Below are 223,977 nucleotides of genomic sequence, written 5' to 3'. Positions count from 1 at the left end.
TAGCACAGTTTATCAAAGGGTACACAGTCTGCTCTAGATCAGCTTTGTTTGTAATAACCACATATTTGCCTTCCGTAGACGAGAAACTGGTAGAAGCTAACCAGCACAGAGGATGGGACAGATTAAAACCTTGTGACATTTGTTCTTCTGTAATAAGTTTTCTTAAAAAATGCACAACACCCCCTCTCTCTATCACATCTATATCCTCCTATCGCTGGTATCATCAGATGTGTCTGTTGAAAAGCCTTTTTGTTCCGTCTAGCTGCACAGTTGCAAAAGTTTCTAGGCTTTGAAGCTAAAAGACCATCTGGTCATACACAGGCACACCCTGAAACCAGAGTGTGTCCTCCATTTACTTTCAAAAATGGCCAGCATGTTGCCTCATTAGTTTGCTTATTAAATCTTTTTGCTTATCTTGGTATAAAGCTTTAACATGCCAAAGCTATAACTTACAATTTCTTCTTTGAATGTCATGAACTGTGTTTGGCCCAAAGCAACAGCGTGTCAATTATTTATTTTGGGGAAAGTCAGCCGTGGAGTACAAATGATGGTCAAATTCCACAGAAAATGTTGCCTGTAAACAAACCTGACTATCAAGATTCCTGCTTGACGCTCAAGTATAACTGGGTTGCCACAGTATTTGAGCAGGGAAACTGTGAACATGCTGGGCACTGATTGGTCAGTATCTGTGACTGACACGCAAGTGGGTGTACGGGAAGCAGCTGTGGCGTACTGTGGGTGGGACTGAAATACAGGGCTTGTTGGCGGAGAGGTTGTACAAAAAAAAAAAAAAAGATACACTACCTCCACTCCTTGTCACAGCTGGCCTAGTATTCTGTTACAGGTAAGAAAAATAACAATTCATTTTAAATAATTTGTTTAAGAAATAAGTGGCTAACGCTAATCAGCTCGGACTTGGCCTCCTCCTTCATATGTTACTGTCACGAATTCCTAGATTCTCAAAAGCTATGCTGTAGACTTTAAGTTTCATTGGAGAATCTCTATTAAACCTATTAAAATGAAGTTACATTATCTGTTTGTTCCGTGATGTGGCCTGTTAATGTCTTTGCCATTTCTGTTTTTGCTCACATTAGATACAAGCAAGCCATGGATTCAGAGTACTCTGACTCTTATGTAAGTAAACATTTCAAGAATTACACCTCTGCCCCGTCTTCACTCTTCACTAAGATTTATTACTCTGCTCACTAAGACTCCACATTTGCAAATAGCCTTATCTGCAGTCATGTTCAGTCTGGCTATCTACATACCTTTTATTGCTGTCTATAAACAAGTGCTCTGAAGGTTGCTGCGCAATGTCACATTTAGATTTTAAATATCAAGAAAGCCGAGTAATACAATTCAACCAATTTGTTTCATTATTGAAAATTACTTGTATTAATAGTTTGTGTTGAACCATCCCCCTCCACACACACACACATGCGAGCACCTCCTCCTAGAAGTCAGAAGTATGACATACTTAGCATTCTTTAAATTCAAGCATGTCTGATCTGTATTGTTCTACATCTCCATACCTTTGTGGTATGCTCAGTATGAGGTTAGTTTCCTTGTTACACATTTCACTTGATTCTTGCCACTCAGTTGTTTTATATATTTTATAGAGAGTGGATGCCACAATTATTGTCCCTTTTTATTAAATAGGATATGTACTGGGGTACCCTTGGAACAGTACGACCCTACTCCAATTTCCACCCTGACAGAGATGTGACGGAGATCGTGACAGCACTGGAAAACAAAGGCATTCATTGGCATATGTTGAAAATAAATTCCCACGATTTCTTTCCACCCTTTTCCTGGTAATTTATTGAATATCGTGTATCTTGCTCAGACACAGTGACGCTACTGAGAATACTAACCAATAGGAACAACGCCCAGAGGCAAGTAATTGCTCAGGTCTTTCAGGAGCTAACACATAAGGTGAGAAAATAGAAACAGTAACAACCTTTTCAAAGAGTTTCAAAATTAAAACTTTAATGGTTTTGTGGAAACCATGAAGTGTAAAGTTGTCTCCTACAATAAAATATATTAAGCAATGAAACTGAAGTTTCAGTTTGAGGTTTAGTAGTTACAAAAGTTTAGCCTTGCTCATCTGTAACTTTGAAGTGTTTGCTGATCAAATAATAAAAAAACGGTGACATTAAAGGTGTAAACACACCTTTGTTTAGCAACTTCAGAACTACTGTCACATGCCCAACTGTAGTGTGTCTTACAGGGAAAGAGTACACCATAGTGTGATAGTCAGGCAGGTTTTGTGTGAATCCACTTCCAATCCCAAGTGTACTCTGGGTTTTTTTTCCATTAGTCAGAGGTTTTTTCTAGATATTTACTGTTTCTTTACTAAAATAACTTAACAAGAATTACAAAAAGAAAACCAGGAGTGAAACTCTGAGTCAAGTCAAAATAAGACTTAATTCAGTGTTATTTTATTTATGCATGTGGTGAATTAGGATATAATAACTGCTCTGAAGAAAGCTTTATCTGGAGACCTGGAGCTTCTTTTGGTGGAACTGTTGATGACCCCCGTGGAATATGAAGCTTACCGTCTCCAGGAGGCCATGGCGGTGAGTGGTTGCTTTCATCTTTAGGATTTTGGAATAGATGTTAAAACTGTTGTATATCAAGAAATGTGCATGGTATGTGTGTGCAGGGTTTGGGCACAGATGAAGAAACACTTGCGGAAATTCTGAGCACAAGATCTGGAAAGCAGCTGCAAAACATCAGTGCTGCATACAAAGAAAGTAAGTCAAAGATCTTTTATGATACTTTTTTTTTTAAATGACCAAAAAGATTGTTTATTTAACATTAGATATTTAAATCCTAATCCGTCTTTTTCTTTTTGCTCTTCCTGTTTTAGTGTATAAGAAGGATCTGGAAAAGGAAATCGAATCGGAAACCAGTAATGACTTTGAGAAGCTTCTTAAAGCTTTGCTAAATGTAAATATTTATGTCATTGATCATCACCTTTGATTGAATTATAACCAAAGAATTTGATCTACAATGAATGAAATCCTACGCTTAACTTTAGCCTGTGTATAACTTTCACTGGGAACACAAACAGTACAGCACATATTTGAAATTAAGTCCAGCTTTTGAAATTATAGTTCCTCTTGTTTTTTTCTTTCACCCCCTCTCATAACAGAAAGGATGTGTCGCTGGTGTGGTTCAGACAGACATTGAGGTATTATTTACATTTATGTACAAACATAACTAAAAGGCACTGGAGTAAAAAGTGCTGTTTTAATACATTAAACCAAATACATCTACTGACTACTTGATTCTGAAATAGTTGAAACAAAACTGTACATTTTTACTCCTTTAACCCTTAATGTGTTTCATCGTTATTATGTCTGATCATTTAGACTCTCTCTGCATCCCTAAAAGGGAAGAAAGCTGAGGCAGGACAATGGATTGACATATTGACTTCTAGAGATGTAGAACATCTTGACAACGGTGGCTGTCCCTTTTTTAAAAATTCATTAATCTTTCTGTGTTAAAAAGTGTTTTGATTTAGTTTTTAAATCCCAATATCTTCATCCCCCCCGACCTTGTGCATGATTGACAGTGTTGATGGGACTGGAGCTGGAGCTCGGGCAGACGGTGGATCAGATCGTAGAGAAAAGGTTTTCAGGAGACTTTCGCTTGGGTCTGAAAGTTTTGGGTAAACACAGTTTGACATACTGTTTGAACATTTATTGTGCACTTCTTACCATTATTAGGTGGAGACCCAATATTGTCCTAATATTTGTCTTATCACAGTACAGTGCATTCAAAACCGTGATGCCTACCTTGCCACGAGACTTAAGACCATGAAGGTGAGAGGATTTTGTGGTAATTTATCTATGATAGAAGTTCATAGGACAAAATACAGATATTTTGGGAGAAGATTTCAAAACTACTCAAAGAGGGATTCGGCCAAAATTCAAATACCAGAAAGCACTCATGGAAGAACTACGTAATATGTAACAGTTGGCTGGAGGACATATGGGGGTTATATCACACAGAACAAATGACATACTGTCTGATAGGTTTATCAAATGATTGAGTCCAGCTATGGTGATCCTAACATAGTGCACTTACACTATACTTACAAATCATCCATTATTTTGTAATTTGTATTCTTTCCTTATATTTAATATATTGAATCGGTTTGTTTTTAATTACATATATATATATATATATATATATATATATATATATATATATATATATATCCATCTATTTAATTTGCATATTTACTTTAGCAGTTTAATATTTATTTAGGTGTCCAATACAAGATTTGATTATAGATATGATTGAAATTGAAATAAAACACAACTTTAAAAAAATCCAGACTTTATTGAATCTTTCATATTTAGACTTTATCTTAATATGAAAATATTTGCCAGCAATTCTTTTCAACTAACTTCAGCCATACTTCTTCTTAACCTCACAATGAAAAAAACTGAAAAAAAGAGGCTAACACAGAATCAAAGAAACTGAAGAACTACGAGAGGTTATTACCAACTTACCAACTTGTGTCTGGTTGTTAAATCTCTTCAGAGTTCCTATTAGCAGTAGAAATAAAAGAGAAAAGGGGAAGGTATGTAGTTCCTAGGTATTGTCTGGGTCCAAATAGCTACTGACGAGGTCCTCACCTGTTGCGAGGTGTGACGATTTTTCTTTATAGATGTGCTCATAATCAGTGTGTGGGGAGTAACGAAATACATGTACCGCCGTTACATATTTAAAATACAAAATACAAAATGACTAACTGTATTCCATTACAGTTACCGTTTAAAAGGGTGGTATTGAGAATACTGTTACTTTGTTGAAATAAAGGGATTACACTGAGGTCTTTTCCTATTTCATATGTTAGGCTATTCCCTCACTATTTTTGGTAATTCCACGCCGGTGGAAACCCAAACAAAACACGCATTAAAAGGCTCTAATGCCCGTGTCTCAGTCTCGCGGCCCATGTCACCTCTACTTGCGGACCACAAAATGACGTGAAGAAATATTTTTTAAAATTATTATTCAAAAACGTATTTAATATAAAGGCAATAGGCAGAGTGTTACAGGCATAGCCCTAAAGAATGTAGCCTTATGGGCAATGTAGCCCAGTTGTAAGTAAGCTATTAAGACTCGACTGTACACTATGTTCGTGTTTTTCTCCGAAGTTCTGTTGAAGCAGCCTTTCAACGCCTCTCTCTGTCTCTCGCTAGCAAAGTTGACCCAGGCAACAAAGTAAAGCTAGTTTTCGGCTACGAGCCCAACACTGAACCCGACGTATTAGCCAGAGGTCCCTTTACTATGGTTTGAGCCGCGGACCTGTTTTATATACGCTTGGAATAGTTTTCTATACGAGATTGCTGCAAATAGTGCAGCCATACCTAATGTCCACCCTACTGTTACTCATTTTAAGTTTAAAAATCTAGTTGGTATTGGTATGGCAAGTAGCCTTCAGTAATAGTAATACATCACACAGAAATAGTACATTCATGTAGTTGTAAAAAGCATGATAATATATTAAGTAATCCAAAGTATTCTGAATACGTTACACTTATTGAGTATTGGAATACGTTACAAAATACATTTTGGGGCATGTAATCTGTAATCTGTAGTGGAATACATTTTAAAAGTAACCTTCCAACACTGCTCATAATAGAAAAATCAGTTGATATGATGGTCAGTATTAGGAAAGGAAAGTTTCTATTATGAATGCCATATCCTGTGATCACTATTGAATATATTTGAACTTAATATAACCAAATATTTGCAAACGCAGTCTGCCCACAGTCATATTTGCATAAATTATTTCACCCTACTGGTACTTTTAGTACTTTACTATGCCTGAGCACTGGCTTGGTATATAGGAAGTCCTTGTCCACAAATGCACTTTTGTGACTCTGCAAAATGTGGCCGTCGTTCACAGATATTAAACAAATTCAAAGATAATGTCAGAGAGTGAAAACACTGTAACTTCTGTCACTGCTAGGAAATACCCAAACCAACATGGGATCCCTAAAATCGACCGCAGCCATTTTAATATGTAGGATTTTATTTATTTCTTTACTGTTTTTTTATATGTATATATTTTTTAATAATTTTGGGGCTATTTCTATTATTTTCGGTTGCTTAAGAAACTCATAATCACTGTAATTTTATAAAGTTTATTAGAAGAGGCAGAGACCATGTTTATTTGTAGTGTAGTGGTTTAATTTTGATGAGTGCACATGAAAAAACAAACTTCCTCTGTACAGACGGGTCAAAATGACAGAATATACATCTGGAGAGACTGTTGACGCACTGGTTACCAATATTCATTTCACTCTTACAGAAAGAAATACTGCAGCGGATTATGGTGTCTCACAGTGAGGAAGATCTACTCTGTATCCGAGCTGCTTTCATTAAATTAACAGGCACTTCCCTCTACACTGCACTGCAGGTTTGTCACACAGATAAAATTGTACTAAATATAAATATTTATTATATAGTAAATATATCGATATATTGATATATCTATTTCAAATATTTGCATAAATATTTGTATTTTCTTGCTATTTCCTGTTTTTCCAACAGAACCACTTTAAAGGAGACTATCTAAAGGCACTGCTTGCTATATGTCGATCTGAAGATTAAATAAAGCCTACAAGTTTTAGCTGCACCTGCTACTCACTGATTTAGTAACTTCCTTCCCATTGCTAGTACAAAAATAAGCTCTGTTTTATGCTAATCTTCATATTGCATTGAATCACTTACTTTAGGTATACACATTTTAAATATTACTTATTGACTTGTACTTATAGGTGCAATCAAATGTAAGGAGAACAGGTTTTTGTTCATTTTAATTACATATATATATATATATATATATATATAAAACATGATCAAAATGTGGTTTGTGTAATAAAGCCTTTTATCACTTTCATTTGCTTTGAATTGTGTTACCTATTATATTTTTTCTTTCTTAAATCACAATCACTTTGTTTTGTTTTTTGTTGCACCATGAGTTTAGCTCTATTCTACTGCATGGTTCTGTTCCCCTGTATATTTAAGAAATACATTGTGAAATTCTATACAGAGCACATAAGATTAGGATAAGTCTACATATATTTTGTGTACAAAACAAAAAGGGGTCAGGATTTACCTTAGATGTTGTCCTTTGTTTCCGTGATTAGAGTGCATCTACAATTAATGTATGCAAGCTTCACAGACAATTAAACACAAGGCATGTAGAGCAAGAGTGGAAAAACAAGACAAAGCACAGAAGCTTTCACCTCCGATCCTCCATTTGCAGTGGTGGTAGTCACTGTTGTTGTGATGCTTTGGGTTAGAGTTGTAATGTTGTCCTGTGTGGCATCTGTAGTGGCGTTGGCTGGGATAGTAGCTGTACTGTTGGTGTTTGGAGTGCCAGTGGTATTGGCAGTGGCAGCCTGTGTGGTAGCTGTAGTGGTGGTGGTGGCAGCCTGTTTGGTAGTTGTAGCAGTAGTGGTGGTGGCAGCCTGTTTGGTAGTTGTAGCAGTAGTGGTGGTGGTGGCAGCCTGTGTGGTAGTTGTAGTGGTGGTGGTGGCAGCCTGTTTGGTAGTTGTAGCAGTAGTGGTGGCGGTGGCAGCCTGTGTGGTAGCTGTAGTGGTGGTGGTGGCAGGCTGTGTGGTAGCTGTAGTGGTGGTGGTGGCAGCCTGTTTGGTAGTTGTAGCAGTAGTGGTGGTGGCAGCCTGTGTGGTAGCTGTAGTTGTGTTGTCCAGGGTGGCAGCTGTAGTTGTGTTGTCCGGGGTGGCAGCTGTAGTTGTGTTGTCCGGGGTGGCAGCTGTAGTTGTGTTGTCCAGGGTGGGAGCTGTAGTGGTGGTGGTGGCACCCTGTTTGGTAGTTGTAGCAGTAGTGGTGGTGGCAGCCTGTGTGGTAGCTGTAGTGGTGGTGGTGGCAGCCTGTGTGGTAGCTGTAGTGGTGGTGGTGGCAGGCTGTGTGGTAGCTGTAGTGGTGGTGGTGGCAGCCTGTGTGGTAGCTGTAGTGGTGGTGGTGGCAGGCTGTGTGGTAGCTGTAGTGGTGGTGGTGGCAGCCTGTGTGGTAGCTGTAGTTGTGTTGTGCGGGGTGGCAGCTGTAGTTGTGTTGTGCGGGGTGGCAGCTGTAGTTGTGTTGTCCAGGGTGGCAGCTGTAGTGGTGGTGGTGGCACCCTGTTTGGTAGTTGTAGCAGTAGTGGCGGTGGCAGCCTGTGTGGTAGCTGTAGTGGTGGTGGTGGCAGCCTGTGTGGTAGCTGTAGTTGTGTTGTCCAGGGTGGCAGCTGTAGTTGTGTTGTCCAGGGTGGCAGCTGTAGTGGTGGTGGTGGCAGCCTGTTTGGTAGTTGTAGAAGTAGTGGCGGTGGCAGCCTGTGTGGTAGCTGTAGTGGTGGCGGTGGCAGCCTGTGTGGTAGCTGTAGTGGTGGCAGCCTGTGTGGTAGCTGTAGTGGTGGCAGCCTGTGTGGTAGCTGTAGTTGTGTTGTCCAGGGTGGCAGCTGTAGTTGTGTTGTCCAGGGTGGCAGCTGTAGTGGTGGTGGTGGCAGCCTGTTTGGTAGTTGTAGAAGTAGTGGCGGTGGCAGCCTGTGTGGTAGCTGTAGTGGTGGTGGTGGCAGCCTGTGTGGTAGTTGTAGAAGTAGTGGCGGTGGCAGCCTGTGTGGTAGCTGTAGTGGTGGCGGTGGCAGCCTGTGTGGTAGCTGTAGTGGTGGCGGTGGCAGCCTGTGTGGTAGCTGTAGTGGTGGCAGCCTGTGTGGTAGCTGTAGTTGTGTTGTCCGGGGTGGCAGCTGTAGTTGTGTTGTCCTGGGTGGCAGCTGTAGTTGTGTTGTCCGGGGTGGCAGCTGTAGTTGTGTTGTCCGGGGTGGCAGCTGTAGTTGTGTTGTCCAGGGTGGCAGCTGTAGTTGTGTTGTCCAGGGTGGCAGTAGTGATTCTTGGAGTCTCAGAAGGAATAAAATAGAACATCATTTCAACAAATGTAATGACTAAAAGCACAACAGCAAAATTTCTGTGCCTATGCTGTCATCATAACCCATTATTTAGTCTGTTAATCGTATTCTATGGTATTTGGATGACCTAAACTCTCCATGACCTATTATTTCTTTCCAGTAAGGCATTAATACATCAGATCAGAAATTAACGGTTTCTTTCTCCGAATGAAGTTAATCATTCCTCCAAAGTGTCTGCTACAGTTACCACAAACAGAAATTTCTTGAGTATTTACTAGTGGCAGGAAAGGATGACCAATATTAATCTATAATGATTAAACAAATGTAATTCTATTTTAAAAACTTCTTCACCTTTAGATATCCTCCTAACAATGTTTGGCAAGAACTTTTACATAAAAACTCCTCTAAATGCTTTAATCCTTTTAGACATGTCAGCTCACTACACTCATGTTTGTGAAATATTTTGTATTCACACATTTTCTGCAATGTTTCACCTAAATTATTGACTTTGACTTTTATTGACTTTTTATCATTATAAAACTCAATAAAACATTTTTTAAAAAACTTTAAAAATAGGTAATTACCTGTGCCAGCAAAACCAGTGTAAAAAAACCCAGACACAATAAATCCATAATGGAAAGAACCAAGGAGGCAGAGACGCACCAGAGATGTTACAGAAATTGTTCTGTTGCACAAAAATCAGAGTATAATGTACTTTTGTGCTAAGTTTTGTTGAAACTTCTCCTTGTAACCTGTTCCTGAGTTCAGGGACACTGAGCTTTTATACAATAATATCACGTTTCAGGAGGGGTAGGTGTGACGTAGTGTGTGACCTGGATAACCAGCATCCAGGAAGTTGTCAGAGTGTTACTGAATGTTTGAAAGTGCATGTATGCATGCTTGTGTTTGTTCAAGGTATTTTCCCTAGTGCAATTTTAATAGAATTTGGATTAGTTATAAGCATAAGCAATCACAAGTGCCCAGAACGGATACTTTATTCGCTGTGCTGAAAACATTAGGAGGAAAAAAGAAATCCTTCAGCATCAAAATGATCAAACAGACAAGTGTCACAAATTTTCTAACCCTTGTCAATTATTTTCAGTGTATGGAAAGTATGAGTTCTTGTTACCCCTTTCAGCTAACCTTTACCTTGAATGCTTAAATTTCACAATAACACATAAACTTTTTAACACAACTATTATAAAACACATTGACTGAGCCGCTTCAGTCAATGTGTTTTACTTATGCTTTCATTTGTAACCTATATTTTACTACCTTCCCTGTACTATTGTTGCTCGTTGTTAAGCATTGTCCAGTGTTGCTCTGTTTATCGTCAGTCACTGAATCTTACTTCCTCCTGTTAGATGACCTAGAACCCCAATGAGTAACAAAAACACAAAAACATTTGCCCTTAAGCAAAGTTAGTGTAGGATAAAGATAACTTTCAGTCATTTAAGAATAGTAAGGCATATGCGGTTTCTCACTTGAGACAATAACAAACCTTTGACCCTGAAAAGGGGTTTGAAAACAACGAAAAGGTATTTCTTAGTTTTAAGCTGCTATTACTGATGGCACTGATAGAGTCTTCATTGACTGACCAACGCGTTTTGGCTTGTGGCCTTCATCAGGGTCCATCAAGGCCACAAGCCAAACGCGTTGGTTAAACGCATTAAAGTTGTTCCCCTTTCATTTTAAGTTTTGCTGGAGTCCCTGCGTTGTGAGTTTATCATCCTCTCCATGCACCTTGGAAGTAGGTGAAGTTGTGCCAGAAATTTGATTGACATTTACGCTTGTAAGACTCTATCTACAAATGATTATTATTTTAAAGTCAAGATTAACACCTGTTTCACTCACTGGCTTTTTTACAGCCTTAACAGCCTAACAAATAACCATCTTTGTAATGAAGTTACTTGGGCAGAAGAGGGCAATAGAGACTACTAAGTTGCAGATTTAAATTTAACTTCAAACATATCACAACTGTATGTGCATCACAGTTCATGCTATTTCATAAGATTAGTTAAAAATGTGGTTAGCACTGTTGCCTCACAGCACCAAGGTCCTAATTTTAATTCCACCATCAGGCTGGGGTCTTTCCATGTGGAGTTTGCATGTTCTCCCTGTGTTTGCGTGGGACAAAGACATGAAGTTAGTGGGGAAAACCCTAACTGGAAACCCTAAACTGCCCGTAGGTGTGAATGTGAGTGCGAATGGTTGTCTGTGTCTGTTTGTTATCCCTGTGACAGACTGGCGACCTGTTCGGGGTGTACCCTGCCTCTTGCCTTAAAACAGCTGGGATAGGCTCCAGTGCTCCCGCAACCCTGAAAAGGATAAACGGAAGAGAATGGATGAATGGATAGTTAAAAAATGTGAAAAGAAATCCCAATATCAATCTATTTGAGTGTTATTCTATCGTTTTACTCTTTAGTAACTTCTTTTGCTTATCAGATATCTACTGAAGTGTCTTTCGCTTTTTATTTGATTTCTTTTGTTTGCATGTTTTTTTCCTGCTTTCGTGGACCTGATATCACATTGCATTGTCATTGCACAAAAGCATTAACGCCACTTTTGTGATTTATTCGCAACATCCTTGCCAATACAGCTGTCGACTCGTCAAGATATAATTTATTTTTCAGAAAAACAGAGTTAAAGGATAATGCACCTTCAAAATATGTAATCACTTAGCTGTTGCTGAGACTACTCCTAAAAAATTTAAGAAGCTTGAACCTTTCTCTGTATTTTTGGGGGGCTTTACCTTACAGTAAAAAAGCACCTTTGTTGTGGTTGGTTGTGTTTTGGTTCTATATAAGTATTTTAGTTTGCTTCCACATAAATGTCCAATCGTGACCACACTGTTGTGCAACTAGAGCTTGTATTGAATGTAAGCAACGTGAACCTCTGCAACTTTTCTTCAAGTCTTTTTTTTGCATCATACATACAGCATCCTGTCTGACTACTTTTTTTTTTTTTTTTAGATCAACCGTGCCAAAAATTGACGGAGTCTTCATTAATCCCATGTACACCTATCTGGAACAACCCTGACATATTACAAAACAATAATATGATAAACTTTCCAGATTGGAGTTGTAAAGGAATCAAATACTTAGAACATATATTAGAAAGAACAGAATTTATTCGATTTGACAGACTAGTTACACAATATGGGATCAACAAGAAAAGATTTTTAGAATATCAACAAATTAAATCCATAGTAAAATAGAAATTTAAACCCGGTCAAGTTGAACTACAAACACCATCAAGTGTGGTACAATTTCTTACTTTTAAAACCCCAAAATTACTTTCCAAAATATACAGAATGCTTTCTAAAACAGATGAATCAATATCACTTCCTATTGCAAAATGGGAAGCGGATTTATCAGTTAACTTAGACCAAAACTTCTGGTCTCAGATATGCATAAAAACTTTTCATTTAATTAGAAATCCCAGTTTTCAATTCATTCAATACAAAATACTACACAGAGTGCACTATACAGGTCATCGGATGTTCAAGATGGGCTTTACGTCTTACGTCTTCCAACAACTGCTCACACTGTCAAGCCAACTAACCGGACAATTATATCCACGCTCTTTGGTTCTGTCCACCAGTTCAGACGTTTTGGCACGAGATATGTGAAGACTTATCGAAGTGTCTGAAATGTAACATTCCAACTTCCCCCTTAGTGTGCTTGTTGGGCAGCTTGGATTATGTCACTACAGAAAGGAATATAGCCCATATGGTTTTCACTGCCCTTTGCATAGCCAAGAAAACAGTACTGGGGGTGCTCCATCTCGGGGCTAGGGTCCTGGTTGGTGTGTCGCCGGGGTTGTGGGCGGGTGGGTGTATGGGGGCTCAGCCCTGGCGCGGGGTGCCGCCAGTGCATTAAGCCACCTGGGGGGCTCTTCAACTGGTGGGGGAAGCTGTTACATCTTGCAGGAGGTCTCCCCCGAGTCATTCTAACTACCAGAAATCTCGAAGCACAGGCCGAGGGGGCGGTGTGGCAGAAATTTTTCACACCAGCCTATTAATTAACGAAAGACCAAGTGACGCTGAAAAACTAGTTCATGCACTTATTACTTCCAGGCTGGACTACTGTAATTCATTATTATCAGGATTTCCAAAAAACTTGCTGAAAAGTCTTCAGCTAATCCAAAATGCTGCAGCAAGTGTACTGACAGGGACTAGAAAGAGAGAGCATATTTCTCCTGTTTTGGCTTCCCTTCATTGGCTTCCTGTTAAATCCAGAATTGAATTCAAAATCCTGCTCCTCACATACAAGGTCTTAAATAATCAGGCCCCATCTTATCTTAATGACCTTGTAGTACCATATCACCCTATTAGAGCACTTCGCTCTCGCACTGCAGGCCTACTTGTTGTTCCTAGAGTATTTAAAGTAGAATGGGAGGGAGAGCCTTCAGTTTTCAGGCCCCTCTTCTGTGGAACCAGCTTCCAGTTTGGATTCGGGAGACAGACACTATCTCTACTTTCAAGATTAGGCTTAAAACCTTCCTTTTTGCTAAAGCATATAGTTAGGGCTGGACCAGGTGACCCTGAATCCTCCCTGCAGTTATGCTGCAATAGACGTAGGCTGCCGGGGATTCCCATGATGCATTGAGTTTTTCCTTTCCAGTCACCTTTCTCACTCACTATGTGTTAATAGACCTCTCTGCATTGAATCATACCTGTTATTAACCTCTGTCTCTCTTCCACAGCATGTCTTTTATCCTGTCTTCCGTCTCTCACCTCAACCGGTCGCAGCAGATGGCCGCCCCTCCCTGAGCCTGGTTCTGCCGGAGGTTTCTTCCTGTTAAAAGGGAGTTTTTCCTTCCCACTGTTGCCAAAGTGCTTGCTCATAGGGGGTCATATGATTGTTGGGTTTTTCTCTGTATCTATGAAGCGCCTTGAGGCGACTTTTGTTGTGATTTGGCGCTATATAAATAAAATTGAATTGAACTGAATCCTCTCTCCAGGAACTCACTCTGCAGGTGGGGGAGATATAGGGGAGGCGGAGGAAGAACTCAGCCTGGGTGTCTATTGTCTTGTGTAGTCTGGAAGATGAGTGGATGACGGGGTGGGTGCAGTTTTCTCTGTGGTGGGGTTGGGTGGGCTGTCCCGGGCTCTGTGGGGCCAGGCGGCGCTGCTGAACTGGACCCGGTCTGGATGGGCCTGGGCCCCCTTGCCCTGGTGGGTTGCAGAGTATGGGGGTGCCTACTGGGGTCAGTGGGGGAGCTGGCCCCAGGGAGGGGACACTTGCCCTTCCTTTCCTTCCCTCCCCATCTCCAGCTGCCTCCCTCTTCCCGCTCCACCACAATCACCCACACAGGCAAGGCCCTGGGGTGCAGGTGTGCCACCAGGGTGCAGGGGAGGCATCCCCCCCTTTGTCCCCTTCTGGCTGCCTGTGCCTCAATTTCATCCCACAACTTAGACATTCACATTACTCACACTCTCATAGCACATACATATAGGACCTTGGGGGTGGGCACGCTACACGGCATCCAGAAGACCATCAGGGTGTACAACCTCACCCCTGGCGCCGTTGCTCACCTCTCAATTTTAAATACACGTATACATTGAGGGCTATCAGGATGGGCTATGCACTTACCTGCTGCTCTCTGGCAGGTAGCTCCATGCCCTCCTGGGTTTTAAATGCACCTTAGAACACACATGCATCAACACTACATATGAGCAGGCGGAGGGAGGTTTGGAGTCTTCACACACCCCCGTTCTCTGTTGCCTGTTGGGACGTGGGGGCTGGGAGGAGGAGTTGGCCGTCCAATTGGGGTCTGGAATGTGGGGCCTCCCTGCTGCTGCGGAGTCGGGGCGGTCTTCTTCTCTCCACCCCAGGGAAGAGGGTAACACTACCTGGGTCTGGGTGCAGGTTCCCCCTCCAGGGGCAAGGGTACCTAGACCTGGGGGTATAGAGTACGCTTGGGGAGTGTGATTGTGTGTACAGTGTCTATTTATGTCTGTCTCCACGTTGGGTGAGTGCTGACTAATTGCATATGAGAGCATGAGGGTGGGAATGGATGTTTGTATCTGTGTGTGCCTGTTTGTCTGTGTCTATATGTCAGGTCGGGTATCAGACGCCACCTCTCTAGGGTCATCTCAGGCCCTCCAAGGTATGGAGGCCTATCTCCCCCACACCACTCCCCCTGCCAGTGGCAGACGCCCTCAGACATCAGTGCATTGGTGGTTCTTTGTGTCCGGGGATGGGCGTCCAGGTACGCACCGGCTCACTCCTGGTGGCTGCTTGTCGGGGACTGGAGCCTGGGGCTCGCTCGGGCCCCGTCGAGGGTGAGGTGCCCTCGGCCTGGAGCTCGGTCACTCTGGCACAGCTGGCTGCTGGCGGAGCTCACGGGTACGTCACTTCAAACTACACCCTTTTTGGCTCCTACCTCAAAGCACACTGTGCGCTGTCAATCCAACGTGCAGCACAATAATATTCAATATTTAGTATTTACTGTTATATTCACATAGATCATTGCGATGATGTTGTTTATTATATTGCTCTGTTTTTTTTGCTTGTTTTCTCTTTTTTTCTTTCTCAACAGTCCTGTTGATGCAGTGGTTGTCCTCACGTCCTAAAGAGCAAAGCAACAAAATTTATGACACTCTGTTGTGCTGGATTTTACAGAGTATGATATTGTATGCTTTACATGTAATAACGTTACGTTCAGGCCGAGATTTTAAAGCAATGCATTAACACTGAAAAATACAGAAGCAGGATAGTTTTTCCATCAAAAACAATCTTGGTTCACTGGTAAGATTTCCTCAAGTATTTTTTTTTTAATTGAATGATTTATACATTTATTTTTATTTTTATTTTTATATTTATTGTAGTGTGTGTTTGATCACATTACTTTCAATTCAAAGAAATATGAAAAACAAAGATTTCCATTCTTTTTTTTTTTTTTTTACTTTTATCTTTTTTGATTATTTCTTACAGCTGATAATGTATTTCATCTACAAGTAAATACAATAAACTCTGATTTGCTGTGTGATAAATAACATTGTAGTCTAGTTCTGTCTCTGAGACTCCAGATTGCCCACTGCACTATGGCTTAAAAAGCAAAAGATCCAAACAGCAGAGCCACAGAGGTGGCAATGCGACTCTATCCACTCTTTGCATTCAATTCATTTTCATTTATAAAGTGGCAAATCACAACAACAGTTGCCTTAAGGTGCTTTGTAGTCACCTTCCTCGGCGATACCCCTGTGATTGTGGTTGTCGTGCTGGTGGAAGCCCGGGTGCCGCTGGCAGAGCCACTGTTGCTGTTAGTCTCACTGTCAGCTGTGGCGGTATTAGTAGCCGGGGATAAATTGTAGGTAGGATTGGGTTCTTTTGATGCAGAGATTAGCAGCGCATGCTAAAGAGCAAACCAACAGAATTTATAAGATAAGATAAGATAAGATAAGATAAAACTTTATTAATCCCTCGGGTGGGTTCCTCTGGGAAATTCGGTTCCAAATAAGCACAGCACCGACAGAAGTTATAGAGTTACAGAATATTATATATATATATATATATATATATACACACACATATATAAATACAAAGACATATATAGATAAAAATATACAAAGGGGATAAATAGAATAAATAGGAATAAAATAAAAATAAAAATACAAGTGGATTGCACATTTCAAGTATGGAGTCTATTGCACCGTTGACTATTAACAAAAAGTATTGCACAAAGGTAATTGCACAGTGAGGTGAAGAGGCACTACAGCTTAGTTGTTCCCCCCTCCTTTGTCCTCCTGTTTCCCCTCCCTCTCCCCTCCAGAGAGGAGTTAAACAGTCTGATGGCGTGTGGGACAAAGGAGTTTTTAAGTCTGTTGGTTCTTGTCTTGGGGAGAAGCAACCTGTCACTGAACAGGCTCTTCTGGTTGTTTATGGCCGTGTGCAGAGGATGCCCAGCATTGTCCATAATGTCCAGCAGTTTCTTTAGTGTCCTTTTCTCTGCCACTGTCACCAGAGTGTCCAGCTTCATGCCGACCACAGAGCCAGCCTTCCTGATCAGTTTTTCCAGCCTGGATGAGTCCTTCTTTGCTGTGCTGCTCCCCCAGCACACCACAGCATAGAAAAGTACTCCAGCAACCACCGACTGGTAAAACATCCTCAGGAGCTTCCTGCAGATGTTAAAAGACCTCAGCCTCCTGAGGAAGTACAGTCGGCTTTGGGCTTTTTTATACAGGTGCTCTGTGTTGCATGACCAGTCCAGTTTGTTGTCCACCCACAGCCCGAGGTACTTGTACTTGTTGACCACCTCCACCTCCTCCCCCTCTATCTGAACCGGCAGTGGACCTGCTCTGGACCTCCCAAAGTCCACAACCAGTTCCTTAGTCTTTGAGGTGTTGAGTTGCAGGTGGTTTGTGTGACTCCATGCGACAAAGTTCCTCACCAGACTTCTGTACTCCTCTTCCTGATCATCCCAGATACACCCCATGATGGCTGTGTCGTCTGCAAACTTCTGAATGTGGCATAATTCAGAGTTGTAGCAGAAGTCAGAGGTGTACAGGGTGAAGAGAAGTGGGGACAGCACAGTTCCCTGTGGTGCTCCTGTGCTGCTGACCACAGTGTCAGACGTGATGTCCTTCAGCCTGACGTACTGTGGCCTGTCGGTGAGGTAGTCGGAGATCCAAGCGACCAGGCAGGGGTCCACCTCCATCCTGTTCAGTTTTTCCTGAAGCAGACAGGGCCGGATGGTATTAAAGGCACTGGAAAAGTCAAGAAACAGGATCCTGACCGTGCCTTTTCCCCCATCCAGGTGTGAGTGGGCTCTATGCAGGAGGTACAGGATGGCATCCTCCACTCCGACACCCGCCTTGTAGGCGAACTGTAGTGGGTCCTGGGCATGTTGTACCTGTGGTCGGAGGAGGTTGAGGAAGAGCCGCTCTAGAGTCTTCATAAGATGTGACGTCAGTGCCACCGGTCGGAAGTCATTCAGCTCATTGGGCCGGTTCCTTTTGGGGACCGGGACGATGCAGGATGTCTTCCAGAGGGCGGGCACTCTCCCCAGTCGCAGACTGAGATTGAAGACTCGTTGTAGCGGCTCCCCAAGTTCAGCAGCACACGCCTTTAGCATCCTCGGACACACCTTGTCTGGACCTGCTGCCTTTCTGGGGCGAAGCTTCCTCAGTTGTCTCCTGACCTGATCCACTGTGACACTGGGAGATGATTGGAAGGAGGGGGGGGGGGAGATGTCTTGCTGTTGAGAGAGGGATTGGAGGAGGGGGGTGTCATCATAGTGTCAGGAAGGGGGGGGAGCGAGGGAGGAAGGAGAGTGGGGAGAGGGCTCTGTAGTAAAGGTGAGGGTGAGGGTGGGGGTTCAGTTATGACACTGAATAAATTAATAAATTAATAAAACTGACACTACAAATGATATTGTATACTTTATATGTAATAATTGCCCATTAAGGCAGTGATTTCAATGCAATGCATTAACAGTGAAAAATATGAATCAGAATAGTTTTTCCATCAAAAATCATCTTGGCTCACTGGTTAGAATTCCCTGAATATTAATTTATTTATTTATTTAAGTGTGTTTGATCAACAAAGATTGCTGTTTGTTTCTTGTTTATTTTTTGTTACATTTAATCTTTTTTACTTTTAATTTCAAGTCTTACCTTGGAAAAGGGAAATCCCAGCAGAGTCAGGAAAGGCAGCGCCAGGAAAAAGTACTTCATATTGCTTGAAATATAATTTCCTCTTGAAAGCTAACAGCTTAAAATATCTTGTTAAAATGTCATTTGTTTTCCGTACTCAAGTCTTTGTTTTGTACAATATGTGCTCTCTTCCAAAGCTGGCCTTTTTATATTGCATTCACCTTGTTCACCTGTCAGCCTCCACCCAAGTGATGGACCACAAATGCAAAACTTTACACTGTGCCAAATGAAACCTAACCTATGGATGTGATACCTTCTCTCTAATGTCTTTCTTTTGTCTCAGGCTGCTGACTCGATGCTATTTTTATTCTTTTGTAGAAATCCAACCGTAAACTTACTCAACAGTTTCAAATAACATGTTATTTTACCTCATCCTTTTTAAAGTACCAACAGTACATCAACAGCTCCACAACTACATTTACTTTAAACTTTCAAAGTTCAAACAGCACGCTGATTTGTCAGGCTTACAGTTAGGCCCATAAATATTTGGACAGAGACAACTTCTTTTTCTAATTTCGTTCTGTACATTACCACAATGCATTTTAAATGAAACGACTCAGATGGAGGTAAAGTGCAGACTTTCAGCTTCAATTCAGTGGGTTCAACAAAAAGACTGCATAAAAATGTGAAGAACTAAAACATCTTTAACACAATCCTTTCATTTCACTAAATATTCACATTTCAGGAAAATAAAATGTTCATTTCTAATACTTCGCTGCTAATAACCGGCTGAAGTCTTGAACTCATGGACTTCACCAGATGCTGGGTTTCCTCCTTTTTAGGCCTTGACTGCAGGAGCTTTCAGTTGCTGTTTGTTTGTGGGCCTTTCAGTTCAAAGTTTAGTCTTCCACAAGTGGCATGCATGCTCAGTTGGGTTAAGATCAGGTGACTGACTTGGTCATTCAGGAATATTCCAATTTTTTGCTTTAATAATCTCCTGAGCTGCTTTGGCTGTATGTTTTGGGTCATTGTCCATCTACCAAATCAATTTGACTGCATTCAGCTGGATTTGAGCATGTCTCTTTTTTTAAATCTAGCCTTTATCTTCTTGAGGCTTATGAGTAGCTTGCACCTTGCAGTGAACTCTCTTTGTTTATTTTCATGCAGTCTTCTCTTTATGGCAGACTTTGATATCGATACACCTACCTCCTGGAGAGTGTTGTTCACTTGGTTGGTTGTTGTGAAGGTGTCAGGATCCTGGGTGTCCTCACCCAGCTTTTTTAGTTCTTTGTGATTTTTGTATTTTGTCGAGTACTCGTGTGATTTATTCTATGGTTTCTAGTTTTGATCCCTTGCCCCTCATGTTTCTCTGTGCCCCTCTTTTCTGTGTAAAGTCCATGTTTCTTGGTCTGTGTCTTCGCATGTTTTGAGTTTCTTGTGTTTTCTGTCACTCTGTATTGTGAATTATGTTCTCATGGTTGGTCTTTTGTTACTCCCTCGAGTCTAGTTTCTTGTGTTCCAGGATTTCCCTCTGCGTATTATTTATCATCTCTAGTCTTTTGGTTCTTTGCCTTATGGTTATGTCTCTGTGTTTCTTAGTTGCTTTGTCTCTACCATGTCAAGTTCATGTCTCAATGTTATACTTCCTGTTTTACTTTGAAGGTCTGTGTCTGATGTGAGTGTATCCTACTTTGCTTCCTTGTCTCTTCAGTTCTGATTTCCCCCAGCTGTGCTCTCCTTCTATGTCTCATTCCCTCGTTATTCCCCAGTGTATTTAAGCCCTGTGTTTCTCTGTGTCAGTGTTGCGTCGTCCCTCTAGCTGTGTGTTTCCTCGTGTGCCTTGTAGTTTATAGTTTCCCCAGTGTGGTTTAGTTTTGTATGCTTTTCCCCTGCAAGTGAATAAAGCTGAGTATTTGAGTTCATCCCTCGAGTCTGAGTGCCTGCATTTTGGGTCCAACTCCTGCCTGCCACACAGCACTTCCTGACAGAAGGGGTTTCTCATCACCACTAAAGTGATTCTGTGATTATCCACCCGTTTTTTTCCGTGGACGTTCAGGTCTTTAGACTTTGTCACCCCTAATATTCACCAGTGCTTTCGGTTCGGTACACACATATGTATCGAACAATACAAAATGTTCTATTTATTTTATCAACTTTTCTTCTGACGATGCTGTCTATGTTGAGCGCTCAGTGGATCTGCGTTCGACTACTCTGCCTAGGCTGCACTGTCGAGTGCAGATCCACTGAGCGCAGCGCAAGCTAGCAAGACAGAAACTAAGCTTGTTGCAACATGGCAACTGCCTCTATGCTACCTGAAATTGAACCGCGTTTGGAACTATTTTGGTTTTCATGTGACGTATGACCCTGATGGTAAGCGCGTCATGGACAAAAGTAAAACAGTATGTCGGATGTGCCACGCAATGCTCAATTGGTGGGAACTAGTGCGTTAGCGCAGTTAGCTTGTTAAGGTGTTGACGCCGTCCAGCCCCACGCACGGGGCGATCCGCGGTAACTCGTTAACGGAGATTTGCCGCGTTGTGGCGTTAATGTCATTTTAACGAGATTAACGCTGACAGCACTAGTGGGAACACAACGAATATGATTGCACATTTACGCTGTCATCATCCTAGTGCAAAGACAAGTGGAAGCAGACAAAAACAACAAGCACGCATGCTACAAACTTTACCCGAGTCATTTAGACAGCCGTTAGCACATGATTCTCCTTATGGGGACCTGATATGTTTAATATGCTGCTGAGAATATAGCCCAGAAGAAGCGTATAGTATAGCTTTTATTTTGGAAAGAGCCATTTCTCTGTAATAAACTCTCTTTTCCAAAGTGATTTCTAAATCAGATAGATTTATTTATTTTTTTTATTTTGTTGTTTCAGCAACATTAAATTTAAAAACTGTACTTTTGAGTTAAAATATATATTTATAATTTTAATAAATGACAAATTAAAAAGGCATGAACATTTTTTTTGTATAGAAAAAATATCGAACCGTGACACCAAAGTATCGAACTGAACCGAACCGTGAATTTTGTGTATCGTTGCACCCCTAATATATATGTATATATATATGTATATGTATATATGTATATATATATATGTATATATGTGTATATATGTATATATATATGTATATATGTATATATATATATGTGTGTGTGTATATGTATATATATGTGTATATGTATATATATATGTATATATATATATATGTATATGTATGTGTGTATATATATATATATATATATATATATATATGTATATGTATATGTATATATATGTATATACAGGGAGTGCAGAATTATTAGGCAAATGAGTATTTTGTCCACAACATCCTCTTCATGCATGTTGTCTTACCCCAAGCTTTATAGGCTCAAAAGCCTACTACCAATTAAGCATATTAGGTGATGTGCATCTCTGTAATGAGAAGGGGTGTGGTCTAATGACATCAACACCCTATATCAGGTGTGCATAATTATTAGGCAACGTCCTTTCCTTTGGCAAAATGGGTCAAAAGAAGGACTTGACAGGCTCAGAAAAGTCAAAAATAGTGAGATATCTTGCAGAGGGATGCAGCAGTCTCAAAATTGCAAAGCTTCTGAAGCGTGATCATCGAACAATCAAGCATTTCATTCAAAATAGTCAACAGGGTCGCAAGAAGCGTGTGGAAAAACCAAGGCGCAAAATAACTGCCCATGAACTGAGAAAAGTCAAGCGTGCAGCTGCCAAGATGCCACTTGCCACCAGTTTGGCCATATTTCAGAGCAGCAACATCACTGGAGTGCCCAAAAGCACAAGGTGTGCAATACTCAGAGACATGGCCAAGGTAAGAAAGGCTGAAAGACGACCACCACTGAACAAGACACACAAGCTGAAACGTCAAGACTGGGCCAAGAAATATCTCAAGACTGATTTTTCTAAGGTTTTATGGACTGATGAAATGAGAGTGAGTCTTGATGGGCCAGATGGATGGGCCCGTGGCTGGATTGGTAAAGGGCAGAGAGCTCCAGTCCGACTCAGACGCCAGCAAGGTGGAGGTGGAGTACTGGTTTGGGCTGGTATCATCAAAGATGAGCTTGTGGGGCCTTTTCCGGTTGAGGATGGAGTCAAGCTCAACTCCCAGTCCTACTGCCAGTTTCTGGAAGACACCTTCTTCAAGCAGTGGTACAGGAAGAAGTCTGCATCCTTCAAGAAAAACATGATTTTCATGCAGGACAATGCTCCATCACACGCGTCCAAGTACTCCACAGCGTGGCTGGCAAGAAAGGGTATAAAAGAAGAAAAACTAATGACATGGCCTCCTTGTTCACCTGATCTGAACCCCATTGAGAACCTGTGGTCCATCATCAAATGTGAGATTTACAAGGAGGGAAAACAGTACACCTCTCTGAACAGTGTCTGGGAGGCTGTGGTTGCTGCTGCACGCAATGTTGATGGTGAACAGATCAAAACACTGACAGAATCCATGGATGGCAGGCTTTTGAGTGTCCTTGCAAAGAAAGGTGGCTATATTGGTCGCTGATTTGTTTTTGTTTTGTTTTTGAATGTCAGAAATGTATATTTGTGAATGTGGAGATGTTATATTGGTTTCACTGGTAAAAATAAATAATTGAAATGGGTATATATTTGTTTTTTGTTAAGTTGCCTAATAATTATGCACAGTAATAGTCACCTGCACACACAGATATCCCCCTAAAATAGCTAAAACTAAAAACAAACTAAAAACTACTTCCAAAAACATTCAGCTTTGATATTAATGAGTTTTTTGGGTTCATTGAGAACATGGTTGTTGTTCAATAATAAAATTATTCCTCAAAAATACAACTTGCCTAATAATTCTGCACTCCCTGTATGTATATATATATATATATATGTGTGTGTGTGTGTGTGTGTGTGTGTGTGTATACATATATATGTGTGTGTGTATACATATATATATATATATATATATATATATATATATATATATATATATATATATATAACTGTAAATGGTATTATTATTTTTAATTTGCAAATACTCCACCAGAACATTTTGTGTCTTGGTCTTGTTAGATTTTGGTTTGTTTTTGCTAGATGTTGATCTGTATAGTTTCTAGTTGAAGTAGTTAAATTTTTCCCCAAATAATATAATAATATATGTATAATAAGATGCATAAATACATGTTGGCATGAGAGAAACAAAACACTAAAGATGGTACTGTACAAACGGCATGAATTCAAATGTGATGTTGCCTAGCTTTTTTAGTGTTAAACCAACATGCAAATGGAGCTGTGGGTGCACCACTGCCGTTTCCTTCAGCTAAAACAAACCCGAGGTTGGCTGAAGTGTTCAGTACAATTAACTCTTCAGCCTCCGCAAAATATCACCATTTTACTTTATTTGACAAAAAACATTGGTTTCCTTTATTCCCTTTTAGTATTTATGAATTAAACATAGCATTAACATTTGAAGCACAGTGTCATACATAACTTATGGATATTTGTGTAAAGGCAGAGAAAGACTCAGTGCAAACAGAGCACATCACAGCCTTAAAGAAGCAGCCAATTAATACGAGGCTGTAATAATAATGTAATATGTTTCCACAGCATTTAAGGATTTAAATGCAGATTCTATACTTTCATACATTCATTCCAAAGCACAGCAGATCAGAATAGTGACAGCAAACACCAGCAGCTGACTGCAGAACCCAAACAAAGGAGCAGATCCTCCTTTTGTCGTTGTAGATGAGATTGTGGTAATATTATTGCTGGTAGTCCCCGTGGATTTCTGTGAGGTGGATGCTGTGGTTCCAGGGTTTTGAGTAGCCCCAGAGGACACTGAGGACCCCTGTGATGAAGTGACATTATCTGTAGAGTGGGAGGTGGTGTCAGATGGTATTCTTGTGGTTTTAGGAGTTTGGGCATGGGTGGTGTTTGTCGTGTAAGAAGCAGTGGAGTTCCATTGAGGTGTGGTCGGTGCAGGCTGAGTGCTATTACTCGTAGTGCTGTTATTGGTCACTGCTGGAGTTGTGACATCTGAGGCGCCTTGGCCCTGTAAGAGAAAATAAAAGTTCACGGTGTAAAAGATATATCTAAATATTCATGTAGACTGTTGCAGAGCCATATGCTCATATCTATCCAGCAACAGTGTTTTAGCTATTTTAAATAAATTGGGGTCATTAGGGACTAGTAAAGCGCGATACAAATACAGGCCATTTACCATTTATTTGTAATACTTATCACTACTCTAAATTCAATTTCCATGTTCTTCTGTCTGCATTTCCACTCTGTGTCAAACTTCGTGGAATGAATAAAGCTTACAGATGTGTCTCTGTTTCAGTGGAAAATCCTCTGTAGGCACAAGCATGCGAAAGTTCGGTACACATTGCTTCAACAGTACGCGAAGCATGAAAGCATTAACTGCACTTTGCATACCGCTGTGATAGGCAGGGCTGCAGGGCCTGATTGTCATGTACTCTGATGGCCTAAACCTGAGTCCTGTTTCTTTGTTCTGCCCACTTGTAGTTCAGACCTATGCTTTATGTAACATCTGATAAGTCATACTTAGTTTACTTAAATTTGAATGCTGACACAGAAGAAGAACGTATTATTGAGAACAAAATAAAGTAAGTAAAGTATGGATATATTCAGTTTCACAGAATCCTAGAAATGAAGGAGCTGTAAATATAGTTCTTGTTCACTGATGCACTGATTCACACTAATTTCAATGATAATTTTAAATCACAATCTAAGAAAATGTCACTGTTTACACTTACAGTGCCCATGTGCTGAGAATGATGAGGTGATTCAATTCTACATCCTCAACCATGTACAAAATGAAATACAGTCAAAAGGTTTTGGTTTTGTATGCTTTTGTTTTCTTCTCTTTCCCTGCATTTGCATTGACTTTTGATTGAATTTACCTCTGATTTGAATCCAACTACACTTAAGCTAGAAAAACAAATGATTGTGTTGCTTGCCATTAGTAAAAGCATGGTGACCTGAACTGGCTTCTTTTTTCTTTTTTAAATAAATGCAACTTTGGTAAATTAAGTGAAAATGCCTCTTACCTCTATGCCCAAAAACACAAAGGTCAAACAGACACATAGGAGAACTGTCCTGGTTATCTTCATCTTGGTCTTCTTGGTAAATTCTCTTTGTACTTTATGGCTGCTCACACCTTTCTGGCTCACCTTTTATACCTGACAACTCCCAGTAGTACTGATGCTGATAACAGAAGAAAAAAAAAAACGTGCCCTGTTATATACTCTGGTGCACTTTCATAATGCCCTATATGACAGGAAATGAAATGTGTTTCATGTGTAAAAAAGAGTAACAGTGTGAGGGAAAACTGCTTCCACTGCACTTTGTTAAAAGTAGATCATATGCTTCTCCTAAAGCTAAGGTTAATATTTGTTTTTGGGTTTTTTTTATAACACGGTGACTGCTTCCTGATACAACTCTGAACCTGCTGAAATTATGCTGGAGGATGCGGAAACACATTGTTCTGACCCCCACTTTCTCAGTAGTGTCATATTACAGGAGATATTATGTTACCATGTGTCCATGTATTTTGTGAAAGGTTATGCTAATAGGTTGGGTGTTTTGGGTACAGTTTTGGCTATACTCACTGTGTAAAATATTTTTTTTCATGAAAGAATAAACCTGTATCACAAAATTTGTTGGGCTTAGAGTAGTTATGGTACAAAAAGGTCTGTTTTTTATGTAGCAGTTGTATTTGTTTTATATTACTAAGGATGGATCACATGAGGACTTGTGTGAAGTTAGAAGGAAAAGGACATCTTGAGACTTGCTAGAGACTGCTATTTGCCACTTCTTAAAATAACAGCTGGTTTTATTGAATTTGACCTTGCATGTTTGGAAGTATTCTAACTAACAACACAGTTCTCGGTTCTCATCTCTTTTTATTCATATTAAATTTCTAGATTTACAACCTTGGTCTTACATTTTTATGAAATCTGTCTCCTCTTTATATTTAACTTTCAGGCAAGGTCAGATAAGGCAGGAATAAACCCGAGGGTAAGTCAACAGAGAAAAACTGTGACGCAACAAGGTCATTCAAGGGAAAATGAAAGTGGAAAGCTAACCAGCCCTCTGTAGTTATTTTGATAACACAAGAATTCTACTTTACAAACCTTCACATTTTGTATTGATTTTTTTTAAAATGGTAAATTACTCACATTTGATTTCACATTGTCTTGTTGAACTCTTGGAATAACTGATGCAAACAGAAAGGAATGTGAACCTGTGATATTTAATTTCTGATATAAGGTTTTACAAATATTTGAGGAACCCTATCAACTTCCAAAAAAATCTAATGTGACCGAACAATTGTGAAAGAAAGAGAAGTACTGTTGCTTTTCTGTTGTACTTGTTTTTGGACTCATTTTCCATTGCAAAAACAAAATTCAGCTATGGTCTAAAGTTTACATACTTTCTTCACTGGCATATATGACATGGTGATTTTAATTATTTCTTTGAATAGTTATTTTTCAAGGGTGGAATCATTGCAACAGAATACAGTTTTAATTACTTAAAAAAAAAAACAAGAATTAGATGCACAAGGTTGAATGCTGAGAGGAAAGGGTGCCATAATCGTTTGCATCCTGTCACATATTAACATGTATCAGGTTCTTCTCACAGGTAGATACGTGACTCTACCTGCAGAAATATGTTGTTGTTTTTTTTAAATAGCCAGGTCATAATTTCTGGAAAAACAGACACTGGTGCTGAGGATTTCAAGTCTATTTTAATTCTATTTCTATTTTAATGTCTCGACACATGGCTATACACACCAAAACAAGCCAAACAGATGGCACTATAGTCCAAGTGGAAAAATCTGTCATTTGCATTTGAGGTGTATTGTCCCTTTAAATTTTAAGACTGATAGTCCACAACTGCAACCCATTGCGCAAATATTTAATATGTGAGTATGTAACAGGTGCATACTGGGTGTTTTATAGTTGATTAACGAAAGCATATGTATCCTGTAATGTGGGGGAAGTCAAATACAAACCTAAAACTACAAAACATTTTAAATAACAACACACATAACTTCATTTCTCTCCTACCACCGTATTATTACAACAATAGAGAGGAAGCAAACTTGTTCCGGTAACAAATAATTGTGGTAGGTATGAGATCACAAGTAGCCTTTTGTAGCACGTTATCAGCTGGTTTATCACAGCACTGCATATTTCCTGGTACAGGAAAATTCCGATAACCAAATGTCCCAGGACACAATATAGCACAACCATCGCAAGTGACACTCTTACATGTTTCCATGTAGAATAGAGTGGGATTTTATTAATGTAGTACACATTTTCCTTATGAATTTTAGCACCAAATACTTCTTATAGAATAGTTCATCGGCACAGTGGCTACAGATACAACGTAGCATCGGAGGTTTGCAATGGACCAGTCAAAGTGCAGAGCTCAACCCAACTGAATTGCTGTTACAGGACCTTAAGAGAGCGGTGTATATATGAATGTCTGCAAATACCAATCGACTGAGGCAATACGGTAGAGAAAAATAGGTCAAAATTCCTTCACAACAATGTGAGAAACTAATAAGGTCATACAGAAAACAATTATTTCACTCCTGCTAAAGGTGGTTCTAGAAGCTATTGGCTCATGGGGTGTAATTCGCTTTTCAGAGAACTACATTGTCATTTGAAACCTTTTTTCCCACAGGATCAGATGTTTGAGCAATAAAAGACAAATCTGTAAATAAATTCTGCTTACTAAATTTCATACTGTCTACAAACTAAACAACACTGAACAATGAAGGCTGCAGAGAGATATATAGAGTTAGTTAAATGTTAAAATCACAACGTTCATATCAACTGTGCAGTATTTACATGCTAATGTTTCTTTTAGCATGTTAGCATGCTAGTATTTGCTTTCAGAGGGCACTGCTACTAAAATTAGGATCTTAAGATATTGAGAAAAAAAGGGAGCAATTTTTCCATGAGCTGTATGACTGAAGATACACAGATAAAAGTTAATGTTCTATTTCCACATTTTAAGAAACATGGTCCAAAATATAATCTGTTGTGAATATGAACATGTAAAATGTCTTAATCCGAATGACTGAAAACACTATAGACCTAAACAGCTAATGTAGCTTTAAAAAACTACTTCGCGTAAACTGGATTGTGTAAATTATAGGAAATTTCATTTCCTATCCTTTCAATTGTTCAAGGGGTTAAAATGATACTCAGGCAGACATGAGTGACTCAGAGGCAAATAATCTTTGTTCATAAGGCTCTGCCAATCAAAACTTTGATTGCTTTAGTGATTGCAGAAGTGTTAAAACTCTGAGGTTATTGGGGAAAAAGGTTATTTTTACAAGCTTGAATTGTGCTCTTGACTGGAAAATATGACACGTAATTCCTCATAAACAAGCACCACCCATCTTTGAGGAGCACGATTAAACGGTGCCAAGATGAAGAACTACTTTAAGACCAAGAATGTCCAAGGGTGCTGATTGTCAAGGACTACTTGGCCTTACAAAGATCTTTTACAAAGATTGTCTGATTAAGCCGTGATAACATGGGTTAAGCGCCTTGAGGCAACTGTTGTTGTGTTTTGGCGCTATATAAATAACACTAAACTGAATTAAATGAGTTATCAAGTTGTGCACAGACTTCCCAACTCAACTATATCTGATATTCTTAAAGCAAAAGAGCCACAGACTAAACGTGTGTATAATAATATGTCTATATTATTCAAAGATTCAGTCTTTTATTTAAATGACTCAGCTGAAGCCATCACTTTGAACAATGCATGTAATAAATTCCAAAACTGATGCTAAAAAAGAAGTATTTAAACAAGTGGTCTTGCTTTTTGAGCCCACTGTGCGTTAAAATGCATTTAACATTCATTGTTATCAGTACCTTGCGTGTACCTTATCTCTACCTTGCGTGTTTAAGATCTCCATGCAAATTGCATTTCCTTAAGAACAAACATAAAGTTCAAGTTGAAACGGTACATTAAACACAGATGGAAATGGTGACGTGACGTCAAAACAAAGAGAAACATACAGGCAAAATAAATTTGCAAAGTAGAAGGAATCGTTTTTTCTGTATTTGCGTTGTTAATTGGATCTATTATCAGTCAATTTTAGTAAAAAATACAAATACATAAACTACGTCTTTTTTTAATCTGAGCTCCTTTTCCGTTTAATTCTCTCAAATGTTGCTCCCTATATCAGGCCATTTTACTCATGTTTGTTCAGAGGGAATAAAGTCTAAACCAAGTCCTTGAAGGAAACTGTACTTCCTTGAATTTGCTGTTGTTGTGCTAGGTTGACTGCGACCTTTGATCCTATATAAACCATGGATAAAGTCATGCAACCAGACTCATCAAATAAAGAAAGTAGGTCCACATGTGACTGACAAATCCAGTCCTTTCCTCAGTTTTATTGGTCTGACTTGACAGCAAAGCAAACAAGTGTAATTCATTTCACCTTGAGTCAAACAAAATAGGTCTACTGCTTAAAAGTCTGACTTCCATCCATCCATCCATCAGCATAAGCAGAGAAGCCCAAACCTCCATCTTCCTAGCCACCTCCTCCAGCTTGTCCGGGGGAACACCAAGGCGTTCCCAGGACAGCCGAGAGATATAATCTCTCCAGCATGTTTTGGGTCTGCCCCGGGGCCTCCTCCCAGTGGGAGATGCCTGGAATACCTCACCCCGTTGGAGCCCAGGAGGCATCCTTATCAGATGCCCGGAACACCTCAACTGACTCCTTTCGATGTGAAGGAACTTCTCACCCTATCTCTAGGGGAGAGGCCAGCCACCCTTCGGAGGAACTACCCACAGCTCATGACCATAGGTGAGGGTATGGATGCAGATTGACCGGTAAATTGAGAGCTGGGTCCTGGGTGAAGGACCAGACCTACAAGAGGCGCTGTAGGGGTTGGGCGCATTGTGTGCCGGGCGGCGGCCAGAGCGGGTGCCGTGGAAGACCGATCCCCGGCCACCAAGACTTATCTATTTCCTTAAGTTATAAAATCCTTGTAGATATAACTATTCAAAAATAAATAAATACTTGAAACCATCACTGACACACCTTAAGTGTGAGTGAAAATTTGTAAACCACCAATTTGATTTACTGACTTCAGTTTCCATTATATTAAAAAAAGACTATTTTGATTAAGACATTGATTGATTGTTTTTTTTTTACTGTAAATATACTTTAAAAAACAAACAAACATTGCCAACAGAAGAAAAAAAACTAATAGGTAAAAAATTATTGACTATCTGTATATACCACATAATTTACATGCTTGAAAAGAAGTAGGATGAAGTTTAAACTTCTTTACTCAAACACACTGACTCTTTGCAGCTATAAAACAGTAATATACTTAGGACATTTAAATCAATATGACCACACACGTTCAATAAGGCTTTGCATATACCCTATCATAAATAGATGATCATTTTATAGCTGTCTTTCTAATACATAACTAGATGGCTATCATATAATATTGAAATTACATTATTGCTGTTTTTGAATGAGCAATTGTATTTACTGCATACTTAAATTTTCCCTTTTACATACATCCAGTGTAAGGTCTTGTTACATTTTACATGCAAAATATGCGTGTAATGTGTGCTTTAGAATTAAATTGAATTAATTTTAATATCATGCTTAAGTAATGTCAATCCAACACTAACATTTTCTATGATGAAATTAGTGGCATTTGATGAAAAGTGATGACTTTTAATGTGTTTTTCGCTCTATTGTTTTTACAGTTTTATATTTAATAGTGCGAATGAAAAACAAATGTATATTTTTACACTATAGTATATATAGCATATAGCTAAAATTGTTTTGTTCTTTTACAGCTGACGTTTACAGTACCTTCAGGTATATCCGCGTCTACTGTCGCCATCTAGCGGTGGGAAAATTCATCCCATTTTTTTGCCCGGAAGTGACGCATTAACGTGCTGCGGTTTCTGAAAGAAATCAATGGAAGGGTGCCAGTGATCATGCTTTATTTAAAATAATAAATAACTAGGCCCTTTTTCGCAAAGGCTGCATCATCTGGGAGATATCTGTACAGCATTCAGCCAAAAGACGGTTTGAACTTGGGTAAGTAGCTTTTTGCACAGCCCGTGGCTAACTAGTTAGCTTAATTTGCTTGAGCTAGCATGTTTAGCCAGTAAGTTAAGTTTCCCTCCCTCGTCTCCATTGAGAGTACATTTTTAAGGAGTTTCCTGCTTTCTTAAATATGATCTCGAAACGTCTGTAGTTTCTCTAATAAGCTTAAATTTGAGCATATATCCTTGCTGTGTTGAGAAAACGTATATTTACGCTAATAGAACATCACCTTTGTCTTGTACCATCGTACCCCGCAGATTTGTGTGGATATGGCAGCTTCTTTACCTCAGAAGCCAGGGATGGCAGGGATGCCCTCACAGCAGCAGCAGCAGCAGCCTCCTCATCTGCCCCCCGGTGCTGCCCCAGGTGCAGGTCAGCAGCCCATGCCTCCTCAGGGAGCCCTTAGGGAGATCTCCCCGGTGTTTCTCTGCAGGATCGGACAGGAGACTGTACAAGATATTGTCACACGCACTATGGAGATCTTCCAGATTACACGAGCCACACAGGTAAGGGACACGAGGCTCATGCTTGGCAGCAGGAACTGTTTTCTTGTTGTTAGTGTCTGGGACTTGATATCAAAATAACGATATTGTCGCATATCTATATGCAATATGAGTATAACACACTTACCTATATTATTGCCCACTCACATATTCAGCTTTGTGTATGGGTGTATCATTAGCAGAGTAATTTTTCTTACTGTTAGTTTCTCATTCATCTTCTCAGTTCAGCTGCTCTTGTGAGGGGTCACTACAGCCTCCATCTCTGTCTCTGACATCCTCTTCTGTCACACTAACCATCTTCATGTCCCCTTCACTACATTCACGAATCTTCTCCGTTTTTTCCTCATTTCCTCTTGCCTAGCAGCTCCATTTTCAGCAATCTTTGTCGAGTATATCCATTATTCCTATCTGCACATGTTCCAGCCATCTTAGTCTTCCCTCTCTAGCACTCAATCTGAGCCATCCGTCTGATTACATTCCTAATGAAACTCTTAATCTTAACCTTGCAGTCTCGCGTCTCTTTCAGGTTACACCTTCTGGTTAAATGTAGTCCGCCTGTATGCATCTTCCTCATTTCTTATATGTCACCCTGTGTTCTTCCGTCTTCTTGAAATATGATACGTCCTTATCAAATCTATTTCCATCACCCATATGTCTATTGCCTGCTCCTATCGCCAGTCTCTTACACTCTGACTGTGCTTACGGTCTTATCCAAATTACACTAGTTTTTTTCTTCTAACTGACATCCAACGTGTAGTGAACAAATTCAACATCACCTATTTGATTTCCAGCTTCAATCCTGTATGACACACTCTTCACTTCCACATTTGAGTATATCTATAATTTCTCAGGCATGGCTTTCTTCCCACCTGGTCTCATTCCCTCTGTCATACCAGCCAGCTGTCTCCTTTTTGTCCCAGCTCTCACCTCTGCACTCCTGCCTGTTAAGTTCTCATATTGACTTAAAGTCCAAAACTACAACTGTAACTATAGTTTTTAATATTTATTTAATCTGAACGACTTTTGAAAACTCAATCAAGCGCAGCTTCAGGTTCCTCATACCATTTATAAATAACATTCGTTTTGTTTTTTAAATTAAGGATTAGGTTTATTTAAGTTTATTTATTGTCTAGTAGAAGAGAAAAAAACAATGTCTTAGATTTAAAAAGAAAAAAGAAAGAAAAACAACAACTGCTCCAACTAACTAGCTATTTGGCAACAGTTAAAATAAAAAGTGGGTCATTGGAGTGTGAACACAAGGCTCTGTGAATGCCAATTTGGTGACCTCACTGACACTATCAGGGCACCAATTTGACCTCCTCCTGGTGGACTTAATGTACACTATGTAAAACTATTATAAGATCAAGCTTTTGGCCATAATCTCCAGAGCTGTCCGTGCCCTCGTCCGTGTAGTCCGCCTGGGCATCAGCCAATTAAAATCCACCCTTCTCAGACAACAGCGCCTCTCACATTTGGGTGCTTACAGTACTGGTGAGCCCTTCCTTGGAACCTTTGTACATTTGGCATTTTAACAGAAAATTCAAATGACTGCAGGTTTATTGACTGATTAGTTCAATAATTACCTGCTGAGTCACCAGTCTGCATTTTTAGATGGGCAGCACGGACGGTTACTCATACTTTACTGCTACCAAAAATTGCAGTTATTGTTATGTTAGCATTATTTCTTTAGCTTAAGTGCAGCAAATTGCACCACCAGCTCTGGTGTATGTGTGGCTGTTAACTGAGTGGGTGGTATTTATGTGGCTAAAGTGGTTCCACTGTTCCCTATCAGTCTCAATTTGGCCCGTCTTCTTTTCTGGCATATCTGCTCGGCTTGCCTGTCAGCATCCCTCGTACCCATCCTTCCATCTCCATTTGATCCGTGTTACCAAATGCGCCTCTGTGTTTTTCAGTGTAGTGCTGACTTCTAAAGCTTGTTCTTGCCTATTAAGGCGACCCCCTTTTTTTTTTTTTTTTTTTTTTTTTTTTAAACCTTTGCAGCTCAGAGAAGAGGAACACTATGGTTTTGTGTTGCCATTGCTATTACTTGGTTTTGAAAAATGATTGTCTACATGTCCAATGTACATGCAGTCATTTACATTGCCTGACACTGTCAGCATTTTTATTTGCAGAAAACAGGAAACCAGTATTACACTGCTGTATTTAGAAATAGAAGTGTAATTATTCCAAATGAATTCATGTTATCTATTGTGTGTTTTTGATTCAGCTTCCTAATGGGGTGACTCAGAGCCAGGCAACGTATCAGGACCGCTTTGGGAAGCTCCAGGAACACCTTCGGCAGCTCACTCTGCTCTTCAAAAAACTCCGACTGCTGTATGAACGCTGTGTGGAAATGACCTCTGACCTGAAGGAGGGACCAGCTGAGGTTAGAGAAGACCTTTGCTGAAAATAGGGACTATCTACTTTTTGTGTCTGAATAGTGCAATAACAAACCCACCCCCCCCTTCCCAAAAAAACGTTTTTTTTCAATTACTACTATATAACTACTGTAGAACTATGTTCTTTCTTTATGTCTGATTTGATAATGAAAAAAATGCAATTTTAATCCTGATTTACCTCGGCTGTGTCTTCAGCTTGTGCCGTACGCTGGAGAGGAGCTGGTTTCTGTCAGAGTGGAGCCCTGCAGTCCTGCTGTCATCCAGGAAAGAAACGAGGTCCTAGAGGTGGGTTTCTGTAATGTTCTTGTCGCCTCGGGAAACCATCAGCAGTGACGGGGCCTTTTTTGGGGGGGGGGGGGGGGGGGTTAAGTTAAAATAAAATAAATAAAAAAGCAGTACACACAGAATTTCAAGTCCAGGATTTAGAGACTTGTTGAAAATGTACGTGTTGGTGCCAGCAAAGTCAGTGTTACCTTTTGTTTTTAAATGGTGCATTATCCCAGTTTAAACATTTGATACGTTTTTTTCTGCACTATTGTGAATTGTTATGGGTTTGTGAGATTTGCAAATAATTCTGTAATAATTAATAATAATTGGTCTTGAAATTGATAACTTCCCACTGCTAAAAAGGACATCTTTTAGTGCCTTGTTTTCTCTGACCAACAGCCAGGAAATCTATTACCGTCACTTTATGACACAAAACAGGAAATCCTAAACATCATTAGCTACTAAGAAAGAAAAAGGGTTGGCAACAAACGTTATGCCAGTAAGCTAGTTCATTAATTGACTTATTGCTGCAGCTTTTCTTGAAATGGATTCAACATATGAATAAATTAATTTCTCATATATTGTTTGGTGTTCCACAGTTTATTATATATTTTAATAATTGGGGACAGTGTTACTCAGCTATGCTGAAATGAGCAGAATAAAGTCCCTTTCAAATTCCTCTAGGTGGCAGTGCTGACACAGGCTAACGTAGCGTCTGGATTTTAACTGAAAAAACTCTGCATTATTTACTCATTCTGAATTAGGGTGTTGTTTTTTGTTAGAGCTAATATTTCAGTTGGGTTGCAAAAATACCTTCAGGGAGCCAGTGGCAAAACACTGGAAAATTCTGCCTGAGGCTGAGAGGACTGTTGGCTTTAGCATCAGCACCAGTAGAAAAGTATTTTTCCTCCAGGTGTGAGGCAGTGTGAGCATCACTTGTTAATATGTGATTAGCTATTTCCTTCCCGGATTGCTTATATGTATAAGGATGTAACAGGCAATGATTAAAGTCCACGTGTTCTGCAGAGGTTAACTAATGGCCAAATGTCTTGTTGTTATACAGAAAGTGCGTCAGAAGAACCAGGAGATGAAGGTTCTGATGGACCAGATGAGGAACCTTCTGTGGGACGTCAATGCTATGCTGACACTTAGGAAATGATGGCTCTGAATGAGACTTGCGCACTTGTTTCTTAGCTCTGCACTCCTCTGCGGGTGAACGAACTTTAAGACGGCAAAGACCAGGTGAAATAAGGGAACTTCTGTAGGATTTATGGGACCTTCCGCCTACTCTGAGCTGGCACTTCATCACTGAAACTCATAATTTACTTGCACCTTTTCATCTAAGAGCCCGTGTTGTCTGTTGTATTGGAGCCGATAAGGGGGAAATCATAAACAAGGCAGGAATAAGGTATCGAGTCAAAGCCAAAAACAGGATAAGCTGACACACATTCTAACAGTCATCCTCTTCTTTTGTATGAGGCAGCTGATAACCCAATTTTCATTTGGAAAGTGCTCTGCAACTGTTTTGTAACTACTTAAATAAGTTATAGACTTTTGTTCAAACTGATGAAATAATAAGTTGGAACCTGGATCGCCTCAGGTAACAAAAAGCACAGAAGAGAAAGAAGCCTAAACTGCCTATTCATGGTGTTCTGACTCCAGGTGCTGACTTGACACCAGACAGACTTGAATTCATTGCAGGTAATTCTTCCACAAAGCACAGAAGCTGATCTGATATGTTTGTTTACAATAGGAACAATTGCCCATATTTGTGCTCTGTCAGTTGTAAAACACTGTGGGTTCAGAATTCCAATTGGCCCTTTGGCAGCTATGTATCTCAGGTGCTTTGTACATAAGTGTGTGCATGTGCTTAATGAGATTAGCTTCCTGAGTGCTACACATCACACCTGTTTGCCCTGAGGGTGTTGAGACTTGCTTACCTGTGAATTTATTTTTGTAAACTGTACTACAAATGGTTGGTGTACTGGGTATTTGTTTTTTAATAAACTTCTTTTTTTGAAACAAAATGTCTGAATATATATTTTAAAGTCCTGCTTCTAAATCCAGGACGGGCCCACTCAGACTGAAGTATTAGCTCCATAGTGTCAGTCTCAACCCTGAGGGTGGATGTAGGAATGCATGATCTCCCTCACAATTGAGATGATATATAAGTACATCAAAGTACATCCACCTACTTGTAATGATGCACACTCTGACCTTGACCTTCTGTATTCATCTTTCTTTACACAGCAGCAGCTCCTTTGTGTAGTTTGCCTACATTACAACAAAGAGCCTAAGTCCTGCCAGTCATGTCGGATGCTATCGAACCACACTTTCGATTCCCGTGATTGTGCTTAGTATAATACTCTTTAGTAATTTATTTTTTAAGGAAACTCATCCTGTCCCAAATGGGTTTTCTATATTTAATTTTGCTTTTCCTTTGTAGTGGAATTGTACCTGCCACAATACACATTTTCAGTGTATCCATCAGACAGCAAATTTTGCTTGACCCCCTTTGGCCTTCAAAACTGCCCTTATTCTTCATGGCATAGATTTAATAATGGGCTGGAAACATTCCTCAGATTTTGGCCCATTCATGGTCTGAATCCCCCGTTCCACCTCATCACAAAGATGCTCTGGTGACTGTAGAGGCTATTTGAGTACAGTGAGGTCACTGTCATGTAAAAGAAGCCTTTTTGAGATTATTTGAGCTTTGTGGATGGACATGGACAGCAGCAATATCCAGATGGACTGCCATGTTTAATTGATGCTCAGTTGGAGTTTGCCAAGAAAATATCTCCAACAACATTGCACTAACACCAGCAGCATCGGCCTGAACTGTTGATACAAGGCAGGATGGATCATGCTTTTTTTCAGTCTGGTAAGCTCATGTGAACTATAATAATAATAATAATAATGGATTGCATTTATATATCGCTTTTCGAGACCCTCATAAACTTAGTTCTTAGTTGACAAGAGTAGCGCCACGTGTTGTCTTCGGCTGCTGTAGCCAATCTGATTCAAGGTTTGATGTGTTGTGCATTCAGAGAAGCTCTTCTCGATATCTTGGTTGTAGAGAGCGGCTGAGTTGGCTTTCTAGCAGCTCAAAGCAGTCTGTACATTCTCCTCTGACCTCTGACATCAACAGGGTATTTTCACACACTGACCTGCCGCTCTCCGTTCTTCTAAAGATGGTTGTATGGGAAAATCCCAGTAAACCTTCAGTTTCTGGAGTTCTCAGACCAACCCGTCTGGCACCAACAACCATCCCACGTTCAGAGTTAACTCACCTTTCTTCCCCACTCTGATTTTCAGGTTGCCTCAAACACATTTACTTGCCTAAGTTCACTGAGTTTTACTAGGTTTGGCATCACCATCCAGCAATTAGAGTCTGTCTTTTGCTCTGCATGACAAACATTTATCTGCATATCTTCAAAACAAACGCCAACTTGGACTACAAATGATAAATCCACTGGAACAAAGATTTTGGCTGTTTTCCTACAGATTTCGCTTATTCATTTAAAGGTAGTATTCATAATGATTAGTTGATTTCTATTTTTTGTGTGTTTTTCAAGAAACTGCTTGACAGTGTGATCTTCAGCAGTGTAACCAGAACTACATGATTCTTTTTATACGTTTGTAGCATAACTGGATGAAAGACAGACATGCCACAGCAGCCTCCCTGATTGCTTATCTTTGTTGCTTGTACCTTAAATTGCAAGATGAACTTTGCCTCTGCTGGAAACGTGGCCACACACTATGTGTTTGGCAATTATGGGACAAAATATGTGAACATTCTGCAGCACGAGTCCAGAGTTTGCATTTATAAATCACTTTATTGGTCTTACAGTTAGCATTTTAATGTGAAATGATCTGTTTCCTTGGCAACAGTAACATGGAGACAGATGTTGCCAGCTGGAGTGCATGGTACCGATACCAGTCCCTTGGGTGCTCCTGGCATGAGATAGTCATTCTCTCCTTGTTGCCACTGCAGTAGCACTGACATTTGAAGTGTTCACAAATGTTCCTTTTTTGATTATTTTAATCGTCCTTTCTCAGCGAAAGGGCCAATCGCAAGGACTATTTTAAGGCCCCAAATTTCTCAAGACTCATGGAGGTTGGAGAAGCATTTGAAGTACTTTTTATAGACTCCTTTCTCTTAAGATCTTTATATAGTTCAGATCTCCTTGGGTCTTTCTTGATGATTGTCCATGTCACCAATGGACCTCGGTGCCTTTTTGTCCACTTCCCATGCTTGAAAGACATGTCTTGAACTTTCTGTTACTTAGTAGCCATAGTTGTCTGTCCAAAATGGCTCAAAACATAACTTCAACGCTCTCTAGTCTTTTTGTCCAGAAATGTTAGGCCCTCTCCAGGTCTTTGTACTTCTTGCGTAGGACGGACACTTGATCTTTGAAGAGAACGGGGTCCAGGCGAAACTGAGAATGCACCAGGGGCATGTAGCCAAACCAGTTGGCAAAGGTGTTGACGCACTCTTGCCTCTGGTTGAAGTGTTCAGGGTTGGCCCAAGGGACGCTCTTCGTACCCTGGGAGTAGAACAGGCACATGCTATTTAGCATCCAATCTTGTTCTAACAACCAAGTCAAGAGACTCCAGAGACTATTACTTTAAAGACAATTCGGTACCTACCTGTGGACTGGGGAGCTCCTTGTACTGCTTCCTTTGAGCCACTTTGATCGGCGGCTGGTGAGTCACAGCAGAGACCAGGAAGTTCATAAGGATGTCCTCACAGTTGGAGGTGCGATCCACCAGAGTCCGCAGAGACTGAGGCAGGTAGTGAGTGAACAGGTAGTGGTAGTACCTGTGGGGAAGTTGAGAGTGTCACATAAACATACAATATTCATTGTATTCTTAAAGCCAGCAGGCAATGGTGCTTTATATAAAAGAGATATGTTTAAAAAAAAAAACCCATCTGACAAAGATATGCTGCCACTTCTTCCGCCAATGTGCTCTACCTGTCTCGCTTTCAGTAGCTCTAATGATAGTTTTAGCCTCTCATACCTACACTCATCATACTGTAAATTTCTTTAGACAAGGGCCTCATCTAACCTAAAATAAAAATGTAACATAACATGATTAACTGGAGGTCAAGCGACCATCTGTTAGCAGGCTCAGTGACCTCTACAGAGTAGATGGTGTGATGTATGCTGATAATATGTATCTAGGACAAGTTGATTTCTCCGCCGAGTGAGATTTAAGCTTTAAGGTGCGCAGCCGACTAAACTCCACTGATACAATGCATATGTTCTTCAATATCAGTTTTAGGTGTATAGCGCTTTCAATTTACTTATCATTATATTTTCAGACTAAGCAACTGTCACTCTATTTTTTAAAGAAGGTTTAATTGTGCTTCACAACCAAAATTGGCCACATTTATCTCTATGTAAGTTGCTGCCGTTGAGTCTCGGAGCGCCGTCAGATCAGTTTACTAATATGATGACTAAATTATCCATTCCCCCACTGAGCGAGTCGTGTTTTATAGGCTCACTATTCATTGGTATTTTTCTGTTTAAGCAGTAAAAAGGGTTATTAAAGTTGGCGCTGATGTGTCTATAGGCTTTAGAGATTCAAATTAGCACGACAAAAACGTGTTTTTATTAAGTCTGCTGACAATAATGACCACATTGTCTCAAAATGTCACAAGGTTTCAACACCTTTTAAAGTACCCTGTCTGTGGTGTAATTACATTCTCATTGTATAAGAACTCCCATCCCTCTCCCATAGCACATAATCGACTTCGTGCTTTTCGAATTAATCAAACTGCTTGAAGTAATCTCTGAGTAATTCACTCTTGCCTTCTTTTTTCCCCTCCCGCTCACACAAATACATAATTATTCTTGATGCCTTTTCTTTCTGTTTGATTGTCCCTTATTGCTCATCATGTTGATATTTGTGCCATTATGTTCGGAGCTGCTGGAGTTCAAGTTCTCCCTTGCTCTCAGTTTTTAATCTTTGAAGCAGTCTGTTTTGAGAATTTAATGTCTGTTCTGTATTAGTTTGTCAAATGTTGCAGTTATTATAGACGAATATATCAAACACATTAAAAAGTCTCAGTACACCCTGGGAAATTGAACAAACTCTTAAATTTAGCCATTTGTAGGAGCTCCTGTTTTCCTGTAGCTGCTTATGGAGCTTACACAACAGTAAGAACTTCTTTTTTAACCATTGCCTCCTACAAAGCTGACTCAGTTTGTTAACATTTCTGGGATGTATGGACTGAACAGCCCTCTTCAGGTCTTGCCATAACCTCTCAGTTGAGAACTCAGCAATTCCATAACAATGATCTTCTACTTTTTCAACCATTCTTTTGCTGACTATACTATGAGCTTGCATTGTAAGGTCATGGACTCCTGCCCTGACAGTCTCATTTACAAAAAAAAATATTGATACATTCTTAAATTCATTGTTTGAATTCAGCAATTGCACGACACTCAATCCCAGAGGGAGCAAAACAGCCCCAAACCATGCTCCCATGAGATTTTGTTGTTTTCCTTCCTTTAAACATATGTTGTTGTCAAAATGCTTTAAGTTTTGTCTCATCTACTCACACAACCTTCAGGTTTGGTAAACTTGGGATCTGCTGTATTATTTTGTTCTCGAAAAGCATCGTGTCCTTAAATTAAGGCCATTCTATTGAATATCTATTTTCATATAGTGGAAATATGAACAAAGATTTCATTATGTTGCAAAGATTTCTATGATTGTTTTGCTGTTACCCTTGAGTTTTTCTCCGACCTCTAAGGATTGCATCCTGGTGTGATCTTTTCAAAGACAACTGCAGTGCTAAGAGAATCGATGAACAGCATTATGGGTTGTTATAAAAGATGCTGCAGTGGAGCTAATACTAAAGGGAACAGGAAAAGAAGCACCGAAGCGCCTTCTCTTATCATTTAGGTAATTTGATTAGCTCTAACTATGGCTGCCACCTAATTGTTTCTAAGTCATTTAACTCAGTTAGGAACCTTTGTAGGCAAACCTCCCTTGCAACATTGATATGCCTTATTTATAGAGGACACACCAACCCACACAGCCAATCTCATCTCCTTAATTGAAGCACTTGACTCCAAGTAGGAGAAACTGTCGGCACAAAGTTTCACATACTTTTCCCAGCATGGATTGGAAAGATTACTCACATCTGTATACATGAAAGTGACATGTCTATAAAGGCGACTGAAGATCAGACCTATTAATGTAGAACTTACAACTCCAATAAAACGTTTTCCTGCTGTTATGTAATAGCAAATTCAAATTATTTTTTCTACCACCGGATATGTGAGACAAACCAAGATTTTGCTGGGTGTTTCAACTAAAGTGTCTTTTTTCTTCCTTTGAACCTTTAATTAAAAGACTAGTAACCACAAAGAAAGTTTTCAGTTATAAAAAATATGAAACAAATTATTATTCATTATTTTTTTCCTCCTGTGTTCATGCACCTGTGGTAGAAGGCGGCTCCAGTTAGGACAATAGAGTAGTCGTTGGTCCATTTGGAGGTGTAGCCCCAAGCCCGCTTCAGGGGATCCCAGAAGTGGCTTCTGGGAGGATAGCCTACAATCCGCTCAGGGAAGCTCCGCCACACCAAGAAGGCAAAGTTCACCTGCAAGTACAGAAAAGAAAGACTCTTTTAATTTTTTTGTTTAGAAATATTAATTTATTCATGTACAGTATGTGGGCGCTTCTGCTGTATGTATTGTGTGTTGTACATGTCCACGCACCTCACTTGTCAGTAGGACCGTATCCTCATCCAGACTCAGCACTGCTTCCGTCTCTATGGCAACATGAGGTAGAAACCGACTGGTGGTCTGCGAGAAAAACAAATTCACTAGTTTTAGCTCTGGTGCTGTAGCCCGTGGGATGGCTGGCTTGTGCTCTGAGAGATTATGAAATACAGTAAATCATGTTGAGTGACTGAGATGGGTGAATCACTATAGGTTTTGCCTTGGGAGGAAGAAAAACGTCTGAAAAGACACACATGGAAGAAGGGTTGAGAAAGTAAATGCTGCACGGATCGGTGGACACGTCAGATAAACACGGATGGTAAGAAAGACCAAAAAAAGAGACATCAAGGCGAAAAATAGATTAGCAGATATAGACAGCAAGTGAGAGACGCATAAACAGACTGAGCAAGCGACAGTTTGTCATTCTGTCACTCAGACGTCACAGCAGGCTACAGCTTGAGTTGTGAGTGGCACTGGCCCTCACCTTCCTCCTGCCATCTGTCACAGTGAGGGGGACAGGCATAGGAGGCCATTTGCTCCGACTGGGTGGCGGTTTCTCGCTGTTCCACAGAATAATGATCTAAAACAGAAGAGAAGTGGAGCTCATATAAAATGTCGACATATTAGATTGATTAGAAAAGTAGCTGTCATCAATCAGTCAGGGATTTCAGAGGTATGATCCCTCACTATAATATGATAGTTTGCTCAAAGATAAATTTTCATAGTCTACAGTATCAAGTATCCAGACCACTTTAATTTTTGCACTCTTATTCACTTCATATTGGTGAAGTTTAATTTTTGGTGCTCTATGGGGTTTAAGTTTGGCCTTTAACTCAAGAACTACTAGAAACTTGTTCTAAAACCAAGTATGTATGCTTTGGTTTATTGTAATGCTGAGCAGGATTCCTGAGGGGTTTAATACAAATGAAAGTCAACACAGCCAGGCTTTCCCGGCTGATTTGACAAAACCTAAAACTCATTTGGAGATAACCAGTATCACAACAGTAGTTAAAAAACTTTCTCTTATTAAGTCGGGCTTTCTAGTTCAGGCTCTGTGCAACGTTCATATAAAAAGGTCATATAACTCTTCTTCAACACAAAATGATCCCTATTAGTGCCACGTACACGACTAAATATCTACATAAAAATTGTAACAGTAAAATGCAATACTGTTGCAAAAACAGCAAGAGATTAAGGCTGCAAAAAACTGTTATTCTGGTACGTTAGCGCACACACAGAGCTAAAAAAATAAGCATTTTAATTCAAGTTAATTATTTTAATCGCTGAGTGCGCTCTCAATGCTTGATTTTAAGGTAAGATATGGTTTAACAATGTGTATGTCAAAATAAAAAGTATTCCCGCAGCAGAGAATCTGCATTACACTTAAAATATGGTGCTTTGAACATAACCTGCTCATGACTGCATTGTGTTCAGCATCAGTGATTTATCCAAGTAAAAAGAGAAACTTCTTTGAGAAATATAAAACGCCGACTTAGCTTGACGTAGCTTGCTAAACCACTAATCTTACTTTGTAGTTCACCCCTTTGGTCTCAAGTTGCGTGTGCTCTTCAGCTGGTTTTCTTCAAGGACATCTCTGTTTTACTCAGAGCAGCTTCTCTTGGAACTTTTAGCTTAAAGACCTGATTGATGATGTGCTCCTGGGGATGGCTGCCCTTTTTTTGGCAGATCATCTAATTCCTGCAGAGAACATCTACTGACTTGTTAGAGTGACTGTTGGGTTGCAGGTCACTTTTGCGACCATGGCATTTCTTGCTTGGTTGCACAGTATGTCCAGATGCACAACTCTATGAAGTGTGGAGACTCATCTTTTTTTCCCCAGCTGCTCAATTTTATAACCTGGTGAGATCTATACTTCACTATAATTTTGCCCTGACATCACTGAATCTTATATATGCACAAACTAAATTATGCACAATCCATTCACTTTACGACAGAAGTCATTAAAGAGGAATTTGAAGAACAGTGGAGAGCACTGCAGCAGGGATAGACATCTTTTCAAATGAGAGATTTGCAATAAAGGTATGATAGGCCCCGTGATAAACAGTTAAGAAAATAAATACCTGAAAGGCACTGTAGTACGTTCTCAACATTTCTTAAAATGTGTTTGCTTTGCCTTCAGGGGTTACTGAGTGTAGCTTAATAGAAACATTCACAATTATGCATTTCAAGTTAAACTTACGATTATAATATGTGCTACTTTCTGAAGCAACTGTGCACACAGTCAAACTTTTGCTTAATATTATGACAAAGTTACATAGAGAATATCTCAGTATGTACCTGTGAGCAGTACTTTGACTTAGAAACCACCTGAAGTAGCTTCATGATTGGTTGAGACTGGGAGACCAATGGAGAGACAGCATGGATGACAGCAGTGAACTCCTGTCCTGGAGTGACTCCTGAGCAAAGTCATGAAACAAAGATGTGCACATGATGAAATGTCTTATCTGTCTGAAAATGCGCAAGGTGCTGCTAATCTAAGCCTAATAATACTAATATTTCTCTGTACTGAACATCATCAAAATAATTTCAAGCCACCATGAAGAATCTGAACATTTAAAACACTGTGCTGTAGAGAGCAATGCTGCAGTTTAATGCTGCCGTAATTTATAAAATAATGTATTTAAACCGGATAAAAGAACAAATATTTGGCAGGAATGCAAAATTAAAATCAATACAGACAAGAACTTAAGCAAATATTTGAGAACAATTTGTGTAATGTTGAGTGTGGCGTCTTAATCATTCATCTCCTTTCCAACATCCTTAGCATGCAATCAAGATTCGCAAGCTGTGCTGATTTGTTTAAATAAACTCTGCACTTACCTAATCCAAGGTAGTAGAAAGGGAAATGTGCAAGATGAGTGGAGTACTCTGGCAGGACCAGCAGACCTCCTGGGAGGTAGTTCCACATGTACTTGTTCCTCGATATGTGAGAAAATACTCGGTCCTTAATGATCTAAGAAAGGAAAAAAATTGGATGAGGTTCGATGTGGGTTGCAATGTGAGAAATACATGTTGGCTTTATGCAGTAAAGTGGTTGTTGTACTCATCTAGTATAAGCCTGCATCACACTCATTTTTCCCCTTCTAAGCCAGTGCATGAGAATTTTAGAGCTTAATATAAACTGCACTGCAGTTCAAGTCCTGACACACTTGTCTCTGCATATTTCAGCAGTCTGTAATGACAGGATCTGTGTACTTCCCAATGTACACCAATAGGAGGTGTCCATGCAGCAGCAACACTGGCACCTGAAGTCCTCTGCCTCACTGACCTCAAGCTGACTGCACAGCTGTCTCTCGTGCGGAGGTCCCCTCTACATGCATTGTATATAACCAGCTTATCACTAACCTCCAGATCCTTTCTCTTATTATCCCTTGCACAAATTCCACACACCAAATTAACTAGGAGCTCCCAGACTCCAGTTCGTGAACATCTGATTATAAAGTCTACCACTCGTTCTGTGATTTCTTCAGATTTCAGCAGCATTAAATCTGTTGTTTACTCACACTGACTTTATCAGAGTGTTCAAAAACTTCTTATATAAGGAGGTTTGGCATTTCTTTTTATGCATCATCTAACTGCTGGGCCAACCTTCAAATGACATTCTCTGAGCCAGAGTAGCTATCGTTGCAATGCATTTCTTTGCAGCTTGTTCAAAGACAAAAAAGTGAAGAAAAATCCAAGCTCTTTGTAATTCCAGTTTAAGTTTTTTCTTCTACACCTGATGTGCAGCATATCAAAAGTCATAATAGTCACCAGTAAAGCAGAAACTGGCAGGTTGAGACTGATATTTAAGTAATGATATATAATTTCTATACATTAGGGGATTTCTCTAAGACGGATCAGATGTGCTCTGCTTTGAAATGTTTCACAGACCTAATTCAACACAAAACTGAGATAGTGAAAGAGTGGAAATATAGACCATGGGCCAACCCTGTAATCATAATGATACAAGGGTGTTTGATTCAAATATGACAACTCTGCTGCAAACCAGTCTTCTGAAAGAGGACTGATGATACAGGACGCAGGCAGGAAAAAGGCACAGGAGTAGTAACTCTGCCTGTGTTTATAGCACCGGCTGTTTTCACTTGAAACGTTCGAGTTCTGCACATTTCTGAATAGATCTGTATAGCAGCAGAGAAAAACTAGGTTTGCAGTATTACCCACACCCATATTTGTGGGACATGGATCTTGTGTTGACACTAGGGGGTCAAAGCTTAATGTGATACAAGCAAAGCGGATTTGTAAATTCCACTCCCACTTCAGTCAAAGAGCATTTGAGTACAGAGCAGGGCATCCTTTACCGTGAATATCCTTGTAACTGTAAAGTCTGTAAAATTCGCCGCTTGCTTCTCCTGTGCAGTTTCAAAATATCAAAATGGCAAAGGCCAAAAATGTTCAGACTGAAGCTTCAGAACGGGACTTTGCTAACCAATAACTGATGTCACCGTGGCTACAGTTATGTGAAAAATAAAGTTTTTACAAGAGTTTATGCAATCCAGTGAAAGGCTAGGTATACCCCATGATTCAATGACTTTTAGTAATTCTTTTCAGACTTTATTAGTCTCTCACATGATTGTAGAGGAATCTTGGCTGACTCTTCTTCACAAAGTTCCTTCAGTTCATCAAGGTTTGTTGGCTTTTTTTTTCCCAGCACAGCCCTCTTAAGGTCCCAACACAGCATTTCAGTTAGGTTGAGTTCTGGACTTTGCATCATTGCAATAACTTAATTCTTTACTTTTTCAGTCATTCTGTTTTATATTTGCTGCTATGTTTGGGATCATGGCCCTCTTGCACAACCCAATTGCATAGTTCTTTTAATAAACAGAGGAGTTCATGGTCAATTCAGTAAGTATACAAGGGCCTGATGTCTTGTGGGTGCAAAATAAACCCAAATCATCAGACCTCCACCTCCATGCTTGACAGTTGGTATGAGGCGTTTGTGCAGATAATCTGTTCACCAAACCTCTCTGTTTTATAATCCTCAGACTAAAGTGCCAAAGTAACTGGATGTGTAGTAACCTGTCTCATCAGATAGTTCAGTAAGTATTCAAAACTTCACTGAAGTACTAGAGCCAAACTGAAAAAATCTTGCCCTGAACTTACATATTACCTGTTAAGAGAGCTATGTTAGCATGTTAGATTGGAAATGTCTGAAAATGCTAGAACAAGCAAGTGGTTTTTAAGTGTCCTACATGCTATACCCAGGCAGCACTCCATCCTCTGTTTCAAATAGTGAGTTTGGGCTTTGCCTTTGAATGTCTGACCCTGGATTTTACCAACAACATCTGGATGGATTTTTTGTGGACCTTATTATCAAGAGTTTGTCCATTCTTGGCCTGACCTCCAGTGTGGTGAGAACTATCTTGTCCACCGAGGAAAAGTAAGCTTCCCACAACATCTGTGTCCTTTGTCGTAGAGCCAGCACTCTCTCGTTCCCTACTGCTCTCACTGTAGATGGCACCTAAAGACAAAAGAGAAAAAATAACATGGTAAAATTTTTTAAAAAAGCAATTTAAGAAAGAGAAAAAACAAATACGATTAAGATTTTTTCCTTTGATGGTTGTCAATTTAAGGCGTACCTTTTAAAATAGTCTAGAAAAGGATAAAAAGAGGGGTTGTTTAATTTGGCCCTCTAAAACATTTAACACATATCTGATTTAGGGGCTGTCATTCAGATAATTAGACCCTGATTAGTGAGGATACATTGGGGGTTTCAATGAACCACCAAAATTCATTCATTCATTTTAACTCAAAGTGGAAGAAATGCGTGTTAAACGGTGGGGCGCCACAAAAATCTCCTCTTTTTTTGAAAAATTCTCCTTCTTATTAATTTCAGTGCATGTTAAAGACGGCTTCACTAATGCAGTTCTCACTTCATCTACTGTGTCTGCCTGCACTCAGCCTTGCATTAGTTGCGCTCAGATCATAGACGATGTGAACATCGGTGTGTAATATACGCCCGTTTCCAAGTGAGGCTTTTGCAGGTGTGCAGAAATTCAGCTGATGAGGTCAGCTCATTCAACCAATTCTACCCTAATTTGAAAATGTCTCCCTCGCCCTGAGCTCCAGGGAGCTCGTGCCTGCTCATTAGCTGAATGCCAATTCATGTCCTCTATTGGTCAGGATCAAAGCGGATCAATGCAGAGGAGACATGATGTAATTTGTGTGTGAGGGAGAGAGATAAAGGTTGTAGCAGGGAGAGAACTGGCTTTTCTCACTGGCTGTTTATTTGTACATCCGTGTAACAAGGCGACACGGCGAGAGAGCGAGTGCTTTTGAAATAAAGCTGGATTAAGGCCTTTTGGGGTGTTTAATCTCAAAGGAGCTCGAAGCTGTAACCACCACGTTTGATACAGGTAATGCCTACCTGGATGTTCTGGATGTTGTCCAAGGTCCATGTTTGCATTTAAACTAAGCGAATCCTCTGCACAGATAGAGATAATACTGGCTATCAGTCTTTGTAAGCCTTACAAAGTAGGGTTTAGTGCTTGTGTTTTTCTTAAAAACTGTTTATTCTGTTAAAAATCGAATAAATGAACATCTGATTTAAAAACCAAAAGGTTGCGATACGCCCTAGATCCCTTAAGCTTGCTTCTTTGTTGAATATCACATCCCTTCACATGTTTCCTCGCTACTGTTGCTGCCAAATAGTGGCATAATTCCAAAAGAAGGTGGTAAAATTTCTCAACTTCGCCTAATCCAACATGACTCCTAAACCAAGGATACATATCTCTGGATATGTCTTTAATTATAGTCATATCTGCTAGAACTGAAGACGCCTTATTTGATGACAGAGTATAACTTAAGGGCTAGTGAGCCACCCATGAACTAACACAATTGTATGTTTTCTTCTTTAAATTATGAAAAAACGCAAGTATGTATTTTATGCAGATGTTATGCTAAGACCCAAAGCATCCCGAATGAACATCTGGCCGTCAACACAATGTCTGTTTGCATCTGTTAAGGTGTTCACCTGTGTGTGGACACTTGTAAATGCTTATGTCCGTTACCTGAAGTAGTAATCTTTCGTCTCCCTCAATGACCGCTTGGTTCCACTGTATGACATCAGAAAACGGCAGCTCCCAGCCGTTACTCAGCAGTACTGGGATACACGCCGCCTGGACACACACATGCAAACAGAAACAAGAATTTAAAGAATCTTAAAGGAAACAGTGAAAATAAGAAACCAACTTGTGTAACGTAGGACAAAATATAAGATTTGAGAAGCTGCAGATGAAATGGGTTCCTTCTAGTTTCTTATAGCCAGATCGCCCCTGATGGCACTAAACCCAGGATGTAGTGAGACTGCAAAATTTGGCTTTGTGGGAGAGAACATTTGCACGTGTGAGGCCGAAGCTGTAATCACGCTGCGTTACATACATAGATCTGGCTGTGCACGACTAATTCTTGAGAATACATAGAGCCACCCAAGAACCAAGCAGGCCTGCTTTGCCAGAGCCTTCCTTTTTTAAACGCGTAGGTTGCAGTGTCATAGGTTGTTGTTGTTTCCCAAAGAAAAGCGGATTTTGAAACTGGTAACGTGCAGAGAATGCCATGTGAAATTCACAGTCAAAAACAGGCTTATATCCACAGTTGACATCCAGTGAGTCAAAATAGGTTCCTTCTGATTCAGCCCTCCTTAGCTGCTGGCTTGGGCTCCCCTTTGGCAATAAATGCTATAGCTTGATATACAGCTGCATGAATACAATGTAGTCTGGAGGAGTGTAGCCCCAGCTGCTTGGCACTGTGATATCCCAAACTGGGCAGATAATATGATCAATGCTTCTGTGTGTGTGTGTGAGACCCTCACAGAGTGGCTGGAATGAGTAGTAACTTCATCTCTACTTTCCCTGGATACTCCGGAGGTTTGTTAAACACTGTCATTCATATAGATGCAAACACAGATGTGGCTGACAGGGCTGACTCACTCCACGCTAATTAGGTACAATCACTGAGGGGGACATGTGTGGGGAAAGAGGAACACTGAGGGAAAGAGAGCAGAGAAACTAAGAAGCAGTTGATGCGTTACAGCATAATGCTTCATTGAAGTGGATTTTTGATGCTGTCTTATTTCTTCATTTACTGACAGGTTTTTGATGTTGTTCTCCTTTTTTTTTGCTACCCTTGCACACCCTTTGGTCTTCCCCTCTCTGTAAATCTATCAGATTTTCTCCTTGTTTACTTGTTTTTTTCAATTTCTGTTTGCAGCACTTTCATCTCATCCTGCTCAGTTTTTCTTTCTACTCGCTGTGGTCTAGACTGTTGGTAGATCTGGGTTTGTTTCCACCTTTTTTAAAAAAAAATAATTAAACCACCAGAGAGAACAGCATCGGCAGCTGATATTGTAGAAATCAACCACTCTCTCCGGCCCATCGAGACTTCCACGCTCCAGCATTCCATCGGAGAATCAACCTGCTGAAGGACACTCGAGCAGGACCTGCACGTGCATGCGTATGTGGGAATTAGCACCTGGTTAAAACAAGGTCAAATGAAGATCCTCGAGTGATAATCCAAGGCCTTTAATTTTAATTTTGCAGCAGCTCACCGGAGCCTTCTCCCTGAGAGATAAATCACTGTGAGGGTGAGCTTCAAACGTTTTAAAGCCCCCTCTGCCTGGAGGTAGAGGAAAATGAAGGCCTCTGTGCTGTGTAGTTGTTTTTGGTTTGTTTGCATTGGGAGACGAACAAGGGGAGGCTCTGAGCGATGGTGTATGTGGAGGAGTGTGCAAATGTGCGTCTGTGTGTGTATACTGGAAAGCTGGCAGCAAGTTTCCTACCACAGTGGTAAATGCCAGTTCTTCTGTGGGCTTGGCTAGCACCAAAAAAAAATACAAAAAAATGAAAAATGAAAAATAAAGAGTACACAAGTGAAAAATCTTAAAAAGCGCCTTGAAAGGAAGAGAGAGAGAGAGAGAGGCCGATAGGGAGGAAAAAACAAGAAAAAAAAAGGGAAAGAGGAGAAAGGGACCATGACAGCTACCTGCTGCCAAGCCGAGTGGGTTGTGTGTGGATTTGTCCATTCAGCAGACATCAGCGGCGGTGGGGCAGGCTGCCACTCCCATAGATGCTTCCGGACTATTCACGCACAGTTAGAAACACACACTCACACACACCACGTAGCCCCAGAGAGCAGTGCAGCCAGGGAACACTGTAGCAGCCAGAGAGTTCAGTGTTCGGCAAAGCTAAAAACAGCCACTGCTGCTTCCTGCACTGGTGTGAGACCATCAACTTGGGTGGCAGAGTGAGAACTACAGCACACTGTTAAAGCGTTTTAAACTATTCTCTCACTCCACTGCCTGTGGTTTCTTTATTGTTTGTGTGCTTGCACATTTCACTGATGGACTTAAATGAAGGATCCTAGAGTTTGTATAAGTGCTCGCTCGCGTCTGTGTGTGTTAATGGATCCATTTTAGGCTAAAAGGCCTTTCAAATAGCAAATAAAGACTTTATGGCTCAATCTGCATTCAACATAGCACAAAGGTCTGGGGCAAAACACTTGCAGATGTGACCATTAAGGTGTCAATAACCAAAAACACAACACAAACCGCAGCTTTGGAACATAAACATTCTGCATTCTTTGCACTTCCCTGTTGATTGAACGGTAGTATGTGAGATGGAGCTTGTTCGGCATGAACGGTTTCACTGCGGTTTAGTTATTCTAACAGCGTTGTGGGAAAATCAGCAGATAATGCTTTGATAGTTATTGTGTTAGTATATTACATGTGGGATTTTATCTAATTGTTTATGCAGGATTTAGTAAAGTCTTGAAAAGAACAACAGCGTTTTGTAAAGAGAAAACTTCTGAATCATCTTTTTATTAGTATGTTTGAAAATAATTACGATTGGTAAGCACACAGAGTCATGTGAAAAAGAAGGTTTTCAGGACTCTGTGCAGTCCAGTGGAAAACCCCATGATTCAGTAGAAGTAACCTTCTAGAACAAGTAGCAATAACTCGAATTGTTTTCTGTAGAACTTTCTCTCACATTGTTGTGAAGGAATTTTTGCCCATTCTTCTTTATAGAATTGCTTCACTTGATTGACCTTTGTGCTAACTCATTTATCCGCAGCTCTCTTTAAGTCCTGCCACTGCATTTCAATCAGGTTGTGGTCTGGACTGTGACTGCGCCATTGCAGCACCTCGACTTTTTTATTTTTTTCAGCCATTCAGGTGCGGATTTACTGCTGTGCTTGGGATCATTGCAATGTTGCATGACCCAATTTTAGCCTTGCTTTAGCTGTCAGATAGTCAGAGTTTATGGTCAACCCAATGACTGCAAGATGCTCAGGTTCTGTGCCTGCAACACGAGCCCAAATCATTGCACTTTTACCAATTTGCACACTTTTGCTATGAGGTGTATGTGCCGTGTTTGGTTTTTATTAAATGTGGTGCTGTGTGTCATGTCCAAACATCTCCACTTTGGTCGTGTCTGTCCAAAGAGCAGTGTTTGTTCAGATACAACTCTGCAAGTGTCAGCTTCCATGTTGTTTTTAGAGACAAGAGGTTTTCTCCTGGCAACCTTTGCAAACAAGCCATTCTTGTTCAGTGGTCTTCTAATTGGACTGTCGTGAGCTTTTAAATTTAACATGCTAACTGAGCCCTGGGGAGTGTGAGATTTGTAGTTTGTAGTTTATCCGAACATTGCATGGAGTAACCTTGTTGTGAATTTGCTAGGGCGTTCACTCCTGGGAAGACTGGCAGCTGTCCCGAATGTTTTCCACTTGTGAACAGTCTTTCGTGCAGTAAAATGATGGACTTCAAATTATTTAGAAACGTCCTTAGAACCCTTCCCAGATTGATGGGTAGCAACAAATGCTGCTCTGAGGTCACTGTTGATGTCTTTCCTCCTTGGCATTGTGTTAACGCACACTTAAATGTTCCAGACCGGCAAACCAAAACCTCTGCTTTTATAGAGGTGCTCACATTTGATCCTTTTATCAGCTGCATTTTATTAGTATTCCCTGGACCCTTTAACCTCTTAATACGTATAAAAGCAGTAGGGGTGGACTTTTTCACAGGACTGTAGAGACTCCTGTGAAACCTCTCATTATCACACTGTACGCCTTTTGCATAAAACATAATAATGTAAGCTTGTTTGAAACCAAGTTTAAATTGGCAACATTAACCATTCATAATCAAATAAGTAAAAATCTGGCATGATAATAAGATCATCTAATTTGCTTCATTCAGCTCCTGTTGGTATCTTAAGCAAAGAGCCCACCAACTGTTAGATCCTGACTCAAATAACACTAAAGCTCATCGGTACATGAAAGTGTGTAATGTGCATGAGCAAGAACACAAATATATCTAAACTCCAGAGAAATCAATAAAACTGTTGAATCTTTAAGCCCTTATTTCGCATAGTAAAATGTTTTTTTTAGATGACTGGGTCTGAGAAATGTAGGTGTAAATTGTGAAAAATGACCTATGAGACTTTAAGGTGAATAACGGTCATAGCCAGCATTGTGCACAACAATATATATTTACCTGCAGTGACTCCAGGAAGCGGAAGGAGCCCAAGCGCCGACCTCGAGGCACCAAACAGAACGTGGAGTTGTGGAGGAGCTCCTGGTAATCAAACCTAGCAAAGAGGAATTATAACACATTGTTAGTCATTATCAACATGCATATATGCAGAGGCAGCATTCATTCCTTATTAGCAACTGACCTTTTAATCCACAGGAATTATTAAAAGCAGGCATAGCGAGTCATTTGTCATGATTCTGGCTACCTAACCAAGCTATGCAAAGTTTTGTAAGACAGCAGAAAGGTGGAAAAAGAAGAAACGTTATTGTGGCTGGAACCAGTTAAAGGAGAAACTAAAATCTAGAATTAGTCTCAATATTAATATGCTAACTGGTATATTAAAATTAATATTGATACAAGCAGAATAGTTTTGTAAAAGCAGTGATGATTAAAAGCGGTCACAGTGTGAAGGCCTAATCTACTAAAATGATAGCGAACAAATCGAATAAATAGTCTGCCAATGTGGCAGCACATGCTCCCTCTAATACATCAAATTTAACATCTGTCACACATTAAATAAACCAGGAATTTTGTGGCTTTTCATTTCTGATATTTAGTCATAATGGCTCAGATTATGTGCCGTCATAAATCTTCCCTCTGCAGACACGTTGGCACCAGTACAGATAGCTACTGCATGTTGGAAAAGTATCTATCACTGAGCTCATAAGTAAATATGCCCTAATCTCTCTTCTCTGTTGTAGACAAGATGACTTGAACTCATGCCAAGTAAGAAATTTTGAGTGCACCCCTCCCACTGGCTGAGGTCCACTGCCTCACACTCGTATTTCATACTTCTACGATGCACAAGATGCCAAATGGAAACCCCTGAAACAATACTCTCCTTCATACCCTGAGTGGAACGGCAACGGTCGAGTGGCGTAACGGTTTCATGGTAAAGAACTGCGGGGAAGAGTAAACAGATGAGGAAACAAACGGCCTCTTAAGCGAAAGTTCAACTTTCCCCCTTCTTTCTTCCTCCTCCACATCTCATCACTCCACCTCCCTGTTTAAGTCACCCCGCTCTTTTTCCTCAGCCCTCCCATGTCTCGGCATCCAGCGCTCGGCTTGTTTATTTGCAGCAGGAACATCACTGCAAAATATGCCTCCTATTAATCTTCTCGCACCCTCATTCATCTAACCCTTCATGAGTGACAAGATCCAGTCTTCCTTTGCTCCCCAGATGACAAAATTGGGCTTCCATTGCTCATGTTGGCAACGGTTAACACTGGCACAGGCAGTTCTGGAGTTCAAGATCTGAAAGGATGTCACTGTTATAGCTCAGCGTTGGCTGCGTATCCAATATAAATGTGTCAAAACACACCGAACAGACACACGCAGACCTACACAAACACTGGCATCAGTTTACTGAAAGACAGGCCTGTCTGGCGTTAGCTCCAGCTCCGCTCTGATATTCCTCCACCTGTTGATGGAGCTGACAGAGAGATATCTCCACTGTTTTATGCACATGCATACACGCGTGGGTGTGTGATGAGGATCTGTTTGCATGTACAACAGCACCAACTCCAGTAATGTACATTTGAAATTAATCTTCCAGCAAAAATAACCGTCATGACTGTTAAAGAGATTTGCACAATGTATTTCTGAGGATTTGCTGTCCAAATCTTGTTCCAAGCTTGAGATTTGGGTAAAGATATGCGTTTAGTTATGCATGAGCAAATGAATTTGTAGATTGCATCTGTGAAAACGTACAGCTCCTCAGTGTATTCGTGTGTCTGAGCAAAGGGAATAAATAAATGTGTAAGTGAGAGTGTGTGCCGCATTCAAAAGTAAATGTTTTTTCTTCTGGAGTCAACACACTGACGTTTTTGGGCTTGCTGGTCTGAGAATACACAGATATTCTCCTAAACTGTGTATATGAGTGTGCACGTGCCGTACATTTTTACGAATGCCTTTGCATCCATCGTATCTAATGCGAAACAGCGGGACCCCGTTGCATTTTTTAAATGTAGTGAGACCGAGCTGGTTAGCCTGACCCACTTCTGTCTCCGGGTTCTGTTGCTTCTGGGTCCCTGCATATGTTTTAATGTGTGTTTGATAATGCATAACTGCGACTCAACTTGTCTGCATGCAACATGGTCTGTCTGCAAATCTCGCAGTCTGTTGTTCTTTAATGAGGGAATGCATCGATGCAGGGAACAAGTAAATCATTTAAAAGCACTTTGTTTTCAACGACAAACAACCAAGCCAGCTGCCTCTCCTCCAATCGCTCTCATTTTCTTTTCATCTGCCCCTTTGTTTCTGCGCCTTTCCTTTGACCACGCATGTGTTTATTGATCTCCTCCGTCATACAGAGTCCACACGCAGATGTGCAAAGTGAGCAGTGTAGGTGTGTTTGTGCAATATACACAGGTGTAGATTAAGTAATAAATGCACATAAGTTAACAGGAAAATGAAGTATTTTATAATTCTGAAAGGAAAAAAAAATTCCTTACTGATTCTTATATGGGATATCACAAAAACACAAAACCTAATCCCACATAAACAAAAGCGTACCGTTTGAATTTCATTCAATATGTGTGAATCAAATGTTGCTTATGATATTGCTTGAATTTAAAAGAATAATAGTGCTGTCCCTTTCTTTGCATCACCCTGTGTCCCTCCGGTTTAGGTTAAAAATGCTTTCATTCTTTGCATATTTCTTCAGTACAAGTCCGTTTGTTACATTTTTGTTTGGAAATCTAGATTTTTCTCTAAAATGATTTAAATCTGGGCACTATCTGCTTCCAAGCAGTCACAATGTGCAGCAACGCACTAGCTGTCCTCGTGCCACAGTTAGAATGCCCCCCTGCAAGTCCTATTCTCTAAGTGCTTCAACCACCATCTGGAACATGTGCTCGATCACTTCCACGGTGTCAAAACGATGACCCTTCACCTCATATTTTGTACTGAGGAAAAGGAAGAAGCCGCAGGGAGTCAAATCTGGTGAGCAGGGTGCTTTGACACACTGTGAGCAGGCAGACACTGACATAGCGACACGCACCACAGTTCAAGTTGTTTGCACTGAATGTTCTCCCTCACACCCGTCAGAACTTTGCAATGCAACTTGGTGCTGACAGTCTAACCCTTGGAAATGAATTCATAGCGCACAACCCTCTGAATGCTGAAGAAAAGTGCAAGCTGTGAGTTTGTCACGTACCTAAGGCCTCCATCACGTTAGTTAAAATCTAACTCAAAATGTAGCCACGTAGCGGTCCTTCACATTCATTTTCATACACACAGATTAGTATCCCTACTTTACATTAGCAACGTATGACAAATTTCCACAACCGCACATCAGCCTGCCTACACTAAACAGCAGCCGAGCGGCAAAATTTGTTGGTTTGTAAGTCGAGGAAGCGTCATTTTAAATGAGAACATAACCATGTGTATGAGTGAATAACTGAGTCAGTGTTTCTGTGAGTGGAGTAGGTAAACCATGTGAAATAACAATGACTCACTTTGTATTAATGTATGAGTGTGTGCCTGCATAGAGGTAATTCTATATTGTGCCAAAAAAGGAGTGCACCGCACTGGATCCCCTGCGTGATAATGTGGGAAAGTATGCATGGTGCATGTAATGTGCACACAACGATCTGCATTTTCAGTATAGTGGGGTGAAGAATTGAGGGTTTGAGGTTAAAGTTATGACCTATTACATATTATTTGTAAATGATAAACTTCTGCACATCGCATGCTCGGGTCTCCTCCTCCATCTCGCAGTCCCTTCCCCCCGTTTGACTACCACGGGGTTTAGAGCCGTTAGCTGCTCTTCTCATCACCTCTGGAACTCCATCCCAGATATTCATAACACTGACTCTTTCCCCACTTTCATATCCTGTCTCAAAATTCACCTCTTTAAACATGATCATCTTCCACATGAATCCTCTGTTTTTTTAATGATTTTATATAGTGTAAACTTGTTCCACTGGCTTCGATATTCTCTTACTTATGTTACTGCCGGCTAACTGCACCAAATCAAAATATGATTACATGCCTGTGTTGCATGTGCTACTTGTTTCAGCTGACCTGAGATGGATGGAACAAGTATTGATTTGGGCAATGGTGCTTATTAAATGACTTAAACTATCACTTTTCATTTATTTCAGAACCACGGTAGTTATTTTGGTACACATGTGAAACTTGTACTTAACATTTTGACACTAGGTGCTGTCTGAATACATTTCCATCTCATTTGTATGCCCCTGATTGCATATTGAGTGTTTGTGGTTTTGTGATGAAGGGTTCTGATTATGTGTACATAATCTGTAGAAGTCAGCACTGCTCTGTGTTTGCATTTGTGTGTGCTTTTGCGTATATGTGTATAAACACACACACACACACACTGCAGCCTCCCAACTTTTTTTTCTAATCTCCATGCCTCCCAAGAGAAGAGCTATAGTTAAATATTAAACATCCAATATGGGGGCAATCTACGTAGATGGATAAGAGAAGTTGATTTGTAGTCAAGACACACACTCGCGCTCTCTTTTTCCTCTCTTACAAAAACACACACAGATTTATGCCTGATATCTTCATATTTCTATCTTTTTTTAATATGTATTTTTGTTTCATACAGTCACAGTATCTCTCGCTCTCTCGCTCACTAATGTGCACACACAAAGTGCACAGTGCACAGCAGTTTTTCTCTTTTAAGTCAAGTCATTGGGCTCAGTATGATACCCATATCATCAAAGCTGTGTTTACTAAGATGGCACCACTCTGACTTTCTGACTGTGTGTGCACGCCTGTTTTTTTGGGGTGTCTAATAAGCAAATCTGCTTCTCTTCTGCCCTGTCATCTCCCGATTCCTTTTCTCTCCCTTGCTCAAACATCAGCTTCACCCTCCCTGACATTCTCTTCCTTTCACACACACACACACACACACATATATATATATATATACATATATATATATATATATATATATATATATATATATATATATATATATATATATATATACACACACATATTCGGTTTTCCTTTCTGTCTCTTTCACCCACACATTCTCTCTCTCATTCTATACTAAACACTGACTAATGAATATTGACTACGTGTAAATGGAGAGGTGAGGGATGGAGGGAAAGAGGAAGGGTAGGTGGGGTGGATGCTCCTTGAGTGACAGGAGCTTCTGGTCAGTTGATTTCCACTCTGCTTCCTGTAAAGGTCAGGTGTCGATGGAGCGTGAACGTGCTCCAGTATTTGTGTGTTTGCATGCGTGAGCACGAGCGCGAGGCTCACAAAGGTTATGGATTAGCTGCCACGGCGCTAACAGGCCACCGTCTGTGCTTTTCACTCTCATGTACACCTCAGCGAGCACAGTATGACCTGCATGACAGAGTTGGACTGTCTCTGTAATTTCAGCACACGTCTTACAAATTACGGCCAAAACTGTAGGCCCAAGCAACCCTCATTTACATGTTTCATTTAGTTTTTTGTAAAATGTTGCAAAGGACCAATTGATCAAGACATCAAGACAAATGAGAGCTAGGAGTAATGGGAGTTTCTGTTGCTGAAAAATCCAGTGGAATAATATCCAATAATTATGGCTTCTCCCAAAATATTCAGCATATCCAGACCTCTGCTGCCTGCCTGCTTAGTCATTCAGAAATATGTATGTAGCCAGCTGCTTCAGCCTCTGGGACTGAAGAGGAAGGGAGGGTCGGATGCAAGTAAGCCTCAAAACTACAGCTCTGTCTGCAGGCAATAGGTCAGGCATTCGACACTATAGCTTACAATAAACCTGCCATCAGATGGAAGCAGGGGCAGACATATTACCTTTGTATTTTATTGTACAATAGGCATTATTTGGACAGTAAAACACTGGGAGTCAAAACTGAAATAAGACAAAGAGACAAGTGAGAAATGTGAACAGCATATTGTAAAGATTAGAGGGTGAAAAAGCCAAAAGATGAGGAAACAGTAAACAGAGAGGGCGCAAAGACAGGAAGCTAAACAGAGTTCAGGTTTCAGTGTGCGGAGGAATGAGGTCTTCTAGTATCCTCTTACAATAAACAGAAACCAAAGGAGGGAGACAGAGACAAGTGTTCATGTTCTTTGTGTGGAAGATGTCTCTGTGATGTCTTACAGTAGCAAAAGTGCCCAAAATCTTATCATTTTTTCAACGCTTTTCCCTCCTCCTCCTCATATCTTCTGTCTTTATCTTTTTTTTTTTTTTTACGTTCCGCTAATCTCTGTGTCAAGGAAAAACAAAAAGAAAAAAACACAAAACCGGGCTGATGTGTGTGTGTGTGTGTGTGTGTGTGTGTGTGACAAATCAACAAGAGACAGGGACAGAGAAGGTGTATCCCGATATTAAGTCCTCTCTTGCATCTGGTGCGGTAAGGAACCATCTTTCACGGACACACAGACTCACTGCCTGGCAACGGCAGATGGACAGATAAGCTTCAGTCCTTCAGCCACGCCTTCTTCTTACTATTCCCTCTGCTTCCTTGTACAAAAATATTCAGATTTGATTGTATTTTCAGTATTTCTCTGCAACTCAGTTCAGCAAAGAGTTAAATGTGGGGGGATCAGTGCAATTTGGGATTAAAATAACGTAGCATGAATTTAAAAAATACTGAGAAGTCAGTCATAGTGCAGATCATCTGCTGAATGACACTGATATTAAGAATGAAACATGGACTTGAAAGCCCAAGATGCACAAGTGGTAACAAAAGTAACTACAGGAAGACGTCTCAACACAGTGGTATTGAAACGGTGTCAGATTTTGAATCCTATCAATCCCACTGGAACACTTTTGTCTAGTGTTGAGTGAATCCTCCATGTGAACTGATATCTGCATCTCACTGACAAGCTACATATCAAAAGTGCCACAATTTACAAGAAAGCTCTCACCTTTTCTTTACCACACTTCAAAACGTGAAAAAATGGATATTAATAAAAAAAATCACTTGAACTTGATTTGATTAAAAACTGGCTTTTAAAAATTAATGTGGGCAAGATTTTGCTCATCAGTTTTGGCACGTGTTTTTATTGGTTATGACACTTTTGTGAGCTCACACAGTTGCCACAGTTGGAATTCTAAAAAACGAATTTGACCTTTTTTTTCCTGCCAAAATTCAGACTGAATAATTTAACTGCAACTATTCACATGAAATATCTCCTCACTCCCAAAAGCCCCGTTTTTTTCATGAGATGAAGTGCATTTAGTTTTTAAACTTAAATTCATTTCTTGCTACAAGCTGCAAAAACAACACTGGCGTATTATTTTGACATCCAGTAGAAACTCTGAACCTCCTAATGTCTCCTTTTTTGTCTGTGAGATCTAAAAACAGACAAATCACGGACCCAGATGTCAAATAATCCGATTGGTGACACAAGAAAAGCAATATCTGTATGCAGGCTGAACCATATTGGCATTTTTGTCAAAAGTCTGTTATTGTGACAGCGCTGCTGCAATCCCCAAATTTCTCTCCCTTTTGGTCTATCCCCCTCTCCCATAGTTCCTTGGCCTCCCTTGCCAATACACAGACACACCTCAGAGTGCTTTAAGTATTAGTCATCCACCAGGGCTCTGACATGCAGGCTAACTGCCAGCTTTCTCGAGATGCTCGCAGAAAAAGACAAGGCAGTTCCTTTTACTGTATCAAAAGCCACCATTCCTCTGTGTCTCTTTGCTATCTAGCTGCAGACTCACTAATGGATTTTCTGCCATGCAGCTTTGTCTTCCTCAGTTACCGAGAGTCATTAGGGCCGACCTCTGAAAAGGGACAAGGGGCGATTTCTTTGGATGAAACTGGTCACCGTTTCCTCTGGGGTAACAATGAAACTCTTCAGCTAGTATAATGAACTGTTTATAATTTCCCTTTACAACCACATTAAGCTTAAAGTTCCTCATTCTAATGTGCAACAGAGAGAAAACACACATTATTCATTAAAAAAAAGCATGTAATTCACATACTGCATGTGGTCTTTAACAAAAATAGGATTACAACAAGTCAGAAACCCTCACCTGTATGTCAACATCCTTCACAGCATAAACAAAACTAGGATCACCTGCTACCAGGGGGGTAAGTTATTATACACTCCTATCATCGCTCACAATTTGCTAATGCACAACCTGTGATGATTAGCTGTGAGTTTGACTCTTAAATAGCTATACAGTGCATAACAAACTTGTTATATCATTTTTCGTAAAAACAAGAAAACAGAAATACTTTCGAAATATTTGCGAAAACTTAACTCAACCGGAAATGACTGAATTCAAGGTTTTTTTTATCCAGATTTGAGCCGGCACGCTGGATTTTTCTGAGATGTCGGAAAGTAATCAAGCATTAACACTGAAAATGTGACTACTAATTATGTCATAGCATCAAAAAATAATTTTTTATTAAAGAGCTGCCCAAACTAGTGAATTAAAATATACAAAAACATTGGAAATTTATTTTTGGTAATAACCAGTGATGTTAATTCAGTGCAGCTCTGGCATAAACCTTACACTGGGTGGTGCTGGTCTAGTAAATCTTTCCTTTTTTTTGCATGGAAGCATTGAACTCTACTTTCACAATAATATTTATTATTGAAGAAATATTAAGAAAACGTAAAAATGTGCTGTGCATCATTCTGTTTTATGTATTCGAGCTTGTACCCAATATGTAATACACCCAGTGTGATAAATTTCCAGTTTCTGCAAGACCGTTCTCATGCTATAATAAGATATTTTCATGTTAGGGTGGCATATTTCTCTCATTACTGGATACTGGATAATTACAGCTTCTCCAGTTACCGCCGCTTTTATTTAATTAAAATTGGGACCGCAGTTTTTATTCTTCTGTGTAGGCCACCTCATTCTTTTTTTTTTTAATTATTTTTTATCTTCTTTGCTTTTTTATGTTGCTTGATTTTTCTTTTGCCTTTTATATAAAGCACGCGAATGTTTGCTGAATGATGCTACAGAAATAAACTTGGATTACCTTGGTGATTAACCTGCTTAATGAGAAATTGTCCTTACGTCACATCTTTCATTATTACACACACACAAAAAAAAATCCAATTAAAGCTATTTTTCTTTGTTACCCAGTAATGTGTTATTATCTGTATGTAGTAAAAGCTTGCAGAAAAAAAAATATGCACATTCCTAAAATGTATTCACCGATACAAGTGTTTGCACCGTGTTCGCCTACTTGCATACTTTTGTCTGCTTCGTTTAAACCCTCACACCGCTGTATTCCCATCATTCTCTAGTTTTTATCCCTGTTTACATTATAAAGGTCCTGAACTCTGCTAGATGAGCCACATATCCAGTCCAGCCCTTTCTGTTGTTGGTTCTGGACTCGGTACTTTGCTGCACAGTCGTCCATCATGTACACAAATATACTGACCACCAGGAACCCTGTCATTACACACGATCCCTTCTCTGGTGAGCATGTGCACTAGCTTCTTTTAATATCACTCTTTTCTCCTCATTGCCTCTTTGTCTTTATCGTTTCCTTGTCCTCTGTCTCTCATTAATTACACAAAGACGGGAGGACTAAGCTTTCTAATCTGATGGGCACGACCCCAGCTCTAGCTGATCCCTTCCTTAATGCTTTTACTTATACCTCAATACAGAGCTTACACACACACACAAACACATCTACAGGCATAGCTGACACACCAACAGTCACAAACAGATCCACAGGAAAAAGGGATTTGCATATTTAATCATGTATTATATCAAATAAAAGGCAGACAGAGTGGATCTGTCATTATATGATTCATAATGTGTGTTTAACTTTCAAGGCTTGTAAAAGTCGTTCCAAGGATTTTATAAATGTTGCAGAGAACTATGTAACCGTTCTCTTGAAAAGTGGACAAACCGATGAGAACGAAGAGCCAAAATGGAAAGGGATTTTTATTTTTACCTCCTGCATCCATTTAATAACAGAATTGTGGTTTTATGCAGATTACAGCTACATTAAATACTGCATTTAAAGTAGTTCCAGCAAGGCTTATCAACGTGCTTTTCGCTAAATCTGTTTAATGTACCCTTAATTTTTACAAAACCCATGTTTTCCATGTTTAGCTTAAATGATTAAATAAAAAGAGCAGCATAAAATATTCCAGTTTTTAAGCAAAAAGCCCCTGAAAATATGAGAAAAGACAGCAGCTTAAAATTCGGATTTATTTGTACAAGCTCGGCATACATACACAGAGGGAAAGACCAACTGCAACTGGTGGTATTTTGCTCTGCATTGGCTTTTAAAATTGTTTCTACTTTCTATACCCAAAGGTATTCTGACATGTTAGGGCCAGCATTTAATATTCCATCTCTGTATTTCAGAGGTGCACAAAATAAAATGTCCTGTGAGGCTACAGTGTTTCTCTGGGCATTAACTTGGGGGTCAGTTACATGAGGAAGAGCGAGGGTGTGACAAACTTCATCATGTGGGGTTTCTGGTTAAATATAGAAATGGGAGCACAGCTGTCTGTCCATTAGGCTAAAAGCACAGCAGGACAGGAACACGACCATAAAGACATTGGCCTGCTTTTTCTCTGAATGATGAGAGGATGAGTAAAAAAAAAAGAAAAAAAAAAGACAGAAAAAAAGGATTCACATATCTGCGAGACTAACTGGTGACACTGAAAAAAGGGCGGAAGGACGAACAAAAAAAGGAAACTCAGGACAACTGACACAGTTTGGGTTGATTTGAAGACTTGCAGGTGTCTGTATTAAACTAAAACAATAGAAGTCTAATTGATCAAAGGTAAACAGGTAGAAGGTAGGGAAGTAGTACTATTTTTTTCTTTATCAAGTGTTTGGGCAAGCCAGTGAATGCTCCTCTGATGTCTGCCAAAAACATGTTGTGCAGCTACTTGAGCTGCAAGAAAGTCTTTTATATTACTGATAAGGCTAAATTATTGTTGAAGTGAGGAGAATTTGGACCAGTTAATTATGTCATCACTTAAGGTCAAAAGTGCAATATCATCTAAATCTCACACCGTGTTTTTATAGAGCATCAAACATAGACTAGTTTGACATTTTAAGGAATACATTATTTGCTTTCTGGCAGCTGCTATGATATGACTGCTGTGGTAGACTTATACCAGATTTACCTGAACTGGACCTTATTTTTACATAGCTGTCGCTGTCTTCGACTTTACAGGATCCCTTTATCCGTGCATCATCGTTACACATTTTATCACCCATTTCAAGTGAGAAGTTGGAAATCTTGAGTTACCACTCAGATTTTCCAGTTGGAATATCCCCTCTAGTTGGAGTTCCCCCTCGGAAAGTTGCAGAAGTCACACCAATGCTGACTTTGCAATCCAAGATGGTGGCATCAAGCAAAAACAGTAGTGAAGCTGTAGAGCCTGTCATCTGTATGACCAATGTTACGTATTCAAGACTCGCTAAATAAGTCACACGCAGACAACTGACTTTATTGACAGGATGTTAGGCTGGTTCCCAAATAGCTTACTAATATTACTGCAAGGTTTGACAGTAGTTAGGAGATATTAGCTTAAGCATTTATATACATCTTACACATTGCAAACATTTCAGTCTATAAAAATTAGTTGATTTTGCAATTACATTGACACTTGCATCACAAAAAACTGTAATATGTATTTCAGGGTAACAGTCGAAAGTAAATCTATACCCAACATATCTGCACTAGTTTCTGTCTTCTGTGTGTAGTTTTTCCTGTGATTGTGGGTTTCCTTGCTGTTTATCAGCTTATAGGAATAAACAAGAATGCTTGTAGGCTATGCTGCTCCTGTGAATTCTGGACGAATGACAGTATTACAGTACCATATGGTAAAAACAGTACTGCAATACTGTAATAGTAAATTTTAGTATTGAAAGGTATCGGCATTAGTAGCAAGTTCTTTGATTCTTGATGTTTAATGGCAGTAAACAGATGCCAGGTGCATTACCACAAGCTTCTAGTGCTGGTAAGGAATATATACATTATCTATCCATCCATTCATCCATTTCCTTCCTATCCAGTCTAGGCTCATGGGGGGCTCCCTGATGGCAGCTGGTACCTAATGGAGCAAGAAGCTGGGTACAGCCTGGACAGGTCACCACTCAATTTAGAATCACCAATTAACCTAACTCCACCCGGAGACAGCTCATGCAGACACAAGGAGAACATGCAAACTCCATGCACACTATTCAGTTTATTTTGTATTTAACAGCTAATGTATACACTTTTATAGACTTTTGTTCTAGTATTAAATAAGATAAGATGCAACACACCCGCTGAAACTAGTAGATAAGCAGATTTTGTTACCTTTTATCCAGTTTGTATTGCTTTTTACCCCGTGCATATTGAGCCTTAAAGCTAAGATATGCTGAAATGCTAATGGATTGCTGGTAAAGGCGCTTAAATGAAAGTGGTATTGATGTAACTACTAACAAAAAAAAGCAAGTGAGCATATTTCCCAAGAAACCTTTGTCCCTGGGTATATTAATAGGATACTCCAGTCACTCAAAAAGCATTTTGTCTGTTCTTGAACTCATAGAGGAGCAAGAAATAGACATAGAAATTCTTCACAGAGGAAAGAAAGAAAAATCTACCATGACAGTAGAAATATTCGGGTCTATTTCGAATAAGAAGAAGAATTTTGCAGATGCAAGTTTTAGCTCACTGGAGAAAGAAAGGTGACACAAATTTAAAAAGTAAACAGGTTGCTTCATCATTTAAAAGAAAGGTTACATACATATAACTGCACTCAGCACATACAGCTATAATATTTTTGCACCAAGGAAGTGCTTTACTCTGCTTGTGAAGAGGAATACTAGACGAGCAAGATGAAACTAAGAGAAAACAACGGCCGACAGGAACAGAAAATAAAACGCAGCCTGAACACTTTTCAAGGTAGGGAAAAAAGAAAGAGAAAAAGTCAGTGTCTCTATGCCTGTCCGCCTCCCCCAGCGTGCAGTAGGTGTCTGCTGCAAGTCTAGCGTGACTGATCTGAAATCAGGTTTTCAGCCTATAAATATAGAGCAGAGCAAGGCGAGGACACTTCCACTTCTGCTGTTTTTCTCACCATGCAAGTGCGTAGGCCACAACCCCACTTTCATGTTCCATTATGGCTGGATACTTTACGCCGCGTGCCCATCCCAGAGTGAGCAAAGGAGGACGGTGACAGTGGGTCTCGGAAAACACTAAAAAATTAGAGTTTTTTTTTCCATTACTTTGCTTCATAAGTAATGATGTTGGGAGAGATGGATACAGGGGGGAAGGAAGAGAGATAGGCGTAAGCTGGAAGCAGCAGCAGCCAACACTCGTCAAGACGGTCTTTTGGGTGAGACGAGATAGGAATTATTTATAGTGAATTTACACATCAATGACAGTTTTCTCCCCCTTATGATTCCTCTGCATCATGCTGGAAATAAAATGTGTTAGGAACTTATATGGATGGCTGGAAATTGTACATTTGTCAGCGTGTACATGTGTATGTACGAAGGAGAGGCAGATAAAATGTGTGCACGTGTTACCCTCTGCCTTTAATTGTGTACTGTAACCACAGGGAAGAGCCAACAAATGCTTTGTTTGTCTCCTGCTTGCCTGCGAATAGCCAAATTTTGGAGCTTGTGATGAGACAAGCCAACTGGCACCTCGCTGCGTTGTCACACAAAAACCATCAACTGCACCACTGTCATTGCTGGACCGCCTATGGACTTTTCAACTCGACAAACAACAGACATTACATCAGGGAGAGCAAAGCTGCTTTTGAGAGCACAGTGTCAAACACACTGTCATTAAAGCTATTTTAGCTCTCAGCAAATACTCCTGCATATAGACAAGCAGCTGTACTAATAGCGGTGGTTGAAACGCCCATACACAGGTGGGGACACAATGGGTATGGCTGTCATGTAGCAGCTCCTTTTGAAGTTAAACAGGGAAAGTTTGAACTTGCAGAGACTATAGGACCATTAGTGTATATACATAAAACCCTCCTTTCATGCACTCACAAAGGCCTAAATAGCTTTTCTGTTAGCATAAAGGCCATGGCATGTATATTCTCCCTGCTGAAGTACAAACATATTGTGGAAACTCAACCGCAAGAGTTTCCAAATTCAGTTTAAACACTAGTCCCACTTGCTTTATTTTCTATATACATGAACATTATATCACAAGAGATTAACTGCCACCCTGCAAAAATAGAGAATGAATCCCATTTTGCACTTCAAATGGCACTGACCTTATGCTTTACGACAAAACATAAAACAGTGGACGGCTGCATGTTTTATGGAGCCATCTCTAAATAGAGCCTCTATTCATAAAGTCTGCCCATTTATCGTAAACCTTCACGGTCAAATAAGTGGGATTGACTCTTCCAACTGGCTTGGCTAAACTTATGATTGAATGTCTGTGACCGGTGGGTGTTCTGCAAAGAAGTTTTTTGCACTGGTTTGGAAAGTTGTGATTAATGACTGTTTCAGAGGAATAATATGTAACGGTTTCATATTTGGCTCCAAAGCCATTTTGATGGTACACTTACTCGTGATAAGGTGAATGGCATTGCTTTCTTTCTTTTGATGTAATCTAACGTGCGTGCACGGGTGTGATACCACAAGATACATAGATAGATACAAGGCTCTGCTGGTGCAATGAGCACGGAGTCAAGAGAGAGTGGTGTAAACAGAAAGGGGAAGCCAGCTGGGCTGTTACCAGAGCTAAAGGTTAGCATAACCACAGTCGGGTGACTATTCCTTTACCTTTTCCAGCAAACTTTCACACACATAAGTAAGTAGTAAATCAGACTCTGTGTGACAGTCGATTTCCAGGTGGGCCGAAACTTCTGGACACAGAAAACCAGTGGAAATCGACGCGTCAGAAATACATTTTCATAGACTACTCTCTGATTAGCATCAACCATCCAACTGAAAAGAGAAACCTTACATGTCACTGGATCAAATATGCATTTGATTCCCAAGCAAAACATAACTTAGTACATGGTGGAGAAACCCTTGTTTGGAAGCACAGCAGTAAGAAGTTCCTTGTAGTTGGTTTGCACCAAGTTTGCACATGTCTCAGGATGCGAAAGGCAAGGTAGGAAGGAGAGTGGTGCTAAGTGAAATGACTTTTGGGAAGCAAGTGTAACTCAGAGGATGCACACCTAACACTAAATTGCCTGATATGAATTTTAAAATTGCAGGGGTGCATAGAGATGATGGATTTGTGTTTGTTAATCGAATGTTATTTTTTACAGAATCCTGTCATTACCACATGTGGCCACAGAGGCCACTGTTACCACTGTTGAGCAGATTCTACATTCACTGCATTGTGAAAATTAGATTGGAATCTACTTTTTTCATATTTCCATTCAGTGGAGTGTTACATATTTCAGATGATTTGAAGATTGCAGCATAACAAAAATACAGAGGAACAGCTCAGGTCGAGTGGTTTGGGGACAAAGTTAGAGAGGCAAGGCTGAGATGACTCGGATATGTGCAGAGAAGGGATAGCGGATATTGGAAGATATGCAGAGGTTTTGTGTGACAGAGGAGGAAGGAAGGTAGCGTGAGATGCAGGCGGATGATATGCTGTGATCAGCATCTGAAAGAAAAAGGTTTTTGGTCTCGTAGTTTAACTATTTTCAGATCACTATTCTTCTTCTCACTAACTTTGTTTCATGTTCAGGGGTATTTCCAGTTGGTTGGAGGACTTGCAAATCTTAAACTGCACTGCTATTACATATAGAACACAGTATACAAAGATTTAGCATGAATGAAAACATCACTTGTAATTTTATTCCTCCATGATTTGCAAAACACCAAAGTGAAACATGAGCTGTAATTGCACGATATTAACCCAGATAGACTTTTTTTCTGATGAGAGGGGGATTGTTATGCATTGTTGAGTGGGACTACTTAAGATCGTTGAGGAAAATTCTCTGCTGAGACTCCCTAGTGTGAACATAATCTGCTTCTGTGATATTTCACCCTCTATTAATAGTCACACGGTTTAGGGGTTTTTGCATATTTCATTCAGATGTGTTCTGCACCCAATGCCATCGCAAAACTGTGAGTCATGATCAAGCACGGTTTAACACTGATCTGTCCATGTAGACTGTTATTATTAAGCAATCTGTTAGACTCGAGCACAAGCATGACGTCTGGATACGTAAGAGGAAAATAACAACAAAATCTGCAGGTGTTCCTGGATGGTGAAAATTTAAATGACATTCCTCAGATAAAATGGGAAAAATATATATTTTTAAGGAAATAAAGCTAACATCTAAAAATGTTCTGCTTGACGGTTTTCACCTATGGAACATATTCGGTAGACACACACGGGGCTTATATTTTCGAGAGGGTTTAAAGGATATCGGAGCTTGCTGTGACCCTTTCACCGGTGAAGGATATTGAATGGACAAAAGACAGTCTGAAGTGGGCTTGCTACAGACGTGTGCAGACAAGTGGAGCGGAGAAGAGAGAGGACCAACAACATTGAAACAGACAGTGTGGGATAGGCAGAGAACAGATGTGTTCCTTTTGTAGGGGCCATAAACGTGAGCCATTCAACTTTGAAGATGGCTGAAGGGCACCGAGCGCTGTAAATAAAAGTGTGAAGACGGAGGATACGATGAAAAATGGCTGCACTGCAACAGGAGGACAGAAAATGCAAAAGACAAAACGCGCTGTGATGCAGGAAGAGGGTAGAAGTGCAAGAATTAAAGCGAGCAGGGTGGAAAGAAGGAGAAGGAGCAGTGGGCAGACTAACTGCTCTCTTTTCAACAGCAAATGTGTGCACGGTGAAATCCATCACTGGAGGTACGGATGGCAGCTCATCTACTCTGCAGCCTTTGTTTTATGGCGTTGACACCACCACCGCTGCTGTGTTTTCATCAGTCAGGGCCCTGACACCAGCCCAAGGAGTCGCACATAAACAAGCATACGCGTGGGCAAGGATTTCAGCGCATCTGCATATTTATGTACGTCTGTGTTTGTGTGCGAGCTCACACTTGTTAGTCCCTACCTGGTTGTAATGAGTGATGCAGTGTTTCCCGAGATCTAAAGATTAGTGAGCTAGACGCTACGGCAGATGAACAAAAAAAAGAAAGAAAGAAAGAAGCCGCAGCACCGTCGGCCCCTGATTAAATCCTTAAAATACTCAAGTAATCTATATAAGAACCTCAGTGTGAGGCCGCCATGGATTTTTTCATTTCTAGTGTGGGGGATTATAGTTTTTCTTTGTGGCACAGGCCTTGCAGCTCCGAGGAGTTTGCATTTCAAGCACTAATTCTTCATGCTCTAAGGACAGCAGCAATATTTCCTAAAGAAACTCCCTGGGGTGTTTATTTAGGCCACAGATACAATAGGTAGTACCATGTTCAGAATTTACAGAATTGCAGAGGTACACCTTTAAAGAAAATGCCTTTCATTTTCTCCTGTAGCTGTGTGTAACAAAACGGGTAATTACTCCTGGTGCATGAAAATAACTTTTCATGTATTTTTTTTAATCTAGAGAGCAGATTAATTACTTGCATTTCAGAAACACAAGTCTTTAATCAAGCAGAAACGATGCATTCTATTTCGGCTTTTAAATCCAATGGGCTTCATTCAATATATTATACCACACACTTGTGTATGAGCTAACATGTGTCATTAGGGCTGCCACAACGATTATTTTGATACTCGACTAGTCACCGATTATTTTTGCGATTAGTCGACTAATCAGATCATGCATCCATTGGATGTAAAACATACAGCTTATTGCACCAGCATGCATCTGTGTAAAAACTTTAACTTTAATCTCAGCCAAACCAATTTACTCAGGAACAAATAAAATACTGAAAAAAGCGAAACAATAACATTTTTAAGTTATATTACATGTTTAAGTTATCGAAGTGACTTATATTACATGTTTAACCTGAGTAGCGAAAGACGGCGGTGGGTTTGAAGACGTTTTGCTGGGAGTCCGGTGTTCTCACCGGCTCTAGTGAGCCTTGCCCCCGGCGAGCTATCGAGCTGGTGGGTAACAGATGTCTCAGAAAACGTCGGAGCGCTTTTCAAAATAAGTGGTGTCTTGATAAACTGAGCAGATATTTGAGGTTTACACAGCTACATTCTCGCCTGAAAATATGATAAACGTTTATTTTGTGACCCAGAAAGAATAATAAGAGTAATATTAAAACTAACTAGCTGCTGCCATTGTTGGAAATTGAGCTGGGCCACGCTATGAATTCTGGGACAGCTTCTTCTTCTTCGGGGTTTAACGGCAGCTGGCATCCTTGTACATGCAGTGCTGCCATCTTCTGTTTCAGTCCGTTATTATACTCTTAAATCCTACTACTTATTCCTGCGTCTTTTGGGATCAAGCTTCAAACGACACGTCGACTATTAAATTAGTCGTCGACGAATTTGATAGTCGACGTAATCGTGACTAGTCGACTAATCGTGGCAGCCCTATATGTCATATGGCCAAAGTAATAAGAATGTTGATTCCAACAGTTATATTGTAAGGTAAAGTCCTGACAACAACACAGAGAAAACCCAATCAGACGACCCCCTATGAGCAAAACTTGGTAACAGTGGGAAGGAAAAACTCCCTCTTACTCCCTTTTACTTTTGTCATTCAACCCCAAACTGTTGTAATGATGCAGGGGACAGCATCTGTCCCAGAGTCCTTGCTTTTCTTGATGATGATTGTGGTTCTGCAGAATGGATCTGGTGCCAGACTGTCTCTGTAATGGTACGTGTTTGTGCGCTCGTTATGTTCAAGAATTGTGAGGGTTCATGACATCATAAGATTTTCAACTTTATTATCACAGAGCTAACCTACTGAGAGCTAAGTGTAGATTGAAATGTCATTGTTAAAATTAGTTTTGATTATGTTGAATGGTGACCTTTATCTGAAATAGAGCATCCCTGTTCTGTTTGAGCTGCGCTCTGAGAAGAAACTAAACAAAAAATTCTAATATATATATATATATATATATATATATATATAACATATATATAACTCTTATATGCCCTGTTGTTTTTATCCCCATTGTACAGATCATTTCAATGTACTCCTTGGGTCTTTCTGGCTCTGACCATAATCTCCATTGCTGATATTTTTCCAACATAGAGCATAGCACAAATGGAAAAAGGCTAAAACATTTGTGCATGCAGTGTCACGAGTCCTTCCATTACTGCATGCTGACTGATTGCATGTGTTTTCCAAACAAGACACCAGGCATGAGGTGATTACATGTGGTGCAGTGGTTAAAGGAAGACAACAGCTTGGTGTTCTGAAGGCTTTTCAGTTACTCAGATTACTACATTGAACCTGCGCATTTGTATGTGTGAGTCGCTCGTAGAGTACAGAAGCCATCTGGCAAAGATTAGGGAAGCGATATGAAAAAAAATAAGAAACTATTTATTGTTGCATTACTTTTTTCTGCCTTTCTTATCCTGATTTATGTTTCATGACTTCTGATTTGTCCTGTGATTCCCATTCAGGGCACTTCAGTGATTGCCATGAATCACTGATGTACAACGATCCTGCAAATCTGAAAAGTTATGGCTTATCTTATTGTGTATTTGTATATAAAATTTAGGCCTCATTGGACCAGTAAATCTAACGTTTCTCTATGTGATTGTTTCTCTGTGTGGAGCATATGAGATCCTGTATAACATTATAAGATCAGTATATAAGTTCCTGTAACACAGACTGCTCAATAAAAGGACAAAACACAAGGGCTTATATCAATAGAAACAGTCATATTTTAAGTATGTTGGTTTGTGTGTGCATGTGTGTTTGGCTGTGTGTGTGCTGCAGGGCAACAGTGATCAGTGTGTGCATGTGTCTGCCAGCATTCGTCCCTACTTGATCAGTTTTACTGCTTCCAGGCAGAAACACCATCAACTACAGACTCTTACGAGGTCGCCCGCTTCTCTGCATCACAACAAAACAAACAAGCACACATAAACACACTCACACACAAACAGCTCGACCAGGCACACAATACACACGCACACACACATTACAAAATAAACTGCAAAGCATGTGACCCCAATTGATCTAGACACACAGTGACCTCAGGATTTACAATGACCCAAACACATCACAACCTACTCCCCCCCCCCAAACACACACACACACACTTCTGTGGGAGACGTATGGAATGTCTGGAATTTGCTTAGCAGTAGATAATTTAGTGGAATTCCTATCACATCTTTCTGTGTGTGTGAGTTTGTGTGAGTCAGCCGCATTGTTATTGTTGTTGGGTATGTGGCTGTATTTGTTTATTTCGATCCATATTAAATGCACAATAGGTCAGTATGGATAGTTGCCTTTACTTTAGGATTTACACAACTATTTGGATGCTATTAGAAACAATTATGAATACATATACTACTGTGTTTGGTTAAAGGTTAATGGACATGCAGTTCTTAAAGCTGGACACAAAATACAATTAGCCAAACTTAGCATTAAGCAACCAGGCTAGCCATTTCCTCTATTTTCCAGTCTTTATGCTAACAAACCCGATCATCTCTTGGCTTCTGTATCACACTGAATGGACAAAGTTGAGAGCGTTATTGATCTTCTCATCTAATGCTTGAAAACCTATAAGTGAATTTCCCAGAATCAAATGATTCCTTCAATGCCAAGTTTCCTCCACTGATATAATGTTCTCTCCCCTTTATAGCCTGTCTCTATGGTCAAAAAAGCAGAGCATGAACCAGACTTCAGATAACAGGCATGACGACAGACTTTAAAAGCTATTGGCTTCCTGAGTCACTAAGCCTAGAGCTGCGGCCCGACACGGGTCGCAAGATAAATCTGTAGGATCATAGAAAAAGAGAAAAAAAAAGCTTTTTCAATACAAATTCATATTTAATCGTATAATAATTGTCTAATCTTTACTTTGTTCTTGTTCATTATAATTAAGGCCAATAAAAGTGGCATTCATACAGTTCCCCATCTGTCTAAAAATATAGCACATTTATTTGATTGTATATGTTCTTTCTAGTCACATTACTTTGAAGGTAGTGTCACCCTTGGCTGTAGGGTTCAGCTACTGCTTCCTGTGTTACTACACTGCCTTTTTATAGAGAACAATTTCTCCACTAAAAATAGCTACGATGAACTATGTTAACAGGAGCAATGTGAGTAATGCAAGTTTTCTCAACCGCCTGCATCACTGGTACAACAAGGAATGACAAAGGTTACAGCTTGTAGCAGCCCCGCGGTGGCCTTTGAAGTTCACTATAAGGTTGTTGTCTCTTCAAGGACGGCGAAAGGTCAGCTCCCCCAGACAGCAGGCTGGTGATAATGCAACCATAGGTTTTCTTTTCTAACAAAAGACTTTTGAGAATAGCGACAACATTGGTTCCTGTTCCATTTACTACACTCAGAAGTGATTTGTATCCTTCACAATTTAGTACAGTTAGTTTACCTTTTCATAAAACTTTAAGTTGATAAATCTGAATTGTTCCATTTCGACATGAGATTTGATATAAGACATGGCATAGGCTAACTGGTCATTCTAAATTAGTTGTGAGCTATTTTCTCTGAGACATACTGAGATATACTGGTTCTCACAAGTTACCAGCTGATTATCAGATTAATTACTTGCATTTCAGAAACACAAGTCTTTAATCAAGCAGAAATGATGCATTCTATTTCAGCTTTTAAATCCAATGGTCTTCATTCAATATATTATACCACAAACTTGTGTATGAGCTAACATGTGTCATATGTCATATGGCCAAAGTAATAAGAATGTTGATTCTTATTACTTTGGGACAGACAAACCTAGTTCTATCATTATAAAAATGTATCTACATTCATTTATCTTACTTTTCTTCTTCATATATGTCTTTGATTTTTGTAGGCTAGCCCCCAACTAGACTCCAACCTGTTCAATAACAGATTGTTATTGTGTGGCCCAGCCTCAGAAGGAGCAGACTGCAAAACATTCTGGTTGTTACAGGGAACATTTTTTGCACCATTTTCCACTCTCAAGCTAACCTTGAAGTTTTATCTCTTCGGCATTTTAAGCCTGGGCTGATAGTGATATTTATGTGTAAACAGGACACTGCTTCTGGATCAAAGTAATTTGTTACATGTTTTTTTTCTTTTTAACTAAAACTCCTTCCTGCCAATGAGGTTTGACATGATAGATGATAGAAAAGCAACGAAGCTATAAAACAGATGGTATTTTTCAGTGGAATTCTAACACAAATGGTGGATTTTTACTTTTTTTTCTTGTGATAGCACTGTAATTTGGGCTGCTAAACAGCATGTCATCTTTATCATCTACACTCAAAGCCTCTTTTGATACAGAACACCAGCGCTCTTCAGCTGCAAGCTCAGCAAGGGTCAGCCAGTCTTAGATAAATATTGTGGCACTTAGAATTAACTATATACTCTACTGTCAATGTGAAGTCTGAGTTGATACCTAAATAAACGTACATTACAAATGCAATGACTACTAAAATTCATGGTTTGTTTCTTTCGCTGATTTTATACAACAACAATTATAATTGTGATTCAAACACAATCTCTCTTGTGTTCTATGGAGGAGCACAACCATGTCAAAAATCCTTTAATTATTGATGCCCTTTTCATGCTGTCATTTAATTTGTGGTATAAAATACAAAGGATCATGCTGATAACTTTTATACAAACAGCAGTTCGAATGCAGAGCTTGCAGTAGTGGAACTGAAACTTAACCTGGAGGTCTAAATATCCCTTTCCCCCCTGGCGAACACACGCATTGATGGAAAGCAGGCCAGTGGTTTTGAAAGCGCAACGGTTTAACAAGCACTGACACTACAGGGGTCCGACTCAGTCTCGCTCACAAACGCGCACATTCATGCAAACGGTCTCTGGCTTCCTTATTGGCCGTCCCATCCTCAGCTTGTGCAGCTCTCGGAGCAGTGAGATGGGAGACAGTGGGTGCTGTGTGGGGGGACTGGCCTCGCTCCAGAAACTCTCCAGAACATTCCATTGAGAGACCGCCGGCTGGTAGGCTGGATGGTTGCTGGTAAACAAGCTAAACAACAAGCAACAACGCAGGCTCTACATAATTCCTACAGAGATAAAAAAATCCATTGTGAAAAGGGGATTAACCCATGTCATACTGTTCCTGTGATCTCTGACAATTCTGCCTCAATTTGCAAATAAAAGAAAAGGTCTGCTTTCAAAGGCTTGATTATGCTATCAGTGGAGAGCTGCTCTGCTGATTCTATTACGGTATTTGGGATAATTTTACAGGGATAACTGCTCATTTTACGGTTCTGAACCATCGGTTTTGTAATGAATGTTATGCTTGTTTTAATGTTATAACTCGCCTATCTCAGGGTGGATATTCACTTCAGTGGCACGGTACTTGAAAATGCAGCACTCGTCCTTCAGCTGTATTCCTGTCATAAAAAGCTGTAAAGCGCTGCCACCAACAAAATAAATTAGCAAACGCAAACACCAGCTGTTGACCAGACAGCATATGATTAGTTTCCAGTTGGCTTCTTTTTTAATGGTAAGTTTTTGTAAGCAGTTATTGCATATCTGTTTGATAGCTTGATGATGTAGCAGCAGGGGTTAAATGAGGATTTGCAATACATTGAGCTCTGACTGCAGGGTTCACACTAGTTTGCAGCCGAGACGGTAGTGGCAGTTTTTGCAGGCAGCATTAAGAAATCTAATGAGCACAACAGCATAGACAACAAATTCATTTACTTTGAAAAAAAGAACTTACCTTGAGTCATTAAAGGTCTGTGTGGTCAGCAGATTCTCTCATAAAACAAAACCGGCTGACCCTAAGAGGGAAAGGCTCTCGCATTCATTTCTAGTTAGCCAAGCTCCACATGATTGACAGCAGCTAACTTATTGAATCTTCCCACTAATTGCTGCTGTTTCACACACATCAGACATGGCATTTTGTGCTGTAGTAGCACAGAGTGGGCGGAGAGAGCCAACAGTCATTTCAATTTAGAAAACTATGGGGCTGAGTCACAGTTTAGGAGAGTATAAATCGCTTTCAACAACAGAAAACTGAATGTAGCTGCTATATATGTGGAACACATCATAGAAATATACAGCTGAACATTATTGCTAAGAATCATGTGTTGATATAGCATGAAAGAAAATGAAAATTGAATAAGTTGAAAACAAATATGAAGCTATAGCCTTGCAGAAAATGCTAATTTGGCTCTGTGCAAAGATAAAAGTAACCTCTGTCTGAGCTTTTTACAAAATCAAATGCCTGCCTGCGCCAATCACAGCTGTTCCCTGCAGCTTTAAGTTTCCTGGATGTAATCCGGATGACCAACACCACGTTAAAAGATAAACAACAAAATTCAAAAGTGAAGAGCCTCAAAGCAGATCATCATCCGTTACTTCAAATCCAGTGTAAGTGATGTTAACCAACAACAAATTATACGCAAAGAGTCTTGTAAACTTGCACTTGTACTGCAAAGCAACCCAACTAACTTATTCAACTGCCTGAAAACACAACACAAACTGCTCTACAATGAATGCATCAAGGCCAAGAAAGACAGCGCACTGGCTCTTAGAGCGAATCATTCAACATCAAACATCCATAAAAGCAAGCCCGTGCAGCCTGTGCAGTTCACAAACTCTCATTGAAATCCCTAAGCAATCGCATTCGGCCAAAGATATATGCCCACTAAACATGGTGAGTAATGAAAGCTTCAGGAAAACTTGAATGGACAAAAGATATGTTATTCCCTCGCGCAATTATTTTCCAAAGTGGCAAAACCTGCACTGTACACAAAACGCTGGGGAACAAGAGAAGGATCTCACTGATGTCAAGTACTTGCTACAAGTTGAACTCACATCCATCAATCAGGTACAATGAATGGAGTGAAAGACTATATTTTGCTTTTAGGGAAGTAGTAGGAGGTGCACTTAGGTCAGGTCAATAAACGCCATATCTGTCAGCAATAGAAGGTTTAAGTAGCAGGAAAGCAGCACAGTGTACAGGTGAAAGCAGGGCCCTGAGTTTTTAATTTCCTGTCAGGTTTTTTCCAAAGAAATGCGCTGAATAAATAAAGAGGACCAGTTTTATTTCGCTCCAAATATTTGTACATAGCAACAGTGTAACACAACATGGATGTGAAAGCGATGTTATGTTTACAAGACTGTGCAATAAACACATTGACTTACTGAAAATCATTGAATAAGTGCGATAATGAATCTCAATATGGATCAAAATAATCATGATAGTCATTTTAGCCGTAGCTGATGGTCACACACAATTGACATTATTTGGTAATATCCATTCACACCACATATTCATAGAAATCTGATAGAGATTTAAGCTTTTACGCTACACCAACAATCCATCACTGAAGTTGCTTAGCGAACACTTAGTTTGGATTATTTGGTTTTAATATAGATTATGACTAAATGATGGCACTTACATTTGGTTGTTTACGGGGTTGGTTTTTTTTTTTATTTTTACTGATTTCTATATGTTGCATTAATTGTTTGCACTCGGTTTTCTTGAGTTACCTGCCTGCTGGTTCAACACACCTGAGGTCAGACCTGGTTTATAGGCAGAGGTCAGCTAGATGGACTGAAGCACATGCTTTGACCACATGGGTGAGAACAGGTTTTCTTAATTGTAGATATTGACCCTGTGGTTTCCCTCTTTGCAAATGGTTTACTCTGCTAGGATATACAGTATGTTGAGCTAAACGGCTCTTGGTTATTAAGCAATTTTTAGTAGCGGTCTGTCTATTTGATCTCGTTCATGGGCCCACTTATTTTAAAAATTGAAAATGCATTTCCTTTGACTGCTTGGTCCCTTACACCATAATTGTGCACGTGTACTTTATACACCTGGATAACTGGACGTTTATTTAGAATAAAAATTGAAAGATGACATTTTTTAATTAGTGAGCTTCCCAGGTGTCAGCGGGTTGTTTTAGACTGAGTCAGAGCAGCTGCTTCCATCTGTTTCTGGTAACTGTTCTGTTCACTACTTTACACATTTAACTCTTAGAAGGAAAGTATAAAAGCATCCAAATTCTGAAGTATTTTTCAGTGTTAAAAATGACTCTTACATTCTCATTTACCTTTAAAAATAAGAAATACTGCTGCAATTTCTATATAATCAAAAATAATGTGACTTGTAATATCTTTGTAAATATCTTAGTGAGTGACTATATCAGAGCAGTTGTTATTTTTTGGTTGGGTTTTTTTTTTGAGAAACAGTGACACGAGTTGCATATTGATTGTAGCACTGCTAGACAGCCACCACAGCAAAACACATCTCCAGCAGAAAACACAGATAGATTAAGCATCGACTAGAAGTTAGAGGTGATTGAATCGCGCTTTTATCGATTTCCCAACCCCTGCGGAAAAGCTGTGTGATGCATGCAAATAACCAAATGAGTCTTTGGATGTGAGTGTTTGACCAACTGTACGATCTAAAATACTCCGTGGATATGTTATGATTACGCATTTATATCTGTTTGCATCTTTAGATCTGTACTTTATGTGCGACTTTAAAAGCACAAACATATTGTCTATGTGTGGTTTCCATGTATGTTCATGTGTATGCAAGTGATTTTGTCTACTTCTGTGTGTCTCTAGATAAATGCATTGGTATTCTAGTGTCTATCTATTATGTGATTCTGTGTCCGTCTGTGTGTACTTCAGTTGTTTTCTTGTGTGTGTATGCCAATGAGTGTCTATGTCTCATCAGGATGAGCAGATGTCTTTGTATTCCCCAAAGTGGGTGTTGTGCTGCAGGTTTAGGTTCTTTAAGAATTCATAATGGACCCATGATTAATGAGTAAAAACACAAGTAACAAGAGGAGGTCCTACGGAATGATTGAACCCCACTGAGTCTGCTATTGTTAATATGTGCGCGTCTTAGTAAGTAATGCTGAGGATATAATCCGACTCTGCATGATATCTCTATCAAACAGACCTTCTACACAGACATGCACAACAATTAAGACATCTACTTCTCATTATCGCCATCGCTCCTCAAGCATCTGTCCGTGCCTGATCCTCGACAGTTTAGCTGTGAACCTAAAGTTGTATTCAGTGCAGTGTCGGTATCTGCACATGTGGACTGAACACAATCAACTATTATCGCAACATGAATTCTGCTTGTGCAATTTTGGCCACCACATCTTTTGCTTATGATGGCAGTGAGCAAGTTTATTGTTACGATCTTTAACAGATGTCAGGCGGGACAAAAAGACCCAAGCAGACAGATGATAACACAGGTTGTAAAACTAATTTACAGTTTAGTCAAATGATCTAAGCATTCTGCAAATGTCTAGAATGAGTCTTCATTGTTGGGTTTATGCTTGTGCTGCATGTTAACAGATAACAGCTTTGAACTGTCAGAAAATATTCTAAAAATAAAGTGCAATTCAATCTCATCTTGAGCGTTAGACTGGAAGTCACATCTTACTTTACAAAGTGAAACTCAGGTGTTATCACGTCAATCAAGTAACCAAACCATTGATTAATTTGCCTTAAAAAATAACCAGTTAAACAGGCCTGAATCACAGGGTAAAACCTGAAGAAAGCAGCATTATAACATATGTAATCTATTAGTTTGTGAACTTCTCCATCAGGTCAATCAGGTTACACATGTGCATATTAGACGCCTAAAGGTTCTCATCTACATCAGATATCATGATGTCATTGTGCTGGCTAACAAACACATAGACATCACCATCTGCCTCCATCTCACCCCATCATCAGGTTTGTTGTCCAATATATCCATTGTCCCTCATCTGCTCACATCCAAACCATCTCAGCCTTGTCTCTCTAACTGTGTTTCTAAACCGCTCATCCACCCTGGATGCTCCTTGCAACTTCACTTCTTCTCATTCACACACATATATTTAGTCTTGGTTCTATTGACTTTCATTCCTCTTCTCTCCAGAGCAGGGGTAGGGAACTCCAGGCCTCGAGAACCGATGTCCTGCAGGTTTTAGATATCACCCTGGGTCAACACACCTGAATCAAATGTTTAGTTCATTACCAGGTCTCTGGAGACAAGACATGTTGAGGAAGTAATTTAGCCACATCTAAAACCTGCAGGACACCGGCTCTCGATGCCTAAAGTTCCCCACCCCTGCTCCAGAGCTCCAGAGCATACTTCTACCTCTTCAGGCTCTCTTCCACCTGCTCTGTACTCTCACCACAGAACAAAGTGTTGTCTGCAAACATCATAGTCGATGGAGACTCCTGAATTAGCAACTGTAAGTGGGTAAGCCAGGCCTAACAAACCTAACCTGCATTACTATGCATACACAAATGATGCTGCTCCTTTTTTCCATGTCTATAGCGATGACAAGTGTTTACCAGCAGGAGCACATTAAACATAACACGCTAAGAAATGCAGCAACCCAGTAGAAAAGAAACGGAAGCTAAAAAGAAAAACATATCCATTTGATTTAGTGGGTGTTAGCCAGACCTTGAAGTACCACTTAGAACAAGGTAAGACTTCTATAGTCCTTAAAACACATCATCAGGTTCAAGTTTTATGAGCAGTTTAAGCTAGTTAGCAGCAAAAATCTACCAGTGACCATTTGAGCAATTCAGTCCCTGATGTCAGGTTCAAATGAGATGACTCAAAGTGCAAGCACAGAAAGCTTGACAGGAATAGTAACAGTAACTAAATGAGGCCTTGCCAGTAGCTGATCGCATGCTGATAGCAGATATAGTACAGGAGTATCCTGTGTAGTAAAGCCAAGAAAAAGTGATTCATAGGTGATTCTTCACCTTCACTTTTAGACATTCCCCAAAAATAACAACCCCACAACTCTCTCACCCACTGAGAGGATCACACACTCATGACAGCCCTCTAGCTCCTTTCCTCCTCAGTTCTCCGCCTCCCACCTTCTGCTCCAATGCCAGGCCGATATTTCATTCTCCTTTTAAATATTTCACTTTCATTTTAAATAATTCGCTCTCATTTTTAGCATTGGCGAAAGCCACAATGCGCAGCCGAGCCCACACGCGTGCACTACACAAGCACACACAAAATGAGGCGTAAAGTTAATTAGACATGGAGCTGAGAAAGAGCGTCTTCCTGCTGTGACACAATAATCTACACTGCACCTCTAGGGAAGAGAGGGCTTGGAAGTATATGTGTGTGTGTGTGCTTGTGCATTAATATACGCACAAACACACCCCCACATAAGCTTACATACATCTAAACAAACACATAAATGCATGCAAGAGGAGCAAAATATAAATCAGAATGCACTCTGATAGAGAAACACACATACAGAACTAACACAGCATCTCAGATTCAATTCACTGCTGTGAAACTACCTAAATTACAGCAACACGCAGAGTTCAATCATTATCAGGCATCATAAACTTCTCTCAGATGCTACATAAACAGTTCAGTGAAGATATTTCATTGACTACCTCCCCTGACATTCTCTGCCCCTTTCTCGCCAGCCTTTAATGTCTTTCTTTCTTTGCATCAAGGTAAAGTCAGACTGCTGTATTTTCTTTCAGTCCCTGCCTGGTAATGGTAAGGCATGGACAAACAGTTCCTCAGAAGAGTTACCCTGTGATGCCCTGTTGTTTACCCTGCCACATGCATCTGCAGCTCACCCATGCTTTGAATTCACAAAAGCCTTTTTAGGTCCGCACACCCGCCAAACTCTTTGAGTGCGTGTGTGTCTCTATACTCTCACAGTATGAGTTTGACAGGAAAAAAACGAGTTTGAAATAATGCATGATGTAATATTGCTATATGATGTAATAACATTTTACATCGTTATGTAATAACAACCGCATTCTGTCAAACTCTGATGAAATTTTTAATGAAACAGCCTGAATGCAACATGTAGTACACGGCTGCATATTGCTTTTCAATGGTAAAAATGTGCTTGTTATGTAATATTCATTCAAAATTAATAAATAAAATTGTTCTTGGTGTTATAAAAACACAAGTTCATATCATCAGGTTTCATGTAGTGTATGATGCAGGATGCTGGGTGTTTCCACTGGGGTGGGTTGCCAAGGTTCTTTAACTGATCTGTGATGATGACGATATAGCAGTTGTGTACAGCACCCATCCCTGCAGCAAGGTTGAATTGTTGGACTGCTTTAATAGAATTGTCAGCGGGTAGCTGCTGAAAATGTCCAGACCATCGCACTTGCCACAGAGAGGCAGGAGGTTACTGTATTCTTATTTTGAGATCCGCTGTGAAATGCACTCAGCTGTTCTGAGCACTTGAGAGGCGAATCCATCCAATCGGACTCAGAGGGTCTTGTTTAGTGGACACATCTACGACTTGAACAGGAAAACGCAGAGAACTGAGGGACTATAGATGCAGAGCTTGTTTTATCTGGAGACTGAAGGACGTTTCCACAGTAGCTTCTGCAGAGCCTGCGTGCAGCTTGGGCTAGTTGGTTAGCAACTTCTGGTTTAAGATCTCCAGTTTCTGAGAGCAGCAAACCCATGTGCATGTGTCCAAAATGTATATGTGAAGGATGGAAGCCGTCTTCAACTTTGCGTCAGCTTCAACTTGGAATATCAGCAGCGCCTCTCTCAGCTGGTCGATTGTCGTGCAGCGCATCGTTAAACACGCTCTACCGCAATTCAAAATGACCCACTAAACCCCTCCACCCACCCATTTACACTTAGAAACATATTATTGGAGACACAATGTTATGGTTCCCATAACAATCTTTTTAGCAAACCTCTTTGCGATCCGCAAGACGTATCAATTCTGAAAACAGTCCTCACAGTGCCCTGACTCTATTATTCCATCCTGAACTATTTATTTATTCATGATCTACTTCTTAAGACCATTGTTCTGCCAAGACTGAAAAGGCTGGCTCTGGTTGCTTGGCCTAGGTCATTTCATGGGTTTCTGCAGACAAGTCCCAACATTTCACAAGATTCTGGCAAAAAGGCAACATAAATCATTTGAAGGAAAAGCTTAGGATCACTTGCAAACATGAGCTTTTAGACAGAAAGAAAGTAGGAAAAGGAAGAAAAATAATATTCACCAATCACAATCAACAGTTTTTGCTGATAGATTTGTGTAACCTTTTAACCCCACTGTCTTCCATTTGACTCCTTCTCTCCCAAATCCGTGCTTCTAAAACTGCATGTTTTCCCTTGTTAATCCTTTTTATCTTTATTCCTGTAATGTTCTTTTGCATTCAAATAGTCAGGGTCACTGAGAACAAAGATTATAATGAAACACTTGTGCTGTCCTTGTGTGAGGAGAATAACTGAAGGAAAATAACAGAACAGAACAAAACAAGGGAGGGGCTCAGGAGGGAGATGTCCAAATGTTTGTTTATGCCTAATTGGGACACAGATGGGCCAGTGGCCATGTCAGATAACATTCAGTATGAAGATGAGGGAGAGGTACGTGAGGGTATGAAACAACAGATGTCATAGAGGTACTGCAGAGATGAGGAACATGAAGGGGTAGGGGTTAAAAAGATACAAGAGGAGGAAGTAAAAGAGTGTGAGAGAATATCAAGACTAAAACTGAGGGAAAAGGGAATGAAAGATGCAGAGTGATGAATTAAAGTAGTAGTGGGACCTCAGGGGAAGTGGATATCCAGTAATTAAACAACAAGACTTGTGTGCAATGTGTGGCCGCACTACAGAAGTTCTCATGCCGCTCCCCACTGAGCAACATTCAAAACAACACATTGCATCTAATTAGAGAAACATATTAGACATAGCATTCCTACTGAACCTGCCTTGTAGGCTCATAAAAAAGCTGAAGTAATGCACAAGCATACATAAAAGGGCATATCCGACAAATATGCTAATACATTTCATCACATTGCCCAGAGCTAGAGGGGCTGATATGAATGCAAAGATCAAAGTTGGTGATGAAATGGACAAAAAAAGTTTTTTTAAAAGGAGGCAATCGCACGAAATGAGCCTACTCGTACCCGTCTGTTGCAGATAAACAGCAGGCCAACACTCACAGCTTTGCTGTGTACAGTAAATAAAAAGTGGTGGGAAAGATTCACGTTCAAGGTGACCTCAGAGCTTTCTGACTTGTGATGAGCGTCAGTCTGCGGCATTAACTGAAAGCAGCAGTAGTTTAAACACTGTAGCATCAGTTGTTTTAATCTCCACTCGGGCTAAATTGCAAAGAGGCATTAAAGCAGAAATCTGGGGAGCATAATTTAGTGTCATCAGCAGGCAGCTGGATATGGATGAGCCAGGCAAAAAGTTTCAAATTACTATTAATTTGTACATTTTAATTCACCTTATTTTGTTTAAACCAAAACAATGAAATGAAGGGATTTGGTGAAGCAGAGTGCAACAAAAATATACCAAAAAAAGTGTGAAAAAACATCCAAAATATGTCGTGGGCTGAAGTTGTAATTAGTGGGTAATCATTCAGGATGATCCTAATTCATTAGCCGTTTAAACGCGAGAAAAACAAGTCGACTACTATCAACAAATTTTAAAAAGACAGAAAACATTTATAACAATCTAATGGACGGAGTTAAACATTAGCCAAACAAATATTTTGTGTATTCCAGGAGCTTATATGGAATTGTCAGTCACATTCCTTGTTAATCAAATCGTCTTTTACATATCTCTGTCATCCAGTTCGGTCTCACACTGCCAACATAGATTATATCCCCTATTAAAAAACAAACAACAAAACTGCACCAGTAAGCAAATGTCATCTGTTTACTTATCATCAAGCTCGTCTACAACTTCCCTTCACAGAGAGAGAGAGCAGCAACCATCTGTAAGGCTTCAAGGTCCCTTTCAGCCAGCAACTGCTGTTGTACATAATTAAAAAAGGGAACAACAGGTTTAACCGACTAGCAATTTTGTTGCCGACTAGCAAGGGCAGCAAAATTTACACGTCCAGTCAACTAGATGTGGACGTGTACAAATCCCAAGCAATCGAATTATGGGTGTTGATGCTGTTGGACGATGATGGTGACTGGTGTCGGGTAGTGGACAAAAATGTTAAAGTTGAAAATCAGACAAAAAGAATGAATGCACATTTATTGTGTTGACATGCTGACAGCAAACAGAGGAGTGCAACTGAATGGACCACCATTCTTCTCATCTGACAGCACTTTCAGACAGAGCAGCGCCTTCATTCATCTTTAAGTTAATAAAATATCCAAAAAAACAGAACAGGTGCGCTTGCTTTCTGTAAGAATGCTGACAGCGATACAGAAAGGAAAGCCGGCTGTTTGATAGGGTGGATGTGAGTCAGGTGGTAGAGAGAGTAGATTGTCCACCAATCAGAAGGTCTCTGACTCTCCATGCCTTGGACAAGATACTTAACCCAGAGTTGCCCCCAATGCATCAGAGTGAGTGTGTGTGTGTGTGTGTGTGTGTGTGTGTGTGTGTGTGTGTGTGTGTGTGTGTGTGTGTGTGTGTGTGTGTGTGTGTGTGTGTGTTAGAAAGCACTTAGCTATAGATAACAGTGCTGGGTGAATGTGTGTGATGGGATGAATGAGATTTGTAGTAGAAAGCACTTTGAGTGCTCAACTGAGTGGAAAGGTTTATATAAGTACCCCACCGGTTACCAAAGCGAGAAAAAGTTCAGAAACTCGAACTGTGGGACAATGAATATCTATATACCTGCTTATGTATCCTGTGGGAAACAGTAAAGACTGACTGGGCAATGACTCCATTAAAGAGTACAGAGACACAACCACAAACATCAATATTCCTCCTCTCCCTCCTTCATTCAATCAGAGGGAAATTCATTATCTTTTTCCCCAGCTGTCCATCAACCACTCCCACCAGACTCAGGCGACTTGTCTTGTTTTTTTTTATTTCATTTTTTTTAACACATTAGCAAAAAACTTGCAGTGCCTTGTCACTCTCTCAACCCCAGCTTTCAATTTCCTGTGGGTGGCTGACGTCTGCTGGCTGTCAAAGCAGCATGATGCTGGATATTTGATGTCACTGTTATCTGTTTTAAGCGGGGTGGGCTAGGTTGTGGTTTTTCTACTGGGGACCCTAAAGCTCTTGGGAAGAAGTACAGAGAAGAGCGGGAGATTGAAGTCACTCCAGCTCCCGCCTCAGAAGCTGACAGCTGAGAGATTAGTGGTTAATTAAGTCAGACTAGTTGACTGGCATGCAGGGAACAGCCCTCGAGCCAATCAGTTTCGTTTGGTTGGAGAACAAGAGGAGAACTACCTCAGCCTCTAGGGAGAGCTCAGTAGAAGAAATCAGACTGCAGCCAAAAGCAGCGAGAATACTTCCTGACTCCATGGCTTCTCATCCCTCCCGCACATCTGGAAAGGCTAGATAAGGAGCATGTAATGAAAACAATATGGTGATTGACACCTAGCTTGCTGTGTGCATATTTAAAGCTTTGCAAATTTCCAATTTCAGGTGCAGAAAGATGCGAAGAAGAAAAAAGTGGATCAGAGGGGAGGAAGATACAGTATGTGACACTTGAGAACGAAAGCAACAAGAAGAGAAAAACACAAGGGAAAAGAAATTTGCATGGTGCATTTTCAAAATGTCAGGAACATAAACACCATTCTCTGACCTCAGCACCGGGGGCGAACACACACACACCACCACCACCATGCATAAACACCACAGCAATTGCCTTTGATAGCTCCATCAAAGAGAACTTTCTGATTTTCAAAGACATGGAAATAGCTCTTGAGTTACATCAAACATGAAAATCACATCAAAAGGAAGGGCGAGCTGAATTTTCACCTGGAGTAGGTCATCGTAATCTAATTTATTTCAAATTTGGACTACTTATGTTATCCTCAGTTACCGTCACATTTTGTTTTTAGTTCAAATTCTTATTGAAGTTGGTTTATGTGCTTTCTCACCATGAATAGATGAGAAGACGCATGGAAGACAGGAAATACGAGTCTCCCAAGCAACCAGGAAGCTGAACACAAAGCCCGGAAACTGCAGGCACAAGTATTTCCAGGATATATATATTCGATAGTGAACTTTGGATATTATTTTTGTTTTTCTGACCCAGCAAGATTTTTTTTCTTACTTGATAATCTGATGGAAATAAAGCCAAGATCATTTTCCCCGAGCTCATTTTCGGGTTAGAAGGGCCCCGAAATTGTTGTTTCGCTTTTGTTTTGCATCATCCAACAGCAGGGCTTTTTGTTTTGTTTTGTTTCTTGCAGCATAAAGTTTCGACAGCTCTTCCTGAGTCTACCCTTTCAGCTTTCATATCCAGTAGCAAACAGCATGCAGACAAATCTAAAGGCGAGCGGTGTCACTGTTCAACAGCCTCTCCACTGAACCATCAACATTTACCTCTTAATGACCAATTGCCCTTTAAACTAATGTGTTGGTTTATTATTATCATACTTGTTTGTGTTGTTGTTGTTTTTATGAAATATGATTTACACTCTTTCAGCAGCAGTGGAAAAATAAATTATGCATGTTCGGGCAATGATTTATTATACTCAAATGCACAAATAATAGCCCCCATGCCTTTCATTGAATAATTCTGGCAGAAAACATATCATTTCCATTTGGTTTACTTGCACCACGGTACTCCTGCATATCTTTTTTAAAAGCAAATATCAATGCAAGCCAAACAGACTCTACCCAAAGAATGAGGAACATCCTTTATATTTTAGTTTTATATTTGTGTCTTTATAACTGTCTAAAAACCAGCCCAGGTGTAAGTTCCATTTTCAGTACTGTGTCCTTGGTGAAGTTACCACAAACACAATGGGTTTAGTTTAATTGTAGCCGCTGTGCTTTGGCAGCTGACCCACCTGGCAGGTGGATGATGAATGAGAGGAGGAATGAGCACTCTTATATCGCAGTGAGGGAACCAGAGACAGGAGACATCTGAGAGGATGAGGCAGCATTGTGGCCTTAGGAGTTTAGTGTGTGTGTGCTTGTGTGCGAGCGATAGATAGAGAGAGAACACACAAATTTAAGAATAAATACAAACTAGAAAACCAATATTTGACTGCAAAATAAAGGCATTTCTCCCCTGGGTATTTGTTATAGCCCCTCTTTTATTTATATAGTATATTATTTAGTGTCTTCCTCTCACCCCTAGGTTTTGTGGAGTTGGCCGTTTTTCAGTTGTGTCAAACTAAGCTGGCAATAACAGGCTTCACATTCGATTTTTTTGTACATATATATGATTTGCTGCAACAATCACAGCTTTGCAGCAGCTGGGGGACTCTAATCAGGAGGTACCTACGACTTAATGAGCAGCTTCATGATTGAACCCAGACCTCATTTCATATTTATACACTTATATGAATCCTTAGATGAAAGCGCCTGCGGATGAGGAGGGAATAAAGCCGAATTTTGGAGTCATTGTTAAATTTAATTTGTCTGTAGTTTATCATTTCCGAAAGTTAAACCGCTGCAGAAGTTTTCTCTGCAAACTTTTCACAGTCCGTGCGCACACACTGCTGAAAGCACTGCTCATCAACCATCGCTTTTGCCATCTCAGTTCGCTTGGCACTTGTAGTCTGGCGCTGTCATCATTAGTACCACTTGCCACAGAGATGAGTCTGCCTCACTGTTAGCTGGCAGCCGCCCTGCAGCATCAGAAGGCTGAAGGGTTAAACAAGTCTGGCCGGGACACTAGTTAGAACTTAGATAGGCAGAGAAAGCTCAGAGAGAAAAGGAAACATTAGGGATGAACTAGTGCAATCAGCCCAAGGCAGAGCAGAGTCTGAGCAGGGTTCAGTGAATTAGCACTATCTCTTCCCAGCATAGATCAATGGAGCATTACTGTAAGAAATAAGGGGCGACGGAAAGAGGGAGGGACAGTTGAACAGAGGCAATGGGGGGCGGAAGACAGTGAGAAAGAGACAGTAACGAACCAAAAATTGGTCTCTGCCCTGAGCATGCTTTCTCTCTCTATGTATCCCTCTTTCTTTTCTCCTTTCGAATCAAACAGGAAGATCACAGATTCAGGATGGCAGGTTTCCAGCCAATAATCAATGAGAAAAACTATCTGAATACAAATGAAGGCCTGATTATGGGTTTAATGAATTAGGAGGTTACGAGGCTAATAGCACTATTGTACACTCACAGTTAAGCAGCCCACACACGTAAAATCAAATGTAATTTTCCATAATCTCAGGCTAATTTCCATTGAAATTCAGACATTTTTTTTGTCTTGGACAAGAAGCCTCTGGGTGGTTTTTTTTTACTGCTTTTGGCCTGCCACTATAATTCCCTGCAAGAAGAAATGGCCTTCAGACACACTGGACACATTATATTCATGTGCCCATATTCATGTCTTTTTTTCTGTTTTCGGTTTATTTTATGCATACAGCCAGCAAAATATAAACAACTTTTTTTTTTTTTACCATTTCTGAATAAAAAGCCCTTTACTGACTATCCGACATTAAAATTGCCCAAGCTAGATTAACCACTCGGAGGATTTAACTCGGCCTTGTTAAAGCTCCTACTTTTATCATTTCATTGCACCTGGGTTTGAATTTTTATATAAATGTGCAAATGACATTACACTCTCTGCTCACTGTCAGTTACCTTAGAGCTACGGGGGAAATGAAACTCGGGAAGCAATACCTCAAAAAAACGTCACCATACGACTTCATAACCCGAGGTGTAGTGACAAATTGAAGTAAAACTCTGAATAAATAAGTCTAGCGTGCTTTGATTAAAAATCAAGATATCAAGAGAACGAGATAATCTACAAGAGAAGCAGTCCAGATTTACACGGCGTGAGGGTGGAAACGTTTGGATGAACATGTTAGACGCTGTTCATTGTCAAAATGCTGATGACTGCTTAAGACAACTCTTATCTCCAGGTGAGCTTCAGAGATGTATTGACAATGTTCTGCAGCCTTGTGATTAAGACCAAAATCTTAAAATTACTACTACTACTACTACTACTAATACACTAAATGTATATAACCAGTAGGTGTTTTGATCGGTGTAATTTACTCAGTAGGGTCTCTTAAGGCAGGGGTGTCCGACTCCAGGCCTCAAGGGCTGGTGTCCTGCAGGTTTTAAATATCACCCTGGGTCAACACAACTGAATCAAATGATTCAAGACATGTTGAGGAGGTAATTTAGCAATTTGAATCAGCCGTGTTGGACCCGTGTCTTAAGGTATGTCTGTTGAATGTATTCTTGCAGCCACATTGGAGAGTTTTCCAACATAGAAATATTCTCTGAGCCATTCAGAGGTAGACTTCCTGGTGTTTTTCAGATCATGGTCCTGTTGCATAACCCGAGTGTGCTTCGGCTTCAGCTTCAGCTTCAGGGTATGAATTGATGGCCAGACATTCTCCAATCAGGATTTTTTGGTAGAGAACAGAAACCATGGCTCCATCAATTACTGCATGTCATCCAGGTCTTGAAGCAGCAAAGCAGCCCCAAACCATCACAATACCCCCACCATGTTTGGCTGTTGGGATGTTGTTCTGTGTTAGTTTTATGCCAGATGTAATGGGACTCAAACCTTTAACAAAGTTCAACTTTTCTTTCGTCAGTACACGGAAGACATTTTTCCAAAACTCTTGGGATCATCGAGGTTTTTGTTTGGCACACGTGAGAAGAGCCTTTGTGTTTATTTTGGTCAGCAATGGTTTAAACCTGGGAACTCGCCTATGGATCTCTCATGTGTTAACAGTGACGTCAACTGAGCCAAGTGAGACCTGGAGTTCTTTAGATGTTGTTCCAGGTTTTTTTTGTAACATCCTATATGAGTTGATGCACTCTTGGTGTAATTTTGATAGACCACTGTTCCGAATATTCTCCATTTGTGATAAAGGCCCTCACCTTGGTTGGAATCCGAAAGACTTAGAAACCTTTGTAACCTTTTCCAGACTGATAGATGTCAGTGAGACAGGTTCTCTATTCTTCTACTCTTCTTAATTCAACAGGAAGTAATCAGGCGCGATGTAGATATTGACACTGAATTCAGTTTTCTAAAAAATAATGTTGTTTATCACATTTAGTTCATGGTTTAACACTGTAAAATAACATTTTTATTTACTTGGGTAATCTTTGTGTAATATTAAAGTTTGTTTGATGATGTGAAACATCTTCAAAAAGTAAATGAGGAAGGGGCAAATACTTTTTCACAGCACTGTACTTAATTCCCTTGATGTTTTAGAAAACCTCAAGCTGAACATATCACTTAATTATGAACCCAAAAAACGTTTGTTAAGTGCAGATTAGTGCAGAAATCAATACTGTCACCTGCAACTATGTCACTTTCACCACCTGTTCTGCAGCTTCTTCTGACCTCGTAGTGAAGAGAATTTTGCTGCTGGGATCGATAAAGCCACACATGTTTAATCATCATTGCATTAACCTATGATGGCATTCTGGCAGTGAGGGCACTCTCATGGGAAACTGCATTTTATGGGACACTAACATTATTACTCCTTCTGGCTCATTTGCTGCAGTCGCCCTGTAGAAAACTGATAGCTGCAACGCTCAGAAAGCACACACTCATTATCTAATCCATTTTCTCTTTTTCTCTCTCTGAGTCTGTCGCTTTCACTTAGTGGCTTACACACACACACACACACACACACACACACACACACACACACACAGAAAACTCCTAATGCATTTACACATGCACTAAACCACTGGACTTTTTTCTGTATGAGACACACAAACGAAAAATAACCACTCATACACACTCCACCTTCACAAAGAAAAAGTCCATGCCCCAAGGAGTATTGCATTCCAGGGAGAGTGCTTCCATAGATCAGAGGGTGTTTATTGGCACCACAGAATCCCTTGAGTTCATCAGGCTCCAGAAGAAGAGAAGGAAGTGCAGAGACTGAATATAGATTCACTCTCCCACTGTCTGCTGAGCATGCCCATCCACTCCATCAGGCCAGACCCTATTAGAGGCCATGATGGAGTGTGACAGAGTGTGTAAGTGCTTCATGTGCATAGTAAGTGGGCAGAGGTAAGGTTGTGTAATGCATTGGGGATGTACCAAACACTCTTACTGCAAACACTTAAGTGTATCTAAATTGTCTGACAGCTTTAAGCCATCTAGGGAAGGGTGGATCAGCATAACGGCTGGTTGCTTTCTTTTTGTTGTTGTTTTTTGGCCCATTCACTACTTATTTCAGAGTATTTCAGCCTGTACATAGATTAATAGTGTCCAGAAAATGGTTGATCCCCTGAGGTAATAAGTGCAACCAGCAGGTTAACACTGTGAGCAATATAAAAGAAATTTAAAAAGGGGGGCATACGAGCTACAAAGAGGACACAAGAGTAATCTTTTTGAAGTGAATATAACCAGAGCAGTGCTCACACACTGAACCTGATCAAGTTACATACTCATATAGAGAGATAGCAAGACAGCTGGACGAGCAGCGGGATGACAGACAGCAGTGCAGCAAAATAAATTCTGCAGTAAAAACGCCAGAAATAGAGATAAAAACTGTTTTCCTAAAAGATACGAAACAGAAATAGACAGTAGAAAGCAAGATGACAAAGAAGGGAAAGAGAGATGTGTTATTATAGGATGAAGACTTATCCTATAATAAGCGAGGTCGCTAGATGGAGAAAGAAGCAGGGCGCTCCGGTTACTGGCAGCCAGTGGACAGAGAGACAGAGACAGTGATCACCAGGGGACAGCTGGAAACACAGAACCAGGGCCAGGAGAGCAGGGCACTGCCAGATGGGCACACGGCGAGTAACATGAGCAGCGGCCTGTGTGACCACTCGTGCTTGTGCTGAAAGAACGATCGAGTAGAAAAAAAGAAGCCACAGCAAAGACAGGAAAGAGCGGACGAGTGTGTGAGGACACGCAAGGTGCACGTATGTGTGTAATCTGCTGCTTGGCACTGGGTGAAAGGTCGGGAAAGACACCGAATGCCACTACTAGACAGCTAGAGGTCATTATAGTAGATGCCAACAGCAAGCTAATAATAGTAATGGTACACACATGCACAGCAGTGAATAAATAGATCAGGACAAAACTGAATGACCCCAAGACAATTAGAGAGGAGAGCATGAAAAAAAGTTAGGAGAATACACATGTAAAGCTCAAATCATCAAATGCATCATAAAAACATGAGTACACTCCGGAAAAAGCTGTAGCAACTCTAGTATTCTTTAAATTTAAAAAAAATAAATTATCAATGAAATGTGCACAACTAAGGATTACCTGTGTCTCACACCGGCATGAACATACTAGGCTCAAAAACCTATTGCACGACACTAGTATTACCTGGGAACCATAGTTTTTTTAATTCATTTTTTGTAATAACTACAAATGGTGTCTCTGATGCCATGCACATTTTTTATAAGTTTGTAATATATGAAGTACAAATTCTACTGTGTTTTGTGTGTAAATGTGAGGAAGCAACATAGAGACCCACTCATACGAGTAGCCGACTCAAATCTCAGATACAGTAATACATTTTTCTATCTTTCATCACGCTCAAAAGTTATTATGTGGCAGGTGAGCTAGGTTTATAACGCAGACCAAAGATATCAGACAGTTAAAGCAAATCACAGACTCTGCTGATCCCGTGTGGATGAGGCTGTCTCATAATACTACTCCTTTGGGAATACAACTTAAGATGGCGAACACGGTAAACATGTTTCACAATAAACATTAGCGTGTTCGTTTTGAGTGTTCGTGTTCGTTTTGAGTTAATCTCTACAAGCAGCTATCTGCTAAAGATTATTTAGAGTCTGCAGGGTACAAGAGTTTTGGGTCCTGAAAGATTTATGATTTCTGTTTGCAGTTCACTCACAGTGTGTAGAGGGCAAAAAGGGAGGAGGCCCCCCTGGGGCAGGACATGTGTCTGAGCCATTTTCATTATGCAATGAGTGACAGATGGAAGAGAAATTTTTGACCAGTGCACCATCAGTTTAAGAGGTCAAAAGAAAACCCCATCCTGGGTCTCTCTCTTCTTTGAGCTTGGGTCAAAGAACCACTGTGGTTCTTGGAGCTGCTAGCATGGCATTGACTGAAGTCTCCTTTACTATGCAATACTTTAAATGATATTAAATGTCGCTATATTGTGACTACGCAGTCCCCCCCCCCCCCAACCTGCCTTCGTGCACCTGCTTGCTGAGAAATGAAGATGCACACAGATGGCTTTATCATTAAGTTCATGGGACAGTGCACTGGCTGGCTTTGGGCTTAATATACTTAATGGTGTATATAATGTAAAGGAAATGAGGACTGAAATGAGCGTCAGATTGGAATGAGTCAGGGCCTGCTGTAGTGTGAAGGGGGCTCGGTGTGCTGAGGTTTTAATCTAGAGAGGAGTCTTTTGGGCCAAGCAGGCGGAGGCAACATAAAGCCCATTTTTCACACGGCAGGCAAACCTGACAGTGTTTGTATATTCGGTGCTGTGCCATTTGGAGGAAAGCTGTTTTGTAGCGTGCTGTAGGTGAGTGTTCAGTGTAGTAGGCCATCTGACAAGAAGAGCAGCAGGCCATACATCACAGACTCGGAAGTGAAACTGTGGCTTGTAGAGTTTGTGTCTATGTTGCAGTTTCTGTGAGACTGCACCGCAAAAGACATTTCTGGAGCGACTAAGGGGAAGCTTCTCCCTTTACTTGTTTTCCCATTCATCAGAGGTGATGAGGAGGGAGACGAGTGAAAGGTTCAGAACCCACCCCAGCATGGCTATCATTAAATAAGAGCTCAACAGCATAACTCATGAGAAATTCATGATCATCTACACATTCTTCATCTGCTAGGTAGCAGAATAAAAGCCGTTATCTGGGGCACACATACTGCATTGTCTGCTGTTGGGCTTGGCAACAGTAGCACGCAGATACTGATGCACACACTTCCCATCCAGTAAAGAGCGCATTGCATTGCAAAAGAAGCAAATAAAAAGGTGACTTTTTTTAAAAGCATATCTTCTTTCTACCCTATCTTCATAAAAATAACAAAAATAAAATGGGAAAAAGATCTTTTGTCACTTGTTATGTCCACTTTGTGCAATAAATGCAGGCTTTTCTCCTCTGGTTATAGAGGAGTTGGTTAAACAGGACAAGAGCAGAAGTATTGTAGGTTTGATTTCAAAGCCTCTCTGATATTGTAACAGTTTAAGGGAGAGACTGTGTTCCACTGATGTTCTGGCTGCCCTTTACAAACTGCTATTTATTGATCAAAAAGTACCCAGTGTACTCTGTTAATACAAGTACCTGAGGTAACAGTACGCTATACACTCCTCAGATAAGGGCAAGCGAGACAGGTCACGATCCAATAAAGTCCCTGAACTCTCTGTTATCTACTTCTAATGAAAGTTCAAACACCAAAATGATGAAGTGAAGCGGAACTGAGGGAGCCAGTTCGGAAGGAACACAAACAGAAGAGAAACACAAGCATATCACTTTATACAGGGAGTGCAGAATTATTAGGCAAATGAGTATTTTGTCCACATCATCCTCTTCATGCATGTTGTCTTACTCCAAGCTGCATAGGCTCGAAAGCCTACTACCAATTAAGCATATTAGGTGATGTGCATCGCTGTAATGAGAAGGGGTGTGGTCTAATGACATCAACACCCTATATCAGGTGTGCATAATTATTAGGCAACGTCCTTTCCTTTGGCAAAATGGGTCAAAAGAAGGACTTGACAGGCTCAGAAAAGTCAAAAATAGTGAGATATCTTGCAGAGGGATGCAGCAGTCTCAAAATTGCAAAGCTTCTGAAGCGTGATCATCGAACAATCAAGCGTTTCATTCAAAATAGTCAACAGGGTCGCAAGAAGCGTGTGGAAAAACCGAGGCGCAAAATAACTGCCCATGAACTGAGAAAAGTCAAGCGTGCAGCCGCCAAGATGCCACTTGCCACCAGTTTGGCCATATTTCAGAGCTGCAACATCACTGGAGTGCCCAAAAGCACAAGGTGTGCAATACTCAGAGACATGGCCAAGGTAAGAAAGGCTGAAAGACGACCACCACTGAACAAGACACACAAGCTGAAACGTCAAGACTGGGCCAAGAAATATCTCAAGACTGGTTTTTCTAAGGTTTTATGGACTGATGAAATGAGAGTGAGTCTTGATGGGCCAGATGGATGGGCCCGTGGCTGGATTGGTAAAGGGCAGAGAGCTCCAGTCCGACTCAGACGCCAGCAAGGTGGAGGTGGAGTACTGGTTTGGGCTGGTATCATCAAAGATGAGCTTGTGGGGCCTTTTCGGGTTGAGGATGGAGTCAAGCTCAACTCCCAGTCCTACTGCCAGTTTCTGGAAGACACCTTCTTCAAGCAGCGGTACAGGAAGAAGTCTGCATCCTTCAAGAAAAACATGATTTTCATGCAGGACAATGCTCCATCACACGCATCCAAGTACTCCACAGCGTGGCTGGCAAGAAAGGGTATAAAAGAAGAAAAACTAATGACATGGCCTCCTTGTTGACCTGATCTGAACCCCATTGAGAACCTGTGGTCCATCATCAAATGTGAGATTTACAGGGAGGGAAAACAGTACACCTCTCTGAACAGTGTCTGGGAGGCTGTGGTTGCTGCTGCACGCAATGTTGGTGGTGAACAGATCAAAACACTGACAGAATCCATGGATGGCAGGCTTTTGAGTGTCCTTGCAAAGAAAGGTGGCTATATTGGTCGCTGATTTGTTTTTGTTTTGTTTTTGAATGTCAGAAATGTATATTTGTGAATGTGGAGATGTTATATTGGTTTCACTGGTAAAAATAAATAATTGAAATGGGTATATATTTGTTTTTGGTTAAGTTGCCTAATAATTATGCACAGTAATAGTCGCCTGCACACACAGATATCCCCCTAAAATAGCTAAAACTAAAAACAAACTAAAAACTACTTCCAAAAACATTCAGCTTTGATATTAATGAGTTTTTTTGGTTCATTGAGAACATGGTTGTTGTTCAATAATAAAATTATTCCTCAAAAATACAACTTGCCTAATAATTCTGCACTCCCTGTAGAAGAAAAAGAAAGTTGAAAATGACTCAGTTTTAAGCAGGATTTGCAGCACAGGTCAGACAAGCTGTGCCACCCATGTATGCCTTTTCAAAGAGCAGAACTGGCAATTAAAGAGCACATCTTGTACTGAGAGGCTACAGCAAGCGGAGAGCAAGGCTTCTTCTGAGAGAACTGTCTGAATATTTGTTTCTGGAAGAAAGGGCTTTATTGTCTGCACTGCCCACACACAGTGTTGACTTGCATGCAGCACAGGTAGCACAAAAACTAATTGGAAAAAACTTTTTTCAATCTAACAAGCGACGGCTAGTTAAGTTTCCCTTATTCTTATGATAAGTATGGCCTCTATTCTATCCAGCCTTTGTTGTGATACTCCTGCAAACACTGTGGCCAATTCTTGTGTAAAATAAAGGATCAGTATTCGAATAAGCATAGCATATCAAAATCAGTCACTTCAGCACCACCCTTGTGTACTTGCTTTGTTTTGGTTTGTTTTTTTACACCTGCTGGTGCTGTGGAATGGGTGTAATTTCCTATTCATAGTTTTCACTTTATACCACGTCATTATTGGACCTTGAGGGCAAAGCAAGACTTTCCTGCGTTGCCAAAATGCCGCGCAGTTGTTTAATTAGTTGCACTAACAACAAACTCAGCTTTTCTTCACTGCTAGCAAAAATGTAGAGAATAGCATCGCATGCAAACGCAACACCCCAAAAAAAATAAAAATAAATAAAAATATTACTGCTTTGCTACCACTGTCCAAAATAGTATAAAACATGGATGTAGCTTCCAGGATGTAAAATAAATAAATAAATAAATAATGAATCAACCCAATCCAGAAATGTGTTAAACCTGCATTCTGTTCGAAGGCTACATGGTGATAGCTGTGTTTGAACCTCTGTAAACACTTTCCTGTCGAGTTTTGGGTCAAGATAAGATAAGAAATTCTATATTTTGTAAACCTCGGTCAAAAAATCTTTCAAAATGAAGCATTTTCTCCGATTATTAAAACCACATGCTCATTGGCTGACAAGTGGTTACCCAATATTTGTGCAGTTTCACAGTCAGACCTGCCCCCACTCATCGCATTCAATTTTTTGCAACCAAGATGGCCTCCATGGAAACGCTTGCCTCAAGGCTTCAAAACCAGACAAACCAATGGGTGATGTCCCAGTAGCCACCTCCATGTTTTCTACTGTCTATGCTACTGTCCCAGAACGTAGTCCACAGTGAGCAAATGATATAGTTAAATTACAATGTCCATCTGACATAGAAACACTAAATTACACCCCATGTAATGAACAAGCTGTAAGCTCTCAGTTAAGTTACACATTGTGGGACTGATTGCTTTCCCCTCTAGAAGACATGGTTTTCAAAGTGACACCTCTGTCTCAGTAGAGTATGGATATATAGAGTCAAACAATTCAAATTATATCAATAATTTAAGCTAAAACAATAATCTTGAAAGCTGACCTTGTAATTATGATTAAGTAGCTTGCAAAAAACTAGGTGTATGACAGTCAGTAGGCTGCAGCTCTTATTTTAATGTGAAAGATATTAGTGTCAGAACATTATTATGGCTCCGAGAAATGTGGCAAGAATATATATATATATATATATATATATATATATATATATATATATATATATATATTAATTAGGCAGTGCTACAAACACTCAAATAAAAGAATGGTGCGTAAGTGAAATATCAAGTAATTACACTGAAGGTTATCAAATAGTTTGCATAAAAACATATTAGAGGGTGCTTGGGTAGCCCTCCATCCAAATCCCTTTTTAACCCCAATACCACCACTGCGTTATTAAAAAATTTGATACACAGATCATGTTAATGTTGATAGTGCCGCATATATTAGCGAGTCCTTTGAACCCTCCAGTGGTCGGGATTATCACTGTGTATCAGTCATTCATTTGAAGACCAGCCAATCGGAGCCCTTCATTCTACATCAAAGAGGGCAAAAAAGAAGCGGTTATTAAAAAGCTTTTTCATCTTATTGCAAACTTACACTACACAATATTTTCTGACCTAATTTTATGGCAGATATCTCAGGCAATTTGGGCGTCCTCTGAGAAAGTGCTTGGGAAAAAAAAAATCTTCAAAATGTGTTTGGGACAGCCTAATTGCAGCGAAATCTGGTCTGAGTGCTGCGTGTCTTTTTAGTAATTATATGCCTGCTGGCTTCTTTTCACATTAATGGTTTTAACTTTGAAACCTGAACAATTTCAGCATTCTTTGTTTCTGTTGAGGTCAGGTGGTTTAAACGAGTCAGCCATACAGAAATGTGCCTTCCCTTAAAATTTTTCCCTTGACGCCTCACAATTTTGATGACCAAAAGAAAGAAAGACTGAGATGTATCAGCAATCACATACCTCCCTTCTCTTGATAATGACTAAGCTACAAATGCTCACAGATTGTGCTGCTTGGGGTCAAAGGTCAAATAGATGCTATTAAGAAAGAGTAAACATGTGAAAATCGGGCCTCTGAGCTGGAGGCTGGCTCCTTAACTGCATAAGGAATGAGAAATGTCTCCCTCCACATTTCTCTCCTTCTCTTTCTCTCTCCCAACTGCATTGTCATTGTCAAAGCTTTTACGCTCCAGTTGGCCTGGACAAAGCGAGCACAGTCGCTCCAGGCTTTTTCTGCTATGATCGCCACAGTGTTAGCCGGGGTTGATAAAGGGCTCGATTAGGGCACTGAATGGGCACCCATTAAGAGGACATCCACACCAGTGAGAGAGCCCCTGGGCCAAACGGTCTTTCTTGAGAAACCTGATATGCACCTGACAGAGTGGAACCACCCACTCGCACTTACTGGAGTTGTATAGCTTTGCTACGACTGAAGAACGAAGAGCTGAGAGCGGAAAAGCTGAATGAGTTTACTCACTGGCAGAGGTTGACAGGAAAGAACATTTTCAAGGCCAAAGCAAGCTCAAATCTTTATACACTAAATCTGCTATTAAAAGAAACGACCAATCACATTATAGACCTCGACACCACAATTCATGTCAAAGCTTTTTTTCTAGTTTTTGTGGAACCTAAAGTGATGTTTAAAAGGTTTTAAAAAAAAGTGTTTCTGCATACAATTTGACTCCCAACATAAACTGCACAATAAATTCAGATGTAATTTGCCATCGGGCAAACATTTCATCCCCAAGCTATAATCAGTTCCCCAAAGAAGAATCTTATTAAATATGACTTTTGTTAGCCTTCTGCTCTGAATTATTTCTACTGAAAAATTAGACTCACTACTCAAGTCATAACTAAAGTTATAACTTTAAGCCAAATCTCCCGTATTATCAGTGCGAAACAGAGCCATCGTTGAGACGGGCTCTGGATAAGCCCCCTCCTTATACAGTGTGTATTAAAGATCCTGAGCTCCTTTGGAATAAACTGAGATGAACTCTGTCAAGATTTGTTTAGACATAGTTTGTAACCGCGTGACCTCAGAAAAAATACTACTGCTTCCAAACTCCTGAAGGCTATCAGAAGAAAATGGAATTATTTTTAAACCGTCGCTGTTTTCACACGTGTGAACGCAGCGAGGTCAAACCGCAGACAGAGGATTTTACAGGTAAGCTGATCCAGTTCGAAGCACCTGGATAATATTTGCTACAAAATATGACAATGTGACTACACTTTATGATTTATGATCAGGTGCCTCTACTGACAGGTGAAATGTTTTAGTTTAAAATTAGATACAGAGGAGCTGGAGTGTTACAAAACTATTAATGTTATCTAAGCTTTTGTTGTATCTCACATGTCTTGGACCTTATTCTAACAATGTTACCATAAAAGACTACTCTCCACTACAACACCACTAGAATTTGCTTGACTGATGGTAAATAAAACGTTTATCAGTGCTTTATGGGCACTGACATACTTTATGAGTATTGGAGAAATGTATGCTGCTTTGGTGTAAAGCTCTCCAGTTTATAAACCATGCATATTCTGCCGATGTTACAAAGTTAGATGAGAAGGAGAAATCCTCTCCTGTGCCTGTCCATTAAGTGCAGCATGTTATCTTGCAAAGAACAAGGATTCAAACAGGGGGAAGTTAGTCTCCTTTGTGCAACAATAAAAAAAACTCTGATAATCATCTTCCTTATGCACACTAACAGTTATGTTACATTTTAAGTCAGTAGGTTTGAAAACTGGAAAAAGGAAACCTAAATGATTTATATACCACTGATAAACCATTCACGAGGGACCTTAGCTGAAATACAAAAATCAATCCATGATGGATGTAGGAGACTGAAAAAGGTGCACAGACAGATATGCAGACAGTGGTCAAAACTTTGTAACTGTGGATTGAATAAAGACATTTCCCTTTGTTACTTTTTGCAGGGTGAAAAAAGGGTTTATCAAAACGTGCATGGAGTTCGGGAGAGCATGGTGTCAAAACTGGAATGCATAGATTAGCAAGTCAGAAGCAAAAGCGGGTACTGTTCGTCCGGGCTTGTATGCAGCATGTGATTAGCACAATTGCATGCAGGACAATTGTATGCAACACTAAACACACAGCTGTGCTGTCAAAAAAGTTTGCCTTCATGGAGAAGCTGGGTCTTTTCATAAATTATGCATACCGGAGCTCAGAAAGATGGAAGGAGGCCTGCAGTCAACTGCAGGACTGTATACAGTACAGTCTGAAAAAATGAGAAAAGGAAGGAAATATAATGAGGGAAAAAAGTGAAGGGGTCGTGTAGAGGATACATGCAAAAAAAGGTGTGAGTTAGGGGGAGAAAGAATGATTACAGTAAGCTGTAAAATCCTTACATGTGTATGTGCTGTCTGTGTGAAAATAGATTTGCTGATGTTTTTAATGTGGGGATTCAACTTACGACCTCTTAAATGTTAAGTAAAGCCTGTGTGGTGCAGATGTGTCTACCTTTTTTTTTTTTTTTTTTTTCTTGCTGTTGGAGTTTTCCAGACCTGATGCAGCACAAAGCTGCTGAGACCTGAGCTGACTCATGTAGGGCTGTGGCTCCAGCGTCGATGGTTTTGCTTGGGTGACAGTGCAAACAACAAGCTTTAGCTACAATGAATGCCCTCTGACAGGACGGATAAATTACAAGCTATTCTAAACAACTGAAGAAGCAGGTTTAGTAAAAATTAAAATGGAAATAATAGCGTTTAGGAAGTGGGAGGTTTGAAGCTTTGAGTACAGCGGTTGAGAAAACAATGGCTGCATAAAGACTGGAATGCAAACATTTAAAGGCAAATGATAAGCAGGTTGCAACTGGCTTATCCTTTATCAGAAATACAAAATGTAATTCAATTCTATGTGGAATAAAAGTTGTTTATCAGTCCAGATGAGCAGCGATTGGAAACTTTCAAAGACCACTGCCAAAAAAAATCTTTTTCCAAGTAAGAAATACAGCCAAAGACATCATTTCCACTAGATAAAGTGAACTTGGATTGATTTGTGACCTTACAAATGTGCCTCCCTCCCTTACAATTTTGGCTAGAACCAATAATAACCATCTAAATACTAAGAATTGAGAGTCAAATGAAGCTTACAAATTACTCCTTGGCCAAGTGTTATCGGTGCACAATAATTCCTGGAAGTGAGATCACAAAATATGTTACAGAAAAAAAAAAGAAAACTGTGTGCTGCCTGACGAAATTGAAAGAAATTCACTTTTTTTTTTAACCTAAAAGACACCAAGGTAAAGGAAAAAATTCAAAAGGTGTTATCATCCTCATTCTTAAAACCAGTATTGAGGCTAGACCAGCCTCCTTCATACTTCTTTTAGTTCCACTTTGGTCTCCACCAACTGCAATTATGCAATTCTGTCTGTTAAGCTGCCAGGTTATGTTAACTAGATAATTAATCAGAGCTTTTGGGGCTTTTTATAATGATGAGATGAGACAACACTCCTTTCAGACACAATGAGCTTGAATTGAAACCTTAAACTAATCAAACCAAGAAAATAACATTAATAAAGACATTAAAACTTGGTGGAGCTTAGAGGAACTACATAGTTTCATTAGTTCGGTCTCAGTCACCAGGGCTAGAGACTGGTTGGTGACCCTATGGCAACCTCTGATAGCTAAAGAAAAACCAGCATTTTGCTAACTTTGCTAACAGATGCTAACTTGTCTGGAAGCACATTTTTAAAATCAGTACCGATATTTGGTGATATTTGCCGATAGTTTTCCTTTCTTTTAGACAGATGAAACATAAACAAATATGTTGGTGTTTATGAGCCCTTACTAAGACACTATGACAATGGTATTAAAGAATTATGTGTTTTATTTGTGTTTTATTGCTCGTTTATGCATCTCGTTTTAGATTTCCAAACATATGTTGACAAGTTGCAGAGTGCTCGCCGATGGACAAAGTATGCAATGTCTACACTCATAACATGGTTGAAGGGTGTTTCGCCTGTCTTAATCTATCGGCCATGTTAATTATTCACTTATTCCCCAGTATTGACATATTGGGATAGATTGTTCTGACTTTATTCTTCAGGTCAGTCATTAGTGACCCCTTTCCACATTTCACAGCCATCTGATCCACTGTGAAAGTATTGATTATAATGGATTTAAAGAAAACTTAAAACCAGTAAGTTTGTGGGTGAGCCAGCAGGTTAATCTTAAGCCCTGGATACAACCTTTGAGGCACTGTCTAATTTAATATATATATGACAAGACTTGTTGAAAGCACTGAGGGGAGAGGACCGATGTGTGGGATTAGAAAGACATGAGCTTGAGAGGAGGAAAAGAACGGAGGATGGAGTGTAGAAGTGCCAGAGAATCAAGGCTGCGTCTCATTTCCAAGTATTTTAAACAGAGACAGCAGATATGGGCCACACAAACCACACACGCACACACAAACCACAGCATCTCCAGAGGTACAATTTCACAGGCCCTAATTACAGTGGGCTGCAGCATTTCTTATTCAGTTTGCCAAAATCTTAAACTGCACTTTCTCATATTGCATTTACAGATCCAGGCACACACATACATAATTATGCATGTTCCCACCCACATATTAATTTAGATTGCGCTTGTGCGGAAGTAGTAACTACGCTGCTATATTTTTTTCAATGTTTACCAGCAGCTAACAACAGCACTACCTTCCTTTCCAGCCTTGATTCACTTTTCATCAACTGCACCGAAACCATTCGTAGTTTAGGAATTCTTACCCATTTGCAAGCACATGACAGCTGAACAGATTGCACCTATCCGTTTCGAATCACACAGGCTTGGGAGCATTGCTGCAGCTTTTCCTTCTAACTTTAGGGTAGAAAATTCCTTCGGTTCTGTTTTGCCCGATTAGTATGCTACATTCATTCTGAACTCTCACCCAGGTTCTAAAGTCTGATTACTCGCTCTATGCCTTCAACAACCTCAGCCTCCTTCAAGGGAGGTCATCAATAATCACCATCGGTTTCCAACTCAAGAACTTCTATAAACCAACCGCAGTTAAAACTAACAGTGATGCACAGCATTTAAGCGACTGAAATCTCATCCTCCTCCTGTGTTATCCATCTTTGGTTAAGCCACCACTTCACAAACACACTTCTTAGCTGGAAGTTTAGAACTCAGTGTTTTTGGTGGCACCTTTTGTACGTTTCTCTCCCTTTTTTTCTCCCCTCTCTCTCGATTTTTCGCACTCTTGCTCATTTACATTCACTGTACAATGCACGTTTCCCAACCCTTTCTTAGAGAATTCTATAAAGCGAGGGAAACTAGGCCATTAGGCTGCAGCGCTGCTTCTCCCTTGCTTCAACTATCACCGCTATTCCAATTCCCTCTTCCTCTGCTCCGTCTTTCTCTCCCACTTTGCCACCCTCCCTCCTGCCCTGTTTGATACTCGCTTTTTCCTCAACTTGCCTGCGGTATCACCCAGTCTCTCTCCCCCCCTCCAACTTTTTTTTTTTTTATAATCTTTATCACATGGCATTTTTCTTTTCTTCCTTTCTATCTTGCTACTCTTATGCCTGTGTCCTATCTCCAACTTGTCTCTTTTCTATTTCATTCTGTATTCCCTCCCTATAATCCATAATCCATGTATGCTCTCTCTCTCTCTCACACACACACACACACACACACTCAAAGTTCCACACCAGTAAAATCGGACCAAAAAATATTTCCAGGCACCTTCTGTTCCTATTCAGATTGCCTTTTCCCTATGGCACATTTTAATGGGATTCTTTGGGTCCAATTTACCAATTGTTCTGCACTTTTAACGAGTGACTTTGTGTTAATAGAATCGGCGGCGACAAAGGTATTTAACAAACCCTTAATGAAAAAAAAGTACTTTGAGGACTTCCATGGAGATACCAATTTTCCCTTAAGCCAGAAGTGCAACACTTATACACAATTCAAAAAAACGCAATATAACCTAACATTTTGGAGCAAACCGTCTTTAAATCTAAGCTGGACACATAGCTTTTATTAATAATGCTTTTGAACCGGCTGCTGTCTGGAACGGTGGCTGAAGAAAAGGTTGTTGCTATAAAGTACAAAAGTATGTAGCATGAATGTATCGAAAGCCTTGTGTGTTTTATTTATTTTTTATTGTAAAGCAGTTTAATTTTAAATGTGCTATATAAATAAAATTTACTGACTTACTTACATTTTAGGAGACAGAGTAAAACAGGTAAAACTTCTATTGGTGTTACACACAGTGGATATGGCGAGATATACTGAGGATAAACTTCAGACATTTGTATGAAAAGGTATAATTTCAACTTCTGATGCTGAAAAAACATCCTTGACAATAATGTTGATTTTTTTTTTTCTTCTTTCTTTTTTGTTTTAAAGTGTAAACAGAAATGAAATTATTAACCTTTTAAACCTCAGCAAACAAAACTAAATCTATCCTCTAGAGATGGCAACAAGATATTTTTTATATTTTTTTACTAAATCTATGGGCCGAGCCGAGGGTCAAAATAATTTTGAGTTGGTGATATTATGTTCAAGACAAATTTCACAGACTGTCTGTAGGCTTAATCCTCTTGGTGTAAACTACTGTGAGTCAGTGAGGAACACAGTTACCTTAACACAAATTAAGCTACTTGTGTTAAGGGGTTAATTAAAAAAAGATGTAATGTATGCATGAACGTGTTTACGTGTATAAATATTGCTTTCCAATTTGGAAACTGAGCCTATGAGCTGTGCAAGTGTATCACAGTTTAGGACCTTCAAAGTGTAGGACCTTTGATATTCGCAGCTTTTATATTATTACCTCAGTTGCGATGTTATTACCATTTACGCCTGCTGTGCACCAAATTGCTAACATTCAGACTCTTCAGTAAAAATATGTATTCTATAGACTCATAGTCTAAAAAGTTTATTTTTTTCTTTATATCCACCAGCTATGACTTCATACTGAAGGCTGTTTAGCAATTAAAGGCAAGAGATACATTAGTGAACGCAATCTCATCACCCATATAGCATTTCTTCCTTATAAAACTTCATATATCTTTACTGTTAAAACAAAACGAGGAGCCAGTGTTTACCCAGAAGGAAACCTTTTTGCATTCCTATCATTTTCTAATTAAAAAAAAGGGGGAGGGGGGCAGATTTTTATTGGGGCAGAAAAATTATGTCATGACGCTCGACTGTTCGCTCCATCTGAGTCCCCCTCCCCTTTTCCTAGTTCCTCCTCTTTCCCCTCCTCCTCCCTTTCCCCCCCCCCCATGGGTTGCTTATGTCACTGATTGTCCAGGTCTCTCAAGGCTAATCTGCTGGTGTACCAGATGCAGGCGATCATTAACCTGGTGCTACCTTCTAAGAGCCTCATTAACCAAGACACGGTCTCAAACGCGAACACAAGCTCATGCACGCCGTGTATAGCAGTGACAGTCACAAACAAAGAAGCATGCTTTCTCAGTGACACAGCCTATTAGGAGCAGAGCAGTCGTTTTTCACTTGCATTTTTGATCAAAAATAAAGAAGCAAACTATGTAACTGCAGACAGATGGAGTAACGAGGATGTGTTGCTACGCCATCTAAATCTTGCTCCTGCAGTTTTTCTCTCCTTCTCCTGTTTCTTTGACACGTCTTAATTCAACGGCCACCACGGTTCTCATGTTCTCCCTGCAGAAATCCCCCTTTTTCTTTCCCCCAGAGGGAAATTCAAAGGATGCAACAAGAGAGATGATCCAGCACCTTCCCCCTGCTCCCATCCCCTCTCATCTCTAATTCACCACAGAGAGAGAATTCATACAAAAGGAGAAAAGGTTTCTTTTTAAATCAGCTTTTTTAAAACTTTTTTTGTACAAATGACGGCTGTCTCCATTTGCCTCCCCCATTCGCACCCTTGCACCCTCAGAGCCGTTGCTCTACCACAGATTTACATTGGAACTGCCTCTCATCCCCCACTATCCTCCCTACCTCCTCATAACCCTCCCACCTCCCCACCCGGTGTTTAAGTAGTGGTCTGAGTGGAATAAATGAATTCATTCATAAGTCTTACAGAGCTCCATCCCTATGCCACCGAGTCCAATGTAAACAAGCCTACGATATAGTCTATAGCATGTTCCTGGATCAGATCAACCAACGGACTATGGAATTTGACGCAAATTATATTATATTGTATAGTGTGCCACCACAACTTTCCATATTCATTATATTAGTATACTGACATGTTAATAGGCCCTCCAAAATTTGCTTTGCAGTTTTATTCTGTTATCCCCAATACAGCCATGCTTTGACAGTCTGGTGTGACTCAAACTTCTACCTCTAATTCTTTTCCTGCTCTTTGCAGGAATCCATCATCTCCTTTCTCCAAATGTTCTGCACCATCAGAATACCATGGTATGTCTCTATGAACGGACAGGCACTGACTTTATAATCAGAAGCTCTGTCAGCACTTCAGCTGCAGAGACTTTTATTGCAAAGTGTAAGTTCAGCAAGTGGGAAGCGAAAAAGAGACACCCGTGTTGTTCATCTCTATGTAAATGCTACTGCAACGAATAATAAAAGATAATACAAATTGCACAAAAAAGTAGACTATAGTCATAGAATTACATTACTGAACATATATTTGATTGCTCCATACAAAATGATTACATTTACTCCTGCTTAATGAAAAAAGCTATTAAAAGTTGATTAAAAAAAACAAATTAAGAAGCATGGAAACAGCCACTGGGGTCTACAGCTACTCCACATTTAATACATCCATAACAATTACCAGGGTGTAACGTTTTCTTTACAGTAAACAGAAAAAAGAAGTGTTGATGCTGGATTTCAGGCTTTTTGTGCTTTAATTATTCTTCCTGTAAACCATAACCTGAATGTCTGGTTGATGTTGACCTTCACCTGTGTGTCAGCTGTAAGGCAACCGTTGGCAGATAAACCTGTTTTGAGTCATTTGGTTTGGGATAGATCTTGATTTTTTGGGTTTTTTTTTTTATAACTGAATCAAAAGCTGAACACCCAGCAAAAATGAAAAAAAAAAGGTTTGCATGTGACTGAGGTGTGAACAGCTTATGCTGATGTTTCACAGTGCACAACTGTAAGAAACGCACGATGAAAGGTAGTGATCAGCTCGGAGGCACATGGTTCTAATTGACTGGAAAAATGAGCAAAAGGGGGGGGGCACAGGGAGGAAAAGACATGTTTACCAAGCTGCTGCTGCGAAATGTACAAAGCCGATGGGTGTGTCTCCAAAAGCTTTTCATTATTAAATCGACAATGGGCGAAAAACCACTGGGTGAAGAGCTTCAAACAGCACACAGGACCTCAGTGGAAATATATAATTTGTTAGTTGTGACATTGTTCAACCTGTTTTCACATGTCACATCCCGACATTAATATTGTTTTAGCAATAAAGCCCTTTAGATGTTGCTGTAAGCTCATTTCTCAATGCGTTTTATCCTCCCCACCTCTTTGTCTTGACTTAAGTAACAGTGACAAGCATTCTCGGTGCAACACGAGCAAGAACATCTTGCCGTGAAAAACATGGACGGTCTGAACAAAAGAAAAATAGCACCCTTAAACCCAACAGCAGTTTATTATTAACAGATTTCGGAAAGCCATTCTTTGCGCTGACCTTTGCTTTGGTTCGTTTCACACAGCAGTTCCAGTTGTAATTCATTAGCTGCAGCTATGCTTTTTCCTGGACTTGTATTATTAAACACAAAACACAAAGTGGAAGTAACTGCATGTGCACTTTGGCTGAATTCCCTAATTTGCCCATCTATCACACTGCAATATATTTGAAACCCTAAATAGTAAGGTGCTCAAGGTCAGTTACTACAAGTTAGACACATTACAATCACCCTTTAATAGGACTAATATAATTTAAGAATAAAAAAGATCGCTGGAAGTTGTGACCTGAATCTAAATTTCCAGAGACGTGAGTTAGTGTCTAAAATCTTTGATCTAGGATGCAACTGCCAAATATCATAAGCTCAGGCAGTCAAAAAGTGTGCAGCAATAAAAGAGAGACAAAAATAACCAGTGGGACACGAAAGCTACCCCTGACACTGCTTGTAGAAAATCAGCTACATCTAAAAGACCAATAAAACAGCATGTAAAGTTCAAACGGGAAGGCAAGCAGAACAACCCCATTGTGTATTTCTTAATAAAAAATATAAACCTTTCCACCATTTCTTATGAATCCTTATATAATGCCACATTGACTCATACATTCACTGTGGCCCATCTTACCTCTCGTATTCCAGGTTGTCGTGGTCGCAGCGGGCGTCTTTGTGCTTCTCCCAGTCCTTCCCGTGGCGGCATGTTGTCAACGACACAATGTCCTTGCCATTGTGAATGTGATGAAGCGCATTTCTTGTGTCTGAGCCGATGCCCGTTAGATAGCGCTTCCCTTTGAACATCAGCAGGTACTTCCTTCGTGGTGGAACTGTGTTCCTCACCAGCCAGCCCCGCTCTCCACCCTTCTGCGGGTGATCCTTTGAGAAGAGAGGGATGGAGACATCAAAGCCCGGCCTGAAATGTTCTGTGTTGAGGCTGGCTTTGGCTAAGATGGCCTGGCCAATGTTGAAGCCCAGGTCCTCTGTGTAGTTAGGCCACGTGCCTGAGTACAGGTTGAAAATCAGATGGTTCCGCCCGTCATTCCACAATGGGTAACCACGGATACGTTCATCCACATTGGGCACAAACTGTCCTGATAGCTGGTCCCTGTCTAAGGTGTCTATACCAAGCACGAACAGACATGCCTCACGGGGGTCTGAGGTGTAGTACCGTGACTCGGCTATAGATGTTAGGATCTTCCTGTAGCTTTCTGACACGCGGTCGTTTTTCTCCGATGGATATATGTACACTCTGAACCCTTCCCTTCCTCTACGGCGACACCGAGAGAAGTCAAAACAGGTCTCCATGCGACAGCGGCTGTCTTTATAAATGGCGGACCATGCCTGGCGCCGCTGGCGGGGTGACTCTGCCATCCCAGGGTCTGTCTGAAGTTCATCCAAGTGGGCATAGCGGGGCAAAAAGGCTCTGTCGGTCCAGTTGGGCCAGGGGCGCATCACATCACCCCGGTGGCGTGTCAGCAGGCGGAGTAGACGCAGCTGGACTCCTCCACCCCAGTAAAAGAGGACCAGCCAGCAGCACGCACACAAGCCCAGCAGAACATACTTCTTACGCGCCTGCATGAGGGCCTGTGACAGTCTCCTTTTTCCCTGCTCTGTCTCGCTTTCGTCCTCTGTTTTTACTTTCCTTGTCCCCTCAGCTCTGTAGCCTCACAGGGGTTTGGGACTAACTTGCAACTTCTAACAAGGAGCTTCTAATGGAGGACAATGTGTTAACAAGGACATCGCTGCCTCTGAATGTGGCCCAGTCCACTTTGCCATTTAGAAAGGACACAGTCTAAGTTACTGACTCCCCTCTTTCAGTCTCTTTCTGGCTTTCCCATTTGCTTTCAACTGTTTCAGATGTGTGTATTAGCCCGCCTCTGCTGTAGCACGCGCTGCTGCTTTGTACATTTCTTCCGCTGTCCAGCCCGGCCGAGAGTGATGAAGGGTGATTTCTCCACTCTCGCAGACCAAGCTTGCTGCCTCATAGTGCCTGGCACAACTGCTGTCTGCAGGGGCCCTCCTGGGGAGAAGTAAACAAACAAGAATACACATCAGTACACAGAGCAGCATCACAGTTCTGCAACCAGCACTGAGAAACACACTGGGTTATAGTTGTTTAACTGCTGTCTCAGCAGATGCCGTAACTAACACTTTTCATAGCCCAGTGGGCATAGCTTTTCATTTCGGTTAGTCATATGTAATCTGCAACCCCCCCATCACATTTAATACACACAAACACACATATAATCAAATAGCACTCAAGTACCACAGCTGGGTAATGTTTCACAGGCAGCGGAGGGTTTTAAGCTGTCAAAATCCTTCTTCGACTGGAGCTCATAAGGAGAAAATTGGGAAAAGTTAACTCAGCGCACTTTCAAAAAGGCATCCAACCGAGATCAGCCACACATCAAAATCATCTTTTCGTCAAGTCTACCTTCATCCCTCTCCGGCTCCCACACTCCTATAAAAAGGGATGGCTATTTACAGGCTCATTTGTACTATGATGTGCGCTCACTTCTGGAATAGTCTTTCTGTGATAGCATGAGAAACTGGGAGCAGCTGACTGGGCTTGATGCTATCGAGCTCTTCAAGCTCCAGTTGAACTGAAGCAGATACAGTTGAGGTGCAGTGAAGGAGAAAATAAGACAGCGTTTAGCATCTAAAACTGAGATGTGGAAACACAGCAGGAAAACATAACCGCTTTATGGCTCTGAGACGTCCATTCACTGCGGACGGACTGAGCGAAGGCTTTTTGTAAATTTGGAACGGTATTTTTTTTTGCCAAACATCCCCTCATAACTCCTCCAAACTTGTACAGTACCTACAGTGTGTGTCTGTGTGGAGAACACACCTCACAGTGAAGGTCAGTGTTCTTTCTGCCAGCTGCCACACAAAGGCAGCTTTCAGGCCTCACCTGGCCACCCTCTCTCTACCTCTCATTCACATTCCTCCTTTCTGCCTCTTCTCCAGCTAAGGAGAAGCTAGCCTGCCTTCTCCTCTTGCAGCAAAAACAAGCAGCACAATGACGGTGTGGGTAAACAATGCAGGTTTTCATTCCTCAAACTGAAATACAGCGGGAATGGAGTTTTGCATGTGAATTGCTGCGCATAGTTAAAATTCTAATTAGTATGTATGTTACTGGGAGAAAAGTGTGAAAGAAATCAAACATTTTGGCAGTAATTGTTCCTTTAGTTCCAGCTTTTACTAAATATCTCAAGGCTTCAATAAATTCAAGGCTTCTGCAGTTTATTCAACGATAAACTGAAATTTGCGCTCTGCTGTGAGAGAAATATGTGACTGCGCGACAGATCACACAGACCTCTGTGTTAAGAAGAGCTTTGAATGTCACAACTAAAGTTATTTTTTATATTGTTTTTGCTGAATGAGTAGTTCAGATGACAGAAAATTAATCAACTGATAGCTCGAGTCTTTCATCAAGCAAAAATGTTCAGCATTTGCTCGTTTTCACTTTGCGAAAGCGAGCACTCGATGTTACTGCTTGTGTATTTTTTGCTAATGTAATAGCTTTTGGGCAAACAAAAGCATCAATTTGAAATGTCACTGCAATTTTCATCATTGACATCTTTTGTTCCCAATTATTACGAAACAATCAAGGTTAAAGCCCTCATTGCAGTCAAATAAACATGCACTAGATTCCGGTGTCACTTTCTATTAAAAATCCCCCAAATGTTCAGATTTAGAGAGGAAGAGAATGTAATAGTAAAAGTCTAAATTTAAGCTTCATTTCTTTATAATTTGCAAGGAAACAGTCAGTATTTGGTATGACCACCTTTATTCTCCTACAATTTCTTTAAGTAGTCTTTAGGAATAGTACTACGGGCTCCTTGAAGGACATTCAAAGCATTTATTTAAATGCAAGCAGCAGAAATATTCATGTCTGGGCTCTGGACAGCAGCATTATTATTACTAACTGGGCAGCGTATTTGGGATCACTGTATTGCTGAAAACAATGTTGCTTTCCAGATGGTAGCGAATGGTGGGTTAAAATTTAATGGTATTTTTCTGTGTTCATAATAACATCAATTTTGACAAGATGCCCAACCCATGACATCGCCTCCACCGTGTTTTACAGATGGTTGCACCTCCATCCTGAAACCCTTTCGGACGAGGTGTCGGTGAAATGGATCAACCAGATGTCACGTGTCAGGTATTTGGTGGATTTTTTCTTATTTCTTAAGGACAATGCTTTCAGTTTTTCATCTGCTGTAAATATTTTGTTGTTGTTTCTGGTTTTTAGCGGTGCGGCTCCTTCTATTGTCCTACACTTGTCCAAAAAAAAAAAAAAAAGAAATAGGGAGTGACTCAAGACTTTTGCACAGTGCAGTATATTAATAATGTTAACTAAGATTGTTTATATGGTTAGTTGCCCAATCAGTACACTAAGCTGTGGTTCTCTTTGCTACAACATGGTGTGGAATGCTAAACAGCGCAATACTAAAAACATCTAAGCAGTGGTCTGAGAAAACATTTTCAGTTTAGTGCCACCATAAAATACGACTTTATTGTTGTGCTTGTCAAAATTAAACAGCAGAGGCAACAAATTCTTGAAAGTCTGACTTTGATTAAAGTAACTTTAAATGCTTGAAAGCGTCTATGCAGGTTAACTGTTACATCTGTGCACATAAGACTTGCGTATAGGACTTGTGTGTGTGCACCACTGCCATGAGTGTGAGCCACAGCGCCCCAGATAATTCGGGTCAGCTAATCTGCCTGTGGAGATGTTAGTGGGTGGTTTATGTCACCTCGCGTGTTTCTACTTTGGCCACAACTGAAATGCAAGCAGTCCAAGCTAAGGAGAAACAGACACTTGGGATCCCATTACATGCTCCTCATCAATAATTCACTGGCTTCTTTAGTTAAGGCATTGATTTTCCTTTCTTTATTTTTTCCACGCTTTATGTCCCCTGCCACCAACGAGCACAATTAGGCCTCAGTTTTATTCAGGATACACTTTGGTGAGAAATGAGCTCTGTCCTTGTGATTTGTGGTTGCAGGGATAATTGATAGTGATGGCAGGAAGGTGTAATAGAAAAGTGATGGAAGGTATCGTTATAATGATGGTAATGATGATGGGCATGAAAAATTGATTCCGTTGCCTTATCTAATCTAATGCCAAGCCACTTCGCATAAGGACGCCATTGCTTTTGCCCAACCTCTGCAGGAGTCTTACAAAAATAACAGTCCCATAAGGATATTGATTTTAGTGCACCAAGTCTCTCTGCATTCGTGCTGGATGAACAAAATAAATTTCACAATAAGACACCAAGACACCATCTCGAATTTGAATTGATTTCAAAATTACAATACAAGGAGAAATATCAGGCGAATATCTGAGACGGTCAGGTTTCAGGTATCAGACTGGTGGAGGATAATAAGCGAATTGAACAGTCAAAGAATTCATTGTTACAAGATATCCAAGTATGTGGAAGTCTCTTGAGTTCTGCTGTGCACTTTTGTATCCAAGGACAAACTGTACAATGTCAAAGAGCGGATATTAACAATAAGCAATAATGATGAATGCATGCATGCCTGGGCCTGACCAGCTCTCATAGCAGCTTTCTACTGCAAATAAGCTGGAGGATGCAGACTTAAAGCTGCACACATAAACACAAGTAAGTGGCTTTAAGTGGTGACAGTCCCTCTGTCATGGATTGGTGATGGATCATTGTGGTTGGGTGACTAGCACTGGAAAAAAAAAAGCCACAGGCTGAATAGAGGGACCTTAACGTGGAAAGATAGGGTTCAAGGAAAGCTGAAAGCAGAATTCAGAGCTCTACAATTCAACCCTTGGTGATTTATTTTCCATCTACACCTCCTTACCTCAGTTTATTCATCAAGTCTGTTTTTCTTTTTTACTTTCCCTGTCCTCTCTTTTTCCCACTTTACCCAAATTCACTGGAGGGTTTCACTTAAACAATACATGTTTTTTGCTCCATTTTAAATGTGCAATTATTCATTCTCTAAAGAGGGATGACGACAGGCATGAAAAACTCGGAATCACAGAAACGAGGAATACACTCAGTAAGGCCAACGGTTCTTTGATCATCCGCTTGCCTTAAGTGCAAAGACATTTCTAGGCAGGTTCATTACAATGTCCTGAGCAAACAATGAAATTGTGTTACAGTGAGGTGAAAAAAACAGGACTGGAACAATGAAATATGAAGGTTATGGTTCATGTACGAAGAACAAGGCAAACCAGTTTGATACCAAGTAATTTCGCCTTACTTTGCCTTTCTAAACACGCTTCTAGCATACTCTGACTGAATCTAACACTCACTGACAGCTTTCTTGGGTACATCTGTTATTAACACAAATATCTAATCAGCCAGTCACATGGCACCAACTCAATGCATTTAGGCAGATATGATCAAAACGACCTGCTGAAGTTCAAACTGAGCATCAGAATAGAGACTTTGAACATGGGATGGTTTTTGGAGTCAGATGGGTAGGTGCGAGTATTTCAGAAACAGCTGATCTACTGGGATTTTCCCCACACAACCATCTCCACAGTTTACAAAGAATTGTCCAAAAAATCCAGAGAAAATATCCAGTGAGCAACAGCTCTCATGGTGAAAATGCCTTGTTGATGCCAGACAAGATTGGCCAAACTGCTAGTGTGGCCATCCTCTGATGGCTGTTTCCAGCAGGATAACACACCAATGTCACAAAACTCAAATTATCTCAAACTGTTTCAACATTGAAGAAGAGTTCACTGTACTCAAATGGCCTCCACAGTCACTTGATTGCAATCTAGTAGAGTACCATTGGAATATGATGGATCAGGACAGTGGCATCATAAATGTTCAGCTAACAAATCTGCAACTGTTTGATGTCAAGGTTTCTGGAACCTTGTTGAATTTATGCTACAGAGAATCAGGGGCCAGTAATAGCAATGGTGCATTTAATCAAGTGTCTCGTGTTTGTACAATCCAACCCCCAATTTTGATACCAGTTAAAGTTTATTATTTTCCATTAATAGTCATTCTGTTTTATTACCCTGTACATAATTATCACATTGTAAGTGAGGGAGTCCACCACTCCTAACCCTGCCCTGAACATTCCTTTATAAGCACCAAAGATTTACGGCACAATGCACCCATGACACTCCCATGTAGGATTACTCCATATATTTTCATCCCATTAATATTAGCTTCACTGTTTACTGCTGTTTCATTTTACACTGTAAAAACAAAACATAATAATCACAAAGGTTAGAAAAGACCATTTCAGGTAATCAAAGTGCGAGATGAGAAAATGAGAGAAGTGTCAGTTTTTTGGCAGTTTTTAAATTGAATTAATGGAATTAGAAATAGCAGCCACTGTGAAGTACTCCTAAGGATTAAAGCTTCAAACGATTTAACAATCTATTGACGGTAATTTAATTTGGAAGCAAACCTGCCTGATAAATGCAATAATATTTGGAGGACGTGGAAATATTTAGTCGAAATCTGCAAATGAATAGTAGATAATAACAGAGGAAGGAGAAAACAACAAGATGGAGAGCTCAGCTCTGAGATCGATATTCCACGGGCGATGGCTGGACCCAGTCCCTATTCTTCCTGCCCTCAATCTCTCTCCCTGATGGCCTTATGGGTGTCCCTAAACTGCCTCTACCTGCTGCAGTTTTTCAGAGAACAACACGATTAAGTCATTCAGGAAATGGAATTGAAATTTGTCATCCCATGTCTCCTATGAATTGTGTTTGCACAGCAGCTTATTCAACTGTGGTTATACAGGCTTTGATAGAAAATGAAAACTGACTTGTTCTGAAATGGATGTTGCCGATGATGGCCTTCTGCTAGAAATTCAGCATTTGTCAATTTGCGTTTCTCTCCCACCAGAAGGGATATTTTTTATAAAAGAGGTTTCTGTCATTCTGTGACAGATTGGCTTTTTCCTTATTTGTTCAATTTGATGTTTTCTGGCCACATCACCAGTGCTGAGCACAACTGACATTGTAAATGCTCGAAATGAAATCCACTACCATTACAGTCATTCTCTGTATGGCAGAGTCATTGCCACTGTCAAAGAAGCAAAAGCAGCATTATTATGTCTGAAATGATTTGGGCAGACATAGTGCAGCTTGAAAATTGACACTAGATGGGCAAAATTCTGGGTAAAATGAGATCTCCATCCCTTCCCAGATGATACAGTTAGACAGTCCACCTGAATGATGAAAGCCCACCACAGCCTGAGACGCCTCCTGGGGGATTGCTCTTCACAAATACAAGTGATTTCAGCGAGTTTTTGTGGTTGTATGTAAGCATATGTCAAAACTATACTTAAATGCACATCTGGCGCGCATGTTGTTGCTGGCCTGCTGCTGGCGATATATTAGTTCAGCAAAATAAAGTGTTCTGAAGAAAACACAAATCTTGTGGTGAGGTGAAAGGCTCAGTCGAGCTAAAATTAAACGCTGGACCCTGTTATTACAGGCCCGAGAGATGTGACAGCGTGACCGAGGACTAGAGGATCGTTGCACTGCGTTGTTTGTGTTATTACAGTGGTTACCGCCTGTTTTTCGTGTGTGATCCTTGAAATGAAACCAGTTTCTACTTGTGATCCCTTAATACTTGCATATTTCACAGACTACGGAGGCCAATTCAAGGAATGAGTCATATTAGCTTCTTAGGGTGCTTTGCATGTAGACTGTATAGGGTTATAAAGCCCCCTAGGCTGGAAACCGCTGAGTTAAGTTGACAGTGTCAGCAGAAGCAGGTTAGAGCTTTTTCTGAGGATGACCGTTTTTAAATGTAACACGCAGCAGTAGAGTAAGTGTGTATCTATACAATGTTTGTTTTGGTCAGGATGCTTTCACTTCATATAAAAAAAGAGTTTTTAGAGGACTCTATACAGTTATGTGAAAAACTAAGTACACCCTTAACATCAAGTATTGCTTTCATAGTATTGAAGAAGGTGAGTAGCAGCCTGATAATGCTGATCATTACCTATATTAAATGATCAGTCAGTGTGAGAACATCTATATAAGCAGTAGTTTGGGCATTTTGCTGGTCTACAGCATTCAAATGTGTATTAACAAAATGGCACAATCTTCCCAGCAGAGGTTATCCCAGGATATTCACTTCAAGGTCAGACTGTGGAATGCTCAGAGCAACATCTCACACTCTAAAGGCCCCAGTTAGAAGTTCCTGACAGTACAATTAGAAAGAGAGTGAACAAGTGTGGCTTGTGGGGAAGGGTACTCTCTATAAAGAACAGGGGAGCACAGTTTAAGGTTCCTCAAGTAGAGATGGAGGCTACAATGTTACAAGCTTGACTGCTCATTACAGCTTTTGTTAGTTGTTCAAGTTTCGCTCTGGCTGTTGGGTTGGGGTCACTTGGCCTTAACGTGACTCTGGGTACCTCACTAACTTTGTAGTAGCATGCTGTCTGTGCTCATTTGTAAAGACCTGAAGTTGAGTCAGGAGTATAATGCGGATGAATCTGTTTATCTGTTTACCATTGTGCTCTCGTCCTTTTGTGCAATAAAAGTAAACACAATGCCTTCTCAGTTGCACTTTTATCAGGAAATGTGTATAGAAGGGCTATGGAGCATTGGTGAAAATGGCTTTTGTGTATGTTTCTTTGTACTTTATGTTCTTGGTGTTTTTCTGTGGCATAATAAATCGGAGTACCTGGAAAACAAAAGCATTTCTATAGCTTTTTCAAAACGTAAAACCTGATTAGGAGTCACTGAGTATGAGGGGTTTGCCTGTCTGTAGTCACATCACTGAGTCTGTGAAGGGCTTCCTCCTTTGACAGACCTGCATTAAAGGCTTGGGATGTGATCCATGTTCCATTTTCTGTCCTTACGTACTAGTTGCCCTTTGAAATTGAGGTGCTCTTTACACTCCCACACACTGTATGCATATATAAGCAGATACACACACACACTTTGGTCTTTGCTGAACAAATGGCTTTTTACTTTATAAAAAGATCATCTCTCTTGCTGTCTCCACACAGCTACTGAAGTCTTTTTCCATTAGCTCGACCACCTCAGAACCATAATGGCCATAAACTTAATCAAGCACCGGTTCTTTTATGAGGCCATTTTCATAATATGGATAACAGCACATTCGTCTCCAGCTTAATAAAACCGCATTGCTCCGCCTTGGCCAAGGTACTCCGACACGGTTAATAAGATGTTTACCTCAAGCTGAACGCCCTGCAACGGAACCAGCCTCCAAACCCGGCGTAATTACAAGCCCGGTTGATTAATTATGTCTCAACAATATGCTGCACTCCAACGCCACAAGGGCTAATTAACAAAATGAACAAGATGGGCAGGAACACTTATTAGGAAGTTCAAGCTCACTCTCTGAATTTGGCAATGCTGTTTACAGTCCTAAAAAACAGGGACAGAATATGTGCGGATATCGCACAGGCGGAGACTAACAATAGCACATCAGTCCAAGCATGTAGAGTAAAAGAGCCTTCGGAGGACACTGATACAGCACAGTGGCTGGCTGTGCACCTGACAACGCACACAGCAGAAACAGCATGCAGCCAAATCCATCTGCCTTATTAACCGGTCCTGCTAACAGTGCATCCTACCGGCGGCGCATCTTATCTCTGCAGCTTCGGCCTAGAGGCAGTCTCACAGAACTCTAATCAGATGGGAATAAACAATCTGACCTTGACAACACCTGATTAGATATACGATCTGACCCTAGAATAAGAAAGAAGAACAACATTCCAGGCAGAGTTCAATTAGCCCTGCGTCTCCGACATGTGAGATTTGAAGAAGAATTTCTTAATCTTGTGTTTAAAATACTTTTTTTTAAACAGTCTTTTTGTTCAACTGACTGCAGCTTTCACAAGAGTAACAAAAACCATTCTTTAAGACATTACACACACTTACACAAGGAGAATGACCAACAATAGAATACTACAACAGACAGTCCAAAGGTTGCACAATGCAAACTCCAAACTCAGCTCACTTAAGGAACATGTGACTGGAAATTCCTGCTGTCCGTGGAATATGCATTCCGTCTAGCTTGACATGACAAGATTTGTGTCTTATTCACGAGGGAAGGTATTACAGAACCATCATGAATGAGAAATCCCATTAAGATGAGGAGGTTGCCATTAAATGTCATTTCATAAATCAAATGAAATTCATGTACAGCTTATTGTCAAGATACAGGCTCCCCTGAGAGCCTTTTGGGGTGGAACCTCAGTGATAATGACAGCATTTTGTTTGGAAGCACCATCATTTTTTATCAAAAATAAATAAATAAAGAACAAAATAACTAGAGACTTGTAATTAAATGCTACAATGAACTCTGCCAGCCTTGTTTGTTTCTTTGGGATTCATTAATACGTGGAGCACTTAGTGGGATGTGAAAGCAGGCAATCTTTCCAGTCTTTCCTGAGCTATTAGCTAATGCGAGATGGGCATTAGCTAAGACAACTGGGCATCAGAACAAAACAATGCCATTTAGACTGCATCAGAAGATGTGCAGGAAGAAGTCATAATACAGTCAGTGATATGCACACTCCACTGGTGCACACATGCCTTGTATAATCAGTGTACCTGTGGTCTGTTCACAATCTCCATCAAATTAGAAAAGATGTCTGGAAAGACTTCATACTGGAGTAAAAAGATTCTTGTTTTGATATTACTGCCAACGATTTTGCAAGCGGAAACAGTAGGACAGCTGAACTACATTACTTAGCTTAATATTCTTGGATGGTGGCGGAGCAACCCGCAGCCCATCTGTCCAGGGGGAGAAGCCTGTGCTGACTTCCCTCCATATCCCAGAGATGTAGATAGAATTACAAAACACAGCTATATACGATCCTATTGTATCAAATTACACCGGAGTCAATAAAGGCATCTGTCATAGTGTGACACAGCAAGGTGTGCAAATCTCACTGTCAAAACATGCCACAGAAAATCACTGAGATATGTGCTCTGTGCCCCCCGAACCAGAACCAGAATCATACCTACAGTTGCGCTTTGAACTGTTGATCGTGTTGTCTTGCGGCTCTGTCGTAGCCCCTTTTTTCGGATGACACGAGCTCTGGAGGCTCAAGACACCAACTTCTCCTCTGGAGCCTTGCAAATCCGGAGCCTTACAATATGATTAAATTCCCACCTTCTGGCATAGCGCACACTGTACGCACAGTCCAGGCGCTTCCAAAAATAAAAAACATAATATTCACAATGCCAAAGCGGAATGTCCCGCCGCCCCCCCGTGTCCTCCGAATTTCCCAAATCCCTCACAGCGTGTTCTCCTTTATTATTATCCAGCATGCACCTCTCTCCGTCAGAGCACCATGGACAGCCTCCCCATCACGCACTGCTACTCCGACAGCAACCTGGTTTTACATGCTGCCAAATACAGGCAGCTTGGTAGTCTCGTGTAATCCAGGGGTGGACTGAAGTGCCCCTGTTGCTCTCAGAATGACTTTAAGCATCAGTGACCTTATCGCATGCAAGAGTCGGTCTAACAAGTCTTTGAGATTTACTGTTCAGTAGGATGGTGAGGGCTGCTACGAGCACTTGAGATTCCCGTGTCAGTGAGCAGCGAGTAACAAAGGTGCGCTGAGCGCTATGCAAACAATACATCAGTGGCTAATAGCAGTCAGCTGCCGCTTTCGAGCAGATAAACGCACTTTACCGGCTATTATCCCGGCTATCAGTGCAAGTGCCGTGATCATAAGCGGGTGGAAAGCGAATCTGAAAGCGTTTTGCTTGAATTTTTAAAGAGCGTGAGCTTGCAGCGGTGATTTACGCCTTCAGGACAGAGGGCAAGATGAAAGAAAAAATATGAAATACATATTGCTACAGAAATTATTTCTTAGATCTCAACAGATCCACCTGCTTTAATCTTACTGCTCAAATGCATTCTCAGTAATCACAGCCTCTAAACATAGCAGCAATTACCCAGTTCAATCCCCACAGCGCCCCGACTTCTCCCCAACAGAGAGCTCGCCCTTACCGGGTAGCGAACCACGCTCTTCTCCTCCCAACTGGTGATTTTCCGTTTCACACCACGGCCAGGCATTTGCCAATCAAATCAGCGTGCAACCAAAGCTTTCCCCGTTGGGATATGAATGATGAATATGCGTGATAAATTGTCCATTTTTCCATATCCACAACAGTTCACGCTCGACCCGCCCCCGGGCGGCGGTGATTGGTTCAGAAGCTCCTCGCCGTCTTCGTCGCCCCGTAAAGAAAAACACACACATCTGGACGCGAACCTGCACAGCTGGAGCGCTTCGGAAACCCCGAATTACGCACAGGAATTGAACCGACACAGAGGAACGTCACATTTTCTCGTGGTTCACTATGAGTGTTGAATGTAGTACGTTGTTTATTTTGGCTAAAGGTAGCAATCTTGGTGGGAAGAATTGTTTCCAGTACACCAGCGTAAACAGAGCATAAGCAGGTAACAGCTCTTTATAAGGGAGACCAGTATAGAAGAATAATCTTGCTTCAGCAGCTCTATCAGCTGTTTAAAAATAGCTTTTCGTTGATGGTCAAGTTGAGAATAGGCTACAACACATTATTACTCTACATTAAATTAGAGTGCAGCAAGATGCCTCTTTTTTATTTTTGGCAACAAAGACTTATATCCATATAACTTGCAGATTCTACAGATTTATAATATACGTTTTTTCCTCTTGCAAACACCAATAATATCTGAATTCTGCTATGGACTGCCGCTGTGTTCTAGTAGGCTATGTTTGTGTGAAGTAATGTCGTTAAATGTTACATGGTTAAATTTCTACATCTTTGCATGTTTGACGAGCAACAACATTTTATTTTTCACGAGGGAAGTGTGTGTATTATTTTTTTTTTTTTATGAAGTAGAAACTACGGAAAAAAGACCTATGCCAGAGCGCCTCAGTGTAAAGCCGGGATTTCTTAAACACTTGCGCCGCTGTGCGTCCGGAAAACACCTTTCCCTTCCGTCCTTCCTATGAATTCTTATTGTCTTGCTGACAACATCGTATCACTGGAGCCGTACCAACCCAAGCGTGAAGAGAGGCAGGCTGGGCAAGCGAGACTAATCGCTGTGCAACAGTCCAGAGGCTTTCTGAGGATTAGTGACAGCTGCCACAGTTTGAATCGTGACTGCAGCAAGCGTTTACAGAAAAGAGAAAGAAACAGAGGGGTCCATGATGGAAATAGTGCATTATTTATATCGCAAAGGAACACATGGGCAATTTGAAAAGCAAATTCTGGTATGCATATCGCAACTCAAGATAGAGTTTATATAGCAAAAAAAAAAACCCTGCGTACCCAGAGACATCTGCATAAAAGGTACCATCAAATTAGCCAAGAGTTCTAATCACACACACACAACATTCACATTATCTTTTTTTGTTGTATTCCTTTGCTTAATCTTGAGCAATGATTTAAGAACTCGAGATACTGTTACTCAGAATGCTGAGTAACATTTTTCTGACGTAACGTGAATGCATCATCAGGCTCCTCCCAAACCAGAAATAAAACCCGCTTGATCTTTATTTTCAAAACCTCGTTTCATTCTCCCAGGCAAAGCATTCCTTCTCGCACTTTTTACACTGAGAGACAGCCGACCGAGAGCTCAACGGAACGCCTCGCCTTGCAGGCAGAACTCGGGGTAAGAATTCAGGTTCGCCTCGCTGCGTTTATTGATCGGAGAGCTTGCCCGGTCAGCTGTGTTGCTGAACAAATATTAGCAGTCTTCATTCAGGAGAGACACGCTTTGAGTTTACGGGAAAACATGTGCGGTTCTAATGTCTTTTCACGAGTACTGTGGTTGTTTTTATGCCGCGCTATTGCAAGGTAAGCGAGGATCTGACATTGTTATGAAACTATTACATAATTATTCATTTCCGCTTAAGAATGACGCTTTAACGACGCTGTTATTCAAACCATTTGTTTGGTTACAGTTTCCCCTTTACGCCATAGTTTAGTTTATAACGGGACAACAAGCTCGTGCAGATCCACGATTAATGCAGATGATTTTCTACCAGAAGATTCAAATGACCCATCGGTTGGGTTTTGTAACCCTGCAGGTGACAGCTCATGGACCACACGTGCTTACATTTTGCGGTTGCTGTAGGTGTCTTTATGTGCAAGACCATAATCTTGTGCGGATTATGCATTCTCTTCCTGTCTCCAGCGACATGAAGTTGTTTTTTTTCACAAACAATTCTTTTTCTCATGTCTAGTTGCTCTCCTTTAACCGCTGATCGTCAGGCAAACATAACCAGCATGCTGGGACAGCAGGCAGATCGGGTCATGGCCCTCGGTGAATGGGAGGAACGCTGGCAACAGAACAAAATCGGCTTCCATCAGCCTGAAGTGCACAAGTAATGACCCCACTTTTTTATGTAGTTCAGTGGAGTGAGGGTGCAAAAGTAGCCCAAATGCATGTAAGACTTGTGAAGATTACATCAACTATAAAGGTGCATCACCACCTAAAGCTGTGTCCTGTTAAAAGCTTTAGAAAGTGAGCTTAGATGATCTATTTTTAAGACAAGTACCATCAATACGGCTGATCCAGACATCACCAGACATTACCTCAACATGAGATTGCAGCAGGAATGTGTATTTTGCTGTTAATACTGTTTTTTTAACAGGATGCTGAAGAAAAACATTGATAAAGTTCTCAATGGACGAACAGGAGTTCGCTTCTTCTTCCCTCTGTGTGGGAAAGCAGTAGATATGAAGTGGTATGAAAACATCTTACTAAATAAAATTAAGTTGATCAATATTAGTGTCAGTTGTCATCTTTGCTAACCTTTTGTTTTTTCGTGATTCTCAGGCTAGCAGACATGGGCCATTCAGTGGTTGGAGTGGAGATTTCTGAAAAGGCTATTCGTCAGTTTTTTGAGGAGAACAACATGACATACAATGAGGAGCCTGTGCCTGCTATACCTGGAGCAAAGGTTTACAAGGTTGGTGAACTTCATGTGTGCAAACACGACCACTAAATGATCTAAGCTGAGGTAGTCAGTGTTATTGCTTCTCAGCAATTCAGTGTCTTTACGCTGAATATAGTTTTTTATGGTGATGCCTGACTTTATTATGTGCATGTGAGCAGCTGTCAAAGGAGCTTGCAAAGAAAAGCGTCTGGACTTCTTTAAGTTTACTTGAAGACGTTTCACCTCTCATCCGAGAAGCTTCTTCAGTTCTCATGAACTGAAGAAGCTTCTCGGACGAAAGAAAAAGTCCAGACGCTTTTCTTTGCAAGCTCCTTTGACTACGATGACCTGGATGACTGAGAACCTTCACAGACATGTGAGCAGCTCTTTCTTCTGAAAACCGTTTTGATCTCAGTGAGATTTTGGGCAGAATGGCTGCAAGCTACAAGAAAGTTATATTGCTTACTTTAAAACAGACACAAGTTGTTCATCCGTGCTGTCTTTTGTTTTTAGAACTCAGAGAAAAACATCTCCCTGTATCAGTGTAACCTGTACAACTTCTCCAAGTGAGTAAACTACATATTGTTTTATGCTTTTTAAAATAAAATAATTAAAATTACTGCTAATTGAGTTCCTTTCTAACTTCACAGTTCCATCGAGGGTCAGTTTGGAGCAATTTGGGACAGGGGCTCTCTCGTGGCCGTCAACCCAGGAGACAGAGAAAAGTAAGATGAGATCAAGACCCTCATTTTAAACCCTTAGAATGACATTTATTTCAAACTAAATAAACTCCAAAACATTATGTTTTACACAGTTTGATACTGTATTATATAATGTATCCATACACGATGTCCCATGCCAATGCTATTCTTTTATTTTGTAGGTATACAGCTCTCATTATTTCTTTGATGGCGAATGACTGCAGATATCTCCTGGACACTTTACTGTACAATCCTGATTTATATCAAGGTATTCTATATATCATTTCTATAGTGTGTGTGTGTGTGTGTGTGTGTGTGTGTGTGTGTGTGTGTGTGTGTGTGTGTGTGTGTAAGTGAGAGAGAGAGAGAGAGAATAAACATAAAATACCATATTTTAAAATCTGTTTATCTCTTAGGGCCTCCCTTTTTCGTGCCTGATGAGCAAGTGCATAGTCTGTTTGGTGAGTACTATGAAAAATAATTATGGCTGAGCATTTTATATATTAACCAAAATACAAGTGATAACTGACAGATTTGTGTATAACTCTAAGAAATATGGGGTCTTGAAGGATAATTAGAAACGTTTTTAATTGTGTATTATTTTGTTTTACTTTCTTTAAATTCAGGGAGCAGCTGTGATATAGAGTTGCTGCAGTCAGAGGATGCTCTCACGGACAAACAACGAAATTGGGGACTAGATAAATTTATTGAAAATGTGCACCTCATCATGCCAAAGAGCAACTAAAGGCTCAGAGTTTAGAGAAAGAAGAAGAAAATCCCGGGAAGGAAAAATAAAGTGGAAAGTGAAAGTGCCTGAAATTCAAGAGAATTTATAATTCTCCTTTTTATTTGTTGTTGTTATGGATCAAATAACATGATAATACAAAAACACGATCATAAGACAAGATGTCTGCACTGTTAAAAAAAACATCTTAAAAAAACGGTAACATTCTGGCAGCTGGGGCGCCAAAATACTACCGTAAAATGACAGAAAATAACTTTCTCATGAAAATACAGTTATTTTCAGTAATGAAAATAGAGTTTGTTGCGCTAATTTTACATGGGATTCTGCCTTTTCCAAGTGCTTTAAGACATTAAATTAGGAACATTTTAACGTGATCAAACAATGAAATTACCTATAAACAAGGTCAATGAATGTGGCAATATGAATCATAATACGTAAATGTACAGAAATATACAGTTAACAGTTGGTTTAAATAATAATGGATTGCATGCCCTGGGACAGATTGACAGAGGCGAGGCTGCCATATCACACCATCGGCCCCTCTGGCCATCACCAGTAAGCGGTAGGTGAAGAGTCTTGACCACGGACACAATACCGAGAGTGTCCGAGCCAGGGCAACCTTCTGACCACAAGGCGAACTGCCAACTCTTGAGCCACGATCGCCCTAAATAGCAATGATAATAATACTTATGTGATGTAACACAAGCTTATAAGAATCATGTCATATACTTTTCCATAGCATTACATTTGGATTTAACAGATCATTCTCTCACATAACAGACAATTATTTGTGAAATTATGATACATTTCTGAATGTATTTTTACAATCTAAATATGCATATGTACAAAAATATATATTTAAAAAAAACAAGTAAATTGTGTTTTACTATATTTACAGTGATGTTATGTTATTTTACCTTTGACATGTAAAATCACAGTCTACTTATGTAAATTTAATGATATTCTACAAAACTGTAAAATATACAGTAAGATACTTTGACATTACTATTTTTTGGAATAGTGTGGTGTTTTAAATGGGTTTCGTGGCTGTTTAATTTTATTTATGACTTTTGCACTAAAAAAAAACAAAAACAAAACATAGAATTCAGAAAATATTAAATCTATGATAAACAATCCACTGATTTTAGAATATGTCGAAAGGCTAAACTGTGGCTAAACCTTTTATTCAGTCGTGGCTTTAAGCATTAAGCATCCAAGTTCTCTAACACATTTCAAACAGAACTCCAGAATTCATAGAAGCGTATGTATTATTAAAGATAGAATTAGTAAGATGAACAAGATAAGATTAATAAGATTGTATACCCTCATATACTGGTCATGTATTTGCACGTACACCTTCACAGATGCTATACACTCGAGTGTAAGCACAGAAATACACCAGCACAAGCCTGCTTAGAGGCAACCGCCCTCATCCCCGCTTTCCTGCACTGGTTTATGATTGTTGGTGTTGTTTGTTATTGTGCTGTTTACTTGTAGTTAATATGTATATGCATAAATACACTCACCTTGCACATTAGCAGTACCAGGTTGGACCCCCTTTTTGCATTCAGAAGTGCCTCAATTGTTCATAGCATAGATTCAATAAAGTGCTGGAAACATTCCTTAAAGACTTTGGCCCATATTGACATGACAGCATCACACAGTTACAGCAGATTTGTCAGCCACTGTCATCTCACAGAATCTCACTGTCATGCTCATGAAAATAATTTGAGATGATTGGAGCTCTGTGGCATTAAGGTGTCCACCTGGAAGCAGCCATCAGAAGATGGGTACATGGTCATCATTATGGTTTTGACATGGTCATCAACAATACGCAGGTAGCTGTGGCATTTAAACACTGCTCGGTTGATGCTAAGAGGCCCAGAGTATCAGAATTGTTATTAGTATTTCTTAATGCCTCCAGCCAAGCAAAGAATTTCATAAAGGCCCCAACTCCTTGTACGTGCAAAATAACCCCGAGTAAAAAAAAAAAAAGAGAAAAAAAAGCACATATTCAGAACTCTATCCCAAATATTTTTATTAAAACACCTCGACAAGGTATTTTGGTTTTGTGCAGCCACTCCTTCTCAGATCAAAGTAAAGAGTTTTTCTTCATTTTTTTGAGCTGCTTTTACAACAGGTTTTCTCAATAGACTGAAAAACAGAAACCCTAAAAGAAAACTGCCTTGTTTTACGCACATCAAGAAGGAGTCAGACAACCGTCGGTTCATCCCAGTCAATTATCTCCGAGAGCTCGGGATGCTTCCTCCGTAGGATACCATAAAAGTATGAGAAAAGGAAAAAAAAAACCCAGAGAATTTATTATTTTGGTAAGAGTGAGTGAGAGAGAGCGAATAATCAAACGTTTCTACAAAACGTTATACCACTCTGGGTCAGGAGGGGTGATATAGCACGGATGACTACGCCGGATGGAAGCATAACCGGAAGCGTTGCAGGGACTTTCCCTTTGACCTTCATCCTGCTCCATGATCAGCCGTTAAATCTTTCCTCAATATTGCTGTAATGTAACAACAAAGTTAGTTTTTTGAGATCAGACAGGTCCCAAAACATTCCTTACACACCCCCGCAGTCACTGAATTAGCATCTGTGGCACAAATAAGCTTCAGGGACCTACTTGTTTTTTAGAACCGACCTTTGACACTTGGATGTTGGCTTAATTTTTACCCAAAGAGAAATTTGACCCTAATAAAAAAAACACGATACTGTGGTGAATACTTACCTCAACTTTGATGGGTTTTTTCACAGCTATTTATTTAGAAAAAAAGTAAACACGTTACAAGGACACAATGCACATTGCAGAGTACATGAATGGGAAGTAGGAATTCCTCCTCTCTATACTTACACTCCTCCCTAACAAATGTCAAGTCATCATCTCCATATTGTTTTTCCCACTTTTCGAGTTTCATTGAAGTGTGCCCAAGTGCACAAGATGTAAAACAATGTATTAGTTTTTTAAGCCATTCACCAAGTCCCCGTCAAGATGCCATTCATTTAAGAGACTAATAATTTTTTCAATTTAAATTGTGCTAACTTCAACGCAGCAACATTAAAAATAAAACATATTAGAACTCTTTTTTGTCGGACACAAGAACAACTCGAGCATATTTTTCGGGAGCTGAACTAGGGCTTACAAGTTTGCTAGGCCCCTGGGGACCAGTGCGAGGTTGTGCGGCAGATCCTGGCGTGGAGGGTCCAGACACTCCCACAGCGCAGACTTTACTATCCACACAGAGCGTTTCTGGTGTGGCTTATGCAAAAGAGACAATACAGCTCCCGGTAAGCATGTCTGTTGTAGCCTGCCCTTTATAAATATCTCTTTGATTATTCAAACAGTGTTTAAAATGTGACTCGTTTGTTATCCAAAAACACTTCATCTATGTTACTGATTTAAAATATACATATATATATTTCAAGTTTTTAGCTCAAACAGACTCTTGAGCAAATCCACATAACCAGTGTGCACCCTAATGTACATCTTTGAACTGTATGTTAATCAGTACATGAAGCGTACCTCTGAAAAGAGTCCATCATTTGTGAATTTACTGATTTGTTTTTTAACTGCATTTTTCACAAACTGCGGATGATGAAATCCTCTGTATTGTAGAAAATCTTTAAACTATCGCTGTTCCTACTTACTGAGTTCCCGAGCTACTTCTTTACTATGTGAATAAACAATTTGAACAAGAAAGGATTTAAAGACACATTGAAGCAAAGGCAAAAAAAAATTTGTAATGAAATTTATGTGACCGTTCTTCTGAAATCCGACAGAGTGAAAATCCAAGAACTGCTGCAATCCTCTGCATTAATGATCTTTCTGTTTCTCTCCTTCCTTGTTTTTTTCTAAATAAATAGCTGTGAAAAAACCCATCAAAGTTGAGGTAAGTATTCACCACAGTATCGTGTTTTTTTTTTATTAGGGTCAAATTTCTCTTTGGGTAAAAATTAAGCCAACATCCAAGTGTCAAAGGTCGGTTCTAAAAAACAAGTAGGTCCCTGAAGCTTATTTGTGCCACAGATGCTAATTCAGTGACTGTGGGGGTGTGTAAGGAATGTTTTGGGACCTGTCTGATCTCAAAAAACTAACTTTGTTGTTACATTACAGCAATATCGAGGAAAGATTTAACGGCTGATCGTGGAGCAGGATGAAGGTCAAAGGGAAAGTCCCTGCCACGCTTCCGGTTATGCTTCCATCCGGCGTAGTCATCCGTGCTATATCGCCCCTCCTGACCCGGAGTGGTATAACGTTTTGTAGAAAAGTTTGATCGATTCGCTCTCTCTCTCTCTCTCTCTCTTACTCTTACCAAAATAATAAATTCTCTAGGGTTTTTTTCCCCCTCATACGTTTATGGTATCCTACGGAGGAAGCATCCCGAGCTCTCGGAGGTAATTGACCGGGATGAACCGACGGTTGTCTGACTCCTTCTTGATGTGCGTAAAACAAGGCCGTTTTCTTTTAGGATTTCTGTTTTTCAGTCTATTGAGAAAACCTGTTGTAAAAGTAGCTCAAAAAATGAAGAAAAACTCTTTACTTTGATCTGAGAAGGAGTGGCTGCACAAAACCAAAATACCTCATCGAGGTGTTTTAATAAAAATATTTGGGATAGAGTTCTGAATATGTGCTTTTTTTTTTTTTTTACTCGGGGTTATTTTGCACGTACAAGGAGTTGGGGCCTTTATGAAATTCTTTGCTTGGCTGGAGGCATTAAGAAATACTAATAACGATTAGAGGGGTTGTTGACTCCTCCTTGATGTGCGTAAAACAAGGCCGTTTTCTTTTAGAGTTTCTGTCTGTCGAGAGTTTTCTGCTAATGAGAAAACCTGTCGGAAAAGTGACTCTAAAAAAACAGAAAAGTCTTTCCCGCACAATACCTCATCCGAGGGTCTTTTAATAAAATTATTTGGCGCCGATTTCTGAGTACGGGCGCGGTGCTTTTTTCCACTAAGGGTTATTTATCAGGGTTCGTACGGCTGCTTGAAATCCTTAAATGCTTGAATTTTAATGTTGTCTTTTCAAGGTTTGAAAAGTGCTTGAATTTCAGATGTTGTGATTAAAAGTGCTTGAAAGTGTAACTGTATTTCATTCACCACAAATAACTATCTGATTGAATAGTTTTCTTATCAGATATAAAAATAAAATGAGTCGCAAAATGTAAAAGCAAAATTTCCCCGCCTGGGCTGCCTTGCGCCTCTGTTTCAACGTGTGACCCCGCCCCTCCTTTGGACAGTCGGGGATGAGTGCGCTAACATACCTGTAGGTTGCTGATTTAATGAGTGTTTAATGGAAAAAGACAGTTGCATGATAGGTGAGTCCTAGTAAATAATTTTCCAGTACGTGTATGTTACACATGCTATTTTTTTTTTCAATTATGATTATTTTGCTAGCTATCAAACTCGCTGGAGCAATGGTTGAAATGCACTGAGTGTGATGCAGTATGGCAGCGCTATTATGGAATATGTTGTGAACTTAGCTAACATTACTTAGCAGTAATATGAGTTACTTTGCTCAAGTAAAAGCTTTAAATATTAGCCTGATACATAACTAGCCAACTTAAGGCTTTCTGATTAACCGTCTGGGGTCGACGGACCCAGAGTCTCCATTTCAACTTGGGCCGAACGTGCGGACTTCAAACTATATACCAGTTTTTAAATTGTGTTGATAGGCCACGTAAAACCGGTGGGTTTTTTTCTGAATACAACAGTGGCGTGTACTCCGGGAAGAAACGGTAAAAACTGCGTTTTCTAAGGAGAGCGCTAGCAAACACGCTTTGCTTGTGAGTGAAAAAAGAGAAAGAAAAACACTCCTTCTCTATTGGTGGAAAAATGTACCATGTCGACCAATCAAAAAATGATACGGCAACATGTGACATTTGTTTTTTTGGGAAGAGGCGGAAGTTTTAGGAGTGAGAGAGAGCGAGTGAGCGAAAGAGAGAGAGAGAGAGTTTTGATACGTGAGAGATTTGTGACGTTTACCGTGTTTGGAGTCTCAAGTTAGTGTGTTGTCTAGTGTAGTTAGTGTGTAGTGTAGTCGTTGTTTTGTGTGTCAGTTCTGAATGTCACAGTTGCTGCAAAAAAGCCACCAAAGGCAGATTGCAGTGTAAACACTGAGTGACACACCTGCTGTCAGACCTGCAGGATTTATCCCTGTGCTGTTCTCATCTGTGTTATAGAGCAGCGGTCCCCAACCTTTTTTGCGCCACGACCGGTTTATGCCCGACAATATTTTCATGGACCGGCCTTTAAGGTGTCGCGGATAAATACAACAAAATAAAACTAGTACCGGTACCGAAAAAAAGAAAATTTATTCATAACACACGTGAAAAGACCAAGGAAAACCAAGTAAACGATAAAAACGATAACAAAATAACGCTGAAAACCAATAAAACCCTGAAAACTATACATTTCACACCTGAGCCTCAACTCTCGCGGCCCGGTACCAAACGACTCATGGACCGGTACCGGTCCGAGGCCCGGGGGTTGGGGACCGCTGTTATAGAGGACACAAACTATTTTTTGGAGTTGCATAAATAATTTGTGTGCCTTCTTATTTGACGCAGAGCACCTGATTTTCCTGTAAATAGTTTTAAATGGTTATATAAAAAACGTCTGAGCCTTGGCTGCATTTTTAGGTAAATAGTACCATATTACTTTGTTTGCAAAACTTGTGCATAATTTTTTTAAAAATGTACAATTTCTATTTGCATTTCAAGTTATGAAAATGATTCGTTAAACATGCTTGTGGTTTTTACAGTCAAAAATATCACTTTCTACTCGTATTTTAAATTTTGTCTGAATTTAGATAAATTGTGCTGATACAGTTTGTCAAAATAAGAAAATAACAGATTGGCAAGATAAACTGTTTTTAAAGGTGAAATATAGAGGCCAAATCAAAAGTAGTCAAAAACGACCAATTATACCCTGGACCCCAGAGGGTTAAAGGCTAAAAGCAAAGTTGTCACCAAGTACTGTTTATATTTGTGTGTATTGCTGCAGCTTTTTAAAGTATTAGCTTGGTGCCTTGGTCCCTCAATGGTAATATGAGGGACTGATGCATATGGTCACAAAGAATAGCCACTTGTTTCTGTGCTACCAAAGTTCCCCGGCTTTCATTCAAAATGTGTTTATGGTCAGCACCTACACATTAAACTACTTTAACATTCTAAATGTCTTCAAGCTCACACTGAGACAGTACACACATTTATGCGTATTTGTATATGAATATTTCATACTTTAAGCAATTTTGATAGGAAATTGCTTAATTTTAGAAATGTTTTTGCTCTTTTTTGCTCTATAAAATAGTTGTTTTCTTTTAGAATCATTCATCTTAGCAGTAGGATTTACATGAAAAGAGAAACAAATTAAGTTTGAGTGAAAATGTACATTTTTTGCACTCTCTGGTCAACTGACTCAGTGAATCAAATGACTCAAAAAACTCGATTCACTTTGGTGAGTGACTCATTAAAACTCGATTCAATAAAAAGAATCAAATTTACCATCACTATCCCTCTGTGTGTTTAAGCCCTGTGTTTTCCTTTGTCTGTGTCGTGATCTCCGTTATCCCATGCTTTGTGTTTTGCCTGTCAGCCTGTTTGGTTTTTGTAGTTTTGAGTTTTTTGGTTATGTTGTTCACATTTGCCTCCATAGGTCTGGACTTTGGGTCCTGCTATCCTGCCTGCACACAGCCTATACATGACAGAAAGTAAGTGAATACAGGAGATCTCTGGGGTGCAGTACTAATGTCATCTGCCAAAGAGTCATTCCCTGGTCAGCCATAAGCCATGATTTAAGTATAAATCATTGACTTTTAAATGAATGACGACAGATGGGATGTACTACTGTGAGAGGGGTGCAGTGATTAGCGGAATTTAGGTGGGAAATACATTTTTCTGGGGGACACTTCTTTGGGTGATTGGTGGAGAGGTTAAAATAAATTTCTAGTTGAAGTATTCTTGCCATGTCACACACATTAGACACATATTTAAATTACTTTTGTTTTCTAATAGGACGATAGATAAAATGAAGTCTTCACTTATGCACTTGAGACCGACAGAAGCCAGTTTTGACTGTTTGTCAGTGTTCCTTGCACTCTCTGTGGGCCTTGATCTGATGCACCTGTGGTACCAGAAAGCTGGTTTTCTTGCCTGCCTTTAACTAGTAGGGGATAACAGAGAGCAATAACAGAGAAAGAAAACACTGGAGTGAATACACTAAATATCTATGCGTGGAGAGAGGAGTGGAAACCCATGATGTTGCACAACTTGAACCGACTTGAGGGACAGGCAGTCGCAGAAGAATCAGCTAGAACAGAGAAGGTTAAAAGTTGCATGGAGATAAATAATCTGTGCTCTCTACTGAGTAATGTAGGAAAGTAATCTTGTATCAGTGGTTCAGGCTGCTGCTGGTGGTGTACTGGTGTGGGGGACAAAAGATTCTGATACTCTGGGCCTCTTAGCATCAACCGAGCAGTGTTTAAATGCCACAGCTACCTGCGTATTGTTGATGACCATGTCAAAACCATAATGACGACCATGTACCCATCTTCTGATGGCTGCTTCCAGGTGGACACCTTAATGCCACAGAGCTCCAATCATCTCAAATTATTTTCATGAGCATGACAGTGAGATTCTGTGAGATGACAGTGGCTGACAAATCTGCAGTAACTGTAACTGTTTTATTTAATCTAATAATCTAATAACTTTGATCTCAGCCAAACCGATTTACTCCGGAACAAATAAAACACCGAAAAAAGGCAAACAATTACATTTTTATGGTATCCGAGTGACTTATATATCATGTTTAACCTGAGTAGCGAAAGAGCGGGGGTCTGAAAACGATGAAGCCAGGAGTCCGTTGCTCTCGCCGGCTGGAGTGACCATTGAACCCCCCGGCTAGCTATCGAGCGGGTGGGTAACAGACGTCTCCGAAAACGTCGGCACACTTTTGCAAATATACGATGTCTTGATAAACCAAGCAGATTTACACAGCTACTTTCTCGCCTGAAAATGTTTTAAAAGTTTATTTTGCGACCCAGGAAGATTAATAAGACTAATTTTAAAACTTAGTAGCGGCCGCCATTGTTGGCAGCTGAAATTTGGCTGGGCCGCGCTATGAATTCTGGGGTATGGTGGGCCACGAAGGACACACCCGACCCATCCTTCAAATTCAGGGAAATGAAGGACACATTTGTCGGCCGCATTTGAAGGAGTCGACGAATTGGGACAGCCTTCGTCACCTGGCTGTGACGTAATCGGCCTTCAAATGCGGCCTCAGGAGGATGCAGCCGACGTTTTGGGACACAGCTGCTGATTCCGCACAGGAGGGAGGGGGTTAGTGAGTCCTGAGTGATTCGTTCGCTCTATGATTCAGCACAGGAGGGAGGGGGTGAGCAAGGGGGTGAGTCTATATATGAAATAGGTATAACGTGTGCACGAAATGCTAATTTGTGGGCACGAATTGGGTATAACGTGGCAACGAATTACGCATTTGTGGCAACGAAATAGATAACGTGCGCACATCATATTGATACAATTCCTGGACAGCTGCGTAGAGACATAAGCATAAGAGTAGGCTAAACCTATACACCATGGACAGAAACAGTATGATTGAGTTTTGTTTTAGGCTGAGAATGAGCTACAAATGCATTTTGAAAAGCCTGGCAATGCAAGGAACCATTATTACGGAGAGACATTTAAACAGGATATTGAGAGCCCAGTTGCATTACAGACGTAAGTACGACATGGACGCCGGGATAGATTTTATTGTCAACCAACTGCATAGTATTTATAGTATTTCGTGGGCACAATTAAGTATTTCATGCCCACGAAGTAGTATTTTGTGGCCACAATTTATTTATTTTTTGGACCATGTCATCAGAGGGGCTCTGTAGGAAAATGTGTTATGGTCTGATGAAATCGAGGTTAAACTTTGTGGACATGATTCCAAAAGGCAGATTTGGTACAAAAATAACACTTTACATCACCAAAAAAAACCCCAAACAAACACCATGCCCATGGTGAAGCATGGTGGTTTTCAGTATAATGCTTAGGGGTTGCTTTTCTTTAGCTGGAAGTGAGGCTTTAGTCAAGGTAAAGTGAGTAATGAACAGTTCCAAATCCCGGTCACTTTTGTCCCCAAAGGTGCCTGCTAGAACGTTGAAGATGAAGAGGAATTTCACAACATTAACTCCAAGCATGCATCCAAATCAACAAAAGAATTGCTTCACTGGAAGGAAATTAAACTTTTGCAATTTCCCAGGCAGAGCCCAGACCTCACAATCTGACAATTGGAACACATTTGCAAGGAAGAGTCACAAGGTTTCTCCTCACATTAGTCAAGTCAAGTCAAGTCAACTTGACTTGACTAATGTGAGGAGAAACCTTGTGCTTTGCTTTGCATTTGGTGTGAAAGTTCTATTAGGGAGGTTTCAAGTTATTTTTTGAATCTATTCATCTCTTAGGTCCTCCTCTTTTTTGTACCTGATGAGCAGTTACACAGTCTGTTTGGTGAGTACTATGAAAATAATTATGGCTGAGCATTTTTGCACACAATCATGCAACCACTGCCTAGAAATGAACCAAAATACAAAATAGATATGTGCAGAATTTGTTAAATTTGTGGGTCTTTTTTCCAGAAGTTTCCTGATGGAAGCTGCTGTGACAGAGTCGCTGCAGTCAGTGGATGCCATGACAGACCTACAGCGACAGTGGTGGCTGGATAAATTTACTCAAAATGCGTACCTAATCACTCCGAGCAGCTAAAGACTAGGATCCCAGTTTAAAGAGCTTAAGAAAGCCGATCCTGGTGAAGGAAATCCTAGGGAGAAAAGTAAAGTGCTAAATGAGTTTTTTTCAGTTCCTGAAAGCTTTTAAAAATAATACTTTTAAAATAGAACAAAATGTTTATAATACCACAGTTATTATACACTTTAAATAAGTTAATAAATTACTTATAAAACATTTACAAAATGTGTGAGGGTTTTTTTACGAGTTTGATAGCTGTTTTTGTTGTATTTTTTTATTAATTGCATTATTTTAGGACATACTAAAAATAAAACCATATATAGAATTTAGGGGCCTTTAATGTTATGACAACCAATCAAGTGGTTTTAGAATACAGTGATACAGATCTGGTGTATTGCCACAAGTCAAAAGCTTAAATCCCAAGAGTCCTGTTGGATTTATAAGTAGTGCTAATTACGACCAGTCCACATCTACAGCATCTGACGCTTTCGAATTTAATTGTGAGCCAATGGCCAGTTTTCAGGAGTCAACAATATAAATGATACTGGACTCTTTCCTGGCTCTGTCCATGTGCATTAATCTAATAACCTGGTGCAACTGTGATTCATCCTTTTCAATATAACTGATTTGAAAAGAAAAGGTGAGTGAAGAAGAAACTCTCAGTGCATTTTGAGAGGTCCCCAGCAGCTTAAGTCTACTGCAGTGAAACGAACGGAGGGTTCAAGCTCACCTGATCCAGCTCCTCGAATGTTAAAAGTACAGAGGGTGAGTGTCTCCCAAATCCAAACTGGGAGCTAGTTCCACAGAGGAGGGGCCTTCTTCTATGGAACCATAAAAAAAGAAGAAAGACATTTGCTTTTTGTTATGCACTGTATGATTAATACTTCCAGACTTGTAAGCAAAGGTGTTCTTGGAAATAATGTCCCCATCTGATAAGAAAATATTTACCCTCAAACCGCAGCTGGTTTTTGGCCACACAGTGTCACTGTTTTGGTGTTATTTGCCTCACTGGTTTGTTTTATGAATCATTGGTACACCACAACATAAAGAAGGATGTGAATGTGGGACTAACAAAGGGTAACTTACATTGTGAAACTTTTCCATATTTTTTTGGGTGAATAAATTGCTTCTAGCCATGATATCAATATATTTCCAAGTTTATTTACATCACTAAAAAAGAAAAATCTGATTATTTACCTTAAAAAGCTTCTCATTTTATGCAAGTCATTTGGCAAGTTTCAGACATCACAGTTTGGCTTCTCACATGACAAAAGAGAAATTCTTTGTCTCAAGAAGTTGGACCAGTTATCAAAGGCATGTGAGCTAGAAGCTTTGACTATCTTTTCTTGCAGTGGATTTGCACAATAGAAGATGCAGATTACTGCATCTGCAGTAATCTAACCTAATCTGCTTGTGTGTGATCACTCACCCTTAGACAACTAGGTCTGGTTTTGTAACATCATGTGTTCTCAGCCCTGCCTCCAGATATGAATGTTAAAGTTTCTCGCTAAAGTTCTCATTATATCATTGGTCTTAGTTCAAACTGCCTTTTGTAAGCAAAGAGGGGTCATAGGAATGACTGTAGCCATGTTGGTATGCTTTGCCCCACCTGGAGCCTCATTTATCAGACGGACTACTGATGAATTTTGATAGCATACACGAGAAGTAGACAACTTTGCATGAACTTTCCTAACAAAGTGATAGGAATTATCAGCTAAAGATATGAGAAAATGCTTGCCAGTCATGTCATATCATAAAGAAATAACCACAAGTAATAACCGCTGCTGTTCATGCATTGCTGAAAGGCATTAAACACTTTCTCAGACCTGAAATGACCTTTTTTATTCATATACACATACATAAAATTGTTTTTTGGGTTTTTACCCCCTCTCAGTACAATGTTTTTTCTCAGTAAACCCTTATTTAACCTGATACTATAATATATGAGGTGAAATAGCAAAACACATGCAATCAGAATATGCATAAGCAAAATTTACTTAATGCTAAATTCTGTAAATCAACCAGAAACAAAACATTAGGAGAAATTTTAATCTTAAATTCAAGTAGCTGTGATACATACATCAGTGGATGACCCAACAAAAAGCAAGACTGGGGTTGGACTTCTTGGACACTCCAAAGAGTGATTCAAGCTTATGAGATTCGAGTGCTCAGGAAAGCAGATACTGGGTAAACACACAAGCGCTTAGCCAGAAAAAAGAATTAAAATAGAAAATGGATATTCCAGAATGATTACAAAACACTCCACAGATCCTTCTCGCTCTTTTTTTTTTAACTTTTTGCACTATATACTATAGTACACACATTAATGCTTGACTTTTGAAAGATGTCAAAAAATGTACAGACTCTTAAGACCCCTATCTAAACACAACAGCAACTTGTATGTTCATTTTAAATATGTTTTGACCCCTTTTTTCATTGGGGGATTTAACGGGGGTGATGCGGTTTATTTTGGGGGCCAAATAACGTTGTAGTAACATAAATCCTAAGAGCGTCATCGGGAAGAAAAGGTGATGTGTAAAACACTATGAACACCATTAGCACAAGGATATAATCTACTGATGGCCTTATGGGGTTATGTTGTACGATTAAAATGCTTCTGCAGCGTATTAATCCAAGTTTGTTTGTTTTTGTGCTTTTACCGCACTCCGGTCAGCTAATTCAAATCCTCATCTGATGGCTCTGACTGCCTCTGACCAGCTTTTTCGCCATTGGCTGTTGCCTGGATACCGTGGCTAACATTAGCAAACAACAAACAGGAAGAAGCATAACGGAGTGAAAGCTTTCTGGGAAATTTGTGTTATAAAAATGACAAAATATTTAAAGGATACCAAAAATGTAAGTTACGACAAATAAATGGAAGAATTCTTAAACTTTTGGACATTTTTTGTAACGAAAAAGTGGGGGGGGGGGGGGGGAATTAAATTTTATTTTTCTGCCAGTAAATATTATCGCGCGGTGTCTGGGCTGCTCCCTTTTCGTCGTTAACCTTGAAATGCCAGACTCGAAACTCGCCGTGTGTACTTTTCAGGTGAATATTCCCCCTTTAGGCCGCTGTGTTTGGAATGATAAATCTAAAAAGCTGGAGTTTATCAGGTGAGGAAAGCAAGGCAATAAGCCACTAGTATACATCACCTGCGAGCAGGAGAAACTGTTAAATATCACAATGGTAAGCTTTTCTCTTCGTTTCTAGTTCTTACCCAAGAGAAGAGAGTGTTTTGACGGCGAGTCAAACCAATAACAACATTAAAGAGCTTCAGGAGCGAGCAGAGTGGTATGTGTGGGTCAAACAGTACCTTAAACTTGAAAATAAAAAGACTCTTCATTTATTTATTTATTTTTTAAGTAATTCGTGATGTTTAGGGAACTAACCTGCAAATGTTCATCTCTGCTGTGTCCTCAGGTTGGCTGACATATTTACAGTGAACCACAGAGGGCGCCAAAGGATTAGGAGCAGACTGAGCCCTGCTCATTTCAATGCGTACAGGTCCTCAGTGCTGAAGAGACAAGGGGACCGGGTCACCATTGAGGATGTTAAACGCAAGTCCCACTACGATGCTGAACTAACAACACTTATATTATGTGATTTGAGGGTCATTCTACAATTGGAGGACAGTTAAGGGTTCAAAACTTACATTAAAAAAAACTTTTACAAATATTTTTGTGTTATGTATTTAAGAAAAACAAATAATAAACCGTTTGTGAAGCTAAGGAATCAGAGCTACCCTTTTTCTGAGATATTTTAGTTGCTGTGTGCTAATGCTTGACACAACCCTTAAGCTGCAGGAAAAAAATCCATCAGAGAAATTGCTACAATATTAGAAGTGGCAAAATTTACAGTTTGGTATATCCTGAGAAAGAACAAAAGCACTGGTGAACTGGTGCAACGCAAAAAGAGCTGGACGTCCACAGAAGACAACAGTGGTGGATGATCACAGAATTATTTCCATGGTGATGAGAAACCCCTTCACAACAGCCAACCAAGTGAACAACACTCTGTAGGAGGTAGGCGTATTAATATCCAAGTTTACCATAAAGAGAAGACGAAAGTAGATACAGAGGGTTCACTGCAAAGTGCAAACCACTCATAAGCCTCAAGAATAGAAAGGCTAGATTGCACTTTGCTAAAAACCATTTAACCTCTTAAGCCCCAACGCCCCCTGATACGGGGGAAAAAGGCAGGAGATCAGGTAGGCTTGGGGCTTAAGAGGTTAAAACCACCAGCAAAGTTCTGGAAAAACATTCTTTGGACAGATGAAACCAAGATCAACCTCTACCAGAATGATGGCAAGAAAAAAGTATGGAGCAGGCGTGAAACAGCTCATGATCTAAAGCAGGGGTGTCAAACTCCAGGCCTCGAGGGCCGGTGTCCTGCAGGTTTTAGATCTCACCCTGGGTCAACACACCTGAATCAGGTGATCAGTTCATTACCAGGCCTCTGGAGAACTTCAGGACATGTTGAGGAGGTAATTTAGCCATTTAAATCAGCTGTGTTGGATCAAGGAAACATCTAAAACCTGCAGGACACCGGCCCTCGAGGCCTGGAGTTCGACACCTGTGATCTAAAGTCTATCACATTATCTGTAAAACATGGCGAAGGCAGTGTGATGGCTTGGGCGTGCATGGCTACCCGTGGCACCGGGACACTAGTGTTTGTTGATGATGTGACACAGGACAGAAGCAGCTGAATGAATTTTGAGGTGTTTAGAGACATTGTCTGCTCAAATCCAAATAAATTGAGAAATTGATAGGGTGGCATTTCATAATACAGATGGACAATGGCCCAAAACATACAACCAAAGCAACCCAGGAGTTTATTAAAGCAAAGAAGTGGAATATTCTTGAATAGCCAGTTCAGTCACCTGATCTTAACCCGACTGAGCATGCATTTCACTTGTTGAAGACTAATCTTTGAACTGAAAGGCCCACAATCAAACAGCAACTGAAAGCTGCTGCAGTAAAGGCCCAAAAATGAGGAAATCCAGCATCTGGTGATGTCCATGAGTTCGGATTTTCAACCAAGTATTAGAAATGAACATTTTATTTTGAGTTATTTCATTTGTCAAATTACTTTTGAGACCCTGAAATGAAGAGATTGTGTTAAAATGCTTTAGTTTCTCTAGTTTCTCACATTTCCATGCAATCTAAAAGTCACTTCAACTGAATCTGAGTTGTTTCATTTAACCAGAATTAGAAAAAAAAAATTGTCTCTGTCCAAATATTTATTGGCCTAACTGTATGTGCACATTTTTCTACCCATTGCTTTTAAACTCAGACCAGTCTTCACATAAAATGTCAAACAATGATTCATTTAGTTAGATGTTGATATTTTTACATCTACTGACATTAGATGGCTGTCTGTGATTACACTTTCTGTGTTGTAGAGGTGGCTGTCGGTTTGCTACAGGAGAATTATTTGCTTCCCATTCCTCTCCGCTTTCTGGAGTTATTGAAGTAATGAATACATAATATGACCTCATCCATTCATAACTTTTTTTCTAGGTATCATATAAAAAAGATCTCATACTTCTGTGCCCTTGTCCTGATGCAGGAGTGACGAGCTCGATGAAGTCCTCATTACACTTCTTCTTTACCTGTCTTGCTTTTTCATACATAAGTCCCTGAAGAATAAATTTGTGAATACAGCAGTGTAAGTAGAGTACAAGCTGGTAAATTCTACCTTTGTTTGAATCCTGTTGTATTTTACTTACATGCACCTGTGTTTAATTCCATTTTGTGTCTCTTACCACTCTCTTTTTTTCCTCTTCGGCCCCTTAATGCCCTTAATGGTGATAGCCTGTCAGAGCACCAGATGATGGTGGAGGCTTGGGCCAAAAAGGAGATGCTGGTAGAGAATGTCCTCTTTTTCTCTGTAATATTTTCACTCCGATGTTGTGTACTTATTATGTATACAGATGTATTACTTATGATACTTGAACAAAAATACTTACTGAGTAGCAATAGTGAGACTTTCTTAAAGAGGTCTAAGGAAGCCACTGAATATTATTTAGCTGAGATTATATTTACATCACTAAGTGCAGCATTTAAAAATGTTTTTATTTTTTGCTGTTCCATTTTTCTTGTCGTTTGTTATCAGCAGTGTGGCTGATCAAGATTCCTGAAGCCTCAGTAATGAAAAAGAAATTGTAGCTTCTTTTAATTCTAAGGGCTTAGATGTCAGATTATATACTTTTTTTTAAAGTTAGCTGGTCCTTTGCAGACCTTAAAATTATGTAAATTCAATCTCAGGTTTATAACAACATGTGTCATATTACACAGTGTCATTATTTATTTTACATAAACTAAACCCAAAATGCAGAAGCAATGTGTAAAAAATGAAGTACAACATTAGTGCTTCCAAAGGAATTAAGAGGGTAAGTAGCAGTCAAGTGCTGCTAATCGCTTGATTACTTGATCATCAGCAAGTGTGACCACCTTGTTACAAGCCCACATTTTGGCAGTTTGCTAATCTGTAGTAACACAATGCCAGTGATGAAAGACATCAGTCATGATCTTAGAGGAAAAGAGTTAAGCCATTTCCAAACTATTTAAAGTCCATCATTCTACAATGAGAAAGATTATTCACAAGGAGATAACATCCAAGACAGCTGCCAATCTTTCCATTTTTGGATGTTTCAGAAAATTCACCTCAAGCGCAGACTGTGCAATTCTCAGAGAAACTGTCAGAAACCCAAGAGCTACATATTAGACCAGGGGTGGGCAACTCCAGGGCTCGAGGGCTGTTGTCCTGCAGGTTTTAGATGTTACCCTGGGTCAACACAGGTCAATCACATGATTAGTTCGTTACCAAGCCTCAGGAGAACTTCAGGACATGTTGAGGAAGTCATTTAGCCATTTGAATTTTCCATTTTACATATATTGTGCTTGGAAGACACAGGAGTAAAGAGTCTTTAAACATGCATGTTAGCATTACAACCACAATACAGAAAAAGTGAGACACTTTATAAAACATAAATAAAATCAGAATGTAATGAATTTTACACACTGTCTCGCTTTTTGGAATTGGGTTTGGGAGGAAGGAGTTGAAAAATATGAACTCTGTTTTACTTTGCTCAGAGAGCCCATATCCACATGCTTTCTTCCTTTAATTGGATTCAGGTAATAGGTATATTTTAAAGAATGCTAACACCTTGATGCTAGATATTTTTTTTTATGTATTCTTTCTGAAGATTTTAAAGGTTTGTTTGGATTTCTTTTCCAGTTTTTATGCTTATATTTTATCACAGATTGGCATGGTGTTGAATACTGTTCTTTAAAAGGGTTTAATCAGCAAAATGTTACCTGCTGTTTAAGTACAGCAAATAATAGTTTTTTAAATGTGGCCAGACAGCTCACAAATCCTAAACCAAAAAGTTAGGCTCTATGCTGAAATCATTATGTCATTCATAGTCAGTCAATACCAGTGTGTTGTTAATACAAATATCCTGTGTTTATTTCTAGGAGGCAGATATCGTCAAATAGAACAGAGTGGCTTCTTCATGCGGTAAGGTGCAATCATGACAATGTGCTGCACATGTTTCTCACATTCAAAGCTTACGGATCACCCAGATTGATATATTTTTAATGAGTGTTAGGAACTGTTCCCTATGTCAGTTGTCTAACTTGTTGAAATCTGATGAATTTGGCTGGATGTTCTTGAAAGATTCAAAACTGTATTGTCACACCTGTAGACAAAAATGGGTCCTTCAGCTGGTCAGGGTCGAGGCCAGTTCACCATCTGTGAATGCAGGCAGCGGGAAGCAGAGCAGAACCACACTGAGTGGTGTTTTAGCTGGTGTCCTTAATGAATTAGTTAGTGGTAGGGGATGTTGATTCAACACAGGTGCTTTGCTTTGACAGGTCCTCACTGGTATTTAGCCAGGTGGCTTGACAAGGAGAGCAATGCCACGCTAACAGCAGCAGCCTATTGACTGCTCAGTGTGTGACCTTTTGAACAGAAATAGCTATTGTGACCTTTTCAAAAACACAGATGACTAAGGTGCCACCTGGGGCTTTGCTCTGCGAGTAGGGATACTAAATATTTGTTCTGTGAATACATGGACAAAATGTACGAATGTCCGCTTGATAAAGAACTGATTCGGTCTCCCTTTTTCTAGTGCTTGTACAGCTTCTTCTGCTACGTGGCCTGGGTGACGTTTGGCAGGAGGGACCTGAAGGACATCCAAGAGGAGGTTGGACGTCTTTTGTACTCTGACTCGTTCAACATGGCAGTGAAGAATATGACTGACGGCGACTCGGGAGCTACCAGTAATGGTTCAGTGGAGACAGGAGCAGCTCACTCCAAGATGAGACATAATAGTCTACTAAAACAAATGTATATAAATGTGAAGTAAAGGGTGTTTTGAGGTGTTACTACAGACCCCTTTGCATATTTTTATTTAACAGGTATTTAAAATGCCTTTGAGTAGACAAAAGTGTGGTAAAGTTATGCTCCTGATCACAGTCCTACTACTGTGACGTTACCATTCCATATTTATTGTTTTCACCCACATGCCAGTCAGAAAAGGTTATAAAGCAGCACATGCAATGGCCTTGGTGTATAATTACAGCATTGCTGAGGTTTTCCCATTGAGTGCCAGCATTTTTACATGCAATTATTTAAATATTTACAACTGGTGAAAAGAAATCATGACTAGAGGGTAAGGCGGAAAGAAATTGTAGGTAAAAGGAGATCTTTATTCTGCTTTAGCTTGTTCCTAAATTCACTCTTTTAAAGTTTATTCCAGTGGATGCTTAGAAACACACCAAACATCCAGGTTACCATTTCTGTTCATCTACATTGCAGAAAAGAAATTGGTGTATTCACTCAGACCACCTGAGTGAACAGGGATGAATTAGAAATGGAAGGATGGTCAAAAATTCCCAGACACACTCCTAAACCTTGTGGAAAGCATTCCCAGAGATTTGAAGCTGTTATAGCTGCAAAGGGTCGACCTCATATTAAACCCTATGAGTTAAGAATGAGACGTCACTCAAGTTCATATGTGTGTGAAGCAGATGAGAGAATACTTTTGGCAATATAGTGCATCCCATGAAATCAGTTTCCAGATTTGCTATTTGGAAATTAGTGCCTAAACAATTATTGATTTTTAGTTTAACCATTAGTATGTGTAACCAGTCTTAACCTGGATCACCACATTACACTGCAAACAAGCTAATAGCTCGGACAATAAATTTGAGTTTGATGGATGCCATGTCTGACGTCTAACTGAAAAATGATTGATGTAGACAGATTCACAGCTTTGTCCAATAGGAGGAGACCATCTGACAGCCTGCTTTGTGTAGCTCAGTTCTGTTGGACATGAGATGGGTAGTTTTGTAAGCTGTCAGAGGCCTGGAGCTCTTTCCTGCTGTCAGGTTGAAAGCAAACAATCAAAAGCCAGGCTTGAAGCTTGCTCTCCTCCTGAGGGTGGATGTACACAATTTGAAATGCCTTCATCACCCACAGAAAATGCTCTAAAACATCTGTTAGGCTATGTATTTGTTGTATTTTTTTTTTCTTTAGTATGAGCATCTGAATCTGGAAAGTCTTACTACCATAACAGCATATCTGATTAACCACGTCAGGATATGTATTTAAGTTTCCACCATAAAGATCATAGGTATATATGTATGACAAATTAGTACGAAATGTGTCCTTTTCCATAATTTGCACAGCTGTTGTGTAAATTATGTTGCTTGGATGAGCTTTCATATAGACAAATATTCATTATGGCTTTAGTGTTGTAAAATATGTAAATGGCTCCAAAGTTTGCCTTTCTGCTGTAAGCTGTGTAATTAAAATGTATTTGAGAGAAATGTGTCCACACTGCTGTATGACACACACAATCCTTCTCCTTAAATATACCCTTTTTACACTTGCATATTTCCCTTGGGGGTTTAAATATAGAATGTTTATTTATTCATTTATTTAAAATGCTCACCTGTTCTGTGATTTGGCTTTTTATCAGCACATCCCAAAGGCACCCACTGCTCAGCAGCATAGTAAAACAGCGATCCCCTCTGATGGTGTCTCTGCTGCCCTCGCCCAAAGAACAGTCACCCCATCTGTTCCTGGGCAGCCGAGCCAGGAATCAGATCCCGCTGAAGGCCGAGTACTGTGACACCAAAGCCCTTATGGAGCAGCTCGACCAGCAGCTGGCCTCTGTCAGGTGATGTAGAACTTCATGTCCTTTGTGTTTTACTATGATGAGGGGCAAGATGGGTTGGTTTGACTACAGGCGTATCACAAACAATGGTCAAGGCTGTGTGACAGAACATGAATGTAGCTTATGGCAAGCTTGTTAAAAGTCACCCAGAAGACAAAGAGACGAGTGCTTCTGTCGGTGTTTCTTAAGTTTAAGCTCTGTTTTGATCCAGCTTATCTGATACCTACTTCTCCTCCTTACCTATTAGCAGGAGCTTACCTACTGCAAAAAAACTGCCTTTGGTTGTATAAATAGTAGGGAGATGATGACTGTGTTCTGCATTTTGAGTCTGATCTGGTTAAATTAAGTGTACTTAGTTAAAAATTAAGTACACTCCATGATTCAGTAACTTTAACAGTAACAACAAGCAATAACTTATCATTTTAATTTTACCAGTCTCTCACATCATTGTTGAGGAATTCTGGCCCATTCTTCTTCTTTCTTGTTTATGCACTGCTCTCTAATGGCCCTGGCACAGCAGGTTCAGGTCTTGACTTTTAATAGGCCATTGCAACACCTTCATTATTGTCTTTTTCAGCCGTCTTGTTGTAGATTATTGCTTGAGATTATTGTCCTGTTGCATGACCCAGTTTCAGTCAGACAGCTGTCGGCCTCACATTTGACTCCAGAATACTTTGGCATACAGAGGGGTTCACGGTTGACTCAATGACTGGATGGTGTCCAGGTCCTGGCCACCCTCCAGGATGGGTGCAAAACAAGTCCAGATCAACAACCAACTTGTTTGTTTGTTTTTTGTCATTTCTCTGAGCATTACAGTCTGACCTTGGCGTAAAGTTGCTGGGATGTAGTGAGTAATCTTTCTCACTGTATAATGATGGACTCCAGATTGTTTGGATAATGAGCTTAGAAAAACAGTGGTTTATCTAAGATTATTGCTGATGCCTTCCTCTTAAGGATTGTCTTAAACTAACAAAACGTCTGCTTTTACAGAGAGTCGCACTTGATCAGTTAATCAAGTCTATAAGATTAGCACCACCTGGCTGCTTCTGACCCTCATAATTCTAATGTAAGCAGTGAGGATGTTCTTAGTTTTTCATAGGGCTGCATACAGTCCTGTGAAGACTTTCTTTTTTCGACTGTAACTGACTGACTGAAATGCAGGATGAAAATATTTTTAAAAAATGTGAAAAGGAAACCTGTAATCTTTAGGGCCATCTAATTAAGCTTTGAATTTGATCTAAAAATGTGGAATAATTCATAGGTTTTAATTATACAAATGATGTTCCTTTTTTGTTATAAGTTATAGATAATATTTCCTCCAAGATATCACTATTTCTTTATTTTTAAAAAAATCTTTCCTTCATTTAATCAGGTTTGGGATTCTTGGGAAGCCTTTGGATCAATTCAGCCACAGTACGCTGATACCCTATGGGCAACAGAAACCTTTCATGAGGATAAGGACAAGGAAGTAGACAGTGATGTTAATAACAGTGCAGATCATTCTGGAATCTGTGCTCAAGGTACCGAGTTATCCTTCGTAGGACACAAGTGGCGGCCTTTTCAGACATGGAAGCGCCATCCACATAAAGATTAAAAACTGCACATACATCATACATGCTATTTGTTGGGATATGCCTCTGAATGTAAATCTGTTTAGTTCGTCCAGCTGGTGGTGCTGTTGAATAAAATATAATGAAATCCATAACACTTTTGAAGGTCTCCTTTCTATAGAATATGAAATATATTCAGTTCACATAGAAAAATAAAGCAAGTCGACCTCAGCGTGTTCATAATTCAAACTGGGTGATATGTAAAATTATGCATGCTTCACACCAAGATTTTTTATTTATTTTAGGTCTTTGAAGGCTTTCCTTCAGTTGACTTTGTCATTATGGGTCCTTGTGCTGTTGGAAACAAGACTCACAATCATGTGAACTAGTGCCACACACACACATACTCACGCACCACCCTAGCCAGGCTTGGAAGCAGAAGGGGCTTTGCCTTTGCCCTAATTGGCTGTGTAATCTGGGACACCAGGAGTAGACTTAAGCCCTGTGAGGATAGGAAAGAGAGCCTGGGAAGCATTAGGACGGGGGATGGGTCGCAGGATATAGTTTTAATTTCAAAAAAGTGTATTTGATTTTTGCCCAAGTGCCTTTGACACAATTCAGTTTTCTTGCTTGTTTTTATTCAGGTCACAGAGGATGAATGATCTAAAGACAGGCACAGGGAAAACTGTAAAGGTCACATGCTACTCTTGTTCTTCTTTGGCTACCGTCTTTCCCCCCTGATGATTAATATCACTTTCCCTCTCTGTCTCCTCCCTTGTTCCTTTTGCCTTCCTCCTCCTCTAGATCGGTGTGGCTAATAACAGGCAAACTGACAGATACTTGACAGAGTGAAACCTGTCTTGTCTGTTAATGCTTCTCGCTCACTGGCCTGGATTAATAATCAGAGGTGTTAAACTGGCTCGGGAGTACTGACAACAACTTAAGTTAAACTAAAAAGGCTGTTCATCAAAATGTAATCTGAGGAATATTTTTACTTACTTTGTGTGTAAAATTTGCTGTTTAATGACAGTCAAACTATTTGGAGATAAAACAAGTAAAGGTTTTTCATTAACATTTCTGATATAAAGAATTAAATCCCAGTATGCTTTTCTCTTTAGGTTTTAATAAAGCCTAATTTAGTTCATGTAAACCATCACATGACCATTCCTAGAATTTAATTGTGCCCCTGAAACCTAAAGCCAATTTTCCAAAACACAAGGAAAAAAAGAATAATTAATCTACTGACTGTACAATCTCAATTCAGCACAGGGTAGTGAAATTAATTTTAATTCCATGCAAACAGCTGGAAATAGTTTGGTTTTAAATTACACTTCCTTCCACAAAATATTCTGGTGAATTATTTATGTTAGTGAGCAATTTGGAGTATATGGTGTTTATGTTACTGCAAAAGTACAAAACCATCTTCTTTCAGTAATGTTGTTTACCTTGATTTTCCTTCAGCAACTTCTCCCAAACCCTCAAAAAAGGAGGGGTGATTGCTCGCAACTTTCTTTCATGCACCAACAAGCAGAGTGCCACTCGTGTCAGGTGGAAAGTGGAACAGAGAGTTGAAGCTCTCCATCTCAAAGGCTTCTCTCTATGCTCCGGCTCTGATTTTTACCACCCTTTGTACAAAAGTGTCTGCCACTGATTGAAATGTAATTAAAACATACCACATTTGTCTAATAGCTAATTTGTCTAAAGGCTTCCTTGGAATTTAGTTTTGTCCCCATGCTTTCTGAGTCAAATGGCATTTTATTTCAGTATTTTATTTTGTTTTAATACGGTTCGATGAGGGAGGAAAAAGCACCTGTGAATCTGAAGATGTCAGGATGTGTGTGTGTTGCCTCAGAGGCTTGAGCTGATGATTTGCAAACATGAAGAATTCACTAGAAATAACACAACCAGTGATGGTGCAATACTCTACCAAGAGCTACCTAACACTTAAAGACTTACCAGAACCAGGAACCACTCGACATACTTAATAAATCTGCGAACAAAGAAGAAAAAAAGGTGCAATGAAGGTGAAAGCAAACGTAGTTTTTCTGAATCAGAAGTCAAATGTTCAGCCTTGGTTTTCATCACAAACTGCAGAATTGCAGATTTAAGCCTCTAGAGAAAGTTGTCAACTTATACCAACAGGGGGAGACTTTGCCCATAGCATTATTTCCAACCATATTGTGAGCGTGTTTCTAACGGGGTGCTTTGCGCTTTATTCACATAAAGCCTGTTTACTGATACAAAAATACAGCTGCAGAGGCTAATCAAACGAAATGATGCACGACAAACTCGAGGCTTGATTGTAAATTGGCGCAGTTGCTGAATTAAACTGTGTAATCCTCATTACGGTGCAATTAAGGATTGTTATGCAGACAAGGAGATAAATGGCTCATTTAGCCGAGCCTTTTATCCTCGTGCAGAATTGTTATCCGACCTCCCGGGTTGAAATAATAGACAATAGTAAACTAATTAAAATAAAGACTTACTGTACACCAATAAAACTACACGAGCGATTTGTTGTGAGTGTCGTTACTGGCTTGCTTTTGGTCGCTCGTTCGCAAGTTCTCTCTGCGTCTCGCGGTGACTCGGTCGAAAGGAGCGCACGCACTCACCGGAGCGCCGGTAGCGACGTGCTCGCGCTTCTACACTTTGCCCCTTTCTTATTTTGAGCGAGCGCTCGCGCGGAGGGAGAGCGAGAGTGAGCGAGGTGTCTCGTGCAGATTCCACTGACACACACCGGAGCGCGGAGGACCTCGCTGTTAAACCGTGCGCATTTGTACGGTTACATACATTTAGTCAGATTTTACACAGCAGAAAAAAGAGAGAAAGAAAAAAAAAGAAGTGCCCGGGGTGAGGGGAGGAGGAATAATCAAAACGCAACACGTATCCGGTGGGATCCCACTCCTGAGAGAGAGAGAGAGAGAGAAGCGGCAGGAGTTGGGTGCAAGGAAAACGAGAGGGAGAAAGAAGAGTGGGGAAACATTTGACATTTCGTTTGCCACAACGCGTTTTTAACTCTCAAAGAGGAATTATGAGGAACGTTTGGATAATTTTGACCCTCGGGCTGGTTGTTTTCCTCGCCGGGGAAACGGTAAGTTTTTTGGGGGGTTTTTGGAAAGCAAACTTAAACTACTGAGCATTGAGTTGGACTGTGAAGGGGGGCGAGGAAGGCGACTTGGGTCCACGTAGAGACAACTCGCTGCTGTTTGTAGCTGTTAGAGAAATCCCGTCAAAGCATTTTTTTTTCAAGCAAAAAAAAAGTCTTTAATTTCACGGCAAATAACGAGAAGGGTTGTCTAGAATGATAAATCGTTGCCAGCTAATCTATCCAGCTACAATAAAGGTACCGCTGCCCCTGTGCTCAAGTATTCACTTCTTTTAGATTTAAACCTGCCTTCGTTCTTATTTACCCAGAGGTGCTCGGCTTTAGTCTTCCATACTTTAAATGCCGTTATACGAGCAAAGTTAGGCTGGAACGAGGGGTCACTAAACTGGCTACGAGGTGCTCTGTGCAGCTGTATTGCAGTGATTTCACGAGAATCTCTTAATCCCCATGGAGACAACTGTGCAGATTCATGCCCACATTAGTAGTTGCAAATGTCATCATGACTGGAGAATTCTGTTACACCCCCCCCCCCCCCCTTCATTTTGATGACAAGAATCATCTTAATGATGCTTAAAAAAAATCTCTGAAGTTCCCCTTATCTCTTCCCAGTTTCAGGCTTGAGTAAGTCTCCTAACTGAGTGGGCATCGCCCTGTAAATTGGCTGGGTTGTTGGAATGACAGATTTTGGCACTTTTATGTGCAGCCTCTGTCATTATTGTCCCCTCCTGTTGTTTCTCTGTGGGTTGTGACTTGTCGCCTGGCACAGTGCCTCCTCCACTGTTAGAACCACTTGTCCAATTAGCTGATTCAGTCACTGTTGTTTTAATGACTCATTGTTTTACATGATGTCACCCCCAGAGTACTTTTTTCACATTTTTTTTATTTTAATGTTTTCTCTGTGTCTGCAAGAAACCGTTTGAATCCTCACCGTGCTTTGACTAAAGGATGCCAAGTTTTGTAAAGGTCCTCAAAATTTCAGTACAAGAGACAATCTTGAAAATGCGCCAATCAGAAGTTTCTATTATAGACCTATAATGAAATTTTTGCTACATTTTAGATTCATATGAATAAAATATAATATGTGGCAAAACTTGTCACATAGTTGCATGCTTTTAAATCTTCATCAACTATTCATACACACAGGCACATGCAGACTTTAACCTGATCATTACTGGCCTTCCTTTATCAGTGTCCCCTAAAGGCCTTGATGGAAATTGACACGTGACATTGATTCTCAGTATTGGCACCGATGTTGACAAGTGGTTGATAACCTGCTTCAGGCACATCTGTCTGTGTGTTAATTACCCCACTACATCACAGAGGTATGTTGTAACACTTAGAGGCTTTTGAAATTTTAATGATAAAACTAACTGCTCCTGGCTTCAGAGAAGGAATTATATCACCACAGAGCAAGAGACAGGACTCTTTGTTACCCTGCAGTTCTAGGCGCCACTAGTGCCTCTTTTACTTATCGTGTTTTGGTTTGCTTTCCTGCTCACCAGCTTGCTTGCTGAGTAATTCTTTTACAGCAATCTCACATGTGAGGTCCTTGCACATGCTAATGAAAAGACGGGTTTTGCCAAACCGTGCTTGCATGCGGTCGTCATATCTCTCAAAGATGATGTACTGAGTGTGGACCTGCGGCGGTCTGATTGTTTCCCCTCTCATTTTTCAAGGTCTGGAATCTTTGAGTTGTCATGTCGATCGGTTGGTCAATACGCTCTCATCCGAACAAATTGGTCAGACAATCCCTGGGGTTACTTTGATAAGGAGAAAAGCTCTACATCAATAGCCTTCCAGGATTAACCCATTATCTTTAGAGCAGGCTACCTGTGGAAACAGGGTGTTTGTACCCTTTAACATGACCTAAACATTTACTTCAAGTCAGTCAAAGTGTAAGCGGCATGATCGTAACAGAGCTGATTAGTGGTGAGTTTGCATGTTAACTTGTTTGCTTTCAGGTGTTCTGTGTTACATGCTCGAGTAACCTTTGAGTGTGAGCATGCCAGAATTGGCGTATTTCAATAAGTTTGGTCTAAAAATAGTCTCGTAACAGCGGCGCATCCTGCAACAGCTTCAGGGCACTTCCATATGCCAGTAGGTGGATGTAAACCCTCTGTCTCTCTTTTAGATTTAGCTCATCTAGAGTTAACATGCAATTGTTTTTTTTGTTTGGGTTTTTTTGGTTCCCTTACAACTAGAGAAAGCTCAATTTCAGTCAGCCAGGATTGTCTTTATCGGCTGACGACCACTACAACCTTACCCTTTGTCACGCCTCTGCTTCCAAGTACTTCTGTGAACAAGGAGGATGAGTTTGAGTGAAGCTAGGCTATATATCCTCAGCCCACCCTGCTGTGTTTTGGTGCACACCACTCACCAGATGTTGTGGTCTGTAATTTGTGTCATGTTTTGGTGGGAAGCGGGGGTGTTGTTCACCTCCCTTTACATCTGTGATTTACGGGTGGTGGGGTGGGGGGGCTTCTGAGTACTGTCTCGTTCTCAGAAGGAATGACTTCAGAGGAGGGCTGGATATTGTGTGAGCCTCTCTTCCAAGGACAGTCGAGGAAAAACTGGAGTGTGATGGGAAAGAAAATTGAAGGATTAAGGAGACAGAGCTACAGTGAATGGTCCGGTTCAAATTCACAGTATTTTGTAGCCATTGAATGGAAGATTTGACAGTTTTTATTTTTTTCCTGGACATTTGTTGTAGACTTGCCCCATTCATGAAGATGATCTGGGGTGAAGGCTGTCTCGTCTCAAAAGGGCAAGTGAGGCTGGATCCTATCCTCAAACAGACAAAAAGACACACCAAGCCTGAGCCTTAAGAATATTTCAAGGTTGAGAAGGGCAATGCAACAAATACAAAACTAAAGATGAAGCCTTTGATGGCTTTTTCAAGGAGGGGAGAAGGTGCTGGCTATGTACTGAAAAGGATATGTCATCTAGGTCCCGCAGCTGTATTCAAGATTCATTAAATGACTAAAATGACTGTTTTGTATCTGCTGCTTTGGTGGTTATTAAAGCAAAAACACAAATGTTAACTGACCTTCCTCTCAACTTAAGCTTTTTTTTTCCCAGACAACCTCAAACTACCAGAAAGATACAAATACACTCACACACATTATTCTTTCCTCGACCAAGAGCAAATAACTGACACTGTTATTACCTTGTGATTAGATCGATATGAAGGTTATGTTAATCTTGAAAACACATTTCTTTCATATTTCATTCTCATCACTCTTAATGTTTTCTTTTTTTTTTTTTTTTAATCGATCGTTCTCTCCAATGCAACTGAACTGAATGTGTTGCTTTTCTTTTTTTTTTTTTTTTTTTTACACAGCACAAGGCTTTCAGGGCCTGAATGAGGTGTGTACACTCAAAATTTCTCTCCATTCACCATTGTTAACAGCAACAAGCTTTTTTTTTTTAAGCACTTCATTTCCAGTAGTCTTCATGATGAATAAGTAAAATGCCTGTCTGCAACGCATGGGCAAAATATTTCTCTTATTCAATCGCTACTCAATCCAGAAGAGAATACTATTAAAGGAGAGGACCAGCAGGGAAATATATGCGAGAACAGAAATGTCCAAATAAGGAGGGCATTAAAAGGTAGATAAAGCCAGTATTGAGAATAAAAATGAACACGTACAAGCAGGAGCCAGATGCTGTGCTGCTGCTGCAGCTTATCCTGCTGTATATTTAATGATGCTCTTTTATTTTGCATCAGTGTAGAATTCCTCAGTGTTAAATAATAACCAGCTCACAGGGAACTGCTTGCGTTTTGCCTGGCAGGTTTTTTTTAAAAAGCGGGGTGGGGGGCATGGACTTCTTATTTTTCTCATTAATCTGCCATTGACACACATGGGAGCGCAGAGTTTCTGAGCGCTGCAGAACATCCTACGTCCTCGCTAGTGTCTGACCCTTCAGGGGGCGCATTCACTCAGTCCCTGTCTGCCAAGCATTATGCAATCGCTAATGGACTCCACAGGAGGCAGGGGCTGCAAGACCACTGAAAGCACAACACCACCCCCACCCCCCACCACCCTTTTCCCTGAATCCATCTGTGTCCATGCATGAACTGTTGTTTTGTCACCATGCTGGCGCACAAGCACGAGTAGATAAACACACATGGTCTCTTGCCTCCCCCTTGTTGTTTCTTTGGGTCCCTCTTCCGCATTGCTCCCGTCTTGCCACATCTCTGCCTGCGCGGTCAAGATGCTGTATGTCATTACTGTGTCTCAGAGTGGGCTGAGAACACTGTCAGCATATTCCCTCTCAGGCAGATGGAGAGAAATGAAGGAAAATAATATATATTCTTTTTTTTGTCATCGAAGATGGACTCATTTTTTCCCCCCTTCTTTCCCTTTCCTTAAGGTGTGAGAGCTTGTATTGAATTTGCTAACATCTGCAGAACGTATGTGTTTGAAGGAAGCTGCCTCCCTCCCTTCTCTCTCCTCCCCTCCTCTCCCTTGTTGATGAGTTGGAAGAGGCCTTTGCTTTGGCAGCGCCTTGTGCATACTAGTAGAGACTCACAAATAGTCAAACTGTGTTTAATGGGCATGTTTGTATGACCCTGTTTTTGCCTTTTTACATCCCTGTCTGTGTGCGTGTGTGTGTGTGTGTGCACGTGTGTGTATGCAAGTTTATAACCACATGTTTAAAATACACAGTCATCCCAGCCACCAGAGCATGGGGAAAACACATTAAGGTGACATGGCTACTGCAGAAATCAGTGACAGTAGTGCTAGTTTGTGTTGGGACACAGCCTATCTGGAGCCACAGCACTGAACAAAACCTTTTGCACGCACATGTCGCGATCTTTTTTTGAAAATATTTAGACACAGCAAATCAGGAACATAACCCCCCTCTCCTCACCACCACCCGTGTTCCCACCCTTTTTCTTCCCATTTTTCTTCGGTTTAATTAGCTTAGCAAATGGAAACTTCCTTGGCAGGACCGTGGTTGAGGGGATTGTGGCTCTGACGAAGAGAAATGGGGGGGAAAACCCTGTCAGGACGTCTGTTTTCTTCCTTTCTTTTTTTTAACTGCCTGTTGCTTTACAGTTTAAGTCAGTAGAAGGAAAAACAAAGAGAGATCAAAGAAAAGGAGTAGGGGAAGAGTTTAACCCCATCTTTCTCTGTCGTTTTCCGCCAAGATAGCCAGCCATGTGAGGTGTGAAAAGTGTCTTGTGCGGTGCTTGAACCATGTGGTGCAACAGTGTGCTTCTAATTTGATAGGTTTTGTTTGGTGAATGCACGGCTTGTTTTAGGAATTTGCCCCTACTGTTTATTTTGCCTACTTCCATAAAATACAATTTCTGCTTGTAATTTTTTCTTTTGCTATAAGGAGATGATTTTAAATTGCGCATATATATATATATATATATATATATATATATATATATATATATATATATATATATATATATATATATATATATGTGTGTCTACTAAGCCTCCAGCCAATCACATGCCAACTGGTCCAGAAATAGTATTGGCAACTGGTTAGGGAATATGTGTCTTTTCCTTCCCACTGTTGCCAAAGTGCTTGCTCATAGGGGGTCATATGATTGTTGGGTTTTTCTCTGTATCTATTATTGTACGATCTACTGTGCTATATAAAGCGACTGTTATTGCGATTTGGCGCTATATAAACAGAATAGCATTGAATTGAATACATACTTTTATAGGTTGCAAGAAGAAGTAGTTTTGTACCAAAAGTGATTGTTTTGATAGTAAGCAGATTGCCCCAGTTACCCATAGTTTGCATGGATGATGCCATCTTATCTGCAGAAACTCATCATGTACTGTCTGAGCTGTAGTGCTGCATGAAAAATTGTGACATAAACTGGGAAATGAAAATTTGGTGAGTAGTTTGCAAAGTCAGGGTCTTCCATGTTAACTGCAATTGACTGCAGGAAATTACTAGTGAGCAAGACAATTGTAAGTAGGTTTTTGTTGCAGTACCATATGCTTTTTGCAACCAGTTTCATATTAGCAACTGTCACTGACCTCCAGCAACCACTTGCCAACTGGTTAGGTTAGGGGTTAGTCTTTCCCCTACAGCTGGTGGTTGCCAGATGGTCGCAGACGGGTGTCTGTGTTTGTGTAATTGAGGCCTTAGGTGATATTTTGAGATTGCAATGATATTCAGGCGGTTGTTAAACATAAGTATCTGTTGAAATCAAGAGTGTTCATAGAGGACAAAGCATAGAAAAATGAACAGGATTTATACATTATGCTGTTCCTGTTACTATAATTTGGGAATTCTGACATTAGACGGCCTACCCTTTGACTTTAACTAAAATAAAGGCTTTGCCTTTTAAGTTGTATTAAATATCATTAGTTTAGATTGTGGTCAGTTCAGGTTTTGGTGGCTGGCTTGTTAAATGATGAAATGAAATCAAATGCAGCTTGTGACGCTGTCTTGCCTCACTTTGTTCTGGTATATGGACAAATGTGTTCCATGTGTACACTATCCAAATATGGTGGATATATGAAGCCATGACGTCAGCTAGATTTTTTCCATCTAACTCCGAAGATTGCTATGGAAAACAGCACGGCACATTTAACACATCTGTGCTCACTCATATTTACGAGCGCGCTTTATCGTTTCAAAAAGACTCCAAATTGATATCTGCACTGGCATTTTTCCAAACAGAAACATTTCTGCTTTAATGTCTGGTGTTTCCATTATTTCCCTCCTCTTGAGTCAAAAGAGCTCTGAATGAGCTAAAGCATGTAAATTATGCTTTCTATGCAGGGTGTATTACCCACCACAAATTAAACTCCATGCAATCACTTAATTTAGAGCTGTTTTCATGAGAAAACGGTGAGATTCCAAAGAGTATTTGGGGAAGTTGATGAGCTGGGGAAGGGAATTCATTAGTGAACTCCCCACACAGCACACAACACTTCCTTCCTTTAAATGCAGGCCAGTGTGTTATCCAAGCTCAATTTAGTGAAAACCAGTGACTTTAAAGGCTCCAATTAAGTGCTCATGAATATTCATAATTGAGATGAGTTTGCCATTATAACGTGTCAACAAAAAAAAAGGAAATCTTCCTTCTTGTCTCTGTGTGGGTAGTCTAAGTAAACTGCTGAATGCTTCCAGCTTTCAATAATTTCCTTATGAGCACATAACCTGTAATTTAATGTTAGGGCTTTTTTCCATAGGGCTATGGCTTAAAAATGTCTCCAGTATTCCATATTTTTGGCAACAGAAAAACATTTTAGTTTTCAGTAGTGGTTTTCAAATAATTCCAGCTTAATTTCAAAGGCAATGGTTACTGATGATTTTGCTGAAGTTTCATTATTTTGATTTGAAGGAATTCTGATGTCAACACTCCAGATCTGTATCCTGAGTTGCTCTTGGAACCGTGGCAGACATCCCATGAAAGTCTAAACTCTGACCACATTAGCCATCCAGTTGAGACAGTGACTCATATTGTAAGACTGCATGAGCTGACAGTGGTTCAAAAGAGGGAAAATATGTAAAGGGACATTGCTATCCACTAATAAAATATATAAATAGTAGTTTTTAGACATAGTCACACACAAACACATATACAGTGTACACTTACTAGTCACTTTATTAGGAACACCATACTTAATTTTGTTCTTAATTTCTTTTGGTTTTTTGGGTTTTTTTGTTAGTGTACTGCAATAAAAAGCAGTATCTCTTAGGGTAGTAGTTACTGAGAAGTATATTTACACCAATTCAGAAGCAAAATGTTTTAGGAGAATTAGGGTAAATTTAAAAGTCAGGGGAGTTCTGCAATGAATTCTAAACTCACTGTCCTACTTCTCATGCAAAATCCTGCAGTAAAACAGTTAAATATTTAGCTTCTCTGACAATGCTTGAGTTTCAGAAGCATAATATGAATAGCAGCTAGATAAATATACCAAGCAAGATTGCTTTTTCCTTTCTGCAACCCTCGGACTACAAATGGCCGTAACAGGATGGTAGCTGATTTTAAAATGTGTTGTCAGAATTGCAGAAATGGGAAAGAAAGAATAGATATGGTTTTATCACATGTGAGTGTAAATGAGAAGTGGTGTATGAAGAGACAGTCACAAAACTTTGATGGTGTGACCCATGAACATGGAGGGAAATGGTAATTGAAGTGGAGGAGCCACTTAAGCTTTTAATGCGTTTGTAGCTTCCCTTACAAAAGCATCTCTGTCTGATGTATAAGCATGTGTGGGAACTCATTGTCGTTGTGACTGGTGTGATTCCAGTCCCGCAAGATGGTCTCTAGTTTTTCAACAGAAGTGGAAAATGAATAACTTATAGCAGGCATGACTTAATGAGGCAAAACATGTGCAAACTATTACAGTTGCGTAGAAGAAATTGACTTGCCTGCACAGTTGGCATCTTCATCAACATCTTGCCTGCTGTTTTGAACTCCACATTGGAATTTTCCACATTGTTTTGCCTTTTGATACTGTCAGTGTTATTTAAATAAAAGTAAGATTTGCCCACACAATAACTGTGCAGCCCGAGCCTTATCACGCCACAGACCATCTCTCTGCCATGTTTGTTAACATGATCAAAGGGAACTAATGTGGCAAATCTACCAGGCGAGTTAATCTTTTCTAATTCATTCTGTTAACAGCCATCTGTGTTCTCGGCACTAACTGTAAACCCTATCAGCAGCGTTCAGCTCCCCGGCAGTCAGTCCTACATTATGCTGAGGGATTGGGTTCATTATTCAGGCCAGAGAGGTTTCAGACCTGGGAAGCCATGTCATATGGAAACCATTTTTGATTTTGAAATGCAAGTATCACTGACTGCCGGCGTGTGTGGGGTTTTTTGTTAGGTTTTTTTTTGCGGGGTGACCCTTTTGATGGGTGGAAATTTTCAGGAAGAGGTATCTAGATAAACAGAGCCTGGCAGTCAGAATGTGTCATGTCGGCAGTTGGGTACACAGCTGACTCTTTGACCCGTTTACTGGAAATCTAGTTGTGCACTGTTGACTACGTTTAGATCGGAGACATTGCCATACTTTTGAAAAACACAAGTGAATGCTCCGCAAATTAATATTAATCTCAAAACAAATTATGTCTGTTTGTTTTTTGTCTTGTTTTCAGTGTCCTCATTCTGTCTTCTTCTTTCACCCATCCTCTTTGCCTATTTGGCTTTCTATTTTCAAACGCCACCCCCCAAAAAACTAAAACCGTTTTTGACAGTGACACCAGCCAAGGTCACAGCTTCACTTGTAATCCATATGATTTTCATGCTAAGGTTAAACCCATTTTCATGGTGTAATGAAGGCCGGCAGGGTGCAAAGCTTGATTACTTTGATGATGATAATTTGTTTAATCAAGTGATTGGGTGGCTGAGTGGAATGGCTGCATGACCGCTACCCTCCACTCTCAGCAGGAAATGCCGGAGCCTCCCAGTTTTACTGTGCTTTCACTGTAGGGGGTTTCAGATTCACCACAATAAATGAAATAGTGGATCTGAGGAGACAGTTTTTTACTGGCAAACCATGCAGCTCCAAAACTCATAACTCTTTGGCTAGCTTGTACGATTTTGGACCAGTACTTATGCTATCGAGAAAATTAGCTTGTTAGTCAAGAAGATGATTACAGAGGCTGTGAAAATAAGTACAGTATAATGTCAGCTTTGGCTCCATAGGGATTTTTCTCGGGTTTAAGAATCTCTCAGCTTGAGCTCGGCAAGCCTGTGTTACAAGCTACGGGAGTGGAGAGGAAGGTTTAACAAAACATCTCTGTTGAATTGCACCGTGAGAAGAACACTCTGATTATCTAGGCTCAGCATCAGTAGGGTTGACTTTAAACTTTCTAAGTTGAGGCAAAATCTGTGTCTTATTAGTATTACTAGAATAATACCTTACCTCAAAACAGTTTCATTGTTAGTGAGATGAAAAGTCTCTTTTATACTTGTGGCCAATGCTTAATAAGGAATAATTATCACCTCTATCATATAAAAAGAGCAAATGACAAGTTGCTGTAATTTTATGTGACTAATCGTGGCTGCATCAGCTCTTTCCTTCATCTTTTATAGCATTAACTATGGAGCATCATGCTTTTTTTGATGAACTCGAGTGGTCTTGCCACATGTGTATATGGCAGACGGAGCTGCCTCCACATTTACTGCATCAGCTCTGAAGAAGCTATTGAAGATAGCCGTTTGAAGATGATTAGCAGCTTCTGCTTTTGTTTAGTGTGGTTGCACTTCATGTGTGACTCGGTAACCACAAAACGCCTTATGACTTTTTTCTTTTTTAGAGCTACAGTGCTAAAACTGTGCAACACATCTGTTGCCTTGTGGTGGGTTTTTTTGATAATGGAAGCTTTTTAGTGTGCCACCACAATCTCTCCCAGCTTTCGTGGCATATCTTTGTTTTTATTTGATCAATCTTTAAAGTTTCTCATGCCGTACGATTTATTCGAGCTTGTGGCTTCATCTTATTGCATTGTTTTTCCTGACTCCCCTAAGACTTGGGAGAAAAGCTGTCTTTAAACTCATCTTTTGACTTTTCTTAACCACATAATGATTCTTTTGAGACCCTAGTAGCCAGCCATCAATAAGGAAGTTGAACCTGGAGCACAGGGTGGAGAGCCAGTTGGCCAGTCATCTCGGGACCTTCCAGGATCATTTCCCAAACCGTAGTTTTAAGAAACCACTCATTCTTGAAGAATTACAGCACGGAGAATGAATTTGGGGGGAAAAGCACAAGAGCAAAGGTTTGGCAGACACATTGAAAGCCATTTTTAGCTACAGGAATTTTGGTTGTGATTTCTGTCCTGCATCCAAAAGAAGGAGAACAAAAATCTCTGTCTTCTGTTATTTGGCTTTGTAATTGTGTGTTCTTTCAGACAAAAGTGTGTTTCCCATCTTGATAAATTGGCACTCTTTCAAAGTCTCAGCTTATTCTTTCACATACTCATTAAATATTGAAAATGCAGCTTAGCTGCGGTGGCGGCAGAACTGGGCCTATTTTGGGTGCCAGAATTCAATTATTTACATAGGACAGGAACATGAATAAGAATTTCATTTCCAATGACAAGCAAGGCCAGAAACTTTAAAAAAAAGTCACAAAAATATACCAAAGAAAAACAGACTATCTGGTTTTGTTGCAGCATTTGATATAGACAGCCTATCCGTGAATAGGAACTTATTTTTATTCAACGTAATATAAAAATCGCGCAGTCCTCACCTAAAAGACTTTCCAGTGAGAGGCTAATCAAAACTGAAGTGTAACCTACCTCGCAGGATGCAGAATGACTCGAGTCACTCTTTCATATTTCTAAGCTCTCTCTTTGTTGTTTGGCTGATAAGAGAAAAATGCATCGCACATACAGCAGCTGGCCAACATATGTAAAACATGGAAGCATTTTTCCTTTTGTTGTGGATCAGTTTGTTTCAACTTGCACAGGAACTGAGCGGATGGTGCTGTGCTGTCTCTGTCAAACTTCACTCGAATGCACACTATACTATATGTACATTATAAATGACTTCCTCTTTGAGAGATTAGCATGATTTTGTTTTTTTCGTAACACAGCATATGCCATAATATTTAACTGTAGGCTTACCTCTTCCTGTAAAGCTTTAAGCAACTAGCATTTGTTTGTTATCTATTTACAGCATTTTGAATGAATGGATTAGTCCAGAAAAGTTAAAAAAAAAAAAAAAAAAAAAGGGAAATTTTGAGGACTTCTTATTTTTTCTATCATAATGTAGTATGAGATGTATAGAGGAAAGAAAACATGAAATCTAAATCCTGAGGAAGTTGGAACCACTTAAAGTTTAAGGTTTTTGCTTATTAGTGAGTCCAATAAACCAATTTTTCAAAGCGATAGGTTAATTAAACATTTCGAAGAACTAATTAAATATAAACTAATTGTTTGAGCTTTACATGAGAGTTGTTTGGCTTTACTCTGACTTGAGAGCAAATTAAACTGGTGTTAACGCCAGTTTAACACCAGTTTAATTTGTGAGTGTGGTTGTGCTTGCATGCCAAGTGCAAGTGTTCAACACAGTTAAAAGGTCCCTAATCTTTAGCCTGTGCTTCTTGAACCTTGGGTGACTTTCTAACACTGCTTATCCATACAGGTAACTGTGTGATGGTGGTGAAGTAAACAGTGTTTTTTACCAACACGGGACACCTGAGTATAGATATATGTAGCAATACATGTACCACCTAATTAAGTCACCTATAGTATTGCTAAACAATTGTACCGAGGTTTGCTAAAAATATTGAATATGGCATATTTGGAAATATTTAAAGGTTTTATAGTGATGGAAAGTAGAAAAAGAAGATTGTGGTATCGGACCATAAGCTGAGCCTGGAAAGCTGTTCAGCTCACCCACCCATAATTAGACAGTGTCATTAATGTGCAATTACATGAGTCATGCGTAGTTCACGCTGGAGCTCGTCTCTGTTGTGCTGGAGCCCACTTTGTGCCACCTTCTTTTTTTGGTTCCATCTGTGATTGCCATCTTGCCCGTCTTTGTTGAGAGATGTCCTGCCAAGAAAACACTTTTCAGATGTCTTCTTCTGTTGACCTACTTTCAGGATGTCTTTTAATGAAGGCTTAAATGCGCTATTATATCCCCCGCAACTCTTGACTTCAGAACTCTTATCAGAGCCTACATTTCTTCAAACTGACATGGCTCAGAATCCCTTCCAGTACATTAATTGAAACCTGTGTCTTCAGATCTGGATGTGTCGTCTTCTTTTTTTTTTTTTTTTTTTTTTTTTATCAAGTGAATTAAAGGGAAGAATTTTGTGGCCATTATTTATCATTTATTCTAGCCCGTGCCAACACATTACAACCCAACTTGCCTTTAGTGTTACCGTATCGCTCGACTAGAAGAAAGCTCAACACGTCTTTGACAAATAACATATGGAGAAAACACACAAACTGTAAAAATGAATTCAAGAAACCATAAAGGTTTTGATAATATGTGTTGCTAATTTGCTGAATCACACTTTTCTTTTATCCGGAACATAAGAGGAGGATTTCCGTTTCTGAACAGACAGTTTTCCAAAGCTTACATTAACCTGCTTGAGTACATTTGCATCATCATATGACCTGGTGACCCAGACTTGATTAGGACCAAAAGATAAAACCCTTTTGGCATTATGTGTGTGTTTGTGTATGTAGGTTAAATCCTGAGTATCCTGAAAACATAAAATGCAATTTAATCGATGATGACTCACGTCCAGACAAACTGGCCGAATGACTGCACTGTAGGCGATGGCACTTTGAACTCTGAGATATGGGAGCTGCCTGGTTGCATGCACCGAGCATCAGTCATCACGCCGTACCTGCTGTTTCTCAGGGTCTGAAAAGTTTACACCTGAGTTTTATTATTTTTGCGGAAGCTGGCAGAGATCTGACAGGCATCGAGCTGCCAGATGTTTGTTGCTTTTTTAGCGAGGGCAAGATGGAGAGCAGGCAGACACAAGAGAAAATGAGTTAGGAAGCAACAGAGAAATGTCTTGTTAAAACTTTAGAGAAGTGATTCTGTGCAACATTGGGAACCAGACTTCAGTCGAGATTCACCATAGTAGTGGAACAAAATAGCTTATTTCTCATGAAATGTATACTTTAGCAAAGATTTAAAGTGTTAAGTGAAAGTTTACAATTATATACAATTTTTCTTTTTCACACCTTTAATAACATTTTCTTAATTAACCTTTCCACTAGCGTTGCAGTGAAATTTTCATACATTTCGCTCTATTTTTTTCTTAATACCCATCTACAACTTGACCGACAGACTCAAAACTTGTGTTCCTGCATACCAACAGTAACAATGTGTGCACACACCATTACACATCCAAACACACTCACTGCTGCTCAGGATTAGCCCTGTATAATGGGATCAGAGATCACCACCTGCCACTCCTCTCCCATCATTTCATCCTGCCTCTGCTCGTCCACTGTTTATCCATCACTTTAATCGTTACTGCCCCCTTTCTCTTTCACATTTGCTTTCTGATGGTTTTAATGTGGTGACATCTTTCATTAACCTTCCTAACCATCTGTGCTTCCCACCAGTCTTTAAATAGCTGCCACATTATTCCTGCTAGAAGTGATAGTATGAAGGATTTATCGTTATCAATTCTTATTTACCTCTACGCAATTTTCCAATCTATTCTCTTCGCACCCATGCACCCATGCCTCTCCTTTATCACTCCAATCATTTGATCAGGGGTTTCCTCCCCCTTGCCCTGTAGTCCTGTGGCTTGCTGACTCCCTTGAGTCCAAATCCTCTTAAGGAAAAGGCTTGGATGGGAATTCAATTGCTGCACCACAAGGATTGAACCAGATCAGCCAACAAAGCGACAAAACCGTTCTCCTTTCTCTTCCCCTTCCTTGCATGCCTCTGCCTCATCTCTCGCTCTTTTTTTTTTCTTCCTCTGGCTATAATCTTAGGTGATAAAGGCCTATTTGTCAGTGCTGACAGCAGTTACAGGATTGTCTTTCTGGCAGAAGGAATGTGGAGGCTCATTTTTTCCGCTGCCTGCAAAAATAGCCATACGTATTAAAAGGAATGGGAAATATGTTATTTTATTCTAAACTTTGGTTGTCTGAACTGTCAGTCTGGTTTAGTTTGTGTGGTCTGGAAGAAATGGGTCAAACTTTGACCCCCGTAGTTCTCGAGACAGTTTTCACATTGTGGTGTTAATGATCTGGCAGTGAAGAGCTCAGGATTCAAACTGGTTATGTTACCGCAAAGACACAACTTAAAAAAACAAAAAACTAACTGAAATAGTAGTGAACTTATGCATTTGCATGCACGCAGTTTCTTTTGCATGTACTCTTATGTTAGACCAGAAGGTGCAGCCACATCGTGGGGGCTAAATATACGACAACTCCAAAGACACACCAGCCTTTAAAAGGGTGTGTTAATGGAAACCATGCCATTCTGTTGAAAAAGTGACAGAGAAAAGCAGACCGTGTGAGGTGTGACAGATGTGTTCACTGACATGAAGCCCTATAGGACTGTGTTGATGGCTTTGACCGCTAACAGCAGAAACCTCTCACAGTCGATCTATTCCCCAAAAAGAGACTTTTTTTTTCCCTGCAGGTTTTGAACTGGAATTTTTTATTTATTTTTTTAATATCCAGTTTTCTAAAAATGATTGATTAAATAGCCTCTCTTGCAAGGAACAAACTGCTTGAATGTGCAATGCCATTACTGAGCTGAAAGTGAATCGATTCTGCAACTTGATTGGAGTAAGACAAGTTGATTAGCTTAGCTGCAAGTCTGCAGCACATGGTCAGTGATTAATTACACTGACCCCCTCTCAAGCCTGGAAGCATGTACATGCCATTGTTTTAAAGATTAAGGACATTGAGTTTAAAACCCTTAGCAGTCCGCCTTTATGTTAGGCATAATGTGAATGCCAGAGGTATAGCAGCTAATAGGAGAGTGAAGATAAGATGTTAAAGTGCAAAAATTATATATATATTTTTTTCCCCATCAGATTGAGCTCTTTTCAGCATGTAATTCACACAACAAGCATTTGGCAATACTTGAACAACTGCCCAGCTCAAGAACAAAGAGTCCATGTACAAAGAATGCTAAAGCATCATGGAACAAGTGCACACACATACACAAAGCCTAATTATAGTGATAGGGTTCAAACAAAACGCATTCCAGTAGTCTGTGAGTCAGTGGTGCAGAACACAGAGCTCTGGCTGCCCCAGTGTGCCTCTCAGGTGATTATGATTCTTGTTGTGTATGTATTCTGTTTAGAGAGTATCACACACTTGACTACTATTTGACTCATCCAGCAGAAGCAGCACCTGTGTTAGCGCTGGAATGGCTGATATTGTAGGCTTGCTGCAGCTTGAAAGACCGCATTCATCCCTTTCCAGTGAGCTGACTGACAGACCGACTACCTGCTGGAAGAAATGTGTGTATGTACAGTACACGTGTTGGTTGAAAGAAAGATTGAAGGCCATGCATGTGCACACTGCATGAAGAGGTCGTTGAACGGGTCAAAGCAACTCTGATTATGGCATGGACTTTGAATGTGCTGAATCCATATATGACAAAATGAAATAGCTGCCTGGCTCAGTTTCAACATTTATTTCCTTTTACATTTTGCACCTGTGTAGAAGGTTTGGATAGTTGCATTTTAATCATATAAACTCGTGTTTTCTCATCTGTATATGCTCATTTGATTTCATAATACTTCACCTTTCATCAGGGAAGAATTGGTATGAAAGCGTAGCAGGGTTTTTCCACCTCAATTCACTAAGCTGTACTGAATTTATTTAGATGCTACACTGCCAGGTCAAGACGTTGCGTCTAGTTTAAGTTGGCTAAGTTTGTTTAATCTAGTCTGTCTGTGGATGTCTGCACAACCAAATGTATTTAATTATTTAACAGTGTAATGTTCCTAAAGAAGAGAGCCGAGGGTTAAATGCATTGCAGTCGGACACAATGAAAGAAAAGAAATAAGCGATTACTTTCAGGGTATATTAAGATCCTTAAAAAAAAATCTGACTTAGCTTCCAAAGCTAGAGACATTCAGTACAGCTGCAGCTCATACAGGAGTTCATTTTCATTGAAACTGGATGAATAGTTTAGTGGCCAGCTGAAAATTACTCACCTACCCCAATTTAAGCAACTTGTGCTAAAATTCAGCGGTATTTATGTATTTTTGGTTGAGTCTATTTTATGAAAACTAGACTCAACCAACAATTGTGTTGTTTGAGTTTTCAGTGTACTGTGTTCATCCAAAATTAGAAAAATGTATGTATTTTGGCTGTAGACCAACTTGTCTAACAATGGATATGCGACACTTCAAAAGTATATATATGCCTGTGTGTTCTTGTGTATATCAAAGGCATTGTACTGACGGTGTGTTTTTTCCTGTGGCACAGGTGTGTGTGTGTGTGTGTGTGTGTGTGTGTGTGTGTGTGTGTGTGTGTGTGTGTGTCTGCGTGTATGTACATGCACAGCCGAGATTTATAGCAAACAGCCTGATATATCTCAGCTTGGGAACCTTGAGAAGCTTTTGAAGTTCTTATTGTTGTTGGCAAATGCAACTCCATTTACCTATGACTATAAGTAAAATATAATTCGATTCATCTGTCACTTTGTGTGATACTCACTCACTTTAAATGTTGTGGTAGTCAGCCCACTTTGAGAATTAACTTTAACTGTTTAATGAAACAAAATAAAGTTCAGCTTGTTGAGCTTGAGATCAGTGTCTCCAGTTTAGTCAACAAGTCGTAAATCTGGTGAGATCATAAAAGGATCGTTCTGGCAGCATGTTACACCAGCAATAATTAATTTTTCTTGCGTAGACTGCTGATCATTTGTCAGAATGGAGATGGAGTGGTACGATATCAAATAGCAGAAGTGCAAAATTGTGCATCAGTGAAACATTGCTGACGGCAAAGAGGTGGGGTTTCTACAGAATTTTCTTCATAGCTATAGCTACACTTTTATTTATCCACCCGATCATTTAGTACAGGGGTGATAACGAAATCAGCAATGATGCTTAAAAAACATCTTAGTCTCTAATACTACTCTCAATATGAAAAGGGATGCTGCAATCAGCTACTTTTAGTATTGATTTAAATGTCTGTTATCTTCATTTGTGTAATTGTGTAGTCAGTGAATATCACACTGCTTGAGTTTCAGCGAAAGATTGCAGTTATTGTGTATAATTTAAGCAACTTGTGTAAATCTAGCTGTGATAATGCACACTTGAAGGCATGCAAACATGGACCTCTATCAGAAGCGATATGTTAACATCACCTTCTGTATATATTTCTGTTATCAGGATTGTAAAACATCACTAAGATGAAGCAGAACGGTGTGTTAAAGCGTTGAGATATTTACTCATGCTTACCCTGCATGGGGGCAAAAAAAATCTTTTAATTTGGTGTAATTTGTCTAGATGAGGAAGTCTGTTGGCTATCTTGTTTTTTGTTCTCCACCATAAAGTCTAAATTTCCTCTCAGTAATAGATCATCACTGAGGTGTCTCACCATGTTCTGTGGAAAAACAACGATTGTTTCTGATGGCTGGAAGGGCCTGACTAATTCAGTTGTATGTGTGTGATGTTTTGTACTTTTACAGTAGGACTCGATTGAATGAGAAACCTAACGTTAAAAAAAACTTTTTTTTCCCTCTGGATAGATGCTTTTATTTAGATATGATCTAGAGGCTGAGGCATTTATAGCTTTTAGTGGATGTTAATATTTAACTGTTGATTTTTATTCCCTCTCGCTTTTACAACTGTAAGGGACATTGATTGATAGCAGTGTTAAGTATTTTGACATACACAGTGAGAGCCTGCCTCTGTGTGTATGTGCTGCATGTATTTATGTATTAACCAAATTACCCACCTATTATTTCTAGCTACCCACCCTGACGCAGCAGGCTAGGACCGGTCTTGACCTGCCTGCTCCAAGGTGTATAAATCCCTGCTCTGGGAAGCGTTTGAAGGGGAAATTCCCCACCAATTTCAAAATATTAATTTCAGGCCATGTTCATAGAAATTTATGTTTACAACAGTGCAGTGAGCTGTCTTTAATTGTCATGTTTTCCTAATCAAAATTCCAGTATCCAGCCATATTTAATTTGGAGTGATAGAAACCAGACAGTAAGCAGCAAGTTCTCACATTTGAGAGATTGATGCACTTTTTTTTCTTCTGAAATGATTAGTCAGTTGATGAAACATTTCATGTCAAGCAGCTAATCAAGTAATGAACTACTTGTTCATGCACTAATAAGAATTTGGTGTGTTCTCGCTGATGAAGGAAGCTAATACAATTCATTATTCTGACAGTGTATGCAACGCATCACATGAAGCACATGAAGTCCAAAAATAATTGTGAAAATATTTTCCATCCGTCCAGCCTGTCCTCTGAACAGGCTAATCCAAAGACATGTGATAAAGAGAGACCTGTTTTCAGTCCTGCTTTCCTTTACAGATGGTGTTGGCACAGTCTGTAAGTATTCCTCTTTCCCAGCTTTCCCACCGTGTTGTCTCTTGGCTGCTGACAGCATCCGAACACAGAACTGCTTCAGTTCAGGACCGTGTGGTACTCAACCACAGCACGTATGCCTGCATCAAGAGAGCAGGAAATCTTTTGACATAGAGAGGTAGTTAAAAACTGCGTGTGCTTAAGTAGGGGTGAATGTACGCACACGTTCCTGCCCACTGAGGTGAGCATTACATACCACAGCTGAAAGATGGGAGCTCTTACAGGAAATGAGGAGGGGGGGGGGAGAGTTATGCATGTTCTATATTGTACTTCCTCTAATATGCACTGCAGCTCCAGGGAGAACACACGCCAAGTTAGCAACATAACTATTAATTTCCTGCTCATGCATAGACAAAAGGCTTATGTCTCATATAGTGTGCACCTGTGCCCTAAAAGTTAAGCTAAGTGAGAATTAATGCGGTGCAGGTGAAAGACTGCACCGATACAGGGCCCTGGTGCCGGATAAGTTTCATGTTGTTTTGGGAGCGAGTGAATAGAAGAGAGTTACTGAGACCTTTCAGAGACAATAGGGTTTTGTCATAATGCTTATGCTTCTCCCCAGGATATACTGCAGGCTTAGGTTATTTTGAGAAAGGTTGACCCAAAAGCCAAAGGTGTCCATTAAGTAAATGTAGAAAGTACTTCATTAAAATGATTCCTCTCGCTTAGTGGATCTGTGTGTTTCTGTTAATGACTGATGCTATTGCTTTTACCTGGGGATTTTTTTTTCTTCTTCTTCAGTCCTACAGTCTGCTCTGAGGGACAGTTTTGGTCCTTTAAAGTCCTTGGATTACAGCTGAAAAAGGCAACTGACTACCACAAAATAAAGGAAGAGAACTAAAAAATATCATGGTATTAAAGGCAAAACAGCCATTGTGGGCGCATCTCGATCAATTAGAAGATTAGTTATGTGACGTAAGGATGCTTTAAAACTTAACAGAGGAAGCTAATCTGCCCCATTTAGTTTATAAGTGAGTAGTTTTGGAATATGAACAGCTTAAAAACCAAAGACTGACCAAGTAATCGTCTTCCCTTTCAGTAGACGGTTGAAGTGTTGGTAAAACTTTATTTTCTACTCTTGTTAAACACGTCGAGTCTCTCTTACAGCAGTTCACCGTTGTGTACACATGGCTCAGCTCCATTTTAAGAGCCTTTAAGTGGCTTGAGCCTCTGATATGTGGTGTTCATGTTATGGGCTGTGCAATCACTTCCAGCTAAATGGAGAAACTCCGGATTGTTCACATGGTGCTGCTTAGTGGTTTTTGGGTTACTATCTTTCAGATAGAGAATATGAAACCTGTTTTGTATAATGCACTTAAAATACCCTCGCTTACTCCATTTGCTCTTCTCTTCGCTGCTGAATGCAAGATTTTTTCTGAAGCTTCATATTTCTCTCAAGTCTGAAGGGAGCAGGGCTGTTCTGCCGAAGCAAATCTTACAGTTTCACCGTTTCTCTGCACAAGAGATGATTAGAAGGTAAAACTCATTTTCCAGTGTGTAGAGTTTCATAGTTGACAAAGAATCTAGACTTTCCCGTGCATATCAGAGGCCATTTACCGGTGCTGAGAATTTTCCCCAATTCCCACCCGGTGGCCATATAAGCACGGGAGTTATAGTAGAGAAGGAGTGATTCAGTCAAGGGAGAGCAGCAGTGCTCACTCGGCCTGGGAATCTGCATAGCTCCTTCTTGTCCAAAAGGCAGTGAAGAAGAAAAAAAAAAGCCAGTTACGGTCCATGAGCGTGGATACCACAGCACTGAGGTATTTCTAAATAGAGCCATGTTGAAGCCACATGAGCTCCACATTGTTCCCCTCATTATAAGAAAGAAAGCGCAGAGGGGCAAATTTCACAGTGAGAAGGTTTACATTAACTTTACATTAAATGTGATCAGCGCTCCAAGAGAAACCAGTTGACAGGATCAGACAGCCTTTAATTACAGTGCTGAAATATTTAGCGGTCTGAGATGAAGTAACTCGGCTGTAATGTGTGCACAGCACGTGAGAGAATCAATATTCTTACACTGATGCAGCCACAGAGACCCATAATTGCAACACTTCAGTGAGCAGTCACTTTTTAAAATACGCTGATTTCTTACTTTTTACAATTTTAGAGGATTGGACTGTGTTTCATATTAGTGGTGGGGGTTCTTTCATCTTTTTTTTTTCGGGGGGGGGGGAGACTATGAAATTGACTTTCTTCCTGTTGGGAAGCAATACTGGGTAGGAAATCAGACTCACTCCAAACAGAGGTGCATGTGGCTTTGGTTCAAAAGCAGCATGTTATTGTAGGTAGGAGCCCACGTGTGCAGTTTGCATGGTACGAGCTAGAGTAATAAACTCTGGCAGCTGTGTTTGAAAGTAGCAATTAAATCCCTGCTGCCAGAAGGTGTTCATTGTTAGTGGGAGTTGTCGGAATGAACTTTGACTCGCTTTTGTTTGTTCTCGAAGAAACATGGCAGCCCTTCAAGGCTTCAGTTAGGCAAGATGGTGGCTCTAGCTAAAATAAATGGCATGCAAAAGGCAACAGGCATACAACTGACATGATGCTAATGAGTAGCTGGTGTCATCAGTTTAGCATGTTAAGAGGCCTCAAACGAAAGTGAAAAAAGTAATTTTTGAGCTGATGATGATGCTTTCTGGGGACATGATCACTGATGTTTTTCACCTACAAATTCTAATGATATTCCAGTCAATAGATTTTAAGTTTTACGCTAAAATACCTACAGTGTCTGTTGCCATCATCACTAGGTTTCATTTTCTTGGTAACAGTAATGTCTGTATATAACTCTACAGTAAGGTATAAGCTCTTTCACTGGACTTTCACATACACGTCACTAGCATGTCCATAAAAATCACCTAATTCAACATTTCACATCCTGTTTGTCAACAAAAATCCCTCCAAAAGCAGGCAGTTTTAATCTGAGATACCCTGTCTGTAGGCAGAAAATGTTCTCACTGTGCAGCGAAGAGTTACAGTAGCTGATCTGTCGTATTTCAGAAATCAGTGTGTTTGCTGAGCAGCAGAGGCTGAGGAAGTCAGGCGACACCTGCATGGAGCAGCAGCACTCGCAGAAGGGACTGCCTCGCTCGATTGTTCCGCAGTTCAGAGCCATTTCCTTAATCTTTTATAGGGACATAAAGTTGTAGAAGGCTGCGCTCATCCTTTTTAATGGTAGTATGCAAGAAAGGGTACAGTATGAAGAGTGGAAGGGCAGCTCATATTTTTTGCACCAAAGTAAAAACCCTTTGAGCCTCTCATCCTGAACATCACAGAATAGCTTTTGAAGATATTCAGGCCCACTTAGTAAGGATACCTCTTGAGTTCTTACACACAGGTCTGTACTCACTTGAAAAAATAAGCAAGTAAAAAATCTTTTCAAACATTACAAACTTGTATTGTGATGAATGATTATTTCATGCATTGCAAATGTGTGATTCATTAATGAGATGTCAAATGTTTTTGAGTCTCTGGTGCAAAGAAATGAGCAAGTCTTTGGGCAAAGAAGTCTGTGTTAGTAACAGTTATTCTTTGGTGTTTGTCGTTATGCTATGATTTGGTCAGCAGTAGAATAAAATAAAATAAAAATCTTTTAATTGCATTTAGCAGTGGGTTTTAGTTGTTGGAAGGCCATGATCTTTCCCACAGTGCATCATAGAGCGAACATCCCTGGTAGCTTGACTTGGAAACCATTCTCGCTCCAGCCACCCGTCTTATGGGGGCGGGGGGAAGGCGGGGCTTGAGCCCCATGGAATGTACTGTATGCCTTTCTGTGTCAGACAATTGTTTGTTTTGGAATGGGAGACGATGTGAATCTGAGCCCAGTGCACCCACATGCTGTCCTTGTCCTCAGGTTGTTGAGGGTGGGGGCCTTTCACCTACAAGGGCAATGTGATCTCATCCTTCAGGGGCAGTGAGACATTTAAATGCAGGGGAGGGAGGGAGGGGGTTGGGTACAGCAGCAAGTATTTTTTCCGAGATGTCAAATTCATCAAATTTATTTTCTGCTTACCAAAGAAAATCTCTTAATATTCTACGCACATTGGAAGGAATAATTTTGAGCAATTTAAAGGTCAATATGGCAATGTAGGCGGCATTTTGATGTCTCTCATACCTCATACAACTGTAATCTTCAGTTACTAGATCAAAGGTGGATGCTTATGTCATTACGTGATGAGGCAACTCATAGAGAAGTTGATGCGAAAACTCCATAAATGTCAACTCCAGACTGTTGCTCTCTTTCTTATTTCCTCTCTGTCGGCCTCACTCCCACCCACACATGCTCATAGCGACTGTAACCCACCGCAACTCAGCTGGAATAGCTCCAGACCTTTAGGGCTCAGAGAGAGTTTGATTTGTGTTGACTTCCTGCAGGAACTCCCCCTCTCCTCAGCCCACAGCTCAAAGACTATCAATTAGTTCCTTATTATGATCCCTGGGAGGGCAATAAAAGTTAGAGTGGGTTCAAAAGAGCACAAAGGCAGGCAGGCAGACAGACACATGCCCCCCCCCCCCCCCCCCACGCATATGCGTACACACACACACACACACACTTAACCTTTTTTGACCAGTCAGTGTTAGAGTTACAGTTGGACATCCTCACTGGCAGTCCTGTGGGTGGCTGTTACTGCCTCTTCTTCCTATTTACATTTTCCAAACAATGCTCACCGCCCACATACATGACTCACAGAGACCCGTTTTCTGTCCATCTTTGCTGTCAGCTTGTTAAACCTTCAGCAGGTGTTTGTAGGACCAGTGTGATGTTTGGATGTGTTGCACTATTGGGGGAACATATATCATTTGCTTTGAGTATTTGAAACAGTAGCTCAAGGTAACTGGTGGTAGAGGCGAGAGGTGTATTTGAGGTTAAAAAAGAATAAATAAGCATAATAATTTATTGCTAGTTATCACACTAAAGCTGCATTTTGTGTGTTGTTTTTTTCTGATTTCCTCTACACTAAAAGTTCTGCCAGCGTGTAATAATTTATCTCACTGCTTCAAGGTATTATAAAATGTCCCTCACTGTAGTTAGATAAATTATCATAGCAACGGGCAGCCTGGTTACTAATCGTAACTAGGCTGCCTTTTGCTATAAATTGGTGGTTACTTTAATGATTAGAGAGGTCACAGCAGCTATTTTAGAAACACATATGCACATAGGTAGTGATTTAAGCAGTACAGCAAATAATTATTTTTCCATTTAAGGAAGAAAAAGGAAAAAAACAAAAACTAATCTAGACCAGAAAAATATGCTCGGCTTTAGTAAAGGGTTCAGATTTCTGCTAACACTATGACACAAAACATGATCTAACAGCTGTGGCAAAGTTCAGGACTCAATCTGAGACCGGCTGCTGTGTAAAAATTGATTTTACTGTATGACTGAGTCTGTGTGCGACAGCCCACCTGCCCGAGGTAGAACAGTACAGATTGTTCTTTACTCTTGTAAGTATTGTTACGCTAACTGTTGTTACCTCTATAAACAGGCTCAGCTTTCTTATTTCCAGGATGCACATCCTATAGGAAACCCTATAGGGTTGCAAGTATTTAATAAACTCAGAGGAAATACTCCTGCAGTTAGCTGAAAACGGCAAACACAATTTCAGCCTCTGCTGACGGAAATTCACAAAGCAGATATAAATCATGCCTCATAAAAGATTGTCCTGAAGGAAAAGTTGATGTTATTGCTTGCCCCCCCCCCCCCCCCCCCCCCCCTTGCCTTCAGAACTGCCTTCATTCTTCGTGGCAATGATTCAACAAGGTGCTGGACACATTCCAGAGATTTTATTCCTTATTGACGTGATGGCACTGTGCAGTCGCTGCATATTTGTCAGCGCTATTGGAATGAGATCTGATGACTGTGGAGTCCATTTCAGTACAGCGAATGAACAGTTGTGTTCAAGAAACCAGTTTGAGATCATTTGTGCTTAATGACATGGTGCATTATCCTACTGGAAGAACTGCCAAGAAATTGTCCCCCCCACCATCATACCCCCTCCACCAATAGCCTGAACCACTGATACAAGGCAGGTTGGTGTTTTGCTGCTGTAGCTCATCTGCTCCAAGGTTTTGATGTGTTGTGCATTCAGATCTTCTGCATAGCTTGGTTGCAATGAGTGGCTACTTAACTTCCTGTTTCCTTCCTATCAGCTTGAAGCAGTCTGGCCATTTTCCTCTGACCTCTGATGTCAAAAACATCAAAACTGCTTTTCTTTGTGTAAACCCTAGAGATGTTTAAGTGAGGAAAACAACACTTAGATCACATTTCTTTCTCATTTTGATGCTCTGTTTTGAACTCTATCAGGTCATCTTGCATTAAGTTGGTGCATGATTGGCTGCTTAGATATTTGTGTTAACAACCAGGGTGTGCCTAATCAAATGGCTAGTTGAGTTTTGCTGTGAATCGTGCTGCTTTTTAATTGTAGCAAAATCTTGCGTCTGTTTCTGAAAGGACTGACGATTATTATTTGTGAAGGATTAATTAAGTGTGATTCAGATATCATGACCTTACTAAACAGAAGTGAGATGGTAACCAACTGTTGGATTTTTAATTACAGAATTTTTAGATGCTAGTTTCCTTTATTGCGTTATTCTAGTAATTCTCGCTATAATACTTTGCTCTATGCAGATAAAATCATCCCTTTCTGCAACAGTCTTTTGATTGCAGGTGATTTATTTGTTATTGTGAAACTAACTACTTAACTGCCCTCAATTAAAGTGGATTTATCCTTAATTTTAAGGATTTAAACTGATGCAACAGGTTCCAGGACTATTACTTGGACTTCTTGACATTGGAAATAATGCCTCCACTAAGTGATTCTTTGCCTCTCCCTCTTCTTCTGCCTAAGGGTGTAGGAGGACCGTCTCATGTGCTCGTCTCATCTTGCATTCCCTCCTTATTTCTGCTGTTTTTGTCCTGTCTGCTGTGATGAAGTCCAGGATATGAAGGAGGCAGTGGGAGAAAAAGAGAGTGGGGTTGGTTTGTGGACAGGAGGGTGAAACAGGGCAGAGCACGGGTGCTGCTCAGCAGACTGTCTTGCTATATTGACCTCCTCTATTGAACTACAGCAGGCCAAGTAGAACAGATAAAGTAAAGTCCAGCAGGCCAATCTGCCATCTTTACTTTGTTAATTAGGGATTAACACACTATTTATTTCACTGTCTTTCTTACACACACCTGCCCTTTGCGTATTATTGACTTCCAGGACAGAACCAAGCCGACAGCGCGCTCCATAGAGTAAAGCTAATACAGGATACACATGAAGAATGTTGATGTTACGAAACTTAAGATATATTTCAGTAATCAATAAATTAGGACTTAAGGCTACATAGAACAATAGTTTTCATGAGTGCAGCCTATACATCCTTAAAGTTACTGGTAGATGTTGTTTTTCCTATTTTAAACCCTTTTTTTTTCTTTAAATCACATATTTTTTTCATCCCCTGCTTTCACTACAGAATAAATAAGAATGGCATTAATCTTCTCATGTAGCTGTCCACAAGAAAGCAAAGAAGTGTGTTTTAACATTTCAGTCTAGCATGTCTAAGTGCTTCAAAGCCTAAACCCTTGCTGTGGAAAGCAACATCTTGAATGCTCACATCTTTTCTTTCCTTTTTCCTCTTTTTTTAACATTTCTGTGACATGTGCATTACCTCACAAACACCCTATGAACTAAAGAATGGTAATACAACTTATAAATATGTATCTATATTATTTATTATAAGTTATTCTCAGGCAAAGATGATTAATCTTATTACGTCTCAGCTCTGTGGCACAAGACAGCACATGGCAGGTTTCTAATTTGCAGCTATTTTGCTAGAAAGATGTCAAAAAGTGAAGCATCTCCATGCAGTCTAGATGACAACTAAGTACCGTAATGTCTTCCAACTGCATGCTAACAAAGTACGGCATTAAGATTGCCAGTCTCAGATAATTATCAAGTTATTGTCGGTGCATTTCCCCACATCCTCCAACTCTGAAACACAGCAAACCTTTAAGAGCCACTTAACATTTAAATTTGTCCAATAATAAATCATTAATATGATGTAGCCCGCTTCACCAGTGTAAATTTGCTCCCTGAAACAATGTCTAATAAAAGAAAGGAAATGTATTAAGCTGAAGGAATATCTGAAAGTGGCTAGTGTAAGTGCATATACTCTAGACATTCTGATTAAATATTGAGAAGGTACTCCTGTAAAGCACAAAGATGTGAAGCACAACGACAGTGCTTGAAAAGCAGAGTTTTTTTCCCTCTCTTTGGTAGTTCTTTTGCACGCACCTTGCAGTTCTGTGGTGTACTTAAAAAATTGTTAAGAACCAGAGAAAGCGTCAGACCAGCGAGGAAAGATCTGAGACGCTGTCTGTCTGCTGGCCCCTGTGCACTTGTTTTCCACATTTTCTTCTCTCTGAAGTTGGTGTTATGATTTGTGTGTCTGTGTATTCGTCTCGCGCCTTCAAGATGTGAGGGCTGGATGTGTGTGTGTGTTCCTGTGTTGGCACATGCGTGTGTCCCATGGGCTCTTTCATGGACACGCATATGCTTGTGTGAGTGTCTGCATTCCTTTGAGGAACAATATTTCCCCTGGCCTGAATTGAAGTTGAGCTAATATTTGTTGTGTTTGGGGAGAGAGCAGTGTGTCAACAGTAGAAAGTGAGGACCCAGGCACAGATGAGATGGCTCCATTTCACCCGCATGTATCCTCTAATTCTTACTGTCCCGTCTCTTATAGAAAAAGAGAGGTGCAAATATTACATGTACATATAGACCCAATGTCTTAAAAACCCTGCTAGACATGGACTTAGCAATTTTTGACAAGCTTTTAGCAGGGCATCCTGAGGCTACAGACTTCTCTTCAGCAGTGGCTTATTGCCCCCTTGCCTCCCTCTCTCTTTTCTCATCCTCTCCTTCATTTGTCCACCGCTACCCTCTCTTTTATCATCACTCTCCTCTGTCATTGCCCTCCTTCTCTGTCATCTGTTTTGCACAATCCTAGTCTTAAGATCTTCATGCAGTCGTTGGATGTATAGGTTAACCAGACAGAGTGACAGGAAAATGCAGACGGATAGACCTCCTGCTGGCCTATTAGTTCATTATCAGGCAGAGGTGCCAGATACGGCAGCTCTTAACAACTAATAGAGCATACATTGCAAGCCACTACCTCATTACAGCAGCTCGCCCTCCTTTTTGCTTGCCTTCATTTGCTCTGTTTTTGTCGATCCCTTTATCTCTTTGCCTTTCACTGTCTGTGAGCTTGGTCAGACTGTGTGGGATCTGCTTGTTAAGGTGTCCAAATGAGATTGTGTGTGTGTGTGTGTGTGTGTGTGTCTGTGTCTACAGACAGTGCCCTTGTGTGTCCCCGTTTATGGGAAGGCACAAGACTCTAGTTATTCACCGTGATGATTAAAAGGTTTGGATAGTTCTATCAAGGCCGTGACAGAGCCGATTTTCTCTCAAATGAATAAGACAAAAAGCCAGCAGCTCTATGGTTTGGTATTGAACCTACATTTGGTTGGTGTAAAGGGTCAAGTATTTTATAACTCTTGATGAACAGCAACCTCTGAAGTCACAACTGTTTACTTTAGTGGCAGTGCCAACCTTCACAGGGTACTGGTTATACTACACCATGCAACTAGGAATGTATAACTGAATACTTCTTTCTTAGAAGGCCAACTTTTTATTTGTAACGGAAAGATTATGGTTCTCAGAAAAGTAAATATTCTCGTTGTAAAGTTCAAAAGATTAGTAATGTTGGTGTGGGCATGGTCTGGATTAAAGTACAAGGCATCGCCTCCACTAACACCAATTTGACTTGCTGCTGCAGTGAGACTCAGACAGACCTTTTGCACTATACTATCACACGACGTTGCATGGCCGTACATCAAAAATTGAACCAGGCTCATATCAGGACATAGGTTCATTGCAGAGAATGAATATGCTATTGCATATGGAGCTAATGTCATTGTTAATAGAGCAGAGTAAGGATGACTGCTGGAGCCTGGGTATACTTTGATTACAGATAAATTGCTATGCAAAAGCCTTCAAGAGCCACCCTTTATTCCTTTATATTTTGCTTGGAAAATGGGAAATAGATGCAGTGATTTATTGAAACATTTTATTGACACAAAAAAGAGTTTGTGCAATTCCAACAAGCTTAAATGTGAGTATTTTGTCCAAACACATTTATTCTTCAACACAATCTAACCGAGTTCTCCAGGTTTCTTGAAGGACATTGAGAGCTCTTCTTTGGATGTTGGCTGCCTTCAGTTCCATTCTCTGTCAAGCATACCGTGCTCAAAAATGACCCCTTTTTTAGCTAATAGTGCTTTGGGAAAAACCTTATTGTACAAAAAAAAGAATTATGCCCATCAAACTGTGTTACCCTTATTTGTAGATTCAGCTAAAGAAATGAGAACAGTGTGTTTATGCGATTTGTTGGTTTGTTGGTTCTTTGCCAAGTTGTCTGCTATGTGTAGACTTAACACTGGTCCATTCCATAAACAAAAAAAAGTGGTTTATAAAAATACGTAAATAAACATTCTGAAAAAGGAGTGAAAAAGCAGCAAATGTCCAAAGAAAATCTCTGCAAGACCTCCAGAAAGCCTGGAGACCTGTTGCTCAGGACCACTTTGAAAAATGACAAGAACTTCAGGCTCCTTGGAAGCAAAATATAAAGAAACGAGGGTCGCTCAAGACTTTTGCACGCTACTGTACCCAAAGAAGGCAGGTATTCAGTACTTCTAACACCAAGCAGAGTAAATAGCACCCTGTGAAAAGAGTATACTGATATTGCTTTGGATTATAGACTGAATTACTGCCGGTCTAATTTTTTGTTTTCACTGAAATTTTACATTAGTCTTCGGATTTCTTATTTCTTATTCTTACTTATTTCCAATTTTTCTGATTTTAATGGGTACTTTTTGAGCAAAAGGACAGTATATTGGTTTCTGGGTTTATAAGAAGTAATCTTTAAATTGATCTTTTGCTGTGTAATAGATGGCTTTATGAAATTGTTGCTAAAAGTTGCTAAGTTGGATAGTTCCTATTAGATCCTTATCACTACCCCTTCCTGCACTCAATCCTTTTTACAGCACTATGGGACTTTTTAGGTAACTGTTGCTTAGACTAGAGCAGCAACACAACAGTGAAGCAATGTAATAAAAAAAAAAAGTGGGCTTCTGCAAATCTGTTTGGTAGCTAGTTTTTGCTGTGTGTCCTGCTTTAGCTGGTAGCAGATTGATGTCTGGGTCAGCGTAAAGCCTGTGATAAGGGCTAAAAGCAGAAAACAAACTGTAAATGTCACTGGATTGATAAAGAGAAAGAGAGCAACGTTTATCAGGCCTGTTGTGTCTGTGCACACACTTTTCTGTGTTAGTGATAAAGTCAGCTTTATCAAGTTTATATTGTGTAGACTCAAAAGAACGCATGCTTTTTAGTTTCTTTGTCTCCCTGAGTGTCAGATAGAGTCGCTGAAGTTTATCGAGGTCAGACCTTTTCGTCCTCTCCGATCTGCACTGATTTTGTGTTGCAGTGAAGCTTGCACAGTTGATCCACTCTAATCCAAAAGCTTTGTTCACACAGTTTTGTACCTACATGTCTGAAATATAAAAGGGAAAAAAAGTCTCTACATGTCTGAAAATCTCGAGAGATTTTCCTGTCTGCTTTCGAGAGATGTGTCATTACAGTTTGATGTAGCCTTGTTGCAACCACCGTAAGCTCATAAATATAATGCACTTGAACTAATTTTGCTTGCAAACTGTTTTAATGTTTTCTCTAGAATAGCTACTATTCTTCACAAAAAGCTGAAATCCTTCACAAAAAATTATTTTACCGTGTATACAGTATACTATCACAAAATATATAACAACAATTATACCCCAAGATTAAAAAAAAAAAACCCTATAATTAGCTACTAAAATGTATATCACTTTTTGTTTTATTCATTCAAGTGTTTAACAATGTGATATGCTCAATTGCTCACTCTAATATGTGTCTTATGTGTATTTAATTAATATTTATGAATGCATGCATACATTTGTAAAACATGTATACTTATGCATGTGTGTGTGGCCTCAATCTCGTTAGTGGTCTTTGTCACTATTTAATCTGTGGCCTACCTCCTTTCGGTCTATTGTGCCTATATCTCCAGTGCATAAAGGCCTATAGACCCGTGGGGGAGGGGGCTGTTTGGAGGAGAAGAAAGGTTAAGATAAAGTTGCTTTGAACAAATTCGCTCTTTGATCAGGTGGTTCACTAGTGAAAGGCCTTTTTTCCACAAGTCAGTTGTGAGAGGAGAGATGGATAAACGTATTGTTCTGTTTCATCTCCCTTCTGTCTTCCTTTATCCTCTTTCACACTGCTGTGTAGCCCCTGCCTCTTTTGTTATGGAGAGTGACTGTGTGGAGTTGTGAAAGAAAGGCCAAACACATATGTGCACACAATGACTTAAAAGCAATGCAGACAACGCTCGTGTTAGAATACTTAGTGTAATTGGAAATGCCGAGAAACATCAGGAATGCAACTGAAAGGAAAACTTTTGCTGTCTCCTCTGCTTCCTTTAATTCATAGAAGTAAGAGCGTTTAATAAGCCAAAATGTCATGCTTGAATGTTTGTTGCTTTTAAAGTGTTTTATGTCACTACAAGATAAATACTTTGCATTTTTGACTTCTGAGCAGCCAAAACAAGCAACTCAAACAAGCTGTGTTCAAACACGGAACATGTAAAACTGGTATAAATGAGAGGTTTTGGCCAATTTTCCTAAAAAGAAATAAAATAACAGACTTCGAGACGAGCCAATTGATTTCCTGCAGTCTAACCTGTTTTTTTCCCCCTTTTTATAATCATGAAAATATCTTTAGGGCAGACGTGGAGCTGTAGCAACCAGCTAAATGGTACAAAACACACAGATGCACAGCAACTATGTATAGGGGGGTCTTTTGAAAGCAGGGCTATTGTTATAAGAAGGGGCAGGACAGCTAAACACAGACTGGCGAATAGGACTTTAATACATGTTGCCATGGACACATTTATAGCTAGTCCAGTCACACACACTCAATACAACATGTACATAGCAGCGTCTAACGTACTCACTTACTGATATTTTTCCCAATGTCCACCTGGTGCTGGAAAATCTCTTTTCTTATCTTATTTCCTGTTAGAATTTCAACTTACACAGCACGTCAGGAGGTGCTTTCTAAACACACATTCACTGTCAGACAGTGTTCTTTTTAGCCAATCACTCCATTAAGCCAGAACACAAACATTCCCACTACACTGGGCTGTTGTCTAGGCGATGATGCTGAGAGAGAAGCTACATGTTCTGACTGGTTAGTCATCTGTGCTTCATTGAAGTCAAAAAAAAGAACAGGTGTCATCTACTCCAGCAGTTTAGTTCTAGTGATGCCGATGCCAGTCTGTACAGTTATGATTGATCTGTATCAGCATTTATAATGAGCAGATTGGTAACAAGTAAATTAATAACTACATATAAGATTTGTATAACTACAGATGTTGGGGAAATCTTTTTGTTTCGTATGTCGGAAAGAAATAAAACAAAAATAAAAAGGTATCAGTCTTAAAAATTGTATACTGGCCTGGCTCTAATTTTGTGAGAATGTTATCACGTTAAAGGTAGTATAAATCTTGGCTGCTTAAGCTTAAACAAAGGGTGATATGTTAATGTGTTTTATGCATATGCTGTGTTTAATATGTTGAGAATTCCTAATTCGCAGTGAAGACTGCAACCTATTATTTTAGTCTTTGTATTTCCTTCTTCAGAAATTTCACTGATAGCAGTTTTGAGTACAAAGGAGGTGTTTATTTCTGGCATTTAAAATAGTAAACAGCTAAAGTGTGCTAAAAGCAGAGTTAATAATGGTTTAAATGGTACAAAAATAAAAAAGCTGGACACTAGATTTTGATTTAAGCTCGTGATTATGTGAAACTCCTGCATGTCAGCAGTAAATCGGATGTATAAAAAAGTCGCATGAGTCTTCAACTCCTTGTTATCTTGTTATTTTACAGATAGCACAAGCACCCAAGATTTCCTCACAGGCTGATGACTTATACCTGGATGACACAGGCTCAGGAGGTTACTACCCTGAAGATGATGATGACTTTAACTCAGGGTCTGGCTCAGGTAAGACATTTTCGCACATGCTGACGGAGTTGGGTGAAGACGCTCACTTACAGTCTTAGCAAGTAATCTCTCAGAGGCATGATGACATCCATTCTCCCGTCCACTGCTTGTAACTTTTATGAGCTCTGAGTTGTTTTGTTAGTTTTTTTTTATTAACCAGCAGACTTGAGCTGTGTCATAATTTCTTCCCCCATCTTCTCTTTCCTTAATCACCTTCCTTTCTCACCTTTGTCTATTCTTTGTTCGCTGCCCCTCTCTCACTCGATTTTAAATTAAGATTGCCTTGTCACTGAGACTGCTGTGGGCAAGTGTGCAAATTTTATGTGTCTTTTTTATTAGTTCTTTGCTCTGCTCGCCTTAAGCACCTTTATAACACTCATTCCTTGGTCAAAAGTAACTCTATTTTCGAAGAGAGTTGTATAAATCCACAGAGAAAAGGTCAGAGTAGGTAAAAGGAGCGCAGACTGTGATCAATAACCCATTCAATACTGTACAGAGTGTATATCCTATTATTCTGCTCTGCCACTCTATATTCTATTGGAGATTAAAACTGCAAATACATTAAAATGAATTCCACCAGTGTGAAATTAAGCAAGACAAAGTGTGTAATTCCAGACATACTGATATAATGTAAATCCATATTTTACCTCTTTGCACCCACATATCATAATCTTTACATTTTATTCTGTATTATAACATTCAGTGAAACTAACTTCCTATTAAGGATGCAGCAGGAATTACACTGACCAGATATGCGTGTTTCTTCTAGGTGGTGGTGAAGAAGCGATAGAGGAATCAGTGACTGTCACTATGGTTTATATCGAGCCCAGTGTAGGACAACCTACCCAGGATTCCACAAAAGATTTCACCCCAAGAATGGACACAGACCCGGTTAGAGAAAAATCCGGGAAGAGCATACCAAGGAAACCATTCACAACAAAGGTAAGATGTCACTTACGTCTGTGCCATAGAACTTTTATAGCACCAGACAAGAGTTTAGACGATGATGTTGCAGTTTGCCTCAAAGTGGGTGGGATTGGCAGCTGTGGTATAGGTGGAAAGGTGGGCCGTATACCAATCAGAGGCTCAGTGGATCGCTTCCCAGCTCCAACGGTCCATGTTTTGAAGTATCCTTGGGCAACTGAATCCCGAGTTGCCCCCAATGCAACCATTAGAGTGTGAGCATGTGTGTGAGTGTTAGATAGAAGTGCTTAGGTGTAGATAAGAGCATTCTATGAAAGTGTGTATGGTGGGGTGAATGAGACTTTGAGTGTTCAAAGTTGAGTGGAAAGGTGTTATATAAGTGTCATTTACTACTCCCATTGTTTTAACTCACTTTGCTAAGCTAAATGCCGTTTGGGTGTTTAATTATAGCTTCAAGACATGCTCCTCAAGTACTTGCAAGGAAGCAGAAAAGATTATAGCCCTAAAAATGAGCTATTCCTTTAAGGAGACATTAAATGATTAAATGTCTTAAGTGTTTGTATCTGTTGGGATACATAGAAACACCACCAGGGATGCTGCTTGTGGAAAATTCTTGCTATGAGCTCAATTTATTTTTTTCTAAGCAGCTATATTTTATAATGCCACTTTGTGACTCAGTCATTTGTAATCATGGTGGCTCATCTGTAACTGTCGTGACTCAACAGAGAGTAACACAGTACCTCAGTATGTCTTTAGCTGACCCAGTATGCCATGAAATCCTCTATAATACCAGAAGCTGCGAGGTTGCTTTCAGGATAAAGATCAAGTGCTCATGTCAATTCTCACTGTTTTTGCCCCATTGCAAATTATGGAGGATTACATCTCTCTTGGACATAAGCACATATTCTGGAAGCATCCTAGATTTCATTTCTGTGTTGCACTCTTACTGTAACATGCTGGATACTACATCTGTTTGGGATTAGTCGTCAAGGTCTCAACCCCCTAAGCCTACCTGGACATGTTCCATTTTTTCCCTCTTGCCACTGTCCGTGCCTCTTAGGCCAAACGCGCTGGCTCACTTCCATTTTGGCACCTTGCACACTTCTTACTGTTGTTTGAAAAAGTACATGGGCCCAAATAGTTTGCCTAGTTTTCTAGATGTTTAAAAAAAACCTTGGGGTCACTGGCTCAGTTTTTGTTGCCTACTTTTCCAGGGGATTCCACTAATCTCTTTGGAATATCTGGATTTGTTACATTTTCATCTTTATTCAGCATTTTTAGATTTCACTGGCCAGATTACATTTTAGCCCCGCCTCAATTTTTGAGTAGACAGCCGTACTAAAAATTAGTTTTTCCTCTAAAAGGTAACTATTTGGGAAAATGCACACATTAGTTAGATGACCTCTCATGTGTCTGAGCTAATACTAAAGCAACAGCTAGTTAGTGAAGCTTAATGTACAACATAGACTGATTACAATAACATGTGCTTACCTCTGAAATCTTACATTTTCTTAGAAGCTTTGCCAACACTGTAAGGTTTCAAGGAATCAGAAATTGTACACACAAACCCTTAACTATCAGTTTTTCTCTTAAGCAAGATAAAATAATTTGCTTGGTCCTCCAGCTGTTTCCATTCTTTATGTGAAGCTAAGCTAAATGGGTGCTGGCTATAATTTCATAATAAAAAATATTGGACATGTTTGAGCTTTTTATCAGTCTTTTCATTTATCAAAAGTTCAAAGCAGGAAACAAAAAAGTTCCAAAAATATTAAACACATTCTTTACATCTGGGAATGAAACCTCAAATGGATTTGGCCATCATGCCAAGAAAAACGTATGTACCCACATCCTCTGAAAGCAAAAAAGGAATATAGGAGGATGGAATGTGAAAGTTAGCAGTAAATAAGCTTGCCCTTAATTTTTCAGCTTCTTTTTTTTTTAAAAAACAACTTTCTTTTGGCTCTTCCCCCACCTTCTCTTCGCCCAGGCACCAGTGCCAGATACAGAGGACACGCAGAGGACTAGCACGACTAGCACCCCCGGCTCACCTCCAAATCCCGTTGAGGTCCACACTGAAAACCTCTTCCAGAGGACGGAGGTGTTGGCAGGTATGTGTCGTAGTATGCCAGAGCAGACACCAAACCAAATATACAGTGCTGTGCAAAAGTCTTGAGTCTTTCTTTTTATTTTGCTTCCAAGGAGACAGACTTTTCTGGTTTTTTGAGGTGGTGGGGGGAGTTTCTCAAGTGGTCTTGAGAAATAGTTCTTAAGTTTTTCTGATGGTCTTTCAAAGCTTGTATTTGAACATTGGCTGCTTTGTGAGTCACTTTAAGCCCAGTGCTTGTATGTGACCATTTTCAGAGGAATGTTTTTTGTTGTTAAGCCACTTAACACTGACCTATGAGTCCTTCAAGTATAGAAAGGGCACCTAACTTGAGGGATGAAGCAGTGTTGTTTCTACACAACAGACAACTTTGTAAAGAATCACTTTTAAATTGTATCTTGAGGCAGAGCATCGTTTGTTCCTATTTTGTTACTTTTGACATGCATAAAATAGTATTTTTGCGCAATCAAAGTGATTCCCAAAGAGCTTTTATGTTAGTTGAAAACCATACCTGCATAGAAAGACACAATGGGACACTATTAGTCGTGGATTGGCCTCCACAGAGTTCAACCTTAACATTATTGAAGTAGTATGGGATCATGATGACAAAGAATGGAACAAAGGGCAGCTAACATCCAAGGAAGAGCTTTGAATGTCCTACAAGAAGCCTGGAGAACTATTCCTGAGGACTGCTCAAAGAAATTACATGCAACGCTTACCTAAGAGAGTTCAGGCTGTGTCAAAGAGTAAAAGTTGCTGGAACAAATACTGATTTTTGTTTATTCAAGCTCATTAGAATTGTAAAAACTTGACTTAAATTTCGGAGAGTAGGATTATATAGTATTCATATTTGTTTCAGTGTTTTTGATGTGCCAATTTGTTAAGTCTAGGAAAACAAGATACCTATTTTCCCAAAGTGTTTGTTCAAAAGTTCCTCAACATCATTATGTTCTTTGATGTGTTTAAGTAGTCATTTATCTTTCCATCCCCTCAGCCTTCCTTCATAATATGTTACGTGAGCATATTTTCAACAAACAATCTCTGAAATCTCAGTAATATTATCCCTGAAGTCTCTCACCTGAACCAGAATAGCTGCTTCATAAATGTTCCTCTGTGGGACCTTGCAGAGTTCAGACCATCGTGGATGTTTCAAGTGTGTGTTACTCGGTTTGAATACATAAAAGAGGATGGAAAGGAATATTTCTGACTCAAAACCGCCGTGCTCTCTGATGCTGTATCTATCTCCATGTGTGTCTGAGGGAAACCTTGATTGGCACCTACTTTGCTGCGATATCCATCTGGTGTTGGCAAAATGCAGAAACAACATCAACAAGGACAAATCAGGACAGCCTCAAAGACTTTTCCTTTCATTTCCCTCCCACTGATCAACTCACTTCATCTTTTGGCATATTGCTCTTGGATTGTGATAGGAAAAAATATTATTGCATGCAGTCTTTGGATAAAGTCTGAGAAAATTGAAATATACCTGGTCCTCTCCCCACTTCCCACCCCTGCAAAAACCCACCATCTTTCTCTCTCTTCTCCACCTCTTCTCTTCCTCTGGATTATAATCATTACTTTTCGTTCCCTTTGTGACTTCTATAAAAAAATAATTGCCCATAATGTAATTTTCACAATTCTCTCTGTATTGCATTACTGCTTCTTGGAGCTCAGCAGTTGGGTGTGTAGCAGGGTCTTTACCCCCGAGAGAGCAGGGCTAGTCAACAAGTGGAAACCTAAGGTGCAGCAGAGGGCAGATTGTAGCACCAGGAGAGACCCTAAATAGATTTAGGAGCTATAAAGGAATAATGCAGGCATAATTGAAAGGGAGGGATTTCAGGGTGGGTGGATTTCATTCAGAGTCCCCTTATGGTAGTCTGCTATTACCCCACTGGTGCACTGCACAGTGTGTCCTCCACAGAAAGTCTAACTTCTAGTATCTCTAAACTACATTCCACTATCCTGAATGGATATCTCTGAGACATCATCTTCCAGATCAGCATGTATTAAATGTATAATACAGGATGGCTGCTGAAAATGTGAATTCATCAGATGGTGGAAAAATTTGTTTCAAGCTTAAAAAATGAAAAGCAGTCACAAAAAACATGATGTAGTATAACAGCAAAACATCCTGTACCTAGTTCAAAACCAGAAAACACCAATGACAAAGGAGTCTGACAAAACAGGTCAAAGCCCGACCAGCACATTTTGTCTTTATCAGTCACAGTCATGGTGGCGACTCAGAGGAAGGCTTCCTTATGCTACATACATCAATAAATTTGCTCAAGAAATTCCTACTCATGGAAGGCACTGTCTTATACTGACTTTAAGAAAGAGACTGCTTTCTTTGTTGGGATATATAATCACATCCTGCAATTTTTCAGTATCGTAGCTGCTAAGAAATACCTCTTCCAAATAGTCTAGTCAAATTTCTAAGCTATCTCTGCTATCTTTATATATCTTTCAATATTAATACAATACAGTAATACAAGTAATGCAATTAGTACGAGACGGTAGTAATACAAAACAATGCAATTTCTAGTGAAGTTGCAATTTTTGTTTCTTTTGGATTTGGTCTGAGGTTTGCTGCTAAAAAGAGGTAAAAGGATTAGCAGTGGCTAACAAAGTTGAAGGCAATGGAACCAAAAAAAAGTGGCTGGCAATATTATATTAGAATAGAGGTATACTTAATAAAATACAACTAATAAGTTGGCCACTGATATACTTAATAAAGTGGCTGCTGGTGTGCCTAAAAGTACCCAGGTAGGTAAACTGACCGGCCATTTTAAATTTCACAACATTAACTTTGTACCAAAAGAATACTGGATTAGGGGGAGGGTGTGAATGTAAACTGCATTCTGGCTCGGTGTCTGAGTTGCTCAGTTCAGACGCAGGATCGAGTTAAAGCCTTACCGTCCCGTTTGGTGTTAATGACCTGTTTTTGTTTGCTTTCCCTCGCTGTATTTATTTGCCTGACTTTTGATGATCTAGCCAATGCCACAGGCTTTTTCCTCTAAAACCTGAACGGAATATAAACCTTGCTGAACCAACAGCAGTCGGGCCAACAGGACTGTGCACTAATCAAGGATTGGCGCTCGAATATCCTGCTAACGTAACGCTAAATTTTAAGCTCAGCAACATATTGAAAGAGGTGAAATTAAACGTTAAGAAACTCTTCGACTCTGTATCTCCCGAGACAAGTTGCAGTTTTTTCCATTGACGTGAAGTAACCGCATTAGTCTGAGCAATCATTCATGAGGGTTGCTGCCTGGTTTCAACACATTTAAGCCATCAATTTTCATCATTGCTGTTGAATTGCATTCATGCTGAAATTTGCTGCAGCAGTTCCAGAAACAGCTGTTAAAGCAAACAGTTGTGTAACTGACTGCATATGATGGAGACACAATTAATCTTAAAACGTATTATTTTGGACATAGTTAAGGTGTTGTTATCACACACACACACACACACACACACACACACACACACACACACACACACACACACACACACACACACACACACACACTCACACACAGTAGACATTGATTTGAACTTCCAGCATTGATATTCACTCTCCATTCCTGTCTTTGCCTCTCTCAGCTGTTATTGCAGGTGGTGTTATTGGCTTCCTGTTTGCCATCTTCCTCATCCTCCTCCTGGTGTACCGCATGAGGAAGAAGGATGAGGGCAGCTATGACTTGGGAGAGAGAAAACCCTCCGGCGCGGCCTATCAGAAGGCTCCAACCAAGGAGTTTTATGCATAAAACCCGCTCTCCCCTCACCAGTTCGACAAAATCACGAAGGACTGTCAACAGCACAGTCCAATAACAGCAAACCTGCTTAAACATGAGAAACAACAAAATGTTTTAAAGTTGATTAAGGTAAAATAGGAAAGCTTTTGCGTAGAGTAATGTAATTACGACCTTTTCTTTCTTCTTCTTCTTTTTTTTTTTGAAATGAAAACCAAGCATTTCTCATTTAAGGCATCTGACTATATTTAAACATTTTGTGTATTATTTGAAAAGGCTGAAAAAAATTAAAACAGGATGTGTAAAGATGAGGCAACTGACCGCTTCTGTTTTCTGTCAGAGGAGCTGTTTTTCGTCACTGACTACTTTTAACTGTAGCAGTATGTTATTTGTAAAGGAAAAAAAAAATTAAAAGTGGAAATAATTGAATATAATTATTCTGTATCAAACCTACTTTCTTTTTTTTCTGTTTTTGTCCTAGCATGTCTGATGTTGATCTCTAAAAGGTGTATTACGTTAATTTATCTTTTTCTCTGATGTTTAAAAAAAATGCCTTTGTAGTTTTAATGAAGCTCTTTGGTCTTCATATTAATGCTGTTAACGGTCAATGTAAATGTTCTCCCTTCAGGTTACAATGTTTATTATTTGCTCTCACATCAGTTTTTTGGTCAGTGTGAGCGTTTCATCATGTCTTTGTTTATTTGTATGTTCTGTTCTCGCTGTAGCCTCTTTTCTCTTTTTTTTCCAAACGCAGGAATTCATCTTTAAAAGAAGAAAAACATGTCAGGGCTCAAGGAAATCCACAAACCTCTCTTCTTCTTCTCTATTTAATTCATTCTCTTTCCATTTTGTACATTCACTGCTTTTGCTTTCCACTGTTGTTGTCCAGCTTTGTGTGTGTGTGTGTGCGCGCGTGTGTGTGTGTGGGGGGGAGTATTACCTCTCCGTGGCTTCTTGTGTTTTTGGCCCATAGTCCCCCCCCCCCCCTTTCCTCCTCCTCCTCCTTGATGGGTCCCTCAAGCTTACTGACTGCACCCAAATTCTGCTAGCAGACTTTAACCTTTGCATTTCCTCTCTGTCTTTCTGTTTTCCCCCAAATCACCTCGCTCGTACCTTCTTTATAAACAGAGAACAGCCAGTTGAGCTGTCAGTCCTCCCCCTCCCTGGTTGCCTGGTGTCATTGTCTGTCCCATTGTAGGTACTTTAGGCCCAAAGATTTACTCAGTGAAGGCGAGCTACTTCTTGGAGACGAGGCTGGGGCCCAATCCTCACATGCAGTGCACATACTTAAGCAGAAGACTTTTAAAAAGCCCAGTTTCTCTGACTCATAGATACATAAGGCTGCACAGAATATGTAAAACAGTGTTATATCGGAATAGTCTTTGACAAGACACCCATGTTGAGGGCTATTTTTTTTCCTTTGGTCAGTCCTTGCATTTCTAAAGAGCTTTCTCTGAGAGGTGAGGTTGTTTAGCAGGTAAAAAACTAAAGAAGTTGTTTTGATGCCATTTTACATCTCAAAATCAAGTGTTTTAAAAAAAATGCCACATGTTGGCTGCTGTAGGATGGCCATGTAGCTACATCAAATAAAAACAGAGGTTATGGTCACATGATGGCAAGTCATAGTTGTCTTTTCCTTTTAATGATACATCTACATTAACTTGCTCTTAAGAGACATTTATTTGTCAGGCAGGTTTGTGAAGTTGCCTTTTTTTTCTTTTTTTTTTAGATGTACAGTAATGTGAAGTAGATGTAGTATCGTCTAAACTTCTAACACCACCCCCACATGCAGCTGTTCATCCCTCTACCTCTCCATCCCTTGTGTTCCTCTCTTCTTCTTTCAGTCTCTCTGTGATCCTTTTTGTTGTCTGCTTCCTTTGTCTTTTGTTGTAATAGGACCTAAGTTACTGAACTATACTGAAAAACCCAAAGACTCAAAGTATTTTACTTCCCATACCTACTCCCCTACATCGTGGCCACATCGTGTCATTTCCTCATCTTCTTTGTCTTCTTTCTTTTTCTTTCACCTCCCCTTTTTATTAGAGACCTGACCTTTGAGTCCAATTACTTATTAGTATAAGAAAATAAATATAAATATATATATATATAAATGTATATTCACAAATGTTTTAAACCTTCAAAGTGCCTACCATTTGGAAATGTACTTGCTCAAGGGGAGCACGTGTCGGGTGTGTACACAGAGGAGGGGTGTAAGCGACTTGACTGGCGTTCTGTGAGCATGGATGACTGTAATGGTAACTTTTTTTTAGTCTTACAAAAGCTGACAGTATTGTACCTATAAGTTGAAACAACACTACTGAATAAACATTGTGGCCTAATATCCAACTGCTTTTGCCGTCGTCTTTTAAAAATCCATTTTCTCTTGAATCTGTTGGTTGTAAGAATTTTCAAATCAATAGTAGCAACTCCTCACAGGCAATTAGGCGTTTTTGCTGTTTGTTACTGACTGATTTTTGGTTTCAGGCAATTTACTCAGCTTTTCAAATATGACAGTTTAGTGGGTTTTTCTGTCTCAAATGATAGTAGATTCAATATCTTATTAGACAAACAAATTTTAAGGGCGTCATCGTGACCTCTGTGAAAATTATCAGCTTTTTTCTTGACTATATTTTTTATTGAGTAAGATTCACTCTATGGACAAAAGTACAAGGTCTCCTAAACATTAGACCTCTAGAAGCTGCTTGGCCATGGAAACTCATGCAACGAAGTTCCCGGCACACAACTATCATGCTGATGATGACAGAGGTGGTTCTGATCTGCTCAGGCCTGAGTTGCTGTCCTTCCTAAATGCTTCCACTTTGAAAAAATTACATTTACAGTTAATCATGGAATATCTAAGAGCAAAGAAATTTCACAAATTCACCAAGGATTACCAAAAGTCGAATTCAGTGAATGGTTTAGAACAACCAAACATAACAAAATTTCATAATAAAAGAAATAATTAAACACCATTTCCCTCAATCTGCATTAACTTATCTTCTCTCACTGAAACGGCTAAAAAAATAAAGGGCTTTGGTAACAGGTAAAAACAATTAACTGAAAATGACCTGCTGTAAACCCACCTTTTCCAGACATTTTAGCTTATGAAAACAAAAGCATGTGCAACAGATGTATTTAACAAAGTAAATGTACTTCTGTCATTTTCCAGTATCTTTATAACTTCACCAGAAAGCAAGAATTTTCTGTTTTCCCCGCTATCTCTGTAATTTTGCTTGTAACTGCTTTGATCTTCTCATTACTCATACCGAGGCTGCTGGCTCGTGCTGGCTCTGAGCTCTGCATAGCTTTAGCCTTTGTTAGCATTGGCTCGTTTAGCTGGGTGACGGTAATTTAAGTGTGACATCTGCTGTAATTGCAAACATTTTCATGATGGTGCCCCTAAGACTTACTGTGTTTCCACTCAAACAAAGCCTGTGTAAAACCTTAATAGCAATATATAATAATATCATGTTGGAGTAATAACAAAAATTAATTCCCAATAGTGAAAATTTTGGTAAAGTGATGTTATTCAAGCAATGTTTTTAGTTTTTCCCAACCTCAGGAAGCATGCATGCTAACAAAAAGGATGTAGCCACTGAGGCATGACCTGCTGATTTGTTAACAATTTTTTAAGCCTTAAAGGCCAGAGAATTATGACTTAATCCAACTGCTGGAAAACTAGCCTGTGGTAATGCTACATCGACTCCAAGCGTGGATGTGAAAGCGTGTGGGTGGTTGTCTGTCACTGGTGTGAGCCATGTGATGGACCGGTGACCTGTCCAGGGGTTAACCTGTCGTTTGCCCTGTGATATCCAGGATAGGTTCCAGCCGATGACCTTTGAGCATCAACGTCTCAGAATTTATGTCCATGCCTGATAACAGTCCCTGATAGCAGGTCACGAAAGCTGAGTACTATCTGTCCTCTGGTTGAGAGTCGGTTTGTGAAGGGAGTCAGCTGACACATAAACGGAAAACAAAGAAAGCACAATATGTTATACTGTCAACCATATCAATCACACCTTTCCATTTTCAGAGGGCTCTTTGTTATTTTAGCCCATATTTTAACATTTTTGTAAACATCTTTGAGCAAAAGTTTCTCTCGGGACCTTTTGGCAAATGATACAGAAAACAAATGCCTCGCTTCAGGTTCAATAACATTCTGCTGTTTGTGTACCAGTTAGACAAACATTAAAAACACGTGTTTATTTTTTGTTACTCTAAGCCGCCTAATTGCAGCCTGGCTCAGGTCCATATTTAACATTCTGGATATAAGAGGACAAGCAATCTTCTCATCTAACTCTCCACTTACTGGTAGGCCAAATTATTCCTTTGAAATACAGAAAAACTGAAGTTTAACTTGCTGGTGCATCTGACATGCTTATAATGGCAAAAAGTGTGTGGCTTTTAGTTTATCTGCTTTCAGTTTTTCATAAATATCTTTAAGTGAGAACTTCTCCTGGGATCTATTACTGAATGTTTTGTCTGAAAAGCAGATGCCTTTCATTAACTACCTTAAAAAGTGCTCATTTGGCTAATTATTCAAAGGTAAGCTTTTCTTTCTGTGCTTATTCTGAAGCACAAGATACCCCACAGAAGAGCTGCCCTCAATTAAAAAAAATTGCCAGTGCATTTATAAATAGAGCACTGCACATTTAAAATGTGAGTCTGGCTTTAATACTCTATAGCACATTCGCTCTCTTAACATTACTTAAAGTCTAAGGGGATTATCAGTGTGCAGATGAGTAATCTTTATGTGGGTATGAGCTGCACCATATCATTTTGGTGCCCTAATCTCACCCTGTTACAGAGGGAGATTAGAGTAACAGAGGGGATTAATCTCCACAGGATTGCACATCTTGAGTGGTTCCGTGAGTGGAATGGGGAAAAAAAGAAAAAAGTGGGATTGAATCATCCTCTGACAAAACTCTCAGGAGGGAATGCTTTAGTTTCATTAACTGATTTAAAGAAAACACAAGGGACCCTCGTGCTGTTCAAGTAAAGGTAATTCTCCTCTCTAAAGATCATTAAAAATGAACAATTTTTCATCTCTTATTTACGAGAGAGGTAATTGTAGTCATCTTGATGATTAAGTAAGAGGTGAAAAGCACTGCATTTATTCCAAATCAAATTAAGGAAATGGAAATATTTGGTGTGTACAAGCTACTTTTGGATCTTGATATGTTGTTCTGAGCGAATGCTCATCTTCATGCTCCTTTCTATGGAATCGGGTCAGTATGTTCTAATAAAGTATGTGATATTTGCCCAGAGGGAGTTTATACACGATATTTCAATAGGATAGGAGACATTTAGGGGGTAGTAGAGCAGAGAGCCAATGGGAGAAGCCATTTATACTAAAGCTGATGCAGTAGCAAATATTTCCCAACCCGTCTGCTGCTGAAGATATTTTGCAAGTGTTTGGCTTGTTGGTCTCAAGTTCGTGTCAAAGTGCAACCAGAATTCATGCACTGTTTGTGTTTGCTTTAGGTTAATGTAAGAGATCACTATGTGTTTATGTCAGGAAGAACACACTGAGTGAAATATATACAGAAGGCATAACCATCTGTGTGCCACTCTTTTCCCCATGTTTTTTCTTTGCTTCCTTCCTTCCTTGCCCTTTTTCTTTCTGTCCTTCCTTGTACCTTTTTGTTCATTCCTTTCTTGCTGTCCTTCCCTCTCTTTCCACTCCTTTGTCCTATATTCACCCCTCCCCCATTCTTTGCTTCTTCACCTTTTTCTTTCTCATCTCCTTTCCCCCCCTTTTCTTCCTGTATAGCTGCAGAGCTAATTCAATAAAGCTGCTGGCCATCAACTGGTAGTCAGCGCCAAACCATGCAGAAACGTCAAGGAAATGGCGTCCAAGGTAAACAGGCTGTCAGGCCTCATAAGAGCTTATGGCTGAATGCTAAGCCCGGGCCCGACCGGGATCGACACAAAGCATCTCACTGACCCAAACACAGAGTACAGCAGCATAGCAAGCAGACACAACACTGCATTGCATCGGGACAATGCACCAATTCAAGCATGGGTCCTGCAAATTAAACTGTGGTAATTATAGTATTATGACGCAGAAGTCTTGGTTTCAGCTCTAGAAATGTCTATATTCTTGTCTGGGTTTGGTCAGAGCTGTTGTTGCCACAAGCCTCAGTCTCAACAGTCTCAGTTCTTGCAGCTCCAGCTGCAGCCTCAGCGACGTGTGCTGTACAGCTTCAAAAAAAAAAAAGCACAAAAAAAAGCAAATACTCTAATGTTTACAGAAGTGTAGCCTAAAATTAAAGCTGAGTACCAAATAAAAAGAAAAAAAAAAGAATTCTGTTGATATATGTTATTGTCCACAGGGAAATATGACACAGAATTATGAGCAAAGGCCAGCATAAAAACTCTTTTGGACACTGAAATAATAATATATAGTCATTTAGCCTTAAAGCTCATTTCTTAGCACGACGGGGAAAAAGAAAAGAATAAAGTTGCTCTGAGAACAGAGCAACACATCAAACACTCGAATTTAATAGCAATCAGAAGAACAAGAGAAGGGTCTAGAGCTGTGGTACAGTTTCTCTGAGGCTGAACAATGGTGCTTTGATGAAAATACTAACTCTAGCATGATAACAGGCTCATGGTGTTAATGCTAGTATGCTTATGTTTAGCAGTCTGGACAATAGTGGCGGATTTCTTTGGTCCACCACTATTATCAGCAAGATACTTTTATGACCAGTCCCTCCGGTCCCGTGTTCCAACTACAGGGGATCACACTCCTCAGCCTCCCTGGGAAAGTCTTTGCCAGGGTGCTGGAAAGGAGAGTTCGTCCGCTAGTTGAACCTCGGATACAGGAGGAACAATGTGGTTTTCGTCCTGGTCGTGGAACACTGGACCAGCTCTTTATCCTCTCAAGGATACTTGAGGGTGCATGGGAGTTTGCCCAACCAGTCTACATGTGTTTTGTGGACTTGGAGAAGGCATTCGACCGTGTCCCTCGGGGTGTCCTGTGGGAGGTACTGCGGGAGTATGGGGTGTCTGGCCCATTGCTACGGGCCATTCGATCCTTATACAACCGTTGCAAGAGCTTGGTTCGCATTGCCGGCAATAAGTCGGACTCGTTCCCGGTGGGTGATGGGCTCCACCAGGGCTGCCCTTTGTCACCGATTCTGTTCATAATTTTTATGGACAGGATTTCTAGGCGCAGCCAAGTGGCGGAGGGCTTTCACTTCGGTGGCCTGAGAATCTCATCTCTGCTTTTCGCGAATGATGTGGTTCTGTTGGCTTCATCGGGTGAAGGCCTCCAGCTCGCACTGGAACGGTTCGCAGCCGAGTGTGAAGCAGCGGGAATAAGGATTAGCACCTCCAAATCTGAGGCCATGGTTCTCAGCCGGAAAAGGGTGGAGTGCCCACTCCGGGTCGGGGATGAGTTCCTGCCCCAAGTGGAGGAGTTCAAGTATCTCGGGGTCTTGTTCGCGAGTGATGGGAGAAGGGGGCCAGAGATCGACAAACGGATTGGTGCGGCGGCTGCAGTAATGTGGACGCTGCACCGGTCCGTCGTGGTGAAGAGGGAGCTGAGTGTAAAAGCGAAGCTCTCAATTTACCGGTCGATCTACGTCCCTACCCTCACCTATGGCCACGAGCTGTGGGTAGTGACCGAAAGAATGAGATCGTGGATACAAGCGGTGGAAATGAGCTTCCTCCGAAGGGTGGCTGGCCTCTCCCTTAGAGATAGGGTGTGAAGTTCGGCCATCCGGGAGGGGCTCAGAGTAGAGCCGCTGCTGCTCCACATCGAAAGGAGCCAGCTGAGGTGGTTCGGGCATCTGACAAGGATGCCTCCTGGGCGCCTCCTGGGTGAGGTGTGCCGGCCATGACCCACCGGGAGGAGGCCCCGGGGCAGACCCAGGACATGCTGGAGAGATTATATCTCTCGGCTGGCCTGGGAACGCCTTGGTGTTCCCCCGGATAAGCTGGAGGAGGTGGCTGGGGAGAGGGAGGTCTGGTCTTCTCTGCTTAGGCTGCTGCCCCTGCGACCCGGCCCCGGATAAAGCGGATGAAGATGGATGGATGGATGGACTTTTATGACCACAAAATAGCATTAAGTCTGAGTCAAAGACAAAGTATTTGCAAGTATTTTTTTGCAAAACATGCTGATGTTGTATAGATCCATCCATCCGTGTTCTTCCACTTATCCAATTCAGGGCTGTGGGAGTGTCGGGGCCTATCCCAGCTATCACAGGGTGACAGGGATGAGTTTACCCTCGACGGGTCACCAGTATACTGCAGGGATAACACAGAAAGACAGACACACTCACATTCATTCATTCATTCATTCATTTACCATCCGTTTAGCGTTCACCAGTTAACCAAACCCACACATGACTTTGGACTGTGGGAGGAAGCCAGAGAACCTGTAGAGAATTAATGTGGACATCAGGAGATCATCCAAAAAGCCCCAAGGTGGATTCAACCCGAGGACCTTCGTGCTGTGAGGTGACAGTCATAGTCATTGTATGACCAGTGCTGCTCTATTGTATAGATTTATTTGCTTAGCATCACCAAATTGGAAATATCTAACTGCTACATTACAAAACTGTGGATTTAAAGCAGTGAAGGTCTACAGGGACATGTGGGACAGGATTTGGCTGGACTGAGAGGGGCAGAAATAAGTCTCCATCACGATGGAAAAGGAAAGTTTAATGTTAGTCTGTCATATAACCACTATATTTAGTCATCGCTGCTATGAGGAAACTTGGCAGTGAAGATCCTAATCTCTGTCCTGTCTAAGTCAGACTAAGTATTCTTTTGGTAAACACACTTTACTGGATTTAAAGTCTGACTGGTCCAAAGGGGCTCAAGCAGCACGGCTTTCCTAAAAGCCAAGCATTCTCAGAGCCTGGGTAATGCACCACTGTGAGGGAGGTGAGCTAAGCTCAGTACTTCTCAGGATCAAAGGTTTAGTGCTTAGAGATGTTTAGGAGGTAAATCATGTCTAAATGTCGTGACGAAAACTGCTACAATGAGTGGCTTAATCTCCATCTCCATTATTATTGTTCCACTTTTTACAGCTCTGAGTCACAAATTTAAAAAAAAAAAGTAGTTTGGATCTTGAGGGTTTGAAGCTCAATGGTGCTTTTTATAACAGGGAGGTTGAATGATCCAGTGGGGGAATTTAGACTATTTTAATTCCTTGGTTAAAAGAGTAAACAGAGCTGGTGCATTGTTAGAGTGGAGTCCAACACTCGGGTGCCTTTGTAAGTTGGCTGTTGAGTCTGGCTCACACATTTAGCAACTAAGCCATTATTGCTACATAAAGAACAACATGGGATGGAAGAAAAATGGAATGACAGTCTGGTAAGAAGAAAACGGGATTTTAGCTGCTTGCTTGCATTTCAGGAGTAACAGGAATTTAAAGTAGGAAGATAAACGTGTTAAACATGTTTGTTACTGTTGTTTATGAGAGATTTAACATGTTGCAAATTATTTTTTTAATCTTATTTGCACATAGAAATATATAATGAATAGATTTTTCTACACTTTTTGAGCTTCTTCCATAACACTAAGAGTTCACCCAGACTTAACTTCTGTCACGCTCAATTAAATTTCCTGATCGCACCGATTTATTGGAATAACCTCATGTTCCGATGACTCAAGCCATAGAGACGGCTTTGTGATATAAAGTAATGAGATTATTAGGACTCATTTATTATGTTAAGCTTTAAGACTTTTGTGAGCAAACAAAACATCTTGTACTATGTTTCACTCCGAGGGACGACCGCTCCCTGAAAATACTATTCTCTCCTCGCTTAGTCAAACAAAGCAGATGGATCATTTTCAACAACTGGGAGCCAATAAAACCAAAACATTCAGCTCCAAAAGCTGCAGCTGTCCCAGTTTTTTCTGCCATGAATTAGACTTATATAGGCTGTGCTATTGAAATCTGGGAAGCTCTCAACAAACACTCAGCTCTCATCCCATTTACCACCAACCTGCAGAGCAAACAATGAAAATGAGTATTAACTCTCACACTGCAAATCAAAGTGAGCAAAACCAAGTCTGCAGCCATGAGAACAGCTTTGAGAGGGATGGCAGTTCTTTATGCAGTTAGAAAGCTGACATGCTCATGTTTAGGAGGTATAATTTTATAGTCCTATATAGCACTGACGATTGAGAATGGCAGGAGTGTCAGTGGTTTTGGTGCTTTTGTGTCAATCCTAGCGACACCGTTGGTATTAGGAGGAAAGGGTGAGGTGGTAGTTGTATTAACGCGTACGTTTCTCGGTTGATGAAATGGTAACGGTATAAGCTGAGCCTGAGACCTGTTTCGCTGTTGTTATAACTTTGTACATCATGAGCCAGCACTAAAGAAATCTCCCGCATATCTCCGAGACTCCAGTGGCTTTAACACAATGGAAGTATTTGATGACTCGGGAATGAGAATGGGCTTTCTGTAATTTGCTAAGAAACAGCTGTGCTGGTTAAAGGAGAGTAAATCTGTGATGAAGTTGAGAACTGTTGTGTGAACAAATGCTTTTAAATCTGTGATAGCTGGATTAATAATTTTGTCACGTTTGTGTTATACTACCCTAACCTGGCGTTTCCCCTAAGCTAGCTGCAAAATGGTTTGCTCTGATGATATACTTAACCACATTGGGAAAGTAATAAAAATAGTGATGGTAGATGTTTGTATGCAGTATTGTCATGAAATACAAACAATCCAATGCTTTTATAGGTTTATAAATGCTAAAAACAGGCTATTTTAAATGGTAAATGGCCTGTATTTGTATAGCGCTTTTACTAGTCCCAGCTAGGGACCCCAAAGCGCTTTACACACCCAGTCATCCACCCATTCACACAGACATTCACACACTGGTGGAGGCAGCTACAGTTGTAGCCACAGCTGCCCTGGGGCAGACTGACAGAAGCGAGGCTGCCATCTCGCGCCATCGGCCCTTCTGGCCAACACCAGTAGGCGGTAGGTGAAGTGTCTTGCCCAAGGACACAACGACCGAGACCGGCAACCTTCCGATTATAAGGCGAACTCCCAACTCTTGAGCCACGATCGCCCCTATTGTTAGATGGTTGCTAGGCAACGTTAAGACGTCATGAGATCTGACTAGGATAAAAAACTACAGGGACCTAAGACGTAACTGTGTGCCAAGTTTGGTCGCTCAGCTCTTGATGTTCTAGGAGGAGTTTGCAGACAAAGAAACAAACACACAGACGGATTATGTGTATTATAGTTAAATATAGAATCTCAACCCTCTATATGGGTTAAGCATAGAGTTAATAAAAATATTTCCACGGTCATTAAGATTCATCTGGGCACCAAAAATATTTGCTTAAAATTTTTATAGAAACCATCCAATAAATGTTAGGATATTTCAGTCTGCGTCCCAAACATACCCTTGGCTTAAATTCACTTCAAAACAGCAGGGTTGCTTGTGGGATACTGTTTATTAGAAAACACTGACTGATGCAATTTCGAAATGACTAATAAAACCTTCTACACACACACGACAAACTTCATTTGGAGAAACAACAAGCCGCTCACTTTGTCACTTAATCACAGAGTTTCTTGATTAAACACCAGCTGATAATGAATGCCAATGTGACACCTTGCTAACTCTTGATAGGACTGGAAAATTATTTCAGTGAACTGAGCACCCTCACAGGGAATGACACACACTTCTCATCTTCCTCGACGATAGCCTGCAACGTGATATTACCGTCATTTCATTAAAATGCAGCTTGCTCATTGGAGGTCCACTGGGGGAAAATGGAAGTTTTGTTTTAGATTAGGGTCTCTGTGATGGGGACGTTTATAACTATTATATCCTAATTAAATTTGAGGCTACGGGGGAGGAAAAGTCATATGAATTTCTGCTCAGAACTCTTGGGAACACTCTCTTTTCTGGAAGTGTAATATTTGCTCCAGTGATGGTTTAATTATGGTTTTCAGAGGTGTTAAGGCCCTGTGATAGAGTGATTTAAATTATTCTGTGGAGAAGCATAAATGAAGTGAAAACTGAAGCGCCGCAAGATCACGGAGGGAGAGGAAAGTTTACTTTAAGAGGAAGCTGTTGAAATCAGCTTTACAATAAAATACACAATGAAAAGGTTCAGTAAAGTCACAACGTGCTGACCTGTCTTTCTTTTATCTTTCATATTGTTTGATTATATATTCATCACAGACTTTTCAACCACTGAACTCAGGAAAACCTGGTGGACAGCCGCCTTTGTTCTTATAATCATTGCAGTGCTGTATGAAGCCTCATATTTCAAAATAAATCTGCTTAAAAAAGAGAGAAATGAAAGGACGTATCTTTAAAGTCAAATCTGGATGCACGAAGCAAAGGCTGATGGAGTTTTGTAGGCAGATTATCATAAATATTTTTGTTTGTGTGCATGTAAGTTACTTACTTAGCTGGACTAAGAGGAAAGAACAGGACTGTCAACTGTTACTGTTTGCATTTAATTTGGAAATTATGGTCTAAGAGTCCGGTGGGTGACTGGATAAGCACAGAATTCAAGGAGAAATTTCTACAGTGAAGTTGGAAAGTAGCAAAGACACAAAAACACTGAATTCTAACTTTACACTAGCATAAAGCTAGTGTCTAGGGGTTGGAAAGAGCTGTGATAGCTCATGAAACATCTGCTTACACCTTGTCGAATTCAGCTGTGTAAATCTACAGAGAGCAGCAGCAGCAGCAGCACGAGTCAGCTGATGGTAGCCTGTGTGTTAACCTACTGGAGCTTACAAGAGAAATTATTGTGACTCATTTCTAAGTGATTCTATTTCCCCATGCTCCATCACTACAACTAATTATTGATTTCCTACATATACTCATTTTCCTGTTCAGGTGTGTAGGCAAAGTCACCCATCTACAATGTATGCAATAGCAAATACAGCTATTCTTTATAATTTGCTCTGTTTTCTACATAACAGAGTGCGTTCACTTTAATTATAACTTTATTTTATTGATATTGTAGTACATTATACAGTTAATAAATTAAAATATAGTTAATGGGTGTAAGAACGTGTGTACTTTCCAGCATGTGATGATTTTGGGCGCCATGTCATGTGCTGCTGTTGGTGTTTCACTTTGCTTTATCAAACTGGGCTTCATGGAGATGCTGAATATGGAATTATTTATCATGTGTTTCTTTTACAACTTTTAGTTGTCCAAAGAGAGAGCATATTTCTCCTATATTGGCTTCCCTTCACTGGCTACCTTTTAAATCCAGAATCAGGCCTCGTGTTATCTTAAAAACCTTATAGTATCATATCACCCCATTAGAGCACTTTGCTCTTGCACTGCAGGCTTACTTGTTGTTCCTAGAGTAGAATGGAGAGCCTTCAGTTTTCAGGCCCCTCTTTTATGGAGCCAGCTTCCAGTTTGGATTTGGGAGACAGACACTATCTCTACTTTTTAGATTGGGCTTAAAACTTTCCTTTTTGCTAAAGCATATAGTTAGGGCTGGACCAGGTGACCCTGAATCCTCCCTTAGTTTTGCTGCAATAGTTCTAGGCTGCTGGGGGATTCCCATGATGCACTGAATATTTCTTCTTCGGTCACTTTTCTCACTTACTTTGTGTTAACAGACTGGATTGAATTGAAAATCGAATTCAGACATACCTCTTGTTATTGTGACCAAACAGTTCTATTTTTGTCTTGCCTGACTATTAAACTTTTCTGCAGATTTTGTTCATTTATGTGGACAACTGCAAATTTCAGTAAAGTTGAAATCTGGATTCTGGATTAGGGACTTCTTGGTTAGACTTTCTCATTCTTGTGCGCGTCAGTTTAATGAGGGCTGTCAAACAAAGCGGATTCTTCAGCACCACATATTAAAAGCTTTAGTTGAGTGTATAAATTTGACCATGTGTGGCTCAGAGAAAACATGCTAAATAAAGTGGAACTTGTGCAACCCAATACATGTTTTTTGAAACGATTAAAATATACGCTATGCAATCGTTCCAACCTGAAAATAGAACAGTTTAAAAAAAAAAATACGATGGCATTCATGTCCATGATAATTGTATGTAAACAACTTTATACAAATATATTTTTCACAGAACACAGACAAGATTTTTACATAAAATTATTATAACCTATTACATGAATGACATTTATGTACTGATGCTACTGTTAGTATACTGATAATAAGAGGAACTGACAGTCAGATCCTGAATTATAACAAAAATTCAGGTACATGACAGCCTGAACGAACATCCAACTAGTGATGCAAAAAGCACGCTGCTGGCAATTCAGCTTTATCATTCTGTCCTTAAATTACATCTCAGTGTCACGGCTTTCACAAAGTCAGGGATGCATTTTCATCATTTGTGACAGACGGGGTCTCTACCTTCAAAGGGAACTTGTTGTTTTTGCTATTCCACCTGACAGATGTCCACATCTGCATATCCGCATATCCAATTAAAGCAACATGCCACTTTTGTCTTTCTATCTGCAGATGCGATTGCATGTTTTCCCTGTCTGTGTAGTCTTCATCCTGCTAATGATCAGCTGTGCTGCTTTTTCCTCACCATGGTGTATATTTCATCATGACATTGATTAGACCTGATGTGTTCACTGCATGACTGAAGCATCAGGAGGATCACATGCACATTTCATCATTTCTCGCTTGTGCTTGGATAAGTCAAATCAAAATATCTGATGCTAAATCGATTGATTTTGAGATCGTTTTAATGATCGTATCAACATTGAACGTAACACTTGAAAAATTCCCTCTTCCTAAGCGCTGAGATTGACTTTTCGAGAACGCTGTGTTTTCATGTGACAGCTGATAAGTATTGCGACACATCGCCCTGCCACGGTGGGCTTCAAACACTCTGAAGCATTCGTTTCTGCTTCTATTCTGCTTCTTCACTCAAGCCTGTGCACACCTTTTCATCCGTCTCTGACTCAACCGCTCGAGCTGAAAACGCAACGAGCAAGACAACTTTGCTGATTGAGCTTGAGCAACAACAAAAGAAGAGAGATTCTAAGAAAAGACACTGCCCGTTTGGCTCGGCAGACGCGGTATTCTGCTGCCACGTCTGGATGATCCTTGTGTCCTTTTGTCTCTTCCTCGCTCTTCTTCTCTTTCACTCGCTTCTCTACCTGCTGTTTTTAATGGCTGACTGGAGACAGAGGGGGAAAAAGGAGAAAGTGAGTGAGACAGACAGTGAAGAAAAGATGGATGAGGAGGATGGATGGGGGCTGGAGGGAAGGGGAGGGGCTACCTGTCTCCAGGCAAGGCTTTAATGAAGAGCCTTTGAAGTTTACTATGACTGAGCAGCACCCGTGTCCTCTTCAAAAGCGACCAACATCTCTCCGAAGACACGCCGTCGTTTCCTCTCACTTCACATCTTCAACCTCTTCCTCTTGATTTCCTTCCTTTTGTCTCTGTCTCTCCTACAACTGCCTCCTTTCACTGCTGCTACCCCCTTCTCCCAATTCACCAACCCCCTTTCACCTCTTGTCCTCCTCTGTGATCAGGCCATGGATCATGTCTCTACTTAACTAACCGTGGTGGTCCCATCCCGTTAGCTCCACGACATTTAAAGCTCGTGATGTGATGGGATGTATGGAAAGCAGTATGCACGTGTGTGGTGTCAAAGGGGCATGTGTGTATATCTGCATTTTTTTAAAGACATTCAGAAACACTCATGCATCCCTGCAGCATTCAGGAACAGATAGTGATTCTCTTTCCATCATCCCCAGGCACTGATACTACTCTGTTATCTCAGCAAAGTGGCTCCGTGGGCAACTTTACTGCTGTCCTCCCATTAATCCAACCCTCCTATGCGCCTCTTCTTCTCCTTTCTTCAGGTCATCCTCTCCTTTTGCTTTCTCGAGCAGCAGCTCTCTATTTACCCAACCCCAAGCTAAACGATCTAGTATTCTCCACTGTGGTGGGCTGCTATCATACAGTATGACATCTTGCCAAGAGCGATCTATTAAGGCCATGTGTTATCAAATGGAATGTATACTCTTCTGCATATGGTTTGCATTTGAGCTGGGGGGAAGTGAACTTCAGCGTGCAGTACTGTGGATGGGATATAAACAATCATAATACGGTAGTATCAAACGAGACTTCTGGAATGTTTCAGCCCAATTTCTACAAAGTACCATAAGTATCAGTAACATAAACTACATAGCCAGTAGCATATGGAAACACACTCAGTCACATACTTTTAGTCTGGGGATGTTTTATATTGTTTGGACTTGGCCTCTTACTTGCAATTATGGAAAAATCTTAATGAGTCAGCTAACAATTATATGAAAACATAATAATAGTGCTTGTGTAAGTTTATGGGTTTTTCTTTTTCTTTTTACTGTTTAATATGCCTGCTGGAAAACCAAGACCTGTAAGGAAATGTTGCCAAACATCAGTCCCCTCATTACAGCTTCTGTGAGTAAAATTCAAAAATATGGAGAAGTTTTCCAAGAAAAAAAAACAGGATTTCATACCATCCAATTATTCACAGCATCCTGTTCTACATCTACATTTGATGATGATGAATATTACAGTAGCATTTGATGTACATTCGAAGCCAGATTCATGCAAGTTCAAGAATCTGCAAAGGCAGGTACACTCCTAACCATTTGAACCGCATTTACAAATGATCAGCAAAAATCAACTGCTGAAATATACCAGCCAAAGATGTTGGTTCCATTTTCTTCGTGGCCGGAGCTGATTGCTCTCACTCCAGGGATTCTTTTTAACCCTTTTACCCCATTGTGTAAATATGTAGATGTATTTTTTTCAGGTTAAATAGAAAAAAATATGTTGTACTCATAAATATGCAATGATTAGAGTACAATTACATCTTCCAACAAATTGACACCATAACGTTTAAATAATTTAATTTAAATAATCCATTATAAATTAATAGGAACAGGCACTGGTTTGTGGAAGCATGTAGCCCTGCCGTCTTGAAAACAGTGGGCAAGATGGACATCGCCTAATCACATTTTTTGCATGTAGCTAAAGTTGAGCCAGCTAATGTTAGGCTTGAGTGTCCAAAAAAAACCAAACAAACCCAATCCCCCCCCCACTTCCCTTCTGATCAACAATTTGATTGCATTCTTTCATCATATGAAAGTTTATTCGCAAAGTCTTTGAGTCGAACAATGCTATATCCACTTCAAAGAATGTTACTAATGGCAGCTAACAGAGGCTAATAGCAGCTAACAGAGGCTAATGGCAGCTAACAGAGGCTAATAGCAGCTAACAGAGGCTAATAGCGGCAAAAACAGCATCACTTACCAGCAGAAAAGTTTAGGATATCCTCAACAACTCACCTCGGTATAGCTGTCATCAGACACAAGTGAGCTTGCCTGACTCATCAACTCTTATTGGACTCGATTCACAAAGATTTACAGCCTCCGCAAGAGTAAATCAGCATGGACACTGAGGCAAACAGCAGATTGACAGCCTACACTTAGTATAGATAAATGTGGGGCCAGAGTTGTTTGTCCTACACCGTGCACGGTGATGTGATATGCACTTCAAGTGCGAGGGGAAAGAAAACATAATTCAGTTGAATGCAGTCTGCAATCTACTTGCATCTATTCTGTAATATTTTACATATTGTTTCTTTTGAAATGTCTCTGCCATTTTTTTATTCAGAAGCTTCATCAACCTGCACATAGCAGGTAAAGAAGGCAGGAATTCAGACACAGGAATGACAAAAAGAATCGAAATTAATACCAGAGTATGCTCTGCTTCTACAGGACTCACAATGTGTTTTGAAGGATATGGTTGTTAACTTACTGAAACAGAACTCTACACTTTGAAAAATGACAATAACTGCTTTGCCTGTGCGTTTAAAATGATTTTTAGGCCTTGAAGATTAATTTGGGTAAATAAAGACAAAAGAAAGAAACGTTTCTTAAAAGACCAACCACTCTGTTATATGCTACTAGCTTAAGAAATGACTTGACAGTGATATTACGCTTGTTACACGTGTTTACCAGCAGGATAGCAAGACAAATCAAAGACTGAAATGGTTTGTTCTTCACCTGGCTATGTTATTTCTGTCTTCATTCTCTGCGTCCACGCAGTCATGCGCTGTTGTGTTTGTTGGGGCTGAGGCTGGCATGCGTGAATTTAACTGTGGATTTCATGGAGAATACATGAGGCCAGGGACGGTCAGTCAGCCACTGGCAAGCTCAGTCTGTGTGATTACAGCCTCCTTCTCATCCAGGCTCTGTTTTTGCGACGTGGCCAGCTAGAGATTAATGAGTTGAAAGACAACATTAGCACAGCGCTATGGTTCATTCTCACCTCTCTGCTTCTGCTTGGTTGGGCATGCTGCCCTCATCCATTTCTCCCCCCTCTCCTAAGCCATCTTCCTTTTACAATGAAGTCAAAAACCCCTGAGTACTTTGAGTCTTTTTTCTATTAAAAGAATATCTTTAAAGGACGCGTTAATGTAAATGTTCCAGATCTTCCGTCGCAATATGGAGATAATCTTGCTCGTTGACATTTATTTTTTCTTTTATGGAAAAAAAATGCGCCACATAAAATCTCTTTCCACTTGAGAATATTGTGCCAAATAAAATGTCAGTGTGGGATATCATTAGGAAGGGCCATCATGTTCGAAAAACTGTACCTTAAATGTCTCGTATCATGAGACACCACATCAGTAATGATCCAAATTATAAAAGCCCTGCACGGGGAGTAAAACCCTGTTTTCCTTTTTTAAGTCTTTCCTTTTCGGTTCTTTTTCTTCTCTAACAGCTGCTCGCTGAGGCAGCTCTCTGAGGCTTTGACTCCTGCTGTGCTTCCTCATGTCTGGAGAACAACTTTGATTGTTAACCCATAAATGATTCAATGAGTCATATTTTTAGGCTGGGGCCATTTTGAATGATGTATTTATCAAATGAGCTGTACAGTGCGTGTCCGTATCTGAGTTGGCGTGAAAATGTCTACCAGTGGTAGTTTAACTTTAGTGCTTTTTAATGTTTATTTTACTGCCTTTGATTTGTGGATTTCTATTTCTTTCAAAGGCGAGGAGGTTTTAAAAAAAATAAAAAAGGATTCAAATTTGAGGAAAAATTATACTGTCTATTAAAATATGGGTGCCCCAAGTTGGGATTTGCTGGAACTGTAGATACAGTTGAACTAAATAATTTATTTATGCAATTTAGTCAGTATACTGTACATGTAGAATATGCATATAGCTACATGTAAAATATAGAACTTGTACTTAATTCAAAACAATTACTGTGATGTGCATTATTGTATTTTATGAGTATGGGGACAGTTTATCACTCACTCCATGTCTGAGTGCACTTTGGCTGTATGCAGACTACTGCTAGAGTCACTCTCGGAAAGGTGGTAGTTGGTGACAGGAACGATCAAACTTATTCTGACCGGGAGCAATGAACTTGTGATCTCGTTGCCTTTGAAATGGCTGCTTTGAAGGCCGGGATCAGTTCTGTGACCATTTGCAGTCAGTCGATGTCTTTAGAACGACTTTGGACGAGAAGCAGATTAAATAGCAATAAGATGGATTCACTCTGTCAGTGAATGGGGGCAAATTGGCAGTTGCATGCGATCTGTTTGTAATAACACAAAGATTACCTTTGAGAAATTGGCAAAAATCCTAACTTTGATGCCATCTACATATAATTAAGTTATAATGAAGTTCTTGACAGAACCTTGTAGATTTAAAACAGAAGTTCAGAAATAACCAGAATACAGTGAGCTGGAAACCAGTGGAGAAGAGTGCCCACATACAATATGTGTCAGATGAGTGGCTCATTGGCAGAAGCTGACTCAGATTAATTTCAACATGTTGGCAATCTGTCTGCATTCATGAAGTAGGAGGCATTTATTTGTTAACACCAATCTGTCTGAGAGTAATTACAGTCAGTCCGAGTCAGGTTGGAGGCATATTGATTCCCAACAGATGATCTGTGCAATCAACTGCTGATCAATTGGTTGCTGCAACTACTTGCAAATCAGTCTTGAACAGCAAAAAAATTCATCACAATCACTAGGCAACCACCAGTTGTTCCTAGTTGCTAGTGTGACTGAGCCATAGCTGCCCAGTTTTTGTTGAAGGAAAGAAAAGAGAAAGTTGAAAAGGAAAGCTTGAAACTTAGCTAAGATGGACTCTTGACAGTTTATCTTAGCTTAGTTTTAAAAATAAAAATCTGCATTAATCGTGAGCAGTGTGGTGTTGCAGTAATTAGCATTCACCTCACAGAAAAAATGTTATGGTTCTGAACATCCAAGTCAGCTGAGACCTTTCTTTATAGAGCCACTGTGCCTCTGCGGGTTTTATCCAGGTGCTCTGGTTCCAGCCCTCAATTTAAAGAAATGCTTGTTAGGTCAGTTATGGATTCTGAAGATAAATCGATAGCTGTGGATTACAGAGCGTGATTGGTGGTTTGTCTCTCAGGGTTACGCCTGCGTTACTTGATATAGATTTAACCCTTAAATCTGTGTCTGCTGGTGCCACTGGAAGCACAAAAACAATGGCCCTCATCCTATAATAGCTGATGGGTTCCTGAACAGGTTAAGGTGGATGCTTAGGTTAAAAAAAGATTCCTATTTCAAACTCCTTTTTCCTTACCTTGAAGTGTTTCTGTGCCTAAAAGTTACTATTAGAGATGAAAAATATGCCAAATACATTTTTATAAGTTATTACAGGGAGCTAATTCAAGAAATGCCACCAAATGGATTATGTTAGAGAGATAAGAAGTCGTCATTAATTTTTGTTGCTCCAGGGCAACTCTAACTTGATGGCATACTTTAAGAAAGGAAAGCAACATGTAAAAATAATGAAAAAAAGAAGCCAACAGTGAAAGGAGAAAATATATTCTCTCAGTTACGACATAATCTAAGCAGTAGCACAAAAGAATTTGACACTTTCAGTGCAAATCATGTTTCTCAGAATTTTTTCTTTTTTTTAATCAAACTTTGACAGGAAGTTTTTCTTGTTCTACAAGACAGATGTCCAAGCCTGGAGAACACAATTTCTCCAAAGTTCCACACAAAAGAGCAAATGATTGAACTGTTCTTTGTTTATTTTCCCCACACAGCCTGCAGCCAGTATGTGAGCACTAATGTACCTGTCACCAGAACTATGGACCACACTGAGGCGTGATGACGAAGAGAGGACCTACAGTGCAAATAACACAGTAACCTCATTCATGTGCACATTCCTCTGACATGTGTAGACCTGTAAGACATCTGGTTGTCGAGGTGCATTTTAAGGGAGAGAAAAAGAATAATATATATATATATATTAATAATATAGTCTATAGATTTTATTAATGCAGATAGAAAAGGCAGGTGTTACATTTCACACCTAGACAGGGAAATGCTGTCAAAGGCAAATGTTGCAACAAGAGACTGATGATAGTGCAAAGGGAAAAGTCAATGAAGTCTACGAAAAGGAGGCCATGGCTTTTAGAATTTCTGTGCCCTGATTTGTCATATTTTACAGGTCATTGCCTCATTTTCCAAAATAAATTGTTCTTGTTTCCTAACTTTGTACATGTCTCTCCCAATGTATTAAGGCTAGAGACAAATGCTGATCATGAGTGTCGGCCTCATAGTCATAGTTGCCTGTAGACATTCTAGGCTCTGGTTGCCCAGGTAACTGATGTATTTACTACCAGATCACATGCCAATCAACGGGATTCTACACTCTCAATGCTAGTTGCTTCAGTTGCTTAGCTGGAAGTTGAGAAAAGCTCATTTAGGGCTTGACCCGCTTCCGGTAACCCAGGTGGTTATTACGCCTGTAGCTGCTTGAAGTTGCAGACTGTAAAGTGTAGCGAGGAATGCCCAGACCTCTACAGTGGAGAGACCAAACAGCCACTTCACAAGCACTGCACAATATAGAAGAGCCACCTCCACGGGACAAGACTCGGCTGTCCATCTGCATCTAAAGGACAAAGGTCACTCTTTCGAGGATGCCAATGTTCACATTTTGGACAGAGAGAACAGATGGTTTGAAAGAGGAGTGAAAGAAGCCATTTATGTCCACTGTGAGCGACCATCTTTGAACAGAGGCGGTGGCTTACGACACCAACTGTCTGCCATCTATAATCCAGTTTTGAGATCCCTTCCCAGACGCCTTAACGGCCACTCACACCCTGGGCCATCTGACCTCAGGAAATCACATGATAGGGTGGGGCTAGGTTTCACAATGAGCTCACCCGAAACCCTGGCTGATTGTGACCCACACCCGTTTTCACACCTTGGCTCATGTGATTAGGCAGAGGATCATCAGGGGGTCCTTTTGTCCCTCTTTGGGGGGATACCCTAGAACTGAAGAAGCTTCTTGGATGAGAGGTGAAACGTCTTCAAGCAACTTAAAGAAGTCCAGACGCTTTTCTTTCCAAGCTCCTTGGACTACGATGACCTGGATGACTGAGAACCTTCACAGACAGACTGCCATTCACTTTCTATGGTCTCTGGTCACCACATCACTTTCAATCCAGTGTGTATGTAGCTTACGTCTAAGAGATTCATGAACAGACAAAGATATTTGAGCACAAAGTGAAACTCAAATCATTTTCAGATTCGTTGCTGCAGAGCCACGTTGCAAATCTCCCGTTCCATCACACCCCGAAGGTCATCTATTAGAGTGAGATGTGGTGGCTGCATAGGGCATTTAGGCACAGTAAACTCATTGTCATGTTAAGGAAACCATCTTGCTGTGAGATTTGTGACATAGAGGGTTATCCAGTTGGAAACAGACATTAAAAGGGCTGGACATGGTCAGCAGCTACTCAGGTAGGCTGTGTGATTAAACAATGCTCAGTACCCAAGAAGAGCAGTGCATTGAGATGCTCTTCTACAAGTAGACAGGAAGCACTTAAGATTTGGCAGATTTTTTTTAAAAGGGGTATTAAGTTAAAAGTTGTGTTTTGGAAAATAATCTTAAGTGATATGGAGCCCGGGTCCAAAACCACGTAGAGTAATCAACTGAGCGAAAGATGACACACTAAAGTGAAAGAACACACAGACCCCCTTAAAACACACATCCCCATGCACACTCACACTGTTTTCTTGTTTTTACTTTGAGGTCCACTTTTCACATCCCAAACATCATGAAAAATAAATACGTCCGAGTCCTTTAGCGCAAGGCTTAGAGACTGATAATCGACGAAGCTGAAGACGGACTCTGCACGTTTCTCTTCTCATCGGAGTCTATTACTCCCTTTCTCGCAACAATTACTTTGACGAGCAGCAGTTGTTGTACGCAATGACACATTTCATAAAGAAGAGGAATGGGAGTGGAATGTGCTCCTGGCTTCTCTATTGCTAGTTATTCAGATATGTCAATGAGTTCACACACTCTTTAATGGCACTTTTCTGTGTTTTCAGGTACCAAGCGCTTCTCTATTTATGATAATGTATTTCGGAGCTCCCCAGTTCTCATGTTACCCGAAGCAAGTGGTAACGACTGACTATAAATCACATTTGTAGCGCGAGAAAGAGTGGGTGTTAGGAAGTGAATACTCTTTTTATTCCTATACTTCGGCGAAAATATATTTTTTCTTTCATTTCGCAGGAACATCAGATAATCTCCTAATGCTCTGCCTCCCTTGTTGCCTCTTCCTTTGGTTTTCTCCATTCCTCCCCCTTCTCTTTCTCTTGTGAAATCAAGGCAGAATACACCAGTCTAGTACTTAGATGCATCTATATTGGGATGCCAACTTGTGTGTTTCTGTCAGAAAGGTTCAAAACATCGGGATTTTTCACTCCTGTGCTGTCAGCTTCTTATTGGTTGGTCTTTTCTAAAGTAAGCTGTGCTGCACAAACACATCTGGAGATCTGAGATGAAGGTACATTTTTGGAGAACAGCCGTATGAATTTACTGTTTTCCACTCAAATGTTTTTACAAAAAAAAAAACAACTAATTACACTATACTGTTTATTTGTGCCCCTGCAGAAATCATTTCGCTGTATGATATCATGTTCAATATAAATACAGAACCCAGAGTGACTGGTTTATCATAATCCTTCCAGCAGGAGTCTGAGCTGAGAGGAACTGCTGGTACGATATAACAGTGCGATTAATAATTTTGTGATGCCACTACAGCTGTGGCAACATCCTCAACAGCAATGCTCGCAATATTCCTTTAAGGTCTGCTAAAAAGGGCAAGAGACAGTATAAGTACATACAGTGTTAATGAACAGTTCATTGGGAAAAAAGTAATATATCTCACCTGTTTATATTTTTAACAAGGCCTAAAGTTTAATTTGAGCATCAGGTGGACTAACAGTTAGGTGCCAGAATGGATGTCTGAATTGTTTTTGTGGTGCTGTGGCCTTTTGAAACAAATAATATGGCTTGCTGTGCAGTTAGTTGACCATCTAAGAATTCTGTGCTCTGGTTTCGTTGACAGAAACGTTCTAGTGTTTTATTTGTCTGTAGCTAAGCACTAATTATCAGGTATCTGTGTCTATGCAAAGAACAGATACAGTCTACGGACACACCTTGTTAGCAAAGCCGGTGTTAGATTAGCACAAACAAGTTCAGGCTCCAAAATGAGGCTTCATGAACTAGTATGTGATGTTATGATTTATATTGCATCTATTATTGCATTTAAAAAAAGGATACCTTATATACATCTAGAAGTTGACTGTACATTACCCAGGGAGCATTCGAGATCGTTAACTGGCACCCTTAAATCAAAGCTACAAGGTGAATTGAATTAGATGTGCTGAGTGGAAACTAAAGCAAATTTGAATCAATTCTTATGTAACTCTGTAGGTTCTTTACACTGTTCCTAAAGTCCACCAACCACCAAGCTCTGAAAGAAAAAATCAGTAGTTGCAGCCCTTGTGTAATTCTTTGCTTAGTTGACCTATTTATGCCCAGACACAGATAGTTTGTCTCTGTTGAAAACTGCTGAAGAGATTATGTTTGGACTTTGACTCCACCCTAACCGGTATCACCAAATCACCCACTTCTTGCCACTCTCCCCACCCTCACACCCATTAGCTACACTCTTCTTAGGGGAAATTACATCTCTAGCTATGGAAGAAAAGCACTCTTGTAAAATTCTAGTGGCTGTTTGCGAGGGCTTATAAAAACAGACAGTGGCCTATTAGCACTAAATTAAGCATTTACATAGCATTGTGAAACTGGAGCCCATACGCCCATTTACTTACAACACCTCGCTTTTTGAGCCACCCCTCATTCCTTTATATTTTACTTCCAAAGAATCAAAAGTTCCTGTAATTTAAGTTATTCGTGAGCAACAGTTACTAGTTAGGTGTTCTTGTGGTCGTTTTTTATAGTTTTTTATAGTTTAAACAAGCATGGAATAGTATTTTTGCACAACCAAGGCAATTCCCAAAGAGCTATTAGACAAAAACTTGGGATCTATCAGCATGGTGTGCAGTGTGCCCTTAAAAATCTGAGGAAACTGGACTGAACTGAAGTAGAGGACAAAAGAAGAAGTGGCAGACCTGAGAAATATCTAAAGTAGATGAAAGTTATGTCTGTGGAAAATAAAGAAATCAAGCTGTGTAGGCCTAAAAAGGACTTGAGATCCCCTTCAGTACATTCGTGTACTGTTTGCCGAAACCTCAGTAAAAATCAGTGAGAAGAGGCTAAAGTACACTAAATTACACAAGTGCCACGCTGCAAATCAGGTCTTAGTGAGTGTTTACAGCCCATCTGTAAAAGTACAGTGGAGGCTCTGTCATGGTTTGTCACTGGGAATCTCGTCAAAATTGATGAATTTACAAATTTAGAAAAATAATGTCAGTTTTTGCACTAAAAGCGTGTCTGGATAGAAAAACACACTATAGCACACAATTAGTCATGAACTGGCCACCCTGGGAGCCTGGACCTCAACATTACTGAAGCAGTGCGAGATCATCTTGACATGGAACGGAACAAAAGGCAGAAGAAGAGCTTTGAATGTCCTTCAAGAAGAACAAGTATCCCTGAAGTCTACTTTTGGAAATGAAAAGAAACCTTGTCTATAAGAGAGTTCAGGCTGTGTCGAAGATTAAAGGTGGTCACACCAAATATTCTCTTTAAATCTTGTTTGAATTCAGAATTCAGATTTTTTTCTTATAGATTGTATTTCCATGTATGTTTGCATATGTTTCAAGAAATCACTATTTATTCAATAAATCCAATTTTCCTAACATTTTTGCTCAGAGCATAATTACTGCAGGCTCATGTGCTAGGTTCTTACTTTTTTTTTGAAAAGAATAAGCCTATCAAAGCTTACTAAAAAGAACATTACTTGATATGAATGACATGCTTTACAGTATTATCCTTAGACGTAAGCACAATCAAAAAACATCAGCACATTTCCTGCCCTCATGACTCCTGGAATAATCTGGTAAAAGCACTTTGATCTCTCAAACAAAACACAACCTTCACTCTGTTTACTTTCAAAGATACCTCTGGTGTCAGAAATCTAAGAGTGATGTACTTTAACCTTCAATCCAAAATTAGAGCACAAACAAATCAGGATCATAGTTCTAAACAAATGCACACAAAACCCCCGACATAATGTGACGTCTTTTAAATTTGATGCTTCTCTAGATGTATTGGCTCTGTGTTGTATTTTGTTCCTCAACTAGATTACCTCATGCATTTCCATCAATTATCCGAGGCTCACTGCTGTGAGAGGACCTCAGATATACAAACACAGATGAGGGACGTGGTTCTATTGTTACCAGGGTAGGTAAACTGCCCGGGGAGCAGAAAGGCTCCTTTGTTTCTCCTCTAGACAAGAGATGTGGGTGAGCCATCACTTGAAACACTCCTTGTCTAGCCTGCACACCCAACAGTCTCTAATAAAGCTCTCAGGTTTTGTATTACGCCCAATCATCATACCACGAGGGTGTGCTTCAGACACACTTGTGTGGAGCAGAGGATTGAGAATGAGCCTTGGATTGTGTCTCTAGTTTTAAAAGGGAGATTCCACTCAAATTAATCCTCTTTCATCAGTGTTTTATGTCAGCACCTTGTGCGTAAAGGGTGAGATTACGATCTTAGGAGAATGTGCCGTTAGCTATAAACGCACAACGCAGCTCCTATGGTAAATTCTATAGCTGCATTTACTGGAAGAAAAGCAAGAAAATGGTTTTGTGGTAGAGGAGATGTCAGATAGTACAGTTTACGTGATCTATCTGTGTTGTTACGCAGAGTACAGCTGTGTTTTCACATTGAGTAATACGGAAAACTTCAAGTGCGTAATTGAGAATCACTGGTATTCATGACTGTTTGCAAGGAAGGAATACACATTAATCAAGATAAGCACAGCACACAAACACACATTAAGGCCAATTTACAAACACACACAGGGATCTCGATGCATTTTTTATTCATTCCTCTGTGACAGGCTGGGCTAAGGCGGCAGATGTGTGACATGCGCTATGACAAACAGGCACGCTTTCTAATGAGGATGGATGGGAAAGCATGTTGGATCAAGCAAAAATACAGAAGACTAATGAAGGCTGACATCAGCAAAATCAAACCTGTGTGGTTGTTTTCTTTGTTTTCTATTTCTAACCTGCATTGCAGGTTATTAAACAGGATGTCCTTAAAACCCTCCTCTTCCGCATTTATCCTAATACCATTGTAGACTAACCGCAAATTCTCTGCCTGTCCTTCAGTCCTCCCTACAAAAAGGAACAGGACATTTTTTTTGCCACTTTTTAGTGATTTTCTGTGTTTCTTCTAGCTGCTAAGTTAAAATACTAAAATACTTGAAAGTATTAATTTCAGCTAAGACCAAAGGCTCTGCTGAAAGGAGTGAAAACAGGCAGCAATGCATACTTTTTTCCAGAGAGAGCAATAAAGTTTACCTTTCTCCATGAAGAGATGCTCATTTGGGTAACCAGAATTAGCATGAGTCAAGCTGTGAGTTAACTGAAACCAAACAGTGATCTTTGTTTAAACCTAACCAAGTAGTTGTGGTACCCAAACCTGAACAAATGGCAACTGAACACGAAAGTAAACAGCAAACCAAAATGGAACATGTAAAAATAAAACCAGAGAAAGTGTAAAAACATTGGTACCAAGAGACTTGAACTGGGGTTGCCTGAGCGACACGCAACCGCCACCACCACATCCTGCTTGTTCTTTTTTGTGGACTGTTGACTGGAAGCACCACAGTTCCCCTCTGAGAACACAAATGTATAAACATTGGGACTATTTCACAAACTGCCTGGATAAACTTTAGTCAAGGCTTCACTAACTGCCATCAGATAATTATATGTGTGTCCATGAAAACAAATCAATGGACAAAAAAATCTAAAAAAGTCCAAAAGTCTTGTGCCACCCTTCATTTCATCATATTTTGCTTCCAGGGAGCCAGGCTTTCTTGTAATTTTTAAAAAGTGGTCTTGAGCAATACTTTTCCAGGCTTTCTGAAGGTCTTTTAGAGTTTTTCACAGTTTACACGAGCATAATAATAGATTTTTGCAACAGCAACGTGATTCCCAAACAGCTATTAGCCAAAAACTTAGCATATGTCCGCATGGTGTGCAGTCTGTACTTAAAAATCTGAAGAAATTTGACTGGACTGAAGTAGAGGACAAAAGAAGAAGTGGCAGCTTTAAAGCACATTTATCTAAAGCAGATGAATAGTATTTAAAAGTCATGTCTTTAAGAGATCTAACTGATCCAACTACTGTTTGCTGAAGGCTTATCAGATTAGGTCTCAGTGGAAGAGTGGCTGTCAGGGAAAAAAGCAGAGAAAGGTGTGCCAAATTACAAAAGATCTGGATTGAAACTCAAATCTGTGGCAACACCGGGTGTTATGGAGAGATGAATCAATAAATGAATAAATTTGACACTTTTGGTTCCAATCATTGGCAACATGTACAATGTACAGTGTGTGATAATCTCCAGATAGGAACAAAAACAGCCGGGTCTACCAATTTGCTGCAGAGGTAAGTGACGGAAGTGACGGAAAGAGGTAAGCGACCCATGTTGTAGGTGACGTCAGACGCCGGAGATTTGGCGGAAAAAAAAAAGCGAATGGTAGCATAGAATTTAATAAAGTTTCTTTAAACTTCAGTATTGCCAAATAAACTAACCAACTGTCATATAACTAACAACATCTGTCCTATCATCTCTAACACCCTGGAGGACAACGAGGAGAGTTTAGACGCTCTCCAAGAATACATCGACCGGTGCTTCGAAGATTTAGTAATGAAGAAGGCCCAGAGCGCGTCTTCCCCGGCCAAAGCTGAGACGCCGTCATCTAAAAGATATCGCCCGGCAGACTCCCCCGGCACAACATCGCCTGCCGGCAAAGATATCGTCGACATCCTGGAGTCAATCGATAAGCGATTGTCCAGTTTTGATGCAAGGCTGTCCCTGGTGGAGATCTTACACCGGGAATTTAAATCTCTAAAAGAATCCCTGGAGTTCAGCCAGCGGCAGGTGGAAACACTTGCTGCGGAAAACGCCACGCTACTGGACTCGGTCAAATCTCTAACCGAAAATGTGACCCAATTAAACATAGAAAATAAAAAAATAAAAGAGACCGTTATAGATTTACAAGCCCGTAGCATGAGAGATAATCTGGTGTTTTCTGGTATCCGAGTCTGCCGGAGAGGACCCAGAAACGACCGTGAGAAGCTTCATTAAAATCCACCTGAAGCTGCCGGAGGACACGGTGAAAAACATAGGGTTCGATAGAGTGCATCGCATAGGGGCTCCGAAGACAGGAAGCGGGAGACCACGTCGTATTGTAGCCAAATTCGGCCACTTCAAGCAGAAGGAGCAGGTGAAGAGTCGCGGCAGAGAGCTGAAAGGAACGGATTTCAGCGTGAACGATCAGTTCCCCAGAGAGATCCTGGAACGATGCAGGGTCCTCTTCCCAGTCCGACGTAGTTTTATCCAGAAAGGCTCCCGGGCTGTCATCGCCGTGGACCGGCTCTACGTGGACGGACAGCTCTACCGCGACCCTGGCACCACTCCATGGCTGTATTGACCGCACACCAGATAAGAATCCGCTACACTATTCTCTTCACTCACACTCTCTTGTATTAACTTTTGCTTAACTATGTAATTTCAGTTTGCTAATTTAGTATAACGTCACCGTCACTCTCCGCCAATGCTTTAATTGGAATGTTTCCGTTTTTATTTCTTTTTCCCTCTCTCTCTCTTGTCGCGCACCTTGCTTTTTGGATTATTTGCTTCTCTTTTCTATCACTATGTCGATCACCTGTTTCCCTATCCATCCACAAACGACACTGTCTATTTCTACATGCTCACTCTGCACGATCACGCACACACAT

The 223,977-nt window shown here is 40.2% G+C and overlaps 7 protein-coding genes and 1 long non-coding RNA gene across 14 annotated transcripts; 5 read left to right on the top strand and 3 right to left on the bottom strand.

The window, feature by feature from the left end:
* Positions 1 to 758: 758 nt before the first annotated feature.
* anxa14 (annexin A14) lies at positions 759 to 6,902 on the top strand. The gene is made up of 13 exons (XM_084919569.1): positions 759 to 844; positions 1,095 to 1,134; positions 1,660 to 1,756; positions 1,847 to 1,935; positions 2,466 to 2,579; positions 2,666 to 2,756; positions 2,873 to 2,952; positions 3,158 to 3,196; positions 3,378 to 3,468; positions 3,581 to 3,676; positions 3,775 to 3,830; positions 6,335 to 6,442; positions 6,577 to 6,902. The coding sequence occupies exons 2-13, from the start codon at positions 1,108 to 1,110 to the stop codon at positions 6,634 to 6,636; spliced, it is 948 nt and encodes a 315-aa protein (XP_084775695.1). The 5' UTR covers positions 759 to 844; positions 1,095 to 1,107; the 3' UTR covers positions 6,637 to 6,902.
* A 17,002-nt stretch (positions 6,903 to 23,904) lies between these two features.
* LOC146363235 (uncharacterized) lies at positions 23,905 to 31,505 on the bottom strand. Its single transcript, XM_084919907.1, has 3 exons — positions 31,415 to 31,505; positions 25,593 to 25,749; positions 23,905 to 24,574 (listed from the first exon to the last, which is right to left on the bottom strand). The coding sequence occupies exons 2-3, from the start codon at positions 25,653 to 25,655 to the stop codon at positions 24,170 to 24,172; spliced, it is 468 nt and encodes a 155-aa protein (XP_084776033.1). The 5' UTR covers positions 25,656 to 25,749; positions 31,415 to 31,505; the 3' UTR covers positions 23,905 to 24,169.
* A 418-nt stretch (positions 31,506 to 31,923) lies between these two features.
* Positions 31,924 to 36,850, top strand: LOC146363234 (mediator of RNA polymerase II transcription subunit 30). Its single transcript, XM_084919906.1, has 4 exons — positions 31,924 to 32,160; positions 34,385 to 34,543; positions 34,752 to 34,841; positions 35,887 to 36,850. The coding sequence occupies exons 1-4, from the start codon at positions 31,924 to 31,926 to the stop codon at positions 35,980 to 35,982; spliced, it is 582 nt and encodes a 193-aa protein (XP_084776032.1). The 3' UTR covers positions 35,983 to 36,850.
* Positions 36,851 to 38,639: 1,789 nt separating this feature from the next.
* ext1c (exostoses (multiple) 1c) lies at positions 38,640 to 124,119 on the bottom strand. Of its 3 annotated transcripts, none has more exons than XM_084919897.1 (12): positions 123,863 to 124,119; positions 111,526 to 112,914; positions 54,066 to 54,159; positions 49,591 to 49,698; positions 47,922 to 48,041; positions 45,401 to 45,533; positions 44,858 to 44,976; positions 43,044 to 43,139; positions 42,557 to 42,643; positions 42,278 to 42,438; positions 39,474 to 39,645; positions 38,640 to 39,370 (listed from the first exon to the last, which is right to left on the bottom strand). In XM_084919897.1, exons 2-12 carry the CDS (start codon positions 112,470 to 112,472, stop codon positions 39,185 to 39,187), a joined length of 2,223 nt encoding a protein of 740 aa, XP_084776023.1. In that variant the 5' UTR covers positions 112,473 to 112,914; positions 123,863 to 124,119; the 3' UTR covers positions 38,640 to 39,184. The 3 variants fall into 3 exon arrangements, with proteins under 3 accessions (XP_084776023.1, XP_084776025.1, XP_084776024.1); XM_084919899.1 differs by lacking the exon at positions 123,863 to 124,119 and adding an exon at positions 122,865 to 123,816; XM_084919898.1 differs by lacking the exon at positions 123,863 to 124,119 and adding an exon at positions 122,869 to 123,816.
* Positions 124,120 to 124,201: 82 nt separating this feature from the next.
* Positions 124,202 to 129,849, top strand: LOC146363232 (putative thiopurine S-methyltransferase). Of its 5 annotated transcripts, XM_084919900.1 has the most exons (10): positions 125,522 to 125,697; positions 125,805 to 125,973; positions 126,087 to 126,227; positions 126,498 to 126,590; positions 126,683 to 126,815; positions 127,296 to 127,348; positions 127,433 to 127,507; positions 127,666 to 127,751; positions 127,900 to 127,944; positions 128,110 to 129,849. In XM_084919900.1, exons 1-10 carry the CDS (start codon positions 125,649 to 125,651, stop codon positions 128,226 to 128,228), a joined length of 963 nt encoding a protein of 320 aa, XP_084776026.1. In that variant the 5' UTR covers positions 125,522 to 125,648; the 3' UTR covers positions 128,229 to 129,849. The 5 variants fall into 5 exon arrangements, with proteins under 5 accessions (XP_084776031.1, XP_084776029.1, XP_084776026.1 ...); XM_084919905.1 differs by lacking the exons at positions 125,522 to 125,697; positions 125,805 to 125,973 and adding an exon at positions 124,202 to 124,312 and having other exon boundaries at positions 128,110 to 128,312; XM_084919903.1 differs by lacking the exons at positions 125,522 to 125,697; positions 125,805 to 125,973 and adding an exon at positions 125,352 to 125,512 and having other exon boundaries at positions 128,110 to 128,312.
* Positions 129,850 to 138,859: 9,010 nt separating this feature from the next.
* On the top strand, positions 138,860 to 150,877 carry ppp1r36 (protein phosphatase 1 regulatory subunit 36). The gene is made up of 11 exons (XM_084918966.1): positions 138,860 to 142,099; positions 142,197 to 142,277; positions 142,407 to 142,543; positions 144,388 to 144,457; positions 144,555 to 144,653; positions 144,800 to 144,851; positions 145,643 to 145,719; positions 146,465 to 146,507; positions 147,121 to 147,338; positions 148,975 to 149,175; positions 150,545 to 150,877. The coding sequence occupies exons 1-11, from the start codon at positions 141,999 to 142,001 to the stop codon at positions 150,642 to 150,644; spliced, it is 1,179 nt and encodes a 392-aa protein (XP_084775092.1). The 5' UTR covers positions 138,860 to 141,998; the 3' UTR covers positions 150,645 to 150,877.
* A 2,481-nt stretch (positions 150,878 to 153,358) lies between these two features.
* sdc2 (syndecan 2) lies at positions 153,359 to 196,075 on the top strand. The gene is made up of 5 exons (XM_084919051.1): positions 153,359 to 153,813; positions 186,840 to 186,954; positions 187,724 to 187,896; positions 189,866 to 189,986; positions 193,586 to 196,075. Exons 1-5 carry the CDS (start codon positions 153,754 to 153,756, stop codon positions 193,747 to 193,749), a joined length of 633 nt encoding a protein of 210 aa, XP_084775177.1. The 5' UTR covers positions 153,359 to 153,753; the 3' UTR covers positions 193,750 to 196,075.
* Positions 196,076 to 207,745: 11,670 nt separating this feature from the next.
* LOC146363229 (uncharacterized) lies at positions 207,746 to 209,360 on the bottom strand. The gene is made up of 2 exons (XR_014799283.1): positions 208,958 to 209,360; positions 207,746 to 208,855 (listed from the first exon to the last, which is right to left on the bottom strand). It is a non-coding gene; the product is annotated as an uncharacterized LOC146363229 (long non-coding RNA).
* Positions 209,361 to 223,977: the final 14,617 nt, after the last annotated feature.

The sequence above is a fragment of the Perissodus microlepis genome, chromosome 22 (assembly GCF_051167445.1).
Source record: "Perissodus microlepis isolate ML-2025 ecotype Zambia chromosome 22, ASM5116744v1, whole genome shotgun sequence".
Classification (NCBI taxonomy): domain Eukaryota; kingdom Metazoa; phylum Chordata; class Actinopteri; order Cichliformes; family Cichlidae; genus Perissodus; species Perissodus microlepis.
The sequence above is the reverse complement of the archived record's forward strand: the minus strand, read 5'-3'. Positions and strand labels throughout refer to the sequence as shown.

Bases quoted from the DNA above. Each gene is read 5' to 3' on its own strand.
- anxa14 (XM_084919569.1), top strand. From the start codon at position 1,108: ATGGATTCAGAGTACTCTGACTCTTAT. The intron at 1,936-2,465 runs GTGAGAAAATAG...GTGGTGAATTAG, and splicing joins TTCAGGAGCTAACACATAAG to GATATAATAACTGCTCTGAA. The intron at 3,469-3,580 runs GTGGCTGTCCCT...CATGATTGACAG, and splicing joins TGTAGAACATCTTGACAACG to TGTTGATGGGACTGGAGCTG.
- LOC146363235 (XM_084919907.1), bottom strand. From the start codon at position 25,655: ATGAAGATAACCAGGACAGTTCTCCTATGTGTCTGTTTGACCTTTGTG. The intron at 24,575-25,592 runs GTAAGAGGCATT...TTTCTCTTACAG, and splicing joins TTGTGTTTTTGGGCATAGAG to GGCCAAGGCGCCTCAGATGT.
- LOC146363234 (XM_084919906.1), top strand. From the start codon at position 31,924: ATGGCAGCTTCTTTACCTCAGAAGCCAGGGATGGCAGGGATGCCCTCA. The intron at 32,161-34,384 runs GTAAGGGACACG...TTTTTGATTCAG, and splicing joins AGATTACACGAGCCACACAG to CTTCCTAATGGGGTGACTCA. The intron at 34,544-34,751 runs GTTAGAGAAGAC...CTGTGTCTTCAG, and splicing joins TGAAGGAGGGACCAGCTGAG to CTTGTGCCGTACGCTGGAGA.
- ext1c (XM_084919897.1), bottom strand. From the start codon at position 112,472: ATGCAGGCGCGTAAGAAGTATGTTCTGCTGGGCTTGTGTGCGTGCTGC. The intron at 43,140-44,857 runs GTACATACTGAG...CTTCTGTTTTAG, and splicing joins AGTCAAAGTACTGCTCACAG to ATCATTATTCTGTGGAACAG. The intron at 39,371-39,473 runs GTAGGTACCGAA...TTCTACTCCCAG, and splicing joins AGGAGCTCCCCAGTCCACAG to GGTACGAAGAGCGTCCCTTG.
- LOC146363232 (XM_084919900.1), top strand. From the start codon at position 125,649: ATGTCTTTTCACGAGTACTGTGGTTGTTTTTATGCCGCGCTATTGCAA. The intron at 126,816-127,295 runs GTTGGTGAACTT...TTTTGTTTTTAG, and splicing joins CTGGAGCAAAGGTTTACAAG to AACTCAGAGAAAAACATCTC. The intron at 127,752-127,899 runs GTATTCTATATA...TTTATCTCTTAG, and splicing joins CAATCCTGATTTATATCAAG to GGCCTCCCTTTTTCGTGCCT.
- ppp1r36 (XM_084918966.1), top strand. From the start codon at position 141,999: ATGCCAGACTCGAAACTCGCCGTGTGTACTTTTCAGGTGAATATTCCC. The intron at 142,100-142,196 runs GTGAGGAAAGCA...CTTCGTTTCTAG, and splicing joins AAAAAGCTGGAGTTTATCAG to TTCTTACCCAAGAGAAGAGA. The intron at 142,278-142,406 runs GTATGTGTGGGT...CTGTGTCCTCAG, and splicing joins CTTCAGGAGCGAGCAGAGTG to GTTGGCTGACATATTTACAG.
- sdc2 (XM_084919051.1), top strand. From the start codon at position 153,754: ATGAGGAACGTTTGGATAATTTTGACCCTCGGGCTGGTTGTTTTCCTC. The intron at 153,814-186,839 runs GTAAGTTTTTTG...GTTATTTTACAG, and splicing joins TTTTCCTCGCCGGGGAAACG to ATAGCACAAGCACCCAAGAT. The intron at 189,987-193,585 runs GTATGTGTCGTA...TGCCTCTCTCAG, and splicing joins GAGGACGGAGGTGTTGGCAG to CTGTTATTGCAGGTGGTGTT.